We start from the raw sequence: 288358 nt of genomic DNA on the forward strand, positions 1-288358 counted from the left end.
AAACTCTCAGCTTAGGAACTTAACTTCCAAAGTGTTTCGGTATCATATTTTATATTTTATGATCCAAACGTAACTGGAACCGAAACCAGAGGTATTTTCAGGTTTTTTGGTGGTCTGTAGCACATAGGAGGCCTAAAGAGCAATTTTCAAGACCTAAAGGGCTAAAAGCCCAACAACTAAACAACAATTTAAATAAAGCCTAAAATATAAATTTCACATCTAATTTAAACATCAATATTATTTAATTAACTCTATTAATAACCTCTATGATCCTGTCACACATATGAGAAAAAGTAGAATGAAAAAAAGAATGATACAAGTGTATTTTTAAAATAATTAGATGATACATACTTTTGTGTGCTCAAATTAATGGTGTGTCCAAATACTTTTGACCAAACAAGACTTCCTCACATTCGATACAATATTACCATGGCATATATTAGGAATTTAGGACTTCATGCATATTTAAGCACTATTAGAATACACAACTTAATTTGACAAAAAAAAAATGAATAAACAACTTAATTTGCAGCTTACGACATAAACATGTATCATGATACAGGCTTATATATAAATTATTCTCTTTTTTTAACAATATATAAATTATTCTATAACACAAGATAAAATAAAGTTAAATTGCTTTTCGTATAAGCTATAAGTTATTTAGTGATGTCCGCATGAATTTCAATCAATAAAAAATATGTATTCTAGCAAAATTCAAGCTTTCATAATTTTTGTTCTTGCCAATTAGAAAGATGAATGACGTAAATATCTTTGGCCATTGATTTAAATTCGACAATTATTTTGGTGATTGTATGCACGCAATTACTTTGGAGAGTCCATCTCCAAAGTTTTTTCTCTATATATAATAAAGGATGGAGAGAATATTTATCTGAAAGGATAGAAAGGATTAACGAATAAAATCAAAGAACAAAAATGGATATGTATGTAACAAAATCTACAGATGACTCAAAAATTTTAAATACAATAATAATTAATTAATCATCTAAATTATCTAATAAATGATGCCTGAATTTCTTCCAATGTTCTGTCCTTAGTCTCAGGAACCCAAAGTATAACAAAAGCAACGTTAATGGCAGAAAAAATTGCATAAATTGTGAATGTTCCTGCATTGCTCCAACTTAGAAGAAAGTGTGCAGTCAAAGTGACAACTGAGGCAGTGAACCAATTGAGAAATGTTGCTGCACTTCCAGCTAAGCCCTTAATATTTGGTGGAAGTATCTGAAAACCACACCATTAATTAATTAATTCATTAATTATATATCATAGTTCCATATCTTGTAATAATATCTAATGGATGAATGAAGCCTTAATATTTTTAATTTCATTTTTTATTTTTTTAGGTTTGTAATGGTGCATTTATTTGTTCAGAGTTCAATCCTTTAAAAATCAATAAACTAAGCTAAAACTTGCCAAAAAAAAAAAAAAATCCAATGAGAGATAAAAATGATAAAAGAGACACAGATATAAAGTGGCAGCAGAGAATGCACGAAAAGAGATTGCAACAAATGATTCAGATTCATTCATATCTAATATCTATTTACTAATTAGTAAAAGAATAGATTATGGTTTCATTATTTTTTTTAACCTCTTAGAGGAAGAAAACTCCAATAATCCGGAGTTCAGCTGCGAGGTAAGTAAAATCTAATCTGACCAATAAATTATTCCACTAAATAATCAAATTTAGGTTCTCCTGAACGGTTCGTCTATTAGTAAACCTTATTAATCACTTGAGTTCAATGCGTTGATTTGGTTTCATCAACATTTTCTTGAGTGCTACATCATAACATTTGTATGTGCTTTTTATTATGCAAATTTGTATGTGATTCTTATCACATGATAATTTACCGTGAGAAACTTTTACTTAGATACAAACCTAAGAAAAAATTATTTAATTTGGCACACACTCATAAATATAAAAAGGCTTAACTATACATTTGGTCCCTTACGTTTTAAAAGTATCAATTTGGTCCCTTACGTTTATTTTAGGTTTCAAATTAAACCTAAAATAAACGTAAGGGACCAAATTAATATTTTTTAAACGTAAGGGACCAAATTGAAATCTAAAATAAACGTAAGGGACCAAATGTGTAGTTAAACCATATAAAAAAGTTAAAATAACATTAATATTATCACATCATTTAGTTATTTTTTCTTTAAAAAAATTTACTCATGTGTTTATGCCTAAATAATTTCTTTGATCTTTAGGAAAATTGAAGATAGGAGGACCATATTTAAATTTACAAGTGAAAATAGGTCTTTATGCATACCTCAGACATTATAAGCCAAGGAAGTGGTCCAACACCAAGACAAAAACCAATTACCAAAGCCTAAAAAATTAGTTTGTTAATTTAACAACATAATAAAAAATTAATTTTGTCACACAAAAGAAATATATAGCAATTCAATAAATTTCATACCAGAAGTCCCACAAGAGAGATCACCGCCATCATTTGATGAAGGTCAGAGTCCTTTCTTACAACTCCCTGAGTTCAATTAAATAGCATCATTTATTTTTGGATTTAATTTATATACACTGACGCACCATCGATCAATACAACTATGTTTTTCGCCACATCACCCTACTTCACCCCACTTTCTTGATATAACATGGTAAAATGATGGTTGTTTATTGGACGATTGTGTAAAACTATTTTGTACAGTCGGTGCATATCAATTAAACTCTTTATTTTTTAGTATTAAAAAATTGCATTGAATTTTAAGAGATATGATCGATTACCAACCTGTAGATAGAATGCTGTAGCAATAAGGAGCAGGCTAATTGTCATCACAGAGGAAGATACCTACAAGAATTAAATTAAACAAAAATGTTAAATGATTATATAAATTTTTAGCCTTTATGAAACACCGACATTGAACACAACACTAATACATTGATGTCGGTAAATATTATAAAAAATAATATAATGTAATATAATCATATGTATGAATGTTATATCGGTACCGGATATTGACATGTGTCTGATATTAAATATACATTTTTTTTTAGAAGTGTCGGTGCTATATATATAAGATATAAATATGTCTTAATGAAAATTTAAGAGAAACTAATTTGACTTAATACTCACTATGAGAAGCACTCTTCGGCCAGTTCTGTCTACCAACCAAGTAGTGACCCCAGTCACTACAACCTGCATAATTTAAAAAGGTTGTGAATGATTTTTATTTTATTTTTTTATATTTTGATAATCATATATGAAGGTAATATCTATTGTTTATCACCATTGTAGCTCCTAGTCCAAATGTTGCAGCATTGCTGGATTTAATTCCTATTAATTAAACCATGAAAAATTCAAGACATTAATTAAGGTTTAACTCAAATTGAGTTGCTAATAAGAGGCTTTGTCTAACATGCACAAGTTATTCATGTGGTTTATGGTGCACAAGTCTCGAATAATATTGAAAATTATTTGATATGTTATTAAGACTCATCAAAATTAACGGTATATATTTTGATGAGTCTCAATAACATATCAAATGATTTTCAATTTCTCTAAAAAAATGTATGGATGATCTATATGGTATAAACTTTCAATCCAACGATGGATTTTGTAAAATTCGTATTTGTTATAATATTATTCGAGACTTGTGCACCATACACCACATGAATAACCTGCGCATGTTAGACTTGGTCGCTAATAAGAACATAACATGGCAACAAAATAAAGTTGTCTAGTGGTCCAGTGGTGATTTGTGCTATATTTGATAGGGAGAACCACGATTCGATTTCCAGCAACTACTGTTGAGAGGGGGGCATGGACCACATGATATTAGAACTGACCCCAAATTAGATTAGACGGTCCAGTGGGCTGGATACAGACAGTAAAAAAAAAGTTAAGACAGTTAACTAGTAGAGAAAAATTTAATTAATTACCTGCATTTGAAAAGATTTTACTTGAATAGAAAAATACTCCATTGATACCACAAGATTGTTGCAGCACAAGCAATCCCATAGCTACCTGCAGCATGGTGCTTGCACTCAGTTATGATTGATTGACGGTGTAAAAAATATACGTATTAAAAATATACATGAATTAATTGCCCAAAGGGGGGAAAAGTGGGGAAAAAATTGACAAACTGAACAAAAAAATAGAATTCATACCATTAAAGGAAACCAATATCTTCTCCTCTTGAGATCTTCTAAGCGTACAGAATCTGTTTGTGCGGTTGATGCCAATGATCCCTTACATGATCAACATGAACGTTTCTCATTATAAAAAGTTGCAATCAAGTAAAATTAGCCCAATTTTGTCACTATGTGTAGTAAAGATATGAGATTAATTAGTATTGTAAATACATCTCGGTTGATAGTTGCACGGACGTCGATATTCAGTGGTTCAGGTTTAAATCCAAAATTTCATACTTCTCCACATTTAAAATATAAGTCTAATTAAGTCACTAGATTTTTGACTTAGTAATTATTCAGTTTTTCCGTTTTTTCTTCTATTCTAATTGCTAATTTATTCTTCTACTTTGCTAATTTATGATTGTATTTAGAAATTGCTAATTATCTCTTAATTTTTTTTCGGTTCAATTTCAACATTGTTTTTAATGAGGATTATTATTTTTGTTTTTTTATACATTTATTAGAGTCCACTTTTAACATTTAAGTCGGACCTCTAAATAGTCGGGACCCGCCCTGCCTAATGGTGAGAGATTTGATAATATGTATAAGATCTTAGATTCGTTCAATATCATTAAAAACATTGTAAACATTATAGGCTAATAGACATGAAAAAAAAAATTAAGTACCTTTATTTCTTGTGATTCTATGTTAATATCAACATTGGGTCCTCTTAAAGATTGTAGTGAAGATTCAAACCTTTCCATAAATCCCATTTCGGCCTAAACATTTAAAATAAAAAATAAAAGAAAGAAAAATGTGTGACAAAAATAGGTAATAATGTAGGTACCAAAATTAAATCAATATTGTATAATATGATGCATACCAACCATCTAGGTGATTCTGGAATGAAGTGTAGCCCAGGTATTAGTATTGCACAAGGCAAAATTCCTGAAAAAGAAAACAGAGAAATGCTTCATAATATATTGATAAATCCTTTTTTGTTTCTTTCTTTATTAGCTTAAAATAGCTTAAAAAGAGTGCTGAAAATTGCATAGTTTTCAGTTTCTGTAAAGAAAAATGGTAATGGTAATGTACACAGAAATTGATATTTTGGTTTACAATGAATTTATTAATGTGTATGATTTTTACGGTTAAAAAAGCTAGTAACTCGTATCATGAGAGAAGAGAACATACATTCAATAATTCGTGATAAACTTGATAATATGACAACTTAATACAATTTTAATATCGCCATCACTTCTAACATCCATTTGAAATTTCCACATTCATAGCTATAAAAAAAACAACTGAAGTTCTAACTTTGTATAAAAAAAATTAAAATTATTCTTTTTATTTAAAAACACAAAATATTTGTGAAAAAGTAAAGTTTTTGAAGAAGAAAAAAATTGTTGGAAATTTTTTAAAATATTGAGGTCTTACGAGACAAATTTAGCTTTAGATTTTGGATTTTGGGGGCTTTTGATCTTTGGACTTATTTGAGCGTAGGTTTTATAAGAAAAATTCTCTTCCCCCTCTTCACGTTTCTTATCTCCTTTCTAAAATTCTATTTTTGCTTTTGTGTAAAATTTTTAGCATGCATTTTTGAAACATTTTTGCTGTTAAAAATAATATTTGAACTAGGAAAACTTTAGAAAATATGTTCTGAAATTTTTTCACATGGATAAAAATGAAATTTTAGTGAGAGAAAAGAAACGTGGGAAGGAGGGAGAAAATTTATCGCTTTATAGCCTCATAAGGTTTTTGTGGGCTTGCATAATATTATGTTATATAAATTTGAATTTTATTTTTAAAAGTTAGCTTGTTCAATAAAGATGTCCAATTGAGCTAAAAAAAAATCTGAACTTTTGATCTTCTATTTTAAAAGCCAACTTTTTGATCCCATATTTTGAAAAACATGAATTTTTGATCCCCTATTTTAAAAGCCAACTTTTTTATCCCCCTGTTTTGAAAAATCTGAACTTTTGATCCCTATCTTTTAGATTTTTCTGAATTTTAGTCCCCAAACTCAATTCGATCAAATTTTTGCAGATGTGTCAAACTCATTAATGACGTGGCAATTTCCATGTTGACAAAACATTTCAATGTCATTAATCTTTTTTAAAAATCAAATATTTTAAAAGTATTAAAACAATTGGTTCAAAAAAAAAGTATTAAAACAATAAAATAAACTTCTTCACATTATATAACAATGACTAAAATAAACCTCTTTACATTATTATATAACTAAAAATCAGTAAATTATTCAAAGAAGTCAGAAAAGCAAACACTAGTTCCCAAATCATGGAACCCTAGGAAATCAAAAACACAAATCATAATGCTCGTGTTAACATCCTTTCGTCTTTGTTCATTCCCTCTCAATCGTTCATCGACTTTGTTCTCCACCGTTAATTTTTTTTTGTAATTTACTGATTTTTATGTATATATTTTTTGGTAAGGATTTTTAATTATATATATGTATAGAGGTTAATTTTATTATTTGTTTAAATATTATTAATTAATTAATTGATTTATTGTTTAATACTGTTAAAATATTTGATGTAAAAAAAATTAAAGACATGGAAAGGTTTTGTCAACATGGAAAGGTTTTGTCAACATGGACACTGTCACGTCATTAAGGAGCTTGACACATCAACAAAAATTTGATCAAATTGAGTTTGGGGACTAAAATTCAAAAAAATCTAAAAAAGGGATCAAAAGTTCAGGTTTTTCAAAATAGAGGGATCAAAAAATTGGCTTTTAAAATAGGGGATCAAAAGTTCAGGTTTTTCAAAATAGAGGGATCAAAAAGTTGGTTTTTAAAATAGGAGGATCAAAAGTTCAGGTTTTTCAAAATAGGGGGATCAAAAGTGCATTAAAGCAAAAAAATAAAGATGTTCAATTACTATCCAATGAGCTTAGCTTAGTTGACAGAGACAATGCATTATATATGCAAATGGCCGGAGTTTGAATCGCGATCATCCAACTTATCCATCTTAAGAGTGAAATTTCTAGCCACTAGACTACTTAAAAAAAAAAAAACCTAAAACATTTACCTAACATTGCTAGAGTTCTCCATTCAAAAAGCATGCCTAACAAATAAGCCAACATGATCCCAGTCATAACTGATAGCTACAACAAAAAAGCATTATAATTTATAAATACTCGTATCAATTATTATAATAAGAAAAGAATAAAAAATAATTAACGCATATAATCCTCTTAAACCGATGTTGAAAAAAAAAAAAAAAACCTGGTTCACAGATCCCAGACTACCCCTCATAGTTCTTGGTGATATCTCTGCTATATAAATAGGTACCTAAACAAAACAATGAAAATCATAATCGTCGTATTATTAAATATTTAATTTAAAAATCATATTATAATTTGTGATTGATTGACGGTGTAAAATTACAAATCATATGAAAATTAAACTCATCAACTAATAGTGCATAATACTTCCAACAAAAAAAATCAAAATAATATTGTAAAATGACATATCAGATTATTGATATTTGATACCTAATTAAGGCTATATATGTATTATAATGAAGAAATGAAAAGCTGTAGAGAAAGTGAAGATTACCACATAAGAGATTATCCCCACTCCAAAACCTTCCAACAATCTTCCTATATATAAAAGCGATGAGTCCTAAAAATGAGTAAACAAAACATGAGTGAGAAATTTGCTTATTGAAAGTATTAATTAATGTAACAAAATTCACATGTTACCAGTACATACTTTGGCCAATGAAATGGCAAGCCATCCAAATATATTTGGGATTGCTGCCACTATTAGTGACTGCAATTTAACATTCAACAAAAGATACATTACAAAATTTAAAAAAAAATGTCAATATAAATAAAGCCTAAAGTTTTAGGAGGAAGGAAAATATAATTCTATTTGTTGGAAATAAATAAAATCTCAGAATAAATAAGTATGGATGTAATTTTGATAATCATCGATTTTAAATTTTTTTAAAATAGTCCTCCAATTTTTAAAATTTATAAGAAAGTTTTCCTATCACTGAATTTTTTACTTATTTTTGTTGAAATGTTGTTGTCATGTTGAACAATTACCACCCAAGTCACTAGGTGATGTGAAATGCATTTGTTTTGTAAAATATGCTTCTTTTTAAGGGATTATTTTTGTTTTAAACAATACTTCAATGACATAGAAAATAAAATAATAAAATTTAATTCCCATATGTATTGTCACACTACTTTGTGACTAGCCAACTAATTATCGGTTCTGAACTGGACCAAGACCAAGACCACAATGTTGGCAGTCAAATAGCGTTCTAGACCGAACACAGCTCACTCTCGTTAAAATGCTAAGGTGCATCACCCTCTATGTTACATAGTCCATAGCGGACAAATGACTTATGTTAGTTTCATATGGTGCACTATCTAAAGCGGATAATGACTCTTGCATAGAAAGATATACTCTTTCATTCCTCATATTGTGGGACCTCAAGACAGTTATTCCCACTAGTTCCTATATATACATTATTGCATCATCCTTAAGGTACACACATTTTACTCATTTCATACAAACTCATCTTGTGTTGTTACTGACTTGAGCGTTGAAGTGCTAACATTTTTGCAGGTACCCTTTCTCCACCGTGCCTGAGCATCATAATCACCATCAGCTACACTGTGATCTCACCGAAGGAACCATATCGCTCTGCCCGTTAAGAGCATTACCCAACTTGAAAATTGAAGGGCTATATTTTCAAATTTAGAAATAAATCACTACAATCGTGGATTAGTGTAAATAGAGACTAATAGTGCATTTAATCCGCTTTAGATATATATATGAAGTTATATATAACTGGCTAGCATTTTTTTTCAAATGAGTAATTTTTTTCCTCAATTGTAAGTTCTAAACAAATTAACAAAATAGGGAAGATATTAGACAGATTATCATGGTATAATACCCCTTTACGCCCAAAGTATCCTGCTATTTGACCACTGGACATTGCTCCAACCATTGCACCAATGTTGGCCAAAGAACCAAACAACGAAAACTGTTGGAATAAAATATTCAAAGCGTTACTAATAATATGATAGAAGACAAACTTAGAAGAAGAAAAATAAATGAGACAAAACTTAAGTGTATTTCTTAAAATATTTTTGTTGTTTTTCACTTAAAATATATTTTTGTGCTTATATCAAACTTAAAAAAAATAGTTATTCATAATACCTGCGAAATTGTGAGATTAAGATCTCGTGTCATATCTGTTTCTGTTGGCGAAGAATAGCCACACTATATCAATAAACATTATAATTAAAAACATGTGGATGATAATATATTATATAGAACAAAATTACAAGTTAAAGAAAATGAGAATGAAGTGAAATCATAGATGCGGAATAATGTATTAGTATGAGTTTCTGATGGTAATTGTCGTTTTTTCTTCGAAATAAAAAGAGAGAGAAGTGTTAATAATTAAGCACCGTGAAACCGAATTGGAGAGGACCCAAAGCTACAATGATAACACATAGCACAATATAAAAAGAGCCATTTCCAGCATTATTATTGTTGTTGACTAATGGTTTTCTAAGGTTCCTAATATCTTCATAGTCTTCCCCTAAAGGCATTGTTCTCTACGTAAAGATCAAATTGTTGTTGAATGAATTTGAAGCTCGAGTTAATTAAGGTATTGTGTTAGTAGAAAATACTAGTAATTGAAAATTAAGTTGATTAAATTGTTGCTAGATTGTGAAAATGTAACAAACAGGATCTGAGATGATTAGTGGTGGAAATTTATGAGGTCCTTGTGACTTGTCCTCGTCACTTGGACATGCGACAAATGTGGAGAGACAAAAACATAGTATCTCATGTGACCGTGTCCAATGCCACTCCTTAAGATTCATGTTAATTAATGTCTCATTCTTATAAGAGAAAAAAAAGTCTCATTCTTATAATTGATGGGATCAAGATCCTGTCGTGTGGTTGGGATTTTTTTAATATGACATGGCAATGTTATCTTTATTTTTATTTTTATAATGGTCCTGTTAATTAATTTAGCATTTCATTTTTTTACTAATTAATTTAGTATTTCTTAATCATAGTTCAATTGGTAGAAATATCAAAATTGATAGATCGGACAGTTCAAATTCCATTCTTCTATTTTGTGTGTGTGAGTTTTTAATAACTTAATATTTTATCTACCTAAAAAAAATGTGTTTTTGGTAATCGATCTAGAAATTATTATTAATTTATGAGAAGGAAATAAAACGGGAAGGATATTATGTGAATTCATTGAATCTACTTGGGTTGCATCTGAATTGAATATATTTTTGAGTTATAAAAACAAGTTTAAAATTTGACATAGTGGTAAAAATACAAGTTTTAAATTTGAGAGATCCAGTATTTTTGAAGGGAGATAAATTTGTAAGTTATTTTTGAGTGCTAAGATCTTTTCTGCTTTAGACTAAGGTGGGGAGATAAATTTAGTTAGATCTTCGGTCTCATTTTTTAACAAATCAAACAAATCCGATTAAACCTTATATGTCAATCAAATTTCTACTTTTATATCAATGTATGCTCTCTTTCCAAATTTTAGTTGTTAATATTTCTTAGAATCCGTTTGGATCGACTTATTTCATTGTTATAAGTTTTTCAAGATAGTTTATAAGAAAAACATCTTATAAAGATACTATTTTTGTGAATGAAAACGAATGAATTAACATAATTTTTTATTTATTTATATAAGCTATTTTCATAAGTTCAAAAATAAGCCAAATCCAAACGGACCCTTGTTTTCTTATTTATATCATGCAACTTCAGATAATCTTAAACTTGTGTTATCTTTAATTTTTCAATTTATGTTAAAAAAATTCATACAATTATGTTACAAGTACTTGCAAACTACCCTGACCGATGAATTTTGCACCCGTCTCACAACACATTTTTAGTGCAAAGATGATGAAAAATATTTTTATTCATATATTATTATCTTCCATGATGCATACATGGATCAAATAATCATCCTAACTCAAAACAGTTTGTTTTTCATCATTGTATTTCTTAATCTGATATCCAGATTACAGACATAAAATACAACAAGATGACTCCATATACAAAGATTGGTAACCTATTCACTCTATTTCCTTCTTCCCAATAGGCAAGGCAGAATGTAACTTGTAATAATACAAATAAACTACGTGATTTGCTACAAAAACTTGATGAATACACGCGTCTATAAAAATACATGATATCATACACACATCATTTACCAGTATGCTCTCCCAAAACATACTCTATCTTAAAGAAAACTGAATTTCTTCCAATGTTCTTCCCTTGGTCTCAGGCACCCATAGTGCTGTAAATGCAACAGTAAAAGCAGATACTATTGTGTAGATTGTGAATGTCCCTGTAAACAGCCAAAAAAAAGGCCACATTATATTGACAAGTATACCAGAGATGCATGGATCATGAATATACCCCGTAGACATAAAGATGGAAAGGAAAAAAACAAACACAAACCTCCACTGCTCCAAGTCAAAAGCAAGTTTGCAGTCATTGTGATGATCCACGCTACTAGCCAATTAGCCATGGTTGCTATACTGCCGGCAAGGCCCTTTATATTCACGGGAAGTATCTGTAAAGGATGATTAACAAGTGAGCAATTAAGTACTCTTTATTATATTCAATAAACACAAATTAATCCAAGTTCTGCAAACTGTTTCAATGCCCAAAGCAGCATGATGCACTCAACCAAAAAAAAACAGAGGAAAATTGCAAGCTTTGACTAAAAAGTAAACAGTGCTAAGTGCAACAATTAGTTGATCCTTCAGATTATTAGCTTTTGAATAGTAAAGTATTTCATACCTCCGACATTATAAGCCAAGGGATTGGTCCAAGTCCTAGAGAGAACCCAATTACCATAACCTTAAAAAAAGTGATAAACTGATGAGTACTAAGAATCTAAAAACTTTTGCACAAAAATCCAACTGAGCTCGAGAAAAATACCACAAGGCCAACAACAGATATTATTCCCAAAATGCTGAAATATTCTGAATCCTTTGATACAACTTCCTGGTATCAATGTAATAAAGGTGTCAAAACTTAAGGATAGCCAACCTCTGGAAATTAAATTAAGCTATTACAACTACTTGTACCAACCTCCAGATAGAATGCTACAGAAACGACGAGAAGACTAGCTGTCATTAAAGATGATGATATCTGCAAAGTTATCATGGATCTCAAGTATTAAATTCCATTTGCATCTTGTAGTATAATTAAGTAATGAAAGCTATTTCATACTCACTATTAGGAGCACCCTGCGCCCACTTTTGTCCACCAACCAAGTAGCTACTCCAGTAGCTAGGACCTGGAAAAGAATACTGATTATGAGAATTGAATTCACTAATAGTATCTTTATAAATTCACATGAAACTCAATTTGTAGTCCAGGCTCTATTTTGCAACCTGAATAGCTCCAAGGCCAACAGTAGCAGCACTGCTGGATGAAATTCCTGTTACAATACAGAAGTCAAATACAGAAACAGATGCAAGTTAGATCTAGGAATTACTATAGCTGTCATCTAAAACCTCGTTTTAGTGTTGTACAAAAAAAAAAAAACCTCAGTTTAGTTTCTATTACTAATAAGTGCCAAAACCCAAACCACTCAAAGAAAGATATAGTAAGAACAGAATGGAATTAGTCCTTTACATTCCTTTTGGTAAAAGCCTACAACACATCATTAGGATAAAAATACAGCTAGTCATTGAAATTATACAGCCTTAGGTTCGGAAGGATGCAAAGTAGAGAATAGAGATTAGAGACCAAGGGAACATTTGACGCACACAGAGGCAAAACACAACATTTTATCCTGTACACAGTTTGGTGATCAATAAACAACACAAATAAAATGGATATTTTGTCTTGTCGAGTAGTTCTTGGGACAAAAAGTTATCTCGTGGTTTGTGGCTTAATAAAATTTAGAGTTCTGTCTTGTACCTCACCTCTAGATTTTTCTTTTTGGCATGACTATTTTAGAAAGAAATCAAACATGGAACAATTTTTTTTATCCTGAGTTATTCACTATTTAGCAAGACAAATGGACCTAAATACTTAACTTGAAATTTGCTTGAATTGAGATGTGTTGGTGTGTTGCAAAAGACAAAACAGTAATTCCTGTTTATACTTGAACTATATTATTAATCCTAATTAAATAATGAAATATGGAAACCAACCCTCTCTAAGAGATCACCTAAGATGCTACAATATCTAGAATTAAGGCATATTTTAAAATGTCCAAGAAGCATTAAGGCAAGTTTAGGAGTAATATTCTAAATGTACCAAATCCGTATCCCAAACTAATTGGTCAATAACCTCATTTCAAAAAATGAAAAAAAGTTGGGAGATGCTCCTTGGATACATATCTGGGCATATAAGTATCAAATATGGATACAACACATATACAGTAATACTTAATCAACTTTGGAGTATATGGGCTCCATAAGTTACAAATGAGTCCTTTATAAAAGTAACAGCAAAAGGCTTTAATAAACATGGCTGGAATGGCAGCTCAGGGAAGCTTGAGATGTTAAAGAGATGACATTGCAGCAAACTCAACTTAGCAAATGGCACCCCATAAATTTTCACAATTAGTGTTTTAAGTAAATATCAATTTTTCTTTTTAATTTAATTTGGAGTAAAATAAATATTCTGAAAACTTACAACAATTTGCATAATTGAACTTTGAGAACATGTATTAGCAGTGTTATGGAATTAGGTTTTGGCCTTCCCTATGCACAATCGACTCTTGAATCTAACCTCATTTATTTTTGCAGACCATTTCTTCAATAAAAAGGTTTTCCAAGTTTTCATAATTTAATAAACTTTGGATGTGAGTTGTGACTTGTGTTGTGACTACCAAAATAATTATAAAATCAAAATTATTTCTTTTTGCCATTTGTTTCCCTATATGGTTTTGGTTGCAACAAAAGGGAGGCTCATCTAAACCACATCGAATTCATTACTAGTATAATCATTGGTAAGAAAGAAGTCACAAGAATGATTGTTAATGAAAAGATAACATGAAAACACTAGATGGTTTAGGGATTGAGACAAGGACAGTATCTAAGTTAGAGGCTGGAAAGAGGACATGGCAATGGGATTAAATGATCTAAATAGTTTGACATAGGTTATGTCCTTAGTTCGATTGTCAAAGGTATGGAGACTAATTATCTAACCTTTACAGTGGAAGTTTGAATTATGGGACAAGCTTAAGAAAACTCAATAGCAGAATAGTGATGGGACAAGTCATGAGGCTGGTACATCTCAAATACCATGTTGCAACAACAATATGTGGAGATTTATGCCTATTAGACATACATTTTGTAATGTATCTCTAATATCTCAAACCATGTTGTATTATACTAGACACGACTATTATAAGTATTTGAAGGTTTTAAACTACTGTCGGCTATTATAAGTATTTGAAGGTTTTAAACTACTGTCACCTACATTTCCCAGTCCTCTCATCCTTCCCTTCTCACCAATATGAAAAATACTAGTATTTTAAATTTTATTAATTTTAATGGTTACCTGCATTTGCAAAGATGCTAGTTGAATAGAATAAAACTCCATTGATACCACTCAATTGTTGAAGTACAAGTAATCCAATTCCCATCTGCAGGTACTCAGTTAGTCAAAATCTATGTTTGACTTTTCAGGTAAACTACACCAGGACAAGCTTGGGAAGAGGGATTGCATAAAATCAGAACTAAGAAGGGAAAGTATCATACCGATAAAGGGAACCAATATCTTTTCCTCTTGAGATCCGCAAAACTGATTGTAGTTCTTTTTCCATTTGATGCCACAGCTCTCTAGAAAAAGCAAAGTGGTTAGAAGTGCATTTTTTTACATACATATTCTAACATTATACTTTTTTTTAAGAAGCTTATATTCTACCTAGTTAGCAAAAATTAGACATATAACAATAGGAAATTATGCCATGTACCTTAATTTCATGTACTTCAACAGATATATCTGTGTCAAATCCCCTCAACACTTGCAATGAAGTCTCGAAATCATCCATCAGCCCCATCTTGGCCTACGATTCCCAACCAGCCCAAAAAAAATAGAAAAGAAGAGAGAAAATTAGAAAGAGTAAAGTGTCATACCATCCCTCTTCTGGTAGGAACATGTGTATTAACAAAGAAGAAAGGTACAAAAGTGCAATCAGTAGAATGCATAACATTCGATGCATACCAACCATCTAGGAGATTCTGGTATGAAAAATAATCCAGGTATTAATACTGTACAAGGCAAAACTCCTGCAATAAAACAAAAAACATAAATATATTGTACATATTAAACCACTATACAACTTTGAATTTACTTTATGAACAAGGTGTAAAATACACAAATTATCCCCAAGCAAATTTACTTGTCCCCTAATGACTGACCCTGTTTTATTTTATAAACCCAGATCCTCCCCCGAACACACACATACTCCAAGCATTTTTATTGTATATGCTCATATGAAAACTTAATGAAACTTGTTACCACAAGGTTACCAAGAGTTCAATTTGTCCATCCACAAAAACTGAGTCAAGTAAATCATTAGCACTTTACCTAGGATTGCAAGCACTCTCCAGTTCGCAAAAAGGCCCAAAAGATAAGCCAGCATTATTCCAATTGTAACAGAAAGCTGAGCCAGAAAAGTTGCATAAATATTAGATCCCAAATTCAAAACCTCCACACTGGCACACCCTTTAATTAATATAGAAAAATTGAAAGAAAAGATTTGAGACTCAAATCCAACCTGGTTCACCGATCCAAGGCTTCCTCTCATGTTCTCAGGTGATATTTCAGCTATATAAACAGGCACCTAAACACGAAAAAGAAAGAAAAAAACAGTACATAACCAGCTTTAGCAATCAGCAACCTTCAAAAAGGCTCAACAAATAAAAAGATCCATAAAGGTGATCAAATTTACCACATAAGAGATAATCCCAACACCAAAACCTTCTAACAACCTCCCCATGAACAAAAACGAGGAGTCCTATAAAACCAACAAAACATCATATCAGACAAAATCCTTGATCACACAAATATAATTAACCACCATAGCTCATCAAAATTCAAAACCAAACCACTCATGCAACTTGCAAACAGTAGTACTACTTACTTTGGCAAAAGAAATGGCGAGCCACCCTATTATATTGGGAATCGAAGCAATCATCAACGACTGCAACATTCAAACAACACCCCAAAAGCAAATAAAACACTCATCACAATTATCCTGTTATCATAATGAGTTCATAATAATCAAACAATGCCAATGAATAGGTGAAAAATACCCCTTTGCGCCCGACGTATTCTGCTATCTGACCACTGGCTATAGCTCCCACCATAGCACCCACATTGGATAAAGATCCAAACAAAGAAAACTATCACAATATCAACAACAAATATAAATAAATTACTGAGAAGAACACAAACTATATAGAATTAAGTTATAAACCATATAAATCAAAACATAGCATAAAAAAACAAAAACCTCAGAAACCGTGAGGTTTAGATCCTTGATTATAGCTTGTTGCGTCGGAGAAGAATATCCACACTAAAAAAAAATTAAAAATCAGCAATTGGTTATTTTCACAATGAATCAAACAAAATTGGGAATGAATTGAATTGAAGCAGACCGTGAAACCGAATTGAATAGGACCCAAAGCAGCGATAAGAACACAAAAGAGAACAGAAACAGAACCATCGCGCATAATCTGAGTGGTGGATCCCATAACACTAGATTGTCTTGAATTCATTTTATACCAACTTCCGGTATGAAGAAACGGTTTCTGAAGATCCCTTCCATCACCACCACCACCGCCACCACCACCACCAGCCTCTTCTCTGAAACTCATCTTCCCCGTTCAAAGATTTCTACGTTGCGTTGCGTTGCGTTGCGTTGCGTTGCGTTACGCGGTGAAACGGTTTTGTTATTATTTTGACTCAAAGGTGTTTGTGAAAATGTCCCATAGAGGGTTTTGAAAACGTGAAAATGCTGAGCTGTGTTAAAATGTCGTTTAATAATAATAACATGAGAAAAATAATAATAATAATAATAATAATTGTTGTTGAAGGGTTGGTGTATAGATTTGTTGGTTGAGTTCGTGGTTCTTATCATATCTATCTTTGTGGTGTTGTGGCAGTGTATTATTATTTTTCTATATTATTATTGTGTTTATGTTTATCTTATTATTATTATTATTAGTGTTATTTTATTTTGGAATTTTGTGAATGATGTGAATTGTGGTGTTAGCATAATGCACGGAATTGTGTGCTTAATTTGGTCATGTTAGCGAGGGAAGCATGGATACAGTTTTCTTTCTCATTTACTGCAAAAATGTGGGCTGTTTCTAGATGTCTCACGACGGTAAGGTATGACTGGCAGATTCAGTAATACTCTTTTCACCGTTGCCAAAGAGATAAATGAATATTGATACCATAGTTGTATTTTTTGTGACGAATCTATCTTAGGTGGAATCTTTTATTTTTTACTCAAAGAGAACATCGTTCAATATAAATTCAAAATCGTTAAAAATAAAAAGAATAAGTTTGCGAACAAATTCACAGTATCCATTTAATAGCTTAAAAAGGTCAATTGCATAAACCTACAAATTTAAATATGACTATATTGAAGTGTCTGAAATATTCATGTCTTCAGATATGTAGCGTTGATGACACCAAAGTCGACATTGATTGAATCTGCACTAGATCGAATTAATCCTTCAACCTGAAACAAAATAAACATCGCACAAAGATGGGACAACAAAATACATCGCACAAAGACATGACAACAAAAATACACCGTACGAATACGCGAAATCAAAGCAAACAAATATGTGAAAATCACACTTATTTATTATAACGAGAAAGAAAAACGATTTCGATGGGTGATTTCAGGTCAAAATTGACCTTAAATCGCTCATCTTTGATAAACTAAGAAGAAGAAGAAGAAGAAGAAGAAGAAGAAGAAAAGTGGTAACTTACGGCTATGGCTAAAAGTATACATCCTCCGTGATAATATATAAGTAAAAGTCACATTTTTAGGTTCATTACATATTTAATGTATTTAGTCTATATTATAAGACAGATACATTAAATATACAATGAACATTAAAAGTTAATTTTTGCTTATATATTGTCACGGAGGTATGTTGTAGATATAGTAACCGATGTAAATTTAAAAAACTAAAGGGACAAATCTATATTTTTGTAAAAAGGGTTACTTGTGTTTTAAATACATATGTTTATATTTTAAATATTAAAAAAAAAGTTTAAACTTAAGGTTGGTGTGAAGTCAAACAAACAACTTAAGGTTGATGAGAAGTCGGCAAAGGGTGATGGAGAACCAAAGGTTGTGGAATATGAAGGGGAGAAGTTATGATTTGTAGTCATGGTTGCAAAATCTGACAATGTACAGTAATAATAAAAAAGTTTTGGTTGTTATACAACTATAAAATGTAATTGTCGGTAGCGATGGTTAGTCGAGTAATCAATAGGATGACAAAAATAATTCTTATGCCGAAACTTTAACAAGGATCCACGCGCCACTAAGCCATTTGCAATTGAGAATTACTTTTGTCACCCTACTAGTTACTGGCACGCCCTACGCATTTTCCATTTTACCCTTCCGCTACTTAAGTAGCGAACGTTATAAAAATGAAAAATTTTGAGGAAAAACACTCTACCAAGATTTTTACCATTTCTCTACTTAAGTAGCGGATTAGTTCTCTACTTAAGTAGAAGACGTTATAAAAATGTGAAATTTGAGAAGAAAAAAACTTCCCCTAACATGAAAATTTCTCATTTTTATACATCCGCTACTTAAGTAGCAGATTTTTGAGAAAAAATACACCCTCCTACCGTGAAATTTTCAAGATTTTAAACGTAAAATCCGCTACTTAAATAGCGGACGAAAGTATTTTTGTAATTTTGTAGGGCGCGCCCTAGAATTAATACAGTGGCAAAAGTAAAGGTCTATGCAGTTTCATGTCTATATTATCCTCGGACAAATATTTAATAAATACTTTGATTTGATGGGCTGGAGAAAAAAATTGAGCCCCCCCCCCCCCCCCCCCAAATATTGACGCCCTAGCTATGGGTCTGGTTGCCCTGTCCCAGGGTGCACCTCCAAAGAAAGAGAGACCCATGTGTTTTGGATGGGTCAACGGCAACAATTTCATAATGATTTATTTGAAGTCAGTCCAATGTGGGAAAAACACTGTCTGAACAATGCATTAACTTGGTCGTATAGATATAGGTACATTTATCGCATGGAACATTATAACTATCTCAATCGTGCTCATTGTGGTATTATAATTGGAGGTTCTAAACACACCTTAGAAGAAGATTATATACCTTGACAAAGACGACCATGGCAATGCAAAGGTTGAAGAAGTAGATACTGTTATGTCCGAAATAGTTGATCTAGCACAAGATTAGTTTGATCATTATGACTAGTCATTTGATATTTTGATGTAAATTGGTTACAGTCCAAAATATAAATGGAGGATCATATCATTGTGTATAAAATGGTATTTTTTTTTTTTTTTATAATTTACTCGTTTATGTCTTTATCGTATTTTAATTTATCGTTAATTTCATGAAATATGGTTTTTTTTTTACTAGTTTTTTGTCTGGTCTATTATGGCCTTTTTTGGTACAGTTCGCTAGTTAAGTTGCGAACCATTTACAGGGTAAGTGCAGTGGCGGCTCGCACACATGTGCGAGGCGTGCGACGGCATCGGGCCTCAAAATTTTGAGGGCCTCAGCTCAAAATTTCGAGGTCCTATAATATTACTTATATATTATTTATACCTATAAAATATCAGATGTATATTAATAGATAATTTTTTGGCCCTAAACTAATAGTTATATATTATTAATGTTCATATAATGTCATATAAGTATCAATAGATTAGTTAGCTATACTCGTAAATATAGTTTTAGTCTATTTTTATCTTTGCATAATATTTAACCTTAGATTAGGAGATTCTTTTTTGACGTTATATACAAAGATAATTATTTTGTATTTCTTATCTCATTTGATTTAATGCAATTGGTTTAATATTGATAATCTATATGTTTACAAAAATAAAAATGACTTTTTATATTATACGCGATTTAAATCGACAATTTTTTAAAAAAAAAATTAAATTTTTTATATTAAGGGGTCACTTTTATATTTTGCACAGAACCTCCTAAAATCCGAAGACGCCCCTGGGTAAGTGGGTGACCACTATTTAACTAACGGATCAGTCCGTTATAGAACAAGTTTGCCACTTAGCATGGACCCCTTCAACTTTGGTGTCAAAGACAGCCCCATTTGTGTATGGGAAAACCCCATTTGAGTAGTAAACATTTTGGTTAGTTATAACATTTTCAATTTGCTTCAAAAAGTCCCTCGTTAATTATCATATCAAAGAATACCGATAAAATCGTTATGACTAACCAATGAAGGACTATATGACCGTTTACACGCGAAATGACAAAAAGTAACAAAAACTAAATCAAATAAAAATTAAAAAAACTGAAGAAAAGAGAAGAAGAGATGTGAATGAGAGAATAGAAGAAGTGTGGATGGTATTTATAGAATTTTTGGATGTCTTTTATTGGTCCATGTCATAGTCACGCAAGTGGCCAATGAAAATTTCCACTTGGCAATCACAAAATTTGACCACAACCACATAATATGACCATCAACCAATTCGTTTGATAAGTAGCAAACAATAGTTTTTCTGAAAAAATTATTTTTATAACGTCCTCTATTTAAATAGTGAAAATGATAAAATAAAAATAAGTAGGATGCGCGAGAAACACGGTCGACGCGAAAAGAAAATTTTCATAAACTCTAGAAATAACAATCTTAGTGAATAAGGCCCTTCTTTCTAATTTTGTTTATTCATTTGTGTGTATACTAGATTTCCCACCCGTGCGACGCACGGGGAAAAATTTGTTTATATGATATGGTTTTATATTTCGTTTGTTAGTATGACCAATAAATAATTTCACATAATATTTTGATATCATTATAAATTAAACTAAATATAATACGACATTGTCATTAGATTAGAGAGATAATCATTATACAACTCACTCAAATATGTAAGTCATCCATAAGGTTGATTGAAAATTAGACTAATAACAACATAATAAAACATCACATGGTTCTTAAAATATAAGCTACGTTAATCAAATGATCAAGGCAAACATTAGCTCATCCTTTTTCTGACCAATTGAATAAAAAAAATGTGTGTATAAGTAGAGATCTCAAGCTAATGGGTTGGGCCAAATTAATAATAGCACTCACAGGTTCGTTACAAACATTAGTTCATCATTTCCCTGCCCGATTGAAGAAAAAATGTGTGTATAAGTAGATATCTCAAGCTAATGGGTTCAGCCAAATTAATAATAGCACCCTCAGCTTCATTACAAACATTAGCTCATCCTTTTTTCTGCCCTATTGAAGAAAAAAAAGTGTATAAGTAGAGATCTCAAGCTAATGGGTTGGGCCAAATTAATAATAGCACCCTCAGCTTCATTACAAACATTAGCCCATCTTTTTCCTACCCAATTGAAGAAGAAAAAAAGTGCGTATAAGTAGAAATCTCAAGCTAATGAGTTGGGTCAAACTAATAATAGCACCCTCAGCTTCGTTACAAACATTGACTCATCCTTTTCCTGCCCAATTGAAGAAAAAAAAGTGTGTATAATTAGAGATCTCAAGCTAATAAGTTGTGCCAAATTAATAATAGCACCTCCAACTTCGCTACAAATATTAGCTCATCCTTTTCCTACACAATTGGAAAAAAAAAGTGTGTATAATTAAGGATCTCAAGCTAATGGGTTGAGCCAAATTAATAATAGCACTCTCAGCTTCGTTACAAACATTAGCTCATCTTTTTCCTGCCCAATTGAAGAAAAATGTGTGTATAAGTAGAGATCTCTAGCTAATGGGTTGGGCCAAATTAATAATAGCACTCCCAGCTTCGTTACAAACATTAGCTCATCTTTTTCCTGCCTAATTGAAAGAAGAAAAAAAACGTGTATAATTAAAGATCTCAAGCTAATGGGTTCAACACCTAATTTTAGTAAATTCGTACATAGTTTTGAATTTGTGATAAAATTAAATGGATAATTAAGTATTCTAAAAACACATCATGTCAAAATGTTATAGGTAAAAAAATTGATTTTCAATAAACAACTTGATGGACGGGTATGATTTCAATATCCGTGAAAGTTGATTTAATATTACACAATTCAAAAAGATATGCATTTTTCCAATGTTGGGCCAAAATATAATGCATAATCATACTCATACTACACACTAACAAAGAGTGTTCCGTAAAAAAAAAAAAAGTTGTCCAAATCACATTCAACGTAATAGCAAAAAATATATAGCAAAAAATATATGTGAACTTTTGTAAAAATTGAAAAACTAAAATTGAAAACTTCAAATTTAGATGGACCAAAATTTAAAGAAAATTTTAAGAGAGGATAAAAATCTCCATAATAGCTACCAACTAAAATACCCTTCACTTTTCAATGCTAATCTTTACTCGTTTAAAAAAGAATTATAATTAAAATATTTCTAACTTGTGAGATAAACACGAATCAAATAACAAATTGCTTCTTTAATCTCATAGTAAAATCCACAAACTTCAAATGCTTACATCCAAAATTGGATAAACACATATGGTCTAATTTGGCATGGTAGTCACAAAGAAGTGATCACCTAATACATTAATATCCACTACTTAAATATATTGTTTATACTAAATAAAAAGAATCAAAGAGTGTCTTCAGTCACTTAATTATAATTAATTAAAGTACTAAACATGTTTGCTGCTATTGCACTGCAACTCATCTATATATATGTACCTACATCTCAATTGATATTCGTTTGATTGGGAAGCATTGTTCACTTCACATGTAGTATAAAAATAACAAATTACATAGGAAAAAAATAAGTCAAGTTCAACATACAAATCATGTTTTTGGTGCTCAATACATACATATAAATGAAGTTTAAGACACCGCTAAAACAATGAATAAGAAAAAAGAATGAATAAAAAGGGTCTCTTAAACTCCATCTAAAGGACTTGTCATGTAAAACTCTATCTTCACAAATTTAAACTTCATCCTTTGGAAATCTATCATTGCTTGTCATCTTTCCCAAATCTACAATATAGCTCCAATCAGCATTCTTCTTTGCCAAAGATACGATGAAACTACTTTGGAAAATTTTGAGCTGGTTTAACTCTTATTTATTTAGGCACAGTAGGTTGTGCAATGCTAATTAAGACAGATCCACTTGGTTGGCATTCTTGCTAACTCAGGTAGCCTTTACCTTTTATATTCACCTTTGGGATCAAATTTAGTCCATGAATCTGACCCAAATTGTATCAGCTCTGTTAGGATCTTTTTAAACTATGAAATGGACATAATTTACCATAAATGCCATGTAGCCAACAGAGAAACCTAATAAATAAAACATGTGATCTTTGTTATAAGAAGCAAAAAGACTAATATCAATGTCAATTAAAAGGGATATGCATGTTAACAAAGTCTCACTTACAACTATATCTATGATTAGGATTTATGACTAATAATCGACAGAGCTATTGAGAGGAAAAACACTGTAATGAAAACCATGAGTATTCAATAAGACAAATAGTCACATAAAAACAAATTGCACCTAGAAACTTCACAGAAAATACTGATAGATTCATCATCACTACATTAGTGCAAGTGCCAACATTATGCATCCCACAAATAAGCCATAACAAATGCCAACATTATGGTAAGCCAATGTAACTACAAACTTTGCTGCAAGGTCAATGTGAAAATTGCAGAAACCCGTGCCTTTAGATACATGAAAGAAGAAATCCCAATTTGAACATGCATTTAATTAGTCATGAAATCCAAAGCCAATAAATAAATAAATAATAATAATAATAATAATAATAATAATAATAATAATAAATCGTGAAATCCAAGGCAAGAACAAAAATAAAAAAAAAATTAGGGAGAGAGAACAGCTACCTCCAAATTCATCAAACTAAAGATGATACTGTTAAATGACATACCTTTCACTTAAATTCATTAGCAGCAATCTCTGATTTGCACGTGAAGAAGAAAAGAAACAACGTGAGGAATGAAGATTGAAGAACAACATCCCTGTAAATTGAAAGAACAAAAATATAATAGATCTGGAATCCGAAAAAAAAAAATGAATCTGTAAATAAAAACGAAAATGGATCTGAAGTGCATACCTTACTTCATAATTTTCTCGCCGCTGGGTTTGTCAAAAGTGATGGAGAAACGAAGGAATCTCTCAAATTTGTGTGTAGAGAGGAAGCTTGACCCTTTCAGTTCGAAGAAATCAACAAAAGATGGAGAGAGATGAGTAAGAAAGTAGATATTGAAAGAGAAGGAGAAATTGAATTTTGAAATTCCAACGGTAGTATCAGCGCTGCAAATGAAAGTGACATGAGTTTTAACTTGTTCATCCACGTGTGGGCTTGCCATGTTTGAATGAGGTGGGACAGAAGAAGCTTGCATAGATTTGGGATTTTGATTTGTTTTTGAATAAATTGTTTCTTACTTGTTAGCCAAAATAAGGAAACATCTCAGAGAAAGAAAACGACTTATCGGTCCTTTCTTCTACCATCGATTTTTTTCCCCTCCAGTTTTGGGCTTAAACCACATGGGCCTTGCATTTGCGGTCCATTTTAAGGCCCTTTCATCAGTCCTTCACAAAATTTTCCCTCCAACTCCAAATTTGAAAACATTGCCTAATTGAGGTAAAAATTTTGGAATTTAATGAAACCTAAATTCCTATGTGCAATGGCTTAGAGATTGACACTTGTCTTTTTTTGCTATTTAGTGTTGCTGATTTGTGTAGTTTTAAAGATGTGGTACCACGTTTTAATTCCTTTCATTTTATTAGAGTATTCAGAATGAAAATTTCAGTTCCTCTTTTGTCCTCTAAGTTTACGTCTAATTTTAGAGGAGTCTAACTCAAAACCACACTCTTTTGAGGTAATGGCTGAGATTTTAATTTTATTTCATTTGATATGTCATTCCTTTTGGATTTTCTAATTACTTAAAAAAAAAATTGAAGTTTTATTAATTATTTAATATTAAAATAAATTATGCAAAATTCGGCCCTCATCCAAATTATAAAAAAAGTCTGATGCTATCAAATAGATTTCTGAAATTACAAAATTTGTTTGACATATCTTTCCTTTTGGATTTCCTTATTATATAAACTTCCAAAAAATTGGCATAATGAATATTTTTGAGAAAATGAAGGGTACCATCTAACATCAACAAATGAATGAACAACATAATGGGATTGATATGAGCACAATATTTTCACAAAAAAAAAACTATAGTATTATTAAATAACCAAAACATAAATATGACCAAAATCATTGCAACAATATCAACTTATTTACTATAACAGGTGAACCATTGCATAAACTCTCCACATTTCACTGATACCTACACCAATAACATTGTTAAAGATATCAGAGAAACAGGGGTTTTCCTAGCCTATGGCTTTATTGCATCAACAACTATTCATATATATATGTTCCCATATTACTTTGAAACTTGGAAATAATTAATCTCCTACTTAAACTTTTTGGATATTGGGGCGTCAGGAGCTGGCATTAAATCAGGAGACATGGTTTAAGCTTTCTTTTTTGCTTTTTCAGCGGACTTTTCAGGAGATTTTTCAGGGGACGTTTCAGGGGACATGGTTTTCTTTGCTGATTCATATGTGTCATCCAATATGGTTTTAGCTTTTTTCTTGGCCTTTTCAGAAGACTTTTCAGGAGACTTTTCAGGAGACATTTCAGGGGACATAGTTTTAGCTTTTTTCTTGGACTTTTCAGGGGACTTTTCAGGAGACAAATTTTTCTTTGCCGATTCATATGCTTCACCCAATTTGGTTTTAGCTTTTTTCTTTGCCTTTTCAGGAGACATTTCAGGGGACATTTCAGGGGACATAGTTTTCTTTGCTGATTCATATGTCTCATCAATTATGGCTTTACCTTTTTTCTTGGGCTTTTCAAGGGACACTTCAGGAGACATAGCAGGAGAATTTTCAGGCGACATAGTTTTCTTCGCTGATTCATATGTTTCGCCCACTTTAGTTTTAGCTTTATCATATGCACCTGATGCTTTATCTTTAGCAGCATTAGCTGTTTCTCCAACTGATTCTGAAGCCTTGCTTGTTTGCTTCTGGGCTTCACCAAGTGCACTACTTGCTTTTTCTTTTCCAGACTCAGCAACTCCTTTTGCTGTCTCAGCAGCTCCTTTTGCTGTCTCTTTAGTATGATAAGCCGCTTTTGAAGCAAACTCAGAAGATTCTATATACAAATTAATAAACATTATATTCTAATTGAAGATTCATAGAATGTTTTATGTATTCAGACCATATTATGAACTAGATACATCAAATATTATATGAATCTAGAAAGCAAACTTTTACTTATAATGAGGACCGGAGGAATAATGATTTAAGAGGTCTTATCATGATTGTAACAACATTTGTTGCATTTACCCATATTTTAATACAATATAAAGTTTGCAGCGTAATGCAACCGCAATTTAAAACTATTACATCAAAATTTTAATGAAGAATCATATACCTGATGCAGCATTTTTCACTGAATCTGCGGTCGTTGAAGCAGCTTCTTCAACTTGAACCTTTGCATTTTGTGGTATTTCTTTTACATCCTCGCTTGACCCGAATGGTCTATGAAAAATAATTGCATATTAATAATGAATGAAAAGATAACTTTTGAGGATTAGCCTAATTTTATGAACAAAAAAAAATCATATTTATAAAACTATTTGACTTTAATTATAACTATTTCTAAAATTACCATAAATCACTGTAATTTATTTGCAGCGTAAAAAATTTGAAATTCAACTCTTATTTCATCGTAATTGGAAACTAATTTACGTCAAAGGTTCTAAATTGCAATTATAATGTGACCTTTGACATATAAATATATTTTGCACTGGTCTTCAAAACTTTTATATCGTGACTACACCTCCACAAATTAAATGTGTCCTAGTGTTGGACATGGGTTAGTGTTCATCACTAACAGAACACTGACATATATGATTTACACAATAAAATTTTGATAATTTAAAAAAATGAAAGTAAAAAAAAATACACCTCTATTTCAATTATTCATAAAATATGTCTTTATTTTGATATAATTCCCAAAATAATTATTAGTTTTACTGATTATGTCATTTTCTTAAAGTATTATCAATATAAACATGTTAGTGTCCGCATCTATAATCGTGCTTCATAGATTGTTGTTGCATACCACGATAGTTGTTGCGGCATCAACCAAAATGGATACATTATTGTTCAAATTAAAATGCGTACATTTCTTTTGAGTTTAAGGAGATAATTATGCGATTATATATAACAGAAAATTAATTAAAAGAACAATATATACTTACTTAGAAATCTTATCATATGCCCATTGAGCAAAACCCTCGGATTTCTTTTCGGCTTCACCGACCACCTCAGTGGTACCCTCCTTAATATCTCCAGACGGGGCTTTGGCATCATCAATGCCGTATGCCCTACACATCCCTACACATACGGCAAGACAAAACACCAACAAAACAAATTTTGCATTTTGTGTCCTCATTTTTCTATGTTAACAATTAGTTTTTCCTTTTACTTTTTATGTTTTGTATGAATGAAAATGAATTCACGTAAGGCTCTATATATATGTGTTTGTGTGACTGAACTTAGAAATATGCATGGAAGGTGTTGCGTTGCATGCGGTTTACAATCAATTTTGATTATTGTAACGGGTTTTTCTCCACTCCACTATCATATTCTGTGGTGATTTTTTTGTGGTCATTGATTTTGGCATAAAAAAGTTTGAAAATTATTATTTTAAATTGTTATTATAGTTTAATGGATATGTTCTATTTTACACTAAAATTCAAGCATCCTACTATACCATATAATTAAAGTGGGATAATTTGGTGGAATATATGATTGCCATAGAATGATATTGTAATCTTCTTTTTTTTCATAGAATCTGTGCATATTCTAGTTTCTCTTATTATTATATTATTATGGAGAAGTAATTAACATGAGTTGATGAAGTTACTTATGTTGTGTTTGTTTTAAGTGATTTTTGTAGATTCCTAGAAATAAAATTATAGAAAATATTAACTCACTTGGGTTGGTTTGGTGATATTTGACTTGGGACCTGAGAATGTGTTCCTCCTTAAAGTCTCGGGTTCGATTATCTCTGGTGCCAATTTGGATGGGCTAATTTAGCTTCTTCAAAAAAATATTATTCTCATGTTTGTTTGTTAAAGGTTATGAAATTTTATTCTTTGGTATAAAAGATTCTTGTGAAAAGAAAGGAAAAAAAAATCAAAGAAAAAAAGGTGGGAATAAAAATTCCCATGAAATGTAAATAAAATGAAATCCTATGTAGCTACCAATTATAACTTCTCTATTATAAAAGTTCCTAGAAATATTTAAATTTTACCAAACACATGTTTTTAACAAACCTAGGAATAAAATTTTCATCTTTATATTTCAAAAAATTATTCCTAAAAATGAATTTTGTAAAGTTGAAAAAAACACCTCTTTAGTTTTAATTTTTATCTATATTGTTTAGGATTTTTGTTAGTTTTGTATGATTTTTCTCTCTCTCCTATAACTCTTTTTTCCCCTCAAATTTCTATATTTACCTTTGAAAAAAAAACTTCGTAACGTGTTTTCGGAAAGCAAGTTTCCAAATTATTATTCAAGGTAAAAAAATTCAAAAAACGTGTTTCGAAATTTTTATGCAAGAGCAAAAATAAAAATTTGGGGGAAGAGAAACATTCGTTTTGTATTTCTTTCTCTTTGTATTTGGGCTTTGTTGTTTTTTTATCTAATAGGTCTTTTTAATGTTTTTTATAATAAGCCTTTTTTGTTACAAAGCTAAGTAAAAAGAAAAAAAAAACAGAGGCAAAGAGAAAGAAAAAAAAAAAGGGGCTATTCTCTAGTGAAAAAAGTTTCAGCCGTATCACTTCATAGAAGATTAAGAATAACTTTCAGAGAAGAAACGTGAATAGACAAATCAACATCTCTAAATAGAGACACGCGAATGTTGCTCATAGCTAAGATAACTTCATCATTAACTAGTTTCCATATTTTTATTAATATTCTAACATTATTCAAACTTTTATTATGAAAATGAGATAAGCTATTTACCGTTAAAAAAAATGTTATTTCAATTGTTAGTTTATATTTATACACAAAAAATTATCTACTTGTTTTATATTATGGCTAATCCTATATAATAAAGTTATCCTTTATATTAAGCTACACCAAGCAAAGATTATAGGAAACATCAAGATGAGGTTAGTTCTGTTAATGGTCTCGCTCTCAACTATTAAAAAGGTATTTTGTGAGTTTTTTTTTTCACAACCGGTATCCACTGGACCGTCTAATCTGATTTGGAGGTCAGTTTTAACATCAAGTAATTTCAGTCTCATTTCTAAGTCCAGCATCAATCACCGGACCAACTAATAATTGACATTCTATCTGATTTTGAATATAAGTAAAAAATCTTTTTAGCTTCGTTGAATAAAACATGTATATGGGTCATTTAATGGTTCATAATAGTCCAATATACCTGCTTTATTCAATCAACCTAAACTTTTTTTTGCTTATATTCTTTTTGTTTCCCTCATAATAATAATATATGTAAAAGAAAAAACACAGGAGAAATTAAAAAAATAGAGGACATAAAATCTAATCCAATAAAATCACACAAAAATCTCTAGTTAAGTCAAACATTAATTAGAGGTATAATAACCGATGAATGAACACTGACCGTCAACATAAAATAGTCCAAGAACCAACTACTCCATGCAACCGCAGCAGCTGCTAGTAGACCGACTCTTTCGATCCAAATAGTCCAACCTCAAACTAATAAGAGAATGACGAGAGATATCAATCCGGTCCGAAATCAATCACGTGGACTAAATGATATTTAAGCTGCACCAACGCCGAACTTTAAGACTTGATATCCTGCAGATTTCGACAAATCTAAAAATAATCAGAGATCCAAATAGCAGAACACGAATCGGTACCTGTTCACTCTACCGGAAGAGAACAACCCCGACAAATTCACATTCCAACTGTGAAACTCTTGGAACCAAAAATTTGAAGCAAAAGCAATTGGCTTTTTTTGCTTATATTAAAACTGGAGGAGTACATTGTGATTAGATGACATTGTCAAATTTGGTTTTGTTCTTATGGATATGAATAATGATCATTTATTTTGTATGTGCGTTTGTTTGAACTTCTCTTTACCATTGCAATATGATTTCAGTTTCACATTGTTGTGGAGGGAAGAGGAAGTTAAGTATATGTTTGGTTTCAATTTTAAATGGAGCAAAATTGATTAGTGTAGAATTAATTTGGACATGTTTGAATGTGTTCAACTAGAATTAATTTTGTCTCTAGAATTAATTTTGTCTCTAGAATTAATTCAAACTTCACGTTATGGAAACTAGCATATGACAATGACGCCATCGCTAATGAATGAGCCACATTGTTTATTTGTCGCCGAAAATAACTTATGTTAAAGTTTGGAAGGGAAAAAAAAAGAAGAGTGAAGCCATGAAACCATGTTGTCTTCGCTGCTATAAAATAACCATTATCATCTCTTAAACACATACTGATGCAGTAACATCTTTGTTGAATATTGCCTTGAAATAATGTAAAAATCAGAAAATCATGTTTTGGTAGATTCTGCCTGCTCACGCCCAGGCGTGGGAGCTGGCGCCCAGGCGTGAAAAACTGGGCTGAACACTGCCTGCTCACGCCCAGGCGTGGGAGGCTGCGCCCAGGCGTAGTGCCTACGGGCCTATATATATGTTATGCGTTTTCTGACTTTTTTAAGGTGATTTTAGGGTTTCTAAAGCCAACAAAAGACTAGGGTTTATTAGAGAACTTCTCTTGGGAATACTGTAGGGTTGGGGATTGATTCATCACCTTGTAAACACTTATTGATTGAATCTCTTGGTCACGGGGAGAGATTCGGGAAAAGGGTAGAATTTAGGAAAACTCTAAATTCTTGCAACCCTTGTATTGAATCTTTGTAATCAAGCTTTTCATTGATAGTGGAACGGAGAGTTGCTCTCTCCCCCATAGTAGGTCGGTTTTGACTGAACTGGGTAAACAATTTTCATCGTGTTCTTTACGTTTTCGCGGTTTATCTTTTGTTATTGTTATTATTGTCATTCTCGCTTGTTGATTGCTTTAATCCATTTGCTCCACACACATCAAGGTATTGGTGTGATTCAATCCGAACTCACAACAATTGGCGCCCACCGTGGGGCAAAGGATCAAACGAATTAAGTATCATGGGTTCTAAGTGGGAGATTGAGAAGTTCACCGGTAAAAATGACTTCGGTTTGTGGAAGGTGAAGGTACGGGCAATATTAACACAACAAAAGTGTGTTGAAGCATTGTTGGGCATATCGAATATGCCAAATACTCTCTCGAACACAGAAAAGAGCGAGATGAATGATAATGCTTTGAGTGTCATTATCTTGTGCCTCGCGGATAATGTGTTGAGGGAAGTAGCTAAAGAAAAAACTGCGGCGGCTATGTGGACCAAGCTGGATGCGTTGTATATGACGAAGTCTTTGGCACATAAGCAGTGTTTGAAAGAACGGTTGTTTTTCTTTCGAATGGTGGAGAACAAGCCTGTGGTGGAGCAACTTTCGGAGTTCAACAAGATCATTGACGACTTGGCGAACGTTGACGTGAATTTGGAAGACGAGGACAAGGCCTTTCATTTGTTGTGTGCTTTACCCAAGTCACTTGAAAATCTCAAGGATGCGTTGCTTTATGGCAAAGAAGGTACTATCACATTGGATGAAGTTCAATCGACTTTGAGGACCAAGGAGTTGACAAAGTTGAGAGACTTGAGGGTTGATGATAGTGCGGAAGGGTTAAATGTGATGAGGGATAGAAGTGAGAACGACGGTAGAGGAAAGGGGAAGAAATATGGTTCCAAGTCTAGGCCAAAGGGTGATAGTGGTGGCAAGTTCAAATGCTTCCATTGTCAAGAACTGGGTTACTTCAAGAAGGACTGTCCTCAGAGAAGGGGCAGTGGTAGTTCGTTAGTTCATGTTGCCGTTGATGAGGAGGAAGGCTATGAGAGTGCGGGAGCACTCATAGTCACCAGTTGACACCCATAGTTTGCTGATCAGCCTGGAGAGGCGGTGGTAATAATACTCAACATCAGCCTGGAGAGGCGGTGGAATAATACTCGGGATTACGTTTGAAACAACTTTATTATTGTGACACTACTAGAAAACTCGCATTTAGCGACCGATTTAGAGACCGATTTTGATGAAAATCGGTCTCTAAATCCTTTAGCGACCATCTAAAATCAGCATCAACAACCCTAGTCGCTAATCATTAGCGACCAACTCAGAGACCGAATTTTAGCGACCAACACAACGACCGATATCAGCGACCGGTTTAGAGACTGAAGTCAGAGACCGAATTTGCGACTGATGTTTGCGACGACATGTTCGACGCTACAGCGGCTGATTTAGTGACCAACTGTGAATTAATTTCTGGTGATTTGCGACCGATTTGGAAATATTTTGTTAAAATCAGTCTCTATTTCGGTCGCTAAGGAGTTTTTTTTTAAAAAAAAAAAATTATTATTAAATTTACAATCCCTAAAAACAATTTTTTTTTTGTCTAATATAATATCTCTAAAACATTATAAACACCAATGAATTAAACATGTAAACAACAATATGAACGTCATGGTTATGTAGAATTAAATCTCAATAATGATGATTATTCACCAAAAAAAAATAAAAAATCTCAATAATGATGATTAAAAAAGAAAATAAGCCATAACATGTAAACATATCATTTTGGATATCGTCGAACATAGACTCATTGTTATTTTGTCTTGTCCACTGTCAAACAGAACATTACAGAAGCAGATACAATACTAAGCTGAATCTTGCAGACAAGAAATAAGATCATGAAACAGCCAGCACATATTCTATATATATCTCATAAACTTGGCTTATCTGCTGCAGGAACATCTCCCTAATCTCCAAATAAACAATTGATGATTGGGGTGAAAGTAAATATCCATTCTAGAATTATAGTAAAATTGAAGGGGCAATGCAACTGACTATGGCAGAACATGTCAACAAATTAACATTATGGAAGCAATATTCTTGGCCATTAATTTGGAAATTAAAGGCTTTTGAACATCAATCATCAAAACCAGACCACCACTTCCTACCCCAACTTTACTTGATTCTCCAATCTTTGATTAAATAGTCCTGCCCTTTGAAATAATTTGGTCCTTGATCCACATGTAAGTTGGTAGTATTACATAGTAAGTGGCTTCAATTGCACCAAAAATAAGCCTCGAGACAAACACCAATGGATTTACAGGTTTCTGTACATCCTCCTCTACCTTAGGACCAAGCTTCATAAAGACATGCATATAATGAATAGTTTAGTGTTTGATGAATTTTGATATCTAAAGAAGAACTTAAAAAGGGTATATATTACAAGAAAGGGAGAGTCACCTGATAAAGGCTTGACACCAGTGACAGAACAACCCATGATGAGTCTGTGCTGCCTCCGTAAGCCGCGATACCATTTTGGACCTATCCTTTTGAGCTTGACATCTTTGAAACCAGCCTTCTTAAACCATTCAATATACCAGTCCTCCTTAGGGAAGAGCATCCACATGTCTGCAAAGAATTGAAACAGCCAAAAAGTTGGGTGCACAGGACCTATAAGGCATGCTTTGCCTCCTATTTTTAGCACTCTGTATGCTTCCTTAAACCCACTGACCTGTGGATCAGGTCAGTATTCAATGCTGAACAACATAATAATCTTATGTTAAATTGACACATAAGGAAAGTGATAGCACAATTAGTAGGAACAATAGATAAATTAGCTATTTTTGACTAATGATCATGAAGTTAAAGTTAGCATTTTCCACTAAAATATTAAAGTATTAGTTACCATTAAAGATATTCACAATCATGATTCACAAAGGCTAATTTTTCAAATATTTTGGTCCAATGATCATAGGACTAAGATTTGACTTATAAAGCTCAAATGGGCATCCACCGTAAATTATCTTACAAGCATCCCTTATTCTTTGAAATTAGGAAGTTGAAAAGGTTGTTTCTCAATACCTCGTTTCCCCTGCCAAAACAATAGCAGAATTTCTAATGAGATAACTAATAGCTTAATGTATGCCAATATCGACTATATAATGAGGCTAAGAAATATCAATCATGTGGAATAAGTGAATAACTGAGCAAAATAAAACTGAGCATAAGTAAACCATGTGGAAGAACTACAATTAATTAATATAGATAAAACATATTAAGTGAATAACTAAGGATAATTAAACTGAGCATAATTAATCCACAATTAGTTCTTGAGTTGGGGGTTGAATTGTATAAAACCAAACACATTAATCAAATGAGGGTTAGATTGTACAGACATGAAAGAGGGTTTGCAACCAACTAATGCTATATAGCCATAGATGAAGAGTCATTTGAGAATAAATTTTAAGTTTCCTTATCAGCCTTATCATCAAAGCATAACATACAGATAAAAGTAGTAAACCAGGAGAGAAGACTACTCACATGTAGTGTGACATTTTGAACTTGAAAATAATGATATGAGAATGACCAATGTCGATGATGTTACCGGCATAATTATATACATACTCTAAGGTTTCTAATAACAAATTCTGAATTCAACAATCAATATCTCAAAACACCTACTTTTGTGCTTATTAATAATAAATAATTTGTTATTTTCATTGCTTATAATGTTACTTATAGAATCATGACTTTAAAACCATGGATAGAACAGAGTCATGATATCCAACACGATGTGAAAGGTAAGTGGCTTTCCACAATTGTAGTTTTTATAAAAAACTTTACCATTCTCCAATCAAACCCACATAATGCCCCTAAAATCAACATATATGTCAAGTTAAAAAAATGATCCCTTAAGTAGCAGAATAAACTGAGCATGGAATTTTAAAGTATTGTGAAATGGTCCCTTGAAGTTTATTGTTAAACCTTCAGAGTATTAAGGTTTCATATTTTTTTAAAAGATATACCAATGGTAAATAGAGCAGGCAATTTGAACAATGAAAAATTGAAATTGGCAATTGAAATTTTAACGAGAGAATCAATTTGGATTTAGGGTCACATGAATATTAGGGTCTGGATGAAATTGAAAACAAAAAATGCAACTTGGAGATGAAATCAGAAAATTAACAGAACACAATTTCATAGGGTTCAAGGATAAAATAGCGAACCTGAGCAGTGAGCGTGGTGAGAGACCTCAACGGAAGAGAAGCATGTGTGCGGCTGTAAGCTGACGAAGACATCAATGATGGACGATACAGAGATTGTGTGTGGTGTGAACGGCTCTCAAAGTGCAGGAGCGAGCGATGATGGATACTTTAATGCTTGACTGCTTGTGGTGACGTGAAAAACGAACGCCGGAGCAGTTGCGAAGAGAGAAGAGACGAAAGGGGGAAAATAGAGTCCTGACTCCTGATGGCTAATGAGGGAGAAGAAGAGCGATGTTTCTGGCGGCCAAAAACAAGATTGATCACTGGGAGAAAGAGGAGTTGTAGAGAAGAATATTCATCGTGAGGAGAGTGTGAAGCAAGAGACACGCTCTAGGTTTCAATCCAGTTTTTTTCTTTATAATAATAAAATAATAATAATAATAATAATAATAATAATAATAATAATAATAATATTAATAATAATAATAAATTAAAATAAAACATAAAATAAAATAAAACATTATTAGCCATGAAAGTTTTAAATTGTTTTGAACCATTTAACATAGATAAGATAATTTGAGACTTTGTCACTTATTCAAAAAAAATTATTAGAGGGTCGTATATGCAGAAACAAAAAATAGTAATAATATTTGATTTTTGATTTTTTTTTTAATTTGTTTAAAAAAACGTTTGTGTCGGATCTGCTGTCGCTAATAATAATCGGTCTCCAATTCGGTCTCTAAATTGCATAGCGACCGATTTAGTGACCGATTTGTTTTTTGACTTTGACTCTCAAAATTTGGTCTCTAATTCGGTCTCTATAGCGACCAAATTATTTCGGTCGCTAAATCAGTCTCTAAAATCAAATTTTCTAGTAGTGTGAGAATGCGGATGTGCTAGTGTGGTGAAGTTGGGAATCAATGGAGTTGAAGTCATGGACTTTGGATGCTCCGATCACATGTGTTTTGAGGAAGGAGTACTTTGAAGCCCTAGAGCTAGTTGAAGGTGGAGTTTGTTCATCTTGGAGACGAGAAAGCTTATAAGGTTTAAGGTATGGTTGAATTTCTTTCACACAATGCGAGGTATTGTTCTTGAACTTTGTTACTAGTTGTGATTCTCATGGTGTGGATAAGTTGTGAAACTTCGGTTGGTTGTTAGTGACATTGGTTGGTTTTAGTTGTACTAGTGAAATGAAGTTTACTAGGTGGTGGAACTAAACCGGGAAGTGTTGGAGACTACCAATGACTTGATGTGTGTTTCGGAGTAGTTGAAAAGTGTTACGTTACAAGGTGGAGGACATAGTGGATATACCGGTTTGAGGCTTTGGTGGAGGAAACTCGGTTTGAGGTGGAGGTACATCAAAGTGGTATGGCTATGGAGACCTTGTGTGGAAGCAACGGTGATCAAGCTTGGTAACTTGTTAGACTGCGGGAGGTAGTTGGACACAAGGAGAGTTTGAGGTTGCAGCTTGTGAAACCACCTAAAAATTCCACGGTTGGTTGGAGGCAAGCAAATCTTCAAGAGTACGGAAAGCTACAATCTGGGGTTTGTAGAGGGTACGGTGTCGCTTATGGGTTGTCCTAAAAAATCCAAGGGCAATTGGAGGCAAGCATTTTTCGGGACTACGGAGAGGTAGACTCCGGGGGCCGAATAGGAGTGGTGTAAACTTGGAGAGAGCAGCACGGTGGTTGATGAGAAGTCGGCATCACCATTGATTTAAAGGCAAGGTGGAGAATTGTTGAATATTGCCTTGAAATAATGTAAAAATCAGAAAATCATGTTTTGGTAGATTCTGCCTGCTCACGCCCGGGCGTGAAAAACTGGGCTGAACACTGCCTGCTCACGCCTAGGCGTGGGAGGCTGCGCCCAGGCGTAGTGCCTGCGGGCCTATATATATGTTATGCGTTTTCTGACTTTTTTAAGGTGATTTTAGGGTTTCTAAAGCCAACAAAAGACTAGGGTTTATTAGAGAACTTCTCTTGGGAATACTGTAGGGTTGGGGATTGATTCATCACCTTGTAAACACTTATTGATTGAATCTCTTGGTCACGGGGAGAGATTCGGGAAAAGGGTAGAATTTAGGAAAACTCTAAATTCTTGCAACCCTTGTATTGAATCTTTGTAATCAAGCTTTTCATTGATAGTGGAACGGAGAGTTGCTCTCTCCCCCAGAGTAGGTCAGTTTTGACTGAACTGGGTAAACAATTTTCATCGTGTTCTTTACGTTTTCGCGGTTTATCTTTTGTTATTGTTATTATTGTCATTCTCGCTTGTTGATTGCTTTAATCCATTTGCTCCACACACATCAAGGTATTGGTGTGATTCAATCCGAATTCACAACAATCTTGATCCTTAAAAATTATCACATCTACGTTAAACTTGACTTCGCCTAGAACAAAACACTACAAAATATTGAGGCCAATAATCATCAATTTAAACAAACATGACTAAATTTTCACACAAGTACATAACAAGAGCTCGCATTAAGAAGATTTTAAAAAGTTTAGCAACAAAAAGGCAGAGGCTTGACCTTGGATCACGTAAACTGAGCCAATTCTAAAGATATTAGCTCAAATTGTAAGTTTTAATATCAACAGCTACTATGTTCAGGAAATCTAGCTTTTAGCTTTGATATCATCTTAGACTTGAGAATTTAGCCAAATTCAACTCTACAAAATTGACTTGTAAGGTGAAAATTGTCTCTACTTCTAAATGCATGATAAAGTCATCTCACATCCAATACGTGACTCTTAATAATGAGCATTTTGTTAATTTCAATTCAATGACAAATATAAAAGGATCAACACAATATTTATAATTTGTATTTACTTTTTATTCTCATTTCATACCCTAATAACTCCATTTTTGAGTCTTTGACTAATTAATTAGGTATTCCGACTGTATTAAAAGTTTTTTTTTTGTTTAACCTTCGTATTTCTTGAAGAAGATGACTCTGATAATACAAAATTCGTTTGGAGATATGGTACAATTTGGTTTTAATCAAGATTCGAATGCGGTTCTTTTGAATGATTTTTTTAACTAAATTTTATCTACAACTTAAAATTTGGTATAATTTTTCTCCTAATATGTACTATAAAAAAATAATAAAATAATACGCTACAAACAATTATTTAATAATATTAGAATTTAATTAATCCTTCATGACATTACAATAATTAATCAAGTTATACTAATTATACAATATTTAATTTCTTCATTTTGATACAATTTTAATGAAACTAAAGGCAGGGAATACAATATCAAATGACTATAGCTATAGAAAGAAACTAAGGAATTAAATAGGATAGAACACTGCCACACATTCACTTGGCAGCAGGATCATGCAGTTAGAGTGTTTCATAGCTTCTGCCAAAGATACACTATGCATTGTTACATTGTTTATTAAAGATTAATTGATTGATACATCAAATATTGGTTATTCAAGCCTTATTGCATTGTTGATATATCTTCAAGAACCTGCGAAGTTTATAAGAAAAGATAAATCTTATTAGTAAAGCACAAATAATTAATTATACAAATTAAAGGACACTTAAAATATTAAAGCCAAAATTTTCAAATAATTTATAAGAATGAAAATATTCATTGCTTATAAATTAATTAATGAAATGTTATAAAATTAATTGCACATAAGAAGCTATGCAATAAACTCTTTTCACTTTTGAACAAGAACAAATTAGCAAATATATATGATGCACATTAATTTTTTTTTTGTTAACACTCTCTTTCTCAAGGGAATGAGGTCCCGATAATTTAGAATTCAACTGTAATTAAGTAAAGTCTAAACAAGAATTATTCCTATCAGAAATCGGACTCAGACTCTCTCAAACGATTTGACTAATAAGCGTGGGGCCATTAATATGGACAAGATAGGATTGGATTATATTATCATGTTTCATTACTATTTATAAGTGCATGGACAAGTCACAAATCATTGTTAAAGTGCATGGACAAAGTAGTTTTGAGTGAACAAGAGAAAAACATATATGGAGTTATGGACCACAAATATAAAACTAATAACTAAATAAAACTATAGCACTTTTGAGGATCCCAAATTCTTATCTCATTCAATGGACCCCGTATTGCCACAAGTACTTCAAGTACACAGCAATCATACTTCAAATTGAGAGTGTGTTATCAAATTTTGATGTCTAAAAAAATTAAGATATTATATGTCCGCTGCTTAAGTAGAGAACTGAATCCGCTACTTAAGTAGAGAACTGAACTGGATGTTAAATTTCTTATTTTTATAACGTCCGCTACTTAAGTAGCGAAAGAATAAAGTGGAAATTATAAAGACGTGCCAGGAAACACGTAGGGCACCAAAAGAAATTTTCATTTGAAAAACCTTACCCAAAAAACCCTATAAACATGGCTATTAAGCATATATATATACCTTAATTAGTTGTTGTTGGTGTTAGTTTTGTAACGAGGAAAAGGGACACGACCATGCTCAATACTTTGAACATCTTCTTTGAGGATTTCATAGTGACTTTTAACATCTTCAACTGATTTTCCAACCACTTTAGCAACATTGTGCCATCTGTCAGGTGTTTCTCTATCATATAAAGCCAATGCTTGTTCAAACAATTTGTTCTGCCTTGCAGTCCAAGATGTTGCCATTTGTTGATGAAATGAAATGAATGAATAATATGAAGAATGAAGTTAAAAAAGATTGTTAGAAAAGGAATATATATATTTATATTTTTAGTCAAGAGAAGTTATGGGAAAGAGGTGACTAATTGAGTTCCTTATATGTAGGAGAAAAAGTGCATGTCATGTTGGTAAAAGAATATATATTATTATATCTTCCAAAATGCAATGAAGATAATTAAGGTGACTCGTTCCCTTAAGAACCACATGTGACAGCTAGCTAGTTGAAGAAGAGGAGATTCTAGATCAAAAGACATGAATTAATGCCTTTAGACATATTCTTCTAAATCATGTTTCATATATCTTTGTCAAGTGGAGTGTACATTTCTTTCGTGGTTCATTTTGGTGCTCTTGTTAGAGGTTATGTACTTTTGTGTAGCTAGCTAGCTTAGCACAACTTGTGCATGTGTCATGTGTGCCTTAGCTAATTCATTGATAACATTTTGCTTCTTTTTTTATAAATAAAAAAGAAGTAGTGTCCTTTGCAATATTATTGAAAATGAATGTGAACTTTACATAAATTTTGTTTAAGCCATTACTATAACTTATCCTAAAATTAGACTTAGAAACATTGTAATTGCAAGGACAACTTCTTATGATCCTATTATACACTCTTGTTATATGATGATATGATTATTATTATAGGTGATGTTGGATGAGATTAATAAGTGGAAATTACAATTAATTAGCTAAAAGATTTTAGACGAATTCTTCGCTATTTTTGGGGATTGAAGTTTTCTATTGATCTCCTAAGGGTTATCTTTATTCCGATCAAAGTACATTCCTAACACTCTTTAGCAAGCTCGAATGATATTTGAGCAGTAGATAGTTCTTTAGAGTTAAATGTGAAATATATTTCCTTTGGTGTTCGACTACTATATCCTATTTTGTACCGTACTTTAATTAGTTGGTAGTTTGGTGTATTTTACTTTTACGAGACTAGATATTGCTTATGCAGTGTGTGTTGTTAGACGGTTTGTTGTTTCTCTCGCTATAGTACAATGGGCATCCGTGCTTCGTATTCGTTGTAATCTTTAGGGAACTCGGTTATATCATCTTCTTCCTTAATTAGAGTCATGTGCTTACATTGATATTGATTGGGCCAGTGATCCTATAGATCGTAAGTCTACCATAATGTTTTGTATATTTCTTGGAGATTCTTTCATGGAAGACCATAAAACAAGACATTTCTTTCACTCTACAAAAGTTGAGTACCGTGTTATGACATGTTAGAAATAATATAAAACCATTAATGTGGCTCTATCTTAACAACTTAAGTTTTTGGGATAATTGGTTATTTGACATGATATCAGAGTCTTTATGACTAAGTGGTCTAGAATTCGATCTCATCCCCTCACTTTCTAATTAAAAAGTAGAAAATTTAAGCATATGGTAGGTGGGCCTATGCATTATCCATACTTCAAACTATTGATGTGGCTCTATCCTAACAGTTTAAACTCTTGGGATAATCGGTTATTTGACAGAGACTACTACTAAAATAGTTTGGTTGTATTACTAGTTACTTTCTGATATGGATGGCCTCTTTATGAACTAAGTCTTATATGTATTGTGATAATTAGAGTGTCATTCAAACTATACACAACTTTGTATTTCATGAATGTACCAAATACATTGAGATTGATCGTCACTTCACACACTTTCCCATTTTCGTCATTGCCCCATTAATTATTTTGTTGCTTATTTCTTCCTCTCGCATATCGTTGATTTCTGCATGAAGACCCATTTTATTAAATATTTTGGTTTCTTGATTGTTACTTCACACTTCACCATCTTTCTTTTAAATATCAGTTTCACGCTATAACATAAAACAGTGTGAAACTATTTTTTTGAATGTAGAAAATTCAAATCCTGTATTTTTCACAACTGCAACTGATCCAAGCCCTTAAAAAAAAAAGTTGAGGTAAATTCTTAGATACCCAACTTATACTGTTAAGTTCTGGTACCCTCTAAACAAAATTCGTTTAAAAAATATGAATTTTTATTGGTACCTAACAATATAAGTCGGATTGGATAGGTTCATCTTAAAAAGAAACTATATGGATATTTGTTATCAATTAGCATGAACATTTGTAGTTAGATTCATAAGACTCTCATGGATTATTTTCCTTTATTAAATTATATATGTTGTGTCTCCTTAAGAAAAAGTTTATCTAAACACGCGGGATTAAGCTTAAATAAACTATTTTTATTTTACAAATAAACTCTTCTAACTAAAGCTTAATAAACTCTCAAAATTTTAATATGCAACGAACGGTGGTCTGATATATGCCGCCAACATTTTCTCATGTGTTATTACCATTTAAGTTGCTACATACGTGACTCATCACACATGTAAGAACATATTCTTACTAATTGCTTGAAAGTCGAAAGAGACTACTTAATTAAAATAGAGGGTGAATGAAAATGAAAATGAAAATGAAAATGAAAATTCAAAGTAGGATGAGCTGGCTCACATTTTAAAGATTAAGTCCATCATTTTTGGCAAATCTATTGTAATACCAGCATGCATGTGTTTATAATATTATTCATGTTTATGTTTACTTAAAAGTTAAAACGGTTATTTTCAAAAAAAAAAAAAAAAGTTAAAACGGTTTATCTGTACTTAACTATGTTTTTTTATTTTGTTAAGTAGTCTATTAGTTATAATGAATTTTATTTTAAAGTTGAATAAATAGAGTGTTTGAAGTTCGAATTCGACTCCAACGAATATATAATATGATGTTACTATCAACTGAGTTAAACTCGCGGAATTCGAACCACAACTGCATATTATATAATTAATATACCACCTTAACTATGCTTTTTTTTTATTTTGGAACTTTTTGTTTTTTTGGAAAATATGCTAATTTTCGAAACCAATAAAAAAAATAGCAAAGGAATCTTTTAGTAGATGTGTACCACTGGGCCATGGGTCACTTTATATCTTTGAACACTATGGGACCAAGAATAAATTGCCTAATATCAACAAAAACAAAACTATACATCAAGACATTATATACGAGTATATAGTAAAAAAAGAAGTATATACTTTCCCTTTAATTTGATTATTACACTAACTTATTTTATCTTTTATACAAAGCAAGAGAAAAATAAAAGCAACACAAAGAGAAATCAAAGGAAAGAAAAAAAAAGAAGAAAAAAAAAACTAAGCTCTATGGAACCAGGTTCCCATAGAGTCTCCTAAGAGGAGGTTCAAGACTAGTCCAATCGGAGAGAATAAGAAAACATGATCATCATTTATTTTTTGTTTAAAAAGAATCATGACAAACCACAAATTGTGATATCGGAAATGGATCATCTCATGTGACATAACGGTCCATTGAAATATCCATAGTCCATTGCAAAAAACGAGATAAATATAATTTAAGATAATTTTAGTTTTAAAGATGGAGATCATTAAACATGAGAAAATATGACAGAAAAACATTGATAGAATAATCCGTCGATATCACTCAATTATTCAATTTGGCCCCAAACTTAAAAGTTTGATAATCTCATTAATGATTCAAGTTTATGAAATTTTGGCTCACTTTTGTGAAATAATTTATTTTATATTTTTGAAAGTCTAAAACAAATATTTAGATGGTTTTACTCTTTGATGACTCTGATCATCTCAGTATACTTAACTAGTATCTCGGGGACACGGTTTATATATATTTTTTATCAGCATACTTTAACACAATCTTATATTACTTTTAATCAAATATAAGATAATCTTGTGAATCGTAATATGCGAGGTATATACCTAATTTTTAATTATGATATAATCTAATTCCATAAAAAAGAATTAAAAAAATGGTGTTTCGATACACCAAAATAGTCTCACATCACTTGGTAATCGAGATTAAGGGTAGTTTATATACAACACTCGCACCTTTCAAACCACTTAGGTGCCTTTTCTACAAAGGACAAAACCGTGATGGGATAACCAAAGCGGACAATCTCTCGGAGATGTGGACTTAAGGTCAGATCGGAACATTGGCACTGTTTGTAGGTGACGAACTCGCGCATGCTCGTGGGTCGACACCCTTTAGCCCCTTAGCCTCGACTGAGGGGCTACTGTTCCGGATACACCAAAATAGTCCCACATCGTTTAGTAATCGGGGCTAAAAGTAATTTATATACAACACACATTTCAAATCGCCGAGGCGCCTTTTTTATAAAGGATAAAATCGTGACAGGATAACCCCAAAGTGGATAATCTCTCGGAGATATGGATTTGAGGTCTATCGAAACAGTTGGTTTACAAAAAATAAATAAATTTAATATAACTATGTGTGAGTTTTAATATTGTTTGCCACTTGTCTATATATAAAGGAAAAAAATGAAAAGCATCCTTTATCATCCATGTAAAAATTATAAAGTATAAAAATTAAAAACTATAGTGACATTTTGAATTGAATCGCTTACACTTGGTATCGCAAGAAAGATGCCTAGAACAAACAAGGTGTATCTAGCTTAGATTTGAATTCTCTTACCTTTAATATATATACGCATGATCGGTGTAATTTTACACCGACAATTTGATGGTTTTTTTCAAAAAAAAAAAAAAAACTATTTGATGGTTATTTTTTAAATATACAATTTTAAAAAGGATTTAGACTCTGTTTAGATTTTTGTTTTTACGCAAGACTCTGTTTAGATAAAAAAAATGTATTTGAAGTTTATAGTACAAAGGATTATTATAATAAGCGCTTAAGAATAATAAGTTTACATAAACTAATTTCTTCACAAAATAAAAAATACATAAACTAGTTTTATAACATCAGATAAAATTAAATTAAATTGTTTCTATATATGGTATAAGTTATTTTCATAAGCTATTTTGGAGAATTTATAAATAAAATAAAATAAGCTGAAAAAAGTTCATAAAAAATGTCATAAATTGTTTCCTTAAATTTTGTCAAACAGTTTCACAAAATTTATGTTACTAGATAAAGTCAAATATATTCATTCAAACATATCCTTATACGATAAATTATCATTGAATTTACACCAATTGTGCACTTCTATTAAACTCCTTTTTTTTTTAAACAAAGTTTTAAACACCACCGAAAAACAAACATGAGAAATTTCGAATCACCATAGAAAATATCCGACCTAATAATTTTGAAATTGCCAACTAATTTAGACAAGTGCTAATATGGACTACCTAAATATGTGGTCTATCATGGACCAGTGTCAAAAAATTATCACAAATTTTAATAATTGTTGACGATACTTTTAAGATATAAAAACTTGCGATCTTCATATTCTTTACGGCTTAACTAGTGACACAGTTGATAATAGTTTAATATGAAATGCATACTTATTTTTTCGTTGTTTTAATCAAACTAATATCAATTAAGTACTTTTTTCAATTATAAAATTTATGAAAAACATTATCTTTTGGGATAGTAGAGGGCTAACGCCCAAAAGAAAGAAAACTACAAAGTTAAACAAATATTTCTTGGCATGCAAGTCCTAGATATGTCATCAAAAAGAATTCTCTAAAGCTCCCTGAGAGAGACACCATAAAATGAACGTTAAAAGAACTTAGAGAGTAACTAAAATTAGCAAGTCAATTGGCGCTTCTGTTTCCTTCACGCCAAGCGTGTGATAATTGAACTTGTCAATTTAACTCCAAGAGTTGTCTAATACGACCCACCAAAGTGGGTATGTTTCCTTTAAAATTGATTTTCTTTTGTCACCATATCAATCAAGACTTTAGAGTCACTTTCAACATGAAGATGTATGATCCCCTCTCTGTGAGCAAGGTCTAATCTCAGGTACATGCCCCACATTTCCGCGTGAAGAGCATCACAATTTTCTACCTTTTGCGAGTAACCCTTTAGCCAAGTGACATCTGAGTTCCTCAACAAACCACCGCAACCAGCAAGTCCCAACCTATCATTCTGAGATCCATCACAATTAAGATAGTTTCATATTGATTGTCACTCGACATATTGTGGAGACGGTTGTGAATCTCTTTAGCCATCTTGAGAATAACATAAGTAAGGTTAGTTGGACGTTAAAAACCTTCTTCATAAATTTCTTCGTTTCTCCAGGTCCACAGGTTCCAGCATGCTACCATGAAAGTCGAAGTCCAATTTAGGTCATGAGTTCCATGGAAATTGTTGGTTATGTTCTTGAATATTCAATCCGTACAAGATAAAGAAGAAATAAATTATAAATCTGATTAGAAGGCACTAATCTAAGTCATACTTGTGTTGCACTAATGCAATCATAGCACGTGGATAATTGTTTCGTCTACTGCTCCACAATTATTGTATAAAGGAGAAATACCAATATTTCATCCGCTCCTGGAGTAATTAGTAAGGATATTTTCATGCACCGTCATCCACATGAAAGTTTGGATTCTATGTGGTCCTTTCCAAGCCCAAATGCCCTACCACTCCCGCGCTATAGAATGAGTATCACCACGCTGCATGTTGTAAGCACTTTGGATAGTGAAGCGTCTCGTGTTCGTTCCTCCTCACCTTATCATATCTCGACCATCCAACTGATTAGGGGGTGGAATGACTAAAATCTAATTAGTCATGCTAGCTGTCAATTCCCAGTCAAGTATGTAGCTTTAGTTCCAGCTCCCTACCAAATTCAGAATATCAAACACACTTAAAGTATCAATATGATAGTTTGGCTGCTAAAATTAATAAGCGAGGTACCATCTAACATCCACTTGTCCAACCAAACATTAAATGTATCGCCTAACTGTCAAATCATATTTTCTTAGAATTTATCATCGTTATTTTCTTGAAAAACATTATCTTCTAGGGTAAATAGTGTTATACCCCCCTGCAAAATAGACGAGTTTTGCGTTACCCCCCCTGCAAAATATTTTTTTGAGATTACCCCCCTGCAATGTCAAGATTCTTTGCGTTACCCCCCTGGCTTAACAAGTGGGCATATGACATGGAAGAATCTTGACGTGGCATGACACGTGGAAATTAATTTATTTTTTATTTATTTTTAATTTCCAACTCATTAATTAATGTGGGTTTTTAATTAAAAAAATGAAGGAAAAAAAACTTAAAAGTTGTTATATTTTTATGAACTTACTTAAAAGAAAGTTTTGTTTTTTTTTTTTTACTAAAAGTTGTTATTATATATAAAAAAAATTCTTATATATATATATATATATATATATATATATATATATATATATAATAATAATAATAACTAATAATAGAGTAACAAAAAAAAAAATGAAGATGAAAAAAAAACTAATAATAATAATAGTAACCAAAAAACTAATAATAATAATAATAACTAATATTATTATTAGTTAAAATATGTGATTGCAGTTTTTTTTTTGTTACTCTATAATTATTAGTTATTATTATTATTATTAGTTTTTTGGTTACTATTATTATTATTAGTTTTTTTTTCATCTTCGTTTTTTTTTTTGTTACTCTATTATTAGTTATTATATATATATAAGATTTTTTATATATATATAATAACAACTTTTAGTCAAAAAAAAAAAAAAAACTTTCTTTTAAGTAAGTTCATAAAAATATAACAACTTTTAAGTTTTTTTTTTCATTTTTTTAATTAAAAACCCACATTAATTAATGAGTTGGCAATTAAAAATAAATAAAAAATAAATTAATTTCCACGTGTCATGCCACGTCAAGATTCTTCCATGTCATATGCCCACTTGTTAAGCCAGGGGGGTAACGCAAAGAATCTTGACATTGCAGGGGGGTAATCTCAAAAAATTATTTTACAGGGGGTAACGCAAAACTCGCCTATTTTGCAGGGGGGTATAACACTATTTACCCTATCTTCTATGTCCAAAAACAATATTTATCATCGTTATTGTTTTAAAAATATTTATTGACATAATTGGACCATGTTGATATTAGAGTTTACCGTAAATTTAATCATTTGTTCACTTTGAGAGAATCAGAACAAACTTTAATTTAATTTACTACCCCATTGACTCGTGTCGTGTATCGTATCTATGTGGCATATTTGTTTAGATAAGGTGCTCCCTCGCACAATTTAGTACTACCACTTTTTTGGTTCCAAAATTCCACTCTTCAATTCATTTGGTTTTCATTGTGCCATATCATATGGTTTTGTCCTCAGAATTTCGAACAATTCAGTTAAGCCATTCATTTCCCGCACCACTTGTTTTTTTACTCCTTTTCCTCATCAAGAAAAATTTAAAATTGACCAATTAAAGAAAGAACATCATTCCTGCTCCATAGTACTACTAATGATCTTTAGTCAAAAAATAAAAAAAGTACTACTAATGATCTTAGCACTTTTTACATATATATTAAAAAAAATTGATAAATACATGTAATTAACATGTAAACTTTTTGTATAGATATTACCAAATTGTCTTTTGTGTATAATTGTGATCAATTATGACTTGTTATTTCCAATCATTTGCAAAGATAAAAAAATAATAGTAATATTAGTAAGAAGTACGTATATATTTGAAAAATACTAAATATATATTTAGTAATTTAAAATATGGTTAAATATATTTTTTTGTCCTATGAAATGGCAATATTCTAAGTTTAGTACTTACTTAATTTTTAATCCCTATAAAAAAAATTCTTGCATATAGTTTTAGTCCCTACTAAAACTAAATTTGCTAAATTATCATTAAACTCTTAAATTTTTCATAGACATATCTAAAATATCATATAAAGTTTATTTACTAAAATTTAGAATTTTTTAACATGATATAAGTTAAATATGAATTTTTTAAAAGGCAAAAATTAAAGATAAAAATAACAAAAATTTTGACCTAGGAATTAAATTTTGAGTCGTTTTCTCTAGACGAACTTTTTATGATGTTCTAAGCAATCTACGAAATAATTGAAGGAAAATCGTGTTTAAACAGAGTGTAAAACGCAGCGGAATTTTAAATTTTTTTCCTTCAATGGATCCTTGCGAATGGTCATGATCAGGGTTAAACGTTATACCTTTTGGTGAACTGAAACAGCAAACTATTTGCTTCTATTCGTTGATCACAAGCACCACACGACGGCAGCACCTCTAGCTAGTCCACACGAACAGGTCTTCAACTTTCAGTGCTAGCTGCTACAAGATGAAGGCTTAGGAAGTGTGGTTAGGATTTCAGAGCTTTAAGGTTTCTCTAAAAAACGAATTGTGAAAAAGCAAGCACACACTGAACTACACAAGCTTCTTATTTATAGAGTTTCTTGTGTGGTCAGTTGGGCCAAACGGTGTTTGGTCTTCTTAAGCCCAAAACCGTTTTTCACTAATCGCACCCTCAAAATAAGTCTTACTTATTTCTTCCATATCGACTGTCCTTATGTGTGTGACCCTGTAGGTTCTTATAACGTTGGCAATAATATTATTCTTAATATTATAAACAGTGAGCGGTATCTAGCAACACATCACTGCTACCCAAGTCACAAGAATGTCACGTGATCTGACAAACCTTTCCGTGATAAAACTCATGTGTATAATTACCCTTTTACCCTTATGTCTATATTGAACACAAGGCATAGTACGTCATCCTTGTTAAGTTCAATATTGGGCCCATAGACATATCTCCTATTATGTAGGAGGGGTAAATTCCATCTAGGTCACTCATGTCCCTTAGCATGATTCGTGGAATACCCATCAACCAACTTTATAGTCATCCTGTTACGGATAACTTTGACTGGCGACAAAGTACTACACTCCTACATCTAGGGAACATAGTGGTTTCAGGTCGAATGGTGGAATACACCACTTATCACTATGAGAATATCCTATGACATTTCATAACATACTATGTAGTATTCTCATGGTGGGTCAATCCGATATAAATATTACTCTTAATATTTATATCTATGTGAAGACTTGATAACTCTTTATCTATGATCCGTGAGATGTGATCATCAGTCTACCAACATAATAGTCTCTATGTTTTGATGTTATCCCAATTCACATTAAAGCTCGACTACGGATGTTTTAAGAATAGTGTTCTTATGTGTAATGGACTCTCACGATTAAGTCACACTTAACGTTCCATTCAATGAACTTACTATTCTAGGGACTCTATTATTATTTAACACATAAACATAATAAAGAAAAACCTTTATTTAATAAGTAAATTATCCAATACAAGTATCATGCAATTATAAATAATTGGCCTCTAGGGCTTACACCAACAATAATCATTAAAAAAAATATAATGGTTATTAATATTTTCTCATATGAAATTTTGAATGGTCGTGGTATATTGTATATTTTCTCTAGTTATAAATATAAAAAAAAAAATGAATTAATAAAAATTGATGTATTTGTTCTAAATTTTGAACCAAATACATTAATTTTTATCGATCTAATTTTTTATATATTTAAAATTGGAAGTAGTATAAATCTGAGATTTAAAAATTGAGTTCAAGCAAGTTGCATTTTTGCATTAACGTAAACTTATAAAGGTTTGCTGCCATAGTAGTATAGTGTATATATATAGTGAGACTGTATTGTTCAAGAAATTAGTAATAATCATGTCGTTATAGTTGTACCAAAAATAATACTACTAGTACTAATGCCGTAACTTTAATGGAAGTAGCTTTTATAATCATGGATGCCTTGATTACATCATAAGAATAGGAGTATTAGATGCTATCCTTTTTATAAGTTCTTTTTTCTTTACATTTTTACTTATATTTTAAGAAAAAAAATTATAATTAATATGTACATTTTATGTATAACTATTATATAAATTACTTTTTGTTAATCAGAGTTATGTTTTAAAAAGATAAAATATCTAACAATATGAAAAATATTGATCGCTTATATTCAGGAACAATATTTTTTCGTGTTTATAATTAGAGACAGAAGAAGGAGGGAATGGTAAAATACTAAATAGACAAATAGACAAATAAATATATATATCTTCATTAATTATAGATAAGTTAATACTGGTTTACACACAAGATTAATTATAAGTACATTGGTTCAACAAAAAAAAATTTGTAAATACATGGATATAATTAGTTGCTTGCATTGCAGTTGGACTATTTTTCTGTTCAATGCTGTTGATACTTGATACTACTTTCATTTATTTTACTCATTAATTACTATGGATATGATTTAATTAATCATAGTTTTTTTTTTTTACTAAAATTTAATTAATCATAGTTAATCTTCAATTTTGTTGGATTCTGGATTGAGAACCTGCTAGTGAAAGAGGGAATTAAAAGTCAGTGAACTATATAGTGGCTCATATATCAACAATAACAAATACTAAGAAACTAGTAAAAATCTCGTGCAAGATTGCGCAAATGTGAAGAAAAATAGTACGAAATAAATATGTAAAATTCAGACGCGTGCTATTAAAAATATTTCGTAAAATTAATGAAAGTAGTACAAGACTGTGCAGATGTTTATAAAAAAATTGCGAGAAAATGTGTGTCATGTATACCTTTGTTATTCGACACAAAAGCCTCAATTATTAGCATTGTTTGCTCTGTAAGGGTATGCAACTTGACCATGTTCGATGCGCCTAACATCTTCTTTGAGTATCTCATAATGTCTTTTAACATCTTCAACTGATTTTCCCACCATGTTAGCAACATTCTGCCACCTATCTGGAGTTTCTCTATCATATATAGCCAAAGCTCTCTCAAATTGTTTGTTTTGCCTTGGAGTCCAAGCTGATCCCATTTCGGCAACAAGAGGAACTTAATTTAGAAAAATGGGTGTATAGGAAAGTTCCTTAAGAAAATGGAACTAAGTTGGTTGAATTATAAAAAATTAGTTACTTGTGTCAAGGAATGGTGTGAGAAAAAATAACCAAGGTAGTAGGCCTTATAAGTGGGAGGAAAAGTGTAATGGTTTAGCCTCTTGGTGAGGAATATATCTTGTAAAAGGACAGAAGATAAAGATACTTGTTCTTAAGGAATTCCATATATGAATCAGGAAAGTCGACAACAAGTGGAAGATGAGAATCAAGATCAAATTAGGGACATGTCTTTTATTGTTCTAAAAAAATCAAAGATACTTTCTTCATTTTTACCATTGGCAACTTGGACTTCTCTTTTTAGATACTATGTCAGTGGATTACAGTGTCAAAATATTCAACTTAAAATGCCAGACTTGAAGATAGTTTGGATATTATCTTTGATTTTCAATGAGTGGTCTTATTGATTGACCGGTGTCTACGTGTATTGGTCGTATCTTTGTCTGATATTTGTGTCGGTGTTTTATAGCTTGTTTTGTTTGCGTTGTTTAAATGCTACAATTAACAAAATAGGTAGTAAACTTTGCAGCACTATGGCGAGTTCTTTGACGAAAACTTAGAATATTAGGTGAAGGATTTTACAGCTACGAAAACATTTTTCGTATCAAGAATTAACACTTCATAAAAGATTTAAAACTTGGTTTAAACCAATTGATGTAGTCATGACATTGCAGTTGGTGGCTACCAAAAATGCAGAACACCCTGCAATCATAGCTTAAAATATTGCAAGATATCGACAGCCATCTCAAAGCTAAACATCAGTATCGACAACTCAAAATACAAAAAATTTTGAAATAAAATTCTACATATCAAGAGTTACCAAACTACAAAATTTGTCCAAGTCAGATCACTTTAAAATTAGTGTACAACACATCCTAGTGATCACTATGTTGGAAGTTCTATGTCAAGACTCGTCTTCAGCTTCAGCAGAAGCTATTTCTGAATCCAATTTATTTATTAACTGCTCGCTTACATGTTTAGCGGCAGATACCATTTGAAGAATTACAGTAGGATCAATCCCCACACCTCCTCGTTTGGTTACACCACACACATGCCCTTGCCTATTAATAGAGATAGAAACTGCAGAGCTCATTTGTGATTCCTCTTCAGGTGTGGCATCCACAATATAGTGCTTCCCAATCTAGGAAGTAGAGATTGTATGAAAATCACAAAATATGCTTAATGAGAACAAAACAAGATAGCATAAGTATGTTACATTGTTACCTTAGTCAGTGTAATTATAACAGGGACTCCAGATGTGTCAAACTGCATAAACTCCTCGTCACTTACATCAACTTCTGGTTGCTCGTCACTTGATGCACCAGCAGCAATTTGAACTTTTGGAATACCGGTATTGCTTAAAGCAGCCTAAAAGAATAACAGGCATTAGCTGCATTAGGGTCTGTCCAGTTAATTCGGAAAATAGATATATCATCATGTCAAGATCATGATTAAACCATTAAAAACAAAATCCATGTGAAAAATCCCTCCATTAAACTGGTTGCGAGATCATTTGGGTTAATTACAAAGAAAACAGCTAGAAACAACAAGGATATTTTCAATTGGGGCCTAAAGAAACAATTAGAAAGACCAAAAGTTTTGGATAACTTCAAATCATTTCCCAAAAGTGATATTTTAAAAAAGAGGGGGAAATCTTTGTCTCTTATATGTCTGAATTGATAATCATTTTATCGCCAGAAATCCATTGTTGTTATCTTTTCAAACATATAATTTTATATTTCATTTTAAGTTGTACCTTGATGGCAGCGCCTAAAGCGTCTAACAAATTCCCATCAGAACTAATAACAAGTCCGTCAATATAAAGATCCCAACAAATTTTCCCTTCGATAACAACAAGTGAGGAGCGATCAATTCCAGCACCTGGAGGGCAATAAAATAACAGGGATCAACAGCAATACATATACAACTAATAAAAAGCAACAACATGAGAAAAAAGTATATGATTAAGCATAATCTTCACGTCAGTTGGAAGATAGACTACCTGCTCCACTTTTAGCACCCAAGAGACAGCGCTGAAGAGCATTTGACAGATCTGCTGACAACCAATCGGCCCCTCGACCATATATGCATACCAAAGATATTCTAAAAAGAATTGAGTCGGCTATAGTTTATAATTGATTATATCAAGAAAAATAAACAAATTGACAGTTTAGAAATTTCAACAAACAGAAAACCACTACAGCATGTCTTTCTCATAAATACAAATCACATTTTTTCAGAAAGAAGATAAATTTGAGAAAAACATTACTGAAACACTTCCAAAATTTCATAGATTTACTTAGAGCCTTCACTATCTTTTCGAATTGAAGATTCACAATGCTGACAACTTGTATGTCATGTATTTTATTTTGAGAGTGCTTACACGTTATCTTACTTTGCACCTTTTAGTCATGTTTTCCTATTTCAGTTGTTATCGGTATTGGGGTGTGGTATCCCTAAAATTGCTTTAGGGTGTGGAATCTTTAAAGGTTGTTTTCTTGAGTGCCAAGTGAAGAATTGAGTTTGGTAAGGGTGAAGTATGCCTGTTCTTGAGTGTTTGACAATTTGAATGCAATTTCTTGATTAAGTATAGTGGGAAATCCTGAGTTTGGCTCGGGGACATGATATATATGACCAGGATGTGATTTAACCAGTCTATATCGACTGTATATGTCTCTAATCAATCTTATGTACATTTCAGTCAAGTTCACTTTTGCTAAATTTTCTAAAAAAATTATAAATCAATTCATTGTTTGTGTCACTTGACCAGCAAACTTCACCCAATAATGGAGAGCGTTAGAGAGCCTATTGCTTGTGCTCCTCCCCTAAGTTGTAGAGTGGACAGTGCCGGTCTTGCGTAGTGACTTGGGAGATGAGGATGGAGGCCGTGCCTAGAGAACTTTTGGATGGACTTGGAATTTTACAGCATCTCAATTTTCAAGTATTAATTGTTTAAGTGACAAAAACAAAGGAGAAATATGCTAACAAACATTAAAGAATGGATTGTTGTGAAGCTATGGACCCCAAAGGCAGCAATCAGTTGCAAAGAGAATCAATCAAGTTGGCTCCTTGGTATTATGGTCCTGACAAGGAAACCAACATAGGAAAGGGAGCGATGATAAGAGTTTGACAATACATCCATGCTAAGGAGGATTAAGGATGAATTGGTAGACCAAATTAGCTGTAACTAAAGAGAAAAATGGACATGTGGTGGAAGTGAATGGGGAGCAAGAGATATTTTCTTGCATTTTTCTTCATTTTGATGTATTTCCTTATAGTTTCTAGGAATTTCTCTATTTTAATAAGTGGAAGTTCTATCCATTTCCTCTATATGTGTAACTTTATAACTAGTTACTAGAAAGAAAGAAAAATAATATAGGAGGAAAACAGGCAACAGAATAAGCAACCTCAAAAGCTGGCTCTGCAGTTGAACTACAATCAATATATATCGAGACATTCCCTTTGTCAGGTTGCATTAAGCTTGGTTTTCCAAGTTCAGCCTGCACTTGTGTAGCCAATATATCATGATTGGTAAAGGAAAAAGTAATGTGATTTGAAAAAACATCTTATACTATTAAATAAAGGAATGTATGAGTCATGAAAGAAGAGATCAATTTCAATATTTTAACAAACCTTCACACTGACAATGACTTCAGTAGCACCAATTCTGACTCTTGCCGAACCATTTGCCTATCATGAAGTTCATCAACAAATTAGAACTATTTGCAAGAAAAAATTCGCTGGATGGGGTCAAAATTCAAATCATTGGGACACCTTTACAAGTGCCACGCTATGAAGCACCGACACACGAAATGGACACTGGCGACACTTGCACGTAGACATCAGACGGGGGTCAAGCCAATGGGACACACTTGCAAGTGTCAAGCTACGAAGTAGTGACACATGACCTAGATACTCGACACTCACGAGTAGACACCCGGTTGGGGTCAAGTCATTGGAACACCCTTGCAGGTGCCAAGCTATGAAGCATTGACACATAACACAAACATGAACACCAAACAGTCACACGTAGACACCAGTCTGGGGTCAAATCAGAGGGCCACCCTTACGCTGTGAAACATGGCTACAAACATAGAACACCAAACAATCACGCATTGAACCAGTCAAAGGTCAAATCATTAGGCACCATTGCAAGTACCAAGCTATGAAACACTGACACAGACACCAAACACTGACACATGGACACCAGGTTGAGGTCAAATCATTGGGACAGACACCCTTGCAAGTGTCAAACTATGAAACGCTGACACAGACACTCACAAGTAGACACCATGTTGATGTCAAATCATTGAGACACCCTTGCAAATGTCAATCTATGAAGCACTTACACAGACGACACACAACACTCACATGTAAACACTAGTAATAATGAGAAAATTAAAGTCATTAAATGTAACTTCATATTAATAAGTGTCGGATACCGACACATGTCAGACATTAAAACACATCTTCAACTTAAAGTGTCGGTGCTATAAATAAGTCCCTAGTAATGAAAACATTATTACCTGAGGAATGACTCCAGTTTCAACATGGATAGGTCTATAAGTCAATCTTCTTCTACCATCACAACGAAGATCTTGAGCAATGCCACCTTCTATAAAACATTGTTCTCCTAGAGATAAACCTACCATACCTAAAACTGCACAGTTGTGAAGAAACTTTTATGACTGAAATTACAAACTGGAAATTACTTTGTATTGAGCATAATTGTCAAACCTAGATATACTCACAGAATACTGGTGGTTCGCAGAAGCAGTAGGCGGTGCTCCGTTTCGAAAATAATGATCGCGGCCGGAAACGGTGGTGGCAGGGGTAAGAGGTGGCGGCGGTTGAAGGAGGAAAAGGAATGGTGTCACGGGAAAGAAAGATGAAGAGGGAAAAGATGAAATTGTATGATCTGGTGAGGTATGGTCTATGATGGGGTTAATGCTAATGAATGGTCGTCATATCGTTTTGAATGTAGATTTCATCTTGGCCTTTAAAAAATGTTGATAAAACATAAAGTTTTTTTTTTTTTTTGGTACATAGATAAATCATAAAGTTAATGTTGATAAAAATAACTTTTTATACTTTTAATGGATTGAATGTACGAATTTTAAGACAAAATTTTCTTATTTATGTGTTTAACCAATAACCAATGCACCGGGTGCACTATTTAACATTTTCCTAAAAAAAAATAGATAGAATTTTCAAAGACATTTCAATTTCAATTAAACTAAGGGCTCGTTTGACTCAGCTTTTTTAGAGGTTATACAAGCAGCTTACACAATTTTTATATATTATTATAAGTTTGTCAAAGTAGTTTATGATAAAATAGCTTATAAAATTACAATTTTCACTAGTATGAACTTATAAAATAACATAAAACTTAATTTATATTGTATAAGTTGTTTGCATAAACTCTAAAAAAAGTTGGGCCAAACGGACCCTAAAAGTCGCATCCGAACTAATCCAAAAATAAAACCGCAAACCAAAATCGAAAACCGAACCAATCCAAACCGAAATCGCAAAAAACCGCATTTAATTTTAACCGCACGAATCATTTTTCTTCTAAACCGCACGGTTTGGTTTGGTTTGCGATTTTCATTTTAGAAAGTCGAACCAAACCGAACTAAACCGCATTTAATACTTAACTTAGTTCTATCAACTATTAGCGATCAATCCAAATCGAGTTCATAAAACAATAGGCTGTCAAAACATATCATTTCACGCGATCCAGAACTATACTGTTGGTATTAAAAATAAGTTATTATGTAGTATATGCAATTTTTGTATATGCATATTGTATCATGTAAACAATAAAATAAATTAAAATTTCTTATGTTTATTTTGTAACAAGTTGAAAATATTGTCATATTTTTTATATCGTGATAAACCGCACAAACCGAACCAACCCTAACCGCATTGGTTTGGTTTGGTTTGGATGTGTTTTTAAAAATCAACCAAACCAAATCGAACCGCATGCATTTTTATCTCGCGATTAGGATGACTTTTATGCTAAAAACCGAACCAAACCGCACCGCAAGCACCCCTACTTTAGATACTACGTTAGAGGTCCTAGTAGTCCAGTGACTAAAAAATGTGTAGTGGTTCAAACATAGTTCTACGCATATATTGTGATATCCCTATCAAGTGAGCTAAGATCATGGAGCCACTTATTATTTTTAGTTACTCTTATTATTTTTAAATTTTTAAATATATACAGTGAAAGAGAAAAAAAAAAAAAAGACATAATAGAAGAACAAAAGAAACCACGCGTATTTCTCTTCCTCTTCCTCTTCACCGCCGCTCATCTTCGTCCTCCACAATCGCCGCCGCCGCCGTCCACCTTCCCCGACCCCATAGCCACCATCGTCTTCCTCCATAACAACAGTCAACAAAAGGTACGTTTTGCTAATTTGCTTCCAATTTCCAAACCCTAAAATTAAAAACCTTCATTTCACCATTATTTTTTCTGGATTCATATTTTATATGTTATGAACTTATGATTCAACTTAGTATGATCCTTGGTCTGTGTTGTGCGCTTCAGTTTTTGTCTCTGATGCTGTTGTTTTTGTTTTATGTTTCTGTTGTATGGCCTGGTTCTTGTGTTTTTTGCTAGTTTTTGATGTACATATAATCCTGTAACCATACTCCCTCAAAACATGCCTTGTGTTTATACTTATCATTTTGCCGCTCCAATTTATTATTCTATCCTTATGAATTTAGTAAAGAGTCTGCCATGTAACAAAATGAGTGATCAATGGTTAAATGACCGTCTTGTAACTCTTATAGAAAGAGATGTTCTTGCAACAATTGACAATGATGTCATTTTAGCTCATTTTCAACAAATGGATGGTAGACGATTTTCGTTGTAAATGTATTGTGTTTCGGCATGGTTTGCTTGATTAGCATGGTCGTTGGAGCTTGCTGGTTCTATGTTGATTGTGCTGTAAATGGAATGAGATGATGTTATATTACCCATTGTACTTCAATATTATGATATAGGGGTCCAGTTCTGTATTTTGGTTTCCTTTGGAATTTGTGTTTTAATTTGCTGTTTTGCTTGTTTTAGTGGCCTCTATAGTTTAAAGGTGTCTTTCTCTCTGCTATTAGTTTGAACTGGTGTATAAGAACCTTATGCCTTAATTAATACATTATCTTTTTTATGCTCATTGTTTCTTTATTTTTATTTTTATTTTTGTTACATTTTCTTTAAGATTTTAGCCACCATATTTTCGTCTGGATCCGTCCCTGAGTTTTAGTTATATTTTATTGTTTGTTATTGAAACCTGTGATTTTCACTATAATGCATACATTGATTTCACCCACATTACCACTTGATTAGGTTTAATAATCAAATTATAATACTAATTGTTTAGTAAATGATGCCTTGTTTTTAATTTTGAGTAAATTAGTTTGTTCATTGCTAAGGATTTCAATTAAACTACCGAGAGGAAAATTATATTGGTGTTCTAGCCTTCTAGGGTTTAGGGCTGATGAATCTCAGCCATTGGTTCAGATCAATGAATTTAATATATATATTCCATAGTGTTAAATATGTACTGTTTGATTTTTCAAACCAAGGGTGGTTATAAATTTATAATGCATTGACTGCATGACTGTAGGGAATCCTGATCCGGTGTTGTAGTTGTGCACGAGAGAAATGAGTTTAGGAGGAGCTCTTCGGAATATTTTACGCCCTCTCTCACTCTCATCATCAAGGATTACTGTAACTTCACAAATCTCCTACACATTGCCGTTTCATGCTTGTTTGCCATCTTCCTGCAAACCACCTCAGTTCCTTCTTCCCTTTTTGAACCACTTTCACAGCTTGACAGACACTCGTTTTCCCAAGAGACGACCCTCTGATAAACCTCGTCGAAAGCGGGCTAGCTTGAGACCCTCTGGTGCGTTGTTTGTTTGCTTGCTTCTTTACTTTTCATTTTTGTTTTAAATTTCATCTCAAACTAATTAATTTATTTGATCTTGTTCAGGTCCTTATGCTTGGGTTCAACACACAACTGGTGAGACCATACTTCCCAATAAGCCTAATGAAGGGAGCATCAAGAGAAGAAATGAGAAGAAACGCATGAGGCAGCGCCGTGCCTTTATACTGGTGCGCTCTCCCTTTACCTATTATTAGCTAATGAATGAATTTTGGACTGTTTATGAGTATCTATTGGATGTCTTTTCTGTTTATGTTTAAAAATAACTTATCTTTTCTTAAATGTAATACAACCTCTGGTCTTATCTTTTTCTTTAAATTTAATACTACCTCTGGTCCTAAATATAAGAAAAATTTGGGTCAACAAAAGTTGATGTATCTGGTCCGGAGGGATTAATAATGTTGATTGGATGAGAAATGTCTGATAGTTTCAAAATGAATAGTTACTCTGACTTGATTTCATGTTACGAGAGTCATCTTATTTAGTTTTCAAGAAGCCCCTTTGATCGGAAAAAATATTAGATGTGTGAGTCTTAATAGTTATAAGAGAATGTATTAGAACTTTGTGAACAATAAGGTGCATGAGTTTGGAGCAGAGGTGTCATCTGGAGTAGTTTTTTAGCTAGCAGCGAGAGTTCCTATATTGTAATATCATCCACTTGCTTAGCATTTTCACTTTGGTTTTTAGATTATCATTAATGGTATTTTAAAGGTAAGCTAATCTTGGCCATCTTGCTGCTCTCTCATAACATATTTACATGAATTTTGCCTCATGTTTTCTTTGCTGTTATTGTCACTATACTTGTAGCAAAAATGAAAGCATATAATTATGAATGATTGATAGATAAGGTCATGTAGTCTTTCACAATGAAAGCATCTTTAGAGGACTACTTGTTGTCAATTGTCATGTACTTTTGTAACCTTCATAAACACTACTGAAAAACAAAACTAACTCCATTACACAATACAGATGGTCCAAGCTTTAAATGCAACTCTCTTAGTTTGTTGCAAGTTAATTTGTGGCAAGTTTATTTTCTATTGAATGTCAAAAGTATTCCATATTCATGCTCATAGCCATAATAACCACAACATAGAAATTCGAATGTGACAACTGAGGGAATTGACCTATATCTATATGTATGTTAAGGTCTCATCCTATCATACCCGATTACCCGAATGTGGCTCATACTCCATATACTGGGGTCATGTGTCAAATAATTGACTGTCAAGTGTCAACTAATGCAAGAGGGTTTGTTTTGTACAACATTGCATGCGCTGAGGTTAAATTGATTAGGTTATGACCATTTATCTGTCAGCTGCTGCTTGTTGTTTTAGCTAGAGGTTAGAGTAATTTTCTTTCAAAACCTAACAAAATATCTGTGCTATTTATTAAAAAACTAAACTTTTCTCTATGGTATTGGTCCAAAAATTCCTTATAGAAGAATTTGAACTTCAATTTGGCATTTGGATAAAAATAATAGTGATAATGGTTTTTCACCTAAGATAATTGTATGTTCATTGCAAACTCTTTTGCCTGTAGGCGGAAAAGAAGAAAAGGAAAGCTCAAATGCAAGAAGCTAACCGGAGGAAAAGCATTAAGAAGGTAGAGCGTAAAATGGCTGCAGTTGCAAGGGAAAGAGCGTGGGCAGAGAGACTGGTTGAATTGCAGCGCCTTGAGGAAGAGAAGAAAAAGTCTATGGCTTAGATTTGTTTAGGACCCCATCTGCAATTGGTAATACTGGTCAAGTTTTTGGGCCTATTAATAATTTGAATCCTCTACACATGCTATATCTTCAATTTGGTTTATGTTGTCTGATGATGATTGTGTGACTCTGCTTATTTTAATTTTTAAGGAATTTTTTTCTTCCCGACACTAGGAAGTGTGAAACTCCTCCTTGCTCATTTTTTTTGGGTTCTACATTACTCTGCACGGGTGTTAAGACTGTCTATAGTAACATCATATGTGGGTTTAGATTTGTCCATACGCACGGTGAGCTTGTATCTTCCTTCTACACGCCCCATATAAAATTTAAATTTCTGAAGTTATAGTATCCATTCCTATTTGGTCCATTACATGTTACTGGTTTGTTTAAGACAAGGTTTACTTTGGGTTTGGAGGTGAGGGATGGTGAAGATGGGTTTGAGGGTCTAGACTGAGGGATATTGTCTTTCGGGTGAAAGAGTTAGTGGAGGAACATGGGTTAAGATGAGGTTAAACACTTAAACGTGGAGGTGCAAAGAGGGGGAAGAAGCTGCTTCACATTGTGAATGGAGGAAGAAACGATTTGTTAGAGCGAGAAGTGAAGTAGGGAAGAAGAGTGTAAAACAGAAGAGGTAGAATCTGGGTATGGTGGATCTCAGATAAGGAAATTATAGTATAATTTAAAGATTAAAATTATACAATATTAGTTATGTTGTTGAATGTATTATAATTTTCAATAAATGTTTGATTTATTAGTAAAAAAAGAATATAAAGATCAAGAATTCTGCTTTCAAAGGAGCAGTCTTCAAGTGCAAGAAGAAACCACTTTTTTATTTGTTGGCTTAAATGCAGTTTTGGCCCCCCAAGTTTCACAATTGCTTGATTTTGGCCCCCCACATTTTAATTGCTTGATTTTAACCCCCTAAGTTTCACAATTGCTTGATTTTAGCCCTTTAAGTTTCAATTGCTCGATTTTGGCTCCCCAAGTTTACCCCCTTTTGCATTTGCTAGCCCCCCGTTGAATATTTTGATTAAAAATTGGTTATGTGGCATTTTAAAATTAAATAAGTATTTAAAAATAAATAAATAAATTACAAATTGTTTTTTAAAAACTAAATTATAATTTTTTTTTATTATATGTAGTTTGCAAAATAATTTTGTTATATAAAAAAGTAAAAAAAAAAACATTTTATGGATTATTTTTTAAAAACTTTGTAAACTTTTTTTTAAATAAAAAATAATTATTAAACTTTTTATTAAAAAAACAATTTTTAATACATTTTTATAAAAGCAAATATTATTATTTTTTAATTAAAACATATTTTTAATTTTTTTAAAATGTCACATAAGCAATTTATAGTCAAAAAAGTCAACGGGGGGCTAGCAAATGCAAAAATGGGTAAACTTGGGGGGCCAAAATCGAGCAATTAAAACTTGAAGGGCTAAAATCAAGCAATTGTGAAACTTAGAGGGTTAAAATCAAGCAATTGAAATGTGGGGGGCCAAAATCAAGCAATTATGAAACTTGAGGGGTCAAAACTGCATTTAAGCCTTATTTGTTTCAAATTGTCTTAGAAAAATATTGGGAATATTGGTAAAGTGGATGGTATACAGAAAAAATACTTGAGTTTTTCAAGGTTCTTCATCTCAATTCTCAAACTTTACAAACAATTTCTCTTTTAAGTCGTTGTCTCTTAATCAGATTATCTTCTATAATAATGGCATGGTATACATAAACAAGAAGTAATTTATATAATTTTTTATGTGTAGTAAACCATCATTTTGAATTTTCAAGTGGTAATTTGTGACAATATTGAACTCTAAATATACATAAATATAAAATTGTTTTTCTCAAATTGTAATTGCAAGACAATTAAGCTTTTTTTTTTTTTTTTTTTTTTTTTGTGAATTTGGAGGGAGACCAAGAAATGGCCGTCCTAGGTTAATACATAATTTCGCAAACACCAACCCCAGCCTGTAGTACTAGAACTTTGTGATATACTTGCATCGACATTGCATTTCAACCATCCGTCGTGAGGTCTCTGGCACTGAAGTCTCTGGCACTGAACCTGCTCTGTACCATGCTGAACCGCTCGGGAAAAGGATTCTGCAGTAGCAGATCTGTGCCTCTGTGCAGAAGAAGTAATTGCAACGCTGTTCTGTTGTTGCACTCTATTGACTGCACGCCATTCTCCAATCGTATGAACAGCTCTCAACGCAACGTCCTTTGCGGTGTTTTTAACGCCGTTCCACGCCCAGCTGTTTCTGTTTTGCCAAAGACACCATCATGCTATCATTGCAATAGTTCCTGCAGCGGTTACCGATTCAGTTCTGCAAATATCAAAAAGCACAGATTTTACATTGTTATAATTACGTACTCTAGGCTCAATAACCTCTTCCATTCGGGATTCGTTCCACACTTGTCGACTTTCACTACAACCAAATAAAATATGGCAATCGTCCTCCTCATTATTTAAACATAATGGACATTCACTTAGGCACAGCACTTACCCTTCATTGACCTTGTCAACTCTAGTCTAATAAAGTGACCTTTCATATTTATTAGACTAGATATAGGTGTGATTTCATACTTTTCCCCACCTCTCATTGCAGCCTAAAGATCTTAGTTTAGGGTCGGTACGGGCTTGCTGGAAACAACAATGTTACTCAGCTCACTTCCGCATCGTCATCTTTTTCTACTGGAAACAGATTGGTCCTGCAATTACTACTTGTTCTACCAATTGCTGAACCAGTAATGGCTAATTTCTCTGTTAATCTAATCAACATTCTTTAGATGACCATGATAAAATCACCATGCTTCTTGTGCATCTTTTTTGTGTGTGTGCTGTCACACCCTAAATTTCGCCCACTCTTTTTCATCTGACTTTTTTATCATTTAAATTAACATCTATGTTTATACAGTGTATTTAATCAAAGTTAATTTAATTAATAAAAAAGTCAAATATCTTTTCTTGTATTATTATTATTATTATTATTAAAACAAAACAAAAAAAAAATATAATAAAAAGAGAAGCAACGTTGCTGCATTCCTCTTCTCCCTTTTCAATTTTTTCTTTTTTTCTTTTCATTATTAGTATTATTTATTATAGTTATGGTTATTATAAAAAAATGAAAAAAAAGAAACTGAGCAACACAGCAGCAATAGTGCGGCGCCTCCCATTCACATTGCTATTTTCTCACAAAAGAGCCTTAGCTACACTTAATCATGAAGGTGAATCTCTCTTTCCAATCCCAATTTTTCCACAAAGAAACAAACAAAACAGTATTGTGCATATATTGTGGGATTTAGTCTAGCCAGAAGATCTTCAGCACACAATTTGCAGGTTGATTTTTCTTTGATGCATTAAAAGCATAGCCATTTTTTCTTCTGATTTGCAAGGCTATGGTGTAGCCTTTCGGTGCAGAAAATTGGAGTTTGACAAGAGGCAGCTTGGGTGCAGGTTTCATACACTGTTGTGCTTGACTTTTGATGAATTTGAATTGCATTTTGTTCAAACTCCTCTGATTGATTTCTTCTATAAATAGAGGGTAATGGCTGAATTTGAAGAGGAGGCATTGAGTTAGAGGAGGCATTGAGTTAGGGGAGGCATTGAGTTTAGGAGAGGCATTGAGTTTGTGAGAGAGGAAACAGAAATAACATAATTGCAACCAAAGTTCTAACATAACCAACACTTCCATTTTCTATCAACACACCACCACTTCCATCATCACGACCACTATATTCCAACCACCATAACCAACACTTCCATTTTCTAGCAATCATCACCACAAAAAGCAGATAACAGGAACTGAAGAGAAAACAGAACATATCTAAGGTTTTTACTGACTTCAAGTTTTTTTATCTGTTTTATTTTATTTTATACTTTTGGTATTGGATTTGTGTTTAGAAGTGGTAAAAAGTAATAAGAAAGTAATTTGGGGTTCCGGCGCGGTGGCACCGCTACCGCGCAGCTGCCGGAATTTGGGTTGGTATGAACACCAAATGAAGAACACAACCGTGTTCTTGAGTGAGAGGAGAGATTTTTGTGAAGAGTAGGTTTATATACCCATAGAGATCCTGTGTGCACGTGTCCACTACGGCAACACCGTAACCCTTTGACCATAGCCGCTGATCTTCATCAGATGGCACAGATCCCCCTTTTCCTTTTTAGTTTACTTAGTCATTTAATTCATTTTTATTTGTTTATTTTTGTTTATATAGTTATGTGTTCAAACTCAAAAATATGAAAAAAATGTCAAAAAAAAAATGAAAACACAAAAGTATTTATTTTCTTTCAAATCAATGCACATCAAATAGTTTTCAAAATAAACTCAAATGAAAAAGGTTTGGTCTGGTGTATATCTTTCCATTTCCTCGATTATTTGAACTCTTGGCGTATGACTCGTAGTTCAAATAGTCGTCATTCTCTAAAAATATCTTTTTCAAAAATTAAAAAAATATAAATGAATTCAACACATCAAATCAATTTTTGCCTTCGCGCAATCAAAAATAATAAAAAAAAACAATTATCTTTTCAAAAATGAAGGATGTTTTATCCGTTCTGACGTGATACAAACAACGCTTAAGTCTCCCACGCGCGAGCATACAAGCATACGTTTAACCACTAAAGAATGTGACTTAAACATTGTTCGCTAAAAACAACCAACACCCAAGCATTTTTCTAACCGAGAACTACGAGAGCTTTGAATTTCCCATCGCACCCGGGAATACGTAGGAGCAAGATTCAACTCTTGTCAAGCCAAATAATAAATAATATTTTTTCCCTTTTTTTTGTATATAGATGAATAAAGAGGCAATACGTAAATAAACGCAAAACATTAATAAAAAAGCATGTAAACAAATTAAAAAAACACTTTTTGACCCTAAGCTAATAAGAAGGTTCCCGTTGAGTACAACGGATGTGAGGGGTGCTAATACCTTCCCCTTGCATAATCGACTCCCGAACCCGACATTGGTTACGATGACCATGTCTTAGCCCTTTTTTAGGTTTTATCGATATTTTCCTTTTCCTTTGGGAATAAATAAAGTTCGGTGGCGACTCTGTGTTTCATTTCGCGCGTAATCACGCTCGGGCGTTTTTCGCGGCGCGACAGCTGGCGACTCCGCTGGGGACATTCTAGAGAGTCAATCCTACCCTTGCCAGCTTTAGGGTTCATTTTGTTTTTCGCTTGTTTACTTGTTTTCCTGTTTTATGTCCTTTTGTACTTTATGTATTTATTTCTTTATTGTTGTTTTATTTTTGTACATATACATGTATCTTGAAACTATGGGTTTGAGTTACTATTTGAGTGAAGCTCTACACCCGAGCTTTGAGAAAAACTTAAGATAAGTTGGTGGTTGAGCGTTGACCTTCTTGGTGTATACCTCGCAGGGTTGGCGTGAAAACTCCGCCTAGAGTAGACCCTCTCGAAGGTGTTGTTGTCTTGCAAGTATTTGCAATGGCGGCAATATTTTCCTGTTAGGATCCGTGACTCTAGGGACCTTTGTTTCCAATATAGAACCTTGAAACGTATTATTAAGGACCCCTGTTAGAACCCGAGTCGAGAATGCGTAGCGTTAACCTTCTTGGTGTATATCTCGTAGGGTTGACACGTAAATCTCACCTAGAGGAGATCTTTTTAAAGATATTGTTGTATTGCAAGTATTTGCAATAACGACAATATTTTCAAAAAAAACCGATCAATGATTCTAGGAACTTTGTTAAACTTAGAATCCACATGTGAGAAAGGGGGATACTTTTAGTACCTTATATCTTTTATGCCTAAAGTTATCCAAATCATATTTCCGCATACCATGGCATTTGCATCCATAAAATTAATTTTTTGCATACCCATTTTGTTTTAAAGGGAATTAAAAAAGGACAAACAGTTATAAAGCAAAAAGAAATATGACTTCCGAGAAAAGACACACGCTTTCTCTCAAAATCAAGGTCCCCAAAGTGGAAAGTCTCATAGCTCTAAGCAATCAAATGACCACCCTCAGCAAAGGAAGCTTCCAAGTTAACTATGGATTGTTACTCAATCTCCTCCACGTGAAGATAGATACGGTTGCACTAACTACTTTGGCTCAATTCTATGACCCACCTCTCCGTTATTTCACTTTTCAAGACTTTCAATTGGCCCCCACACTAGAAGAGTTCGCCAAGATCCTAGGCTACGATTTAAAAGATCAAAAGCCTTATTTGGGTTTAGAGGAAGAGCCTACTTTGGAGGCATTTGCTAAAGCCCTACATCTCAGCATTGGTGAAGTGGAGCCTTGTTTAGAAGTAAAGAAAAATACAAAAAGGATATCAAGAAAACTCTTGGAGGCTAAAGCCCAAGATTTGCTGGCCAGGAGAGAGTGGGGAGCATTCAACGCAATACTAGCCTTGTTGATCTATGGGGTAGTGCTATTCCCTAACATTGACGATTACATAGACCTCGCTGCTATAGGGGTGTTCATAGTTGGAAATCCTGTTGCTACATTATTGGCTGATTTTCATCTCTCCCTTTACGGGAAGAAAAAAGGAACGATCTCTTGTTGTACTTCCTTAATGCAAGTTTGGTTGACGTTACACTTGCCAAAGACAAGGACCTTTTTAGAGAATCCAGCTGGCTTAAAGTGGTCGCAAAGGATGACGGCCCTCACTGAAAAAGATATATCTTGGTATCATCGAGAGTTAGATGGCACAGAGGTCATTCTCAGCTGCGGCGATTTCCCCAACGTACCTCTTATAGGAACAAAAGGGTGCATCAATTACAATCCTGTTCTCTCTCTCCGACAACTAGGGTACCCAATGGAAGATAAGCCGAATGATCGTCTGTTAGAAGGGTTTGTTTTGAAGAAAGGAATAGAAGACCCCGCATTACTAAGAAAGATCCAAAGGGCTTGGGGCCAAATACATAGAAAGAAGCCGGAAAAGAAGAACTGCTTGGCCAAACCTCCATACACTCAATGGGTAAAAGAAAGAGTTAAGGTTATCAAGTTGCCTTTTGCTATGATAGCTCATGATAGACCTCCATCACCCGAGCTAGTCACTACCGTCCCTATCGAGGAGGCCAAAGAAATGAAAGCCAATATTATGGAGTTGCAAAGAAAGAATGAGGAATGGGAGTCCAAGTATTTGCAAGCTAGTGGAGAAGTTGCAAGATTGAAAAGGGATCGAAAACACCAAAATGAGATTCTTCAAGTGAGTAGGAAAAGGTTTAGGGAGTCCGAAGAGAAAAGAAGGAAGATTGGAGGTGGCCTACATAGCGCAAATAGCGACCTCATAGCCAAGGATGAAGAAATAGAACGACTCAAGTTTTCCTATGGAGAGGTTAAGAAATTTGGAGAAAAGGCTTTCGAAGCTCAAAGAAAGTGGAGGGTGAAGAATCAAGAGCAAGAGGGAAAGACCCAGGAAGTCAAGGGGCAATTGCACTTAGAAATCCTCCGAAGCCAAGAACTTGAGAATCTTTACCTCCAAGAAAAAGCAAAGCACAAACATCTTCAAAGTAGCATCCAAGAACAATTACGCTTAGAAATCCTCCAAAGCAAAGAACTTGAGAGTCTTTTTCTCCAAGAAAAAGCAAAGTGCGAACATCTTCAAAGTAGCATCCAAGATCATCTTGACCAACATGTAAGGGCATATGTGGACCAAATTGCACGGCTAAATAGAGAGCTTGAAGACATGAGTGTTGAGCTAACCCGGCGTGGGGTAATACTTGGTTTTGTATGGGATGACGCCATTAAGTTGAAGGAAAATTTCTCTAAATTAGCCGCTTTCTCAAATATGGTCATTGCCGAAATACCCGAGAAGCTAGCACATGCCGAAATAGCCTTGTCATACTACGACGTCCCCGAGGATATCAAGGAGTTCATGAAGTATTGCAAGACTATTTTAGAGGTCTATAAGAAAGCGGTAGACATCGCTAAGAAGAGATTGGCCGAATAATCTGTTGTATTTCTGTTTCTGTACCTTGTAACCTAAAAACTAATGAAATGAGTGTTGAGTTTTTGAAGAAAGTGTTTAAATTTTCGCCGTTATTATTTCTATTTGCTTATAATAACTGTGCATCTTATTTTAAATCCCGAAAAAACAAAAATCATCAATCAAATATATTTTCATACATTGCATCCATCCTCATACATTTAAAAAAAAAAGAAAGCAAAAACACTCATATCCTTCCCCCTCTAAAACTTCAGGGGAAGATTTCATCATAGCAAGGAATCCAAGAAGGCGGTTGGTTCAAGGGCCCGCATCCCTGCATTCTCACGGAACGCGCGCCAATTATCAAAGAGCTATGGATCAAATGGAACAAAATCATGCTGCACTTAGGGTAGATGTCGACGACATGAAAGAAAAGATGGACAAGATGTTTGAGCTCATGCAGAATATGGCCAACAAGCCCCAGCCTGTGGTAAACCAACCTTGGCCTACTTACGGTCTTCCTCCCGGCTACGTACCTCCAGAAGATGATAGCAATGGTCCCCCTCCACCTCCATTGGTACCTGTCGCCATACCAGTTATAAATGGTGGCAACAACTCTCAAGGAGTTTCAACTGGTCCGAACGGGGACGCATCACATGCCACTGAGGATGTCCAATTAGGTTGCCCAACGCCAAACCAAGCAACTGTTGTTATTGCTCATTCTGAGGATGAATCTACACAAAAGTACAAGGTCTTGGAGGAAAGACTAAGAGCCATTGAGGGCTTTAGCGCTTTTGGAATTGATGCTTTAGATATGTGTTTGGTGCCAGACGTGGTTGTACCACCAAAATTCAAGACACCGGATTTTGAAAAGTACAAGGGCCTCCAATGCCCAAAGATTCACCTAAAAAGGTTCTGTACCAAGATGTCTGCACATGTGACCAATGAGAAGTTAATGATGCACGTGTTCCAAGATAGTTTAAGTGGAGCATCTCTAGATTGGTATATGCAATTAGAGAGAGCCCAAATCCAAACTTGGAAAGATTTGATGGAAGCTTTTCTGACACAGTACAAATACAACATAGGTGTGGCTCCCACTCGTATGCAATTGCAAGGGATGTCACAAAAGAGTGGAGAATCATTCAAGGAATACGCACAAAGGTGGAGAGAGGTAGCTGCTAGAGTACAACCACCCTTGTTGGAAAAAGAACTGGTTGATACCTTTATGAGTATGCTGCAAGGGGCGTACTATGAAAAGATGATAGGAAGCATTTCCTCAAATTTTGCTGATCTAGTCACCATAGGGGAGCGCGTGGAAGAGGGCATTAAGAATGGAAAGATTCAAGGCGTTGCTAATTCTCAAGTTGGGGTCAAGAAGTTCTTTGGTGGTCCTCCAAAAAAGAAAGAAGGCGAAACTAATGCTGTTTCAGAAAATGCATCAAAAAGGCCTCCGGCTCAGTTGCCTTACCTGCAATATCCTTACGTAGCAGATGTAGCTCAAGGGCAGTATCAACAACCAACTTATCATATGCATCCACCACAACAGCCATTTGTGATGCCTCCACAAAATCAACAGCCGCAACAAAATCAATATCAGCTAAGGAACCAGCTCGTGCCACGTAACAACTACGAAAAGAAGGCCCCATGTTTTGATCATGTACCAGTGCCGTACGGACAAATCCTACCTTACCTTCTTCAAAAGGGTATGGTAGAGCCAAAACCTCTAGCCCCTATGATACCACCTTACCCACCTTATTATGATGCAAGCGCAAAGTGTGATTACCACGCCGGATCACCCGGGCACAATATTGAAAATTGCAAGGCTTTCAAATACAAGGTACAAGAGCTTCTTGATCGCAAGCTGATATCTTTCAAAGAAGAGAGTCCAAATGTAAAGACCAATCCTTTGCCGGGCCATGCGAGTTCATCAGTTAATGCTATTGAGGAAGTAGAAGAGCTGGAATTGGTAAAGGAGGTGTCTAAGATAAAAACCCCTTTGTCGATGGTGAAAGAAAAGTTGATTGGTTTTGATCTATTTGAAAAGCTACACTCTAGTTGTAAAGATTGTTTGGTGAACCTTAATAATTGCCAAGGAATGAAAGAAAGCCTACAAAAACTAATGGATCAAGGTTTGGTCCAAATTGGTTACTCAAGGAAGAATGCCGATATTTCTGTTGTAGAATCCCAAGGCCTAGAACCTTTTGAAATCCCTTATCAAAGAACAAAGGTTCAAATTTCGATAAAGAAGATAGACCCAGTGGTATTTCATGTTCCTGCACCATTCTCCTTCAAAAGTACCAAGGAGGTACCGTGGAATTACTTGCCCACTGTATCTGTCGGAGGGGAACCTATCGTTAATGTGGAGCCTGTCATTGACAACATTGTTGGAATAGGAGGAATGACAAGAAGCGGAAGAGTTTTCTCGCCAAATCAACCAAATAGAAGCATTGTGAGTGCACCTGCCGAACCCATTAAGGGAAAAGACGTGGAAGGGCTTGGAATGGAAGTTGGACAATCCAAGAAAATGGTGCCTCAAGGAGAAGCTGAAGAGTTCTTGAGAATCATCCGAAAGAGTGATTACAAGATCATTGATCAGCTCGGGCAAACCCCCTCGAAAATCTCCATGTTATCTTTGCTATTGAGTTCTGAGGCTCATAGGGATACCTTGTTGAAGATCCTTAATGAAGCCCATGTAGCGAAAGACATCACGGTGGATCAGTTCGACGGAGTAGTTGCTAATATTACCACAAGCCGGTATCTAGGATTCAATGAAGATGAGTTGCCATCTGATAGTCGTGATCATAATAAAGCCCTGCATATATCGGTCAAGTGTCTAAACAACATTTTGTCTAAAGTATTGGTAGACACTGGTTCATCCTTGAACGTCATGCCCAAGACAACCCTTAACAAATTAGCAAGTGAAGAAGCATCAATAAGGCCAAGCTCTCTAATAGTGAAGGCCTTTGATGGGTCCAAAAGAGCAGTCATGGGAGAAGTTGATTTACCAATCCATATTGGTCCACAACTTTTCATTATCACCTTCCAAATCATGGACATCAATCCCGCTTATAGTTGCTTACTTGGAAGACCTTGGATTCATGCTGCTGGGGCAGTCACCTCCACTCTGCATCAAAAGCTAAAATTCATAGCCGACGATAAGGTAATTGTAGTATCGGGACAAGAGGATATGATGGTGAGCCATCTCTCATCCTTTCGATACATAGAAGCAGATGAAGAAATTGCTGAGGTCCCTTTTCAAGCGCTTGAAATTGCTAGTGCTACTACCTTGCAGGAAAAGCGCAAGTCTAGCAAGAAGAGTGGGTTGACCATGACTTCATGGAAAGCTATGAAAGAAGCTTTGGAAGAAGGAATTCCATCAGGCTGGGGCAAAGTGCCAGAAGTTTGCGAGAAGAAGGATCGCTTTGGGCTGGGATACCAACCAACAACAAGAGGAATATTGGGAGCTGCTCAAAGGAAAATGGGCACCCTTCAAGAGACGTTCCGTAGTGCGGGATTCAACTACGAGGGCCATGTGGCGATGTTGAATGATGAAGAAGAAGACACACCCGACTTGGTGCATCAGTGTGCTCCAGATGAAGTCCTCCGCAATTGGAAAGCCTGGGAGATTCCGGAAGTTATTTCTAAGTAATTTACTTGTTTTTCTTGAAAAAAAAATTCCTTTGCTCTGCCCAAGGCAATTGGATTTCTTTTGTAGGGCACCCCTCATGTTTTAAAGCTTTTCATCAATAAAAATGCATTTTATATACACCAAAGTTTATTTCTCTTTCATGTCTTTTATTTTTCTTTCTTAAAAAAATGGCAACGTTTTCAAAACATATTTTTTTTGCAGTTTCTTTAAATCATTCTAAAAAAAAGTCATCCTCATGCAGATCCACCAATAGACCCATTGAAACTAACACCGCTATGATCCCTGTCGACTTCGAATTTCCAATCAACCAAGCCGAAGAAGGTGATGAAGACGATTCTGAGCTTCCCGAAGGGCTAGCCCGTCTCTTGGAACAAGAAGAGAAAGAGATTCAACCGCACCAAGAACCTATAGAAGTAATCAACTTGGGGACTGATGAGGATAAGAAAGAGATCAAGATAGGAGCCTCTTTACAAGAAGGTGTAAAAAGAAGACTGGTCAATCTGCTACAAGAGTACGTGGACGTGTTCGCTTGGTCATATCAAGATATGCCGGGTTTGGACACCGACATAGTCGTACATAAGCTACCGCTTAAACCCGAGTGTCCGCCAGTAAAGCAAAAGTTGAGAAGAACAAGGCCCGATATGGCTCTTAAGATTAGAGAAGAGGTTAGAAAGCAATTTGACGCAGGGTTTCTAGCAGTATCCAAGTATCCACAATGGGTAGCTAACATTGTGCCAGTCCCAAAGAAAGATGGAAAAGTCCGAATGTGTGTAGATTATCGAGACTTGAACCGTGCAAGCCCAAAAGATGACTTCCCTCTACCTCACATTGATGTTTTAGTGGACAACACAGCTCAATATTCAGTTTTCTCCTTTATGGATGGCTTTTCGGGATACAACCAAATCAAGATGGCTCCGGAAGACATGGAGAAAACCACATTCATGACCCCATGGGGAACCTTTTGTTATAAGGTTATGCCTTTCGGCTTGAAAAACGTCGGGGCAACGTATCAAAGAGCAATGGTGACTCTCTTCCATGACATGATCCATAAGGAAATAGAGGTGTATGTTGATGACATGATCGCTAAATCCCAAGAGGAAGAAGACCACTTGATCCATTTACAAAAACTTTTTGCTCGCTTAAGAAAATTCAAGTTACGACTAAACCCCAACAAGTGCACTTTTGGGGTCAGGTCAGGGAAGTTATTGGGATTTATTGTCAGTCAAAGGGGAATTGAAGTAGATCCCGACAAAGTCAAAGCTATACAAAATATGCCTGCACCAAAGACTGAGAAAGAGGTGCGTGGATTTTTGGGGAGATTGAACTACATTGCCCGGTTCATTTCACATCTTACTGCCACGTGTGAACCAATCTTCAAGCTATTAAGAAAGGATCAAGCCATTGAGTGGAATGAAGACTGCCAAAGGGCATTTGACAAGATTAAGGAATACTTGCAGGAACCACCAATCTTGACACCTCCAGTTCCTGGGAGGCCCCTCCTTATGTATCTGACAGTACTAGAAGGGTCAATGGGTTGTGTGCTAGGGCAGCAAGACGAAACTGGAAGGAAAGAACATGCAATCTACTTCCTAAGCAAGAAATTCACAGAATGTGAGTCGAGGTACACCGCACTCGAAAAAACCTGCTGCGCATTAGCATGGGCTGCCCGACGCCTAAGGCAATACATGTTAACCCACACCACTATGCTGATATCAAAGATGGACCCGATAAAGTACATCTTTGAGAAGCCAGCACTCACAGGAAAGATTGCACGCTGGCAAATGTTATTATCAGAGTACGACATCCAATATGTCACTCAGAAGGCAATTAAAGGGAGTGTGTTGGCTGAACATCTTGCCCATCAACCATTGGAGGAGTACCAACCTATACAGTTTGACTTCCCGGACGAAGACATCATGGTCGTGAGTGACAAAGAAGCCATAGGGGATGACGAAGGACCTGAACCGGGCGCTCGGTGGAAACTTGCTTTTGACGGAGCTTCAAATGCTATGGGGCACGGAGTTGGAGCTGTCTTAATATCACCAAGAAATGGATATACCCCTTTCACAGCAAGGTTGTGCTTTGACTGCACGAATAATGTGGCGGAATACGAAGCATGCATCATGGGTCTCGAAGCAGCCATTAATCTGAGGATCAAAATTCTAGAAGTGTATGGGGACTCAGCTTTGGTCATTTGCCAAGTGAAAGGAGAATGGGAAACACGACATCCCAAATTGATCCCATACCGAGCCCACGTAGTGAAACTGATGGAATACTTTGATGAAATCACATTTCATCATATTCCTAGAGAGGAAAATCAAGTAGCAGATGCTCTAGCCACATTATCATCAATGTACCAAGTGAGGTCCCACAATGAAGCACCTATCATAAAAGTGGAGCGTAGAGATGAACCGGTCGTATGCACAATAGTTGAAGAGGGACTTGATGGGAAACCTTGGTTTCACGACATTAAACGATACCTCGAGAAGCAAGAATACCCGGAAAACGCCTCATCCAATGACAAGAAAACCTTGAGAAGATTGGCATCACAGTTCTTCTTAAATGGAGATGTACTCTACAAGAGAAATCATGACATGATCCTACTCAGATGTGTGGATAAGCGTGAAGCAGAGCTTCTGATTACGGAAATTCATGAGGGTTCTTTTGGAACACATGCCAATGGGCACGCAATGGCAAAGAAAATCCTAAGGGCAGGTTATTATTGGCTAACCATGGAAGCCGACTGTTTTCGTTACGTCAAGACATGCCACAAATGCCAAATCTATGCCGATAAAGTGCACGTGCCACCAACTCCTTTGAACGTCTTAACAGCGCCATGGCCTTTCTCTATGTGGGGAATAGACATGATTGGAATGATCGAGCCAAAGGCCTCTAACGGACACCGATTCATCCTAGTTGCAATCGATTATTTCACCAAATGGGTTGAAGCAGCCTCTTATGCAAATGTGACAAAACAAGTGGTAGTCCGGTTCATAAAAAAGGAGATAATTTGCCGCTATGGAATTCCCAACAAGATTATCACAGATAATGGGTCGAATCTTAATAACAAGACAATGAAAGAATTGTGCGGGGACTTCAAAATTGAACACCATAATTCGTCACCTTACCGACCAAAGATGAACGGCGCCGTAGAAGCAGCCAACAAAAACATCAAGAAAATCATTCAAAAGATGGTGAAAAACTACAAGGACTGGCACGAAATGCTCCCTTACGCCTTGCATGGCTATAGAACGACGGTCCGCACTTCCACTGGGGCAACTCCTTTTTCCCTGGTATATGGCATGGAGGCAGTACTTCCTATTGAAGTGGAAATCCCTTCATTAAGGGTCTTAATGGAAACCAAATTGGAAGAAGCTGAGTGGGTTCAAACGAGGTTTGATCAACTAAACCTCATCGAAGAAAAGCGCCTGACGGCATTGTGCCATGGCCAATTGTATCAAAAGAGGCTCAAAAAGGCATTTGACAAGAAGGTTCGTCCTCGAGAGTTCCACGAAGGAGATCTAGTGTTGAAGAAGATACTACCCATTCATAAGGATCCACGTGGAAAATGGACACCTAACTACGAAGGGCCATATGTTGTGAAGAAAGCTTTCTCAGGCGGAGCTTTAATCATCACCACCATGGATGGAGAAGAGCTCCCGCTTTCGGTGAACGCCGACGCAGTCAAGAAATACTATGCCTAAAAAAAAAAAAAAAAGAAAAAAAGAACCCGATAGGTTGAAAACCCGAAAGGGCGGCCTAATCAAGAAAGGGTACACTCCCGGTGGACTGAAAACTCGAAAGAGCGGTCCAGGCAAAAATTAGGGATTTAGCAAAAGTAAGGCAAATGCGGACCTCATAACAAAGCTCAAGTGGGGAGAATCAGTTTAATCATTGACTCTGGAGGCAAGGTTTTGTAATTTTGAAATCACAGGGAAAATAGCATGTGCATTAGTTTCAATTACTTCTTGTTGCCATTTTATCTCCATCCAGTAATCCCCTCTTATAGCAATTACATACTTGTGTACCATTACCCATTCGTGGGTCAATAGTCAATCAATAAAATCTCTTTTGATTTCCCTTTCACTTTTGTGTCCATTTATGAAATGCTGATTTATTTTTGATAATGCGTTAAAACATGAAAATTTTCAGACAAAAAGTTTTTCAAGAAGCAATTCTTGCTTTTAAATAATTGAAAGAATTATCATTAGATCCCGATGTGGCATCCATGAATCAAACTCAAAGTCTCATCATCAATTGCCCAATAAAAGGATCGCATTCCCCAACAAGGACCAAAATGCAGTGCAGAGCACAATTGGAGTATCACGAGTATCTCCCAACAACCTCGCAATCGGAAGATCATCAAAGATCGTAAATATCAAGGAAGTAAGAGGGTTCCATCCACAAGAGGCTAACCCCAGTTTGGTCACTCCAAGAAGGGACAAAAGAAATCAGTCTCTGCCAACATGTCATTCCATGCATTAATCATGCATCTCATACAACATACATCTCAAATCATAGCATGCATCCACCAAAAAAAAATATATCATGCATAAAACAAATGCATATGCATAAAACATTCATAAAAGGTATGCGGAAAGTTATCCATTGTTCAAAGGATCCCTTATCTTAACAAGAATGTCTACTGATTCACTAGTAGGTAATCTCTCTGCGAAGTGTCGATTGACATTTGCTCCCCAGCAAACTTACTTCCAAGTAAACTTCTTCTATATCATCCTCAGCTGATAATCATTTTATAAGATCAATGTTAACACATGGGTATGTGTTAACGTCTCATATCCCCAAGAAAATCATCTTGTCTCTTAGATCTAAGCACCCGCCGAGGCGACGATCCATTTGTCTTTTAGTCTAAGCACCCTTCGAGGCGACGACTTGTCTTTTAGATCTAAGCACCCGCCGAGGCGACGATCCATTTGTCTTTTAGTCTAAGCACCCTTCGAGGCGATGACTTGTCTTTTAGATCTAAGCACCCGCCGAGGCGACGATCCATTTGTCTTTTAGTCTAAGCACCCTTCGAGGCGACGACTTGTCTTTTAGATCTAAGCACCTGCCGAGGCGACGATCCATTAGTTTTTAGTCTAAGCACCCTTCGAGGCGACGACTTGTCTTTTAGATCTAAGCACCCGCCGAGGCGACGATCCATTTGTCTTTTAGTCTAAGCACCCTTCGAGGCGACGATTTGTCTTTTAGATCTAAGCACCTGCCGAGGCGACGATCCATTAGTTTTTAGTCTAAGCACCCTTCGAGGCGACGACTTGTCTTTTAGATCTAAGCACCCGCCGAGGCGACGATCCATTTGTCTTTTAGTCTAAGCACCCTTCGAGGCGACGACTTGTCTTTTAGATCTAAGCACCCGCCGAGGCGACGATCCATTTGTATTTTAGTCTAAGCACCATTCGAGGCGACGACTTGTCTTTTAGATCTAAGCACCCGCCGAGGCGATGATCCATTTGTCTTTAGTCTAAGCACCCGCTGAGGCGACGACTTGTCTTTTAGATCTAAGCACCCGCAGAGGCGACGATCCATTTGTTTTTAGTCTAAGCACCCTTCGAGGCGACGACTTGTCTTTTAGATCTAAGCACCCGCCGAGGCGACGATCCATTTTTCTTTTAGATCTAAGCACCCGCCGAGGCGACGATCCGTTTATCTTTTCAATCTAAGCACGATGCTCGAATCTGCTTATCTTTTCAATCTAAGCACGATACTCGAATCTGCCTATCTTTTTCAAATCTAAGCAGATGCTTGAGTCTGCTTATTTTTATATTTTTAATCTTAGTTATAATGTTTGAGTCTACTATGAGCTGCTATATTCAAACCCCTCACCTTTCTGGTCAAAATTTGGGTCCATTCGTATTTAATTATCTTCCATCATGAGTACATAAAGACTATCGTCAGCATGCCCTCAGATGAAAGACAATTAAATAGGGGCAGCTGTCACACCCTAAATTTCGCCCACTCTTTTTCATCTGACTTTTTTATCATTTAAATTAACATCTATGTTTATACAGTGTATTTAATCAAAGTTAATTTAATTAATAAAAAAGTCAAATATCTTTTCTTGTATTATTATTATTATTATTATTAAAACAAAACAAAAAAAAAATATAATAAAAAGAGAAGCAACGTTGCTGCATTCCTCTTCTCCCTTTTCAATTTTTTCTTTTTTTCTTTTCATTATTAGTATTATTTATTATAGTTATGGTTATTATAAAAAAATGAAAAAAAAGAAACTGAGCAACACAGCAGCAATAGTGCGGCGCCTCCCATTCACATTGCTATTTTCTCACAAAAGAGCCTTAGCTACACTTAATCATGAAGGTGAATCTCTCTTTCCAATCCCAATTTTTCCACAAAGAAACAAACAAAACAGTATTGTGCATATATTGTGGGATTTAGTCTAGCCAGAAGATCTTCAGCACACAATTTGCAGGTTGATTTTTCTTTGATGCATTAAAAGCATAGCCATTTTTTCTTCTGATTTGCAAGGCTATGGTGTAGCCTTTCGGTGCAGAAAATTGGAGTTTGACAAGAGGCAGCTTGGGTGCAGGTTTCATACACTGTTGTGCTTGACTTTTGATGAATTTGAATTGCATTTTGTTCAAACTCCTCTGATTGATTTCTTCTATAAATAGAGGGTAATGGCTGAATTTGAAGAGGAGGCATTGAGTTAGAGGAGGCATTGAGTTAGGGGAGGCATTGAGTTTAGGAGAGGCATTGAGTTTGTGAGAGAGGAAACAGAAATAACATAATTGCAACCAAAGTTCTAACATAACCAACACTTCCATTTTCTATCAACACACCACCACTTCCATCATCACGACCACTATATTCCAACCACCATAACCAACACTTCCATTTTCTAGCAATCATCACCACAAAAAGCAGATAACAGGAACTGAAGAGAAAACAGAACATATCTAAGGTTTTTACTGACTTCAAGTTTTTTTATCTGTTTTATTTTATTTTATACTTTTGGTATTGGATTTGTGTTTAGAAGTGGTAAAAAGTAATAAGAAAGTAATTTGGGGTTCCGGCGCGGTGGCACCGCTACCGCGCAGCTGCCGGAATTTGGGTTGGTATGAACACCAAATGAAGAACACAACCGTGTTCTTGAGTGAGAGGAGAGATTTTTGTGAAGAGTAGGTTTATATACCCATAGAGATCCTGTGTGCACGTGTCCACTACGGCAACACCGTAACCCTTTGACCATAGCCGCTGATCTTCATCAGATGGCACAGATCCCCCTTTTCCTTTTTAGTTTACTTAGTCATTTAATTCATTTTTATTTGTTTATTTTTGTTTATATAGTTATGTGTTCAAACTCAAAAATATGAAAAAAATGTCAAAAAAAAAATGAAAACACAAAAGTATTTATTTTCTTTCAAATCAATGCACATCAAATAGTTTTCAAAATAAACTCAAATGAAAAAGGTTTGGTCTGGTGTATATCTTTCCATTTCCTCGATTATTTGAACTCTTGGCGTATGACTCGTAGTTCAAATAGTCGTCATTCTCTAAAAATATCTTTTTCAAAAATTAAAAAAATATAAATGAATTCAACACATCAAATCAATTTTTGCCTTCGCGCAATCAAAAATAATAAAAAAAAACAATTATCTTTTCAAAAATGAAGGATGTTTTATCCGTTCTGACGTGATACAAACAACGCTTAAGTCTCCCACGCGCGAGCATACAAGCATACGTTTAACCACTAAAGAATGTGACTTAAACATTGTTCGCTAAAAACAACCAACACCCAAGCATTTTTCTAACCGAGAACTACGAGAGCTTTGAATTTCCCATCGCACCCGGGAATACGTAGGAGCAAGATTCAACTCTTGTCAAGCCAAATAATAAATAATATTTTTTCCCTTTTTTTTGTATATAGATGAATAAAGAGGCAATACGTAAATAAACGCAAAACATTAATAAAAAAGCATGTAAACAAATTAAAAAAACACTTTTTGACCCTAAGCTAATAAGAAGGTTCCCGTTGAGTACAACGGATGTGAGGGGTGCTAATACCTTCCCCTTGCATAATCGACTCCCGAACCCGACATTGGTTACGATGACCATGTCTTAGCCCTTTTTTAGGTTTTATCGATATTTTCCTTTTCCTTTGGGAATAAATAAAGTTCGGTGGCGACTCTGTGTTTCATTTCGCGCGTAATCACGCTCGGGCGTTTTTCGCGGCGCGACATGTGCGCGCGCTTATTTTATATAACAAACCTGATGCGGCGTAGCTAATATTTTTGTTCGCATGCTTATTGGTTGGGTCAATGTGCGTTACAACTTACAAGAGGATAATTTTAGGTATAATAGTTACGTCTTCAATAAAATCAATTATATACTATACTCAACGTCGACATCTAGTAGGTTATATTGTTCTTACTTGATCATAACCCAGTGTCGTTTTATTCTCCAACATTAAGCTAGCACTAAAGACTGGTCGCTGATTCTGTCGCCGGTAGCTAGTGATTAGTGGATTTTCTACTGACAAAAAGTAGTCTTCAATTCGGTCGCTAATTAATCTTGTTGGCCTACATACATGGATCAGTCTAAGGTCCCATTAATTCATTTATTAAGTTGCTACAAATTAGAGCATGGTTTTTTTATAAGTAAAGAATGGATATTGTTGAAGTAATAGTCTTAAAACTTAATCTTAAAGTACATGACTCTATCAATATATATATGTGTGTGTGTAGCAGTAAGAATAAACTGATTTACCATCTGCACATGAAGTGACACCAAGTAAAGAAAACACCTTTTTTTAGTATTACTTGTAGTTAAGAAATCTTTCCTTAAAACAAAGTAGTTTCTCTGACTTACCATGTGCACAAGAAGTGACACCAAGTAAAGAAAACATCTTTTTCTCACTGACAAATTTAGAGGTTATTTTCTGATAATATGAACATTTTAGTTCAGATGTCCTATTCAGTAGTATATAATATGAACAGGAGGATAAACTACCTTGCTAGTTATACATGATTTGCACAATCACATCACATGGAAACTTAGCTAATTATGATATTAAAACTGTAAAACTTGTTGCTACTTGGTTAATCAACACAAAAAAATATGGCTACAAAAACACTACAATGTAACATAACACATTCAATTCATGCATTCCACATACCCTATGATCAATTGATCATTCCAATACCATGACCAAAACTAACACTACCAATTTCAACATCATATCTTCATTCTACAATTCAAACATGGCTGCAGCCACAGAAAACTTGTTTTGTCACATGCTCTTATTCTTAAAAAATATTCAAATCATAGAAATCATTATTGCATCCATAGTTTTCATAATCATTCATTCCTTGCGATCCAAGCAACATCATAGCTTACCCAATTGGCCTATCATCGGAATGCTTGGAGGACTCAAAACCAACACATATGAAGGGATAACCGATATACTTAAAAATCAAAATGGAACATTTAGATTCAAAGGGCCATGGTTCACTAGTTTCAATTTCATCATAACCTCAAAACCTCGCAATTTAGAACATCTTCTCAAAACAAAGTTCACTAATTTCCCTAAAGGAATCTACTTCAGAGACACAGTTTCTGATTTACTTGGAGATGGTATTTTTGCTGCAGATGGTGAAACATGGAAGAAACAAAGGAAAGCAGCGAGTATCGAGCTTCATTCAACAAAGTTTAGGAAATCAACAAATGATTCATTGGTTGAGCTTGTGAACAATAGGCTCATACCTGTCTTAGATTCATCTTTGAAGAAATCAGTTTCAATCGATCTTCAAGATATTTTGTTGAGACTAACATTTGATAATGTTTGTATGATAGCTTTTGATGTTGATCCTGGTTGTTTGCAACTTCATTTACCTGAAATTCCCTTTGCAGTAGCTTTTGAAGATGCATCAGAAGCAACTTTTCTTCGATTTATCACGCCGGCTTGCATATGGAAGGCTATGAGGTTTGTTAACTTAGGTATGGAGAGAAAGTTGAAGGAATCAATACAAAAAGTTGATGAATTTTCTGAGAATGTTATAAGGGCAAGAAGGAAGGATATTTCTTTGGAATATGATATAGATGATGATGATGATGATGATGATGATGATGATGATGATGATAAGCGAAAATCGGATTTGTTAACTGTGTTTATGAGGCTTAAAGATGAGAATGGAAAGACTTATTCAGATAAGTTCTTGAGGGATATATGTGTAAGTTTTATATTAGCTGGGAGAGACACTTCTGCAGTTGCTTTGAGTTGGTTTTTTTGGTTGATTGATCAGAATCATGAAGTGGAGGAAAAAATAGTAGAAGAGATTTGCAGGGTTGTGAGTCAGAGGGAGGATATTAATAAGGAAGTGTTCAATGATTCTTTGAGATTTAGGCCTGAGGAGATAAAAAGATGGATTATTTGCATGCTGCCCTTTCAGAAACTCTTAGATTGTATCCATCTGTGCCTATGGATCATAAGGAGGTAATAACGGTTTAGTTTTAGCTCTTTGGTCTCTTTTATTCATTGAATTGGTATTCCTCGTAGTCGTATCTTTCATATTGATATTCATTTTAGTTTAAGTGATTAGGTGTAGCCGTGCAAGTGATTAATGCAGAGTAAACAATCATTTTGGTTCTTAAACGTGTGAGACACTGTTACAATAGTATCAAAATTACAAAAACGTATATAAATGCAACTATTGTTAATCAAATTGATTGTCGATTGTATCTTTTGTTAGTTAGTTTAGTTCTTGAATGTCTTCTGTTAGTCGGTTTTGGTGGATACAGTTGAAGATGTTCATATTGACTTTAAAACCATTCTTTAGGTGGTGGAAGATGACACATTCCCAGATGGAACAAAACTAAAAAAAGGAACAAAAGTGATATATGCAATTTATTCAATGGGAAGAATGGAAAACATATGGGGAAAAGATTGCTTGGAGTTCAAGCCAGAAAGATGGCTAACTAAAGATGGTCATTTCATGAGTCAATCTGCCTACAAATTCACTCCATTCAATGGAGGACCTAGATTGTGTTTAGGCAAAGATTTTGCATATTATCAAATGAAATATGTTGCAGCCAGCATCATCTTTCGATACCATGTTAAGGTTGTTGAGAATCACCCTGTTGTTCCGAAGCTTTCTTTGATGCTTTACATGAAGCATGGATTGAAAGTTAATCTTCATAGGCGTTGCGATGAAGAAATTGATAAATATTTCTAGTAATTGAGAATAAATGTTACTATGTTTAAGAATGGTGATATATAATTTGTTCTAAAATGAATTATTATTTGAGATACGTTTGAATATGAAGAATGGTAAAGGATTGTATTTAGTCCTTTGAGATGTTAGAAGTGAGAAATAATGGAGTGTATGTTCATTGTGTTGTATATATTTGATATTTCATAATGACATTCCCAATAGCTTATTTTAGGTAAAAGTGTATCTCCCCCTCCTCCGCATTCTATTTTATAAGATTTGCATTCTAGAATGAATGACTATAGTTTCGTGGCATCTTGAACTATAGTTCGGTGTTTCGGGAGTCAAAGAAAAGTAGTAAGAGGTTCGGGTATTTATCTCTTTCATCTTTGAACTATAGTTTGGTGTTTTGGGAGTCAAGAAAATTGCAATAACTAAGTGGCTAAGTGGCACACGAAACACATGGGAGAAGGGCCAAAGAAGGGGTCGGTAGTGGTGATGAAATTGCATATAAATTACAAGATTCTCACTTCTTTTTTTTCCCAGCTTTTCCCTTTGAAATTTCACATCATTCAATGTCTATTAAATTCTCTAATGAAAGATCTTCGTATAGCATTAGAAATTTCAAAAAGTCAAATATTAATATATTATTCCATTAAGATTTAAGAGGATAAACATTGATGATAGCTTATGAGAAACTCACGTACTATTTTTTGTCCCAAAATAAGTGTCATAGTTAACCACCGTAGCGTCATGGTTTAAACAATGGAACAAAAACATTTAAATAAGATAAGATAACACATATCTTTTCTAACTTGAAACAAGATTTTGAAGTCAGATCACTGTTTTTATTACAGATCCAACAAAATTGAAACTCTTTAAAAAAAATTATTGTCCATGTCAGTTCTGACATCAAGTGGTTACAACTCCCTCGCGATCACAGTTGCGGGATTGACCCGTGATCCTCCCAATCAAGTTCAACGTCATCCACCACTGAAGCAACTAACGATTGGTCTATTATTATCGATTTAAGTTCTACAAAATTGAAAGATTATTTTGTATGGCTTAGGAGTTGTCAACTATAGTACCCTCAGAATGGTGATAGTTTTACTTATTTGATGTGTTGTGGGGTACATCCCTTCCCTCACAAGCCCGTCAGTCGTCACCTTATCAAGACACTTTGTTGTTGAGTGCCCTTGTCTTTGTCTCCATCCACTGGTCAAATTTCATTTCACACTTTCCTTCCACTTTCATCGACTTGGTCCTTTATCCCCACTTTTCTTCTTTTCTTATTATAATTTCCTTCCTTTCTTTTTTTTTTTTTATACATTCTTACTCTATTATTACCAGTTACCACTCTCTTTCTTCCTCTCAATTTCCTTGAAACTCACCTTGTTTGTTGACATGGGTATGCTTTGATTTTGATAAAGTTTCAACTTTTGCTTTTTACTTTTTGTGGGTTTATCGTAAATTCAATGTTCTGAAGTGGGGTTTTGGAGATAATAATAATAATAATGAACTCGTGCTCTTACTACTTTATTACACCTATTAAGATTCCTTGGAACACTTTCGTTTTCTTCATCATCATGTTTATCTATGCTACAGCTTCATCAAACATGCGTTGAAATGTCTTCAAGTTTAGCTTCGTACAACAAGATTTCCTTGTTTTGATAAGTCTTCATTCATTTTTTGGCGACTTTTGGAGTATATAGTATTAGTAGCAAGTTTTGTTCTTTGAAAATTCAAAGTTCTTTCACTGTTTCTTCTTGTCATCATCATCGTTGTACTAGGTAACTCATTTATTTCTGTCTGTCTTTTTGTTTTCTATGCTGTAATTGAAGTTAATTTTTAGCTTTTATTTTAGTTTTTGGTTCCAAATGTTTCCGATTTATAATAGTTAATGTTACCGATTTCCATGTGCAAGTTGGGCTCGATGAACCCAACTTGGAGTCCCACATCGGAAGTCATGTAAGATTGGACAATCCTCCCTTTTGAATCATTGTTTTGAGGTGGAGTTAGGTTAAATCCGTATCAATTGGTATCGGAGTCTGGTTTAAACGGGAAGAGTGAACCCTATAAATGAAAAGGGAAGAATGAACCATCTAGATGGTTTTGAGGTGGAGTTAGGTTCAATCCGTATCAGTGAATTATTTCAATCTTTTAGAACTGATTATTTTGCTTTCTCTCTTTTTAGTTTTCTTCTTTGGTTTGTCTTTTTGTGTATGTTGATTAGCGAGCAATTAGAATAAGAATATATGGTATAATTTAAGTGTAAATTTAAAATGGTAGTACTATTTGAAATGATACTACATGAAATTTAGATTTAAGCAGTGATGATGATGTTGTAGTTCTAATCTATTAGCTGGAGTATCCCATCGAATCTTTCCTTTTTTATATAGGCATGGTAGTGGTTAATTTGTTTGTTACTTGTTAGGGGAAGGCAGAATTTGTTAGCAGCAGGGATCGAACCGTAGATTGGACCTCCTTCTTAATACTCGTTTATTTTTTAATTAGTGGGTTTTACTTTTCACATCGTGTTACTGATCTTATTCATGTGTTACCATTGATCATCTTGTGCATGTCACTTGATCTATGTGAAAAAATTTAGCAGCCCAAAGTTCAGTCTGCATTTCAGAACCATAAATTAGGCTTGATTTTATGCAAGAAGTGCATTAAGGACTTTATATTATTTCCCTTTCTCACTTGCAGCACGCAACACTTCCTTGAATGGGAACTGATAGTTGTGAAGTGGTAGAGACATTACCAGATCCCCGCTCTTTTAAGGTACATAAAGTAATTGAATTCAACTATATTGTAGTGGATATTATTTTTTGACATTGTACTTTCAAAACCTATTGTATTTCTTGGACTGTTTCATTCTATGAAGCACGAACACTCCTCGGATTAGGCGTGTTCCGGTGTTGGACACGCGTCAGTGTCTGACACCAACACGCACCGACACTTATGATTAAATTGAATGATGTCATTTTCTCAAATTATTATCGGTGTCAACGTGTCAGTGTCAGTGTCCATGTCGTGTCCGTGCTTCATAGTTCATTTATGCCCACTTTTCGGAAATTTGTTTGATTTAGAAGAAAAATCAGCTGACTTTGTCACTTGAATTATTCTTTTAGGATATGTTTCTGTTATTTGTGACTTGCACTTGGATAATGGAACTAATCATTTTATTGATTGCAATTCATGTTAAAAGGTACACCGGAGAATGTGCACAGAACTCAAGAAATTAGTTGATAGAGTGTTAAAGATATCTCCGCAAATAGAGGAAGCACGCCCTCGGTCCTCATCAGGAATACCGGCTCTCGTTTTGCTTACCAGTACACTTGATAAAGCCAAACAACTTCTGCATTATTGTTCTGATTCTAGTAAACTCTACCTGGTGTGTAGCTCTTTTTATTATTTCAGCTGGAAAATTCCATTTGTTTTCCATGAAAGTTCCTGAATATATAATGTTAATCTATGATAAGATAGCTATGAAAAATCTAGAGCAACTAAAGTCATATATGATCTTATCATTCATTCTTTGGTAGCGTGTTGCATCAGCAGCGGACCTAGGGGTGGGCTGAGGTGGGCCGCGGCCCACCCCCACCCCCAAAAAATAATTTTTTTTTATATGTAGGGTATTAATTTAAATGTATTATTAATGATTTTAAGTCACCCGGTATATATATGTACAAATATTAATATAAATATTAATTTAGAGTATATTATTGATGATTATAAGTAATTCGGTACACATATTAGTTTAAGTATTAGTGTAAATGTTAGTTCATAATTAATTGAATTTATAATAATAGATAAAATTAGCAGTTGAACTAGCGTATATAAATATGAAATGACATAAAAAATATGTTTAATTAATATTAAATTTTTCAAGTCCCATATTTTCACATTTGTTGCAATTTTAGTCCTATCTCAATATTTTTTTATTACTTTTTTGTTGTAAAATTAGCGAATTTTAATGGGAAAAAATTGTGAATTTTGGTCTCAAATTTGATATTTCATCTTTAGATTCAATGTTGGAGACAATAAATCACCTTTATAGCCAAAAATCACAATTTTTAGAGTAAAAATATAGTTTGTTGGTACCAAAATAGTAACATGTGAAAATAGAAGAGCAAAAAATTCAATTTGAAAATAGATTGACTATTTTTCGGCCCACCCACGATATTTTTTCTAGTTCCGCCACTGTGTTGCATGCTAATTTATTTGATTATAATATTACTTACAGGCTATGACAGGGGAGTCGATACTCTCAAAATGCCAAAAGGCAAGAAAGTCGTTAGAGAAAAGCTTGGTCCAGATTCAGGATATAGTTCCTGTTATGTTGGCTGCAGAGGTTAGTCAAGTTTATTGTATATGGTATGATTTTGTTATTTTTTTTCATTTGTAATTGATCTATTCGTTGAATATATTTCCATTTGGAGTTTCATTTAGTTGGCATTGTAATGTCTCGTGCAGATTTCTTTTATAATTGATGATCTTAGATGCGTGAGCTTTGTCCTGGATTCTGCTGAAGAAGAGGCTGGAAGGGTTATGAGAGAATTGCTCCAGCAAGGTCCTTCAACCTTGGATAACGATTCAAAAGAAAACACAGATGTCAAATCTCTTCAGTTTGCAGCGGCAAGACTTAATATTACATCCGCAACATCCGTCATGATAGAAAGAAGATCTATTAAGAAGTTATTACAAAAAGTTGGACCACAAGAGGAAAACAAAAAGGCGATCTTGACAAATCTGTTGTATCTTGTGATAAAGTATGGAAACTTATTAAACACAGGAGAACAAGTGGAGGTCTATTCTCATCATGAAGAACCAGCGGCAACTGAGAACTCTGGTCATGATTCTTTACGCACCGATCATGTGAATTTGAGGCCATATTTGAACCATGATCAGTATGGAACACGTGTCAGCGAGTTGAGTAGAGTTCCACCCCCGAAGGAATACACTTGTCCGATATCTTTTCGGTTGATGTATGATCCTGTTGTCATTGCTTCAGGAGAAACATATGAAAGGATGTGGATACAGAAATGGTTTGACGAGGGTCATGTTATATGCCCGAAAACTAAAAAGAAACTGCCGCATATGGCAATGACTCCTAATGTCGCTTTAAAGAAAGTAATATCAAACTGGTGCGAAACTAATGGAGTCTCGATTCCTAACCCAAGTAGGCAAGCAGAAGACATTCACTCGTGGGAAGATTCCATCGCTTCCATTAGGAGTTTTGGAAGTTCCATGAATGGTTTGAACTTGCCAATGGATCTTAGTAACATTTCACTTGGATCGTTAGATAACAGTTATAACTCAGACTCCTCACTTGTGAAGGCTAGTCATGGCTTAAATTCGATGTTGATCAACACCAGAAATGGACGTTCTCGCGGGCATCAATCTCATTCACAGATACATGACACATATCTGGTACCCTTGTCTAAACTTCATGAGCATCAATGGGATTCACAATGCCAACTCGTCGAAGATATGAAAAGAGGTTTCAAATGCAATAACCAAGCTTTTAGCTCCGTGTCGTCAGAGAATTTCATTGACCCACTTGTGAGGTTTCTGAGCACTGCGTATGATAAGCACGACACAAAAGCTCTGAGAGGTGGAAGTCAGTTGCTGTTGGAGTTTACAAAGAACTGCAGGTACACTTTCTTTCGCCTTTGCAGTTTGGTATTTGGGTATTTGAACTACATCCCTTGAGGTTACACGACCCAACTTTTACCATTGAGCTGACACCTGATGGACATTCTGATCCATCCTAGATATGTTAAAATTATAATTTCTTCCAATTCCAATGCAAAAAAACAAATAAAATCCTTTCCCAGTTTCAAAATGATGGCATGCTTTATTTTAGCACCTGCTTTTGATATCGGAATGACTTCTCTATGTTTTTCATGCAGAAATTGTTTGACAAACTTAAGTGAAGATACATGCAGTATTTTGGCAAGTCTCCTAGAGTCAGACGTGATTGGAGAAGCTCTTGCCATACTGGAAACATTGTCGAACCAGTGGTCCAATAAAGCTAACGTTGCAGCTTCCAGTGCACTAACCTCTATTTCGGAGATCCTTGATTCTGGTAACAAAGAGTACCAACGCAAAGCTATTAGAATAATGTGCAATTTTTCATCCAATACCGAACTTTGTTCTTTCATGGTGTCTCTCGATTGCATCCCAAAAATACTACCATTTTTCGAAGACAAATCCCTTTGGAGAGACTGTATATGTATATTGAAAAACCTCTGTGATAATAAAGATGGTAGGATATCTATTGTTGAAACTAAGGGATGCATGTCTTGTGTTGTTGAGGTACTTGGCTCTGACACCGACGAAGAAAAGGAACCGGCACTAGCTATTGTACTCTCTTTGTGCTCTCAAAGCTTGGAATATTGTGAGCTGGTTATGTACGAGGGTATTATACCATATCTTGTCAATATCTCCAATAAGGGAAACGATAACACAAAGGTGAAAGCGGTTGAACTTCTCCGACTTTTGAGAGAAGTTGAACCAAATCTCAACAACTCTCAAGATTCTAACGAGGATCACTTTGAAGAAAAGAAACCGTCAAAGAAGTCCAACTCAATTTTTAAGAAGCTATCGCAGTTCGGAAAATCAAGTTCAGATTCATCAAATAACAAGAGATGAAACCGAGTTCTCCTTATAGGATATGTCTTTCTTGCACTTTAGGCTAATCTTGCGCCATTTATTATAGGATCAAATATTCTTTCATAATTTGTCTGCTGCATATTTTTGCACCGTAACTGCTGGCTGTATGATGCATAGTTCTGTTATATGATGATATAATGTATAGTTTTTTTTTGACATGCTAAGTAAGGGTTAGAAAAGGTAGTTGGGAAGTTCACCATTTTCTGATCTTCTCTCAAGATGCTAGAGGGATGGTTGGTGATTTGTGATTTGGTGATCATAGATTATATAGTTGTAGAAATAGCTTCTTATCTTAGGCACTGGGCTAATATTCTCATTGTTGTTGTATATATGACTATATGTTGAATAATATATATCGAGTTCAATCGATCGATATGTACCATCAATGTAAAAATGTTATACATCTGCATCCATTCACATCTCATCATACTGATATACGTGGATATATTTTTCGAGTTATCCGTCCAATCCCAAAAGTTTTAGAGGACAAGAGGTGTTATTTTTTCTCATTAATTTTTCTATTTTCACTCATAGACTTACACTCATTATCTTTCAAAGAAAAAATAAATGAAAAAGTCTCACTATAGATCAGAGCATCAGATTATTTTTTCACTCTTAAGTCTCTCACACTCATTGTCTTGTTTTTGGTTTCAAATTGACTATTGTAGTTGCTGTCTTGAGAAGTTACAAATGACTTGAATTTTTCGTTGCTCTAGATGTCATGATAGTAGTGCATAAACTTGTGTTGAATTAGTCTATTTGAAATCTTTGATAGTCTTTTTTAGTTTGTTTGTACTTCATTTTATTTGTATCATATTTTATGTTAAAGAGTCTCACATTGAGAAATGATATGAATATATGTTTATCGGTGGAGATAATTCTCATCTTATGAGTCAGTTTTATAAAGTTGAGTTAGATTCAACATAAAAATGTTAAAATGGTATTAGAGCTTCTTATACTAAACATGAGAGTGTTAAAGTTGACTATCACAAAAATTCTTCGAGTCTAATGAAATTAAATATTTAAAGGTGAATTGTCGCGGGATGAATTTGATGTTGTCTTTGTGTCATTTTTCTTTATTGAATCTGTACGTCATTGAATTTACTCAGGTTAAGGATCGAGTTCCATGTATAAAATATTGATTCGAGCTAATGTTAATAGAGACCAAGTGAAGCAGACACATGGTTCAGCTTAACTCATCATTTACACGTGTTAGTTTGCTATATTTATCTACCCTCCCTTTATTGTCAATTTAAAAAATGAGAAATCAATTTTTAAAATAAAAGATCATCAATCAAATGTAATGAATTTAAATTGCAAAATACTCCCTCCAATCTCAATGAATTTAAATGGCATTTCTTCTTCTTCTTATATATGAGACCAAAGGGTGTATTTTGCATTCTAAATTAGAGATATACTGATACTTGTGCAGCATAATCGGAGCCGTTAAACTACATATCTACATATCTACGACAGAGATCTGTAGGATTTTTGGTACATGATCTATAGTATTTTTTTTAACTGCAGAAAAGAAAGAAACAATTAAAAATATAGATTTGATTGATATATACCCAAGAACACTTAGATAAGATGACGCAGATCTCTTCTAGCTTAACTAATATCCTGAGTTCGATCCCTGACTTGGGCATGCAACAAGGCATGCAACAGTGCTAAAACTCTTAGGGAGAGTTTGCCACCCATTTGGATCCACAAGGCTTAAGGGATTAGTCTCTGTAGTTGCACGCTGATGCAAACTGTACCGAAAATATTAGACTGGACGTCGTGACCCGGGTTGTAACTTAGTATCTTACAATATGTGAGTTTAATTTACCACTTAATCTAGGCTAAGGCTACGGTGGACCACCTTCACAAGTGGTCCACCGTGGACAAGTGATCTCGAATATGAATTTTACGAAATTTACTGTTGGATTGAAAGTTCATATCGTATAGATCATCCATAAATTTTTTAAAATTTTTTGAAAATCATTTGATATGTTATTGAAACCCATCAAGGTTTACGTTATTTAATAAACCGTTAATCTTGATGTGCCTCAATAACATATCAAATGATTTTCAATTTTTCTAAATTTTTCTATGGATGATCTATATGATATAAACTTTCAATCCAACGGTGGATTTTATAAAATTCGTATTCGTTATAATGTTATTCATGATTGGTCCACCATGGACCACTTAATGAAGTGGTCCATATTAGAATTTACCTTGATGGATATATACCCAAGAACACTTAGATGAGATGGCGCGAGTCTCTTCTAGCTTAACCAAAGTCTCGGGTTCGATCATTGGTTTGGGCATGCAACAGTGTTAAAACTCTTAGAAGAGTTTGCCACCCATTTGAATATCACAAGGCTCAAAAGATTAGTCTCTGCAGTTGCACGCAGAGGATATCCGATTTACGCCAAAAAAAAATTAATTGATACAAAAAGTACCGAAATTATTAGACCGGATGTCGTCACCCGGTTCAAACTTAGTATCTTACTATATGTCTATATGTGAGTTTAATTTACCACTTAATCTAATAAAAAAAATGATTGATATATTGTAATTTTTATCATAAATTTGAAACTCAAACTCCAACGAACGAACCCTCGGCTACCTTCACCTGAAGCAGCAAAAGCATCATCGGCTCGGCGGAGTAGAATCTCGATGAGTTTGGAAATGGCGGCGGAATCATCGGAAGGCGAAGAAGAAGGTAAGTTAAGCGGAGGTAACCAAATATTGATCGTCGATGAAGACCTCCGTGAATTAGGCAAAAAAGCCGCCTGGAGTGTTAGCTCCTGCAAAACCGGCAACGGCGTTTCTTCTCTTCGAGATGACAATCTCGAAACCTATTGGCAGTTACTTTCTTTCTCTCACTCATCTTCGCATAATGCTTTCATTTTCACAATTCCTATCTATAATAACACCATAACTTCTACTAACTCAATTTATTCAATTTCTTTCTTTGTTTTCAGATCTGATGGTGCTCAACCTCATTTTGTTAACATTCAATTCCAAAAGAAAGTTCGATTACAAGTAACTAACTAACTATATTCTACCTATTTGAATTTTTTTAGATTTTAATAATGTTTATTTTTAATTAGGAATTTGGTTTTTGGCTTGTTGTAGTTAGTTGTGCTGTATGTGGATTTCAAGCTGGATGAGAGTTATACGCCGAGCAAGATTTCCATTCGCGCCGGAGATGGCTTTCATAACCTCAAGGTCTTTTTTTCTAAAATCATTTATTATATTGACACGACCCTGACACGTGGACACTAGTATTGTAATAGTTTGATGAATTGGACTTAATTTTTGAAGAACATGTGGCCACAATTTTCAATTTCTCACCATTTCGAACAACTAGTGAATTCTTACCATGATGCTCAGTCAAGTCTTGAAATTTGTCACTTTGATGCGTCACATGATTGCTTGCACCGCTATCAAAGTACCAGTCATAGTCTTGGACAGAGTTTCTAGAAGCTACAAAGGCATTGTGAGATCTTTGCTTGTCATAGTTAGATCTTGAGTAGGTTTTGTCAAACCTGTGAAAGTAGTCAATTGAGAGTTAGGTTGGAGAGGCTATTTAGTTGCTCAATTCTACTTTCAAAGGTTAGCAATTGAGCTTGCAGATCAATCCAGCTGAGTGTAGTTTGATCAGATAGTTTGACAAGTACAGGATTATATTCAGAATCCAAGCCATTCAAAGTTTGAATGATTAGATCAGAAGTTGAAACTGGATTCCCTGCAAGTTTGAGTTTATCAGTCAAGTCAGATAATCTTCCATTTTCAGTTCTCCTTTTCTGGTGCTATGGAACTCAGATTTGAGATAAGTGATTTGTGACCTTGTGTGAGCACCAGCTAGACTTTGAGCTTCTTCCCAACAGTCATTGAATTTCTCAACCATCCGAGGAGTTGTTGATCATATGCTTGCCAGTCTTCAAACTCAGGATTGGATATTTTTTTGCTTGAGTCTGTAGCAGTGGTGAATTCTTCAGGGCACTCCTTCTTGCCTAACATATAGCCATCAAGCTTAGCGCCTTTAATTATAGGCAACACCATTGATTTCCATAGTGGATAGTTGTCTCTGTCCAACTTGACAGAAACAGTGGATGGGAGATCATTTCTATGGTTTGAATTTGCTCTTGACAGAAACATGATTGGTATTGGATCTGGATCTAGAGCCTTCAAGACTTAAGTGCTCTGATACCAAGAAAGAAATTGTATGAATTGTATAACTGATTGTATTGCATTATCATATGGGAATGTACACATATATATAATGATAGCTTGGTCATCACGATCCAAGTATCATGCTAATAATTATGGCTATATCCTAACATAGAAACTAGTATGCTGGACTAATAATGACTTGCTAATTACAATCAATTATATTAAAACAACAATGATATGATCCAACTGTCAAGGGATTATGGCTGATTTAGCAATGATATGATCAAACTACACTCAGCTGGTGAGTATACAGGGCCTTGGCTGATTTAGCTGCTAAAGTAGCATGGACACAATCACTACTTGCTGAGCTCAGGTTTCCATTACCAAGAAAACCTATCCTATGGTGCGATAACTTAAGTACCAAGTCATTAGCCACTAATCCGGTCATGCATGCACTTTCAAAGCACATTGAAATTGATGTCCATTACATTAGAGACCAAGTGTTGCAAAATAAAATTGTTGTAGCATATGTTCCCACAACATATCAAATTGCTGACTGCCTCACCAAACCATTGAGCCATACACGATTCAATCAACTTAAAGACAAACTTGGGGTGATTCCCTCACCGCCAGTTTGAAGGGGGGAATTAGACATAATCCCTTGACAATTGGATCATATCATTGCTTGTTTTAATATAATTGATTGTAATTAGCAAGTCATTATTAGTCCAACATACTAGTTTCTATGTTAGGATATAGCCATAATTATTAGCATGATACTTGAATCGTGATGACCAAGCTATCATTATATATATGTGTACATTCCCATATGATAATGCAATACAATCAGTTATACAATTCATACAATTTCTTTCTATTGGAAGTGTTTGAATGTAACAACATGCATTGGTATTTCGTGTGTTGGACATAAGACATGCTTTTAATCTGAAGTGTCGGTGTTGATTTTATTGATATTGATTTGATTGATGATCAATTTGGTGGTTATTCTGAATTTGTGAACTATTTTGTTTTTAGGAGATAAAGGCTGTGGAACTTGTGAAGCCAACTGGTTGGCTTTATCTCTCGTTATCTGGAGTTGATCCTCGGTAAGTGTTTTTCTCTCCTGGTTTTAGTTTTTATTCAATCTCACATGTTGTGTGTTAGCTTCATACTCTTGTCAAAAGCTAGATATTTTCCAGGCATTGAACTAACCTCTGCAAATCATTCTGTGATTTCAATATTGACTTCGGATGTGACCAATGTGATCTTCTAAAGCAGTAATTGGTGTCATGTTTTTCGATGCAGAAAGTTTGATAGTTTTTCTTTTAATTCTTGATCCATGTGTTGTGTCCTTGGATGTACTAATTTGAAGATATGTTTGGTAATAATATACATGAAATGAGTGTAATAATCTCCTCTAAATAGAGATTGTAAAATGAGTAATATCAACTGTCGATGAATAAATCAATCGATTATATTGTATATGTGTATACCAATAAATCATGAGTATGTTTAAATATCAATTGTTGATTTTTTCAATTCAGAGGAGCCAAATCCAATAAATAAACAGTTCTATTTTCATTTACTATGTCAGTGGATTGTGCTCTTGATTCTTATACTTGAACACAATATGTTGAAGAAGCCTAACTGAAATAAAATTACCATGTAATATAACTAGAGGATTTCTTTCTCTTTTGATAAGCATCTTATGATTGCCTTTCATCACCAATTGCAGTGAAACTTTTGTCAACGCATTTATGTTGCAAATTGCTGTGTTGTCAAACCATCTCAATGGAAGGGATACTCATGTGCGGCAGATCAAAGTTTATGGGCCTAGACCGTATGTCTCGGATACTTTTTTAATCAATTTCTTAGATATATACAGTTACATCATTTCAGCTTTTTTATGTAAACCTCTATTGCAGGAACCCCATTCCACAGCAGCCATTTCAATTTACTTCAAGAGAGTTCATCACTTACTCTACTATAAGATGAGATTTTATGGATGGAATTAATCAAGCCACCCTATCGTTAAATCAAAGAAGGCTGCTCACTGATTGATTATGCCGTGAGTAGGGTCTGATGAAACCAAACCACTATGCCACTCAAGTGGCAAAAATGTATCTCACTGATATGAATATTCATCAAAACATAGTACCATCAGAAAATGTGGCTATCAGTAACCTTTGTTTCTTGCTTGCTTGTACTTATAGTTTGTTTAGATCTGCAAGTGGGTTTATAATTGGATTAGATATGAACCTTTGTTTCTTGCTAGCATTTGTGGTTTGTTTAGATCTGCAAGTGGTTTATAAAAGGAGTAGATATGGGATCTGCGTAAATCATACAAGAGTCGCCTCACCCATCTCCCTCTGCTATTTAAGTCTTGCTATCAATTTTAATCATTGCTCAACTCTAGGATTTTAACCGGTATAAGTAAAATTTGTCGTTTTTCATTGTGATCAATCACTATTGAGTATAGAATCATTTAAGTTCGAGTCAATACTCTACGGAGATTTTATTTGGAAACACTTGTAAAATAAGGCTGAATAGCTCCCTTTGGGGCCAAGTTCTAATCTATATACATTCACGTTGCATTCGTTCCAAAGCCACAAGTCATAACTTTTATGAGGAAAGCCAAGAGGGATTCCCTGAAGGCAAACACTCTAAACTTATTGGAACAAAGAGCACGATAATGTGTAAATTGAAAATAAAATTCTCTAGTCCCTCGTAGGGTATTAGAGCATACTAGTGTGTATTTTGGAAAAATAAATAAAACTTAAGTCCCTTATCGTATAGTTGAGAATTATGGTCTGTGTAACATAATACTAGTGTATATATTTTTGGAAATGAAAAAAAATGATATGTTCAGCTGGTGTGCCGTTAATCCCCATGATGTGGAAAGACAATTTCAATTTCAACCTCATTTCCTATTAATCCGATAGCAGCAAGACACTCTCCACTAAACTGTCCCTATTATTTAGGAGAGGTCCTGACTGCTAACTAAACAAGAGAATAGTGAAAACCCTACTTAATAACAACATGCTTTATTTCTTCCAAAAATTGAATTCAAAAGAAGAAAATGGATACTGCTAGCAAACATGCATCGATATCATTCTTGCCATCATCATCCTCCCACCTCTTGGTGTCTTCCTCAAGTCAAGCCTTTGTGGATCGTGGGGCATCATTCATGACTTTAAATTCAGGTATTGAATGTCATCTTGTACCCATTTATATAACTATGTGAAGCTATTTGAACTAGGTAGTCCATTATGGATCATTGATATAAAAATTGCCATTTTTCTTTTAACAATGATCGATATTGTTAATGTTTTCTTAATGAGGCTTGTAATATGTATATTAAAGGCTTAAGTTACCATAAATGAATCATGTGACAATGGATGAATGATTTAGGATTAATTGGTTTCTTTAAGAGTGGTAAGAGATTATTCACTGTTACCTCAAATTAAGAATAGCCATATCACTTCAATCCCTTTGGTTTAAGAATGGTACTAGTTACTACATAAGAATAATCTAAGTATCATGTTAGAGTGATCATAACACTATATTAAAATGAACTTAAAATCATAGCGCATTGATTTTAGTACCATATTTGACCATGTTTGAGGGTGAGGTGTAAATCCAGAAGGGATTCTACCGTGTAGTAGAATTCCGATGAAACGTCTTAAAGAAAGAAACTGCAAAACGTCCTAAAGAAAGTAACCTAGTCCATAACTCATTCCAATAATGTCTTCGGTGTTTGAAAAATTATTTTCAAACGGTTTTTAAAATCCGATAACAACAATCAGATTGATTGTTTTGCATTTTTGTGTGATTAATAACTTTATTTGACAATTGTAAAAAAAAGAAAAAAAAATTATTTGACATAAATTGATTAACGTTTTAGTCATTAAACAATTTGTGTGATTAATAACCTTATTCGACATAAATTGATTAACGTTTTAGTCTTTAAACAACCAGTTTAAGAGATTATACCAATAGATTAGACCAAAATTACTTGTTGATTTTATTCAATTTTCTTGAATGCGCTTTTGAACACAGTTTTGATTGAGGTACTAGATTATAAAGTTGAGTAGATTATAGTACCATTTTAATGGAAACAACCAAAATTAAATGGATAAAATGATTGGGAGAAGATGAAGCGAAAAATCTGGTGTTGGATGAGGACGCCATGGTTGGGAGAAGATGAAGCGAAAAACCCGTTGTGTCTTTGATAATATTTTTTTTTTTTTTATGAAATGGGTTAGAAGAAACATTTATAACATATATATCATTATCTCTTCCATCACCGCAAAGAATAATGATATATTTTTACTAAACTCTTCATCATACAAATCAAAAGAGGTGTTTATTATGAAAATGTTGAGGTTGCTAAGAAGAATATTGTGATGATTGGACAAGGGATGGATCGCACATTCATCTCATTTGAGTAATGCAACAAGTAACTTGTCAACGTACAATACAGCAACTTTTGGTAAGAATTAAATAATACACAAACCCTCTAAATTTTAGGGTACCAATTTTTATTTTTACTTTAGTGCGGATGTATGTGCGTGCACTCGCGTGTGCGTGCGTGCGTGCTTCCATGTGTGTTAAAATAAATAAATTATATAATTATTTTAATTAAATTTTAAAATAAACTTACACTCTTGTGATCTTAATAGTGAAATTTATTTGAAGAATTAAAAGTTATCAGATAGTAGATTCTAACAATTGAATCTATTTGATGTAAACTTTTCGATATTAATTAATATATATTATATGTAACTTTTTCTTTCATATTATATATTTATAATTTATGACTTATAAAAAAAATGGGGCACCAAAATTATAGCTTGCACAAGACACTCAAATTCTCACTACCATTAGAATAATAGCTAGTATAATTGTTATTTTATTCAAGTATATGTGATCCTAGAGTCCCGGAGTGAATGGTACACCCGTTGAAGGCAGCCATACAAACCCTGATATAAATTGGAACACTGTAAAGTTAATAGCTTATCTCGGACATGATATAAATTGGATCCTGTAAAGTTAAACATAGAATAGTGTATCAAAATTTTGTGATCCATTCCATGTCGGCCATCCTTTTGGGCTCGACAAATTCCCAATACAAGACTCCATGAAAATTATACGATTTGATGTTTTCTCTCCCGACCACCCGTGATTCTTTTATACCCCAATATTTTAATTTTGCCCTTGCAGAATAATTCGATTAGCAGAAACCTAATTTTTTTTCTAGTGCAAATTTAGAGTAAATTTCGGTTTTTAGAAACCGAAATTTGTTTTCAAGGCAAAAAAAACTTCAGTTTCTCCAAACCGAAGTTTTTTGTAAGGACAAAATTGGAAATTCAGGGACATAAAATAAATACGAGGGGTCGGAAGAGAAAACATCATACAATTTTCATGGTCTTCTGAGGAATGTTGAGATAGGTCCAGCAGTGTTCCTAAAGGAAATGTCTCGTGCTATGAATCCAGGGCCTCTAATACCTTAACAAAATGGGTAAAAAATTATTTAAAATTGGGTCAAAGGTTTCACATATAAAAAACTTATTATGTTAAATAATGTAAATAATAAATCTAAAAACAAATATTCCATTAAAAAACTATAGGTAATTAAAAAACATGCACTAAAACTATAATGAAAAAATGAAAAGCACAACAAGTATTGTAGTTTCATTATAAAAATAAAATTTTGGGTTATATGTTTTTTTTATCTAATTATAACTATTTTAGTTTAATTAGAATTAGGTTGATACATATTTTTGTTCAACTATAATGTTTTTTAAATATTTAACAAACAGAAATATTTGTATCCACTTTTTCATCCTAGGCTCCAAAAGACATGAAACTAAATTTAGAAATAAAAAGTGGAAAAATAAATAGAATAATCGTCATGGTGGCTCAGTTCATCATAACAATAATCGTCATGTTGGCTTTGCGGTGATGTCGCTTCGTCAAGACGGTAAACACGAAAAACAATACCAACAAAAAATTTGTCTGGGAAAATGTTGTCATGACGGTCTAATTTAATTATTACGAAATAGCCCTTTGTTTTAATTTTATGATGATTTTATTACAACTGTTTCATCAGAATCATGACTCAGATTTTAATGTAGTTTTGGATTTTTTAAAAGTAATTTTTTTAACATTACAGTTCATTCACCTGCCTCGGAAAGGATAATGGTATAAATGTTTCTTCTAACCCAGTTCATAATTTAAAAAAAAATATTATTGTTAAGAATCATGGAATCATAGGGATGAAGATCATACTCACAAGTAAGATAGAAAGCATAAGAGTATTCTTGAGGAAGATACTCATAGAAATTCATATTGAATGAATATAGATTGATAAAAGAATGAGTAAAATGTACAATGAAGTAGCTTATTTATAGAACCTATTTGGAGTAATTAACTTTCTAACCTCTTAACCACCTTGGTAACATATCAACTAACTCTAATTGAGTATTAACTATCTATATTCTTAATAATTATCAAAGACACGTCAGGTTTTTCGCTTCATCTTCTCCCAATCATGGTCTCCTCATCCAACACCAGGTTTTTCACTTCATCTTCTCCCAGTCATTTTATCCATTTTAATTTTCGTTTGTTTCCTTTAAAATAGTACTATAATCTACTCAACTTTATAATCTAGTACCTCAATTAAAAGTGTGATCAAAAGCGCATTTAAGAAAATTGAATAAAATCAACAAGTAATCTATTGGTCTTTGTCAAAAAAAAAAAATTATTGGTCTAATCTCACAAAAAGTATTTAGTCCGGTTTACACATTCATAGAAACTACGTCTCAGATGAGACAATTACTTCAATCGGTCTACACGTTTAACTCTAAATCATCCCTCTCTTTATATTGGATGAAGAAGAGAAAACTAGAGTTCAAAAAAGTAACTTGTTTCACTTTTTCCCATTTCATTATTACTTCCTCCGCCTTTATTATAAGCCCCTATTGACATTTCGTATTCCAATACAAAGTAGGATTATGTTTGAAAAAATAATAATAGTGTCTAGGAACTTGAAAATTGCTTATATTTAGGGACAAATTTTATTTTTAAAAAGATATATATAATTAGGGACGAACCAGATACCAACCTATTCATTCACTTTTGCCGATAGTTTGCTTTCATCCGAAATAGTGGTTTCAACGGAGGGAGTATTTGAAAAGTTTTTTCGAATTAACATATTTTTAGGGCCTATAAATATACCGCCTTTTATTCAACAAGTTGATACAATTGTACACAAAACAAATGGGAAAACAGACACATAACCTGAGACATATGTTTTTAGCATTCTTGTGCCCTGGACTAGATCTTTGGTACTCATACAGATGTATGTAGCAAATGACTTTTTCTCAACTGGACCCAAACCCCAAAATTTTAAAAATTAAAAAAAAAACAGTGATTGGTGTCACAAAAATTATTAAAACATATCCTACTCACAACGCACTAATTATTTACAATATTTATTTGGATATATGGTATAAGACGGCAGAAATTGACCCAAACCTAACTTGGTGGGTACCCCCATTATAGTCCAAATGAGATTGTTAAGTTTCAGTCATTCAGAGGTTATATCAACCAAACAATTATTAGTCACCAGTTTACTAGACCATTGAAATAATCAACATATTCACCATGTGCAAATAAATTACATGTATGCTATGAACCATGGACACGACACAAACACCGATACGTCGACACCGATAATAAGTGTAATCATAAGTGTCGGTGTCGGTATCATGTCGGTGTTCAACACTGAGACGTGTCTGACACAGAAATGGCTAATCCGAGGAGTGTCCGTGCTTCATTCAGGCCTGAATGAGAATTGAGCAAGTAGTAATTATATAAAGCTCTTTCTAAAAAAATTGTATAACATTAACATCATCAACAATAAACATTAATAACTTACAACAATTTCAGTATTTAAGCTTGATCGAAAGCTTCATCAGCTACAAAGCAAATATGTACTATATATTACTCCTTCTAGTCCTTAATATAAGAGAGAGTTTGCTTTCTAGATTCATAGAATTTTGAATGTATTTGGTCTATTTTTTCGTCCAAATACATCAATCATTCCATGTATCTAAAAAGTTAATTTTTTCTTATATTAAGGACCGGATGGAGTATTATGAAAGTGACTAAACATAATTAAATTTTAGTAGAAGGACTATGACACAACATACAGAATATATTCCAGAATCAGTACAAATTATACAGAGGGAGAATACTGATGATTGCATAGCTGAGATTTTCACCTGCATGCTACGGTGGTTGATGAACAGTGCGGCTGCACCTAGCATTTTTGTATGTTACAGATCAGCAGATGATGATCACCAATGTAGTAACATGGTTTTCATTCACAGGCGGGTTTAGTATCAAAGCTTGTTAAGCAGATGGCAAAGGCTTGGAAGGCAGAGAGTGGGTATGAGTAGTCCATTGTGAATATATCTTTCCCAATCTTTCCAAACTGCAAGATTACCCTTTCTTGCTCCACAGGTGAAACATTATGAGACGAATCAACAGAAGCTACAAGTTGAAAGTTCTTTACAGATGCAACTGTAACACGACCCATGAAGTTTAGGCACCAACACTGGAGCTGTTCATGCCATCTCGGAGACTTGTTTTTGAGTATCAAGGGATCAGTCGATCCTTGGCTTAGTTCTGGTAGCTCTGATAGGCTGCCAGAGTACGAATCGGGCATTGGACTCTTTTCTTTCAGTGCCGGTGAGAGAGGAAAAGGTTCACTGAATATTTGAGGTAAGGATGTTGGAGTTGGGGCGTTTCCCCCTTCCTGAATAGCTGAGATAGGTATAGAGTTCATGATGCAGTGCACTCTTCTTGGCCCTCTAGTCCAGAGAGCATTCAGCTCATAGGAAATTGTGCTAACAAGATGTCTACATGTTGGAACTCTTGGTGAGACCTGCTTAGAATGCGATCTCCTACTTGGTTGACGATTTGGTTGAACTGCAGCATCATGTGGAGGTTGACAATCGTATATAGCAAACTTGGTTCCCCAAAAATTAGACCTGCCAAATGTATCAAAATCGATTAGAGATTATAAAGGGCGGGATGAAAAACTGATAAAAGGGAAATCAATGTTTCTATCAACCAAAACTTGCCTTAGTTTACCAACATATTTGTTACTGGCTCGAGAAAAATCATCTGTAGCCAAGGATATGACAAAGTCGGTGCCTGTGGCCCTTCTTATCTTCCTGGCGGCTAATAATACCTTATTGCTCTCATGCTCCGCTATACAATTACAACCAAACAAAACAATGCTTCTTTAATGTGTATACCATAAGATTAAATAAATAAAAAATGATGGTGCTGACAATGAACCACAATCTGAATGAAAATAAGTAAATTTAAACCCATAAATTTGAAATTGAACATTCGTAGTCATGATTCACGAACATTGAACACAAGGTTGAAGAGTAATGTAAAGATGAGAAATTTGAAAATTGATATTCCTTGTCTTAGAAAAGGGGATGAAATGTTTCAGCAATGAGATACTTACATGGCACCAAACCTAAGTACAGCACGAATGTAGAAGTTTCTCGGTTCCTCCTAATAAAACACTGTATCGGATAATCACGGGGACCAGGCTATTCATACACATAAAGAAAAGAGAACATAAGAAACCAGAGGGATAAGACTAATTTGGATTAGACCAGAAAGTGGATGAAGAATTGATTACCTGCTTCAATGAAATAGGAAATGTGATCCTTCCACATTGCTGAGGCGTCTTGATGATATCTTTTGTGACAGACCTCCATGATTTACATACCGAAGCACAAAAAACAACAACAGCACGAGCAGGCCAAGATGTCTCACTCTCTTCAACCCTCCTGATTATATCCAAAAGTAATTCAGGTGGTAGATTTGCCCACTGTCCCTGTTGAATAGGTTCGACTGGAGTTACATCCGGAGCAACATGTGACTTTGAACGACAGAGCCAATGCTTGCTTTCAAAACCCCGCTTTGATATGCTACCTATACCATTTTTTATCCCCTTGAGCTCACGCACTATGCTTTTGAATGACATGTTTCCACACCTTACAAACTGCACCGGTCCAAAATGCACGGTTCTAATTTCTAAATTTCTGATACTAACAAAAACACAAAGACAAAGACTCATAATAAGTAGATAACCAAACAAATATAACTACTCCCTCCGGTCCTAATTATAAGAGAAAGTTTACTTTTTAGGTTTATTGGAAAACTAATGTATTTGGACTCCGGATACATTAGTTTTCCAATGAACCTTAGGACCGAAGGGAGTACCATTTAGTTCCTTATAACAAATGCATTGCATGTAAACATTATTCTAGATTGAATGCACTGAAAACATCACAAACAAATATTATCTAGCATCAAGTCAACAACTAGAAACAAGTCGGCCCGAAATTGGATCTGACTTCTCTAAATTGAGCAATTCACTTCAGTGATTAGTGTGCAAAGTGAGTAATTATCCATTAATGGTTAATATTACATATACATGCATAAATAATCATAATCATATTGAAATACCAACCTTTGATTTGCTTTTAATTAAGTCAAATCCCTCAATTTAACTACCATTTGGTCAAATTCTCATGATAATAACTTAATCGAAGTTTATTATTATGCTCACTAGTAACAAGGTAATAGATTATAGCTACAAAACTAAAATGCTTCACAAAAATTTCACATTTTTCAATCTAAGACTAGCATAAAAAATAAAAATAAAACAAAACAAAGCGAGAGAAAATAGATCTAAGAAGAAGAAAAAAAATGAAAGCCTCCGAAAAAGAGAAAGCGTGAAATTTTGATAAAAATCTGAAATTGAAGAAAAGGAGCAAACCTGAATATAGGTTGAAATATGGATCTAGAAAAAGCAAAATCGGAGAAACACGAGGAAGAAGAAGGTGAGAGAGAGAGAGAGAGTTATTTGAATTTGTGGCGAAAGTAAGAAGAAGGAGTAGTGGCCATCGTTGTTTACTTCATCACCGCCACCGCGATTCTACGGAATCGCGTTTCTTGAATGGGATCAAGCTTCTTTATCATGTCGCATTTTTATATATACTCCATTCTCCTCATAAACAATGTTTATTTCATTAGTATAACTTCCTTCAATTGGTAACAACATTGCATTGCATATAACATGTGGTTGGTAAGAATATTGTATATAATATATGGTTGGTAAGAATATTACATTTAAGATCACGTGAGCTTATTTCAATTGACAGAGACATCGCATTATATGTGCAGGAACTTAAGTTTGAATTTGTGACACTTCATTTATTCACCTTTGAGATGGATTTTCTAGTCACCGGACTATTTCTTGACAAAAAAAAGTTTTGAATTTAGGACACTTCACTTATTCACCTTTGAGATAGATTTTCTAGTCACCGGACTATTTCTTGACAAAAAAAAATATTACATTTAATATGTATACTGAATTTTAACTTTCCTCTCATTTATTTATTTTAAGAAGTAAAATTTTAACCTGTAAAATAGTTCACGAAAAAAAAAAAAAAGATATATCTCATTTTTTTTTATTAACCATGGAAGAAGACCGGTAATTCAGTCACGAAGTAAGTAAAGTCTAACCTTGATTATTTTTAAGACTACAAGAGTGAACATTTTAAAGAAAATGACAATTTGTTTAATTAAAACAACTTTAATAATTGTATTTAAATGGATACATTTTTTTTTGTCGAATAGAGACTAGAATTTTACGTGAATAAGTGAAGTATCTGAAGTTCGAATTTCGACTCATGCGTGCCTTAAGGTGAATACGAGAAATATCTTAGTTTAAACTTCGGCTCATACATATAAAATACGATGTTTTTACCAACTAAATTAAGTTTAAATAGACTATTTAATGAAATATTTAAGTGGAGTGTGATAGTTGATAGGCGATTGTTTTTACTAACTGGATTAAGATAAAGTAGACTATTTAATGAAATTTTTAAGTGGAGTGTGATAGTTGATAAACAATGGTACTCTATCGTGCATAGATCCTCGGTCATATAAATTTAAATTTATTCTATATATATATCCTTATTTAATTAGTCTTAATTCAATTAACTTATAACTTAATTATTTTTAATATTCTCTCGTAATAAATAAGGGCATAAATGAAATTAAATATTTAAAACATTTGAAAATTGATCAAAGTTTCTTATAAAAAGGACAAAAAAAATTCACTTTTATTTCTTATAAAAAAGACCAGAGGAAGTATAAAATTTTTAATATTAAAAAGTGGAGAGACGATATATTTAAGGGTGGAACTCAACACAGGAGAGAACTTGATCGGAGGGAATCCTTTCATGTACTCTGTCCATCCCAAATTATAAGAAAAAATAAAAATTACATTTAATAACAAAAACTAATATATGATAATTTAAAGTGTTTTTTTAAATAAATTCTATAGAAATATGTAAAAATAATATTTATTTAGAAAAGTGCTCACAAAAAAAAAATTATTGAGAAAAGTGGAGACAGAAAAAAAAAATCAATACAATTTGCATGTAATTTTATAAAAATGTATAAAACTTTTTTTTTTTTAAGTTTTCACCACCAATTTAGTGCCCGTTTGACCTAACTTTTTTTAGATGTAGAAGCTATTTTAATCATAAAGCTAGAAATAATAGTTTTTTAACTAAAGTTTGGGTCCATTTGGCCTAGCTTTTTTTGAGCTTATGCAAATAGCTTATGCAATATAAATTAAGTTTTATGTTATTTTATAAGTTCACACTAGTGAAAATTGTAATTTTATAAGATATTTTATCATAAACTACATTAACAAACTTATAATAATATATAAAAATTGCATAAGTTGTTTGTATAAGCTCTAAATAAGAGGGAAAAAAGTCAGGTCAAACGATAAAATTGTTTGGTAAATCTTAATTTTTTTTATAAAAAAAAGTTAAAAGTTGTTGTTTTTTATTATAATAGGGTTAAAAGATATTTTTTTTTTTTTTTTTGAATACTGAAAATATTATTGAAAAGCAAATTATGATACACACCCCAAGTCTTTTTGTACCTGGTTCATAATAGACACAGGAAAGTTATATATTTGATAATATATTACTCCCTCCGTTTCAAATTATTTGTCATCTTAGAAAAAAAATTGTTTCAAATTACTTGTCGTTTTGATAAATTAAGGCTATATTTTGTCTATTATACCCTATGTAAATTCCAAATATTTAGGAGTGGTTGTTGAAACCGTAAAAGATTTATAATATATTTGGGAAACTAAAGTTTTATTTAAAAATATTTTTTTGGTACATAACATATTTATTTTTTTGGTACATTACATATTTAATTTATTGGAAAGAGAAAGTGTGTGAAAAAAAATTAAATTTATTGGTGAATTAAAATAAGGGTATAATAGCAAAATAAAGTGCAAAAATACACTTTCTTAATTTTTTATTTTTTTTTCCTAAAATGATAAATAATTTGAAACGGAGGGAGTATTATTATTTCTAAAATATAGAATTTTTTTTTTACTATAACTTTTAAAAATTGTTGTTTGACTTAACTTCTTACTTTTAACTAAAAAGAAGAGGGGAAAAAACAATCTAAACGGCCACTTAATTTGATTGGAGTGTCACTTTGGTTTCAGCTGCTATCGATTATTAAGTTACGATTATTTTTTATTTTTTTTTGACGCAAGTTACGATTATTTTGAAAAAGCAGTCAAGTGCAAATGAGGCATTTTTATGAGATGGATGGAGCAATGAATAATTTATTTTATTTTTGTTGATGAAAATGAAATATGATCTGCTCTTAATCTCAACGTGGCCGTCGTGTCAATGTTTTGATTTTCTTATTTAACCGTTAATTTATTTTTCTCTTTAATGCTTTTAATATATTCCCATCATTTGTCAAAAATAGATAAATATATATTTCCTATCATATCATCAATACAAATAACAATTTCCTTAATCATGAACCAAATAAAAAAGAACTTTTTTTAATTGAGTTACGGACCAGAATTGTCATCGTACGATGTTAATTCGTTTTTTTTACATTGTACAATGTAAATTCGTTACTGATTAGGGATGAGAATAGGTTGGACCGACGTATATGGACCTATGGTCTAGTTTAGTTTATACATAGGCTGGTTAGGTTAGACTTTTTTTAAAAAAAATATAGTAGAGCAGATCAAAAAAAATTCAACAGCCTATTTAGTCAATAAAGTTTGTATTACAGGCTATAAAAATAGCTTTTTAATATGCTTGGTCGGCCTATTTAACTAAATATGAATAATATTTCTTTTTTTATTTGTCAAGAATATGAATCATATTTTTTCTATTATTATTATTATTATTATTATTATATAATTAAATTTATACTTTGATTAATTTATAACTTTTTCAGTAGTTTAAATTTATTAATCTACATTAATTTTTCACATATATAAATGTATGATTTCAAACAATAATTAATTTAGAATGAGAAATATCTTTGTATCAAAAGTCAAAATCATTATTTTGGTCGAATAAAGACCCGGAGGTCTTTGTTCAATCTTAAAGTTAAGAGAACCATCTACACAATTTTAAAATTATTTATGATAAAAGTTAAATATCCTTCAAAAAATAATAACTTATCGATTATAATTAACTGTATATAATTTAAAGGAAAATGTTAAAAAAGGTTCTTATGAAATTGTTTGAGAAATTAAAAGTAGTAATTTTTATATATAAAATTCTGTAATTATTACTTTCACAAATCGTTTACTTTGATACTTGTTATCATTACTGGAACTTAAATTCATAAATGAAAATGATATTTTCAATTGTAGATCCAATTTTCACGCTAAATAGTGGCTGAAAATTTTATATTTAAGGTGGATAACCGGGATTCGAATTTCGCCTTCATGCATATATTATATAATGTCTTGTCAACTTATTTAAGCTCACGGGATACTAAATAACATTTTTAAAACTAACGTGAAGTTGGAAGTGATGACAAATAACATTTTAGTTAGGCCTCGCGGTTCACATTAGATTGAGTCTTAAATTCATCGTGGTTAACATCAGAATTAACGGTCACGTTAGCGTTTCTATAAACGTAGGATAACTAGAAGGGTAACAATGCAACAAGTTATAAATTTAAGGACCCGTTTTATGCACATGATATGATAAGGGTAGAATATGATAAGAAGCTGGATAAGTATAAAATATGATAGTAAGAGGATAAACACATATTATGTCATGTGTTTGGTGCACATAAGATATGTTATAATAAAAAAATAATTGGGAAGCAAATACATTTTTTATAAAACAAATAATTTTATATTTTTAATTAACATTAAGAAAAATAAAATAAGTATACACATTTTTTATAAAATAAAATAATTTAATATTTTAATTGGTATAAAAAATGGGCTGAATAAGTTTTTTTTTTACTTAAACATCAAATATTCAATAATAGTAATAAATGTGCTATTATAAAATAATAAAAAATATCAAATATAATAAAAAAATCAGATGAAGATTAGTATGGGGTGAGTGAGCAATCTAGCATTAGCAAGTAGTTAATAGATTGCGACCTTTCCTCAATCAGATAGTTGGTCCTTTTCAAAGTAGCTTCCTGCCTGGCAAAGGGACAACCGATAATGCAATCATTCTCCAAGAAGCAATCCATTCTATGAGGAAATCCAAAAGGAAGAAGGGTGATATGGTTTTCAAAATCGACCTTGAGAAAGCCTACGATAATGTTAGCTGGGATTTCCTTCAATTCTGCTTACAAAGAAGTGGTTTCCCTCCCATAACGACCAAGCTGATTATGTTTTGTGTCTCTAGTTCCTCTTTGGCTATTCTATGGAATGGTCGTCGGCTCCCGAGTTTTACTCCTACCAGAGGATTAAGGCAAGGTGACCCGCTATCACCTTACCTCTTTGTAGTGTGCATGGAATGTTTATCACAGGCTATAATAAAAGCAGTTGGTGATGGCTATTGGAAACCAGTGAGACTTTCCAAGAATGGTCCCCCTCTATCTCACCTATTCTTTGCTGATGATGTCCTCCTTTTCTCCAAGGTCACAAACTCTCAAGCTCTAAAGATTGCTACTATTCTGACTCGTTTTGCTAACTGCTAAGGATTAAAAGTCAATGTAACTAAGTCGAAGGTATTTTTCTCTCCCTCCACCCCGCAGGGAAAAATAAACACCATTGTGACCAACACAAGCATAAATCATACTCATTCGCTGGAAAAATATCTTGGTTTCCCCATGATGCATGGCCGCTTACAGAGAAGGGACTTTGAGTTTTTAGAAGAAAAAATTAGCCAAAGACTTGCTAGCTGGCAACACAACTTGCTGAATAAGGCAGGTCGCATGACTTTGGTTAAATCAGTGTTGAACTTTATTCCAAACTACTACATGCAGGTGGCTTGGCTGCCTCAGTCTACCTGTGACTCTATTGATAGAATGGCACGTAACTTCTTATGGAAAGGAACATCCAACAAGGGCATCCATTTGGTTGGCTGGGACAAGATAACTAAACCTAAGAAGTTAGGTGGGCTCGGAATTAGGAAAGCTAGAGAGGCTAATACTTCTCTCCTGGGCAAGTTGGTTTGGAGTATGCACCAGAATTGTGACACGCTTTGGGTCCAGGTTTTGAGACACAAGTATTTGAATGATGACATGTTTCTTACTATTACTAAAAAATCTGGCTCTATTACTTGGAATGCTATCATGAAGGCTCTCTTGGCCCTCAAGGATGGTTTTCAATATCGTTTGGGCGATGGCAACTCTTCCTTTTGGTATACGAATTGGTCGGGCATTGGTAATCTAGCGAACCAAGTTATGTATGTAGACATCCACGACTTGCAAATGAGAGTTCGAGATGTTTATATTGATGGTAAATGGAACTTTAACTTGCTCTACACGACAATTCCAGTGGACGTCATGGACCACCTGAAATTGCTTCCTGTTTGCTTGAATTCTCAAGTTGTTGATCGTTATACTTGGAAAGGGAACCTAAATGGGCTTTATACTGCTAAGGACGGTTATTCCTGGCTTAACCGTTCTGCTTTTACTTACAATGCCACAAATGATATCACCTGGAATTGGGTTTGGCACATCCCAGCACCGGAGAAGATAAAGTTCTTTATTTGGACAGCTCTCCATAATGCCCTTCCAACTAAAAATATGCTTTCCCATCGAGGTTTGCTTCAGGTTAACTTGTGTCCTAGATGCAACATTGAGGAAGAGACAACCTTACACTGTTTAAGAAATTGTGAGTTCATAAAGTGTTTCTGGAAAGCTATCGGTTTTGTGGACCAGACATTCTTCCAGGGTGATAATTTGTATGGATGGCTGCGCAATGGCATAGATGGTCCCTCTAGTTTTCTGTTTCTAGCTGCAGTGTGGTGGATTTGGCGCGCGAGGAATCTCCTGTGTATGGAAAATGAAGTAACCTCTTACTTTACTCTCAGGACGAACACCGAGAACCTGACTCAACTGCTAAGAACGTGTTTTCTTAAACCCAACATAAGTCCAACCACTACAATGGTTCGCTGGAATGCACATGGTGGTATCGGGATGATTCTGAATGTTGATGGGAGTAGCATCGGCAATCCAGGTATCTCTGGCTTCGGAGGTTTGATTCGGAACTCTGACGGGGCGTGGGTGCACGGTTTTGCTGGAAATATAGGCTTTTCGAATATCCTTCACGCGGAATTATTGGCAGTGTACCATGGTTTAGTTTTGGCGTGGGAGCTGGACATTAAGGATTTGTGGTGCTATTCTGACTCCAAAATCGTGATTAAGCTGTTATCTAATCATATAAATGAGTGGCACCACTATGCAGCGATTATCTATAACATTAAGGATCTTCTCACTAGAAACTGGAGGGTTAGGTTGTTGCATACTCTTCGGGAGGGGAACACTTGTGCAGATTTCTTGGCCAAGTTTGGAGCTCGCAACCCTGAAGCTTATTCTCCTATGGCTGTTCCGCCGGATGGAATGAGTCTTCTCCTACTAGCTGATGCTAGTGGGACTATTTTTTCTAGATAATTTTCTTTTTGTCTTTTCCTTTTTTCTTCATCTTGTACCAAAAAAAAAGTAGCAACACGTATGGCTCTGGTGAATAAAAACAATAAAAAATTCATCAAATGCATTCAATAAGATTCGAAGGAGCGACTGGCGTGATTTATATGGATTTGCTTATCCTCTCTCGGACAGGATATTTCTAACCCAACTAAATTCTAGGATAAAAATTACAAAGGAGTAACAGGATAAGATTAAAAAGGGAATAATTTATCTTGTCATATTGGTGCATCAAACAATTTTCTTTGAACAAATCAAAATGAGATATATATTAACAAAAAAAAACTACTCAGCACAAAATGTGCATAGATAGACTACCAAAGTTTATAAATAGTGACAAAAAGAAATACAAACAATCATACAAGGCTCAAACATAGCAAAGGACTAGATCTCCAACTATGGTAGTTTGAGACTAAAGTAACACTCGTTATCTTCAACCACCTATAGAAAAAAACTTGATCTTGTCCGACAACTGATTAGAAGTTGTTCTGGTGAACACTCAAAGGGGTTTATATTATTATTAAAATAAGGATCAAATTACATAAGTTTGGATCAATAATTGACCATTAGTTTTACAAGTGAGAGGTGCTATTTATAGGCTTTTGGTTCCTTCCTCTCCAAGCTTAACCGCCGCATTTATCGGCCACCTTCTTCTCCGACAAATCCACGTTCAAGCAGTGGCAGTTATTCTTCCCTTCATCTCCAAGCTACGACAAATCGTGGGAGTGGTGATGATCTTCTTCCCCAAGAAACGATTAGTGGGGAGTCATGGAGGTGGAGATATTTTCACATAAGTTATCTTCTTTTCTGGTTCAGGGCGCTACATTTCATCTTTCCCGCCCTTGTGTTATTCAAAACTTTTCCATATCACTATTGGGCTTTTCTCTCTTGGACTTGAATCTATTGGGCCTAGCCAAATTTCTCATGGTCCATTGCCCAGTCCAGAAGTACTGGTTGAGCCTCTGAACAATTGATTAAAATAGGATAGAAAATATTTATCACATTCTTACTCTCTATCCCGGCCATCAAACGGGCTCTAAAACACTTATTTATTACTTGAAAAACTTAAAATATGTAATTGTTACAAATACGAAACTTAAAGGACCCACAAATATATTTTGGCATAATATTTAAAATCAGCGTGATTAATAGAGTGGTTTATATGGTTCGTAGCCCAACCATGACTATTGCCCTCTCTATTGTGTCATTTATGTGTCTAACACTCTCATCTTTATTTTTTCATGGATTATGTTAAACAGTGCTTCAAAGGCATTTGTTAAGCATACTAAAAAAGAAAATAAAAGATAAAATTAATGTTGGTGAGATGACATTTTATACTTTTAAGGTATTGAACAAACAGATTTCAAAACATAATTTTCAACTACTATGTTTAACCAATATCTCGGAGATACTATTTAGCATTTTTCTTAATTTCTATTCTTCACTCACAAAATCATTAGGCGACACTTTTGCTAGATAGGAGGTGATCTAATTCCTTGAATAAACATGAGAGTAACTCTCTCGTGTATAAATGAAACAACTCTTATACACAAGTTAATTTCTACTATTGAAATAATAAATTTCATGGTTGGATCGACTCGTTGACATATTCCAATTGGTAGAGATATTATATATAATATATAGGAACTTGAAAAGAAATATCCCAATTCCTGATTTGAATTCGAATACTCCGGATTATTCACTCTAAAAGGTGAAATTTCTATTAGGATATTTGAAAATTAAAAATAAAAATCCTAGTTGGATCAAATTAAATATCATAAAACAGAAAGAAAGAAAGAAAAAGAAAAAATGACATTGATACCTAAAAATCTGATCTGAGAGGAAGGGAGTCAATGGTTTGGAGTAAGCCACAACACTGAATCATCACACACCGCACAAATTCACAAAACTTCCTTAACAACCTTAAACCATAAACAAGCTTCTTTCGTCTGAACATCCTCAAAAGTCTGCATTTTTCTTCTTGCCCACGTTTGCCCATTTCAATGGCTTCTTGTATATCTACTCCTTCGCCTTCTTTTAGATTACAACTCACAAGAAAAAGCTTCATTGCTGCACCTTCACTCCCTCTCTATCACCGTTAGTCACTTTTCTCTCTACTCACTATTTCTAATGCATAATAGCTTCTATGTTTCTCTTTGTTGCTGAGTTTTTCTGTTTTGTTTGAAGGAAGTAAGTGTGAATTGAACAGGAGGAGTTTAACATTTAAAGGAATTATGGCAACTGGAGTTTCAGTCATGGCTTCCACTCTTACTTCACAAGCTCAACCATCTCAAGGTTAGTTACTCAATTGCTAGCTACTGCCTCATTTTCACTTCTGTCATTTTTTTTAGATTTAAATTGTGGTCGCGTTAGGATTCTTGATATTGCAAAGAACCGAGGGAGGAACTTTTCCCACTCCCGAGTCATTTCGGATGTACACATCTGAAAAGAAAAACACAGTTTTTGTGTCGCCTAAATGTGTGTGAAAGAGTCTCACATTGGATATAAGATGACCTGAATATGAGTTGATAAGTGAGTGCAAACCTTACCTTACGAGCCGGTTTTGAAAGTCGAGTTTGGCCGACCTAAAATCAAAGATGGTATTTGACATTAGAGTCACCTCCAAGATCTGTTGGGTCACCTCCTATTAGGTTTCCGCTATCAGGTCACCTATCATTTATATCTACACAAGATGGTTTTGTAAGGTTGAGTTAGGCTCAACCCAAACTTCTAAAAATGTGTATTTTAAGACTAATTAAGAATTTTCATGTTGTCTTGATTTATACTTCCGAAATCATGTGTGGTTTTTTGGAAATCTCGGGTGAGGAAAGTTGCTCTCAAAACTGATGTCGCAAACCTAGATTGTGGTCGCATACTTTTTATTTGAAACTTTGGTGTCAAATAACCGATTATCCCAAAAGTTTAAGCTGTTAGGATAAAGCCACATCAATGGTTTTATATTATTTCTAACACGCCCCCTCACGCAAGAGCCCACTTGAGCTTGAAGCGTGGATAATGCATAGGCCCACCTACCATATGCTTAAATTCCACTTTTTAATTAGAAAGTGAGGGGAGCGGGGATCAAACTCTAACCACTTAGTCATAGAGGCTCTGATACCATATCAAATAGCCGATTATCCCAAAAGCTTAAGCTGTTAGGATAAAGCCACATCAATGATTTTATATTATTTCTAACATTTGGTTATTTGTATTATGTGCTTATATTCATGGCCTTTTCCTTTTTAAGAGAAGGAACTTGAAAGATTAGCATACAAACCGGAAGGATACAATTATTGGAAGTGGAGGGATCATAAAATTCACTATGTTGTGCAAGGAGAAGGCCCTCCTATTGTCCTTATTCATGGTTTTGGTGCATCTGCTTTCCACTGGAGGTTTCTTTTCTTTTCCTTACCATCTTTCTTTTGGTTTTATGCATTGAAATTTTATCCCTTTTTTAGTTTTATTGCTTAGATTATGCTTAAACTGTATGAAAAATGTTTAAGAAAATCCTTGAAGATAAGCAGAAAAAGGATTTTGAGCGTGCCCCTTCATAATCATATGTGCTGTTTTTTGTCCAGCCTCTAATGTTGTGCATATTAGATTAGAGGCTACAAGTATAAGCTTTTACAGGATTATTAAGATTTCCTTTTTTAATATCCAAACAGTGTATTGAAAAGTAAAAGTATTTTAAATCCCTTAAACAATGCATTCCATGTTCAAAATGCTTCACTGAAGCATAATCTAAAGGGTATTTTCCTGAGATATAGCATGTAATATACTGCAAGTAAATGTGACAGTTGCTGTTGCTATAGTCCTTTCTTGTAAGACAATAAGCTTGAGTCTTCTGTCTTTGTTATGGTGAAACAACTTTACGGTGATTCAATGTTAATTTTTTGTTATGTTGAGAGTCATATATCTTTATTTACATATCTTCAGATACAACATTCCAGAATTGGCTAAGAAACACAAGGTTTATGCCATAGACTTGCTTGGATTTGGGTGGAGTGACAAAGCACTCGTTGATTATGATGCCATGGTGTGGAGGGATCAAGTCGTGGACTTCTTGAAAGAAATTGTAAAAGAACCTGCAGTTTTGGTTGGAAATAGGTAATTACTATCGTACCTATATATTTACATTGGATTATTAGGTTGAAATAGCATATCATTACTCTTTCCCTATTTCTTCGAAAAGAACTACGATGTTTATCTCAATAATGATGATTTTTCAGCCTTGGAGGATTTACTGCTTTGATCGCAGCAACTGGGTTGCCTGAGTTTGTCAGTGGGGTTGCTCTGCTGAATTCTGCAGGACAATTTGGTGATGGAAAGGAACGTAAAACTTCCGAGGAAACATCTCTACAAAAGTTTTTCCTAAAACCTTTGAAGGAAGTTTTCCAGCGTGTAGTTCTTGGATTTATATTTTGGCAATCGAAGCAACCCGCTCGGGTTGAATCAGTCTTAAAAAGTGTAGGTTACATGCTATCTTCAACTTGTGTTTCTTTGAAAGCTTCGTGATATGAAGTTCAAACTTTTAATTTCATATTTTTTTATTTATGTTAGAACATGAGAAAATATCTTATATATGCGATGTTATAATATAGTATCTTAGCTTATCTCCTTGGATAATTAGTTTCTAATCTTAGATTATCTCTTAGAATTAGTTTCCATGAATTTAGTTAAATGGAACTGTATATGTGTTTGATCACATAGCTTGTCAATGCAGGTGTATGTAAACTCTTCCAATGTGGACGACTATCTTGTTGAATCTATAACAAGGCCAGCTCAAGACCCCAATGCCGGAGAAGTTTATTACAGGTGCATGACCTTGTCCATCCTAGTCAGTCTTAGCTTGTGTTTGGTTCTACAGTGACGACAAATTGGTTTTGATTAAATTGATTTTCTAAAATTGATTTTAGTTAAAAGTGAGTTTAAGGTACACTTATTTATGTTTGCATACATTCACGTGAAAGTGAGTTGAACAATAAATTTGTGTAAAAATCACGTTTGGAGGTAAAATTCAAAAATTCTAGCTTCAAGGTAGAATCAATTTTAGAGGCAAAATCAATTATGATTAGGAACATTCAAAATTCAATTTTAAGTCTTCAAAATCACTTTTTGTCACAAAAAGAAAAAAAGAAAAAAAGAAAAAAGAATCCAAACATGGTTTTAATATTTGTTATCAGATTGCCTCCATAGTGGCATGACAGATTCAGTGGCCACAACATCGTCATTTGAATACTATTTCACCCATTATTTTCTGCAGGTTAATGACACGTTTCATGATGAATCAAAGCACGTACACTCTAGATTCCGTGTTAAGTGATCTCTCTTGCCCGTTGCTTCTGCTATGGGGTGACCTTGATCCATGGGTTGGTCCAGCCAAAGCTAACAGGATCAAAGAGTTTTATCCAAAATCAACACTTGTTAACTTGCAAGCCGGGCATTGCCCACACGATGAGGTACCCGAGCTTGTGAACAAGGCTTTATTGGATTGGCTTGCCACCCTTACTCCACAAGTGACTCTCCAAGCAGTTTGACCATTGAATAATCTTCTGTATATATATAGCTAATCAAAACATATTGATTCATGTTTTGAGATTCGCGTTGTTGGATGAAGTCATCACCATACAATGTATAGGAAAGTCGGTTTAAAATACTCGCAACAGTGGAAAATGACGACGCACATAGACCATGGTCGTGTTTCTGCATGACTGCACTTTTTGAAGACGGTGTATGCATTCATTTCTTACATTACATAGAACTTGCTCTTTCATTAATCAAGTTTTATTGTTGAGTTTTCTCCTTCAAACATTAGCAACTAAGTGTATTTACTGTTTATATATTTTCCAATCATCTCATCTCATCTCATTGTATACGTATATGTTATTAAGCTGAACTTGGCTGAATGTCGGAGGCTGCAATCTATACGGTTGTTGCTTCTGTGGCGATTTTAACTGTGCCGCAGGTTCAACCGGTTCCTTGTAGTTGTAGGTTGCAAGTGCTCCCTTTGAAATAAGTGTTTCTCTGACTTTCGAACCCTGTCCTTAAAGTTGTGAACCAACATTGGTTTCTCTTGTTCGACAAAGTTAACTATAGAGTGAAGTTCGTCCTATCATTAGGTAGTGGGATCAAAGGAGGAAGAGGGATTAGTAGTTATGAACCTTTGTGATCCTCTGTACACATTGTTTAGATGGCGACATTCTACATCTGTTAGGGAAGGAGTTTCCCTATTGCAGGAATCTTACTCGTGTGAGTTATAGAGATAGTTTTAGGCTAAACCTTCTAAGTTTGGTGATGAATTGCTCGTTGCACAGTGGTTCACAATGGTCACGGCAACGGTATTTACAAAGACATTCCGATCAAGTTAGCTAGTAATAAAAGTAGTTGCATTGTAGAAATTTTGTGGAACAATGTGCGCACCTTTTTTTTTTGGTTTACAATATTGTCAACTAGGATTGAACCTAAAACCTCATGCATATTACCCAAATCCCTCATCACTAGATCAAATCTGGCAGCTTAATGTGCGCACCTTGTGAATGATGTCTTCTTGCTGTAGTTGTTATAATGGAGAAATTATATGAATCTTGTGTTGTTGATAAGACAATACCTCTATGGGGTTGAGATTTGATGTAGTTGTGTATTGTAGATAACCAACATGAGTTGACTTGCTAGCTAGTGGGCAAAGGGAACACATACCCTTTTCTCATGCTTGTCTTTAGGAGAGATCTCTTATAGGAACTCGTTCTAAACAGTGTATTGAATCAATATAAATTTTTAGAATTATATTATTTTTGGTTATTTTTATAAGAGACAAACGAATCAATAAAAATTGATGTATTTAATTCATAATATGAGTCAAGTATATTTTAAATATGAGCAACGGTCAAAATGTATTTGACTACTTCCTCCGGTCCTTAATATAAGAGGAAAATTACTTTTTAGATTCATTGTGAATCTAATGTATCTAGTCAAATCTAATGTATTTAGTCTATATAATGGACCAGATACATTAGATTCTCAATGAATCTAAAAAGTAGTTTTTCTCTTATATTAAGTACCGGAGGGAGTAATATTTAGATCAAATATATTTTAAATTTTGCCTATATTTAAAATTGGAAGAATGTTTCTTTTTAATTTCTTTTGTCAAACAACCATTTTAGTGTCTAAATATGTGAGACCTTACCGCTATAAGTTCTAAATATATTGAAATTGTAACAACTAACTATACTATGTAAGTGGATAAGTGGAATGTTGGATAGCTTATATAATTTCTCTTAGTGTACAATATCAAATAGTAGTAGTATACTACTAGAAATTTTGCTTCCAAAAAATAGTGCAGGCATGTGCCCCATTGCGACCGACGTGGCTCCGTCCCTGACTATGAATAGGAAGAAGTTAGATTTATAAAAGAAATTATCCATAAACTTAATATCAGATTTTGGGTAGAGGTGTGACGTATTTCTCTCTTATCATCTTAGAAGCATTGGTATGCTATTTTTTCGACGCTTCTTGGAACTCCACAAGAGAACAACTAATACTTTTGTAAATCCCTTTAATTAATATATAATATACTGTTGACATAGTAAATATAAGGAAAAGTGCAAAATTGCATGCATGAAGAATAAATAAATAAATAGTTACTAAATGTACTAGTAGTGGTAATTAGTTGGAGTGAAGGTGGAGCACATAATAAAAGTGAGTAGTGTAAGATAAGGTCGGTAGTGACTTGAGTCTTGTAATCTAACATCTATCTAACAGTAGTAGTAAATTGGAGGGCCGAGAATACGACAGGTGGATCTGATGAGTAAGTAAGTAACTAACTACAGTTGAACTGAAATTGGAAGGTTCCGTTAGAATAAAGAATCTTACATTCTGAACCGTGAGATTGAAATCCTATTCTCAAGATAACTGAGATCACTCACATGAATAAATAAATATCTGAAAAGAAAGAAAGAAAATCAAAAGGGTCCCACAAACAAACACACGCACACTCCTCTCCTCCTACCATTCTTCACTAATATCAGTAAAGTTCCTTTCATTCATTCATTCACATTTCACAACCTCTGCTCTCTCAACTCAACTTCTTCTTCTTCGGTTTGTTCTTCTTTTTTCTCTTTAATTAATCAAGATTTACTCATTCATCATTCTAATTTCTCTTTAATCAAGATTCACTGATTCATCTTCTTCTTCTTTTTGTTGTTTTATTAGTTGAAATTGAAACAGAAATCAATAAAGTGAGTGAAAATGGCTAGCAATAGCAACAATGAATCATCAAAAGGAAAGAAGAGTACTATAGAGTTGCCTTCAGCTGTTGCCCTCAATGAAAGAATACTTTCTTCCATGGCTGATAAAAAAGATGCTGCTGCTCATCCATGGCATGACTTAGAAATTGGTTTGTTTGTTACTTCCAACCTCTTCTCTTTTTTCTTTATTAATATTGATGGTGCTCAATAGATATTTTTCTCATTCTTGTTTTTGCTTCAACAATCTCTTTTGCGTTTTCATTACGAAATCCGCATATACCATTATTGAGGCCACTCAATGCTTTTCATTTTCTTAAATGCAGGACCAGGAGCTCCATCAGTTTTCAATTGTGTAAGTTTCTTTTATTATTATTATTATTATTATTATTATTATTATTATTATTATTATTATTATTATTATTATTATTATTATTATTATTATTATTGTTGATGTTGTGATTATTATTTTTGGTTTTATATTTTTTTTTTTTTTTTGATAAGCTTTGGTTTTATATTATTAATTTACTATTATTTTTTATTCATGCTTAATATAGCTTAGGGAAGAAAATTGAACATTTTGATAAGGTCTCTAATTTGTCCTGGAAATTAGTCATCATCATCATCATCATGCATCAAGCATCCAATGTTTGTTCTTGTATCTTGGACCGAATGCAAAACTAAAAGAACCCTTAACAAGGACATGATGCTAAATTGCAATTAAAAACTCTATCTATGGCAATCTTATTTATAGGTGGTTGAAATTGGCAAAGGAAGCAAGGTTAAGTATGAACTGGACAAGAAAAGTGGACTTATAAAGGTAGTTTGCCATTCCCATTCTTCAATCTGTTACCTTTTCATTCGCTTAAATTCATCTGCTATATGTTTGATTCAATGCTAAAGTATAAAGGCCGTTACTTTTAATGCAATGTGGTTTCAAGATATTTTTATTATTGAACTATGTATGTAGCACCACACTTCAAATCGAAGGTGTGTTCAGTGTCCAGTGCATCAATGTCCAACAACGACACGTGTAGTTACTTCATTGTGTCTGTGTCGAGGCTTCATATATAATTATTGGTTCTGCTTCATTTAGATAGTGATTTGGTTTCTGGCTGTGAAATTTGTGTTTGTTTGTTCTGAAGCATAACTAACAAAGTGGTGGAATAACTTAGGTTGATCGCATCCTTTACTCATCAGTTGTCTACCCACATAACTACGGGTTCATTCCAAGAACCCTTTGTGAAGATGAAGATCCCTTGGATGTCCTGGTTCTGATGCAGGTAACAATGCTTAATGAACTTATTCGAGGTCTTTTACAGAAATTGTTGTTTACTGTGAAAATTACGACTGTATTTTAATCGAAACTTGTATCTTGAATAGGAGCCTGTGATACCTGGTTGTTTCCTGCGTGCCCGTGCTATTGGATTAATGCCTATGATTGACCAGGTAAAAGTTGTTTTCTACTGCATGCTTGCACACACACTTTAACATTTTAATCGCTTGTGCGAGTTTAGCTGGGGAGTAATATGATTAGAGTAGGAGTATATTTCAATAGACCAATGTAGGGGAGTCAAAATGGATGGATTTGGATTGAATTACTAATGGATGGATCAAAGTAATCCATTAATGTAGGGGACTAATTTTTTTACTTATGGATGGATCCATTAGTGAATGGATTGGATGGATAATGGATAAATGGATTTTTTTGACACCCCTAGACCAATGAAAAAAAGGAAAATTGTTAAATGCATTTGGCAATACTATTAGAGGGATTGGCTTGAAAGTATGTCATTAACCAACTCATAAGGGTAAGCAATTAGACAAAGACATGCAATTGTTTTAGATTATTTTTAACTTTCCCCGAGCTTGAGCTCTTGGTAGGCTTGAAATATGAACAATGTAGTAAATAAATCAATTATTCTAGAAGCTTACTATGCTGTGAGATGAAAATAAATGGTCTTGTTTTATACAGGGAGAGAAGGATGACAAGATCATAGCAGTTTGTGCCGATGACCCTGAGTACCCCGCCATTACAAGGACATCAAGGAGCTTCCTCCACACAGGCTTGCTGAAATTAGAAGATTTTTCGAGGACTGTATCCTGTTATTTGCATCTTAATACATAGAACTGATTCACTATTAACGATATGTTCATAGATGATTCGTTTCACCGTAACCCTTTAAATGCTTACGCCATTGAAATATATATCTTGTGTATGTATCCTTAACTTTCCATACCAGACAAGAAGAATGAAAACAAAATAGTGAATGTTGAAGACTTTCTACCAGCTGAATCTGCTGTTGAGGCTATTAAACACTCCATGTGAGCTACTATCCTTTGGTGACTGTTTCTACTTTTTTCCATTGGTGATCAAATGATTCATTTAGATTTCACACGAGTTTTTTTTTCCTTTCCTGCAGGGATCTATATGCGGCTTATGTAGTCGGAAACTTAAGGAAGTGACTTCTTTGGAAACTGATTAGCAGCAAATTGCAGTGACATATTCAAGTATATTTGTAAATGTCAATGAAGATCATAACTTTGATTTGTTTGTCATGCTATCGTGTTACTACGCTACAATGATTGGCTTCAACTGATTGATGCCTAACTCTTTTGTATTAACAGTTCTTGTGCTGTACCTCCAAGTTACTTTAGATATATGGCAGTGTATGGTACATTCATATAATAAGCACTTTCCCTTCTTTAAAATTTCCCTCGCCACATGAAGATAGAATTTGATTGAAATACAATTTTTTCTTTTCATTAAATTCTTGAAGAAAACACAATCTAGACCATTTAGAGTCGAAACTCTAAAAGGTTTAAGTGGTTAGCTCAAGTGCTCAACATTAAAATGAATTTGGAGTCATTTTCTCTTGCCACAATTTTAGTCTATCCTTCCATTTTTTGCAACAGATTGTTATACCTCAATTTATTTAAGTCCATTCATTCAATTATAATTGTTGTCTTTGTAAAATTGCATTTTCTCTTATTTTCCTTCCTTGATTGATAATAGATACATGTGTGCTTATTATAGGTAATGAAGTTTGATGTTGAAAAATAAAACATAATAGTAAATAGTAATGCTTAGAAAAAGTTGTACTTTTTGGTTCTGTTTTAGAAATTATCATTCATGTAAAGTAAAATATTTTAATCTTTTATAAAAGGGGATGCATGTTAGATTACAAGAATATAAAATATATAGATAGATGTAATGTAATGTATTATGTATGGTATAAAGGTTATATGAGAATATTTGATGTGTTAAGAGTGTGAATTCGATTTACAAATATTTCTCTTCTTCACCACTGCAAGTAATTGTTAGTTTTTTTTTTTACATAGCACAATCATCATCATCTTAAAACTAAAAGAGTTTTCCCAGCATATTTTTGCCTATAAAATACAATAACACCACCTTTATTTTTCTTTTAGAGGTCTTTATTTTTAATTGCCTTTTCAAAAAAAATAGTCTTCATTTTTTTTCTTGACAATAATATGGATGAAAACCGAAAATAACAATCATATAATTTCAAGCTATAAAATGCTCTCTTTATTCTTTTTTTGAAGGTTTATTTGTTTTAATATATTTACAAAATTCTCTCAAAAAATTGGCCCAAGAACGTATCAATTCCATGAAAAAGCCCGTGGATAAATCACCAAAACCTTGAAATTCACAAAAAGAAATTCCATTGCCGGGAATCGAACCCGGGTCTCCTGGGTGAAAGCCAGATATCCTAACCGCTGGACGACAATGGAAGATTTGATAATTGTTAATGCCATTTCCTATATAACATATGATTTTATAGTCTCAACAATTCCTACTTGAAATTATAAGTGCAGTGTAATTTAATCCTCTCAAAATATATGAAATAAAAGTATAGTCCTTAAAGTTGTAAACTATCAGTTTTTTAGTCTTTTATGAATTGAACACTGTAAATTTAGAGATTCTGCTTTTTATAATTATATGATGTCTTTCAATGATTTTGATGATACATTTAAAAATATATTATGGTGGAATTACTAAATTTGCTCATGTTGCCTAACGAATTAAATTGTCATATGTATAAAAGAAAAAAGACTAACTTGTAGCTGATAAACCACTTGAATTGTAGCATAGTCATACTTATGAGTTCTTATCAATTCTAATTAAAGTTTCTCCTTGTTATTATATAAGAAAATGCTGATGAGTGTGTCGGAGACACTTAAGTATATTAATAAGAAACTTCAAAACAATGTTTAGTCATTTGCAAAAATAAAGCATAACTCTTTAATCTTTAACTGAAGTAGGTTGGATTTAAATATTTTGTCCAAGACTAAAGTAGATCTTCAATCATATAAATAATTGTGTAAATGTGTCTCTTATAAAAGTACGAGAAAGAGTAAGAAAATTTTCCTTTGGATATATTTGAACACATATTAGAGACTAATAAAAGTTTATTCACCAAAAAAAAAAATGAGACTAATAAAAGTTTTTCCAAAAATCTAGGCTCTGTGTGTGTTCAAAGTCAAACGCACTTTCTATTTAGGGTTAGCTCATCGTTGTAATTCAAGATTCAAGTAACACCAACTTTTCGGATCGTATTCTACCCTACTTATTTAGCTAAGTCTTATAATTGTTAGGAATTGTTATCCACACCCAGTAATATCTAGTGACACCCCTACGTTAAATAAAAAAAAAGTTTCCTCTATTATGTTTGATAACGGTAAACAACTTGTATACCATCTTCCCACTCAAGTGAATCTTATTAGGAGGCAAGTGTGTGTTGAAGATGAACCGGCATGTCCCTTGTGTACAGAGGGTGAAGAACTGGCATGTCTTCCTCTCCCTTTTTGGAAAATGTGGGTTTGCAAATGCTATTTGGTATAAAGTTTTTAGTTGGTTAGGGGTCTTTATGCCACTACCCGAATTTTATTTATTTATTTAGTGTTTCTTGTACTTTTTTTCCTTTTTCAATATATATTTTTTGCGATTAAAAAAAATGTTGAACAAATTATTAAAGCTGATTAAAAAATATTGACAATTTATATTCTAAAATCTTAAAATTAATAATAAAATTATCATAGTTAATGATCATTGACAATATTGGAAGTTATAAAAAATGAAAATTGATTTCTTAAACCGTGACTTAAAAGTTTTTGCGAACAAAGAATATTGTCTTAAATTAATTGTTATCAGAAAATAGATTAAAATGTAATACATTTTTACCAACATGATGTTAAAAAAGTTGACAACAACTTAGAAAAAGAACTCTCGTTCGAATCTTGGAGTTGTCCATTTTGAAAGCAATGGCGGTCATGAACATCTATAGAGTTTACAATCACACAAGATCCCAAAACTTTAAGGGCTCCAAACTTTGAGGGTTCAATTTTTTTGTTAAACTCTAGGCTCCAAATTTGAAGTTTATAAATTGTTGTGCTATTATACTTGAATAATAGATAGACATTTGGTTCCATATTTGGAGATTCGACTCATAGCAAATTTGAAAGGTTTAAGCCGTGTGAATATTTTGGACCGTTTATCATAGGTCAAAGATCTTAATTATTTTTTGTTGGGAGGGGAGTTTTTTTTAACAACAAAGAAATTCCAATTCACTCACTCATCTAGTGGTTCTGGAACACGACGATCTTTTTTGCAACTCATTTGGCTTGCTAGCGTATGAGTTGTGTGGACGGAAAAAAAACCACATGTTGTTTAGGGGCTCAGTTAGTACTATTCATCAGTTATTGGACAGGATCAAGCTTTTTTCATATTGGTGGTTGAAGACGACGGATGTTACTTTAGTCTCCAACTACCATAGTTTGTGGTCTAGTCCTCTATTATGTTTGGACCTTGTATGATTATTTGTATTTTTTTCTGTGACTTTTTGTAAACTCTTGTAGTCTTTCTTGGCATATCTTATGCCGAGGATGCTTTTTTGTTAATATATTTCATTTTGGTTTATTAAAAAAAAACATTTCCCTCTAAAAAAACCATATATTAACAATGTATACAAATCTTTTTTTATTTATAATGTGGGCAATGGGGATCGAACATATAACCTCATGCGTACTACCTAAACTCATCACCACTAAACCAATATACAGATATAAGCGTGATAACACATCATATTATCTAATCTATCTATATAAGAAAGTTGATTGTTCTGAAAAACTTTCAATTGCTCTTATTTAAGATGCTTCCATGTGTTCAAAGTAAGGGCAATTGGTGTCCAAAAATTTGGTAACCAAACTAAAAGTACAAAACTAATCAAGCCATCTAAGCCATATGACATTTTTGTGAGTGAAAAAGAAAGGTATAATTGAGATTGGACCAAACCATCTAAGTCAACCACATGAAAATGACACTTCAAGTTATAAATGAATCATATGACATCTGACATCACTTGTTTTTGACTATTTTTAACTTCTTCCAATTTCGGTTTCCAATATCTGACACAAAATTTCAAATTCAATTTTTTTTCCCTCTCCTCACTTATTCAAAATTATATTCAATTGAATGTCTCTAAACAAATATTTTAACTGTCGTATATGGGACAAAATATCATTGATAAAAAATTCAAAATAATTATCATATGTGAGACAAGTTATAAATAATAAAAAAAATTTAAAAAAATTATTTTACACGGGATAAATTCTGATGTATAAATTTTAACTATCATATATCAAATAAATTATCACTGATCAAAATTTTAAAATAATTATCCATAGAAGGGTTTTTTTTGAATAAGTTGTGGTTGCTACCATAAAATCTCAATAGAAGTGATGCATCTTAAATGGTTTCTTATGATAATACATTGTTCACATACGGAAACTATGTTTCACAGTCAAGACATGACTTATGGTGAACTCAAAGGTTTTCTTTTTTTTTTTTATAAAAAAAGCGTATTCATTTTGAAGTTTTTATCTGAGCCATTAAAATAATTATGGATGATGAGAATATGTAACCATTAAAATTTTAAAAAAAATATCATATGCGAGATAAATTCTAACTAATAAAATTTTCAAAAAGATTATTTTACACGGGATAAGTTATAACTAACTGACATAAATTTTAACTATCATAATCAACAAAAAAAAATTAACTATCATATACGAGATAAACTATCACTGATAAAAATTTCAAAAAATTATCATATGTAAGACAAGTTCTAACTAATAAAACTTTAAAAAAAAAACTACTTTTTACGGTGTAAGTTATAATTGACATAAATTTGAATTATCGTATACGAGATAAATTATCACTGATCAAAAATTCAAAATAATTATCATATGTGACACAAGTTATAACTAATAAAAATTTCATAAAAAAAACTATTTTATACGGGATAAGTTCTAACTAATATAAATTTCAAACTAACTATGATATATGGGGCAATTCTAACCGACATAAATTTTAACTATCATATACGTGAATAATTATCATGTATGAGACAAATTCTTGCTATTAAAAAGTTCAACATTTTTGGTATCCAAAATTACTATCATACATGAGACAAATTATACTACTAACTCATAATACTGATTAAATAAATTCATTTTTTTCAATTTTAATTAGCAAAGTGTAACTGCAAAAAATATGGTGTAACGTTATCGTTATGACTCTCGCACGGGTCTATTACTAGTTTATTAAAATAATTGCACAAATATTTACCTTCATAATAAAATATGATAGAAAGTGTGTAACTATTTCTATGCATGCATATGTAGTACTAATATAATTCTTTCATCAATTATTAGTAGTTGTAATTACGCAAAGGTCATTTGTTTTAGACCTGGGTTGTTAAGGTTTACTGGTTTAGTATACTTTACACGATCATCATTATTATAACTTCTTTTCTTTTGAAAGCATCATTATAATCTTATTAAGAGACTTTTTCAACACGTTTTTGTTTATAGAATACTACATCAATTTCATATTTGTTTTGCATTATTGACAACTACTAAAACTACAATCGTATTTTTATATTTTTGGGAACCTTGTGCACTTACTTTTTACACCACTAAATAAAAATCAGATTTTGAAAGGGGAAAAAAACAGCAGTAGCAATAAAAACTTTGAAATTCACAATAAAAAGAAGAAATTCCATTGCCGGGAATCGAACCCGGGTCTCCTGGGTGAAAGCCAGATATCCTAACCGCTGGACGACAATGGAATTCATGTTTTTGGTAGTGATTTTCATATATGTAACGTTAACTAATGTTGTTTAGGCATTGTCTTCCAACCGTTTTGTTTGGACCGTTGAAGACTCAAAGAAAGTGGGAAGTGGTATCCCACTATTGGAACACCATGGTTGACAAAGATATTTCGGGTCTATTTGGTAAAAATAAGCTATAAGCTAGCTGATAGCTGATAGCTGAAAAGCTAGCTTATTGAAATTAAAGTATTTGGTAAAATTAGCTTTTAAAGTGGTTATTAAATATAAAATTACATAATTGATAGTGGGTAGTTTTTTTTTAGAGTGGGTAGTTATTAAATTAAAGGGTAAAAATGGAATAAAGTGTAAAAAGCTATAAGCTATAAGCTCAAACGCTACTTGAAATAGCATCTGAAAAAAAGCTATAAGCTAGTATAAAAAGCTTGTTACCAAACACCTCTAATTTTTTGAAACAAGCTTATAAACTCATATAATAAGCTATAAGCTAGCTTATTTGTGTTACCAAACACACCCTTCATGATTCATAATAATTTTTTTTTGGGTTTCAACCCTCTATTTCTAAGAAAAGGGTCCGGTGATTCAGAGTTCGGTTACGAGATAATTAAAGTTTAACTAAGAATTGTTCTCACCATGAATCAAACTTGGAATTTTTCGAATAATTCGTTTTAGGGAAGCTCATTAATCATTTGAGCCTAATGTCTTAATAATTTTCGATCATTTTATAACTACGAGTTGGTATGATATTGAGAGAAAAAAAATTAATGGGCATACACCAACCGTGTTACATTGTCTTCCAATAAAAATCATCAATCAATCTATCATGATATATAACTAATTTTAAAGTATCTTTATAATTCGGTGGAATACAAGATAGTTGTTATATGTCGGTATAAAACTATTTCACAACATCTTCTATTTTATTTTTAACAAAATAAGGCTATAAGTGTCTACCTCCTAATTCAACTAACAATATCGACATTATTAGGTTGGATAACTTTATTCATATTCGAACTTGAAACTTTGCAATTAGATGTAAATTATAATAGTATTAGCTAGTCACTTAAACCGGGGAAAAAGGAAGAGAGAAAAAAAAAACAGGGTCACAAGTAAAATCAGTATAATCCATCTCCTTTAATAATGTCTTCCTTAAAATGATCTCAAAAGAGAATCCCTACTCCTCCCCCTGAAAAAGAAAAATTGCTTGATTAGTGGTACTTTACTACTCCTCAAAACTAATTGTTTTTTGTAGTAGCACTATTTTGTTAGAAAGTGAAACAGAATTACTTACTTCAGAAGCATCAAAGGACGATGCAAGATCCAATATAATATTTTATACACTTCCAAACGATTCTATATAAAAAATAATAATGCATTACATTGTTGAATACATCCTTCAAAAAAAAAACTTATTATAGTATAAAAATAGTTTAGTAACTAGCTATAAATCAATCATTCGAGAACTAACCTTTCACTAATTTTTATAATAAATTGTAAGATAATTTGCATTGGCATTGTTGGATTAATTATGCAAGACTTGCACCGTTGCACGCAACAAAACAATGAATATTTGTTTTTTTTTTTTTTCATGAAATGAAGGACAACTAGGCAGCTATAAAAATAACAAGATTATACTACTATAGTTTTTTGCATTATTAATTTAAGAAATTGAGTAGAAATATTGTATTCTTAAGTGGTATAATGATGAGTCTACGAATACAAGTTTTGGTAGCGTGATTGAATATAAAGTAGAAAACATATGGACCCAATTAGCTACTCTTTTCTATGGATTTGGTAATTGCCATCACCTTTCTGCTGGACTGGACCCTATTCATCATTATTTCTATATTTCAAATTCAAATATCTTGTATTAACACCACCACCATTTAATTCTAATAAATTATTTCAAATTTCAAATATTTGTTTCTCTCTATTAGTAGTAGTATTTTCTTAATTCCTTTTTCCATTTTTTGAAGTTAAACAATACTTCCCTTTTTGTCAACATTTTTTTGGGGTAAACAAAAGTGCCTTATTGACACCTAGATGGGCTATATATATGGAGGCAAACATGTACCAAAGTATCAAAAAGAAATATACCCCATTTGTTCTTTAGCCAATAAACTATTATGGAAAAAAGGAAAGGCAGAGAATGTTGGATAACTAAAAAATATTAATTTTGGGGAATGACTTTTGTTGTTTTTCATTTTTTTTCAATCCATGAACACTAATTAGCACGACCCATAAAAGTTTTATAACTAGAGCACTATGATAACATACTTAAAATGTGACTTAGGTACAATAAGGTCAAATTGAGATTGTTTGGAAATTCCATTAAAAAAAAACATAAAGAGATAGAATTATGGAAAGTATATTCAATGACTACTTTCTATAATTCTAAGATAAAAAAGACTATGCTTAAAACAAAGAAGACTACTCACTCATTTTTATAATTATAGTGAGTAGCACATAAAATAAAATAAAATAAAGCAAGTAAATAAAAGACAAGAAATATAAAAATTAACTTGAATTTGAATGAGAACAAGTAGAAGGTTCCTATCTTATTGCCTTATGATTTCTTGTTGATATGACCAAGTTAATTACAAGCACTACAGAACTATAAATTCGTGTTATTCAACCAGATGCCTTAATTGTTTATTATTACATGAATCAATTGAAGTACACAATGTGTAACCGGCGAAAATTGAACATTAACTTGCTACGGCCATAGCCTCACGCTACTGGTGGTTGTGGACGTAACAGCTTCAGAGTATTACACAAACAAAAACTCCGCCCTCTATCTCGGCACTACGGTCATAGCCCCATACTATAGGTAGTCATAATGCTTTTACTTTTTCGCACTTTGACATTTTAGCTTTCTCATTTATAATTGAGTAGGCTATCACTCAAAGGCGTATATTGTTTTTAGACTCGGAGTCTCTTACACGTCAACTATATAAAGTCTAAATGTCTCCAAAAATCTCATGAACGGTCATCGTCTTCAAACGTATATGAACAACTTAGGTCATCTCAAGGTCCATTATGGTCCATAACTTATGGATCAAGTTGTGTAACTTATGTTGTGTTCAATTATACTAAACCACCGGCTTTTCTAGTTCTAGTTTCAACCATCTCATACATTGCATTTGAATTGCTATGTCCTTTCACGTTAATATATTGTGGTGAAAGCAAGCATTTCACCAAAGTGGACCCCTTTTATTCTCACCCACTTAGATATGGCTCCACCTTTATGATGATATCTATTCAAGAGTTATTAGGATTCATTCAATTTAATACTAGAATCATGTGTCTCTATCTCAATATTATTCTCAAGGTGATTGAGTTGATGCACATGCCCATTCAATTACAATTACAATCTTATTATTGATCTTGTTGTATCGCAAACATTGCCCAACCACAAACTCTACGTTTCAATTAGCATAACATTTAATGTTCCCTGTCTTATCTTATCCTACTGAAAATAGTAAAAGGTTCCTTATAAAATTGGTTTTTTTCCTTCTCACGGGCCTAGTGTTTCTGTTAGCAACAAAATTAATTAGCATTACTTTTCCTGATGTTCAAAAGCCATTTATCAATAAGTCACATGGAAAAAATTTAGTTAAAAGAAGAAAATCTACCGTAACAAATTCTTCGATCGAGATTAGTCGGCCGCGATAGAATAACACCGTAACAAAAAAAAATGGGCTAAATTGCACTTTTGGCCCCCTAAGTTTCAGAAACTTGCAATTTTGGCCCCTTATGTTTCAAAATAGCACTTTTAGCCCCCTAAGTTTCAAAAAGTTGTGATTTTGGCCCCCTATGTTTCAAAAAGTTGTGATTTTGGCCCCCATGTTTCAAAATAGCAATTTTGGCCCCCTAAGTTTCAGTAGTTGCGATTTTGGCCACCTATGTTTCAAAATAGCACTTTTGACCCCTATCTTTACCCCTTTTACAAAAGGTCAATTTTGATCGAGTCAAAGTTGATGTGGCAAGTCACTTAAGTGACTCAGCTGCCACGTCAACATTTTTTTGTCATCTTATAATTAAAAAAACTAAAAGAATAAAAAAATAAAAGGAAGAAGTCACATGCTTTAAATTTATTCTTTCACTAACACACATATATAATCTCAAATCCTAAAGAATTAACCAAATACTTCGTGACGTTTATTCAAAAGGATTTTTCACTATACGTAAAAAAAAAAAACCTAATTCCAAATCCAAAAATAGGAAACAATGGAAATTGAAAACTCTTCGTGCTTTTTGTTATGTCTTTTTAATTATGTAATGACTTCATATATGTAATGACTTGATTTGTTATGTCATTTTGATTTAGAAAAGTGTCTTGAACTTCCATTTAGAAAAGTGTCTTGAACTTCCATTTTGCAAAAGGGGTAAACATAGGGGGGCCAAAATTGCTATTTTGAAATATAGGAGGTCAAAATCGCAACTTTTTGAAATTTAGGGGGCCAAAAGTGCTATTTTGAAACATAGGGGGTCAAAATTGCAACTTCCTGAAACTTAGGGGGCCAAAAGTGCTATTTTGAAATATAGGGGATCAAAATCGCAACTTTCTGAAACTTAAGGGGCCAAAAATACAATTTAGCCAAAAAAATGTTACTATCAATTAGGTATCTTTTAAAGATTTATATATTTATTAAGAGCATGTTTAAGAATTTTAGATTTTTTTGTTGAGTTCATAAAATATATATGTACTGAGAATTTATTTTTACATTATTCATAAGTTTAATATAAACTAATACATTAAACTTAAGTGGTTAATGAACATTTTTGTTTGGACGGATTGTTTGGAAGAATTCAAATTTAATTTTTTATAGGAACAATTATTGACCAGACTTTATTTATCTCGTGACTAACTCTAAATTACCAAAACTCTTTCTCTTAAGAACTAGATGGTTGATAAAAAAATTAAGAGTAATTTCTAAAGTTGTGAAATCATAACATAACACAGAATAATATTTTTCAATATTTTTTAAAATAAATCTAGAATTGCAGAGAAGTTTTTTAGCAAAAGTGAACGGACAATAATTGCAATCGATAGGTGAAGATTTTAAAATCGGATGACTTCAAAAGAAAAGAAAGTAAGAAACTTGTACACATTATTATTATTTTTCTCTTTACTCAAAAGAGTGGTTGATTATTTTCGTGGAGGAAGGAAGGACACTACTAAATTTGGTGAACTATTAGCCAAATCCAAGTGTCTTATTTTTTTTTTTGAAAAGGACAAACAAATGAGATGATTGATGCTCTTGCTAAAATAACCATATTTATAAATATGCATTTTTTTTTTTACAAATAAATACGCATGTTATTTAGCTTAAATATGTAAAGAACATTTGAATCAATTTTAATGGGGTTTTTTGACCGACAATGAGTAAATAAGAGGCTAATAGTTCACCAAATTGATTGTTCCCGGGTTAGGTTTATCATATTGATTGTTCCCCGTCTTTTATACTAAATAAATACACTGAAACATGAACACATAATAAATATGAGTAAATAAGAGGCATCAACCATAACAACAAAAGAAATAGATGAAATAGACAAAACGATGTTACTAAGAACAGCGAGCATGAAAACGACGAGAACGAAAGGGATGAAAACGACTAAGAGTGTGGCAAAAACGAAAGTGACGTTACCGAGTGCGGCGAGAACGAAATCAACGATGATGAAGAATACCCAATGCTTTAGGTGTTGTTAGTTACTTCCATGGTGAGAAGCAAGTGATATGTGAACGATAAATATCCCTTGGAGTGAATAGACGTATGAATTTAGAAGGAGAAGAGGGAACCGAATAGGCGCCTAAGAATTTGCATTTGACTGACTTAACGACATTAAGTGGCAAGGGATGTTTGTGTCATGTGAGAAAATAGAGAGAGTGTTAGTTACATATGGATAAAGTGAGGGGATGTTAGTGTATTTTTCCCTATTTTTTTTTGTTTACTATTTTTCTCTATTTTTATTGATGTACCAATATATATTAATATCAATCACAATTCTGAAGGCATTAATTTGAAGATTTTTTTATAGAATGGTATGGTAAGGGATTAAAAGTAGAACTACACTTTTTTTTCCCTTCGCACTTGATACATATTCAAATATAGATATGTCTGTGATTTATGAAATTATGTAGTAAAATATTGGAATTGAGTCAAAAAAGAAAAAGTTAAACATTGTAAGCATTTTTTTTTATGACATGAAGCATATGACTTATGTGTTTCAAATTAGTACTAGTAATTGACTGATTGATTATTATTATTATTATTATGCGTTACTAAAAAAGTAGCAAGGATATCTCCGTCTCGTTGATGCTGCTCTCAACAACTCTTTATCTTTCCCGCGTAGTCACCGGCGCCTACACCTTTCATTTCATTTCATTATTTATACATTTGTTTTCATTTTTAATTAATGATAATTATTATAATGATTAGGTTAAATTCCATTGCATTAATTAATCATGTTGTTACGTATTTTAGGCTTAAATACATAAGACAACCTTTGGGATAATTCCCTTAAAAAAAAACCTTTGGGATAATTTTCACGTACGATACAATAATTACTTTTTTCTCAACTGATATACTACTCCTATATTTTGAAGAATTAAAGTTAGTCATTTAATTATTATAAGTTTAGATTTAGATGATAGTTAAAGAGACATTTGAGTTTCACAAAAAAAAAAAGGACATTTGAGTATTTTTTTTTTTGAAGCAGAGACATTTGAGTACTATGTAGCAACAGAAATTTGGACATAAAATTTTCTATTGTTATGACACATTAATGTGTGTTAATTTCACAAATAATCTTTTAAAAATATTAATTGATGATAAATAAGCATTTAGATGTCTTAGACCATCTCCAATGGTAGTACCAATTAGGTACTTATATAAGTACTTATTAGGTACTATCATTGGAGCAAAACTCATTGAGTATCTAATATGTACTGCTTCTCAAATAGGTATTATTTCTCCTCATTATAATATATTTTTGTGGGACCTACTTATAAATATGTAGTATTATTGATGATATATAAAGTTATTAGTGAGATCGATTTATAACTTTTTAAGAGGTGTTGAGTTGGAGAGATTGAATACTTATTAGGTACTATTATTAAAAAGGAAAATGTTAACATGTGCACCAAAGACACATGTTAACAATATAAATGTATTAATATTCTCTTGTAACTTGTGCATTATATTTTTTAAATATTAAATTTTTTTATGTTATTAAATGCATATTTCTATTTTTAGATACCTTAACATGTGCCCTTGATGCACATGTTAACATGACCCTATTAAAAATTATAAATGAATGATGTGTACAGTGTGACCTAGTTAAGTACTCAAATTTGGGGAGCTCCAATGTGGATGCTCTTAAACATCTCATTTATCACATTTATATATTATCACTATATATATTTTGTACTAAATGTTCAAAAGATAAAATAGATGGAACAAATGTAACAAAAAAAAAAAAGATGGAACAAAATTCCATTAAATTAAATTAAAAAAAACTTAAAGAGTTGATTTTTTTTTAAACAAACAAACTTAATTCATATCATTAATTAATAAATGTTCGATACATAAAAGTAATAATCTCAAATTTATGGAGACGCCAAAACTTTGGCCGCCCTAGCAAGAGTATGAACAACCAAATTCGTTTGTCTTATAACAAACTTAATATCAAAGTTTACATTAGAAGATGACATAAGAAAAATAATGTCATTAATAATCAAATTAAACTCTGAATTACCAAGTCTTCTCGAATGGATAACGTCAACCAACAACTTTGAATCACTTTCAAATTGAATTTGCTCAAATCCACGATGAATTGCCTCTTTCGTAGCATATAATAGAGCCAATGTTTCGCCTTCCACTACGGAGTAAACAAGCTGCTGCCATTAAGTCAAACTAGCCAGAAATTATTTAGTAGTAAAAAATATGTTCAGTTAGTCTCTTTTTAAAAGATGTACGAGAAAAAAGAATAAGTATTAGCCATTAGGCTACTAAATAAAATAAATAAATAAATAAACATCAACGTAAAATAATTTTACATTGTTAATCATATATTTTAATAATTTAATTTTTTAATATATTATCGAATATATGTGCAAAATAACTTTACATCAACAATATATATAAATTAAATTCTTCTTAATATAATATGAAATATTAGATAAATTTTATCAAATGTCCCTGTAAAATTACTTTGCACTAATGTCAGTCTTTAAATTAAAATATAAATAAATGTAAATACAGTAGTTCTGTACATTTCTTTTTCTTATTTTAAAATATTTTTTATGTTCAACTAAATTTATTTTTTTGTTTGCATAAAAAAAATTATTTTTGATGAGACCAAAGTCACTCTGACTCAGCGGCTAAAAGGAAGAGGTTAAAGGACAGTACCAAGTTACCAACAGTGTAAAACTGTTAATGCACGTAGTATTTTCTTTTCTCTAAAAAAAATCATTTATTGCGTCAAAAAAAAATCATTTACTGAATTTAATATTTTATTTATATTTGACTCACACGACTTACGAAATAAGAAAAAACAAGAAGAAAAAAAAAATATCGCTGTCGTGACAACATCGCATCACACGTTTTATTTTTAAACTATAAATAAAATTCGTTGTAGAAAAAACAAAAAAGAAACACAAGCCCAAATTTGTCTTTTCACAATCTTCACCACCACCTTTTTTTTCAATTTCTTCACTCATTTTTTCTTCTTTCGTCCTCCTTCTCTGACGCTTCACAGTAGTAATCTCTGCACTGCACTCACCCCGAAAGAAAGAAAGAAAGAAAGAGCCATAACAACCAAGAGAGAGAAACACAAAGAGGAGAGAGAAACTCCAAACCCTAACTACCAACATTTTCTCCATGGAAACTGTAACACATTCTCGCCACCAACAAAACAAACTCTCTATTCCGCTTCCCAAGAAAATCACCAACGCTACTTTCTCATCTTCCAAAACTCTCTACGACGACGTTTACGGTGGTCCGCCGAAGTTCACCGCTTCCTCCATTTCGCCGCGGTTTGAAGACTACGGTGAGATTTTCTCCAGCTTCCATGCCGGACGGTCATCTTCCATTCCGGTTTTGGATCTTCCGGCTGTTGACTCCGGCGAGGTTTTCTTCGACTTCCGTCGCTCTGCTTTTGACTATGCTGAGGTCTTCGGAGGCTCCGGTGGACTGGATTTTTGGTCCTCTCACGAGGACTTGTTTCGTGAAGGTGAAAATGAAGATGAAGAAGAAGACTGGTATGTATCAATGCGATCGAGTTCTTAATGTTACCGTTTTATTCTGAAATTTTTGATGAAATGTATGATCCGTTTGCGTAACGGATTTGTTTTAAGCGAATTGGAAACTTTTTAGCGTTGTTTTGACTCTAGCTGTAGATAATTAGTTATTATAGTTTGTGATTTTTTTTTTGTTGAGGTTGAGTTTTTTAGGTTAATGTGACAAATGAAAGCGTTAATTAGAAGTAAAACACTATGTTTCTCTGCTTATTTCATGATCGGAGGCTTTGGTTTAGGTTCAATTCAATGGCTTATTACTTATTTCCATGATTAAATTTGTTAATTTTGATTTATATTCTATATGAAAATGAAAATGAAAATGACCTCATGGTATGTGTCGAAAGCTTTAATTCTGCTCTATGGTACTTCTGTAATAGTAAAAGTTCTTTGTTACATTATTTGTTTAATCTTTTTATTTGGCTTTGTTTTCATATAATATAATTATATTCTTACATCATTTGTAGGACTCCAGTAGAAACCGATTCATTCTCTGGTGACTTGAACCATTTTGGAAATAATGTAGGCGTATCAAGTGGAGGTCTCTTACAGTCGGTTGATGGAAATACGGAGTTCAACATTTCGTATCATAAGGTCAATGGTACACACAATGAAGATACGTCAAAGGGGAAAGCTAGCGTAACTCAGCTGCACGCTGTTCCTGGTGTCACTCGTGTAGTTGATGAAACCATGCTCTTTCATAGGACTGATCCATCCTTGCAGGTTGTGGATGATATTGACCTTGATATGGAATTTACTGCAGGCAAGGAAAAGAGAAACCGTCATAAGAAAATGACGTTGCGTCCATGTAATGTTACTTCTGGTGAACAGATTCCCCGTTGTGATCTTGATCTGCATGATGGATACAACCGAAATGATTCTCATTCCAGTGAGACGTTCATAACTGTGACTGATGTCAGCCTCAGAACTATACCGTCTCAATTGCCACCCCCTTGTCGGCCACCACCTTTATTAGATCCAAGCAAGGGGTACAATAGTGAATCTCATTCAAACAACGACTGGATTGATTCTGAAGATACTCTAGGTGATGGTTCGCCACCTTTCTTTGATGTGGAGGTTGATATTATTTCATCTGCTTCTGTTGTAAAAGAAGCCAGAGACAGACCAGAAGCAAAAGGTAGGAGTACAAAAGATTTGAAGGGGAGAAAGAAGAGGGGTTCTGAAAGCAACTTAAAATCGAGTTATGATGTAAAAACAAATGAAGCAATGATGAGTGGGAATATAGCTACATTTAATAGGTTGAATGATGAGGCAGTGCTGGCAACCTGTGATCGGAGATCTGGCAAAATGAAAATTTCTGCCACAGATGAAAGGCAGAAAGCTAGGAAGGCTGCTCCAGTAATTCTAGAACCATTAGAAGGGGAAAGGCATTTAAACAAGTTTGAGGAAAAACACATGAAGGAATCCAGGTCATCTCAAGAATCAGAGCAAAGTATTGGAGTTGGGACATGGAAAGAAGCAACTGAATTTTTTGAATTGGTGGGAGCGGAAGACTCTCAAAAAGTAATTCATCCCATAAATCATACCAAGAGTTTGGTGCAAGATGCCAGAACATTTGAGCATTGGAGGAAAGAAGGAGAAGCATCCAACATCCAAGAAGAATACACAAAAGTAAAAGCAGTTTTAGAAAGTTGTCAGCCTGACGAATACAAGAAGAAATCTAAAGCAGCAAGAGGGGCTTATGAACAGGGCAAAAACATTAGGAGATCTAAATCATCTAATGTGGAATTCGGGCAGAGAGAGCCTTTGAGGAATGAAGAATTTACTGATTTTTTTGAGCTTGGAAAGAGTGAGAAGATAAAAACGGCCCACCAACAAAGAAAAACTGAAAAGAAAGCAACTAAAGCCAATCCAGTGGAAAGTGAGATATCAAAAGAGGCTGATGAACAAGAACTAAGTGAAGTTCAATTTAGCTTGAAGCTTAAAGAAAATGAGAAGAAACTAAAACAGAATGGAGAGCAGAAGCTGGGTGTGAAAAATCACAAGCAGTCTCAAATGATGAAAGAAAATGAAAAAAATCATAGAGAAGCTTTTACTTCTGAAGCAGCAAAGAGTGAGGAAACAGTCAAAGATTCTGAGGAGCTTGAGAAAATTAATGGAAGATCAAATGAAGCTATTAAGCTGGAGAAGCCAGAAGAAAATGTAACTTGCAAAAGAGAAAATGAAATCATCTCCAAACAACAGATACAGAACAGAAGTGGGCTCAAAGAGTCACGTGAAAGTGAAGAAAATGAGATCAACCAAAATGATTCTTTTATAAACAAAGTAAGTGGTGAAGACCAAAAACACGCTCATGGGCAGGTAGAGAACGAAAAGAGGCTTAGAGAAGACTTTGAACAAGGTTTGATCAAGACAAAAATTGAAGAGGCATTTGAGCGGGGGACAAATGAGGCATGTGTAGAAGATAAAAGTAAAGAAAAATTTAGAGTGGTTTCTGATGAGTACGGAAAAGGAAATAAGCTTGAAGAAACAAGTGAGAGCAAAGGGACTTTGAAAGTTTGGAAACAAGCTGTAGATCTAGAAAGACGTAGTGGAAGTGTGGCTCAGATGAAACAAGAAACTGAGAGTTTTTCAAACCAAACATCTGACAGGGAAGGAGCTTTAGGTATACCAAATGAGAATAGTCACTCCAAGCAATCTGAGAATATACTCAAAGATGCTAGTAGGAGTGAAACAGATGAGGGGTTTGATATTATTTTGGAGCCACTGGAGGTGAATAGTGAAGGTATCAACATGAAGTTTGCTAAAGAAACTAATGAGACACAGAAAGCACAGTGCGGTCATAATCTTCTGTCTCATTCATCCACCATTCATAAAGTAAATAATGAAAAACCAGGGGTATCTCTAGAACCTGTTGCTGATCATGATATTGCAGAAGCTAGAACTGACTGCGAAATTGGTGGAAGGAAATTGGAAGAGGGTTGTAGGACACAATCGGGAAAGGTGGATTGTAGCGTGAGAGACACCGATGAACTTTGTCTTAGTAAGAAACAGGCATGCAGTGAGAAAGCTAAGACAGTCCCTCAAATGGAATTTGATTCTAGAAGTCAAGAGAGGAAAATTGCAAATGAATGGGGTGAGAATAGAACGATTAAACATCATGCAAATCTTGCAGTAAACCAGGAAGGTAGCAGGAACCTGAATTCATCAAGCCAAGTAAACACATGTGATGATCACAGAAGGAACACATCAGTAGATGAAACTGCTATAGTTCAAGATGCAGTAAATGTACACAACACTTCTCAAAGGTCTCGTGTAGCCCATTCCACCAAAAGCAAAGAAAAGTGTCTTAACGAAACTGCCGCCTTAGTAGAGAAAGATGCCGAAAAGCTGAGAATAGAACAAGAGTTGGAAAAAGAACGTCTCACAAAGATAGAAGAAGAGTTAGAGAGAGAAAGGGAGAGACAGAAAGATAGAATGGCTGTTGACAGAGCAATGCTGGAGGCTGAGAGGGAAAGGGAAAGAGAAAAAGATAGGATGGCTGTTGATAGAGCAACTTTTGAGGCTCGTGATAGAGCATATGCTGAAGCTCGCGAAAGAGCAGAAAGGGCTGCGTTTGATAGAGCAACAGCTGAAGCTAGACAAAGAGCACTGGCTGAGGCCAGGGAAAGACTTGAAAAGGCCTGTGCTGAGGCTAGAGACAAATCGTACTCTGATAAGGCAACTGCAGAAGCCAGATTGAAGGCAGAACGTGCTGCTGTAGAGAGAGCAACTGCTGAGGCTCGAGAGCGCGCAATGGAAAAAGCGAAGGTTGAGAGAGCTGCATTTGGGTCCAGAGAACAATTAGAGAGATCTGTATCTGATAAATTTGGCGTTTCTTCCAGAAATAGTGGAAGACAGGGCCCATCCTCAGTAAGTATCCTCTTAAATCTGTAAGTGATTAAATTGCATAATTGCCTACTGAATTTTTAACGAATGGAATTGCAGGATATGCTGGATTCACAGTTTCACAACTTCAGCTCTGGCACTGGTTCCAGATATCCATATTCAGTTAATGGTGGTATGTGATGCGTAACACCTCTGCAGTGATTTATTATAAACTGTTGATGAATATTTTACTGCATCCACTTGATACAATAATAACCAAATATTGTTTGCTTTAAGCTTCTTCTTTTTCTGAGAGATCAGAAGAAGGTGAATCAGCTCAGCGATGTAGAGCTAGGACGGAGAGGTGTCGTCGAACAGCCGACCGTGCAGTAAGATTTTCAATATTGTCATATTTGTAGCATGTAAATTTTACCTGTAATAAAATGATCATGACAAGAGTTTTAATGCAATATTAGGCAAAAGCTTTGGAAGAAAAGAACATGCGTGACCTTGTAGCTCAGAAGGAGCAAGCTGAGAGAAGTGTAACCATCTGAACATTTGTTCTTTAAAGGTTATGAATTGTTGTACATGTTTCATTGATTGTTGAGTCTGATGCTCTTTGCAGAGATTAGCGGAGACTCTGGATACTGAAGTCAGGAGGTGGTCAAGTGGAAAAGAAGGAAACTTGCGTGCATTGCTTTCAACCTTGCAATATGTAGGTCTTCCTATGCTGAAATTCTGAATTAACATGTGCTTTTCTTCCCTTACCCCCAACTTCTTATGGTCATAGTATTTAAAGGTCCAGTGAGTAGTGTGAGTCTTCTACAGATGAATTTAATCAATTGGTTGCTTGATTCTGATACCTGATATTCATGACGCCACCTGTCTCCTCTTTTTTTATTTTTTCCTGTTTGAGACCTCTGTCGGTGCTTATACTGAATAACAGTTAAGGGAAGACTATACATGGCTTCTTTTCTGATTTTTCTATTTTGTCAGATCCTTGGGCCTGATAGTGGGTGGCAGCCAATCCCACTCACGGATGTAATTACTTCTGCTGCTGCAAAGAAAGCATACAGGAAGGCTACCCTTTGCGTTCATCCTGACAAATTACAGCAACGTGGAGCAAGTATTCAACACAAATACATATGTGAAAAAGTTTTTGATCTCTTAAAGGTTGGTTTGGCATGTCATCATTCACCTATTTGTTTTGTTGTGCATACACAATTTGGCTGTGGAATTATTTTATAATTTATATTAGATATCTGTATAAGTTTTGCCATTGCAAAGCAAAACCATAATGCTTTTGCAGAACATGAAACTTATCAGGTTCACATGTATATTATCACGTACATATTAATATTATATCAGCATATGAAACTATGCAGACACAAAAGCATGTAGACACATGCTAATCTACCTCCTACCCAAGCTTGAACTATAAATGTTCATTCATCTAGGATTTGTTTCTTGCTTATTATAATTGGCAAGTTGGTCTATTTAATATCATTTAAATTAACCATGAAATATCAACAAAACAAGAAACATTGACTAAATATAACATTCAACTCAAATAAAATATTAAGGGAACTTTTAAATACTAATTATAGAAAGTAAAAAATATAATAATATATTTTGTGGTTATCAGGCAGAATAAGTATTATAATACTACCTTCGTCAGTAGTCATTCCTTGCATCCAGTTAATAGATAAAAACATCCACATATTCCTTGCACCTAGACTCGGATGGTAAAACAGTGTTGTCGAACATTTGATATTTATTAACCATTAACACCTGCCTCTTATTTCAGCATTATTTTGTGTCATTTTTTCAGGGTGCTTGAAGGAAATTCAATTCGGAAGTGAGATAGTACATCTTGTTCTGTTTTTGAACCCGTCTCCTATGCAAACTAGTAGTTCTCCTTGTAGATGCAACAATCTGCAGTCGAATACCTCAGAAATTATTTTATCACAATCTATTTTATTACAGAAAATAGACGTGATAAAATAATTACTGAGGTATTCGACTACAAATTGCTACATCCACAAGGAGAACTACTAATTTGTATAGGGGGTGAGTTCAGAAACATAGGAGTCTTCCGAGTTGAATTTACTCCAAGCATCCTGAAAAATACACAAAATAATGTTGTAATAAGAGTGCAAGAAATGAGTTAGTGTTTTTATATATCAACTGGATGCAAGGAATGACTACTGACCAAAGTAGTATTACTATTCTGCCCGATAACCACAAAATATATTATTATATTTTACTTTATATAATTAGGATTTAAAAGTTCTCTTAATATTTTATTTGAGTTGAATGTTATATTTTTAGTCAATGTTACTTGTTTTGTTGATATTTCATGGTTAATTTAAATGATATTAAATAGACCAACTTGCCCATTATAACATTCAACTCAAATAAAATATCAAGAGAACTTTTAAATCCTAATATTATAGAAAGTAAAATATAATAATATATTTTGTGGTTATCGGGGCAGAATAAGTATTATAATACTACCTTGGTCCCCAGTCATTTAGGGATGACAATGGGTAGGGTACTTTAGTACCCATACCCGCAGTTTGAAAAAATACCCGTACCCATCTTTATACTCGCGTGGGCAACAATCTTTGTACCCGTGCCCATACCCTATGGGTACTTAAGTACCCGTACCCGTTACCCACTTTTTTTGCTAAAAATAAATTGATCAATTGTAAAATATCATATCATTTTAATATAATCAATTTTTTAATGTTGACTCATGAAAATTATAAACAAAATTATTAGTAATATCATGCTAAAGTTCATTTCTTTGTTGACATATTCACATTATATTTGCATTATGTTATAAATAAACATTTTTATTAAAAATGTGTAATAGTATAATAGTGTTGTATTTTTTTAAATTGATTTACAAATATTATTGTACAATAATATTATTATATAATAATATAATTAAAATAAATAAATTTATACTGTGTGTATGGGGTGGGGTGGGTACTAAGGTACCCGCACCCATACCCGCACCCATACCCGCTCGATTTTGCGGGTAATTGCCCGTGCCCATACCCAAGATGTGGGTTTTACCCTACCCGTTGTGGGTATTTTTTGTGGGTACCCACTGAGCATGGGTTAAATTGCCATCCATATAGTCATTCCTTGCATAAAAACACTCGCTCATTCCTTGCACTCGGATGATAAAATAGCGTTGTCGAACATTTGATATTTATTAACCATCAACACCCGCCTCTTATTTCAGCATTACTTTGTGTCATTTTTTCAGGATGCTTGGAGTAAATTCAACTCGGAAGAAAGATAGTACACCCTGTTTCTGAACCCGCCCCCTATGCGTACTTTCTGTAATAGTTTCTTAAATATTTAGTGTAAGAAAATATTAATCCCACGTGAGGCAAGAGATTAAGAAATTCAAGTAAATAGATAGAGAAAGCTTTATATATGACTTGGCTTGCATTTGAAACTGCGAAATATTGTAATGTTTGTGGAGACGGATTAGTTTAGTAACACAAAATTGTCGACAATTCCTTTGACCCTTTTTTATCCTTGCTGAACTGAGACTTTAACTGATTGCTGAGGGAATGGTGCCACATACATCTGCCAGTGTTCTTGTTTGATAACTCAGTCATAATTGAACAATATGATGTCATCTATTTGGCAAAATTAAGTTTGAGCTTGTTTATAAGTTAGTAGTAGAGATAGTTTGTAGCTTAAGATTGTCTCTAGCTTAACAGTGCATGAAAAACACAACTTCTAATGTTACTATCCTAGTTGCTCAAGAACATTGCTGACCTTGAGAAAATAAACCTCAACTCCAGACCAGGTTACTCATTTCAAGATGGAATTTTTTATGTTAGATGGGTCATTCCGAGTACATCAAGTTGGGTTCCCCATCTTTCGGCAGAGCTTGATGGTGCAACTTCGAGTGGAGTGTGGACACTCTGGTTATAAGTTATAACGTCGAGGAGGTTAGTTAAAAACCTTTATTGGATTGGCATGACATGAAGAATTAAGTGCATATAAGTACGTCAACTTGTGTTAAGCAGAGACAAAAGTACTTGGATATGTCCCCTGCTGGTATGTTACACTTTGCAACTTTAAATGTTTCAGATTTGGTCCGGCAAGATACTTTAATACATATGAAGCAATCTTGTCCGTGTAGAAAAAAAGTGTTTAATAAAGATTTGCAAGGACAATAATTTTATTTTGCTGTTTGAAACACCTTGTAGAATAAGACACCAGCAGTAGTGGTGGTTAGCAAAACAAATTGGATCATTTCCTTCCCTCTACTAACTCTTTATATCTATCTTAACCTTAATTACTCTCTCTTTTCATTAAAAAAATAAAAATAAACTCATGAAAGGGTGAGATTAAGAGAGTTAGAGAGTTAGGAGAGGGAAGGAGAGAAAAGAGATTTAGACTATCCATGTCCGATAGCAGAGAGGTCGTATGGCTGCATGCATGGCATCCCAAAATACACTGCGTGAGTTTTGAAAGGAATTATATGTCCATAGTATTTATTGCTTACTTATTAGTAGTTGCTAAAATTTGTCAAATAATTTTGAGAATTTTGATAAATAAGTAATTTATATTGTTAATAATTTAAAAGGGGTGATTTTAAACAAACAAAAAAAATCTTAAAAGGATCTAATATTTGGAGACAGGGTATAAAGTAATTACCAACTCATAGCAATATGTTTTGCCGGATACAGTCAAGGTTGCTATCAGCTTGATTATTCAATAGACCACTGGGAAGATACTGAAGGGTGAAGGGTTTATTTACTTGTCAAGCTTAGAATGGGAATAGCTAAGTCAACAAGGAAACTAGGTAGATAGTTAAATCATCAACATGGGAAATGTGTGCATAATAATGCAAATGAATAATATAGCCTGCTGATTTGGAGGTCAAATTTGTTTACATGAAAAATCCACATTTTGTTTCTTTGCTACGTAACCTTTTTTGTTTAATTGTTTTTGTTTTAATATGATTGTACATTTTGTATCTACCATCTACCAAAGTGGTCAAATATGTACAACACATAAAACCCTACAACATAGAGTCATTCATAAAAGGGTCCACATAAGTGGTAGGGATACATTTCTCTGCAGTCACACATTCAAACTGTTGCAAAATCCATGGAAAATTAGAATGAATTGATTACGTGAATATGAGATCATCCTTTGGAAAGAAAGAATGTTTGATTTGTATGATGCATGCGAAAAATAGCTACAATTAACAAAAATGTTGAGGTCAAGTGGTTATTGAGATCTCTCTAGAATAAATTGTTTGTGAGTAGAATCCAAGTTCGATTTCTGGTGGAAATAATTATTAGCCATATTTTATTTACTTTGCGGCCGAACTCTACATTATCAGAATTGGAGAGTTGATACAAAAAAAAAAGAAGTTATGGTTGGTAGTTTTTTGTCATAACCCTATGATCAGTTGAATGGTTAACATGTTTGATTTCCTTCACAAATGAGTCCACCTTTCTTTATTAAACTCAGGTGGATTAAATTTTGACAATTTCAATCTATGACCTTCATCATGAACAAGTCTTAGCTGTTTAAAATATTCACAAAGTTATAGTTAGAAGTAATCAAGACCAAGTCATTAAGATATTAGTATATATTTTAAATAAAAAATTGTATCATCATTCTAGCTGATGTTGTTCACTCTCAGAAATTTATTCCAATGTTTCAATGTGTCGTGTGCAAGCAATACAAAGTTATAAGGCAAATGTTGGTGAGTCTTAGGAGCAATTTGACTGAGAAAATCAAGATTGGTTACCACAAAAAAACAGAAATATCACTTTCATATTTATAATAGAAAGAAAGATTGGTATACCATATGTTAATATATAACTCACAATTGCATAAAAAATCAAAACATATTAACATAATATAGCTGAAAAAGTCAACATAACTTACAACTAATAAACAATCAAAACATATTATATTTATTGAATTTAAAAAGCACTATGGTCCAAAGTACTAGCAAACCAAACTTGACCTTGTAAAAACCAAAAACACTTGACCTTGTAGTTGTAGATGTATATATAAATCCATTCATTATGTTGTTCTTCTCAAGTTAACTTCTCAACAATTCTCACCAACCCTTTTCTCTTCATCTTTTCACATACTTAATACTTCATTAAAAACCTCTTCTTTTACGCAAAACGTTCAGGGTTTAGAGTTCAGGGTTTTCACGGTTCAAACATGTTTAGATCCATGAGTAGAGGCTTTGGAACAGGGAGGTATGAGAGATTAGGGAAAGAATCTGCAACAACAACACTTTTGCATGAGGAGTTCAAGAGAAGCACAACATTGCCTTCTAGAGCATCAAATTCTTCAAGTAAAATTGCTCCAGGTTCAACTTTTGGTGACATAAAACTACAAAGAAACCCAACAAAGAAGGCTAATAGTAAAAGTAACAAGAAGAGTACTCATCCACTTCTCAGCTTTTTGGATTTTCGTAGGAAAAAGAAAACAACAGCTAGGCCTGAATTTGCAAGGTATATTGAGTATCTCAAAGAAGGAGGCATGTGGGATTTGAATTCCAATAAACCAGTTATCTATTACAAGTGATTTAGTTTGCTTAATTGTTTTGGAATAATTTAAACTTTGATTTACTGAATATTGTTGGTAATTTGTGTAAGAAATTGGTTTTTGACCGATTCTTATATGTAAGTTCATGAAAATTAGGTAGAAGATTGATAAACTTTTAATTTTGTTATTAATAATATCATTCGTCAATTTGTTCAATATTGCAAGAGTAAAACATACTCTAAGTTCATCGATATGGTTTCATTAGTTTTCTAAAAATTTATGTTTATGTTCTATTCTACGAGATGGAATTAAGAATCATATTATTTTAGTCTCGTGAGCATAAAACTAGTTGTCAGGGACATTACATTACATCTAATATGTAAGCACCGAGGTTCAAATTATGGTAGTCTCACTTGTTTACTTTAAAATGCGAAATTCTAGCTACTAATCTACTTAACAAAAAAAAATGAATCATATATTTTTTTTGGTACATGAAGAGGACAAATGCCCAAAAGACAAAGAAATTAATAAACTAAATACACATTCCTATGCATGTAAGCCCCAAAATTATCATCAAAGAGGATATCCTAGAGCTCTCTAGGAGGATTCTTCAAAGATATTACATCAAAAGAACTTTGGACTAAATTATGATTAGCTAGTCAATCAGCGCTTCTATTGTCTTCCCGCCATGTATGCTTAAACTGGATATGCAAATCGAAGTTTATGAGCCTCGGATTCGACATATCAATGTGGGGGTGGCCCCACTAAGATTGCACCTCCCTGTAACCATGTCAATTAGTAATTTGGAGCCACTTTTGTTAGATTTCAATTGATTCATAAACCCTAGAGTCGATCATGTTAATCATTAAGAAATAAAACATAATCATAAGCGGAATCGTACCTGAGTTTGCCATAGCTAATGGATTGAAGTTCACCGGGTATGTGATCTTCCAACTGTAGAATTCCTTATGGGCTCCTTGAATCTCCTCTGATGGGGATGAAGAGTAAATCTGACGAGACACCGTTTTCACGTTATATCTACAGTTGAGGACCATAACCCTTATAAATAACCTTAGGGTTATTTCTTAGTTTTCAATATTCTAATTTGGCCCCTCATCAAATTAGATATTGACTTATGGTATCTACACAATAAATTATCTTTCATGATATTTATGCTTTTAGCCATAGACTTATTATTAATTATTAATTAGACCACTGATGCTTTGGCTAATTACATAATGGCCCTAACACATGTAATATTACTATTGTGACCCAAAAATCCTAACAATCTCCCACTGGTCACATATGTAATTATACACATGTGTTAGACTTTATGAGCTCAAAATTCGCCATTATATTCCTTAAGCATATCCAAATTATCTCGTCCATTAGTCATGCCAATATATAGAACCAAGGTGATTTTCGTTACATTAATCATAACTAAACCCATCAATGATCACCAATAGTGACACAACCAAATGACATAGATCCATCATGAAATGTGTAGCATGAAAATCACATGAAGTTGGTCTGTATATGTCGATTTTCAACTGGTCCTCCTTATCCTTAGTGAGATCAAACCTTAACCAAAGTTAGAGTGTAAACATACCAAAACTTTATTTCTGCAGAAAATATTCTTAAGTCTTACTTAAACTGAAGTGTGTCTATATTATAAAAGCATTAAAAATAACAAACTCCCACTAGAACTGAATATCACAAAATGACTTGACACCCATATGAGCACTATGCTCATGAAGCCTTTTGGGTGGAAAACTTTAGTAAGCGGATCCGCAACATGGAGTTTGTACTGATATGCTCTATAGACAACTGTTCACTCTGAACTTAATCTTTAACAACAAGACTTCGTCGAGTTCCTGTTGTTATTGAAAATAAAACTACTGATTTATTGTCACAAATAACTTTAGTGGTCTTTAACTCCTTATCCACTATGTGCAGCCCCGTGACAAAGTTCTATAATCAGATGCGTCATGATATGTTATCTTTGCATCTAATATAATCGGAGTCAATATACCAAATGATCTCAAACTGATCTGACTTCCAATATATGAGCATGTGTTCCTTAGTTCTCTTTAAGTACTGTATGACGCATTTGGCTGCTTTCAAATGGTCTAATATTAAATTACTTAAATACTTTTCGAACATCCCAAAAATATACGCAATGACAAAACGCATACAATCTGAACTTTAATTAGACTCCACACCAATGATGCATGTGGAATCTTCTGTATTTACTTTTCTTTAATGTTATTCATAGGGCAGTGATTGAGACTAAACTTTGCCCCCCTTATTCACATGTGTATCACATGGTTTACTTGCTCCCACAGAACTCATGGTATATCCAATCATCAACCAAATTCACCTCAAAACCAAACGAGATGATCACTTGATGAATTATGAAATACCATAGTTGAAATACTTGCTTGAGTTCATAGATGGATTTCTTAAATTTGCAAACCGTATATTTGAATCTTTTGAAACAAATTTTTGCGGCTGCACCATATACATTGTTTCATCAATGTACCATTTAGAAACGTTGTCTTTACATCCATCATATGTAACTCAAGTTCTAAATGTGTCACCAATGTCATTATGATCCTAAAAGAGTCTTTTGAAAAAACTGAAAAGAAAGACTCTTTATAATCAATGCCTTCTTTATGTGTAAATCCTTTTGTGACAAGACGAGCTTTTTACCTCTCCACATCGCCTATCGAATCCCTCTTGGTCTTAAATTTTTATTTAAGACCAATGAGTTTCGTACCTTATGGCAATGAGAAAATCCCAAATGTCATTGTCATTTATGGAATTTATCACTTTATTTAGGGCATCGATCCACCTTTGAGAGTTAGAACTTTCCATTGCTTGATGAAATTTGATTAGATCATCATCCATCATTCCAATGTTAACCTTATGTCCCTGGATAAATACAATAAAATCATCTGATATTGTATTTCTATTTTCTCTCGTGGGTCTCCTGAATGACATATGTTCTTGAGGTGTAAGAGTTTGTTCATCTGGAACAATTTCTTGTATGGAGAGTTAAACACCTGTGGGAATATCAATATATTCCTCCATAACCATATCTCCCCCTGCAAACTCGACATCCTCAAAGAACTGACATTTCCTGATAGAAAAACGAAATTTAATTGCGGGAGCATAAAACATGTACCTTCTTCTCATTTGTATTATAACTTTATAAGGTCTTGCTTTAACCGAACATTAAGGGCATATGCTGCAGTTTTAATTGAAAAATAAAAATAAAAATTATTGGAAGTTGTTCACCTGAATTGTTAAATTTACCATAGTATTCACTACCACGGTTAAACATAACTCTTTTGATTCTTTAGTCGAGTTGATTCCCAACATTAGTCTGGATAAAAATTGAACATGTCCAATGACTTTCTTGTTTCATGAATGAGATAAATGAAGCCATATAGAAAATCGTCTTTGAACATTATGAATATTGTTTACCATTCCAAACAGCCGGAAAGAATGACACACAAATATCAATATTTATAAGTTCAAAGACATCCAAAGTCTCATTGGCCTCATATCTCCTTTATTGGTTTATTTTCCCTTTTATGTAAAACCTGAGTCTGAGATTTCATTTGACATAAGTCTCTTTATTCTCCATTTGGAGATGTCACCCAATATCTTGTGTCAAATGTACCTGAATTCTCATTGGTTAATTAAATGAAACAATTGTGTTAAATTGAATAGAGATTATTGTAACCTGACAAAGAACCAAAACCAACTAATTTTAAATTTTGAAATAATTTAAGTTTTCATTCCCAAATAAACAAGAAAAACCAAATAAGTTCAAAATAAAAATAGAACTTAATTTTTGTTTGAAAGACACTGCAAAAATAGTTTCATCAAAATCCAAATAAAATTTAGTTTTTATCAATAATCTAAATTTTCCAATTGCCACAACTTGAACTGTTTTGTCATCAACCACATATAGATGTATCTTTCACCATCACTTAGTTGCCGACAACTCATAAAACATTACATAAACACACTGTTGTTAGTTGTGGCACCAGAATCTATCCAACATATGTGTGTCTACATACCAAAGTTAAATCAACCTGAAAACAAACCAAATGCATTCCCTTAACACGTCATGTTTGACGGTTAAAGTAATCCTTCTTTACCCTTTAGCTCTACAAAAGAAACAGCTATTGTTACCTGATTTAAATTATTTATGTTGTTGTTCCTTTTGAGGCATTGTATCCGCAGCTTATCCTTATACTTTATTGAATTAAGGTTTCCCAAAAGCATAGTATATCAAACTTTTCGTTATTGAAAAACCTCTTTTCAAATTTCCTTAATGAAAACTGTTACCGTATTTATCTTTTCAGATAGTCTGCCCTAGAATGTTCCCATAGTGGCATTTCTTATGATCATCGAACATATGCAATTTGACCTCTCCCACCTTCCAATTTCCCTCTTTTGTTTAGAGGTACTCTCATCCGTACGAGGCGGGGGAGAATCAGTCCTTAACGCAACGTCGAGATCCATACTTCAAGAACTATCAAAAGATTTACTTTCTAGAACTTGAAGTTTGAGCCATTTAACTAAATTGACGTTGAAAGTAAACTTCAACATGTCATTCATAACTGAAGAGAGAACAAAAATCAAGCAAAACATGCTCAAGTAAACCTCAAAATAAAAGTAACTTTAAATTCAAATAAAGGTAAACCCCATTACAAGATATCGGGAATCCATTAACATTATATCTTTGGACAAAATATTAATTTTTCAGTGATACCTTGACGCAGTAATCAAACACTGATAATAAGAACATGTCAAATATCAAATTTTCCTTTGGGTCAATTTATTATTCACACGTAAAACCGAATAATTATCACACGTTTATCACCACAGGTGCACTTATAATTCTGTAAAATAGTTACCTTCCTTTGGGCCGGTTAAATATTCACATAAGTTACAAGCACACAATCTTTTTATATTTCAAAATAAGTTAATCTACACAAAAGAGGTTACTTTGGTAACATAATGTTTCAATCAACTTATTTCAAAATATAAACTTAAACTGTGAAATATTTGAATTTAAATTACTTAACCAGAAAATTATAACCAAAGTTGCAAGCATAAAATAACTTGCAATTTCCCACAATAGTGCTTTCAAATCTGAATTTACATGAACCACTGTTGCACTGATTCAAAATATACACTTAATTCACATATCAAATGCTTATTCTTATTTCGATCAATTTGTTTCTAAAACAAATATTAAACTGAAAATTGTATTGAAATAAGACTACTTAAAGCAAATAATATAAAGATGAAACTTATGAAAAATGAGAAACTGAAACTCATAAAAATTGATACCGAATAACATCTATACAGACCAAACGGGAACCAAAATAGTGAAAGCTGAATTTTGCCAAAAATAATTAGCTTTTGATCTTATAATCTTAATCCAAAATTCATAAGTTGAATCTGAATTGTTCCAAGCACTTTACAGCTTAAAATAACATTTAAGAAAATTCGTATAGGAACAGGTATTTCCTCACGGCACATAACAAAAAAGAATAAAGCTTATATTCATTCAGATTGAATCAAGACCAGATGCCATGTGTGTGAAACAAAAGGAACCGAAGCATAAAACTCAACCATAGCAATATATCTTATTATGAAAAGCTGTTTGCAAAATTGAAACCAATATCATATATATCAAATATTGAGACCGAAAGTTAACCAAACTCAAATTAACCTTTGATTGAATAAAAAACGGCATGGATATGAACCAAAGAAGAAACTGAAGCATAATAATCCATTGAATTATTATTATTTTTTTAAAAAAAAAATAAAAAGAAACCAAAACGATTAGTGCAAACCATATAGCAACAGAGTAATTGCACTGCCATACATAAATTAAACCAAATTGGCATCACGTATATCAACTGAATTATTATAAAATAAAATTAAAAAAAGTTCTCATGAAAATTAATCAAAACTCAAGTCCTCTGAAAGAATTCATGAATCGCAAAATATGAATATACATGATGCACAAACCAAAATCGTATAATTCAATTATACTTTAATTCATAACCCGAAACCAAATCATTCTTTTACGAATACAAAAAAAAACTGAAGTGAGAAACAGAAGTCAAAATAATAGACTGGTATGTGCTATAAAACCAAATAAGCCATGAGAATTGCCATAGGATAATAATTCAAATAAGACTATATCAGATTCTGACAAAACAATAATCATAAGGCAATTATCAATGCACGAAGAGGAAAAAAAACTTTAACAATTACACACGGCTTACGATGCGGTACACACATATATAAATCACATACCAAAATCTATTATTATAGGATAATAAACTGAAACCTTAATCGATTTGCCAGGAAACAAATATCTAAACAAAACAAAAACTTAAGCGATTTGCCCGAAACAAATTCCTGTAAAAATCGATTATGGCAAAGAACTTATTTCTCAACGATTAAACATGATAGCTCTGATACCACTTGTTAGATTTCAATTGATTCATAAACCCTAGAGTCGATCATGTTAATCATTAAGAAATAAAACATAATCATAAGCGGAATCGTACCTGAGTTTGCCATAGCTAATGGATTGAAGTTCACCGGGTATGTGATCTTCCAACTGTAGAATTGCTTATGGGCTCCTTGAATCTCCTCTGATGGGGATGAAGAGTAAATCTGACGAGACACCGTTTTCACAGTTGGGGACCATAACCCTTATAAATAACCATAGGGTTATTTCTTAGTTTTCAATATTCTAATTTGGCCCCTCATCAAATTAGATATTGACTTATGGTATCTACACAATAAATTACCTTTCATGATATTTATGCTTTTAGCCATAGACTTATTATTAATTATTAATTAGACCACTGATGCTTTGGCTAATTACATAATGGTCCTAACACATGTAATATTACTATTGTGACCCAAAAATCCTAACAACTTTCTACAATGAGGTGAGTAACTTCCTGTCTTCGAGCCAAATTTATTCCTGCGCACATACCCCACATTTCAGCATGTAGGGCATCACAAGCACAAATCTTTTGAGTGTATCCCAGAATCCACCGACCATTTGAGGATCATAGCAAACCACCGCATCCAACAAGATCCATTGACTCTTTATAAGCCCCATCACAATTAAGCTTTATGGGTGCTTCCAACCAATGAAAATGACATCCTTCTTCCGCTGCCCTCTAATAAGATGATTATGCTTGTAACTGACAGTATCCCTAGCCATCTTGAGGATCACATGAATATGATTTGATTGGCCCCGAAAGTCTTCATCGAAAATAGATTTGTTTCGCCACTTCCACATATGTACTAGCTTGCCACCATGAAAATGGATTTTCCTCCTTCTTTATGCACTCTATACTCATTGTTGCAAAGATTCTTGAAGAATCAGTCCCTGTAATTAAAAGAAAAGAAATTAGAAATAAGAATAGACGCTACTAACCTCATCAATATTTGAGTTGCATGTATGCAATTCCTTAGAGTATGGATGACCGTTTCATCTCTGTTTCCACATATGTGACAAATGGGCTAAATCCCCACTCTCCATCTGCTCCTACGATAATTGGTTAGACGGCGATCATAGCTGTCAACCACCTTAAAGTATGAATTCTGTGTGGTCTTTTCCAATTCCAAACCATGGTTCGGTCCCGTCTATACGGTGAACATTCTCCCATTGCAAATCATAAGTGCTCTGACCAGTAAGATGTTGAGTGTTTGTGCCTTTTCATCCTATAGTCCTCTATAGTACTCTGTTTTATTTTTCACCCATTTGGTTCATGAAATTATGAGAGTGAGTCATTTTAGTGTCTAATATTTATAAGTAGGCAAAATATTCTTAAAAATTAAGATTGGTATACCAAAAACAACAGAAATGTAATTTTCATAAATAATGTGTTCAGACATCTTTTTTATGGCACCTTCGTGGTAATTGATAGTACAAGTAATCATGTTTTTTATAGCTCACAATTACATATAATTATCGAGGCATGCAATTTGTGAAGACGGCTGATAAAGTCAACATAACTCTCACAAGTCACAACTAATCATGTTTTCAAATCACAAACCTATATACTACACAGTCAAACTTGCAATACTATTGAATTAAGAAAACACTACGGTCCAAAGTACTAGCAAACCAAACTTGACCTTGTATATCAACCAAAAATATTTGACCTTGGAGATACATATATAAAGCCATTCATTATGTTGTTCTTCTCCAAGTTAACTCTTCAACAATTCTCACCAACCCTTTTCTCTTCACATTTTCACACACTTACTTCAATCAAAATCTCATTTTTTTTACACAAAAGGGACCAGTATCCAGCGTTTAGGATTCAGGGTTTAGGGTTCAATCATGTTTCGATCCATGAGTACTACGAGAGGCTTTGGAACTGGGAGGTATGAGAGATTAGGGAAAGAAACTGCAACAACAACACTTTTGCATGAGGAGTTCAAGAGAAGCACAACATTGCCTTCTAGAGCATCAAATTCTTCAAGAAAAATTTATCGAGGTTCAACTTTTGGGGACATAAACCTACAAAGAAACCCCACAATGAAGGCTAATAATAAACGTAACAAGAGTAGTCATCCACTTCTCAACTTCTTTGATTTTCGTAGGAAAAAGAAAACAACAGCTAGGCCTGAATTTGCAAGGTATATTGAGTATCTCAAAGAAGGAGGCATGTGGGATTTGAATTCCAATAAACCAGTTATCTATTACAAGTGATTTAGTTTGCTTAATTGCTTTGGATTAATTTAAACTTTTTTTTTTTGTTTTCACCACCAGTTTAATCTGGTTCGGGGGTCAGTTCTGACATCAAGTTGTACCTTAAACTTTAAATACTGAATATTGTACCTTAAATTTAGGTAGAAGATTGATATACATTTGTTATTAAAAATATCATTCATCAATTTGAATCTTTCTGATTTATATGTTCTCTGTGATGGATGGACTTAATAATCATACTAATTCAATTGATAGAAATTCATATTGAAGCAAAGAAATTTTGCAAGTTCATTTTATTTCTCCAAGAACCTGATCTGAATCATTTTTCTTCTTTCATTCTAGCATTTTTCTTATTGTGGTCTTAAATTGGATGGACACCAACAGTGTGAGGTTCTGAGTATTAAACACTTGGACCATAATTTTTGTGCTTAACTTGGTGAGCTTGTAGTGTTGCACAAAACTCTCTATTCTAAGCCTAAAGACTTTCAACTAACACTCTCACCCCATACACTAGTATGTGGATATCTAGCACTCTTATGTTTTGATATCCAAATCTGTAATGGATAAGGAGGGAGTGGTTTTGTGATTGTCTTCAAGGTGTGATTGAGATTAAAATGAAAGCTAGTGAAAGTGTGAAACCATGTGATTTTTTGCCTCACAATTGAAAATTGATGTCAATATTTAAGATATATTGATTGTTTTTGAACAAGAAGATATATTGATTGTTAAAATAGATAATTGTTGTAAGGTTTAGAACTAAGACATTTATTTGACAAAAAAAGAAAAGAAAAAGAACTAGACATTTATAGATCACTAAGTATTGATTAACACTTTGATTTATCTCATTAATTCGGCCGAGATTTTAAAAATGGAGTTAGACCTAACTCAATTCTACAGAACCAACTTGTAAAGTGAGAAATGTTTCTTCTTATAAATCCACATGTTCAGTTAACACCCCCTCTCACGCCCAATCTGATAACGAAAACATGATAGCATGTGAGCCCTTAGAGTAGGCTATGATACCATGTTACAATTTGGGTTGAGCCTAACTCAACCAAAATTGATGATTGCCTCTATTTATAAACTCATGTTCAAATCATCTCACATCCGACGTGAGGCTATTGATAAAACTTTATATCATTGTAAAAGTTAAGCACTCCATATTGTAAACACTTCCAAAAATCAAAAGTTATTTTAGTTTATTTCTTGTGTTCTCATAGTTCTTATTTTCTTTTGAGTTGCAACCACTCATTGTCAAGTGTGAGTAGTTCACCTCTATCTTGGGGCCATAGAGAGTAGTTCATAACATGTTTCTTTGATCATGGCTTTTGTTGATTGAGATTTCTAACAAGGTGTATCATAGTTCTACAAGATTGAAGCTCACATCCTAGCTAGGGTACGAAGGCGGAAGACAAAACAACGAAGTTGATGTATGTCCTGGTCGTAGACTATGGAGGGTGTTTCGTGGAATTCCAATGTGCTTAGGCGAAGCGTTCTGTTAATCGCCTCTAACCAGGAGTATTTGTATCATGGTGTTCCTATATCTTACATATTGTTTATAAATTGTTTTCTCATAACATTTGCTTAATGTCATAAGATTAAATTTTAAATCATGCTTGCGATAAAATTTATTATCCTAGCATGATTTTTATTAAAAACATAATCTTTAGTATAATTTTACTACTTTTTCCACTATTTCTATTTCTAATCTTTATAGATATATAGTTTTACTTTGTTTCTCATTGGCCCTGTGGATCGATACTCTTTATTACAACGATAACCTTGTGCACTTACGAGACTATCAAATACCACTATCCACGAGGCCACATGTTTCTTCCCATTTCAAGTGGTGTTCGGAAAACCACTACCCTCGATTCAACAATACATTGAAGGTACCGGTTCAATCGAGGCAGTGCAAACTGAATTGTTAACTTGGGAGGCAATTCTCCAACCACTCAAGAAGAAGTTACTTAAGGCGCAACAAGCAACATACTTAGTATTGGTTAAGTTGTGCCCACATCACCAAACTTCAGTAGCTGGTCATCCTCTCAACAAGCTAGCTAAGTGTTTCTATGGACCCTTCAAACTAATTTGCGCCATTGGAGAAGTTGCTTTCGAATTGGACTTAGCTCCTTTGAGCAAAATTAACCCTAATGTATTAACCCTAATGTATCTTAGCTGAAACCATGTACCTTCGTTGTAGCCTTTATAAACCCCCTTTTTTAAGAGGCCTGCTATTTTGACACGATTGTGACCAACACATATTTGACAAAGTATTATATCCAAGATAAAATGGGAGTGTGCACACAAACCGAGGAGAAAGTATATTATTTAAAAAGTGAAAATGATATACCGACCGTATATTTGTTTGGTCTTTTCAAATTTGTCTCTAGGAAAAATTTCTCCTTTTTGAATCATAAATGCAAGCAAAAAAATATCAAGTTAGATGTTAGGATAACTCCAGTTTTTATTTACTCTGCAAAACTTTCTTTTAGTCTGCTACACACATCTGTTTTTCTCATATAAAAGTAAAAATATTTACATTTACCATTTATTTGGTTCAATCCGATTTTAAAATATATATTATGTTGCACATGAATGGTGATGATATTAAAATTGATTAAAAAAATGAAAGTCAATAATAATATCCTTCTCCCACCCCACCTCCTTCCCACAATTGATGATTGTCAAAGAAACAAGTTCAAAATGACGCACTCCATGAAGCCATGGGCTGGGCCCATACACAAGAAAAGCGTGCCACGAGCACGCCTACGGTCCACATAAGAAGAATATTCAAAAATGAATAAATAAAATAAAAAATATTTGCTTGGTGAGCAATAAAAGTAAATAAAATAAAATTAGAATTTTTTTTTTTTTTTGTCTCTAACCTCAAACCTAAGGGTCTGTTTGGTTCGGGGGTTTTGGAGGGGAGGTGAGGGGAGGGGAGGTAATATTTTAATTTTTTGTGTTTGGTTCAATTTTTAGGAGGGGATATGAGGGGAGGGGAGGTGAGCAAAATCCCTCCTAAACTCAATTTTTGCTTCCCCCCAAATTGGGGGGATTTGGAGGGGAGGGGAGGGGAGGGGAGGGAAGCTTTTTTAAACTTTATTAAACTGACAAAATTATCCTCAATATATTTTAGAATTCCAATATTATCTTTATTACCATTTTTATTATTAGGTTTTTGTTGTCTGTGTTCTGTATTGCCTATACTCCTTGTCTACCTCTTTTTGTTTGTGCGGTGTCGTCGCTGCTCGTTAATCAAGTATGTATCAATTTAATTTTTATGATTACTTGCGTTTATATATATGTATCATGTTTTGCTGCACATACATATATATTATGTGCTATTGCTTTTCATGTTTTCCTGCACATACATATATATGTATCATGTTTTCCTCGTTAATCAAAGTATGTATCATGTTTTTCTGTGAATTTGCGTTTCGTGTGCATACATATATATATTATGTTTTCCTATACATATGTTAATATCTACGGCATACTTGGGGGAATATACACATATCCTTAATTTGTGCTTTGGAGTCTTTGCCTTGTTTACTATTCTTTTTCTTGAACTCAAAATTCTTTGTACACTACTTGGGGGAATTATTTGTTTTGATGTAATAATAAAGAGATATTAGTTTTAAAAATATGAGTGTTATAAGATTTTAAGGGTAAAAAAGTAAATTGCTTTTAAAATACCTCCCCTCCCCTTGTGAACCAAACATATATTTAATTAAAATACCTCACCTCCCCTCCTCTCCCCTCTTTTGAACCAAACACATATGTAATTAAAAAATTTCCCTCCCCTCCCCTCCCCTTCCCTCCCCTCTATAAAAATACCTCACCTCCCGTCCCCCTATTTTGAACCAAACAGACCTTAAAAGAAACGCGGAGAAGCTGCCACCAAATATTCACCTCACCCCATCCAAACAAAAATAAAAAATTTAGGGTGGGGCAAGAAAAGTTAGAGAGAGAGTAGTTGCGTTTGCATTGAAGATTGAAAAATTGAAATTTCATTCATTCTATTCCACAGGTGTGGGAACTATTCTCGCTAACCAACAAATACATATATTCTGATGTATCATCATCTTCTCTAGTCATCTTCTTCTTCCTCACGCTAACAACAACAACAACAAGGTTTCTTTTATTTATTTTTTTATTTATTTTTTTGCGCTGATTTTTCGTTTGTTCCTGATTTCTGAATATATAAAAGAAAAACGATATTGCGAATTGGCGTATTCCTTCCCTTTCTGTTTTCTCTTTCATTGCTGCGATACTTCACCTAAGGTTCACAAACTACCGCAATTTCGATTTCTATTTTCTTTTAGGTTTCGTCAATTATTTCATATCATACATTTTCGATTGCATCTCGTTTTGCTTTTCATTTTCTGGAATCAATCAGTAAATTCTGATTTCGTGATGTTAGTTTAAAATTGTGCAAATCAGAGAAAATTACGGCATAATCAGTTATGCGTTTTTTTTTTTTTTTTGAATTTTATTTTTGTCACCTGAATTTGCATTTGTTTAGATATATGATACTGTTTTTGGTAAGCAAGTAATTAATAACCTTACTATTGCCTTGGCTCTAATGATTTTATAATCAGATTCAATTAGTTAATGTTAATGATTTGTATAATTGAATTTTTTTTGCATTCAATTAGCTTTGGCATTTGATTCTTATTTATTCAATTTTTTTTTTAATTTTTTTTTTTACATTTATGTGATATTTTGATTTTTGTTTTTTATGCAGCTATGCCGACTTTTACTGCTATAGCGTTTGATAGGTTAATAGAGCCCGGAGGTTCTAGGGCTGGTCATCAGAAATCTGCTTCAATTTCGGTTCCAGCTCCGAAGAAGCTTGAGAGGAGGACCAGTGAACCACCAAGTTCCAGAAAGAGAGTACCTCCTCGTCCTCAATTAAAGCCGTCACTCTATGCAACTCCTGAGGTGAAGCCGCTTCCGGATTCTCCGCTACAAGATTCTCCTTCTTCGTTCTTGGCTTCTCCTTACATCATCAATCATAAACGTCGTGGGCCGCGTCTTCTCAAGAGTTTCTCTGAGGCCAATGTACAGGCTAAGCAGGAGATTGATGATGACGTAAATGTTAATGGTAAGAGCTCTAATAGTGTGGTTTCTAGTTCCGCTGGTGACCTACAAGTCAGTTTCGTGAACTCTGAACCTGTTAAGGAAGAGCAAGACGGTGGTGTAGAAGATAACAAACTTAGTAGCAGCAATGGTGGCGATGTTGAGCACAGAGAAAATGGAAGTAGTATTGATCATAATGGAGTGCATTTGGAAAAGGTAGTGGTGTTGAATTCTGAAACAGATACTGAAGACTTTTTCGATCCAAATGATTCTATGAGCTTTAGTAGTTACACAGATGGGGAGGATAATACAAGCAAAGATCGTACTGCAAAATATAGTAGTTCCGCAGAGTTTTTTGACGCTTGGGAAGGTAAATTTAACTATGTTTTAGTTATTTGCAATTGAGCATGTGCATGTGGACAACCATAGGGATGTGTTAGGGCCATTTAGCTTTTAATTTTATTTATTCAATTTTGTGTTATGCTTTTCTCATATTTTCTGGATGTCATTACTTATGCTTGTTGTTGAAGTGATAATCAGAATATCTTAAATTTTTTTTTTTTTTTCAGTTTCAATGTATAATATAATCTGTATAATTGTCATAAGGGAAGGGAAAAAATGATTTGTAGATGTTTTGGGAATATTTCGTCTCACAGATTAGCTTACTTGTATCTTTTTTTTTCCCCTTCATGTAGAACTCTCTTCTGATAGTGGGACGCAAGGCTCTCTACGCTCTCTACGTGATGTTGATGCTGAATTGCGTGAAATAAGGTTGAGTCTATTGATGGAGATAGAAAAGCGAAAGCACATTGAAGAATCCCTTAAAAGCATGCAAAGCCAGTGGGAGAGAATTAGAGAAGGGTTATCTTCTGTTGGAATTGTTTTACCTGCAGATCTAGCTGCTATTGCGCAAGGTGGGCAGCTGAATTCTGATCCTGTGGATGATATATGTCAGCAGGTATACATTGCTAGGTTTGTATCAAACTCCATTGGAAGAGGAACTGCCAGGGCTGAGGCGGAGGCAGAAATGGAAGCCCAGCTAGACTCAAAGAACTTTGAGATTTCTCGACTGTTGGAACGTCTTCATTATTATGAGACCATGAATAGGGAGATGTCTCAGAGGAACCAGGCGGCAGTAGGTGAGATTTATGTCGATCAAATTTAATCTTCATTAACTTTAACCAGATATATCTATGTTGTTTTCAATGCCCCATAAATACATCTATTCAGCTCTTAACTACTATGGATTTATTTATCATTCTACCTTTCCTCATAATAAATATTCTCATTATTATCCATTTAAAATGACACAAGCATTCTTGTTCAAGAGTAATAAACAAGTAGCACCGAGTATCAGCATTATAGTAATTGACTATGACTGTGGTATGGTGATTTCATTTTTAGAGTATTAGAATTAGAATTGTCTGTCCGTGGGTAGGGCCACCTGTTTGATTATTTAAATTTAAATAATATGTAAGACACTATGCTGATTGGCCTTAAAATCCACTATGTACTATACCCCTAACTCCACAAAAGAGGTATTTATTGAAAGAAAAGAAGTTTAAGACCCTTATTTACTATGAAATACGAGCTCATAGGTTGATACTTATATGCAGTGTTATTGCAATCATAGACCAAATGACAAACCATATATCTTCAACCATTTGTCTTTATTGTCTAGTTTTACTGGATTTTTACTTGGTAATAATACTAGTGAAGTATAACACGTATTACATTTGCAAGGTATGCATTTGAAAGGACTTTGACTCTCTACAAGTGCTTTAATTCTGAACTTTCTTTGAAGCGTTAACATGTATTTTATATTCCTAAATATTTTGGCTTCCATTTCTATACCTTATATTCTTTGTTTTAGGTTCATGTAACTACACATTTGTAGGAGCAGTGTTTATTTGCTTACTAGAGTTGGGCTTTTTACCATTTACCTGTCTATGTCATGTTATGTTAGATCATGATTTTAACATATTTTTAGTGCGTCAATCATCCCATCGATTTTAAATTCTTTAGGGTATGTAATTAGCTGATTCCTATGACATTTTTACGCAAGTGATATTCTGTTTTCTGTTGGTACCTTGTTTGCTTCCCTAATGTATGTCCTAGTTTTGTAGCTTGCTTTGCTCCACTTTTTCTCATTTATCTCATTTTCTGTCATGTTTAGAGACGGCAAGGCGTGAGAGACAAAGAAGGTCTAGGAGGCAGAGATGGATTTGGGGCTCTATATCTACTGCCATTGTACTTGGTACTACAGCAATAGCATGGTCATATCTTCCATCAAGTAAAGGATCAACATCTGCAGACCATGATGACGTTTCCGAACACAATGACGGGGCCAATTAATATTCCGTCAACACTAATTTTGCCTAGTTATGGTAGGAGAGGTGAATAAAAGTTTTACACACCACTATGTGGCGAACACGTCTCACACTTAATCGATTACAATTTTGAAGCAGTTTGAGTATGTGAATAATTTTATTGGGTCGTCCAGTACAATTACTTTGCCTTCCACTGCAAGTCTTAGATGGTTGATTAGTAAAATGGTACAGTCCATGTTGATAAGATAATACCTTATAGTTTTTTCTTACCCATTCTTACAAGCAGAATAAGTATTTGGCATCTGATACATTTCACATAGCACATATAGATTCTTTATGCTTGCTTCTCCAAGCATTCTAATACGGCAGAAGAAATTCGATCTTGGTGTTGTTAATAAATGAAATCTGGTCAAGCTATGATGCTACCATGCACAACCTGGTAGAATTCTGGTTTCTAATCTGGTGTGCTTGTGCTACATTTCAGTTGGCTGTGTTCCCTGATGAAAAAGTAATTTGTCAAGTCTGGAAGTATGATCATGTTTGTCAAGCATGGATGCGGCTCCTTTTGTTTGTGCTTGAAATAAAAATGTTGCTGATTGTAATATTTTTATTACATCAATTTTGATGCCGTAACAAATTATCTTTTATAGAAGGTTTTGCAAATCTAGAAACTAAGAAAGCTCTATATTCTTTCTACACCTTTTGTTTATGGATGGAAACTAATGATTTTTTCATGGTTAAAATTTTGTTCTTTATTTTGAGGCACATCATGTTTTATCCCTTCGGGGAAAAGACTTCATTTTTAGATTTTTAGGCATAGAAATATGGTCATCCTGATTCATTTGCAAAACAGATTTATACTACTACTGAAGTACTATATCTTATTTCGGTACTTATAATTTTATAGCCATCAAAGCAGAGATACCTTTTAAATTTATTTATTTATTTTTTATGCAAAAAAAAATTATTATTTTTTTTACAAAAAGTGGACTTATTAATTAAAATTACATATTGACAATTAAATTACCTCTCGCGTTAAGTGTTGAAGGGGGCACAAAATCTGTAAAGACAAAGTTTGTTAGCTAAAGTGCGAGCTCAAGTGGTGTAAAATTTAGGAAAATAATTTTAATTAGTAAATTTTATAAAATTTAATATTTTTGTCTCCACCTCCATAAAAATGTAGTCAACTATCTTTTTTAAGATTTTCTGCCCCCTAAACACTCACTTGTTATTGTGGGATGAAGTATTTTTAGAAATCTAAGAGACACGCGAGAAAGACATGCTAACACGAAAGAAACACTCTTAAGTTAAATTAGTTTTCACATGTTTGAGTATTAAAAGATACATAATCATTCTATAAATATTAAAATCAAACTTTTTTTAGAGTAAAACAAAACTACTGTATTTTTTATAATAAAAATTAGAGGGAGCACAAAAATAATTTAACTTTATTTTAATTTTTTATTTATTTATGCATGATGAGATAAGCTGTTACATGGAAAATAAAATAATTTGAAAAACAAGCTGTAAAAAAGATTCCATTAAACATTATCTTACAATAACGAACGACTCGGATAAGAAGCAGTTGCACAATGAAGAACCTCACTTTACTTGCAGCTTCAACTTCAACGCAACAATTCCTCTTTCAAATTCATAACTCTTTCTTTGCCGTTGGATTCACCACCCGAACCACCTTCCTTCCTAACCGAACCACCGAATTAACGCCGCATATTTGTTGCCGAACCAAACAATGTCGCTCCAAAGCATTTTCAACCAAACAAGAGCTTCTTGCAGCACTTCAGAAACAAGAAGAAGAAGAAGAAGAAGAAGAAGAAGAAGAAGAAGCTTATTCGGACGATGACACATCCTTCTTATCCCTCAGCATGAAGCCGGACCGGAGTTTGGGCTTGCTTGATGATTATGAGACAGAGGAACTCGATTTTGATCCTAACCACCGAAGTGGTTTGTTTTTTTTTTTATTTAGTGATTTTTCTGTTTCTTTCAAATTCATTCATACTTTATCATAGTTTAACTTAGTTTATGGAGGAGAATAACTGAATATCTTTATGATTCACTTGTTCGGGTTATTTGAATTGACTTATTTTTAACTTATGTAAACCAACTTATGCAAATAAATAAGTTTTTAAAGTAGGGAAATGCTAACCGGTGCCCCGGGGCACTGGTTAAGGTAACTAAAGATAGTAATATTATCTTAAAACTTGTGAAGTCAACATCTTAAAAGTTTAAATTTTTAGTTTCTCAAGTTAGTTTATGAAAAAAACGGCTTATGAAGATGCAGTTTTTGTTAGTGAGAACTTATGAATTAACATAAAAGTGTGTTTATTTGCATAAACTATTTTTCATAAGAAAAAAAACAAGTCACTCCAAACTGACCCTGAGTAATTCAGGAGGTGCTGAATATGAAAATTATGATGAACATTTTGGTATTTTAATAAAGGTCAGTATGCAGTATGTTACGGTTGAGGTGTTAGCTTAGTGATAAGAGTTTAACCTTGTAATGATACTTTGGGCCTGTTTGGATAAACAACTTATTTGCAACTTATAGTACAAGCGCTTATCATGATAAGTGCTTATGTATAATCTTACATAGGCTATTTTTATAGCAAAAGATAAATTGTTTTTATATATGCTACAAGCTGTTTTCATAAGCTATATTGGAGAATTTATGAAAATAAGTTGAAAAAAACTTATGAAAATTGTCATAAGCTGCTTTTCTAAGTTCTCCCAAACAATCTCACAGTACTTATGACAGTAGATCCAAACAGACCTTTAAGCAGGGTTGTAAAATGGTCATTAGTGTCACTTTAGTTAATAAAATTCCACCCTTCCCCGATTTTTATGTACAGAAAATAAATGCAATATGTTTCTTTAATGAATCTAATTGGCAAACATTATACCTAGATGTTGTGTTTCTTTGTAAGTTTTTTTTTTTTTTTTTTACAAAGGTAGTAGGATTTCGGATTCATTGGTTGTGTTTTTCTGTGTGCTTGGGGAACTCTCAGGTTCAAGCCTTGTGTTGCATTGATCACATTTTGTGTGTCAAAATGTTATGCAGGATATGTGGCTTTACTTGGCATGCCAAATGTTGGGAAAAGTACACTGGCAAACCAAATGGTTGGCCAGAGGTTGTCAATAGTTACAGATAAACCTCAAACGACAAGGCATCGAGTTCTTTGTATATGTTCTGGCTCCGATTATCAGGTTTAGTTATTATTAAGTGGTACCTCGTTCTCCCATTATATTTGATCCGCTAGTGCAGTTTATTCCTTGCCTTGCCATACCTTGTCATGCATGGCCCTTCAAACTTAAAATGCAGCTCCCTTACATTCACTTCCCTTAGTAATCTCAGAGTCCAAATTTCTAATGCATGATAATTCGCTTACTCTTTAGAATATTCTGAATTGGAGACTGATCTTTTCTAAAATAGATGTGATGTTAATGACATTTGTGCTCAATGTTTTCCACATTTCAAATAGTTTTATTAGCATCTTGACATGAGAACTTATAAACTATGAAAAGGACATTCAATATGTGATGCAGGTTTCAACTTAGAGATTAATCATCTCATCAATATTTCAACTGAAAATGCTGTGCAGTAATATAATGGAATGTGGAAATTCAAATCAATGTAATAAGAAAAACTCTTAACATTTTGGAATTCATTAGTTCAACCATTGAGATCTATGTAACCGAATCTATCTTTTTTTTAGGTGAATCTATTTAATTGTTATAATTCATTAGTTCTTTTTTCATGAGGAATTAATAATAAACTCATCATTCCTTTCCTATGCATGTACAGCAGGGTTTATATTTTATTATCATTTCTGTGACCTATGAATCTCTTGCAGATGATACTTTATGATACTCCCGGTGTTCTACAAGAGCAAAGGCACAAGTTGGACTCGATGATGATGCAAAATGTTCGCAGTGCTGCAGTTAACGCTGACTGTGTATTGATTCTCGTAGATGCATGTAAAGCGCCTGAAAAAGTATGGTTTTTGGTTTACAAAACTGTTATTTCTTTCTCCTTTTTTCTGAATCACTTTCTTTCTCTAGATTGATGAAGTGTTAGAAGGCATGGGAGACCACAAAGATAAAGTCCCCACCCTATTGATTATGAACAAGAAGGATCTTATCAAACCTGGTGAAGTTGCAAAGAAACTCGAGGTTGGAATCATTTATTAGAAGTATTTATATTAGCATGTATAACTTAATCAACTGGTACAGACATGATTTTTCCTGTGTTTGCAGTGGTATACAAAATTTACTGATGTTGACGAGGTTATACCAGTTAGTGCCAAGTATGGTCATGGGGTTGAAGATGTCAAGAACTGGATACTATCGAAGCTTCCTAATGGACCAGCTTATTTTCCAAAGGCATGTTTAAAGTTAAAATTTTCTTTCCCTTAAAATGTTTATTGTTGCATCATCACCGTCTCATTTCACTTTTAGCGATAAAAGAAGGAACCCATTAGACACTGAAAGAACCTTTTTTTTTGTATTGCACTCTTGATCATGAGAGTAAATGCATTTGATTTTACAATTTAAATTTAGAGTGAACTTTAGTCAAACATGGTTAATTAGCCTGGGCTTATATGGTGAAGCTCAATAAAGCGAACCAGACCGGATATATGATTGTGAACAATAGTAACAAATACACTGACTGATTACTTGATTTTTAGAGTACTTGTTAATTTTCTCGTTGTATAAAGATGTAATATGAAAATAAAGATATTCAACCTTCATCGGTCAAATTTGTATATTGAACTCACTTCTTTGCAGGCCTTATTGTAGTGTTTGAATTTGACTATCAAGGATAAACTAATTGCTTCATAGTTTTTTATTGACATTTGAGCATGTAAATGTGCCATTATTGTCAACCACCTAATGTCAGACACTCCACCAACACTGACAAGCCAATATCGCACTTACACCAGCTATCACTATAGCATGCTATCGTAGTCATTTTTTTGCTTACTAGTTTCATTCATGTGCTATGCATACCTTAATGCTGTTCTTGGATTCACAGGACATTATCAGTGAGCATCCAGAAAGATTTTTTGTAGGTGAAATTATTAGAGAAAAGATTTTTTTGCAGTATCGAAAGGAAATCCCCTATGTGTGTCAGGTAGTCATCGAGTTCTTTTTATATTTATGATTTAGCCACTTCCCTCCTCCCACCCAGCAAAAGGAAAAAGACGAGAGAAAAAAAAAGGGAGGAATTTTTTTTAGAAAAGTATGAAAGAAATTGAAAGAATAACTTTATGTTCATAGATGCATTTACAAATATTTTCTTATTTTCAATTCTTCCAGGTGAATGTTTTAAGCTATAAGGCTCGACCAAATGCAAAAGATTTTATACAGGTGCAGATTTTGGTTGAGAAAAACTCGCAGAAAATCGTCGTTATTGGAAAAGTACGTAACTTATATCAAATTTCAGTTGTTGACCTGTGAACTTGTGATATTGATTTTTTTAGGAGATAACGCGGCAGGCTAGCGGAAAAACTGCCAACATATTATTATGATTCTGGCTTTGTAGCATTAGTTTAAAGCTTAATGAAACGCTGAGTTTCATATCATTAGCAGAAAAGTATTTTTGTTGTTTGTCTGGGTGGCTGTTGACATGGTTTGCAACCAAATACTAACCTACATTTATGTTGTGATCAATTACTTCAGAACGGAAATGCTTTGAAAATGCTTGCAACAGCTGCACGCCTTGATATTGAAGATTTTCTACAGAAGAAAGTTTTTCTCGAGGTGCCCATTTACATAATTTGAATGCTACATTCGAACCTGGACTTCCATAGTTTGCTGTTTTTTATATTAATCTTGAGCTTCAGGTGGTAATGTGGTACAAATCATCATACATATTATCTTTACTCAACACTGGTTTTGGACTTTGAACAGATTCAAGTAAAGGTTAAAGAAAATTGGCGACAAGACGAAGGGTTTCTTAAGCACAGTGGTTATGGAGGTCAAATAGGTGTTTATTGACGTGCACATGTAAGAAAAATTCGCCAGACATGTATCATATTATGTAAGCTAAGATCCTATAATATTATTATCATCAAAACTGATTGAAAATGATTTTGGCTGACACTAACCCCCTTACTCTCCTTGTAGGTTTGCCCAATGATCAATTTTGCAAAGCAAGTCTTGTTAATGGTCTACAACGAGAGTGAAGGTCGAATTCAAACGCTTATATCTGTCTCGAGTATAGTGAGTTCGATATCACATTTTGATTCAAAATGTTCAAATGAGTTTATAAATCTTTTCACGTATAATAGTGGTTATGGATTCTTTTGATAGCTAGACATTTGTAAAAATTCTAATTTGAATTAATCAAATAAAAATGTTTTAGCCCTTCCAGCATGGTAGCATACAATGCTAATGTTATATGATATCACATTTCATCAAGTTTCATTTCTCTTGTCTTTAAGCCACTGGCAAATCACATGTATAAGAAAACATAACCAAATTCCTGCAGACCCCAAAACCACAATGATTCTGACCCACAAAGAGGATACAAAAGCATCTAGCATTAAGGCATTCCATAGGCAATACCATAAGATAGAGCAAATAGATCCAATAACAGCTCCAACAATCACTTGACTCACTGTATGAAGTTTTTGTGACACCCTTAGATATGACTGAAAAAATAGATTAAGCATGACAATAAGGCACTTCACATTGAATAAGCTGCATACTCTAGGTGATAAATAAATGCTATAAACAGCATCTACTGCCAAAATAATCTGAAACAAATGCACTCTAAATTGAAATTTTATATGCTTACAAAGTAAGAGCCAAATGCCAAAGCCAAACTACTGCTAGTAATGGTGAGTTCATTTATTGTTAGCAATTTAATACCTGCATCATCATCAATGAAACATAAAAATTAAGTCATGCAATTCCACTATGCTTATTTATTTAGATTTTATAAAAAAAATATACACATTTGCAGGTAGATTTTGGCTCCTATAAAATAAGTAGTTATTAATATAGAAAAATTTAAAATTGATATTTCAACCGCATATGATTTGTTATGTATGTGCATACAATATTAACAGTTGATTAATATTATTCACTTTACCCTTTGCACATGTAAGAAGTGCATGTGAGGAAAACACAATTCTAATGAGAAAAATGCAGACATAACAAACTAAGAACCATTGGTTTGTGTAATTTGATAGTTTGAATGGAAATAAAAGGTGGGAGAAATTACTTGACAATATAATAAAAATGACAGTAAAGAAGATGGATTGAGCATGTGAAGATGGCATTCCAGGATCAGATTTGAGACTTGAAGGTCTTTTCTGATTCAATATATGTTTGAGTGACATAGAAAACATTGCATTTAAAATGGACCCTCCTGCAAACCATAATGCTTCTGCATCATGCCTCCAAATAATGAAAACACCAAAGAGGACAGTTACTATCCACTTGCTCTGTGTAAATAACATCATCATTAGTCCTTAAAACTTTTAAAATATTGTGGGAGGTATGAGAGATTAGGGAAAGAAACTGCAACAACAACACTTTTGCATGAGGAGTTCAAGAGAAGCACAACATTGCCTTCTAGAGCATCAAATTCTTCAAGAAAAATTTATCGAGGTTCAACTTTTGGGGACATAAACCTACAAAGAAACCCCACAATGAAGGCTAATAATAAACGTAACAAGAGTAGTCATCCACTTCTCAACTTCTTTGATTTTCGTAGGAAAAAGAAAACAACAGCTAGGCCTGAATTTGCAAGGTATATTGAGTATCTCAAAGAAGGAGGCATGTGGGATTTGAATTCCAATAAACCAGTTATCTATTACAAGTGATTTAGTTTGCTTAATTGCTTTGGATTAATTTAAACTTTTTTTTTTGTTTTCACCACCAGTTTAATCTGGTTCGGGGGTCAGTTCTGACATCAAGTTGTACCTTAAACTTTAAATACTGAATATTGTACCTTAAATTTAGGTAGAAGATTGATATACATTTGTTATTAAAAATATCATTCATCAATTTGAATCTTTCTGATTTATATGTTCTCTGTGATGGATGGACTTAATAATCATACTAATTCAATTGATAGAAATTCATATTGAAGCAAAGAAATTTTGCAAGTTCATTTTATTTCTCCAAGAACCTGATCTGAATCATTTTTCTTCTTTCATTCTAGCATTTTTCTTATTGTGGTCTTAAATTGGATGGACACCAACAGTGTGAGGTTCTGAGTATTAAACACTTGGACCATAATTTTTGTGCTTAACTTGGTGAGCTTGTAGTGTTGCACAAAACTCTCTATTCTAAGCCTAAAGACTTTCAACTAACACTCTCACCCCATACACTAGTATGTGGATATCTAGCACTCTTATGTTTTGATATCCAAATCTGTAATGGATAAGGAGGGAGTGGTTTTGTGATTGTCTTCAAGGTGTGATTGAGATTAAAATGAAAGCTAGTGAAAGTGTGAAACCATGTGATTTTTTGCCTCACAATTGAAAATTGATGTCAATATTTAAGATATATTGATTGTTTTTGAACAAGAAGATATATTGATTGTTAAAATAGATAATTGTTGTAAGGTTTAGAACTAAGACATTTATTTGACAAAAAAAGAAAAGAAAAAGAACTAGACATTTATAGATCACTAAGTATTGATTAACACTTTGATTTATCTCATTAATTCGGCCGAGATTTTAAAAATGGAGTTAGACCTAACTCAATTCTACAGAACCAACTTGTAAAGTGAGAAATGTTTCTTCTTATAAATCCACATGTTCAGTTAACACCCCCTCTCACGCCCAATCTGATAACGAAAACATGATAGCATGTGAGCCCTTAGAGTAGGCTATGATACCATGTTACAATTTGGGTTGAGCCTAACTCAACCAAAATTGATGATTGCCTCTATTTATAAACTCATGTTCAAATCATCTCACATCCGACGTGAGGCTATTGATAAAACTTTATATCATTGTAAAAGTTAAGCACTCCATATTGTAAACACTTCCAAAAATCAAAAGTTATTTTAGTTTATTTCTTGTGTTCTCATAGTTCTTATTTTCTTTTGAGTTGCAACCACTCATTGTCAAGTGTGAGTAGTTCACCTCTATCTTGGGGCCATAGAGAGTAGTTCATAACATGTTTCTTTGATCATGGCTTTTGTTGATTGAGATTTCTAACAAGGTGTATCATAGTTCTACAAGATTGAAGCTCACATCCTAGCTAGGGTACGAAGGCGGAAGACAAAACAACGAAGTTGATGTATGTCCTGGTCGTAGACTATGGAGGGTGTTTCGTGGAATTCCAATGTGCTTAGGCGAAGCGTTCTGTTAATCGCCTCTAACCAGGAGTATTTGTATCATGGTGTTCCTATATCTTACATATTGTTTATAAATTGTTTTCTCATAACATTTGCTTAATGTCATAAGATTAAATTTTAAATCATGCTTGCGATAAAATTTATTATCCTAGCATGATTTTTATTAAAAACATAATCTTTAGTATAATTTTACTACTTTTTCCACTATTTCTATTTCTAATCTTTATAGATATATAGTTTTACTTTGTTTCTCATTGGCCCTGTGGATCGATACTCTTTATTACAACGATAACCTTGTGCACTTACGAGACTATCAAATACCACTATCCACGAGGCCACATGTTTCTTCCCATTTCAAGTGGTGTTCGGAAAACCACTACCCTCGATTCAACAATACATTGAAGGTACCGGTTCAATCGAGGCAGTGCAAACTGAATTGTTAACTTGGGAGGCAATTCTCCAACCACTCAAGAAGAAGTTACTTAAGGCGCAACAAGCAACATACTTAGTATTGGTTAAGTTGTGCCCACATCACCAAACTTCAGTAGCTGGTCATCCTCTCAACAAGCTAGCTAAGTGTTTCTATGGACCCTTCAAACTAATTTGCGCCATTGGAGAAGTTGCTTTCGAATTGGACTTAGCTCCTTTGAGCAAAATTAACCCTAATGTATTAACCCTAATGTATCTTAGCTGAAACCATGTACCTTCGTTGTAGCCTTTATAAACCCCCTTTTTTAAGAGGCCTGCTATTTTGACACGATTGTGACCAACACATATTTGACAAAGTATTATATCCAAGATAAAATGGGAGTGTGCACACAAACCGAGGAGAAAGTATATTATTTAAAAAGTGAAAATGATATACCGACCGTATATTTGTTTGGTCTTTTCAAATTTGTCTCTAGGAAAAATTTCTCCTTTTTGAATCATAAATGCAAGCAAAAAAATATCAAGTTAGATGTTAGGATAACTCCAGTTTTTATTTACTCTGCAAAACTTTCTTTTAGTCTGCTACACACATCTGTTTTTCTCATATAAAAGTAAAAATATTTACATTTACCATTTATTTGGTTCAATCCGATTTTAAAATATATATTATGTTGCACATGAATGGTGATGATATTAAAATTGATTAAAAAAATGAAAGTCAATAATAATATCCTTCTCCCACCCCACCTCCTTCCCACAATTGATGATTGTCAAAGAAACAAGTTCAAAATGACGCACTCCATGAAGCCATGGGCTGGGCCCATACACAAGAAAAGCGTGCCACGAGCACGCCTACGGTCCACATAAGAAGAATATTCAAAAATGAATAAATAAAATAAAAAATATTTGCTTGGTGAGCAATAAAAGTAAATAAAATAAAATTAGAATTTTTTTTTTTTTTTGTCTCTAACCTCAAACCTAAAAGAAACGCGGAGAAGCTGCCACCAAATATTCACCTCACCCCATCCAAACAAAAATAAAAAATTTAGGGTGGGGCAAGAAAAGTTAGAGAGAGAGTAGTTGCGTTTGCATTGAAGATTGAAAAATTGAAATTTCATTCATTCTATTCCACAGGTGTGGGAACTATTCTCGCTAACCAACAAATACATATATTCTGATGTATCATCATCTTCTCTAGTCATCTTCTTCTTCCTCACGCTAACAACAACAACAACAAGGTTTCTTTTATTTATTTTTTTATTTATTTTTTTGCGCTGATTTTTCGTTTGTTCCTGATTTCTGAATATATAAAAGAAAAACGATATTGCGAATTGGCGTATTCCTTCCCTTTCTGTTTTCTCTTTCATTGCTGCGATACTTCACCTAAGGTTCACAAACTACCGCAATTTCGATTTCTATTTTCTTTTAGGTTTCGTCAATTATTTCATATCATACATTTTCGATTGCATCTCGTTTTGCTTTTCATTTTCTGGAATCAATCAGTAAATTCTGATTTCGTGATGTTAGTTTAAAATTGTGCAAATCAGAGAAAATTACGGCATAATCAGTTATGCGTTTTTTTTTTTTTTTTGAATTTTATTTTTGTCACCTGAATTTGCATTTGTTTAGATATATGATACTGTTTTTGGTAAGCAAGTAATTAATAACCTTACTATTGCCTTGGCTCTAATGATTTTATAATCAGATTCAATTAGTTAATGTTAATGATTTGTATAATTGAATTTTTTTTGCATTCAATTAGCTTTGGCATTTGATTCTTATTTATTCAATTTTTTTTTTAATTTTTTTTTTTACATTTATGTGATATTTTGATTTTTGTTTTTTATGCAGCTATGCCGACTTTTACTGCTATAGCGTTTGATAGGTTAATAGAGCCCGGAGGTTCTAGGGCTGGTCATCAGAAATCTGCTTCAATTTCGGTTCCAGCTCCGAAGAAGCTTGAGAGGAGGACCAGTGAACCACCAAGTTCCAGAAAGAGAGTACCTCCTCGTCCTCAATTAAAGCCGTCACTCTATGCAACTCCTGAGGTGAAGCCGCTTCCGGATTCTCCGCTACAAGATTCTCCTTCTTCGTTCTTGGCTTCTCCTTACATCATCAATCATAAACGTCGTGGGCCGCGTCTTCTCAAGAGTTTCTCTGAGGCCAATGTACAGGCTAAGCAGGAGATTGATGATGACGTAAATGTTAATGGTAAGAGCTCTAATAGTGTGGTTTCTAGTTCCGCTGGTGACCTACAAGTCAGTTTCGTGAACTCTGAACCTGTTAAGGAAGAGCAAGACGGTGGTGTAGAAGATAACAAACTTAGTAGCAGCAATGGTGGCGATGTTGAGCACAGAGAAAATGGAAGTAGTATTGATCATAATGGAGTGCATTTGGAAAAGGTAGTGGTGTTGAATTCTGAAACAGATACTGAAGACTTTTTCGATCCAAATGATTCTATGAGCTTTAGTAGTTACACAGATGGGGAGGATAATACAAGCAAAGATCGTACTGCAAAATATAGTAGTTCCGCAGAGTTTTTTGACGCTTGGGAAGGTAAATTTAACTATGTTTTAGTTATTTGCAATTGAGCATGTGCATGTGGACAACCATAGGGATGTGTTAGGGCCATTTAGCTTTTAATTTTATTTATTCAATTTTGTGTTATGCTTTTCTCATATTTTCTGGATGTCATTACTTATGCTTGTTGTTGAAGTGATAATCAGAATATCTTAAATTTTTTTTTTTTTTTCAGTTTCAATGTATAATATAATCTGTATAATTGTCATAAGGGAAGGGAAAAAATGATTTGTAGATGTTTTGGGAATATTTCGTCTCACAGATTAGCTTACTTGTATCTTTTTTTTTCCCCTTCATGTAGAACTCTCTTCTGATAGTGGGACGCAAGGCTCTCTACGCTCTCTACGTGATGTTGATGCTGAATTGCGTGAAATAAGGTTGAGTCTATTGATGGAGATAGAAAAGCGAAAGCACATTGAAGAATCCCTTAAAAGCATGCAAAGCCAGTGGGAGAGAATTAGAGAAGGGTTATCTTCTGTTGGAATTGTTTTACCTGCAGATCTAGCTGCTATTGCGCAAGGTGGGCAGCTGAATTCTGATCCTGTGGATGATATATGTCAGCAGGTATACATTGCTAGGTTTGTATCAAACTCCATTGGAAGAGGAACTGCCAGGGCTGAGGCGGAGGCAGAAATGGAAGCCCAGCTAGACTCAAAGAACTTTGAGATTTCTCGACTGTTGGAACGTCTTCATTATTATGAGACCATGAATAGGGAGATGTCTCAGAGGAACCAGGCGGCAGTAGGTGAGATTTATGTCGATCAAATTTAATCTTCATTAACTTTAACCAGATATATCTATGTTGTTTTCAATGCCCCATAAATACATCTATTCAGCTCTTAACTACTATGGATTTATTTATCATTCTACCTTTCCTCATAATAAATATTCTCATTATTATCCATTTAAAATGACACAAGCATTCTTGTTCAAGAGTAATAAACAAGTAGCACCGAGTATCAGCATTATAGTAATTGACTATGACTGTGGTATGGTGATTTCATTTTTAGAGTATTAGAATTAGAATTGTCTGTCCGTGGGTAGGGCCACCTGTTTGATTATTTAAATTTAAATAATATGTAAGACACTATGCTGATTGGCCTTAAAATCCACTATGTACTATACCCCTAACTCCACAAAAGAGGTATTTATTGAAAGAAAAGAAGTTTAAGACCCTTATTTACTATGAAATACGAGCTCATAGGTTGATACTTATATGCAGTGTTATTGCAATCATAGACCAAATGACAAACCATATATCTTCAACCATTTGTCTTTATTGTCTAGTTTTACTGGATTTTTACTTGGTAATAATACTAGTGAAGTATAACACGTATTACATTTGCAAGGTATGCATTTGAAAGGACTTTGACTCTCTACAAGTGCTTTAATTCTGAACTTTCTTTGAAGCGTTAACATGTATTTTATATTCCTAAATATTTTGGCTTCCATTTCTATACCTTATATTCTTTGTTTTAGGTTCATGTAACTACACATTTGTAGGAGCAGTGTTTATTTGCTTACTAGAGTTGGGCTTTTTACCATTTACCTGTCTATGTCATGTTATGTTAGATCATGATTTTAACATATTTTTAGTGCGTCAATCATCCCATCGATTTTAAATTCTTTAGGGTATGTAATTAGCTGATTCCTATGACATTTTTACGCAAGTGATATTCTGTTTTCTGTTGGTACCTTGTTTGCTTCCCTAATGTATGTCCTAGTTTTGTAGCTTGCTTTGCTCCACTTTTTCTCATTTATCTCATTTTCTGTCATGTTTAGAGACGGCAAGGCGTGAGAGACAAAGAAGGTCTAGGAGGCAGAGATGGATTTGGGGCTCTATATCTACTGCCATTGTACTTGGTACTACAGCAATAGCATGGTCATATCTTCCATCAAGTAAAGGATCAACATCTGCAGACCATGATGACGTTTCCGAACACAATGACGGGGCCAATTAATATTCCGTCAACACTAATTTTGCCTAGTTATGGTAGGAGAGGTGAATAAAAGTTTTACACACCACTATGTGGCGAACACGTCTCACACGTCTCACACTTAATCGATTACAATTTTGAAGCAGTTTGAGTATGTGAATAATTTTATTGGGTCGTCCAGTACAATTACTTTGCCTTCCACTGCAAGTCTTAGATGGTTGATTAGTAAAATGGTACAGTCCATGTTGATAAGATAATACCTTATAGTTTTTTCTTACCCATTCTTACAAGCAGAATAAGTATTTGGCATCTGATACATTTCACATAGCACATATAGATTCTTTATGCTTGCTTCTCCAAGCATTCTAATACGGCAGAAGAAATTCGATCTTGGTGTTGTTAATAAATGAAATCTGGTCAAGCTATGATGCTACCATGCACAACCTGGTAGAATTCTGGTTTCTAATCTGGTGTGCTTGTGCTACATTTCAGTTGGCTGTGTTCCCTGATGAAAAAGTAATTTGTCAAGTCTGGAAGTATGATCATGTTTGTCAAGCATGGATGCGGCTCCTTTTGTTTGTGCTTGAAATAAAAATGTTGCTGATTGTAATATTTTTATTACATCAATTTTGATGCCGTAACAAATTATCTTTTATAGAAGGTTTTGCAAATCTAGAAACTAAGAAAGCTCTATATTCTTTCTACACCTTTTGTTTATGGATGGAAACTAATGATTTTTTCATGGTTAAAATTTTGTTCTTTATTTTGAGGCACATCATGTTTTATCCCTTCGGGGAAAAGACTTCATTTTTAGATTTTTAGGCATAGAAATATGGTCATCCTGATTCATTTGCAAAACAGATTTATACTACTACTGAAGTACTATATCTTATTTCGGTACTTATAATTTTATAGCCATCAAAGCAGAGATACCTTTTAAATTTATTTATTTATTTTTTATGCAAAAAAAAATTATTATTTTTTTTACAAAAAGTGGACTTATTAATTAAAATTACATATTGACAATTAAATTACCTCTCGCGTTAAGTGTTGAAGGGGGCACAAAATCTGTAAAGACAAAGTTTGTTAGCTAAAGTGCGAGCTCAAGTGGTGTAAAATTTAGGAAAATAATTTTAATTAGTAAATTTTATAAAATTTAATATTTTTGTCTCCACCTCCATAAAAATGTAGTCAACTACTCCCTCCGTCCCAAAAAGAATGACCCATTTTGAATATATGCACTATTCATATATATTGTTTTGACCATATTTTTCTACTAATAAATAAAAATAAATATTAACATATAAGATGTTGTTAGATTCGTCTCGATGAGTATTTTCAAAATATCAATTTTTTATAATTTTTACTATTATACAATTAAAGATATTAGTCGCCAAAGTTATGCATTGGCATGCGTGTTTCGGTCAACTGGGTCATTCTTTTTGGGACGGAGGGAGTATCTTTTTTAAGATTTTCTGCCCCCTAAACACTCACTTGTTATTGTGGGATGAAGTATTTTTAGAAATCTAAGAGACACGCGAGAAAGACATGCTAACACGAAAGAAACACTCTTAAGTTAAATTAGTTTTCACATGTTTGAGTATTAAAAGATACATAATCATTCTATAAATATTAAAATCAAACTTTTTTTAGAGTAAAACAAAACTACTGTATTTTTTATAATAAAAATTAGAGGGAGCACAAAAATAATTTAACTTTATTTTAATTTTTTATTTATTTATGCATGATGAGATAAGCTGTTACATGGAAAATAAAATAATTTGAAAAACAAGCTGTAAAAAAGATTCCATTAAACATTATCTTACAATAACGAACGACTCGGATAAGAAGCAGTTGCACAATGAAGAACCTCACTTTACTTGCAGCTTCAACTTCAACGCAACAATTCCTCTTTCAAATTCATAACTCTTTCTTTGCCGTTGGATTCACCACCCGAACCACCTTCCTTCCTAACCGAACCACCGAATTAACGCCGCATATTTGTTGCCGAACCAAACAATGTCGCTCCAAAGCATTTTCAACCAAACAAGAGCTTCTTGCAGCACTTCAGAAACAAGAAGAAGAAGAAGAAGAAGAAGAAGAAGAAGAAGAACAAGAAGCTTATTCGGACGATGACACATCCTTCTTATCCCTCAGCATGAAGCCGGACCGGAGTTTGGGCTTGCTTGATGATTATGAGACAGAGGAACTCGATTTTGATCCTAACCACCGAAGTGGTTTGTTTTTTTTTTTATTTAGTGATTTTTCTGTTTCTTTCAAATTCATTCATACTTTATCATAGTTTAACTTAGTTTATGGAGGAGAATAACTGAATATCTTTATGATTCACTTGTTCGGGTTATTTGAATTGACTTATTTTTAACTTATGTAAACCAACTTATGCAAATAAATAAGTTTTTAAAGTAGGGAAATGCTAACCGGTGCCCCGGGGCACTGGTTAAGGTAACTAAAGATAGTAATATTATCTTAAAACTTGTGAAGTCAACATCTTAAAAGTTTAAATTTTTAGTTTCTCAAGTTAGTTTATGAAAAAAACGGCTTATGAAGATGCAGTTTTTGTTAGTGAGAACTTATGAATTAACATAAAAGTGTGTTTATTTGCATAAACTATTTTTCATAAGAAAAAAAACAAGTCACTCCAAACTGACCCTGAGTAATTCAGGAGGTGCTGAATATGAAAATTATGATGAACATTTTGGTATTTTAATAAAGGTCAGTATGCAGTATGTTACGGTTGAGGTGTTAGCTTAGTGATAAGAGTTTAACCTTGTAATGATACTTTGGGCCTGTTTGGATAAACAACTTATTTGCAACTTATAGTACAAGCGCTTATCATGATAAGTGCTTATGTATAATCTTACATAGGCTATTTTTATAGCAAAAGATAAATTGTTTTTATATATGCTACAAGCTGTTTTCATAAGCTATATTGGAGAATTTATGAAAATAAGTTGAAAAAAACTTATGAAAATTGTCATAAGCTGCTTTTCTAAGTTCTCCCAAACAATCTCACAGTACTTATGACAGTAGATCCAAACAGACCTTTAAGCAGGGTTGTAAAATGGTCATTAGTGTCACTTTAGTTAATAAAATTCCACCCTTCCCCGATTTTTATGTACAGAAAATAAATGCAATATGTTTCTTTAATGAATCTAATTGGCAAACATTATACCTAGATGTTGTGTTTCTTTGTAAGTTTTTTTTTTTTTTTTTTACAAAGGTAGTAGGATTTCGGATTCATTGGTTGTGTTTTTCTGTGTGCTTGGGGAACTCTCAGGTTCAAGCCTTGTGTTGCATTGATCACATTTTGTGTGTCAAAATGTTATGCAGGATATGTGGCTTTACTTGGCATGCCAAATGTTGGGAAAAGTACACTGGCAAACCAAATGGTTGGCCAGAGGTTGTCAATAGTTACAGATAAACCTCAAACGACAAGGCATCGAGTTCTTTGTATATGTTCTGGCTCCGATTATCAGGTTTAGTTATTATTAAGTGGTACCTCGTTCTCCCATTATATTTGATCCGCTAGTGCAGTTTATTCCTTGCCTTGCCATACCTTGTCATGCATGGCCCTTCAAACTTAAAATGCAGCTCCCTTACATTCACTTCCCTTAGTAATCTCAGAGTCCAAATTTCTAATGCATGATAATTCGCTTACTCTTTAGAATATTCTGAATTGGAGACTGATCTTTTCTAAAATAGATGTGATGTTAATGACATTTGTGCTCAATGTTTTCCACATTTCAAATAGTTTTATTAGCATCTTGACATGAGAACTTATAAACTATGAAAAGGACATTCAATATGTGATGCAGGTTTCAACTTAGAGATTAATCATCTCATCAATATTTCAACTGAAAATGCTGTGCAGTAATATAATGGAATGTGGAAATTCAAATCAATGTAATAAGAAAAACTCTTAACATTTTGGAATTCATTAGTTCAACCATTGAGATCTATGTAACCGAATCTATCTTTTTTTTAGGTGAATCTATTTAATTGTTATAATTCATTAGTTCTTTTTTCATGAGGAATTAATAATAAACTCATCATTCCTTTCCTATGCATGTACAGCAGGGTTTATATTTTATTATCATTTCTGTGACCTATGAATCTCTTGCAGATGATACTTTATGATACTCCCGGTGTTCTACAAGAGCAAAGGCACAAGTTGGACTCGATGATGATGCAAAATGTTCGCAGTGCTGCAGTTAACGCTGACTGTGTATTGATTCTCGTAGATGCATGTAAAGCGCCTGAAAAAGTATGGTTTTTGGTTTACAAAACTGTTATTTCTTTCTCCTTTTTTCTGAATCACTTTCTTTCTCTAGATTGATGAAGTGTTAGAAGGCATGGGAGACCACAAAGATAAAGTCCCCACCCTATTGATTATGAACAAGAAGGATCTTATCAAACCTGGTGAAGTTGCAAAGAAACTCGAGGTTGGAATCATTTATTAGAAGTATTTATATTAGCATGTATAACTTAATCAACTGGTACAGACATGATTTTTCCTGTGTTTGCAGTGGTATACAAAATTTACTGATGTTGACGAGGTTATACCAGTTAGTGCCAAGTATGGTCATGGGGTTGAAGATGTCAAGAACTGGATACTATCGAAGCTTCCTAATGGACCAGCTTATTTTCCAAAGGCATGTTTAAAGTTAAAATTTTCTTTCCCTTAAAATGTTTATTGTTGCATCATCACCGTCTCATTTCACTTTTAGCGATAAAAGAAGGAACCCATTAGACACTGAAAGAACCTTTTTTTTTGTATTGCACTCTTGATCATGAGAGTAAATGCATTTGATTTTACAATTTAAATTTAGAGTGAACTTTAGTCAAACATGGTTAATTAGCCTGGGCTTATATGGTGAAGCTCAATAAAGCGAACCAGACCGGATATATGATTGTGAACAATAGTAACAAATACACTGACTGATTACTTGATTTTTAGAGTACTTGTTAATTTTCTCGTTGTATAAAGATGTAATATGAAAATAAAGATATTCAACCTTCATCGGTCAAATTTGTATATTGAACTCACTTCTTTGCAGGCCTTATTGTAGTGTTTGAATTTGACTATCAAGGATAAACTAATTGCTTCATAGTTTTTTATTGACATTTGAGCATGTAAATGTGCCATTATTGTCAACCACCTAATGTCAGACACTCCACCAACACTGACAAGCCAATATCGCACTTACACCAGCTATCACTATAGCATGCTATCGTAGTCATTTTTTTGCTTACTAGTTTCATTCATGTGCTATGCATACCTTAATGCTGTTCTTGGATTCACAGGACATTATCAGTGAGCATCCAGAAAGATTTTTTGTAGGTGAAATTATTAGAGAAAAGATTTTTTTGCAGTATCGAAAGGAAATCCCCTATGTGTGTCAGGTAGTCATCGAGTTCTTTTTATATTTATGATTTAGCCACTTCCCTCCTCCCACCCAGCAAAAGGAAAAAGACGAGAGAAAAAAAAAGGGAGGAATTTTTTTTAGAAAAGTATGAAAGAAATTGAAAGAATAACTTTATGTTCATAGATGCATTTACAAATATTTTCTTATTTTCAATTCTTCCAGGTGAATGTTTTAAGCTATAAGGCTCGACCAAATGCAAAAGATTTTATACAGGTGCAGATTTTGGTTGAGAAAAACTCGCAGAAAATCGTCGTTATTGGAAAAGTACGTAACTTATATCAAATTTCAGTTGTTGACCTGTGAACTTGTGATATTGATTTTTTTAGGAGATAACGCGGCAGGCTAGCGGAAAAACTGCCAACATATTATTATGATTCTGGCTTTGTAGCATTAGTTTAAAGCTTAATGAAACGCTGAGTTTCATATCATTAGCAGAAAAGTATTTTTGTTGTTTGTCTGGGTGGCTGTTGACATGGTTTGCAACCAAATACTAACCTACATTTATGTTGTGATCAATTACTTCAGAACGGAAATGCTTTGAAAATGCTTGCAACAGCTGCACGCCTTGATATTGAAGATTTTCTACAGAAGAAAGTTTTTCTCGAGGTGCCCATTTACATAATTTGAATGCTACATTCGAACCTGGACTTCCATAGTTTGCTGTTTTTTATATTAATCTTGAGCTTCAGGTGGTAATGTGGTACAAATCATCATACATATTATCTTTACTCAACACTGGTTTTGGACTTTGAACAGATTCAAGTAAAGGTTAAAGAAAATTGGCGACAAGACGAAGGGTTTCTTAAGCACAGTGGTTATGGAGGTCAAATAGGTGTTTATTGACGTGCACATGTAAGAAAAATTCGCCAGACATGTATCATATTATGTAAGCTAAGATCCTATAATATTATTATCATCAAAACTGATTGAAAATGATTTTGGCTGACACTAACCCCCTTACTCTCCTTGTAGGTTTGCCCAATGATCAATTTTGCAAAGCAAGTCTTGTTAATGGTCTACAACGAGAGTGAAGGTCGAATTCAAACGCTTATATCTGTCTCGAGTATAGTGAGTTCGATATCACATTTTGATTCAAAATGTTCAAATGAGTTTATAAATCTTTTCACGTATAATAGTGGTTATGGATTCTTTTGATAGCTAGACATTTGTAAAAATTCTAATTTGAATTAATCAAATAAAAATGTTTTAGCCCTTCCAGCATGGTAGCATACAATGCTAATGTTATATGATATCACATTTCATCAAGTTTCATTTCTCTTGTCTTTAAGCCACTGGCAAATCACATGTATAAGAAAACATAACCAAATTCCTGCAGACCCCAAAACCACAATGATTCTGACCCACAAAGAGGATACAAAAGCATCTAGCATTAAGGCATTCCATAGGCAATACCATAAGATAGAGCAAATAGATCCAATAACAGCTCCAACAATCACTTGACTCACTGTATGAAGTTTTTGTGACACCCTTAGATATGACTGAAAAAATAGATTAAGCATGACAATAAGGCACTTCACATTGAATAAGCTGCATACTCTAGGTGATAAATAAATGCTATAAACAGCATCTACTGCCAAAATAATCTGAAACAAATGCACTCTAAATTGAAATTTTATATGCTTACAAAGTAAGAGCCAAATGCCAAAGCCAAACTACTGCTAGTAATGGTGAGTTCATTTATTGTTAGCAATTTAATACCTGCATCATCATCAATGAAACATAAAAATTAAGTCATGCAATTCCACTATGCTTATTTATTTAGATTTTATAAAAAAAATATACACATTTGCAGGTAGATTTTGGCTCCTATAAAATAAGTAGTTATTAATATAGAAAAATTTAAAATTGATATTTCAACCGCATATGATTTGTTATGTATGTGCATACAATATTAACAGTTGATTAATATTATTCACTTTACCCTTTGCACATGTAAGAAGTGCATGTGAGGAAAACACAATTCTAATGAGAAAAATGCAGACATAACAAACTAAGAACCATTGGTTTGTGTAATTTGATAGTTTGAATGGAAATAAAAGGTGGGAGAAATTACTTGACAATATAATAAAAATGACAGTAAAGAAGATGGATTGAGCATGTGAAGATGGCATTCCAGGATCAGATTTGAGACTTGAAGGTCTTTTCTGATTCAATATATGTTTGAGTGACATAGAAAACATTGCATTTAAAATGGACCCTCCTGCAAACCATAATGCTTCTGCATCATGCCTCCAAATAATGAAAACACCAAAGAGGACAGTTACTATCCACTTGCTCTGTGTAAATAACATCATCATTAGTCCTTAAAACTTTTAAGATAAAAAGGACATTACACCTTATTGTCGACTTAATGCAGAAAAAACAATGAGCCTGTTTTGATGGATTTATTTGAGCATATCTACTTGCGTAAACACTTGCCATACTGTTTGAGAGAGCTGATAGAAACAGTTTATGAAATGTCCATAAGTTGTTTGGAGCTTATTTTCTTTAGCTATCCAATATAGCTTATGAAAAACAACTTATAGCTTCTATGACGACAGTTTGACTTTATTTTATTTATAAAAATAGCTCAAACATAAAAAAATCTATATAAACTTATTATTATATAAGTTATGTTTGAGCTATTTCTTATGCTATAAACGCTTAAGTTGTTTATTCAAATGCACATAAGCAATGATAAGGACAAGGATTACGAACCAAGTGATTAAGAGTTGATTCCACCTCCTGAAACAAAAACTTTGGCTGAAACCCTGATGATTTATCAACAAAAGCTTCTTGTTCAAGCACTTTAACATGTTCATCACTCTTTCGATCCTTGTAATGAGTTCTTATCAATTCATCCATTGCACTTGCCACCCAGAGTTTGATAGGAACAAACCTACAATTGAATGATCTTGAAGCAGAAAAGAGAGGAACAAATGAAGTATTTTTCATGTATCTTTGTTTAGCATGATTTGTGCTAAAAGATTTGTTAGATGGATTGTAGCGAAGAGTGGATGTTGTTCTCATGTGGAAGGATAATTTCAGCATATATTTGAAGAATTTGAAAGAATCTGATGTATGGAAAAAGACACTAGTTAGTGATAGGCTAAAAAGAATAAAAAAGACTGATATATATTTTCATTGATCCTGCAGATTTTGATATACCAAATTCACAAAACAAAAGTTTAAAAACTTACAATTTTTATATTTTTAAGAATTCAATTTTTAGTTAAAAATGGTAACTGTGATGTGTTGTAGATGTGGCCATGGTGTCTTTTATTCTGGCTTTGTTTTGCTGTCCAATACTTTATCTGTTATTTTTTTCTACACAAGACAACCATTGTTGACTGTGGCATATTCATACAAAGCTACTAAGGTATCTCACAAGATAAAGACAAGATAGTGCTACTTTGATAATTTTTGTCAGGTCTAATGAATTACACCAAAATGATATATGTATAAATTATTCTTTATTATCAAAGATAAATTATTCTTTATTACCAAGTTATTTTTGCATGAATTGTAAGATGTTTTAGTAAGCAAGTGATTTAAATCAAGTGGATAATAGTCCCTTTCAAAATGAATGTCACTTTTAAACAAAGACATTAAGCTCAAGTCGTTAATGAGTTTCCCCTAATACGAATCGTTCGGGAGAACTTGAGTTCGATTCATGGTGGAAATAATTATTAGTCACACTTTATTTACCTTGCAGACGGACTCTGGATTATCGGGAGTCCCTTCCCCCCCTATGAACTAGAGAGTTGAAACAAAACAAAAAATGAACATAACTGTAACAAAACACCCTCACCCGCTCTGAATGAACTTCAACCACCACATCCGAGACATTCCAACGGATGTAAAACCCGTTGCCCAAGACAGAAATTGAAGACTTTCATCTTTGATTTTAACCACCTCCATGACAAAACTTTTAACTTCTACTCATTCCTCTGTTAACACTGAATCGCTCAACCCACCCTACTGCTGCTATACAGACCTGCAAAATTATGAATATTTATTGCTGCAAAACTGTGCAATGAAGTAGGTAATTTCAGCCACAATAGGATCTTCTGCCACACCACTTATTCAACATTCAAAAAACAAATGTGATACATATTCTTCCGCTTCACAACCAGATGGACATCTTATTTGAGTCTCGCTCAATGCGCCTCTCTTCATTAAATCATCCTTTCACGAAAACTAGTTTTGAAACAATCTCCACACCAACATAGCTACCATCAAAGGAACCACTCCATTCCAAGCAACAACAAATTTCCTAACGTTTTCATTCGCTACTCCCTCCATTATTGATGCGTAAGCTTCTTTAACTGAATATACACTGTTTGACCAAACCTATCTAACATTCTAACTATAGGGAGAATTAAGCCTAATTTATTCAAACTTGGAAGCAAAAACAACATTGCTGAAAAGAGGAAGTGGGCATAGCTGCAGTTAAGGCCTCATTTGATAGCTACACATTTGTAAAAAAAATTGATGAAAAGAGATTTTGTAAAAATTCTACTTTACAATGAATCATAATACAATGCCTTAGTCCTTGCAGTTACAGCTTGATACAAATATACAATGTTGATGGTATAACACATTTTAATCAAGTTTCATTCGTCTTTAAGCCAATGGCGAATCACATGTAAAAGAAAACCTATGCAAAATGCTACAGACCCCAAAACAACAACGATTCTGACCCACAAAGAGGATACAAAAGCATCAAGCACAAAAGCATTCCATAGCCAATACCACAGGATAGAGAAAATGGACCCAACAACAGCTCCAACAACCACTTGGCTCACTGTATGAAGTTTTTGCGACACCCGAAGGTATGACTGAAAACATAGATTAAGCATGAGAAGTTGACATTGGACATCATGATTAGTAAACTTCAAATTGAAAACTTCATTCACAAGGAATAAGATGCAGGTTCTACTCTCTAGATAATAAATTGTTATTTGGCTTATTATTTAAATTTTTTATAAAATATTACATAATTTTATATTAACAAACTACACGTTAATCTTGACGTAATGCAATAACATATCAAATGATTTCATTACATAATATTTTGCAGAAATGATTCATATGATAGACTTTCAATCTGGTGGTAAATTTTGTAATATAGATATCTGATAAAAAGTGACAGTTATTAAATAGTGTAATAATACCCATGTATTACACCATTGTAATTTAATCCTTTCACATATATTTACAACATTTACAACATTTTTGTTGTAACGGAGTTCTTGTGAAGAGGGACCTTTATATTTCCCTCTCTATGAGTATGAGATCAAAGTTATGTTAACATGATGCACCTTATGATACTAGCCATGATGAAAAGTTAAGGTAACCAATGTCAATATGTCATGAATCACACAGAAAAGCAGAAAGCAAGGTACCATGTCAATGAAACGAGAATAAAAGATATACCATTCAACTAAATTGAACATGTTATGCTTACCAAATAAGAACCAAATGCCAAAGCCAGGCCACTGCTAGTAATGGTGAATGCATTGACTTTTAACAATTCAACACCTGCATCATAATCAAAGAACCACATAAAAATTAAGTCATGCAATTCTATTATGTTTATGTAGAAAATAAGAATGAAATCCAACACATTTTTGCACTTCCATTAAGTAGGGAGAAAACATAACTAAAGAAAAAATTTATCTTGAATTGATTCTTCCAAATGAATATTTGGTTATTCTTAACAGTTGAAACGAAACAGATATAATTCATGGAAATTGTACAAAAATACAAAAGTTGATAATCAAGTATCCCTTTGTGCAAAAATACCCCTTGCTTTCACTCAATCTCCTGTTGTCAAGGATTTGTGCAAGAAACCATGACAACAACTTCTAATTTCTGAAAACACAAAGGGACTAATTTGCAATTAAACAAGAAAAAAGAAACAGAAATTGTTTTCTCAAACGAAACACAACCTAAGTTTGCCCAACCGAGTTCAAACTATCCACCACATATATTAAGAAGTGCTAGAGAATCACTTCACAGAATTTACAATTACAAATAACAAACCAATATCAATTCCGTTCACCATATGACGCAGTACAGAAGCGTGAAGGAAAAACAAACGCTAATCCTATAAGAAAACACAGGCTCGCAAGCGACAAACCTGTTAGATAAGGTTCTGGAATCCACCAGATTTCCCGAATCCACCAGAAAAGTAATTAATTTGGAATCCACCAAACTTGAGAAAATTCTCTATATTTTATTGAATCAAAAGGTTTTGCCTTCAAGGCTACAACAGTTTTGCTTAAATGGTAGTGAAAAATAATAGAAAATCTCCTAAAAGATTGTAAAAGAAAATAACAAACCTAGCTAAATTAAAAATAACAAATCTACCTAAAATATAAAAATAACTAATCTAGGCGAAATATAAAAATAAAAAATCTACCAAAAATATAATAAAACTAAATCTAGCTAAAATAATAAATTACTAAAGAAACCCTCCTACATCACCAGATCTACAATCTCATAAACTTTTAAGCTTCCAGCTGAATGAGAAAAATATATACTACAAATGGAAAGCACAGAATGTCATAGTTTTGTTTTATTAGTGTTTCATATAAAAATTACTTTATCAGTTTTCTCAGGGATACAGAACAGGATGCATTTGGAAAGAAATGCACTTATCACAGAGCTAGGACAAATTGTGTCGTAATCGATCAATTGAATGGAGATAATAGGTGGGAGAAATTACTTGACAAGATAATAAACATGACAGCAAAGAAGATGGATTGAGAATGTGAAGAAGGCATCCCAGGATCAGATTTCACGGTTGAAGGTCGTTTCTGATTCAGTATTTGTTTGAGTAAAACAGAAAGCACTGCGTTTACAACAGATCCCCCTGCAAACCACAGGGCTTCTGCATCATGCCTCCAAATAACGAAAACACCAAAGAGAGCAGATACTATCCACTTTGTCTGTAAACACAGCATAATTAGTTAATAAAAAGATGATAGCACCTTAACGTTCACTTAGTATAAAGCAATGGCGGCTCCTTAAGATGGGAATTCAAATATTTCATATTTTTATTGCAATTTCAGTTTTAATGTGGGCAAGCTAAGGTGTGTCCTTTTTAATTGATGTTTCCTTTACAATGACAAAATATTAAACTTATCTTCACATTCTTATTATCATTTCCTTTTTAAAAATCATGGTGATAGTTTTGTAATTATTATATTTTGAAACATATTTAACTGAAGATGAAAAAAAAATGTAACTCAAATGGCACCTAATTTTTTTGACGCATCTCAAATGGCACCTATTTTTGCATCTCAAACTCAAACGACACCTTTAGAATCTTAAACTCGATTTTTTTAGTTCCAAATGGTATTTCTTATGACCAAATAGAGTACATTGTAGAAGATTTTATTTTGTATATTTCTTCACTAAATGACAGCACTTGGAAGCAAACAAAATGATCATGGAGTCAATGATCTCATTCTCAGAAACATTGTTTGTTGTTTGAAATTACCACATGTCACCCTGAGCATTATCTAAAGGACATCCTAAAAAAATTGAGAACAATATGAATGATGATGTGCATGATTCAAATATATTAGCAACCGGGAACTCAATAGGAGCTCTCAAAGCTTGAACTGATGTTCAGCATGTAAGTCAATGATTAAAGCAAAGTACGCTGATTTTCTATAGCTTTACATTCAGCTAAATACGAACAATAACAAAAAGGCTATTTCCAAAATCCATAGCACTAGCGTTAGTTTTAGATTTGTTTGATAGGAGAATTGGGAAATAGCAACCTTGTTAGTTTGTTATCCTAGTCATTCACTCTGGTTGTTCAATCAGTTTGGATACTTTATGATAGTAATAATCCCTATGAGTGTCCAGAGTAAGCTATTAAGCATTTATAAATCCTTGTTTCCTTTCTATTGCAATAAGTATATCATCAATGGATATTGATGAATCTCTGGATTCTGAATTGAAAAAAAGTTTCCAGTCTATTTCTTAAATAAAATCATATATCAAAGTCCTATCCTACAGATTCACACTATACCAAACAAAAAATTAGCAGAAAAAACAATCTACGACAGAAGTCAAAAACTAACATGAAATGGCAATTTTGGAAGGACGTGGATTACCTACCAGTCGATTAAGAGTTGATTCCACCTCCTGGAAGAAATACTTTTGCTGCAATTCAGATGGCCTACCAACAAAAGCTTCTTGTTCAAGCACTTCAATATGTTCATCAGTCGTTCCATCTCTGTGAGCAGCCGTTCTTACAATTCCATCCATCGCAGTTTTGATGCAGAGTTTGAAAGGAAGAAACCCAGAAGTGAATGATCTTGAAGTAGACAAATTAGGAGAAAATGAATTGTTTCTTAAGTATCTTTGTTTAGGCTGATTTGTCCTCGAAAAATTGTAACATGGGTTATAGCAAAGGGTGGCTGCTGCGGTCATGTGGAACGATTGCAGCATATGATTTGAATTTGAAAGAATCTAATGTACAAAAAAAGACTGGTTAGTTTTCGGCTGAAAAGAGTAAAAATAGTTTCTCAGCGCAAACCAATTCACTTGTGTACCATCAATTGCACCAAAGCAAATGCACCACCCAAATAAGTAAATCAAAAGGAGATAACATGAATAAGTAAACAAGAACCAAATTGCTTTGAAATATTTTCCTGTTAGGCTACATAGCTGATCCACTATCACCTGGATTACTTAGAAGGTCGGATCCTAACTGTTTGTATGACTATGGCGTATGCAGAAGTGATGTCCCATGTTTATGTTTCCTGTCGGTTTATCTACGTTACATTGGTATGGGATAGATCTTGGTTTACTCTTTGTACGTAGTAAAATAGTAATAGGCTTAATAGCCAAATTTCTATTTAAATTGTCTACGTGGGTAACATATTTGCATACATGGACAACTTAGGAAGGTGTCACGTGGAAGTTTTAGATGAAATTAACTCAAAATTTAATAGAAAGTTAAGGATGAACTTATGTTGACATCAGTAACATAAGGGACCAACTTGAAACTTTTTAAACATAAGAGACTAAATTGAAACCTAAAATAAACCTAAGGGACCAAATATGCAATTAAGCGGGTAGTAGTACTACTAATCATACCAAAACTAAAAATGAATGATGATTCCTACAATAATCCAATTTGCCATTTCATTCTCAAATATGGCAAAAATGAAAATCTCCAACGAAAACAACTACTAATTGCCAGCAAAACACAGCACAAGAAACTCAATTAGGATCCATCCATCCCAAATTCAAGTCAATTATTAGTAAATCTATCTATCTAGCACGAAATTCAACATCCACAAAAATCAAGAAACTAAAACTCCATTTGGAAATTGAAAAGGGGGCAATTACAATCACAGTATTAAAAAATCCACCAATTTTCCAGAATAAGGTAATGAAAGAAATTACAGAAAGCAACAAGAACAATGAAAATGAAAATAAGGTATGTTACCTGTTGAGGCGAGAGAGTAGGAGAAATGGCGAACACGAGCTAGGGTTTGAAAATAAGTAGTTGGAAATTGAGGAAGAATGAAAAATGTGGTGGTTGTGTGGTTAACGGTTTTTGGTGTTGTTATCCAATGTGATGATGGTGCAGAGCAAGACAACAACTGTGGGATTGATGACGGTGGCATATTCGTTCATACACAACAAAGCTGTTAAGTAACGTACATATATATATATATATACACACACACATAGGGGAGGGATCAAATTACACCGGTGTAATATTTGAGTAATGTTACACCGCTTAATAACGCTTCAACGAATACAAATTTTACAAAATCCACCGTTGGATTGAAAGTTTATATCATATAGATCATTCATGTTCAATTCTATAAAAATCTAAAATTATTTGATGTTATTGAGATTGATCAAGCTTAACGGTATTCAATAAAAACACATAAAGCGTTAATCTTGATCGGTCTCAATAACATATCAAACGATTTTAGATTTTTGTAAAATTGAACATGGATGATCTAAATGATATAAACTTTCAATCCAACGGTGGATTTAATTTGTAAAATTTGTATTCGTTGAAGTGTTATTGAGCGGTGTAACACTACTCAAATGTTACACCGATGTAATTTGATCCCTCCCCATATATATATATATATATATATAAGAAAACATGAATTTTGGTGTAGATTTTTCATAATATCAATAATATCTTTGATTTTTTTAGTAGCAAAATTATTTTTTTTAGTGGTAAAAATCTTTTATTAACAAACTGACCATAACATGAGGCATATCTTCTTTTTTTTTGGACAAAGTTATACACCAACAGACGCGGAACGCGACTACCTGGCCCACTAGTAACAAGATAAAAACAAAAGATGTTGAATGTTGATACTTTGAGAGAGTATTTTTGTCTTGTCTCTCGTTTATCCGAATCACGGAAACGCACCGCCAGTGTAAATTAATTTTAACTGACAATCAATAAGAATATTTTAACCTTCCATATCATATCATGTAAAGAACGTGGGGTTAACAAATTTAATTAAGAATTTAAAGATAGTAGTAATTGTTTATCAATAAAATAAATTATAGATAAAAGTATTCATTTTATGGTTAAAAAAAATATGGTTATTATTTTTTTTAATAGACGAAATGACTAGTCATTAGAAATTCACATACATCGAAAGAAGAGGTTGGGGATAGGGATGGCAAAAAAACCCAAATCCGAGAGACCCACCCGAACCCAAACTCAAGTCAACGGGCGAAATCTGATTTGACTGGGTTTGGGTTCGGGTGACACCCGATAATATGGGTGTGGGTTTGGTATCAGTCAAACCCACACCCGAAACCCATACACCCACCCGAAATATTTTATAATTACCTAATTACCCCCATAATTTCCCTCAATTTCCTTGGAAGACCTTAAATTTTAGTTGTAATTTAATTTCTTGAAAGTCTATGTTGTAATTTCTTGAAAGTCTATGTTTGAATTTCCTTGGAAGACCTTAATTTTAGTTGTAATTTAATTCAAAGTCTATGTTGGAATTTAATTTATTAAATTTGCAAATTATTTTCAAATGTGCTGCGGGTTTGGGTTTGGGTGCAAAAAACCCGAACCCAATGGGTGTGGGCGTGGGTGTTGTTTTGCCACCCGAACAGCCTTTGGGTTTGGGTTTGGGTTTCGGGTGTGGATTTGGTAAGTGTCAAACCCGCACCCATGGCCGCCCGTTGCCATCCCTAGTTGGGGATTCGAACTCCAATAATAACATCCGACTTAACAATTTTAATATTTTTGTTACTTGAGTTGGAATTTGTTGGCGGATAAATTAATTTTATATAAGTTGTAAAAAAAAAAGCTTTTTATATAAGTTGTAAAAAGAAAAAGCTTTTTCTTTAGAGGTACATAAATTGTAAAATGATTTTAGAAGTTATGGTATATAGCAATGTAAGAACCAAAATAACAGTGTGATGAATCTTCAGTTTACTTTTTTGCTTTTTTTTAAGGAGGTTTAATTATTTGTAGGTTCGGTCTCGTATATTAAAAACGAATCTTTAAATAAAATAAGGGGATAATTAGCAATTTTTAAAGAAAATTACAAATTTCAAATTAATATAGAAGAAGAAAAAAAATTAGCAATTAAAAAAATAATATGCGTAATTAGCAAACAAACCTTGAATTTAGTTTTTAATTTTATTAGTTCAGTTTATCCCTTTTTGTTCACAATTTAGAACCTTGGATTGGGCTTTGTGTGGAAAAAGAAAAAAGAGATTTACTTTTGTGTGAAAAAAAAAATTTACTTTTGTTATCCTACTTATTCTGGAGCGTGCCCTATGAAATTATCAATATATCATTGTCCGCTATTTAAGTAACGGAAATTGTCCATCACTTATTTAGCGGATCTGTTAAAATTTGTTAGCTTTTGCATCAGCTGAGGATACACACCCTACCAGAGGCCCTGTGACGTTTTGTCGTCCGCTAAGTAGCGGACGGCTATTTGATAGAAAAATAACATAAAACCAGACCATAAATTATAACTCTAATTAAGAACATTATATAAGCAATAAAATTTGACATAATATAAACATGAGAAAGAGTTTACATTGAATTTAGGTGCCGACCTTTTACCGCCAAGTGATTCATATCGATTAGTCGTAGCGGTAAGTCTTCCTATGGTGTAACCAAAAAGGTTCTTCACCCAAGTTTTTGACACCCCAAGAACACTTACAACTATGACTAATCGAGCACAGAGTATAAACATTTTAATGCCTAAACTAAAAAAAATTGAGAGAAGATATGAGAATGAGAATGAAGAAATGAGGATGATGGAAAAAATGAAAGGAAATGTCTCAATTTATAGGAAGCCGAGAGATAATGTTATTGCAGAACCATTGTCCGCTTCAAATGACAGTGATTTTTCGACTAATCATACCGTACCCAATTCGGGCACAAATGATCCGTTGTTGATAAGTATAACGATACCAAACGTCCCCTTTAAAGGAAATTGAAGTATCGTTATGCCTAACCAACAGCGGACTTCACTCCCATTTACACACAAAATAACAAAAACTAAACATACTAACATTACCAAAGCAAGAAAATAAACATAAGAAGGGAAAGAGAGAGGTGTGCCTTCACTAACTAGAGACTAGACCAACAACAAGAAGCTAGAAAACACAAAAGAGCAATATTACTTTGAATGTTTATCACTTGATCTCTTGCCCCACGCTCTTTTTCTTCATTATTCATCATTTTCTTTCATAGTCTTGACATTTTTCTTAAATTACGTTAGTATTCTTCAAATATATTAGCATAAACGGAATCTTAGGCAAGTCAATATGTCAAATTGATTTGAACCAAAATAATAATGTGATGAATCCTCATATTTAAAGTTTCACATATGGAAAAACTTTAAATATGTGAAACTTTTTTTTGGAAAAAGCTAAAATGAAATATATTACCACATCAGCCTTCCCAGCACAAGACGTGCCAAGATAGACTACAAAAATTTACAAAGAGTCATAGAAACAAAATCATAAACAAATCATACAAAGCCCAAACAAATCATAGGACTAGACCACCAGCTATGGTAGTTATAAGATAACGTAACACTCGTCATCTTCAACCACCTAAAAGAGAAAAGCTTGATCTTGTCCAACAAAATATGGGGTGTATCTGCTGATCCTGTGAACAATCGATGGTTTCGCTCCGTCCATACAACCCAAACGCAAGCAAGCCAAATGAGCTGTAAAAATGAACGACGCGCGCGAGAACCACCTGCTGAAGATACAAACTGAACAAAATGGTCACGCAGAGTAGTGAAACCCACCAAAGGAATACCAATCCACGAACGCACTAAATCCCAAAGAGAACCAACAGTACTGCAAGAGATGAATAAGTGATGGGCTGACTCGGCCTCTCCACATCCAAAAATGCATGAGTGAGCTGTAGAAGATAAAACACCTCGAGTAACCAGGTTTACTTTCGTGGGCAACCTGTCACGCACTAAACGCCAAGCGAAGATGGAAACCTTCGAAGGAACCTGAGGGTGCCAAATGAGGTTATCCACATCGTCCATAGTAACCGAAAGATGAGAGGTGAGAAGCTGATATGCACCTCTAACAGAGTAACCCGTAGCCGGATCAGGGCGCCACTGCCACCTATCAATAGAATGAGCCTGCAATAAAATGTTAAGAAATAAAGACTGACACTCCCTCAGCATCTCCTCCTCCCATGCCCTCAACTGTCACCGCCACACCCACGCCTCACCTCCCTCACCCCACCCTAAAGCAAACATCTCTGCCACCGTACGCGATTTGGTCTCAGCCAACTCAAACAGGCGCCCAAACCGCTGACACAAAGGAATCTCATCCACCCAGGGATCGGTCCAGAAAAAAGTATCTGACCCGTCCCCCACCCTCTTCACAACCTCCTCCTGAAACCACCTGCCCCCTATGTCACTCCCACCATCCCTAATACGCGATATCTCCCTCCCCCACGACGACCCTCTCCTGCCTCCATCTCGAAGTCTACCACCCTCAATCCCATAACGAGCTGCCAACACTCTAAACCACAACCCCTCTCTGTCCACTAACATCCTCCAACACCACTTACCTAAAAGCGCTTGGTTAAACTCCCTCAACCGCCTAACCCCCAGCCCTCCACTCTCCTTACTTAGGCAAATAGATTTCCAACTAACCCAAGAAATTTTCCTAGAAACTTTAGCACAATATATGTGAAACTTTAGCACAATGATCTTGAAAAGGGATTTTGTCTACGAGGCAGAAGTTTCTTTTATGAAATTTTTGCATGAAAAATGCTTATAAGGAAAAGGGGAATATTTGTAAATGTTGTTAAATGATACTTTGCGGTTTTAAAAAAATTCTTATTTATCTGAAGAACTCTCTCTAGTCACTACAATGGAATTATCGTGTGGTCTAAATGAGCTTTACAAAAGTATAAGTTTGACTATTGTCTCTCAAATCAATGATCGTATTTTAAAGGATTATTATTCTATTTGCTGCTTTTGTTCTGAAAATTATCGTGTTGTTCCAATGGAGGCATGGTAAGGGTCATGGGCGTGATATTCTCTCATGTGTAATATCACCATTTGAAAAACAAATAAAACAAGTTTCTTGGCTTACCTCTAAGATATTTGGTCATTAGTTTTCAGAAAATTCACTCTCTCTAATCCTAATCTCAATTAATCGAATAATTAATCAACTTAGTTAAAAACAATTCTGTTTAGGAGCATAATAGTTTAAATTCTAATCAGAGCAAATACAATCATTTGTTAGATTTTTCTGATCTCGGCAGAATTTCAAATTATCATAATCTCATTTTAAAATTTGGAGGTTAGGAAACTAAATTAATATTTCTAAACATGCAATCTTCGAAAATATCATTAAAAAGTAGACTATAGAGATTATTAGGGATTTTTCATAACATAAATATTTAAAGAGTAAATTGAAATGCTAAACTTGCAAGTCAATCTTCACCCTTATTTCCCTCCGACCATGTATGGTTGATTAATTTGTCATGACAAGTCAAGGAGAAAATCCCTTGATTGCACTAGTGTGGGGATTGTCCCACTTAAGCTTGCAGTTGCTAGTAACCAGTAACTATGTCCATAAAAATCATAGAATCACTTTCAACCAAGAGATGTGAAACTCTCTCACTCAAGACCAAGTCTAGACACACTACAAGAAATAAAGTTTTTGGCAATGACATATGTTGTTGAGAAAAATACAAAGTTGCTGCGAAAAATATTTTTTCCATAAAAAAAATTATCGTTGCATAAGTTTCAACGCGCCGTTGATGAGTTCATTGCGAAGCAAATGAGGTTTCTGCGAAAAGATTCTTCCGCCATTGTTGTTCACAATACTAGTACTACTGAAGAGTTCGAAAATGCAAATGGTTTTTGAAATGGCGGCGAAGTGTGTTTGAATCGCGTTAGTTGCTTTGTGTGGTTTCTGGACTCTGCATCGTTATTTTCCTTCTTTCCTAGACTCTGACGCGCCTCCCTCTCACTGTTTCCATTTCCGCTGACTACCTCCGCAAAGTCGTCGCAAATCCACTCTTCATCTTCGCTGTTTCCAACACAATCATCACTACTCTTATCGCACAGTCCGACCGTTTCACCAGCCAGAACTCCGACGATCTTTGAGTATGTTGGTAGTGGAAGTGTGGATCATCATTTTCATGGTAACGAAGCAAAATATATGTTAGAATCACTTGGAATAATAACAAGAATATTGTCGTGGAGATAGGCAGGAGGGGCAACAATTTTTTTTACTTAATGTGTGTATCTGCGTGCGCTCCTGTGTGCGTGCGTGCATCTCTGTGTGTTAAAATAAATAAATTATATTATTATTATTATTATAATAGACTTAGACACTAGCTAATGATCTTGATAGTGAAATCTATTTGAAAATTTAAAAGTTATCAGAGAGTTTCTAACAATTGAATCTGTGTGAACTTTTCGATATTGATATAATTTTCAATTTTTCTTTCATATTATATGACTTATAAAAAAAATGGGGGACCAAAATTATAATCTGCATAGGATACCCAAAATCTCAGGAACGGCCTGAAGATTTAATATGTCGGGTGAAGGAAATTCATAAGTTTGGCAAATTATAGGTCATTTTTCAAACTTATAAACTTAAATGGAAAACACTAATTTTACTTTTTTAAAATATAAATAATGCTTGTAAAACTATATAAAAATATTTAAAGTAGAGGATATTTGTGACACAAATTTCAACCTTAGAGACAAATTGTCTGAGACAATAAAAGGCACCATTGTATAACAAATTAATTATAAACCTAACGATATGATTCAAGAATCGAGTATTTTTAATGGGCCAGGGCCAGAATCTCGATTGATCCTTCAAACAATTAATTTATACTAGCATTTGTTTACCAAAAAATAGTGTAAACACACATACATCATCAATAATCCACAAGATAACAATTATATCATTTTATAAGCATACAACGTCCATTAGAAACGAAACAACAAAATCTTGTCCTGACAAGCTCGCTTCCAGCAAGGTCACGGCGAGACGAGTCAGAAAGTTCTAGTGTCAAAGTGAGCACTGGCGAGAATTGGAGAAACAAAGCGAGAATCCCTCATTAGGCGAGCCATTCCTCGGTAAGCGAGCATTCAAAGCTTGCCTGATGAACACGAAGAACAAAGGCATCGCCAAGCGATCCTTCATCCCTCGCTAAGCGAGGAAGTTCGAGAACGGACTCTGTTCTCGGGTTCTCACTTAAAGAACCCCAAATTTACGAATTCTAACACATTTAAGCATAAAAATCATAACTTTAAGCATATAAAGCCTTATCAAACATAAAAGTACAATTATAAACATGGATTAACATCAAATCATGTAAGATTTATGAGATTCATCCATTTTTACACAAAACTCATAATAAAAAGAAAACCTTAACAAACATCTCCAAGTTCCCAACTTTAATCCCCAAAATTCGTACTTTTGAAAAAGTATAAGTTTAAGAAAGATCATTTTTTTTGAAGAAGCTAAATTAGCTCACCTAAATTGGCACCAAAGAGAATCGAACCTCAGACTTCAAGAAGAGCACACTCACAGGTCTCAAGCCAATACCAATGCATCAACCCAAGTGGGTTGTTTAAGAAACATCATTAAATCACAAAGTTACAGTTTTTATCAAATTCCCTCAAAAACCCAAAAGAAAAGAGTTTGTAAAGTTTGCAAATGGAGAAATAGTGATTTCTCCCGTTTCCATGAATCACCCTTGATTAACATTTTTTTTTTTGACTGGAAAATATCTCATTCATTGCACACAATAAGCTCAGAAAGTACAATAGATGAGACAGGATCAAGGACATTCCCAAACCATAAATGAGAACCTAAGTTCATAGCTACACCTACTAGGCTATGCGCAGCCATGTTCTTACATCTTTTAACAGCCAAAACACTAACATTTAACAAGCTAAATAAAATATCTAAGCAATCAGCCACAACAAGATCAATTTCAACAATGTTAATTTTTCCTAAAAAACAGTTAACAACATTCTCGGCATCCATTTCCACCACAACATTTTGAAAATTATGGTCTTTGATCCATTGAAGACACCACCTCAAGCCACGAGCTTCTGCCAACATTGGGGAGCAAGACATTCTTTCTCTTTTGGTTGCTGCAACCTTCACAACACCTTGATGATTCCTACCTATTAAACCCCAACAAGTGTAGTTGTTTTTAAAACATCCAGCATCAATGTTTATATTAACAAAACCCACCGGAGGCGGTTCCCATTTGTTATCCACATCCGAACTGATAATCGGCTCACTGACAACATTAGTTATCAGATTACATGCTAAGTTAAATTCTTCAGCCATAACAGAATATTTTGGACAACATTCATACAATTAGGGGACTTTTTGTTAAAGACACTATCATTCCTCATCTTCCAAATAGTCCACAGAGATAGACTAAACAATTGAGTTGCCATGAAGTTCGAATTAGACAACCAGTGCTCCATCCATTGGAAAAAATTCACATCTGTTGGAACATGCAATCCTAGAGGTGACAAAAACCAAAACCTTTGAATTACCTGACAGTGCATAAAAAGGTGTTCTTGTGTTTCTTCTCCATCATGACACAAAGGACAAATAGGATCCAAAGCAACTCCTTTTTGTTCCAGCCTGCATCTAGTTGGAAGGATACGTTTAACAACTCTCCACAAGAAGTTCTTGACTCTTTGAGGCGCTTGAACTTTCCAAATTGACTTCCAAATTCCGGTGTTTCCCGCTGTTGAAGGCTCCGGAATATCTCTTAGAGTCTCCTCTTTAAGAAGATGGTAAGCTGATCGAACTGAGTAGTTACCATTTCTTTCCCAACTCCAGACCTTCTTATCATCAGGTAACCGCCAAGAGAGAGGAATATTGAGGATTTGGTTTGCCACAAACTCATTGAAACTGTTCATAACGAGCTCTCTTTTCCATTTCTTTAAATCAACATCAATTAATTCTGCAACAACAGCATCTTCTTCTAGATTGCACACAAGGCTCCAAACTTTGAAACTTGATAACTCAGGAAGCCACGGATCTTTCCATATTTTCACTTGTTGCCCATTTCCAATTGTCCATCTCAGGCCCAGGTCAATCACAGACTTCGCATTAAATAAACTTCGCCAAGCATAGCTGGGTTGGTAGCCACAATTGGATTTCAAAAAACATGATCTAGGGAAGTACTTACTCTTGAATACTCGAGATAGAAGAGAATCTTCATTTGACATCAGCCTCCAACATTGTTTACCCAAGAGAGCTTTGTTAAAATTGTTGAATCCTCTAAATCCGAGTCCACCTTTGTTTTTAGCTCTCCCTAAACGATCCCAGCTCATCCAGTGAATTTTATTTTTCTGATCTGAGGAGCCCCACCAGAACTTAGAGAGCATGGATTCAATATTTGCACAGCTTCCCTCGGGAATCTTATAGCAGCTCATGATGTAACTAGGAATGGCTTGGGCAACAGCCTTGATTAGAGTTTCTTTCCCTGCCTTGGATAAACATTTTTCTTTCCAACCCTTGACTTTCTTCCAAATCCTGTCTTAAACAAAAGCAAACACTTCTTTTTTGGATCTTCCAAAAATCACCGGAAGCCCCAAGTATCCAGAATGAGATGTCACAGCCTTTACTTCAATCTTGTTACAGATAATGTTTTTCTCTATATCAGGCACATTTCGGCTAAAAGACACTTCAGACTTTTCATAGCTAACCATCTGACCTGAGGCTAACTGATACTTGTTAAGAACTTGGATAATAGTATTGGCTTCATTTTGGTTGGCTCTTGCAAATAGGAGACTATCATCCGCAAACAGGAGATGTGTGATTTTGGGAGCATTCCTAGCCACTTGGATACCGTGAATGGCTTGGCTTTGAGCCTCTTTATGCAGCAAACCAGACAAGACATTAGCACACAAAATAAAAATATATGGAGAAAGTGGGTCACCTTGGCGGATCCCCCGATTAGGAGAAAAACTCGAGCTAGGTTGGCCATTGATGAGAATTTGGTAAGACACGGTAGAGATACAAGACATGATAAGTTGCAAAAACCTTTCAGGGAATCCCATGCTATGGAGAACACCCTTGATTAACATTAAAACCCCAATATCTTAATAATTTCTGGATTCTCCAGTCCTTCTACTCCTTAGCTTTCAATCTCTACTTTGATTCTTCTCTTCTTTGTTCTTTCTCTTCTAAAACCCTTTTCTCTTCTGAATCTCACATTGCTTAGATTCCTGAACTGTTTAGTGTATAAATATGTGAGGGCAAGTCCTACCATGCACAAGTGCATCATATGGTGCATGGTGCACAAGTCACCGTGAGATTGAAAGTTTATATCATATAGATCATCTATAATTTTTTTTGAAAAAATCGAAAATCGTTTGATATGTTATTGAGACCCGTCAAAATTAACGGTTTATGAATTTTTATTAAATACCGTTAAATCTTTATGAGTCTCGATAACATATCAAATGATTTTTAATTTTTTCAAAAAAAATTATGGATGATTCATATGATATAAATTTTCAAACCAACAATGAATTTTTGTAAAATTTGTATTCGTTATAATAGAATCGGTGACTTGTGCACCATGCACCTTATGGTGCAGTTGTGCATGTTAGCCAAAGCCTTTAACACATAACATATAATAAGGTCTGGTTATGGTACATAAGTCAAACTTATGCACCGTGCATAAGCTTGATTCCTACACCCCAACCCGTTTGCTTCCTACACCCAAATTCCCAACATAATTGTTTCGTACACCCCAGTTCATTTCGTCATACAGCCCCCCCCAACATAATTGCTTCGTACACCCAGCCCATTTCGTATTACACCCTCCAGCCCATCTCCAAACTAATTGCAACTAACGATTATCATTTCTAATTTACTTTTATGTCCAAAACCAAGCCAACGCCAACAACAACACGAAATCACCATCACAGAAATCATCATAATCCCCGTCACCAAAATATCATTCATCGCCATCATAGAGCTCATCACTATCGCCGGCCACATCACAACATCACGGGAATCATCATTCATCGCCAAGTTCGAGATTAGTGATTGAAAATGGTTTCTTAATAGTATATCAATTCTTGATAATAATTTCATTGTTCTTTTATTTTATTAGAAACCATTACACAATTATTTTGGTTTCACATACAAGACTATCAAAACCATTAAACCACAATTATTTTGGATTCAAAGTGATTTTGAAAAAGCTAGACAAAGGCAGAAATTTGTTTTACATCGGAAGAAACAAAAGAGAGATGATGAGACTTTACAAAAAAAGTGGGCACTGATTGATTGATTCACATTTGTTATTTGTTTTTATATTATAAGTGTGTACTATAGTTTGTGAATAATGGTTTAAATGTTTATCACATTTGGTCTTTTGTTTTATTACAAAATCATTAAACAATTATATTGGTTTCACATAGGAGACTATCAAAACAATTAAACCATACTTATAGTTTCAGTAATAATCATTATTTAAAATCATTTAACAATAATAATGATTTCAGTGTATAACATCTTGAAACCATTTAACAATATTAAGGATTTCAAAAATCTATTTTACCCTCATAGTCAATATTAATGGTTTAACAATACTAATGATTATATAAAACCATTTAACAATACTAATGGTTTCAATGTATAACATCTTGAAACCATTTAATCTATATTAATGTCTTGGTTGGGTCGTGAAATGTTGTCACGGAGAGCCTTGGTCAATCAGATTAGTAACTGCTCTATGCACACAACTTTTGTACTTTCCATTTGTTATAATCTAGTGCCAAAGTAAACAAACCTTGTTAACAACTTCAATTTCATGAATGAATCATTTATCAGACAAACATAAAGAAATTACAAACCATCATAACACAATGTCAATGCTTAAACTGCCACATCCTTTATAACTAAATCACATACTGACAAGAAAAATGACAGTAACCAATACTTCTAATTTAGGATCAAACATCATAATTCATAATAGATAACAACATATGGTGTGGATGATGTCAAGTTAGCTGCATGTTGAAACTTGCAACACAATCAATAACAAGGAGACTGATGTATTTACTAGTTACAAATAATCATTAACTGAAAAAACACAAACATATTTTTGATCCTTACCATTTTACCTTGGCCTTGACAATAATACATGAGACATTTACAATTGAGTGTCAGTACCGTTGTCAAACAAAAAAACTAGTTCATTATAGCATAGGATGGAGGTATGTATGTGCCTCATTAAATTATTGGAACTGATTGGTAGGTGTTTTTGTATGTTTAATTTTTTATTACATTGTGCCTGATTAATTTTTTTTTTGTATGATTACTTGTTTTTAGGCTTAACTACACATTTGGTCCCTTACGTTTATTTTAGGTTTCAATTTGGTCCCTTACGTTTAAAAAGTATCAATTTGGTCCCTTACGTTTATTTTAGGTTTCAAGTTAGTCCTTTCCGTCAATTTTGTCACATGTGGCAGTCAATTTGCACATGTGGACTGACACGTGGCACTTGGACACACTGACACGTGTACTGTTCAAACGGTGTTAGTGACAAAATTGACGGAAAGGACCAAATTGAAACCTAAAATAAACGTAAGGGACCAAATTGATACTTTTTAAACGTAAGGGACCAAATTGAAACCTAAAATAAACGTAAGGGACCAAATGTATAGTTAAGCCTTGTTTTTATTACCTTGTGTCTGATTAATTTTTTCATTTTGTAGCCAAATGCGCAACAGGAAGCAAAAGAAGACACCAGATGTAACCGCAACATGTAGTGTGTTTATAAACTGTCATTTTGTAGTGTTTCTGGACTATAAAACATTGTTTTTGTAGCATGGTTGTTGGTTATTGTTGTGTTGTGTTATTGTATATGCATGAGGGTTAAGAAGCAAAAGTCGAAGAATTTCAAATATATTATGGGGAAGCAATTCTGATTTTTAGTCTTGTTGTTGTTGTTTTAATTTTTCAAATTTTTGTTACTGTTTTTCAGAAGGAAGTTACTTATTATGTCTCTAGCACAAACTTTAGGATTCTGCTATTCATTCTCCCATGTTTGGCTGTCGGAGCTTTTGTCGTTGCCGAGGTATTTTGTTATGCTGATGACTTTCTGAAGAAAGACACCATTCACATGAGAATGTTGTTGATTATTGTACTTTGCAGTTTTTCCATGCCGATAATCTCTGTTGCAAAGAAAGACACCCCTCACACTAGTGATCTAGAATTTGTCATTTTCATGGCCATAGACTATGTTGTGTGTGTTTTGATGGTTTGGATCATCTCTAACATCACTTCAATCATCACTTCAATCCGTATTGTTGTTAAGTTTAGACTTTAGAGAAATTAGGACTGCTGTTGTGGATACTGTATTGTGTGTTTTTGTTATCTCCACTTTTGTTGCATCAATAGGGTAAGTGCTATGAGTGTTATTACATCATAACTTGTTCTTCTTTAATGAGATTGCAAAACTTATTGAGTTAACATTTCCAATTACTATTAGAGAATCTGAATCTCTCTATGTGCAAAAAATCAGTAAAATAGTATAGTTGTGAAATGAATTCATTGATGCAGAAAAGATTTATGAATCCAGTGTGGATAGTTAGTTCTATTACATGTCTATTATTAATGTCAAATACTGTAAAAGCTAGTATTAGGATGAATGGAATTGGGACCACTCAATTAATGGTGCATAAGCCAAATTTATGCACCGTGCATAAGCTTGCTTCCTACACCCCAGCTAATTTGCTTCCTACACCCAAGTCCCCAACATAATGGATTCGTCCACCCCAGCCCATTTCGTCATACACCCCCCAGCCCATCTCCAAACTAATTGCAACTAATGGTTATCATTTCTAATTTACTTTTATGTCCAAAACAAACCAACGCCAACAACAACACGAAATCACCATTCATCACCATCACAGAAATCATCATCATCGCTGTCACCGAAATCATCATCATCATCACCGTCACCGAAATCATCATTCATCGCCATCATAGAGCTCATCACTATCGCCGGTCACACCACAACATCACGGGAATCATCATTCTTCGCCAAGTTTGAGATTAGTGATTGAAAATGGTTTCTTAATAGTATATCAATTCTTAATAATAATTTCATTGTTCTTTTATTTTATTAGAAATCATTACACAATTATTTTGGTTTCAAAGTGATTTTGAAAAAGTTAGACAAAGGCAGAAATTCGTTTTACAACGGAAGAAACAAAAGAGAGATGACGAGGCTTTACAAAAAAAGTGGTCACTGATTGATTGATTCACATTTATTATTTGTTTTTATGTTATAAGTGTGTACTATAGTTTGTGAATAATGGTTTAAATGTTTATCACATTTGGTCTTTTGTTTTATTACAAAACCATTAGACAATTATTTTAGTTTCACATAGAAGACTATCAAAACCATTAAACCATACTTATGGTTTCAGTAATAATCATTATTTAAAACCATTTAATAATAATAATGATTTCAGTGTATAACATCTTGAAACCATTTAACCAATATTAAGGATTTCAAAAATCTATTTTACCCTCATAGTCAATATTAATGGTTTAACAATACTAATGATTATATAAAACCATTTAACAATACTAATGGTTTTAGTGTATAATATCTTAAAACCAACAATTCTAATGGTTTTAGTGTATAACATCTTGAAACCATTTAATCTATATTAATGTCTTGGCTGGGTCGTGAAATGTTGCCACGGAGAGCCTAGGTCTATCAGGATTAGTAACTGCTCTATGCACACAGCTTCTGTACTTTCATTTTTTATAATCTGGTGCCAAAGTAAACAAACCTTGTTAACAACTTCAATTTCATGAATGAATCATTTATCAGAAAAACATAAAGAAATTACAAACTATCAAAACACAATGTCAATGTTTAGACTGCCACATCCCTGATTATTAAATCTCATACTGACAAGAAAAATGACAGTAACCACTACTTCTAATTCAGGATCAAACATCATAATTTATAACAGATAACAACATAGATGCATGTTGCAACTTACAACACAATCAATAACAAGGAGACTGTTGTATTTACTAGTTACAAATAATCATTAACTGAAAAAACACAAACATATTTTTGCTCCTTACCATTTTACCTTGGCCTTGGCAATAATACATGATACATTTACAATTGAGTGTCAGTATCGTTGTCAAAATCAAGTTCAATGACCACAAAAGTAATATTTTCCCTTCGTCAAAACATATACTTCACTTACAAGTTACAACCCCTTGAATCATGTCCTTCTTAAGACTTGGAAACACTTTAGAAGTTTAACTATTATCCATTCAATTAAAACTATTCACAAATAGGTTATATATGCACTGGACATATACTCAGAGCAGGTATCTTAAAAACACGAGAAGAACACAATGGCTAACCAATAGATTCAAACTACTTGAAGGATCGTTAATAGTATTTACTGAATTCTGAACTCAAGTAAATTATACTATCGATAGGATTAGGCGCCAATGTGCATATTTGCTGATTTGAACCTACAAATCCATTTGATCGTGATTAAAAAATTGTTTTTTATAAGGAAAATGCCTTTTTCAAAAGCTCCTGAACATGCTCTGCTGAAGATAAAAAAACTATTGGTTTTCTACTCCCATCTCAACATCTGAATGAATGGCAATACAACAGTAATTCTCAAAACTCAAAGATGTTTGCTTCATCTAACTTCCAAAACTAAGCATATAAAAACCAAATATATCACACATTCAACTAATTTCTCATATCCAGAATTTGAATTATAACTTATAAGTGATGAATTATGTTTATTTACCTCAGTTTGATCAGCCAAAAGAACAAGAATAACATCTGACTCTGGCTGCATAGTGACCCACCTTTCACCACCATCATCATTCTTGAGATCCTGAAGACCACCCACATTATCTTAAATCAAAAGTGTAATAGCACCCATATCAGAATGTGATTGCAAACCAAGCGTTAAGTCCGGTGGATAATATCTAATAGTAATATTCTGATAAAATTCCCCAACAGCATCTTCAATGCAAGAGGATTCCAACCCAAGACTCTCTGATATCAAAGCTAGTAACTTTTGCGCTAGAAATTTCATCTCAGCACTGTACTTTGCCACTGATTCCCTATAATCGGAAGTAAAATTGGGCCAATTATTAGGGTTCCGACGAGAAAGTGGAAAAATGTGGTGATCGAAGTAGTCTCTCCTATCAAGGATCTGTGAGACGACGTCGTTTTTTTCCTCATCGGAGCTTACCAGCATCCACTTTCGTATCCCTCCGATGTGGTGCCGAAAGTTGTGTGCAAGAGTATTTGAGTTTCTTTGACATGGGACAATCATTGAATAAAGTGAGGCCGGAGTTGCGAACAGAGTGGAGGAGGGTTGTGGGGATTCCGATTGATCGACGGATTGAATTGCGGTGGTTCGTGTTGAAGTTGAAGAGGTCGATGATGGGAATTACACGTGTAAAATGATCTAATGGTTGTGAAGTGTTTATGCACCTTGCATAAGGAAAAGACTTACTCCCTCTATGACAATATATAAACAAAAATCACATTTCTAGATTCATTTTATATTGAATGTATCTGATCTATATTATAGGACAAATATATTAAATATACAATGAACCTAAAAAATGTTGTAAAAATTTGGACCTATTCACAATAATAAATCACATATAAATTTAAATAACTCAACAAAAATTATAGAGAATAAATTAAAATAGAGTTCATATAAACTTATCTTGTTATTGCGGTGATTGATGTCGGCAACTGTAAAGTAATTTCATCGCGATTGCACAATCATGAACGACCTGCAAAATACTCAACCGTGATACAATACCTGAGGCGTGCTGATCGCACTGTCCTTAAGGATTTATCCGCCTCATAAGCGCAAATCCCCCAGGATTCAACAGGTTATTCCCGGATATGAATCATATCCGAGGTGACAGAACTAGCAAGACATTTATTAGACACCGGTGATGTAATCCAGAAAGATAACTCAATTATATGTGAAAAGGAAGAAGTTTTCTTAAGAGTATTCTCTAATCACTTATATTGTACTAACATCTCATTCTCATGATTTTTCCTCTCACTTACCACCATCTTCTATTCTTTTACATAATATACTCATGTTCCAATTAATAGTACCAAGCAAAACCTCCAATCCTAGTAATTAGGATTAAAAACCAAGTAAATAGGCATTAAAACAAAAACGTGTACTATGTTATGACTTGATAAAAAAATTAATTAATTTAATCACTATACAATAATTAACATTAAAATAAATTATTCTATAAAATATCTAACAATCCCCCACAATTTATTTTAAAGTATATAAAAGAATACTCAAAAACATTTCCTGGATTAACATCATTGATGTAATGCATCAAACTGGTGTAGCAAGCTATATGAACCAGTCCTAGACTGATAGTACTTAACACACAGTAACATTGGTGTAGCAAGCTATATGAACCAATAAAACTTGGTGTATGTTAGTGGTCTACCAATTGCATTACACCCCACATTCTTGCTGTTGACGCTGTGGTGCGCGAATAGGCCGTGCGCATGCCTGAATTCTTTCATGAGTGCTCTAGAGAGTTTGCCAAGATCTCATACAAGCGGCCCCACTTGACACTCACATAGGTGATTTCATCAAGTGTATGCTGCAAATCATACACCACCCATAAGAGATATGAAATTCATTAAAAGCTTTATATAGTAAGCTTAACCTCTCAATAATGCAGTGTCTAGCACTTTCTCACTCACACCATATGAAAAGGAGTAAACAAAAGTTAATTAATTAATTTTTGGTGCTAGCAGATCTAACAAGTAACTTGTTCTTACCCATATGAACCTTATTCATGGGATCTCCAATCACAAAGGTTGGGTTCCTATCACTTGTTGATTTCAAATGGCTAAAGTCCAATTCCCTCCGATGTGTCACAAAATTATTTGTTCCCAGGGGCTTTGTTTAGTAGCTACTTTATACACAAATGATGAAGATAATTTTCTTTCATCAAGTAATATTGACTAAGACGTCTCGAAGTCAATTAATCTAATATAATATTTATTCAAGTCTATAACAATAAACTTGTTCCTCACAATAAATTCACTTATTGATTTTATTTTCATCGGCTCTTATATCTGATTAACATCATTGTATTATTTTAATACAATGGCTCATCCACTATAAATAATATAACACATATTGTCGAATCGACATTTATAATATAATTCATCAGGTCTGCTTAGATAAATTCTAAGCGACAACATCTCCACAAAAGGGGAAAATTAAATCTATGATTAGATTTATAAATCAGGTCTACTTGAAAGCTAGTTTTCAAGCAACAACACCCCCACATTTGATAACATTGGTGAATTTTATTCAAGTCTATTTGAATTATTTCAAGTGACAGTGCCCCCTCAATAAGGACAATTTATAATTGTGCACATTATATTGTGATATATTTTCTCATAAATTAATTTCACTAAACATCATTGTATTATATACAATGGATAATCCACAATTTCTCTAAACATCATTGTATTATTTTAATACGATGGATAATCCACAATATACTATATTATAGTTTATGGTATCTCAAAAATATTTCATGAATCACATTTATGTTCAAGTCTACTTAGAATGTTTCTAAGCGACAACTTTTTTTTTTTTTTATCACACTTAGTATATAGGTATCTATATGAATACCTCAAAGTCATGAAATTTCTCGATAAAACATCTCAATTTACTTTCAACTCTCCAAATTTACATGCTTCAGTGATAACAAATATTACTACATCACTTCCCTTGAATAACAATAGTGAACAATATAATATTGAACTGTTTAATTAACACAATAAAATGTTAACCACCGAATTTAGAAATCAAAGTTCAAACCGTCACAAAAAAACTTATGCATAAACTCCTCAATTATAGTCAAAATAAATTTTGACAGTATGAGATAAGCCCCTGTATCAATAAAACTGTGAAAGGAAATATTCTAACAAAACATTCATAGATGCAAAATGGTTGCATATAATTTCCAAAATATAATTGGTATATGTTAGGAAGCATCCTAGAAATCGTGTGTCTCAAAATTCTTTATGTTCAAATTATAAAAAAAATGCCAATATCTCAAACCTTGTGAAAAGTATATGTTAGAATCATTTAGACAAACATTTGCACACGAAACTAAGAATTGCATGATATCATAACACTATATATATTTATATGTCTAAGTAATAGAAATATGTAACCTGGAGTATTCCTTGACTCAAATTAGGACGGTCAAATTATTCCTCAAGTGAATTACGACTTTTGCAATTGTGACAAAACTTCCTAGGCACAGCCGACGGTCCCCTCTCACGGTACTTTAACCAAAGCCATTCTCCGAGACGAATTCAAAATTAGGGCACAAACAAAATTCATTAATAAATCCTTAAGATTGTTGTAAAAATTTGGACCTATTCACAATAATAAATCACATATAAATTTAAATAATTCAATAAAAATTATAGAGAATAAATTAAAATGGCTTAATTAGTTAATTGGTCTCTTAAAGACATTTTAAGTTTCACAATGGTCCCTTAAAGAAAAAAAAGGTTCGGATTGGTCCCTTAAAGACATCTCTGTTTGTCAAATTGGTCCTTTCCGTTAATTTATCAACCACAAATGTATTAGGTGAACCAACATTGAAGGTGGTCCACCATATACCACAATATATTTTTTAAATTATTTTTCTATTTCTTCATCTCTTCCACCCATTCATCTTCAAATTGTTCATAAATTCATCAATCACTTTCAGATTTTGTATCAACTTCAAACAAACACAGAATTTTTTAAAAATTTTCTAAACTTTCTAAAATTTTAACTTCTCACAAATCCTAAATCTTGAAACAAAAATCCTAAATTTTCAAAATCTCATATCTCCACATCAACCCTCCTACAAAATCCCAAATCCTTAAGCACACCTTCACACAAAATCCTCCAACGAATTAGAGACAACAACAACATCAACACCACCCTCTGCTGAGCTTGAAATACGATGCCAAAACTTGAGTTACCACGTTGCCATCACCGCTCTATCTGTAACCCATTAGTGGATTGATGGATTAATGGGTTGGAGGTTGAAGAATTAATTTTCTACCTGACAACGAGGTGGAATATTTGATGACTTTGTTTGAATAGATAGAGTAACATCAAAATTTTTCCCTTAACAATAAGGTGGGATGTTTGATGAGCCACACATAATGGGTTGGAGGTTGAACGATTTGTATGTGTTTAAGAATTTCTTGAATTTTGTTGGAGGTTGAAAGTTGATGTAGAGTTGTGGGATTTTAAAAATTTAGGATTTTTGTTTGAAGATTTGAGATTTTGAGTAAACTTGAAATTTTGGGGAAAAAAATCTGGGTTAGTTTGATGAATTTATGAAGAACATGAAGATGAATAGGTGGAAGAAGATGAAGAAATAGAAAAATAACTTAGTTGGTGATGGTGCACCATTAGATCCCATGGACATGCAAAAATCAAATGGCCTCTTTTTTAAAAATAAGATCAAATGGTTAAAATTAAAAGATTTATTGAGGTATATGGTGGACCGCCTACAATGTTAGTCCACCTTATAAATTCTGTTAAAAGTTAACGGAAAAGAACTTTTTCACTAACAGATATATCATTAAGGGACTCAGATGGAACATTTATTCATTAAGGGACCAAAGTGAAACCATAAATTTCTTTAAGGGACCAAAATAGTAATTAAGTCAATTAAAATAGAGTTCATATAAACTTATCTTGTTATTGCGGTGATTGATGTCGGCAACTGTAAAGTAATTTCATCGCGATTGCACAATCATGAACGACTTGCAAAATACTCAACCGTGATACAATACCTGAGGCGTGCTGATCGCACTGTCCTTAAGGATTTATCCGCCTCATAAGCGCAAATCCCCCAGGATTCAACAGGTTCTTCCCGGATATGAATCATATCTGAGGTGACAGAACTAGCAAGACATTTATTAGACACCGGTGATGTAATCCAGAAAGATAACTCAATTGTATGTGAAAAGGAAGAAGTTTTCTTAAGAGTATTCTCTAATCACTTATATTTTACTAACATCTCATTCTCATGATTTTTCCTCTCACTTACCACCATCTTCTATTCTTTTACATAATACTAGTATACTCATGTTCCAATTAATAGTACCAAGCAAAACCTCCAATCCTAGTAATTAGGATTAAAAACCAAGTAAATAGGCATTAAAACAAAAACGTGTACTATGTTATGACTTGATAAAAAAATTAATTAATTTAATCACTATACAATAATTAACATTAAAATAAATTATTCTATAAAATATCTAACAAAAAATTAATTTTTAGGTATATATTATCACGGTTGGAGTATGCACCATAACTTTTATCTATATCTATACTATACATAAAAAGGATACCCCAATTTGGTGTGGATTTTTCCTTTTTCCTATTTTACCCTTAAGTGGATTGGTGGTTAATCCAATACAAAATTGATTTTTCTAACTTCTCTATATTAGTAACTCAATAACTGCATAAAAAACTTATTAATAAAAAACTTCTCTACATTAGCAAAAAAAATTTATTAACAAACTCATCATAACATAAGGCATGTCTTTTTTTTTTCTATACCTATATATAAAGAGATATAAAAGTTTTGATGTCGACTTTTCATAATACCAACAATACCATTGCTTTTTTTAGTAGCAACAAAAATCTTTTATTAACAAACTCACCATAACATAAGACACATTTTTTTTTAGCCGCAAAAGTCTTTTATGAACAAACTCACCGTAAGATAAGACATGTTTTTTATTTTTTGGTCATAAGTTAGACACATAGTATTATGAAGAACCTACAATTAAACAATTAATACCGGTACAATTGCCATTAAAAAAAAAAAAACACAGTATGACTCTGTATTATGGGTGATGATGTGGTGCCGTGGTCAAAGTTTTATAGCTTCAGCCTCATAATAATTGATTTCAGTGATCCATTAATTATTACTACTACTCCAGTATGTGTATGTTATGTATTCAAACCTTTGAATTTTGAAACATCATGTCAATCTGATCGAAGCGACTTGATACTTGACACACGCGAGGACTTGAAAAAGAGCAACACTTTACTACATAATTATGGGGTGTACTTTGTAATTTCTCAGGTGACATATTTTGGTTAATTTGTCAAACAATACTACATGAATTTAGAGTAAACAGTCATTTTAGTCCTCGAAAGTGTCACTCGCTGTCAAACAAGTCCTTGAATGAACGAAAAGTAAAAAAAACTCCCCGATTGTTCATTCCGTTAGTCAATTTAGTCCAAACACTTAAACTTCTGTTAAGTGTGATGATGTGGCATTATGACTAGGATATTTTATTAATTTGCTGATTTTATTAATGTCCATTTGGCTTTTATTTTAATTAACATTAATTTAAAAAAACAAAAACATAATAAAACACAGTAAATTAAAAAAAATTCATACACTTCACCAAAAAAAGAAAATTCATACACAACAATAATCAACCCAAAATTTATCACCGAAATTCATCACAAAAGGGATCCAAACCTAGAAATCAAAACAAAAGGAAAAATAAAATAGAGATCTTACTTCCTAATTTCATTTACAAACCATATCAATTTTGACTATCTCACTTACAAAACCTTTATTAGTCTTCAATGAATAACATTTACCTTCCATAGCTTCAATTTCAATTTCTGGGTTTGAAGATTGGAAGAGCTTTCAAATAAATTGATTTTTGGGCTCTTCTCTTTCCCAACAACATCTGTGTATTCTGATTACTCCATCTCGCTATGGAATCTCGAGATTTGACCTCGACTTCTCCTTCCCCAACCACACCATCTACATCGTTACTTCCAGCACCGAAGTCCACAACGACATTTTCGCTCTCATCGTTACTTTCAGACTCTTCTTGTTTCTGGATTTGAATTAGGTTGGGTTAGAAGGTTATGAGAAGAGCAGAACCATGTTTCTATGTTGGGTTTGAAGGTGAGATGGGTTGGGGATGGTTTTTTTCTCCAGATGAGCTGTGTTAGATTTTGTAAATTTTTGTTAGGTTTGGATGATTTTTGCTTCTTGTTTGCCATGCTCGTAGAGATGATAATTCTTGCAGGATTGGAAGTTGTAAAGAAGCCAAAAAATTTCTTCAAAAGCGGATGATGTTCTTGTTCTTTGTTTCCCTGTTGTTGCTGCTTTTGTTAAGATGTTTTAGGGATTTTGTGTGTTAGATTTGATTTCTAAGTTAGTAGAATTTGTTTTAGTATGAATTTGTTTTAATTTTTTTGTATTTTATTGTATTTTCTTTTTAAAATTAATGTTAATTAAAATAAAAGCCAAGTGTACTAAAAGAAATTCAACAAATTATTAAAATATCCTGGTCAGAGTGCCATATCAGCATATTATGGGACACATCATCACAAATTAACAGATCTTTAACGTTTTAGACTAAATTGACTAACGAAATTAACAATCGGGGAGTTCTTTTTATTTTTCGTTCTTTCAAGGACTATTTGACGGCGAATGACACTTTCAGGGACTAATGTGACTGTTTACTCCATGAATTTGTAGGTCGGTGGACCACCTTCACAAGTAATCCATCGTGGACAAGTAATTTATCGAATATGAATTTTTGTGAAATTTACTTTGAATTGAAAGTTTATATCGTATAGATCATTCATAGATTTTTTAAATTTTTTTGAAAATCATTTGATATGTTATTGAGACCTATCAAGATTTACGTTATTTAATAAACCGTTAATCTTGATGTGTCTCAATAACATATCAAATGATTTTCAATTTTTTTCTATGAATGATCTATATGATATAAACTTTCAATCCAACGATAAATTTTGTAAAATTCGTATTCGTTATAATGTTATTCATGACTGGTCCACCATGGACCACTTGATGAAGTGGTTCATATTAGAATTTACCATGATTTTAAACCTTAATTGTACACTTAAATTTACTATTTAACTCATCTTTATTTTGTAGTGATTTTTTTTGACTAAAAAAATTAATTTTAATTAGACGTGATTTATCCTTACAAAGGACCGCAGTTCGATCCCCCACAACTGCGATCGGAAGGGTGCTGAAACCACTTGATGTCATAACTGACTCCCGAACCAGATTCAACTACTGGTGATGAAAAAATAAATAAATAAATAAAGATGAGTTCACTTAGATGCTTAGTAGACCTTGATTATTTTTTAAATTTTTTTTTCTATATTCATTATTTAAAATTGTTTTAATAATACTTGTTAGAAATGAAATAGTACTAAACTTTTGAAATGAACAATTGTGTATATTTTCAAGAAACAATGAAAATACCAATACTATTTTCATTATATTCACAAATGCATATCTCTAATCAATCTCTCTTCTTCATTTTTCCGCCACAATTATTTATTTTGAATCTCATATCTTATTATTATCAAGTTAACATAAATACGACATAAAAAATATTTTCACAAAGGAAGTTATCTTTAATTTCTTTCCAATGTTAAACTAGTACTATGCAATTTTGTGCACCAAAAAGAACTTGTTTCTATCACAAAAATATTAGGGGGGAAAGATCAAGCTACAAGCGTTGTGGTTGTGGTGGTGCTGCAGTGGAGTGACGAGGGAAAAAACAGTGACAAAGATCACGAGAAAAAACAAAAGGACTAAGAAAATATTGGAACTCAAAATGATCAAAGAAACCAACAATTTTAGAGATTGTGACAGACAGTGTCAGACGCTGACATTTTGCAGTACAAACAGTAATAATAATAATAATTAAAAAAAAAAAGGTAATATTAAAATTAAAATTAAAATTACCAACTTAAAAATAAGCATCGACCCCTCTGTAGGTACCCTTGAATGACACGTCATGATATAGATGTATATTGTACGGATTTCTGCTTTGAACTTTCAAATTTTTGGACCTAATTCCAAATTGAATGCACATATATTAGCTGAATTCTAGTGTGTGTAATGAAGGTCACGCATTTACATAATCAGTACATCAATGATTATTAAGATTGATCTCATAAAAAAAAATGATTATTAAGATTGATATGGCTGATTTAGAATTCAAGTTCAATAAACATATGATATGAGATGTCTTGTTCAAAAAAAATATATGAGATGTCATTTTTTATGTTTTAAGCGCGCAAGAGTATTTGTAAAGAAGAAAGCGTTTGTGAATTTCTTGATTGATTTATCGAAGGGAAAATCTAAGATCTATTAAAGGGAAAATCTAAGATCAACCAATGTTCTGGTGTACGGATGGATATAGTAGGGAAACATGTATGTATAGACTTAATTGAAGTTTTTTCACTTGTGGAATTGACATATCGGGATTTTACTATAGGACAAACGATCTTCGAAACTGCTTCAAGTAAAGTGGTCAAACATGAAAGAACATGTTCTGAGAGTCAACATGCGTTTATACTTTTTGCATTTGACACTTTTAGTTTCCTAGCACCAGAGACTGTGAATATTTTAAAAAGAGTTCAAAAAGTCATTAATAGCGAAATTTACATTAAAATTTACACGAAAGGCATTTTAGTATAGTTAATTTTGTGTTTGATTAAAGTTTATTCTTGACATCCGCATAAAATAAATGCTTTGTATTATATTGCAAACTGTGAATGAAATCTGATTTGAGGCATAGATTCCCCTAATTAGAGACATGCATCGAAGTGGGAAAGGAAATTGTTTAGTGGTTAGAGGTGGAACTTGATATAGAAAGCTCAAAACCATTGGAAGTATGGAATGTTTCCTAGTCGGGAATTGCATGTTACAGTACCACATGACAAGAGGAGTGGCGTTCAGTTGAATTTCATGGACATGGATATGGATACACTCAATTGACTGAAGAGATAATGTTTTAAAATAAATTATCTAGTAGTAGTATTTTATATTTTTTTAGTAAAAAAGTGAGTGAAAAACACTTATAGATGAGTAATACATAAAAATCTTAAACTTTATCATAAAAAAAATCAACAATTGTTTTGAACAAGTTGGATTCATGAGTTCACATATTTGAAATCATAATTTTTTTTAACAGCAAAATATATATATATATATAAGTGGTACTATACTCACAAATCGGGATTAAGTATAAGGGGTACTTGACTCAAAAACGAACAAAAAGAGAGAGGAAAATTAACAATAAAAACCACTCAACAATGAAGGCGCAAACAAGGCGCCATCCGCTATCTAAGAATGCAATCCATCGGGTACATTTTCCATTCATAAAGAGAGCAACAACAACCACTTTTCTTTTTCTCCACCAACCACTTCCATGAGGGAAATAATACCTTGTAGAACATCATCCATAACCGGCACTTTTGAATTAAAAACCACATCATTTCTAATTCGCCAAATAGCCCACACAACCGCATGCCACACCGCGAGAAGGCCCTTTAGGCGCTTGCCATTACTCCTCCCCACGCTAAACATTTGAAAAATGTCTCGGGGGTCTTAGGAGCCACACCACCCCAACCAAACCAATTAGTGAACACTTTGCTCCATAATGTCGAAGCGAAAGCACACCAACCAAAGAGGTGCCCTTCGCACTCCACGTTCATCGGACATAACACACAAAAAGAATTTGAGCCATTATCAACTATCCCCCTTTTGGTGAGATTCACCCTTGTTGGTAAACGATGGAGCAAAAGTTGTCCAGAAAAAACAATAACTTTTGATGGCGCCAAATAGCCCAAATCACAAACCAACCCCGGATCAAAAGAAAAAGGAGGACTAATAATTCCGCATAGGTGGCGATAAAGAGAGCTAACCGAAAACAAACCTCCATTAAAGTAGTGACACCTCCACTCGTCAATAGAATTTGAGAGTTGAATTGGAGTCAAAAGGTTCACCAACAAATCCCGGATCTCCTCCTCCCAAACAAAAAGTTTTCGCCTCCACCTAAGGTCTCACTCCCAACGCCCCAAAATCCAACTACCCACCTCTAAGACACAACTCTCTTTTTGTAAGGAAATAAGAAAGAGCCTTGGGAAAACCCCTTTCAACGGTTGCAGCCCCACCCAAGCATCATGCCAAAAGCTAGTATCACACCCATTACCAATCTTCTTGAAAAAAATACCTTGTAGACGATCCGAGCCCTCTACAACGCCCACTTTCATTAAATCATTCCACCATGGTGAAGCATTGTGTGCCGGAAAGGCTTTCAACATCCAACTAACCCCCGTACCTATCACGAAGGACATTTTTCCAAATAGAGGGGGTCCTCCGACGATAATAACCTCCATTTCCACTTGGCCAAAAGTGAAATATTCATGATACGCAAATCTTTGACCCCTAACCCACCCTCCTTTTTCGGCCTACAAACATCACACCGATTAACCCAACTAATCTTAGACTCCCCGGCCGCCCCTCCCCAAAGAAATCAACTTTGCAACCTCACTATAACTACTTCCAAACCCCCACCGACATTTTAAATAAAGAGAGATAGAAAATAGGAATCGCCGCCAATACCGAATTAAGAAGCACAACCCGGGCCCCAATCCTTAAACCATAAGATATACTATTAAAATCATAAATTTTAGTACTCCCTCCTATTCTTAATATAAAATAAATTTTACTTTTTAGATACATTAGATTTTTAATGAATTCAAAAAGTAAAGTGTCTCTTATATTAAGGATCAGAGGGAGTATTTGTTATTTGAACTAAACTGTTTTAGGTTAAAACGGATTTTATGTTCATCTAGACTTTTTAAAGCACCCTACAAAAAATATTTGGGAAACTATTATCCAACTAAGAATAGTTTAACTCAATAATATTCTATCAGCCTTTATCATTCAGATTGATTCCCACATTATGTAGTAGGATTTCCAGCAAGTACTATGTCACACAGTAATTGATATGGGCCGTCCGATCTAAAATTGGTGGTTGAGATTGTTTTAATGGATAAAACCGTATGAAACATCAGAACAGTCCGATTTCAAATAGAAGTCTGCAATCTAATACTGTGTGAAACTGCGTGAAATTCGTGTATCATGGAATCCAAATCCCGATATTACCCCTTTCCTCAAACCGTGGTTCCTCTTATTTTCTTTCAAGTCATCGGGAGAGGAATGTGAGATTAACAATATTCCATAATCCATACCAAATTAATCAAAATGACAACAATCCTTAAACCATAAGATATACTATTATATATCTTGGCCATAATTAAGTACTAGTACAAGTTTGTTCTTCATCCATCTCTTTTATTTATTATTGATCGGGATTAAAAAATTGTTGAGTTTGATTAATTAAATCATCATTATATGCGAATAATGTTTTTTTATTAATTAGCAATCAAATTATTTATCATATAAAATATTTATGAATATTAAGTTAAGTCTTAGTTGCTGCCTGGACCCCAAGACAGTAGAAAAGTGAGAAATGTCACATTGTTAAATCATAGGGTAGTAATAACTAGTGCTTGTTGGCCTTTATGTTCCTTCAATTATAATGTGCCATATAATGTCTATAGTTTGGTTCACGTTTGCATCACTAAGCATCTAAATTATTTGGTGAAGCAGGTTTGGCATGATATGATGTACAAGGTGTTCTTTTCCTTTGGCGCTTATCAAGATCAATGTGTGTGAACTTTTGTAGTCATGAAATCATCTTGTGCAAAAAAGCTCATAATAAGCTACTATGTTTGAAGTATATTTTGCTTTCCTAAATGAGAGCTTTGTTAAGCTAAGCATTGACACTATTTTCTTAGTCTAACCGTTGAGCAAGTGGTAATTGTGTGCTCTCTGCAATTGGTTGGACTTTTCAGGCCCGTTTCATGCCAAGATTAAAACACATGGAAAAAGAATACTAGTTAGATGAGATATATTGACAATAAGTTTTTGGAAAATTTCACAGGTACATACGATGATTTCTAATATATCGATACATTAAGTCATTAAATTTATTTCAGACTTGCAAATTTATGCAAGTTCGAGCAAGTCTATAATAAAAATTATTCTATCTACAAATCAATTCATCGTAAAGTTTAACGCATATACTCGTAAACTCTTACAAGTCTACGAGCTGACTCGCAAGTCCGACAAGTATCTCCACGTTATTTTCTCCAAATTTTTAAATTGAAATAAAATTTCAACAAGGTAGTATTTTTAATTTCCAATTATTAATTAGAAAAAAAAAACCATAATAATTTTATAAAATGAAAAGATAAATGAAAAAGCAAGGTGTACATGTGTTGTGTTATTACTAGTAGTGTTAGGAAAAAAGGTGGTATGAGAGTCTATAAAAGGCCAAAGATAGTTCCCATATGCGAAACTAGTGACTCTCCCTCCCACACCAACATCACATCACATCATCACAACAATAACAACTACACTCTCTCTTCTTTTCTTTTTTATGCTTAAAACTGCATCTTCTTACTTCTTCACTTTCATCTTTTAAACACTCTCAATGGAACCACACAAAGCAACTAACGCCATTCGAACACACTTCGCCGCCATTTCCAAAACCATTCGCATTTTCGAACTCTGCATCTTACTTCTCCTTCTTTCCTGGACTCTCACGCGCCTCCCTCTCGCCGTTTCCATTTCCGCCGACTACCTCCGCAAACTCGCCGCAAGTCCACTTTTCATCTTCGCTGTTTCCAACGCAATAATCGCTACTCTTATCGCACAGTCCGGCCGTTTTTCCACTCAAAACTCCGACGATCTTTCCGGTGCCGGTAAACTCTACTCCGAGTTCATCAATAACCGCATCGCCGTTTCAGATCGCGAATCAGTCACTGTCGATTCTCCGCCGGTTGAGGAAGTTGCAGCGGAGGTGAAATGCCAGGACAAGGAGGTTATATCTGAGATCGTTTCGATTCCGACGGTTTTAGATCGGGAAGCTGCAGATGGTTCCAATTTTGCGAGTTTTCGTCGGAGTCAGTCGGAGAAGTGGAAGCGAGAGGCTGTGAAGATGAAACAACGGAAACAGCTTCGGAGATCGGAAACAGAGAAGCTTCGAGAAACTGAGAAAGAAAATTTGTATCCGCAGGATAAGCTGAGTAATGAGGAGTTTCAACGCACCATTGATGAGTTCATTGCGAAGCAAATGAGGTTTCTGCGAGAAGATTCTTCCGCCATTGTTGTTCACAATACTAGTACTACTTCATAGCTTGTAGTAGATTTTGAAATTGAAAAAAAAAAACGATGAAAATTCCAAAATCCATTTGAAAAAAAAAAGAAAAGAAAAAAATTAATCTAGAAGAGTTTATGGTACTGTCTGTTTTTCTTCTGTTTCGTCTGCAGTGCACACTGTACAGTGTTAATATTTGTCCTAAATCATATAAAATGTCCCATTTTCTTTATAGTTTCTCACTCCTAGTGAAATTGCTATTATTCGAGCTTAATGGTGTTTTTGGTTTTGCGAAAAATAAAAAGTAAAAAAAAAAAATTATGGAAATTGATGGATGAACTTGACTGGAAATCGATGGATGAATTTGAATTAGAGTTAGTCCAAGTTCATTTATCGGTTTCCGTAATTTTTTTTTTCCTTCTACTTTCTTTCTACAAAACAAAGCATAAATGAAATGATAAACATTATCTCGAACATAGACATGTAATTTTGAGTCTCGAGTTTGAATCTCCAAAAAATTCAAATAACAATATCAATATTGACAATTGAATTAAGTCTTACAAATAATGAAATTATATTATTATTGATAATTGTTAGTATTATTATTGGAAATATGTGCGTGGTGAGTGCTGATATGGTAATAATACTCCCTCCGGACTATGGTCTTTATTACTAAGAAATAAATAATTTTTTAAGTTAACATAAGCGATCTCTCTAGTTTATAATATATATTAGATATATCAATTATTTAATAAATTTAAATAATAATTTATTTTTATAAATAAGTACGGAAGGGAATAGAACCAAACATGAAACTTGCGAATATATTCTAAGGTTACATGTAGTTGGTTTAATTTGAACAAACAAGAAGGGATTAATTAATGTGAATTATGGGATTAATGTGAATTATCCTTGAAAAAAGAATTGGAATAGATGATGATGTTATTCTATAGCTATTAGTAAAGAGGAAAAACAAGACTTATGTGGAACTTGTTTGCTTGTTCGATTGATGTAAAAGTAAGGGAATGGAATTGTATTCTGAAAAATAAAATAGAATGTGAATGGTTGATGCTTAATTTGTTCAATTAGAATCCTGAAAGCGTATCAAATACGTGGTTGGATAGGATCATCTTTTCATTTTGCATATTCTCTTCAAATTAATTGTTTAAGTTTACTGTAGTATATAAATTTATTCAATTCTGCTTACCAGTGTATTTACTATGGGCATGGTCAATTAACCATTATTTTAATCTACACTATAAATTGTGAAAGTTTCATTGTTGTAATTATTAACCATTTAACTTTATTTTCACATCCCTTTCTAAATTATTATAAAATTGTTATTGGTATCACTTTTTTTTTTGGGTGAATATTGGTATCACTTTAATAATTAATTACCTCTTTCTCGGTTATAATTTTTTTAACGATAAGTTCGAGAGTATATTTTATGTCAATGTAAAAATTCTTTACATTGCATCCAATGATGTCTTGTCACATCATTTAATGAACATAACACATCACGTGTTTTTAAATACTATATATGATGTGTTGATATATTATTGGTCGCATGTGTAAAATAATTTTACACTGACGGTGCATATAAATTAAATTCTTACAAGAATACATCTTTCTTTTATAAAAAAAAAAAAAATCTTTCGAATAAACGATCATTTCTAATGCAACAATAATAGCTTTATAAGGCTTGATAAAACTTTCATTTAAAAATGCTAACAAGGTTAAAGTTTTACACACCGACTAGTATAAGAGGTACCACAACTCAATTACATGCTTTATCAATGAACGACATAAAAAATCAAACGCTAAATATTAAAATTATCGTAAACACGTCAAAGAAAAAAGTGATATGAAATTAATTCCTATAAGAATACAGTTTGAGGTTTTCATAGTTGACTCATATAGGAGATAATACTCTAATTTCCAAAGCATGACCATACTCCACAAAAAAAAAGTACATAAGACACCATATTGTAGAAGATGCATTTGGTCCTCAACTCCCATAAAATCCACACCACAAAATGCCTAATAAGTGAAAGAGCGCCTTATACACAGGGACGAATCCAGAAACTAATCGAACAGGGGGCTGACTATTTTTTTATAAGAAATATTATATAAAATTTAATTGTAATTTATATGAATAGGGATCAAATTATACCGATATAAAATTATTTTACACTGATTTATTTATCTGAATTAATTTACACTATAAGTATACATACAAATTAATAATAATTATATATAAAAAACAATTTTAAAGATATAATATATACACCATTGGGGGTGGGAGGGAGGGGCCGAAGCCCGTCCTTGCCACCCCTTAAATTCATCCCTGCTTATACATGTTTTCCTATATCACAATATGAAGAGAAAATAGAGAAGAGACGATTTATTTATCTAGATATAACAATTTACATTCGCAATAACTATCCACACATTTTATGTGAGACTAGGAGTGGTAAGTCATAAGCAACATAAAAATTGTGCTTCTGATTCATGAGGATCTTAAAATAAGTTTGAACGAGTTAAATTCCTTTACGGTAATAGTTTTTAGAAAAATACAATAACTTTGAAAGGAAGATAATAAGTCTTCCAAATCAATATCATTCAATATATAGTATACACTTATATTTCACATTTTGTTCATATAAACCAATAAATACTTTAATGATGACTATATAAATCATTCACTAATTCAAACACCTAACTATGTATAGTATTATTTCATTCTTCAAAAGGAAAAAAAAGAAGAAAAAACTCTCCATCAAACAATAATTTCATTCTTCAACTATCATTTCAAACAGGATTGCTAGGCATTGTATTACCAAATCATAGCTAAGTACATAATTGTGATCTAGCTTGTTCCTAATAAGTGGTCACCACATGCATTTTTTAACGCTATAGTATTCACATTGTGTCTTGTCAATCACTTTTTTTTTTCTTTCAATTTGTTATTTGATTTTAATTTCTTGAACAAAAATCTCTCTGATGGATAATTAAACTCAATCATTATGAAATTATATGTTGATGATCATTATAAAAGTGTAGTGTCTTATTGTCCTTTGTTATGATATTTATCTTAGAAAAGACACTTTTATATACTTTTTGTCGACATTATAATCTTGATTATAAATAAATTTGTTTATATATTATTATATAGCCAGCCAAATTACTTTCCGTCCTTCCAAAATGCTCTTTTTCATATTTCTTCTACTTCCCTTTTTCCCTTTTATTGGGATAGTCATCATTACTTCCACACAAACAAACACTATTGGAGTAGTTCAATGTTGGTTTGATTTTCTCACGGGATATGCAAAATTCTTAATTGCTTTCATTAAATTCATTCATATAGAAATAGTAGCATATCCAAAATGAAAAAGGTAAAAACAGTTCATGAGATGGAGCATGCCTCAAACACAATCAAATCTTAGTTTGCGTGTGTTTGGTTTTGTGGTGATAAAATTTAACTATGCAAAATTAACTTTGGTTAAAATTGGTTGAACAAAAATATACTTCCATACAATTTGTTCTAAAGGTGGTTCTGACATTATTTGAGTTTAATGTCTTGGTTATAAAACTCTAAATACTAATATAACATACTAAATACTAATAATTAATATTTGTGTATTAAAATTTTTTTCAATGAAAGTAAATTTAAGTAGGATTTCTGGCGCGAATAATATTTTATCATATTTTACTTATAATGGTTGGACTCTAAATTACACGTGACCCCTTCCTTTGGGAACCAGAAAAAAGAATTGAATGTAAAATAATTTATATCTAAATATATTCACTTAAAATTGGATGAACAATAAATTTAAGACTAAAAATCAATTCTTTTTTGACAGTTTTAAAAATCAATTCTAGAGATAAAAACTTTAAAATCCCTTAGGGCACATGTTAAGATATACCAAAATAGAAATTTAACATTTAATGATACAAGAAATTTAATGCTTCAAAAATCAAAATGCACAAATTAACATTTAATAATTTCTATTTTTGCTTCCTTAACATGTGCCTTAAGGGCACAAGTTAACATTATCCCTATTTTAATGGTGGGTAGCAACAGACTATTCCTTTATTGAAGGCAGACAAAGGCATTATTAAACATTAAACAAATCTAGCAGCTCCCTCTTATCCATTGGTTAGAATTATTTTGCAAGAGATCAATCTCAATTATTCACTAATAAAGTTGAAAACCTTCTATAGTCCTTAGATAAAGCAATATTTGAAGGTATTAATTTATGAGAGAAATAATTGAGGGAAATTGTTGGTGTGTTACAACCTTTTTCTTCGCACATTCTTCTACTACCAAAGTAGCTCTAAAATGTCTATATTAAGGACCCACTTGTTTGGAAAGCTCTATATTCACAAACCCACTTATTTTTATTAAACCACATAAAAACAGAACCAAGACATGATTATGTTTTAAGGTTCAGACAAAAGGGTGTTCATATTTTATATCCTTGTCATTATCTAAAAAAATGTATGTGTCAACACTATAAAAATCCCCATCTTTAATTTATTTTCCTACCTATAATTTGCAAATACTCCAATATCACCATTTGTACCGTATTGAACATTTTAAAATTTAGATAATAGAGAAATTATTAATTAAAATAATATTATTAGCCATTTAAAATTAGTCATAGATAAGATTTAAACCCTGCTTTAGAGAAATGATTCCTTCAAAGTTGTGGATTTCACTTGGGAGCTGGACTTTTTTCGCTCCTCTCACAATTATTCGTTCGAGATGTGTCGCACATCTACATTCGAAAGTGCGCGCACTTTCCTCCTAGGTGTGAAACACTAAGTAATCCAATCTCACCCACATTACTGACTAAGCGTAGATAATCATATTTCTTAGAGTACTAAAAAATACAACTCCATGAACGAGCAAGTAGTGAAAATCCAGCTGCCGGGGTTTAAATCATTAATATTTGAGAGGAAGTAGTGAAAATTCACACCCTTAAGCTAAATTTTTTAAAATTTTGACTTTTCAACATGTGACTTAGATTTATTTTTGTTTTTATTTTAACCTTTTAGTTTTTAAAGAAAGTGGTCCGATAATTCATAGTTTGACTGTAAGGTGAGTAAGATATGATCAAGAATTATTTTTTTCAGAAATCAAATTCGAATTATCTCAAATAATTCGTTATATAAGAACTCATTAACCACTTGAACCTAATATTTTAGTTTCATACGTCTTAGATTTTGATGGAGAGATTTCAACCAGATTTTATTGGTGAGAATCCTCTCTCCTATTTTCATATGAAATTTGAATTTCTTCCCTTAAAATTATAATTTTTTATTTATTTAATACCCAAATCTGCAAGCATATTATATTTTGAAGTTGGTACTATTACCCCCCACAGTGACCAATCATAGGAAGAGAGATCATTAACTCAGACTGCCAGATAAATACATCTCTTCCCTCTCCTGAATCATCAAGAACAAAGAAAGACTATAAGACAAATGAAAACACTGTCTTATCTTCCAGCAGTGACACAGATCATCCACTTATGGAAAGCTTTGATAACATGATTATTAAAGCACATTCTGAGTCCCAATGTGTTTTTTTTTCATGTTTAAGGGAAATGGAAACATATAATTACTGTATCTTCTGGTAAAAACAGTAATGAAAATGGAAAAGAAAAAAACAATTACTAATATGTTATGTATAAATGCATAAGAATACAAAACAAAATAGGACAATACATCAATTTAAGTTAACATAAAAGGAAAGGGTGTCATGTTCACAGCACCACGAGTCTTGCAGGAAAAATATGATGGAATTAGTAATAAAGGTACTCATTTCATCATAGTATATTGAGAACAGGAAGAAAAAGAAGTAACAAAAGGTTCATATAATTGATACATGTGTAGACTAATTAATTTTTTCAAATATAGGGTTTCTTTTTTTTTGACAAGATATTTCATGATGTAGGTTTTTTCAAATATAGGTTTGTTGCTCACTTAGTTGGCATATGATCTTTCATGATGTATATGTCATAATTTTTTACCATAGGGTATGTATGAGGTTTTGAAATAAATTCTTATATGTAAAGTCTATTTTGAAGATGTGAAAACACAAGAAGAGGGTTAAATCATGTTTTAAAACAAACTAAAACTTTTTCGAGTTTAAGCTTAATATATAGCAGCGGACAACACAAAACAAACACAAAGATAACGAGATCAGAGGAGAGAAGATAGACACAAGCAATTTATACCGGTTCCTCTCACAAAACAAGAGTAGTCCAGTCTCCTTGCACTTCCAAGGGATTTCCACTATAATCACACAAGATTACACTTGCTCAAGCACACAGCAAGAGACTTCTACACAATGTTCAAGCACTAAGCAAGAGACTTCTCAGTCTAAAGTATAAATAAAGATTGTTGTGATAATACAAAGCACTAATGAAACCTTAGAGCTAAAATACAATGAGTAGATACACACTTCAAAGTATTTTTGATGAGAATGAAATTCAAAGATTCAGAGCTTGAGTGCTTGTAATATCGAAATGAGTGTGCAAATGATAGATAACGTATTCGTCATTGATCTTCACAATGGAGTGTTGTTTTTATAGTCGAATAGAACACTCCATGTATAGATGACCGTTGTGCAAAGACGTTGTAGCCAGTTGAATTGGATTGAGCGATGAAAGTGACTTGTCATACCAAAGTGGTAACGAGTTTACCATACTTTATGTCTTCGAAAGATGTTTATACCAAACAGAGAAACTTTCACATTTTGACTTCCACGCTCCTCCAAACTTGGAATAAGGTTGATAAGCTTGATTGTCCTTTTAAGATTCCTTATGCCAAAACAGAGAAATGTCCTTTTGGCTTACTCCCAACATTCTCTAAATTTTTTGGCATGATTGATACTTATCAACTCAATGTGCGCTGATCAGCTTCTAATAGCTTCTTTCCTCTGATGGTCAGATGTTTCTGACTTATGCTTGCCTCTGATAGCTTCTTGCTTCAGAGTCTTCTGGGTGGGCAAGAGCTTATTGTTCATCTTTGCTTCTGAATCCCTTTCAGAACTTGTTCCTTTTCTCAAGAGCTTGGGAATATTAGAATTTGCTTATAAGATCTTGCACACTTAAATTAAATGTCAAGATATAAGAGAAATATGAGATTGAACCGAGAAATATGATTGGTTCAACTACGGTTCAATCGATTTATTATAGTTCAATCTCAAACTATATACAATAGGATTAAACCAACCATCAAACCGACAAATTCTCGGTTCAATGTTTAAACATCGATAAAAATATACAATTTTTCACTTTTTTTTTTTTTTAAAAAAAAAAACTCCTCCAATCCCTCTGCTGTAGGATATAAGAGAAATATGATATCTTTTGTGACCAAGTATCTACTTTTAGGAATTTTGCAAAAAGAAACCAATATCCATGTGGGTCAGAAACTTTCTAAAGAGTACTCTAATAAGTAATTATACAAGTGTGTTAGCATATAGTACTATGTAATAATTTTTCTTTTTGCCAAAGTACTAAGTAATAATTTAGCCTTTTGGAGGCTGGTGGTAGTATTATGTATATATCCTCTCTGACTTTGCTTTTAAATATCCTTTATAAGAAATGTGATGTTGTACAAAAATATCAATTACTCCTATGTGTGTGTGTAAGTGTTTGGTTGATTCATCATTTTGCTCTGAAAATGAAGCAATAATTCACCAAACATTATTAGGACATTATCATATGCAAGTTATTGTAGAGAGGCTGCTAAACAAAGTAAAGTGGCTACTCTTATAGCTTTGTGATGAAAATAAGCTTGGTTTCTCAATTTAATGCCTCTGTTATTTTTGTCTCTAAATTTTAGGCTCATACATTGAGGTGGGGCGCCCCCTTAAACAAAGCAAGCATATAGGACTTTCGTAAATTTGTATTAAAAATCTGACAACAAATTAAGGCTGTGAGTGAAGATATATTATGCTATACTGAAGGGATGTTGGTCCTGCGGGTGGCATTACTAGTAGTACTGTAGTATGGTATAAATAATTTGTGAATATGTACAATTTCCTATCCATTTCACTTGTAGGTTAAAATTTAAATATAATTTGGCCAAAACTGTCAGTCATTTTCAGATATTAGATTCGTTAAGAGCTCGTTTGGTGCGCAGGATATCATATAGACAGGATATGATAAGAAACTGGATAAGGATAGTGATAGGATAAGTATTTATCATATCATGTGTTTGGTGCACATTTGATATTGACATGATAAAATATATATTATATTTTTTTAACAAAAAAAATATATTATATTTAAATGACCAAATTATCCTAACGAAATAAATAAATACACCTAAGTAATAAATAAAAAATTAACTTTTCATAGAAAACAGAAATAATAAATAAGATTTGTTAAAAAAATAACAATAAATAAGAATTATTCATTATAAAATTAAATATAAAAAAGAGAATTATTAGGAACAAACACAGTTTTTTTTTTTCAATATGCCAAAGAAATAGGAACACTAATACAATTTATTCATGATTTGAAAAACGTGAATTTTTTCAATCAACAGAGAAGAAGAAAATTAGGAACTGAAAAACAAAATTAACAAAATTATGGCAAAATTGGGGATTAGAAACACATGAATTCTTTACATAAGCAAATCGATTATTATTAGAAACAAATAAATCTTGGATTGTTACATGAAAAGAAGGTGGAGACAGAGAAAAGAAAGAAGGGTCAGGAAAGAAAGAGGGTGATGCAGAGAAGAGAGTGAAATTAAAAAAAAAATAGGAGGATGCAGTTTGCAACCGGTGGGAGTCGAAGAAGGTATTTTGTGGAATAGAAAATTAAGCCGCGTGAATTTGTGCTATCAGGTTGGTAACCCACCTAATACTAAGGATTAGAATAACAAAGGTTTGACATGATAGGATTAGTAATAGGTTTAATTTATCCTTTCCTTTTGTGCACCAAACAACAAATTTAAATAGGATAGGATAGTGTTATCATATCCTGTCTCCCTATCATGTGCACCAAACGAGCCCTAATTATACTTTTCCTTGTGTCATGTTTAGAAATTATTATTTTTATCAAGATTTTAGTGTGTTTAATGACTAATTCCTTAAAAAAAATTCAATATAAAAAAAATCGTAAAAATAATTGAGTAAAAAAAATTAACATATATGGTGAAAATAGAATTCATCGAAAAAAAAAAAAATCATGTATTTTTATTGGCTGGAGCTATGAGACAATCACACATGTGACCAATCATATTTGGCCACGTAACATTTACTTTTGACTGCATGATGCCCTTTTTTCACTGCCAACCAGTTCGCTATGTGGCATGCGAACGGTGTTTTACAATTTTTTGCCGTTTTATACACTTGCACCCTAGATAGTAAGGGGTAAAAATGAAAGCTCAGGGGGTGAGTGAGAAACACGGTGAGCGTGAAAAGAAAAACTCTATTCTAGTAACCTAACAAAAAAACCTTTACCCTATTCCTCTATTCCGAAAACACTAGATGAAAAAGGCCCAACCCAAGTAATTATTAATATGTTCCAAAAAAGAGAATTTCTTCTTACACTCCCCTTTACAGTTGTGCACTCCCTGACATTCCCAATTTACCCCTCGCTACTTAGCGTGCGAGTGTGAAAATAGGAAAATTTGGGGAAAAAATGGTTCGAATTCTAGGATGCAACCTGCGAACTAAGTTCACATTCTAGGATGCGAACCTTATGCAAATCAAATTTTTTTGTCATCTTCACCCTTCTCTCATCTCTCATGAAACAGTTTTGAATGAAACACGGTTCACAAGTTAAAGTAACAATTGTAGCCTTATCAGCTCTTGTAGCCTTGATATATACATGCATGTTGTAAGTATAAATGTAAACTTGGTCATATAAAATAGAGTAACAATTTAGTACAACTATCTTTACGGTGTGTGTGATTGCTCGATAATATAACAGCCGCTCCAGTGGCAAATTAAAATATGATATTAGATAGTCCACATTTTTATAAGGTTCATTAGTTAAAGTGCAAACTGAGTTCGTACTCTAAATAGCGAACTGTTCATTCATGGGGGCACAAATATTGAGTTTGAGTCAAATAAATTGTAACTTGCAAAATAGGCTGCTGATGACAACCAATTATATGATGTTTTTAGTAGTAGATTAGAGTAGTTTTTATAGTAATTAAAGACCAAAAGCAAGCACACACACACCTTTTATTTTCCACAATTTACTTTCCTGCAATTTATTTCCTGTCATTTACTGAAGTACCCGCAAATATACCTTCTTAAACTAACAAAACGAAGACAAACTATCATATTCTTAAGCGAAACTAGTAACATTGACACAATCCCTGTGGAGAACGATAAACTTACTACTATATTACTTGGCACCGATTCTGTGCACTTGCAGAACCACCGTCAGCTGCGTACAGGGCTCACATTCTAGAATGCGAGAAGGTTATTTTAGTAAATTAACCTTTGTGTTTTTGAAGAAAAATTAACCTTTGTGTTAAACGTATTTCATATTGAGTTTTCATATTTGAAAGCAAATTAATTGGCAATAATAATAAGCGATATATTTAAAAAATGTATAATAAGCAATATGATGATTTGAATAAAAAGCATGAACTCTTTTCCTAATATAATTTAAATATAAGTTTATTCTTTTTAAATTTTTACATTTTTTTATTAGAGTTCCATTTTCAATATTTAGATCGAACCTTCAAATAGTCAAAACTAGATCTGTTTTCAATCAAACACAATATATATTGTATTTTGTAAATTTCACGTTATTTTAATGTGAAGAGTTTAACTTAGTGACATTCAGTGTCATGACAATTTTATAAATCCTTTTTTTTTTTTTTGGTTTTGTGCCCTTTTTTACTTTTACTTTTCTTGTAAATTTATTTTCTTTAATTAACATATGTTTGGTAGGTAGTAGTTGGTTTCAAGCTTTCCTTGCCGTAAAACATATTAAATAAATTAGTAAAAAAATCACAACTAATGAGAAAAATAAAATTAACAATTTATACGTTCCTTCGTCAAGAATTAATAATTTATTTTATTAATACAAGATAAGATAAATGCGATGGTTAGAAAATATGTAAAAAAAGGTGATGGTATTGGTATTGTGTAAAAAAAAATGTGATGATTAGGATAAAAAGTAGAATAGACCTAAAGATAAGTCAATTAAGAGGCATTTTTATATAGACAAATGATTTAGAAACAAATTTAGACACATAATTATAAAATTAAAAGAAAAATAAAATAGTTATATTACTCAACATTACTTTAATTATTAGTTAAAAAAAAACATTACTTTAATTGTTTTTTCTTTAATTTTTATCTTTGTTGTGAGTGTACCTAAGGTAAAATTATTTGGGTTTATGCCGATATTAGAATTTCTCATGTTTCTCTTCTATTAATTTGACATTATCATGTTCGTAGTTCAACTGATAGAAATGCCGAAATTGCTAGTGTTGGACGTAATGACTGAGGTTCGAACCCCGATCACTCCACTTTATGTGTGTAAGTTTTTAATGACTTTATCATTTCTTCTATAAAAAAAATTTAATATATATATTTTTATTTTGTTATTAGATTTAATATATATTCTTATTATAAAAAAAAAATTTAATATATACTACTCTCGGATCTCTTTTGTAAGCAAATATATCAATTTGCCCATTTTTTTTTTTTAAAAAAACATCTATAATATGTAATAAGCCAGACATATTTCCCTTTCTCTCTCCTCTCCTCATTCAACCCCATTCCTCACATTTAATGTTTCTTTTGCAAAATTTATTTAGTCTTTACGTTTATGGCAATTGATTCAACATTTAATAGTGGATTTGTCCAATTACTCATTCCCCTATTATTAAGGATCGCATCAATTTACCATTTAATAGTAGATTTATCCATATCATGTTATCGTTTACTATTATTAAGGAAATTTTACACCTAATATTAATGACTAATAATTTTACACCTAATAAACGGAATCACTTAATGACTAATAATTTGTCCATATCATGTCCATCCCAATCACTTTCATAGAAATTTTACACCTAATATTAATGACTAATAATTTTTACCATTCCCCATCAAATCACGTCAAATTCATTCTTCCAATAGAAATTCATTTTAGCCATTATTTTAATATTTTAATGCTAGCCATTATTTTAATATTTTAATGCTCATTGATTAACAATACGTTTCACCCCTAATTCTTGCATCCATATCAAATACATCTAATCAGAAAATATTGGTATTATTTGCATTAATACATATTAATTATGACAGCAAATAAATCAGGTTATGAGCATATTAGTCTGAGTATGAATGAGAATGACTCAAATATATATAGATATGTATGCACTCTCATATTCTTCACTTTTGAAAATTCATGGTTATGGCTATCGTTATATTCATTTTTTTTAATTGGGATTTCACGACTCAAGTAAAACTTATATGCTGATTTTGTACCCAAAAAAATTCATAGGCTGACATGAATACATAAGGAATCCAGTGACAATGGATGTTGCCAAGTGGCCATAGTCTCAAATTCACGGGTACAATTCTTAAACTTTTTGTACCATTCTCTTTTCCGCTTATTATTCATTTTAATCTATATTCATCATTTTTTTAATTTTTGCAGAAATGGATCTTAGATGAAGAATATGATATCTGAACTCTATAGATATTGGATTTGGCACTATTGATTAAAATTGATTAGTTTTAAGTGAAGATTATTTTGCCACATAATTATGAATGTTGTAAATTGGTTTTAAAGATGTAATGTGTATTATTATTTTTACATAAAAGTGTAACGTGTATTGTAAATTTTAAGTGACAGTCAAGTTGTGTTGTTTTGGTTGAATGATTACATTATACATTCATGTGATATTGTTATGTTTTTTCATTATGAATTTTCATCCTTAAGTTTTTTTATTATGAACTTTCATCCAATTATGATTTTTAGTATCCGGATTTTTAGTATCCGGAAGTATATTAATATTATATATGCCAACAAAACATTGTGGCTTTAGGAAAAGTCAATGTGACGAAAATTATAATGACGAGGAATACAATCACCCGAAGAATTTTTAGAGTCAATGATTTTTTGGTGGTTGTTGACATGAGAGTAATTTTCTTAAAAAAAAAAATTAGCAGTTGAATTCAATATTTTTTAAGAATTCAAATTAGGCCCAATTATAAGTTTATCCATAGGCCACCAAAATCATAAAAACGGGTCTGGGCATAATACATGATATATTGCTTACCTTAAGCTTTTAAAAGAAATGATACTCAAATTATTATATTTTTGACTTAACACTCCAATTCCAAAGCATTTGCAAATGTTTTTGTTCCAAGCAAATGAATTTATATAGAGAACGATTTGTTGTTTTAATGAATTTAATTTTGTTAAACCAAAATGATACAATTTTTTTAAAAAGCCCCTATAATAAATGAATTTTTAAAGTGTGCTCTAAAAATGGGTAAAGTAGAAAAAAGAATGTATTTGAAAACCTCATTCTAAGATAATGAATGTCTTAGTACTGAAAGAACACTTACAAATAAATGAATGGAGTTTGAATTTGAGATGTCTTTTAACTACTATAAAAACTTTTGGAGATAAAATACATGTATTATTATAAAATAAAAAATTAGTTAAATAGATTTGAATAGAATAAAATATCATAATATAATTTAATGTTTTTATTGGAGTATTTCTTTCTTCTCTCAAATAATAGTTTTATATTTAATTTTTATTATAACTTTTAATTTTTTATTAAACATGTTCGCTTTTTATGTTATAATTATAACTTTTAATTTTTTATTTTTTATTTATGAAAATTTTAATATTTAAATATTATTTATATAGTCACATTTTTACCCGTGCTTGGCACGGGTTTGGGTACTAGGAGATATTAAATAATTCTCTTTTCATAGTAGTATTGAAATTTTCCTCCGTTTTATATTATAAATAAATAAAAAAATACATATTTATTAAGAAAAGTAAAATAGAATAATTTAAAATTAGAATTTGTGTTTTACTTGAAATAAGTTTCATGGAAAAAAGAATTTACAAACACGTTTTTACCCGTGATTTGAGTCCATTTTTTCAAAGAATTTTATACACATGCCATGTCCAAAAGATTTCTCTTCTTATATGGCTTTGACAATTAATTCACATAATTCACATCAGAAACCAAAAATTCAAATTCTACATAGACAATTGATGATTTATAGTTGTACCATTAATACTAATAATATGAAATTTGGACGTTATTAAAAACATTCTATAATGAAATAGGCGATGCAACATTCTATTAATAGTTGTACAGAAAATTCATATCATTAAGGAATATTCTTTTTATTGCAAACATTAATTTTATTATATTTATTGTACCGTAAAAATATCCAAAGCAATGTTTTATATTGGATTTAATCATTTATTATATTTTATTTGCAGATGTATAGAAAGACTATGAAAGGAATGAATTAATACCAAGTTGGTTGCGATATAACTTGACGGGATCAATGATATTCTTTTCTTAGAGTGGATTAAATTTATTTGATTAGGTTAAGATTATTTTCTGTATTAATTTTTTATTTATTTAGAGAAGACCAATAATTTCTACCAACAAAAAAAGGAGAAGACCAATAATAAAGAGGAGGAAGAGAATTGTTCAAAAAAAAATGGAGGAAAATAGTACAATTATTTTAAGACATTTATACGGGATTTTAAGACATTCTCCTATTTTTTATTAATTTTCCTATTTTTTTTATCTATTTTATTTGTTATATTTTTTATCGTGGTTTTATAATTTTATTTTAAGACATTTATACGGGATTTTATACTTTTACTCATATATTAATACATAGACTTATTTTTTTGTATTTTTATGTGGCCTGTGTTCTTTTTAATTTGTTATTTATATATGATCTTTTTTTTATTTATGTGAGAATTTTGCACATGTATTATTTGGGGATATATATATACACACGGCGGTCGAACTATTAATTATCAGAGAATTCTTCCCATAAGAACAAGATGGTAAATACCAAAAAGTATATATTTTTGGTAAACGAATACCAAAAAAAAATATTATTATAGGAACCGTATGTTTGTTCATATGTTAATACAGAGACATATTTTTTATTTATAATATATACTAGGTTCTATATTTATGTTATTCGGAGGATATTGATGTGAAAATTAACTAATATAAGATATATTATATTATTTGGACTTTTTTTTAGGGTTTAATGTACACATGACACACTCATATCAGTAAAGAAAAAGTATTTAAAAAAGAGATTTAGTAAAAAAATACTATATATAATCAGTAAAAAAAAGTAGTGGATAAACGGGAAGTTAAATTTGAGGAAAAGAATTCATAGTAGTATTGAAATTTTCCTCCGTCTTATATTATAAATAAATAAAAAAAATTCATATTTATTAAGAAAAGTAAAATAGAATAATTTAAAATATGAATTTTTGTGTTTTACTTGCTTGAAATAAGTTTCATGGGAAAAAGAATTTACAAACACGTTTTTACCCGTGATTTGAGTCCTTTTTTTCAAAGAATTTTGTACACATGCCATGTCCAAAAGGCTTCTCTTCTCATATGGCTTTGACAACTAATTCACATAATTCACATGAGAAACCAAAAATTCAAATTCTACATAGAAAGTTGATGATTTATAGCTGTACCATTAATACTAATAATATGCAAATTGGATGTTATTAAAAACATTCTACAATGAAATAGGCGATGCAACATTCTATTAATAGTTGTACAGAAAATTCACATCGTTAAGGAATATTCTTTTTATTGCAAACATTAATTTTATTATATTTATTGTACCGTAAAAATATCCAAAGCAATGTTTTATATTGGATTTAATCATTTATTATATTTTATTTGCAGATGCATAGAAAGACTATGAAAGGAATGAATTAATACCAAGTTGGTTGCGATAGAACTTGACGGGATCAATGATATTCTTTTCTTATAGTGGATTAAATTTATTTGATTAGGTTAAGATTATTTTATGTATTAGTTTTTTATTTATTTAGAGAAGACCAATAATTTGTACCAAAAAAAAAGAAGAGAAGACCAATAATAAAGAGGAGGAAGAGAATGGTTCAAAAAAAAGAAGGAGGAAAATAGTACAATTATTTGAAGACATTTATACGGGATTTTAAGACATTCTCCTATTTTTTTTATTAATTTTCCTATTTTTGTTTATCTATTTTATTTGTTATATTTTTTATCGTGGTTATATACTTTTATTTTAAGACATTTATACGGGATTAGATATTTTTACTCATATATTAATACATAGACCTATTTTTTGTATTATTATGTGGCCTATGTTCTTTTTATTTTGTTATTTATATATGATCTATTTTCTTATTTTTGTGAGAATTTTGCACATGTATTATTTGGGGATATATATGCACATGGCGGTCGAACTATTAGTTATCAGAGAACTCTTCCCCTAAGAACAAGATGGTAAATACCAAAAAGTATATATTTTTGATAAACGAATACCAAAAAAATATATTATTATAGGAACCGTATGTTTGTTCATATATTAATACAGAGACATATTTTTTATTTATAATATATACTAGGTTCTATATTTATTTTATTCGGAGGATATTGATGAGAAAATTAACTAATATAAGATATATTATGATAATTTCTTTAGGGTATTTTTGTTTCATATTTATTTTACTATCGAATTTAACGTTTTTTGTTTGTTTTTTTTTTTAAAGTTTACACACGAGTCTATATTTTTACATTGAGATTTACACGGGATTTATATTTATATATTAATACGATATTCTATGTTTTATTTTTTTACTAATACGGGATTTTTTTTTTATATTTATAAATTTCCATTCTTTTTATTTGAGAAATTTGAAAATTTTAATATTAAAATATTATTTTTGTAGTCTCATTTTACCCGTGCTTGGCACGGGTCCGGATACTAGTTACCGTTAATTGTCAAAAAAATCTACTTGAACAAAACGCACCGTTAGAGAGACTGACAATTCAAAACCCTAAACCAAATCTATTTGGGTCTCATCTCATTCTCATTCTCATTCTCTCTCGTTTCAAATTTCAAATCTATTTGAACAAAACGCACCGTTAGAAAGACAATTGAAAAAGCTAATCCATCAAATTCAAATTTAACTTTTCATTCACTTAACTTCCATCAAACTTCTGTTTCTCTCTATTCCCTTTTACTCGCTCGCCGCTTTCCACCGATTTATCATCTCAATCACGATCTTCATCTCTTCGTTTCAATTTCTCACTCCGTCGCAGTTTCCGAGTTCGGAAATCTACTTTATTTTCCTTTTTTTTTCATTCAGTTCCATCACCTTCCAATTCATGACAGAGAAACTCAATCTTAGGGTTTTCTTCACTTCCTTCGCTCTGCACTGCGAAACCCTAAAACGGCGGGGTAACACAAAACTGATGGATTAATTGTTAAATTGTGTTCCTTGAGATTTATTTGATACAGTCTCGCAGGATTTTATGAACACTAATGGTAGTGAATTTAAGCATTCAATTGTTCGTTGTTACTCATCTGTTCTTAAGGCCAAATTGAAAAATTCAACATGCTATGGTTTGTCCAAAACGCTACAGCAAGGTCTCTCTCTCTTTCTCTCTCTCTCTCTCTCTGTTACATTTATTTGGGGTTCGATTTTCATGTAAAATTGGATTTTGGTAGAAGTAGGAAATGTATCGAGTAAAATTTTGTGGTGTGGGTTTTGAAATTTTGTTACTGAATATGATACCTGTGTTGAATAGGTGCTTCAATGTTTGATTTATGTATATGTTCTTGATTGAACCTTTTATTGAGAAATATTGGAATCTGCAGAGTAGCTTTGCTATTTGCAGATTATTATTTCATTTGTTTTCCCCCATTGTGATTATATAAAGGAGTTGTTATATTAGACATAAATTAATAAATACACAACTTGTTCTAGTGCCTGGAACATAGAAGATGATAATTGGAAGGGTAATATTGTGCCACGTTGACCCATAGTTGCTAAATATGATATTTGAGATTAGATGCCCACATTTTGATACTTTTGATCAATGGTCTTAAATCGTGAGACATTGAATGCGAAATATGATGATGTTGATCGTCAATGACTCTTGACTGTAAAATGATATTGAGTCTAATGTTTTTGTGCCCCAATGACCTTTGAATTCGAAATGTGATCAATGATGATATTTATTCCTAGACCCTTGGCTTTGTGGCTCGATGACCCTGCAATTCGAAATATGATATGTGATGATTTTTGTGTCTTAATGACCTTTGAATGCCAAATACTATGATTTATAGTAGCTTCGTGGCTCGATGACACTTGAACGTAGAATGTAATATACGATGGTTTTTGTACCCAGAGACCCTTGAATGCGAAATATGATATATGATGGCTTTATCCTTGGATGTGAAATATAATATATGATGACTTCGATGACCCTTGAATGAGAATTATGATAGACTTCGTGCCTCAATGACCCTTGAATACGAAAATATGATCTATTGAATGCGAAATATGATATACGATAGCTTTATAACTCGATCATCCTTGAATGTGAAATATGATGACTTTGTGCCTTAATGACCCTTGGATGCAAAATATGATATATGGTGGCTTTGTGTCTTGATGATCCTTGAATGCGAAATGTGATATATAATCATTTTTGTGCCGTGATGACCTTTGAATTCGAAATGTGATCAATGATGATTTTTATACCTAGACCCTTGAATGTGAAATATGAAATATATGATGGCTTTGTGGCTCGATGACCCTACAATTCGAAATATGATATGTGATGATTTTTGTGTCTTAATGACCTTTGAATGCCAAATAATATGATATATGGTAGCTTTGTGGCTCGATGACACTTGAATGTGGGATGTAATATACGATGGTTTTTGTACCCCGAGACCCTTGAATGCGAAATATGATGGCTTTATCCTTGGATGTGAAATATAATATCTGATGACTTTGAGTTTCGATGACCCTTGAATGCGAAATATGATATATAATGGCTTTATCCTTGGATGTGAAATATAATATATGATGTCTTTGTGTTTCGATGACCCTTGAATGAGAATTATGATAGACTTTGTGCCTCAATGACCCTTGAATACGAAAATATGATCTATTGAATGCGAAATATGATATACGATAGCTTTATAACTCGATCATCCTTGAATGTGAAATATGATGACTTTGTGCCTTAATGACCCTTGGATGCACAATATGATATATGGTGGCTTTGTGTCTTGATGATCCTTGAATGCGAAATGTGATATATAATCATTTTTGTGCCTTGATGACCTTTGAATTCGAAATGTGATCAATGATGATTTTTATACCTAGACCCTTGAATGTGAAATATGAAATATGATGGCTTTGTGGCTCGATGACCCTACAATTCGAAATATGATATGTGATGATTTTTGTGTCTTAATGACCTTTGAATGCCAAATAATATGATATATGGTAGCTTTGTGGCTCGATGACACTTGAATGTAGGATGTAATATACGATGGTTTTTGTACCCCGAGACCGTTGAATGCGAAATATGATATATGATGGCTTTATCCTTGGATGTGAAATATAATATATGATGTCTTTGTGTTTCGATGACCCTTGAATGCGAATTATGATATATGATGACTTTGTGCCTCAATGACCCTTGAATACGAAATATGATCTACTGAATGCGAAATATGATATATGATAGCTTTATAGCTCGATCATCCTTGATAGTGATATTGGAAGGAGTATAGGGTTCTAAAATTTGTCATGTATTTCAATCACATGAACTGCTTTGATGTGGTGGAACTCAGGGATTTTCTGAAATCATAGAACCATTGCACCTCTTTTATTGTGTAGAATCATAGACCATGCATTTCTTCAGGTTTCAACTCATTGGGATATTTATGTGAATTCCACTAGGTGTATATTGTAGGGAGATGATGGTGCTTTTCTTGTGCAGTTTTTTTCTTCTTCTATGAAACTCCCTTGTAATTTTGTTTTTTTAAATTGTGTTATTGTTGCCTTATACATTTTGGTGATTTCTTATCCTCTAATTCTGGATCATTTCCTTTATCTTGATGAATTCATTTTTATCTTGGAAAAAATGGAAATTGAAAAAACCAGAAACAGAGATCAATTTTCTGATTGCTGCTAAGAATTTTCTTCCTCTTTGAAATCCGCTTTAAAAACTAATATCTTTGCTAATTGACACTTTTGTAGGGTATAATGTCTTCCCAGTTGTCCTCTTTGCTGTTCCTTGTTGTGGGAATTTCAATGGCGCTTACGCCATGGTTGGGTGAAGGAGGCCAGCTGATTGCTTAGTTTTGAGCAACATGATGTTCGAAGCATAACCCGTAGAAAGTGAGGTGAGATTACTTTCATTATTGGCTGACGGGGACTTTTATTAATTGCAAATGGTTGTGAAATTTACAGCTTTTGCACCACCCGTTGTTTCCTTTCTTGTTGGTGGACTAAACCCTGTCTTTTTTTATCTTACAACTTAATAGATTGTAAACTTTGACACACAGTTGGTTAACTGCCATCACACTGCTACACTTATTGCCATGTGTTTAGTTTTGTGATGATACTGGTGTTTTGGATAGAATATCTTAGTCAGAGAAACATAAAATATATTATTTGGAACAGCTCAACAATCTATGTCTCGCACGATTAACTTTTTCCAATTAGTTAACTGTATTTATTATATTATATTGTATTTAGTTTAATTTACTTTAGGAATTTCTATATTAGTGATACATTTTTGCAGACAATGGATACAGTGAGAGCAATTGATTTAGCATGTTATTTTTTATTTAGATTTGACATAAAAAATTAGTGGTTGACATTGTTTTGGTTTAAATCTTTTTCAGACAGATGATCTGCATGATCATATCATTATTTGTGGATTTGGGCGAGTTGGCCAGGTGAGCTGCTTCTTTTCTGGTATATTTTTTTTTTTGGTAGAACTTTTCTGGTATATTTTATTATTAGTTTTAATAATCAATTTGAGCATAAAAGTTTAGCTTTTGTTATTCTCAGATCATTGCACAACTTCTTTCTGAGCGACTTATTCCTTTTATTGCACTAGATGTGTGAAGGTAACTTGATCTAAGTGAAACTATTTGCTTTACTTATAGAATTGTTTCTTTTGGATCTTATTTATGCTGTAAAAGAAACAAATTTACTGCATGGAATTAGCATCTAGATGATCCTAGCTATTCTGTTTGATTGTGCATTAGTTTATGATAATAGCTAGATGATAGCTATTCTGTTTGATTGTAGGACATAAATGAAGAATGTATTTAAGACAAAATCCGCTTTTGTTATGACTTATGATGGTTTGAAGAGGCAGAGGTTAAATGACCCTATGATTCATGGTCCTCATCTCTAGGTTTTAATTCAAGTTCTCACGGTTAGTTTCTTTATTTTTCACCATAGTTTTTTACTTTGATTTGATTGATATATAATTCTATAGGGACCTTTTTCCATACAATCTGAAGAGAATAGAGTTGTAGCTAGACATTGCTCAATTGATATCTGCTGAACATATCACTCTTCTTGATAACCAGGTTCTCATCATAATAACCAACTTCATTGCTCAGATAATTTTTAATTTTTCCATTCTTATCTAGTGCATTTGTTTTTTGTGAGATAATTAGAAACGATGGATCTTTAATAATTTCTGTGTTGAGTAGATAATTCTTGTCAGTTGGCTCATGAATTTTATAGGTATTTAGATAAATAATGACTTAAGCATAAATGTTTTTTTTCTTTTCAATAAATGGCTTTGGCTCCTCTAAAGTGACTCTCTCTCATTTTAGATGGTAATTTATATTATGGACTGTTTTTTTATAACCAAATGATTGACTTTGTTGGTGACTTCTTTTGAATAATGTGAACTGATTTTGAAAAGAGTTATTATATTAAAATTGTTTGGGACAAGGAGTTATTATATAAGTTAGAAGTAGTGAGTATCATTAGACATAACAATATATATTGCAAGGGTCAGATCTAGGGGTGCTCGCAGTTCGGTTTGGATCGGTTTTGTGGCAAAATTCATCCGATCCAAAGTTAAAATTACTCGCGGTTCGGTTCGGTTTTGGATGGCTAACTAAAAAAATCTGATCCAATCCGATCCAATTTTGTGCGGTTTAATTTGGATTGGTTTTTGGACATCCAAATTACAAATTAAATTTTATTTAATTAAATATTAATATTATAAATACATAATAATATATTTGATGTAAAATATAATACATAATATGTTAAAAATTAATATTTTGCAATGACAATTATCAAATATATTTGAAATCTATGAAATAGTAAAAATAAATAGATGAATTGAACTAATAAGTATTATTGAGAAAATTAAAAACCAACAATTAATATGTTAATACAATATATCATACTAATAAAAAGTTAAATAACTATTAAAAATTATGTATGCGGTTTGGTTCGGTTTGAATCGGTTTTGAAAAATCAATCCAAAATCCGATCTGATCCAGCAATTTTCACAAAAGGACATCCAAACACATCCAAAAATATTCGTTTTTTTGCGATTTTCGGTTTTTTTGGATCAGTTTGCGGTTATTTTTTGGATTGGTTTGGATTTGAGCACCCCTAGTCAGATCCAGAAAATTTGTATGGAGCGAGCAAAAAATGGTATATCTATACTATTTCTTTTTCATAAAAGTAAAGATTCAAACTCTGATACCAACAATAAATTAGTTTAAATAGTAAGAGTTTTTGATCCTTAAGTAAGTGGCGAAGTTCAATTTATGTGCCTCACTTGTTGCCCGATGGAAATTAGTCATCACTTATTACGATGAAAATTTCGTACATATAATGGTATATTTGAGATCAAATACGAACCCATAAATGTTCTTTAAAATTTGAGAATTACTAGTTTTCTCTTCAAAATTTTCAAATGTCAGTTAGTTATTTCTTGATTGATATTAAAATATCACTAAAAAAGTTAATTCTAGTAACATGTGATTTTTTTTTTTAAAAAAAAGAGTATGGGGCAACACCTATTAATAGGGGGAATTAAAATTAAAATATTATACCAACAACAACAATAAATTAATTCAAATAATAAGTGGCTTGAACTCTTTAAACAAGTGGTCATAAGTTCGATATTTGACTCTTACATATAAATAAAATTCAGTTGGAAGGGGAGAACTCATCTATTTGATTCACAGTTCTTTGATAGTTTTAATCACCATTAAACGGCGACAAAAATATCGTACTTATAACATTATATCTCAAAAATAAGCATTGAACATAAAAAATTAAAATTGTAAATTTCCCCTATTTTTCATCGATTTTCTCCACTGCACCTCTCAGCCAATATTCAAATATTAATTCATCATGTTGTGAGAGTCTAGACCTTTTTTATTTGATATTAACCCTCTGATTCTCAATAGAAAGAAGCTCCTCAGTGATTTACAGTTCAGTTGCAAGATAAGTAAAGTCTAGCAAAAAATTGTTTCCATCAGGAATCGAACTCGGGTTCACTAGATACGACCTAAGGATGCAATTGCCACATTTCATTTAACGTAGATTGGTCTTTGTTTGGTGCATGTGAACAGCTCCATGCCTCACGCTTCCGTCACACGGTACCGTAATGCATGGATTATATTATCATATTATAGATTTTAAAATCAATAACAAGTCGAATTTTAAACCCATCAATACTCTACAAATTTTCTTAAATTTTTATGCCATTTTAACGTGTGGTCGGTTATTGCCACTAGGACGGTGTGCATTTCTATATAAGCCGCAATATGCAACAAGGTTCTAGCCAGTGCTATACCTAGAAAACAAGCTTAGTATTATACAAAGAGCAAGAGTTGTTTTTCCCCGATGGGAAAACTTATGTATGTGGCTTTTCCACTATTAATAGCTTTTGCAGTGTTGAGCTTTGATCATGGAGTGGCAGCAGCGCCAACTCCACAGCCAAAGTTGAAGTGACATTACTATAACAATACATGCCACGACGCAGAGGTGTATGTCCGGCACCAAGTGAAGCTGTTATGGGATCATGACAAAAGCATTACTGCTAAGTTACTACGCATGGTTTACTCTGACTGTTTTGTCACTGTATGTACTCGCCTTTTTTTACCTTTTATAGTTTGGCACACTAGTTAGTCCTTTCTTTTCGCCTTTTTTTGACTTTTTAAGCCAAGAAACAGACATTCTGTGAGGTCAATGGCAGATAGGACCTTTCAGGCAATAGTAAAAACTAAAGGATCAGTTACAAAAACAGCAGACCCTTGAAGCTAAAGAATATATATGCAAGTTGCACTAAGAAATATATAGTCAAAACTCTAACTCTTGCTGTTCAATCTAGATTCAGTTGTTTCATTCTTAGTATTTAGAGTTCATGAGGTTTAAAGAATTTACCTTTTAAAACACTACAAATTGCCCCCGGAGAGTATCACCGTGGCAGCAGGTTGACTACAAATGCATAACTTGTGTCTTTTTATTTCTTTTTCCTGAATAGCGTTGTGATGCATCGATACTGCTTGACGAAGGACCAAATCCCAAAAAAAAAAGCACCACAAAGCCAGGGGCTGGGAGGATTTGCACTAATTGACAATATCAAAACTGCCTGGAATCACGATGTCCTGAATTTTGTTTTGCTGCGCTGATATACTCCATTTCGCTACCAGAAATGCTGCTAATATGATATTCTTTCAACTAGCTACTTACAAAGTTACAATTCCCTTCAGTAACCCCTCTGCAAGAAAATTGTTTATGAATGGGAGTAACTATAGAATATAGATTGTAGACTATATTCCTATAAAATGCAAACGTGGATGTGTTTTTGCAGAGTTTTAGATCCTCAGGCCAATTTTTCACATGATAGGGTTGTGGTGAAACTTGAGAAAGTAAAGACGATATGCACAGATTCTCACATCCCCTGTACATGGCCTGAAAATTTTTACACTACAAATGTTTTTGCTCATGTTTTGTGGCGAATCCCCTTTTTATGCTCATGTTTTTACACTACAAATGTTCTTGCTCATGATTTTCAACTCCATATAAGTATTTAATTTTAAAATCCCACTTCATTGAATCCTCATGTTTTGTGGCGAATCCACTTTTTATGAGCGACTAGTTAGGAGTCCCAGTGAAGATTAATCTTTTAGGCTTTGTTTGTGAATTGGGTTTCGGAGGGCTAAGTTTATATTTTGATATATATATTTTATATTTATAAAAAATTGAAAGAACATGATAAATGATCATATAATATGTCAATTACACTTAATTTTCATTTATAAAAACATTTTAGTGTCCTTACTTTCTCTGGTCCTTACTTTCTCTGGGTTACAGTTATTATGCTTAGTTTGGCAGATAGTTTAAGTCTTTGGAAAAAATTTGGTTATTATTATTATTGAAGCTTTTTGTTTAGGTGTTTTACTCTTTGTGGAAGGAAATGCTGGTTTCTATTCGTAGTTTGCTATTGAAGCCTATTCAACTTTCTCATTGCAGGACATAAATGAAGAATCAATTTCAGACAAAACCCGCTTTTGTTATGACTTTATGATGGTTTGAAGAGGCAGAGGTTAAATGACCCTATGATCCATGGTCCTCATCCCAGTTGTCAAGTCTACTATTATGAACGAACTGTATGGTTTTAATTCAAGTTCTCATTGTTAGTTTCTTTTATTTTTCACCATATTTTTTAACTTCGGTTCGATTGATATATGATTCTATAGGGACTTTTTTCCATACAATCTGATTATCTGAAGAGAATAGAGTTGTGGCTAGACATTGCTCTTTTGGAGGTGAACCAAGGATATCTGCTGAACATATTTCTCTTCTTGATAACCAGGTTCTCATCATAATAACCAACTTCTTTGCTCACATAATTTTCGATGTTTCCTTCTTATCTAATGCATTTGTTTTTGGTGAGATAATTAGAACCGATGTATCTTTAACAATTCTGTGTTGAGTGGATAATTCTTGTCAGTTGACTCATGAATTTTATGGAATTGGATTCAGAGCAGTCAGCCATGGTGCAGTCAGGCTGCAGTCGGCTGCTCTGAACCGTTTGATGAAAATCGGACGGCTCAGTTCTTAGTGCAGTTTTAGTTTTATAAAATATAAATATTTTAACTTTAAACTCTGAATCGTCCGATTGTAATCGGACGGCTGTGATCTACCGACTGCATGCAGTCACAGTCATTGACTGCACCCAATCCATATCCGAATTTTATAGATATTTAGGTAAATAGTGACTTTTTTTTTTTTACTAAAGGTAAATAGTGACTTAAGCATAAATGTTTTTCCAATAAATGGATTAGGCTCCTCTAAAGTGAGACTCTCTTACTTTAGAGGTTAAAGTGACAACATATATACCCTTAATTATTTTAAAAGTTAGGATTAAATCATGTTTTAATTTTAAATTAATAATTTAAAAAGTTAGAAATATCACAGATTAGGATTAAAAAGTTAAATTAAATTAATTATTTTAACAGTTAGGATTAAATCATGCTTTTATTATTAAGATTTATTGATTTATTAATTTTATGATCAGATGCTAATTTATTGATATTTTGGGCTATTATTTTTAACCAAATGATTGACTTTGTTGGTGACTTCTTTTGAATGATGAGATCTGATTTTGAAAAGAGTTATATATTATGTTAAAATTGTTTAGGACAAGGAGTTATTATATAAGTCAGAAGAAGAGTTGTTATGTTAAAATTGTTTAGGGACAAGGAGTTATTATATAAGTTAGAAGTAGTGAGTATCATTACCTTTCAAAAAAAGTAGTGAGCATCATTACACATAAATTAATAAATACACCACCTCTTCTGGCGCCTAAAATATAGAAGACGATAATTGGAAAGATACTATTGTGCCTTGTTGACCCTTGTTACAGTCAAGGAATCATTCTCATTAATTACAAATGTGTGCCACACTCACTTAATATAGGCATAGTGCCTTATACAAGCAATGGGCTTATATACAATCAATTGACATTGGGCTTGCATAAATCTAGGCCCAATAATCAATATCCAACATATCCTCCCCTAATTGTATAACCCTACAATTACAAAAGAACAACTAAGTACAGTCAAAAACTAAAAACAGCTGCTAGGCCAAGCTAAGGCAAACACACCAGCAAGCCAAAAACAAAGAAAACGCGCATGCCGTGGCCAACAAGCAAGCCAAGCAAGCCAGTCAGGCCAGCCAGTCAAGCAGGCAAGACAGACAATCAGACCAAACAAAAACAAGCTGAGCCCCCTTCATCACACTAACATTTCAAAGCATTCTTCATCCCTAAACCAGCTTTCAATTTGCAGAATGCATCAATCTTCAGAGGTTTTGTCATTATATCAGCAAGCTGCTCCTGAGATGGACAGTGCCTGAGCTCAATTGTGCCTTCCTTTGCCAGATTCCTCAAGAAGTGAAATCTAACATCAATATGCTTGCATCTACCATGCATAATTGGATTCTTGGACAGTTTAATGGATGAGCTGTTATCACAATAGACAATTGTTGCCTTACTTTGTTCAATCTTCAAATGACTCATAACATTTCTTAACCACAGACCTTGGCAAGCACATATTGAAGCTGCAACATACTCAGCTTCAGTGGTGGACAAAGTTACAATTGGCTGTTTCTTTGATGACCAAGAGATTGCACCAGTTTCAAGCATAAACACATATCCAGAAGTACTCTTCCTATCATCTAAATCTCCAGCATAATCAGAATCAGACCATCCAAGCAAATTGGCCTCATCTGTGTTATGACTGTACATTATTCCATCAGTAAGAGTATCTTTCAAATACCTCATGATTCTTTTGACTGCTGTGACATGTAACTCAGTGGGTCTATCCATGAATCTAGCAACCAAGCGCACAGAATAAGCTAGGTCAGGCCCAGTAGCTAGCAGATACATCAAGCTACCCACCATCTGCTTGTACTCTCTAGCATCTGCAGCACTTCCATTTTCATCTTTGATAAGCTTGGATCCAGGCACTATAGGACTGCAAACTTCATTACAGTTTTCCATACCAAATCTTTTCAATATTTCAACTGCATATTTGTGCTGGTTTATGAATATCCCTTCCTTAGATTGAATGACTTCTACTCCAAGAAAGAATTTCATCTTTCCTAAGTCAGTCATTGCAAATTTCTTTTTCATAGATTCTTTGAATGCATGTATCATATGCAAGTCATTTCCAGTGCATATCAAGTCATCAACATATAAGCTAACAATCAGAATCTTACCATTCCTGTTATGTTTCACAAACAAAATGTGTTCATGAGGACACTTTTCAAACTTTTCTTCATTAAAGTACCCTTCAATTTTACTATACCATGCTCTTGGAGCTTGTTTCAAACCATAGAGGGTCTTCTTCAATTTGTACACATTATTCTTATTTCCTTTCTGATATCCAAGAGGCTGCTCAACATAAATGTCTTCAGCTAAATCACCATGTAAAATGGCACTTTTAACATCTAATTGAAACACATTCCAGCTCTCTTTTGCAGCAAGAGCTAAAATTGTTCTGATAGTATCCCATCTTGCTCCTGGAGCAAAAACCTCATTGTAATCTATTCCATGTTTATGAGTATATCCCTTAGCTACCAATCTAGCTTTATGTTTTTCAATTTCACCCCTTTCATTGTACTTAGTTTTGAAGATCCATTTGACTCCAATTGCATTGGATCCTTCAGGTAGAGTTGTTAACTCCCACGTGTTATTGTTTATTATAGACTCCATCTCCTGATCCATTGCAGTCCTCCACACATCAAGTTTTTCAGCTTCTGCATAGGTTTTTGGATCTTCAGCTGGAGTATTGGATCCTTCAGGTAGAGTTGTTAACTCCCACGTGTTACTGTTTATTATAGACTCCATCTCCTGATCCATTGCAGTCCTCCACACATCAAGTTTTTCAGCTTCTGCATAGGTTTTTGGATCTTCAGCTGGAGTATAAGTAGCCAGATTGTGCAGATCATCATTATCTAATTCACTACCAAATACATAATCATCATGTCTAACTGGTGGTCTTCTATTTCTTGGACCTAATGAGGTTAAAGCTTGCATATCAACTTCATTTTCAGAGTCACTTGGAGTTTGAATAGGGTTTGAAGGGTAGCTTGCATCAGAATCACTTCCACCATCTTCTACATTATCATCTGGTTCATTGAGTGGTTCATTAATCTCTTCTTAAAACTCATCAATAAACTCACCATTTCTCTTGATCTCTGATTTGTTCCAATCCCATCCTTTCTTTTCCTCAAAAATTACATCTCTGCTGACTATAATTTTCTTTCTCTCTGGATCATACAGCTTGTAGGCTTTGGATTCATCACTTACTCCAAGATGTATGCATTTAATACTCTTATTATCCAGCTTGATTCTCTGACTGTCTGGTACATGAACAAATGCCAGACAACCAAAGACTCTAAAGTCCTGCACATTTGGCTTCTTCCCACTCCAAGCTTCCTGAGGAGTCGTATTTTTGACAGACAGGGTAGGGCTTCTATTCATGACATAAGTAGCCCATTTCACAGCTTCAGGCCAAAAAACTTTAGGTACTTTCTTACCAGCTAGCATACTTCTAACCATATTCATCAATGTTCTATTCTTTCTTTCAGAAACTCCATTTTGCTGTGGAGTGTAGGCAGTAGTCAACTGTCTTTTGATCCCTTGATTGCTACAAAATTGATTAAAAGCAGTGGAGACATATTCACCACCTCTATCAGTTCCCAGACATTGGATAGCACAACCTGATTCTTTTTCAACTAGAACTTTTAATGTTTTGAAAGTATCTAATGCACTAGATTTTTCTTTCAAAAAATAGATCCAAGTCTTCCTTGAGAAATCATCTGTAAATGTAATGAAATACCTGTTGCCTCCATTGCTTGTAGGGTTTATGGGACCACATATGTCATAGTGTACAAGCTCCAATCTCTCATTGGCTCTCCACATAGCTTGCTTGAGAATGACTTCTCTGTGTTGCTTGCCAGTCAAGCAATCTTCACACTTGTGCTCAATTTCTTTCAACACTGGTAATCCTTCTACCATATTCTTCTTAGCTAACACATTCAAGCCTTTAACACTCAAATGTGTATATCTATCATGCCATAGCTGTGACCAATCCTCTTTTGAAACTGCTAAGCATTTGGGTGAGATAACTGTAGAACTCAAAGTATACATCCTGTTACCTGACATTTGAGTAGTAAACAGCAGACCCTTGTCATCATGAAAGATCTTACAAGTGTCATTCTTGAAGATGATTGTGACATTCTTCTGTTGAATTTGGCCAATGCTTAGAAGATTGGTCTTTAGGCCTGGGATATAGTACACTTCAGTTATAACATGTACCCTGCCATTGATTCTTAACTTGATATTTCCTTTTCCCACAACATTCATCTTTGAATCATCTCCAAGTTTCACAGTATCTCTGTAATTTTCATCAAATTCATAGAGCCAATTCTTGTTACCAACCATATGGTTGCTGCAACCTGAATCAAGATACCATCTTTCAGCTTCAAATTCTTCACAATTTTTGCCTGTCATCAGAAGAAACTCTTCCTCATAGTCAGCTTCAGCATACTTTGCTTCTTCCCAAGTGGGACATTCATTCTTGTAGTGACCTAACTGGTGACACTTGAAACATTCAACAATTTCCTTGCTTATCCTTCCCCTACCACGCCCTCTTGATGAACTATTCCTGCCTCTCCCTCTCCCTGCACCAGAGACTGTGAGAGCTTGTTCATCATGATTCACTTTCTTGCTTTTCATCTTCTGTTCATGCACTATCAAACTTGATTGAAGTGCATCTAGAGACATTGTAGTCACATCATTGGACTCCTATATCGAACAAGTGACATAGTTGAATTTCTCTGGCATAGACCTCAAGATTTTATCAACAATGGTTGCTTGCTCCATTCTTTCACCTTGAGAAGTCATCTTGTTCGCAATTGCCATGATTCTTGCAAAGTATATAGTCACAGTTTCACTTTCTCCCATCTCAATCACCTCAAATTCTCTGCGAGAAACTTGAAGTTGAGCTCGTTTCACCTTTGTGGAACCGTTATACTTCAATCTCATAGACTCCCAAATATCTTTTGCAGTATCTTTTGCAAGAATTGTTTCTAAAATCGCACGATCAATAGACTGAAACAGATAATTCTTTACCTTCATATCCATGATCTTGCTTGCATTTGCAGCTTGAACTTGATCTGGTGTTGCATTTGCTGGCGCAATTGTAACCCCATTTTCTATCAATGACCAATACTCCTTTGATCTCCGCAAGTTCTCCATTAACATCGCCCAATGATCATAAAATCCATCAAACTTTGGAATGGAAGGTTTCAGAAAATCTGAGCTCTCTGTCATTGCTTGATGCGCAAGAAAGAAGAAAGAACAGATGAAATTGCAGAAAAATTCAGATTGATGTTGCAAGATTGATGAAGAACTCAAGAAAAAACGAAGTTGTTGAAGATGAAACAGATGAAGAAACGGTTGTAACTAACTTTTGAAGGTGGTTTTGCAAAACCACTACTAGGTTCTTGGATCTTGTGGTGATGATACCACTTGTTAGAGTCAAGGAATCATTCTCATTAATTACAAATGTGTGCCACACTCACTTAATATAGGCATAGTGCCTTATACAAGCAATGGGCTTATATACAATCAATTGACATTGGGCTTGCATAAATCTAGGCCCAATAATCAATATCCAACAACCCTTAGATACTAAATATGATATTTTAGATTAGATGCCACAACCTTGATAAGTTTAATTGATTGTCTCGCATTTTGAGACATCGGATGAGATATCATGATTTTGTGATACTCGATAGCCCTTGAATATAAAAAATGATATTGAGTTTGTATAATTTATGATGGTTTTATCAGACGACCCTTGAATGAGAGATATAACATATGATGGATTTGTGCTTCGATGACCCTTGAATTTAAATATGATGTTTAGTGGATTTGTGCCTTGATGACCGTTGAATGTGAAGTATAATATATGATGATTTTGTGCCTCGATGACCCATGGATACAAAATATGATATATGATGGTTTTATGCCTTGACGACCCTTGAATGAGAAATATGATGACTTCGTGCCTCGATAACTCTAGAATGCGAAATATGATATACAAAGGTTTTGTGCCTCGATGACCCTTAAGTGAGAAATATGATATATTATGGTTTTGTGCCTCGATGATTGTTGATTGCAAACTAATATATGATAATTTTGTGATTTTATGACAGTTGATTGTGAAATATGTTATTGAGTCTATATGACTCTAAATTCAATAAATTAGATGGATGAAATTGCTCCTCGTTAACCATTCAATGCTAAATTTGATATTTGAGATTAGATGATCCTAAATTTGAAAAATTTGATTAATGGTCTTAAATCTTGAAACATTAGATTCGAAATATGATGGTTTTGTACCTCGATGTCCCTTGATGCGAAATATGATAGATGATGCCATTTTGCCTCGATGATCCTTAAATGCAAAATATGATATATGATGGTTTTATGGTTCGATGACCCTTAAATGTGAAATATGAATGTGATAGTTTTGTGCCTTGATAAATGATAACCATTGAATGCAAAATATGATATAGAGTGGCTTTGTGTCTTGTTGACCCTTGAATGCAAATTATGCCTCGATGACCCTTGATTGCGGAATATAATATACGATGGTTTGTGCTTTGATGACCCTTGAATGCGAAATATCATATATGCCGGCTTTGTGCCTCTATCACCATTGAATGCAAAGTATGATATATGATGGTTTTTTGCCTCGATCACCCTTGATTGCGATATATGATGTTGTGTCTATATGACTCTAAATTCACTAAATTGGAAGGTTGATATTGTGCTTTGTTAACCCTTGAATGCTAAATTTGATATTTGAGATTAGATTACCCTTAATTCAAAAATCTTGAGACATTAGATGCAAAGTATGATAGTTGTGTACCTCAATAACTCCTGAATGCAAAATAATGTAGATGATGGATTTTCTCTAAAGGGTTAGGTTTGCCATGTTTGCCGCAAAGCGTGCCTGGATCAATTTGGGGAGCATGCAGTTCATTGTAAGGAGTTTTCAGACTTCAAATATAGGCATGACTTTGTCAAGGATGTTCTTTGTGACATTTTTAAGCGCGCAGGTGTATCTGTGAAGAAAGAGGCGCCCGTGAACTTTTTGACCGACCCACAAGAAGGGAGGTCGATGCTTAGACCTACTGATGTTCTCGTTTACAGTTGGATAAGAGGGAAGCATGCTTGTGTGGACTTGACTGAAGTTTCCCCACTTGTAGGATTGAGAACAGGGGATTTTATTGTGGGTCAAACAGCCCTCAAAGCTGCTTCAAGCGAAGTGGTCAAACATGAAAAAGTGTGTTATGACAATCAACATTGTTTTATACCTTTTGCATTTGATACTTTTGGCTTCTTAGCACCAGATGTTGTTGATCTTTTGAAAAGAGTTCAAAGGGTCATGCATAACAATGTTGTCCCTCCTAGGTCTATGAATGTGGTTTTCAAAAGGATTGACTTTACGATTCAGAAAGGACTAGCGGTGCAACTTGTTGCCTGTTGACCTTTCATTAATGTCTAATTATTCTGAATATATATAAATATAATTGACATGCAAAAATATCTTAATATTTATATGAATAAAGTGTTCAATAAGAAAATGTTATAATCATTAGATAAAAATTATTTGAAAATGAGATTTAAACAAAATACATAAATGAAAATATAAAAAGAAACTAAATGCTATGATTTATAGATATAAATTATAATATGTGATTTTTGGTTAGTTTGCTGCAAAAGGTTTATTCAAAAAGTTTAATTGTTGTGCACTGTCGGTGTAAAGATTCTTTACACATACATTCAATGATGCGTTGCCACATCATGTGTTTTTAAATATCATACATGATGTGTCAGTATATTATTAGATGCATGTGTAAAATAACTTTACACTGACGGTGCATATAAATCTATATATATAATTCCTAAATAGTTCTCCTAACCCTAATCCACTTAGACCAAACAAATTGTTTCATTTAGCCACATTATCTATTTAAATCCAATTAAATCACTCTATAATGCCACATCATTTCTACTTATATTATATTATTATTATTATTATTATTATTTTATTATTATCATCTCTATACTTTTCATATTCTACATTTATATACTTATGGCTTTTTAATATACACTCACTCAAACCTTTACTTAGCCTTTACTTTTTTTGGCGAATATAATAACATTTACTTACTATATTATAATAAGGAGAATACAAAAATACACAATAATTAACTTTGTAACTCCCGGTAATATATTTTTCATCTCTTAAGTCATCATTCAATTTTCATCCCTTGGACTCTTCTACCAATATTTTAATATATAGGTTACAATTGTTTTAATTTGTATCTTATTCATATTTTCCTAACTAACCATTACGAATGTTATAAACAAATATTTTCATCCTCTGATGTTCAATCATGTGCTTAACAAGATTACCATTTATTTTTTCGGTTGAATGTGAGAATAGATTTTCTCATATCTTATATGTGCAATTTCTCTTTCCATTATCTTGCCTCTTCATCTTTTGTGCATCGGGTATAAATACTTATGTTATTTTCTAAAACCATGATTTGTCGTAGTTATTTTATTTTTTGCAAAAATTAACTTTTTGCATAACAAATAAAATCAAGAGAATTTGACATTTTTTGTTTGTTACAGATCATATATTCAACTTTTGTGTTGCACATCATTTATAGGTTTAGTTAAGTGCTACTGTATATGTGTATTCATATTCTATTATGATACAAATTAAATAATATATACTTTATTTTTAATTGAATTATGTAATAGTTGTTTTACTTTACTTTCCTTTCCTTTACTTTTTTATTTGTTCATTTTTGTAATTGAAATACTTATTTTTATAATATTTGATTTTAGGCTTTGGGTCATCATCTCTTACTTAAAAGAACTCAACTGTGAGGTTGATACTCTTCACATATGTCCCTTTGGAATATTTTTAAAAAGTATGTACCCTTTAATTTTATTTGTTTTATTTGAGTTTTTCTAATTCTGTCACTATTTATACACCAATTGTGTGACTTAGATTTTGCCACATCTCTTTTCATCAAATCATTTGTGTGTTTTGAAATAGATTTATATGTTGTGCGGAGATATATCATATTACTCCTATATATATAAATTTTAAATAGTTATTATGTTACTCATGTAAAGTAAACCATAATCCTTAAACCAATAATATTTCTTCATTTAACCACATCAGTCACTTACAATGCCACAAAATAAATCTTTTGAATCTCGAATTCTCTATTTTATTATTATTATTTTGATAATATTTAATGTTTCAGTTTTATGCAATTGTAAAATAAAAACAATCGCATCACACCCGTGCATCGCACGGGTATAACTTTACACTGACGGTGCATATAAATTAAATTCTTATTTATTTAAATTGTTTAAAAAATATTTGGATATTTTGAAAAAATATTGATTGACGTCTGCGAAATTAAAAGATGTTTTGAACAATTTCAAAAAATTGAGGACGAAATTAATTGATGAGTACAATTTGAGAGAGAGAGAGAGCTAATGGACAAAATAATATTTGGTAAGTTCAATATATACTTTTAAATGTTTTCTCTTCCGCTTTTTTTTTACCTCTGAATATTTAATTTTGTCCTTGCAAAAAATTTTCAGTTTCTAGAAATCGAAATTTACTCTGAATTTGCACTAAAAAAATTTGATTTCTACGAACCGAATTTTTCTGCAAGAACAAAATTGAAATATTAGGAATATAAAAGAATCACGACGTCGAAAGAGAAAGTGGCCCAACATGTTTCACGCTAGATACTTATCATATCATGACTTATAAGCTTATGACTTGATGAAATCATCAATAGTGATTTTTAACTTATCACTCATAACTAATAAACTTATATTGAAGTTAAAAAACACCTATTTGGCAAAAAAAATTCATGACCTTATAATTTATTTATACTATCTTATAGTTTATTTTGATATAACTCATCGATTTTATTTCAATTTTACCCATATTATCTTGAAAAAATTAAATATTAATTAAACATATAGTGCAATGTCTTAATCAATTGAGCTAAGTTCACGGGGACATTAAACATATAACTTAAAATAATACTTTTCATATAGCGAAGGACTTGAAATTATCAATAATAGACTATGAACCAATTTGTGCACTAATATTTGAACTACTATATGTACCGAGAAACTTACATCATTAATAATAAACTCTAAACTAATAAATATATATATGTGCATTGAAATCATTTATAAAATGTTATGATTTTTAATTTTTTTTTAGAATAGACTGATCCGATTGTGTGTTGCATAAATAACCTTAACGCCGTGTAACACGAACCTAAATCGATTATCGAAAATAATTGAACCGTTTATATTGTTCCTTTGTTATTATTGTCTTTCCTTTCCTTTGAAAGAGAAATGCGGTGTATTCAGCCAATGGACAAAATTGTGTTTGGTATGAGTCTATGATATGTTTCATGTTTTCATAAGATAAGGCCAACATGTTATTCATGTTCATTTGCTGTCCAAAAAATGTCATTAAAATTATTCGGAAAAATGAATGTATTTGGAATTTTTCTCTTTATCCTTCACGTTTCTCTCATGATCTCCAATTTTATTTTGTCTCTTTAAAAAAAATTCGTTAATTTTTATTTATGTTCATCTAAATCTTATGTTTTTATGTCATTCTTTATTGCAAATTACTTATATAAAATTGTTTTAATATATATTATAAGTTATTTTTCGTAAAATTATGTGTTTTCATATATGTTATAAGTTACTTTCATAAAATTTTAAAGACTTGCATAAGTGGTTAAATCATAAGATTTTCAATATTCAATAATAAGTAAAGAAGCATTTTCTGTTGTGAAAATGTTTTTATCAATGTTGCTCAGATGGAGAATGTAAAGAGTATCCAAAACTACCTACTGCAATGGTTACTGCATACTCAGAATGAGAATCTAAATCACGATATTCTCTATTTTTTTACTTTCTCAATTCTCCATTTGCTAATTATTAAAGTTTTGGAAATATAAATATATAATGATAAAATATTTAATGGGTTTAATTATTTAATATAGAGTAAAATGTGATTTTGATCCCGATAAAGTAAGCAAATTTGGATTTTAGTCCATGTAAAAAAATCCTCTCATTTTGTCCTTGTAATTTCAAATTACTTTGGTTTTAGTCCTTAATGTGGTTATGTCACACAAAAACATTGACATGACCAGAATATGTTGAATGGACGACTGTCACGTGTCGAGGCTACTGACTTGACAAATTCCATGGACTAAAACTAAAATTCACACAAGTTATAGGGATGAAAATGAAATTCATAAATCTGAAAACTCATGCTTCAATTCTTCAAACTACAAACCCGATAAATTCTCCATTATCTCATAAAATATTTAATTTTAAGATCCTTATTTCAATTCTGAAACATATTCATGTTGAGGACAAAATTCTTATTTGATGTTTTAAAGATAACTAACATGTTAATTAATTTTAATTATGATTATCTTGTTATCTACTAATGTGTTTTGTGAGAAATGTTTCAACGATAATGATATCATCTGTCAACGGTAACGTTATGGATGAGCAACTAATGGACAAGCAAAACATTACACGCATGAGTAGAAACAAAGGTCTTGACTTAAATGATGAAGTGCTTCACAAAGATATTATTCCTTTGCCACATCAAAAGTGGTAGTATTTTAAGGAAACACTTATGTAAGGAATATGCCAAACATGGCATAAATTGAATCATGGGCCATAAAGCCTTTTTGGACTAAAGTGATTAAAAACCCCTTTGGACAAACAAAGGAAGCTTCCATCAATGATTGAAGAAGATTTGAAATTCAAATGAAAGCCACATCACACAATGATGGCTTGGACGAAAATTGGCCAACAAGGTGAAGTCACACCATAAGCCAAGTTGTAGCAAGCCACTTTCTCTTCAAAGGAACATAGAGGGGACAAGAAAACAACAAAGGACAATGAGTCACCAAAACAAGTACAATAATTACATGATATTTTTTCCCACTTGCATACAAGTTGTCCAACCCTAAATTAGGAAAGATTTCTTCTTATGGACATATATGGGCCACGTAAATGCAGTGGTTGTCATTGGATTAAAAGTGCAGTGCAGATTGCCATAACGGTAATGTTACTGAAGCAACGATAACGCACTATTCACAGCAAATTGACAGCACAACATTGTGACATGTCAAGTTGGATTTGAAATTCAAATCCCTCTCTCATACGCTCCTCCAAGGTTATATTTGCCTATAAATACAATGGAGCTACATGAAGAGAAGATTAAGAGTTTGCAAAAAGAATCAAATCATATACTTAGTTGAAGCAAAAATCAACAAGTCATAAACTCTTCAAAAGCAAAGCAAATCATCAAAGATATATCATAAATTTGTGAAAAACAAATAGACAAAGCTTGCTATTATCAATCTCTCACTTGAGTTGATTTAACCCATATTCCCCACAAATATTGTAACCCTCTCAAGTCTTTCTTTCATGTTAGATTGAGTGTTTGTGAGAAAGTCTTTTCGAGTGAAGAAAAGCATTTTGAGTGAAAGTCTTTTCGAGTGAAGAAAAGCATTTGTGTAAAAGTCTTTTCGAGTGAAGAAAAGCAGATTGTATTGATCCAGTTGTGATCAAGTTTTTGATGCGAAGCAGAAGGTTCTGATCTTAGCATTTTTAGTGGATAATCTCACAAGGACTGTGAGGACTGGACTAGCCCAAGTTGGGTGAACCAGGATAACTTCTGTGTGTTTTTCTCTTGGACTCTAAAATCCTTAAAACATACTAAACTAACTAACTGAGTAATACCAGAGTGCTCTGGGCCTTAAACATTTATTTATTCAGCAACTAACTTAATATTTATATTGTTCAGTTATTGTAACACCCCGTTTTTCAAAGCATAAAAAGGGGTATTATTATTATTTTTTTTTAAAATCAACACGCTTAAATAAAATGGCGCGCGTGAACGCCCGCAGCTATCTCGGCAATTCGTCATTCAATAGAAAATAAATATAACATCAACACATTATATTACAGGGCTTCCTCGAAGCAAAGTGTGTACCTGAATAATTTACATACAGCGGATACATTAAGTTCATCAACCAAAAGACACGAGTTATGAACCGAATATATCACAAGGCCAAAAGGCACTAAACATGTCTGAGTATAAATGTATAAGACATACAGTCATCCAAAATACAAACTAGGCCCTAAGCCTAACCAAAATGTAGCCTAACAAGTGCTAACATCCACTCTCCGGCATAATCTACGAAGTCCTCGCCATCCACACGACCCACAGTCTCGCTTGGCTCTCCGTCATCTAAGGTGGGGGATAACCCGTTCATTTATCACATACAAAGCAAGGGTCACCATCTGGAAACAGGAAATACAAATACCAAATACCAAATAGAAAGCGGCTAAACACTTATCATTTTCCTCAACACACGCATAATAAATAAAATGTGCACATAGCCTAATGCAAACCTCTAATGAATGAGTGTGGCACCCCGTCACAGGATCGCCACGGTAACACCCCGTCACAGGATCGTTACATGCATGAATTCCGGAAAAAGGTGGATTACACCCGGCACAATCACTCAGATCAAATGCCAACTCAATTGGTGGATACTCCGGAGTACAATCACCCAGATCAAATACCGGCTCCGTTAACAGCGGTACAATCACCCAGATCAAATACCGTCTCCGTTAAAGGCGGAAGTATCACCCGGTACAATCACTCAGATCAAATACCGACAATGTTTGCATGAGCATACGTCCCTACATATACTAATGCAACAAACATACACCTATTCATAACCACATGTCAACACATATATTTCCCACATATACGTAAGACAAATAACATCGAAAACAACCAAGCACACAAACATGGAACCAAAACAAGCATAACCACAAACATACCCTAATGCTATTGACGGAAATAAAAAAAGGTGCCCTTACCTCGGCAATGCTTCCAACCAAAAACCACAACGTTTCACACTATCTACCGTTTCGCGTTTCCTAAAAATAACGAGCGGACAATGCATAAGTTTCTCCCAAAATATCTTAACGAAACTAAACCTATCAACAAAGGTCTAGAGGTGTCTAAGGCACTTCCTAACACTCTCGGATATTATATTCGAGTCCTCCCCATGGTGATTAAAAATTCCCGAAGTTAAATACACTATTTTTCACAAAACAAACACATTTTCGTTTTCAAAGCATACCATTGCTCTCTATGGTTTTAAACTTCAAAGGACACTTTCACACACTACCAAAACACTTGAAAACAACCTAAAAATTTTACGAAAATATCTCGACAAAATAATCGAGTTTTTCTTGCGTCGCAAGTTTCAAGTTTTTCTTTCCAAATACCATCCTATAATCATACTTTGACCCACCTATGATCATTTTCATACACCAAAACCTTTTCAATCAACACAAAAACTCTTCAAAGTTTTTCACAAAACAAAGCCCAAAACTCTTTGCTAAATAACTTGTTTTCTTAAATCACAAGTTACTAGTTTTCTTTTCAAACAAGCACCATTGAAGAATCTTCTTTTAAAACCATGATCAAGCCTTCTCATTTAGGACTCAAAAAAAATTGAAAACACATGGCCATACACTAAGGTATGCCACGGCCAACAACAACAAACAAGGCTAGCTCCTTGACTTTTTCATTTCAAAAACATGGCCTTGATCATTTTGTTCCCCAAAATTATTTCATTGATCAATCAAAACATTTTCCAAAACCCACCCAAAATCTCATAAAATTTTCTAAGTCTTTTGAGCATGAAAATAATTTTTCAAACATAAATCTTTGCCAAGATTTTTAACTTCTAAAAAGTCTTAAAACAACCTCAAATACACAATTAACAAAACCATTTTTCATATTATTGATCAATTAGAAATTCTCCAAAAACCCTAACCAAGAACAAATCCATGAAAAACTCACTAATCTCATGGAATCAAACAAGCTAAGCTTAAACTAGGAACAATTTCCATGGATCAAAAATCTTTTATGAACTTTTCTAAAAATTTCTCATGAACCAAAACCTAACCAAACTTGGTGTTCTTGACCAACTAAAGAGAAAGGAAAGGAACTAGTTACCTTAGAGAAGAACTCTTGCAAACCTATGGATTCCAAAGAGCTTGAAATGGAATGATTTGGTGAAGGATTGAAAATTTGGTTATGAGCTATGGCATGGAAGGGACTCACGGCCAAGCAAGAGAAAGGAGAGGTCTTTGTGATATTTTCTAAGTACAAAACAATGACCAAAGTCATCCTATGTAAAGGCATCATGATCATTCCTAGCCATAGGATCAAATAGTGCCACTAAAACAAGATTAAACCCTAACCATTGGATCGATCCAAGTCTATCCTCTTAAGATATTTTCTTTCTCTCATGAGAACTCACGCCTCACAGACGAGTTGCATTACGCTTACGGACCAAACTCGCGAAACTAGAAAATTTAGAAACTAAACGTTCGCCTTAAACGATTTCCAAAAATTATCGCGAAACATTTTTCCTCGACTGTATTTTTCATTCCTAACTCTTAAAAATATTCTAAAGTCATATCCCAACTCAAGCAAATATATAAAGTTCCCATCTAAAATATAAACAAATTCGGAGTTAACGAAAATTCGGAACAGCGGGTAAACTATTGCCCGTTTTCTCAAAAACTAGAATAACGCGAAAAATAAAATTCCAAGGACACAAGAACATCCTCCTTCCTATAAGAAGACCAGGAAAACAAACCCCGTTCCGTTCCGACACTCGAGCACAAAACAGGCACGATCTCAGCAAACTATGTCGTTATAACGACGATACTCGAACTAATAACCTTCGAACCCTAATTAACCTATCCACAATCCATGGTCTTTCAATCGAAGAACCTAAAAATCATTCCTTAGCTCAACAAACAAACTTCGGAATCGAAATCTACGCGAAAAACTAAGCAAAATAGGTTCCGGGTGCAAAAATCCCTAAAAAGTCAACAAAAGTCAACCCTCACAAACCAAGCCTGCGCGCGTTGCGCCAGGACCAGAACCTACAGGATTATGGGTCTTACATTACTACCCACCAAAAAGAAGTTTCGTCCTCGAAACTAAAGGTAAGAGCTTGCTAACTATATTTCTTTTTATATTGTTAATTGTGAACTAACTAATTAAAAGAAATATTGTCTTGAGTTATTTTAAACTAACTTAAAAGATTTTTAAAAAGGGTCACAATTCAAACCCCCCTTTCTTGTGACATTTATTGATACTTCAATTGGCATCAGAGCCTGTCTCTACAGGTTTATACACTTAACAAGTGTTAGAGGAAAAAGATTCAGGAAGAAAAATGTCAAAAGAAAGATACATTCCAGAAGGAGGATCTGCTTCAAGACCACCTTTGTTCACTGGAAAAAATTACTATTTTTGGAAAAATAAAATGCAATTGTTTTTAAAATCTCAAGAAGTAGGAATGTGGCGCATAGTCACAGAAGGAGATTATGTTCCTACTGTAACTTCTGCTGAGGGAGTCATTTCAGACAAACCTGAAGATGCATGGACAACTGCCGAACAACAAAAGGTACTCCTAAACTCTAAAGCTCATTTATTTCTATCTTGTGCTCTAAGCATGGAAGAAAGTGAAAGAGTAGATGAATGTGATACTGCTAAAAAGGTTTGGGACACTTTACAAGTTCACCATGAAGGAACTAGTCATGTAAAAGAAACAAGAATAGACATAGGAACTAATAAATTTGAAACTTTTGAAATGATTGAAAACGAAACTATTGATGAAATGTTTTCAAGATTTACTACTATCATAAATGAATTAAGATCTCTTGGAAAAACTTTTTCAACTAATGATAGAATTAGAAAACTTTTGAGATGTCTTCCAATCACTTGGAGACCAATGGTTACTGCCATTACTCAAACTAAAGATTTGAAAACACTTCCCATAGAAGATCTTATTGGTACTTTAAAAGCTCATGAAGTTATTCTTCAAGGAGATAAACCTTTAAAAAAGGAAAAAACCATTGCTTTAAAAGCTTCTCAAAAAGATATAAGTTTTTTAGAAGATGACTCTAAGGAATTAGAATCTACCCAAGAAGAGGCAGAAGGAGAACTAGCTCTCATTTCTGGCAAAATCAAACGTATGTTAAGAAGAAGAGATCAAATTAGAAGAAACTTTTCTTCAGGAAAAGATATGCAGAAAAATGACTTTGACAAAAGTCAAGTGACCTGCTTTGGTTGCAACAAACTTGGATATTACAAATCAGAATGTCCCTTAAACAAATCACCCATAAATTTTCCCTTCAAGAAAAAATCCATGTTAGCTACCTGGGATGATGATGATGAATTTGAAACAAATAAAGAAGAAGAAGAAGCCAACATCTGTCTAATGGCAGATTCAGAAAATGATGAGGTATTTCTCTTTGATAAAACTCATCCTTATGAAGAATTAGAAACTAATTTTGATAGTTTATTACATGATTCTGAATTCTTATCCAAACAATGTTTTTTATTACAAAAAGAAGTTTCTGAACTAAAAGAAGAAAAGAAAAAACTTCAAATTGATATTCTTAATTTTGAAAAAATTAACAAAGACTTAATTGAGTCAAAAGAAAAACATGTTTGCTCTAGTGTTTTATCTAAGAAAATAGATGAAAATGTTGTGTTGAAAAATGAAATAAAAGAACTGAGAAATGATCTCACTGGGTTTATAAAATCAACTGAAACTTTTCAAAACATTATGGGATCACATTCTCAAGCTCTTAACAAAAATGGCTTAGGTTTTAATGAAGTTAAAAACAAAATTTTTGAAAATGTTCTTTTGCCAGCAAAAAGAGATTTTAAGTTGAGATGTTCATTTTGTAACAAAAATGGTCATCATGAATCAATTTGCTATCAAAAAGAAAGTTATGAAAGTTTTTACTATGAACCAAAACGTTATCGTCACTTGGAGAGAAAAAATAAACATTGTTCATTTTGCAAAAACTTTGGGCATCTTGAAAAAGAATGCTATTTTAAGAATAAACAAACTGTGAAAACTAACCCTCAAGGACCCAAGTCATTATGGGCACCTAAACGAAAATCTCAAAATGCAGGGATACTCTCAAGGTGCAAAGAAAAAGCCATGGTTTTTGGACAGTGGCTGTTCAAAACACATGACAGGAGATAAAAGGTGTTTTCTCTCCTTCATCAAAAAAGAAGGAGGGTCAGTTACGTTTGGTAATAATAATACTGCACAAATAAAAGGAAAAGGTATTATAGGTAATAATGATTCTGCAAAAATTGAAGATGTTCAATATGTAGAAGGTCTAAAACATAATTTACTTAGTATTAGTCAATTATGTGATAGTGGTTTTGAAGTTATTTTTAAACCAAATATTTGTGAAGTCAAACAAACTTCATCAGGAAAAGTTTTCTTTTCCGGATCAAGAAAGAAAAATTTGTATGTTTTATACTTAGATGACATTCCAGCTGAATCATGTTTTATGTCTATCGAAAAAGATAAATGGATTTGGCACAAAAGAGCTGGTCATATAAGCATGAAAACAATTTCAGAATTATCTCAACTTGATCTAGTAAGAGGTCTTCCAAAAATTAAGTTTGACAAAGATAAAATCTGTGAAGCTTGTGTAAGAGGAAAGCAAGTCAAAAGTAGTTTTTATCCAAAAGATTTTATTTCAACTAAAAAACCTCTAGAACTACTTCACATTGATTTATTTGGTCCTGTCAACACCACTAGTCTTGGTGGAAAACAATATGGTTTTGTTATAGTTGATGATTTCTCCAGATACACATGGGTTTTGTTTTTGAAAAATAAAGATGAATCTTGTGATGCTTTTCAAAACTTTTGTAAACTTGTTCAAAATGAACAAAGCTCAAATATCATCTCTGTCAGAAGTGATCATGGAGGAGAATTTGAAAATTCATCTTTTAAATCATTCTTTGATGAAAATGGTATTTCTCATAATTTTTCTTGTGCAAGAACTCCTCAGCAAAATGGAGTTGTTGAAAGGAAAAATAGAACTTTACAAGAAATGGCAAGAACAATGTTAAATGAATCAAATGTTGAAAAATATTTTTGGGCTGAAGCCATAAGTACTTCTTGCTATATTTTAAATAGAGTTTCAATAAGAAAAATTCTAGACAAAACTCCATATGAACTTTGGAAAAATAGAAAACCAAACATATCATATTGTCATATTTTTGGATGTTTTTGTTATATCTTAAACACAAAAGATAATCTTGGTAAATTTGATTCAAAATCAGATAAAGCTATTTTCTTAGGTTATGCTACTAATTCTAAATGATATAGAATTTATAACTTGAAAACTCAAACCATGGAAATAAGCATGAATATTATCTTTGATGAATTTGATGATCTTATAATGCCATCAATTGATGATGAGCAAGAAAGACTAACTTCTTAGGATGTTCCAAATCAAAAGAAAGAAGATGATCCTCTTCTTCCTCCAAAAACCTTAAGAATTGTTGGGAATCATCCTAAAGATCAAATCATTGGAAGTTCCACTGATGGAATAAGAACAAGACTATCATTCAAAGACAATGATAACAACATGGCAATGATATCTCAGATAGAGCCAAAATCCATTGGCGAAGCCATTATTGATAATGTTGGATATTTGAATTGGCTTAATTTTGCTAAAACAAATATACTAACAAGATGTTGGAAAACATGTTACAACATCATATTTATTCAAGGAAATCTCGCGCATTTATGAGAGCATCTGCTATATATGGAAATCCACTTAAAGAGCACGCTCAATGGAGATTTGATCTGATCAGGTATTTTAAGGATAAGATAAGACTTAATGGTACAACGGTATGATCACAATTATCCTATAAAGTCCTTAAACACTTTTGGAAAGTTTCTATACATTCTTGATGAAGATCAAAAGAGAATCAGATCATCCTTTATGATTCTCAAGGAGCGTCTGAGCATTTGTGAAGAAAGAGGAGCGTGCCTAATCATTATATATATGAAGACCAAGCTCAAGACTAAGTATCTCATTGAAAAATATTAGTTCACATATTGAGTCTTTGTTGAGTCTTTTATTATTTGATTGTAATTCTTGCTTGTGGATTCTATAACACGAGTTAAGAAGTAAGTTTATTAGTTTAAGGTTGCTCCTAAGCTTTGAAGTACGGAGTTTACCGTGTGTGATTCACTTGAAGCTTTTAAGCAAAAGTGAAGTGTTGTCTTGACAAGTTGTCGCCACATCTTTCCAAACATTGTATAATCAACACAGGTTGTGTTGTATGAGTGGAAGTGAGATGGGATCTCATGTCTAGGAGTTCCTAGGCAGAAGTTGCATGAGTAGTGTCGAGGTTATAAGGCGTAAACCAGGGGTTTGCTGGAGGTCTTAGTTTAAGGCGTAAATCCTAGGGTTTGCTGGAGGTCTTAGTAACTAGAGCTATTAGTGGATTTCCTTCCTGGATTGGTATCCCCCAGAGTAGGCAGTTGGCTGAACTGGGTTAACAATTACTTGTGCACTTTATTTATTTTCTGTCAGTATTTTATATGTTATGTAAGATGTGCCAACAATAGAAACAACATTATTCATAAAGTAGTTGTTGGGACATCTTCAGTAACATCATTCTAGTGATACCAGAATTTCAATTGGTATCAGAGCAGGCACCCTGTTCTGTTATTTTGGGTGAGCTACAGGGAGAGTACTTTCTGGTACAATGGATAAAGAAGGAGGGTCAGTGTCTAAACCCCCCCTACTGACAGGTCCTGAGAACTATGATTATTGGAAATCTAAAATGGAGGCTTTCATAAAATCAATTGACAGCAGGACATGGAAGGCTGTGTTACGTGGATGGGAACCACCAATGGTTCTTGACAAAGATGGCAATAAAACTGATGTCAAGAAGCCAAATGATGAATGGACTAAAGATGAGGATGATCTGGCACTTGGCAACTCCAAAGCCTTGTATGCTATTTTTAATGGTGTGGATGCAAACATGTTCAGGCTTGTTAAGAGATGTATTACTGCTAAGCATGCCTGGGAAGTTCTGAGAAAAGCTCATGAAGGAACATCAAAAGTTAAGCTATCTAAACTTCAGATGCTCAAAACTAATTTTGAGAATCTCAGAATGAAGGAGGAAGAAACCATTCATGACTTTCAGATGAATGTGCTTGATTTTGCAAATTCGTTTGATGCACTTGGAAAACCTATCTCAGATGAGGAGCTAGTTGGAAAAATACTCAGATCTTTGCCTAAAAGATTTGATATGAAGGTGACAGCCATTGAGGAGGCTCATGATCTCTCAAGTCTAAATTTAGATGAACTCATAGGATCACTTCAGACCTATGAAATTGGCCTAAACAGGAGAAATGAAAAGAAAGATAAGAATCTAGCCTTTGCTTCAAAAAGTGCTGCTGATGACTTACAAATTGAATCTGAAGGTGAAGAAAGCTTAGCTGAATCCATGGCTATGCTTGGAAGACAGTTCAACAAGTTGATGAAGAAAGTGGATCAAAGGAACAAGCCAAATGGTCGACTCAACAACAACAAACAGTCCAGCTTTCAGAAAAAGACAAATGAAGATGAAAGAGGAGTGAAATGCCATGAATGTGAAGGTTTTGGACATATCAGACCTGAATGTCCAACCTTTCTAAAAAGGCAAAAGAAAAGTCTTGTGGTTTCATGGTCTGATACAGATTCAGAGGAGGAAGAATCTGCCAAATTTGTTAATGCTTTAACAGGAGTTTGTGAATCTGACTCAGAATCATGTGATGAGGAGGTAACTTATGAGGAACTAGCTGCTACTTATAAAGATCTTCATACTAGAAGTATAGAAGTTTGCAAAGCATTAGAGAAACAAAAGAAGATCAATGGTAAACTACAATCTGAGAAAAATGACTTACTCATAAACATTGATAATCTCAATGCTAAAGTTGAAGATCAGAGTAGTCAAATTCAACAGCTGGAAATGGAGAAGTCTAACCTCCTGTGTAAAGTTGCTGAACAGAATGAAGAAGTAACCAAATTAAATGCTGATTTAGATCAAGTCACTAAAGTGGCTAAAATGATGACCAAAGGTACTGATGCCTTTGAGGAAATGTTACAGAGACAAAACTATGGGAAACCTAAGCCCATTGGTTTTGAACATGAAAGAGTAAAGCAACAGATGAAGTTCAACAATGCTACTATACATACTCCAATCAGCAGCACGTTTGTGTCAGGAGGATTGTCGCAACATCTGATGGGACATTCTATGCCCAGGTTTTATAACTGGACATGTCATCATTGTGGCAGGAAAGGACACATTAGGCCTTTCTGCTATAGGCTGCACGGATATCCAAGGAGAGTTCATCAAGAATTCTATACTCCTGTCTTTCCTAATGTTACGACAAGACAGGAATGGAGAGAAAAGAAGAAGATCACAGGTCTAATAGCTCATACATCCTTGAGAGCTTCTTCAAGGGAAACATGGTACTTTGATAGTGGCTGTTCTAGACACATGACAGGTGTTGAACACTACCTTGAAGATTTGAAGTCATATGCTACCAGTTTTGTAACCTTTGGAGATGGAGCTAAAGGGGAGATCAAGGGAGTTGGTAAACTTGCAAACCATGGCTTACCAAAGCTAGATAATGTGCTGCTTGTAAAAGAGCTTAAAGCAAATCTAATCAGCATAAGCCAACTTTGTGATCAAGGCATGAAAGTTAACTTCACGAAAGCTGAATGTCTAGTTACAAATGAGCAAGGAGAGTTGTTAATGAAAGGAGTAAGGTCAAGAGACAACTGCTATCTCTGGATCCCTAAAGAAGAAGATGTATCAACATGTCTTATTAGCAAAGAAGATGAGGTAAAGTTGTGGCACCAAAAACTTGGCCACCTGCACCTTAAAGGCATGAAGAAGGCAATAGCTAAAGAGGCTATCAGAGGACTCCCAAAGCTCAAAATAGAAGAAGGAAGTATATGTGGAGAATGTCAAATAGGGAAGCAGACAAAGATGTCGCATCCAAAGTTGCAACATCTGACCACAACAAGGGTTCTAGAATTACTGCACATAGACTTGATGGGGCCAATGCAAGTAGAGAGCCTTGGAGGAAAAAGGTATGCATTTGTCATGGTAGATGACTTTTCAAGGTTCACATGGATTGAATTTCTAAAAGACAAATCTGAAAGTTTTGATGCATTCAAAGAACTTTGTCTTCAACTCCAAAGAGAAAAGAACTCTGCTATTGTTAGGATACGAAGTGATCATGGTAAAGAGTTTGAGAATGCAAGCTTTCTTGAATTCTGCATCTCTGAAGGAATCAAGCATGAATTCTCAGCTCCAATCACACCTCAACAAAATGGTGTTGTTGAGAGGAAGAACAGGACAATACAAGAGTCAGCCAGAGTGATGTTGCATGCAAAACATCTTCCATATCAATTCTGGGCTGAGGCTATGCATACTGCTTGTTATATTCACAATCGTGTCACACTCAGAACTGGAACTTCTACTACACTATATGAACTGTGGAAAGGCAGAAAACCAACTGTCAAACACTTTCATGTGTTTGGAAGTAAGTGCTATATCCTATCTGATAGAGAGCACAGAAGAAAAATGGATCCTAAAAGTGAAGAAGGATTGTTTCTTGGGTACTCAACAAACAGCAGGGCTTACAGAGTTTACAACCAGAGAACTAAGGTAATAGTAGAATCTATCAATGTTGTGATAGATGATTTGACATCTGCTAAAACATCTGATACTGAAGATGATGTTGCAACAACTTTGCCAACATCTGAAGAAGCTGTAGCAGAAAAAGAATCAGATTCAGATGATGAATCAACCATTTCTACACCTCGTCCAGTAAGTAAAGTTCCTTCAATAAGAATCCAGAAGAACCATCCCAAGGATCTCATCATAGGAAATCCTAACCAAGGAATTGCTACAAGAAGGACTAATGAAGTGGTTACTAATTCATGTTTTGTTTCAAAAATTGAGCCTAAAAATGTAAAAGAGGCCCTCACTGATGAGTTCTGGATAGAAGCCATGCAAGATGAATTAACTCAGTTTAGAAGAAGTGATGTGTGGGATCTTGTTCCTAGACCCAATGGTGTTAATGTCATAGGCACAAAATGGGTGTACAAGAACAAGTCAGATGAAAATGGTGTTGTAACAAGAAACAAGGCAAGGTTAGTAGCTCAAGGGTACACTCAGGTTGAAGGACTTGATTTTGATGAAACATTTGCGCCAGTTGCAAGACTGGAATCTATTAGGCTACTTCTTGGTATAGCATGCATCTTCAAATTTAAGCTGTACCAAATGGATGTCAAGAGTGCCTTTCTAAATGGGTACTTACATGAAGAAGTCTATGTGGAGCAGCCAAAAGGTTTTGTAGATCCTACCAATCCTGATCATGTGTACAAGTTAAAGAAAGCTCTTTATGGACTGAAACAGGCTCCAAGGGCTTGGTATGAAAGGCTGACAAATTTTCTTGTTAGTCAAGGATACAGAAAAGAAGGCCATGACAAAACCTTGTTTGTTAAAGAACAAGAAGAGAAGCTGATGATTGCCCAGATTTATGTTGATGACATAGTATTTGGTGGAATGTCTGAAAAGATGGTGCAACATTTTGTACAACAAATGCAATCAGAGTTTGAAATGAGTTTGGTAGGTGAGCTGACATATTTCCTTGGTCTGCAAGTAAAACAAATGGAAGACACCATATTTGTCTCTCAAAGCAAGTATGCGAAGAACATGATCAAAAAGTTTGGAATGGACACTGCAGCACACAAGAGAACACCAGCTGCTACTCATCTGAAGCTAACCAAAGATGAGAATGGCATTGATGTTGACCAAAGCCTATACAGGAGCATGATTGGCAGTCTCTTGTATCTTACAGCTAGTAGACCAGACATCACCTTTGCTGTTGGTGTTTGTGCAAGATATCAAGCCAAGCCAAAGATGAGTCATCTTGTGCAAGTCAAGAGGATTCTGAAGTATATAAAGGGCACCAGTGATTATGGAATTCTGTATTCCCAGACCAAGAACTCAACTTTGATAGGGTATTGTGATGCAGATTGGGCTGGAAGTGCTGATGATAGAAAGAGCACTTCAGGAGGATGCTTCTTTTTGGGTGACAACTTGATCTCATGGTTCAGCAAGAAGCAGAATTGTGTGTCTCTGTCTACTGCAGAGGCTGAATACATAGCTGCAGGAAGCAGTTGTTCCCAGCTGATGTGGATGAAACAGATGCTGAAAGAATATAATGTCGACCAAGATGTCATGACATTATATTGTGACAACTTGAGTGCAATCAATATATCAAAGAATCCAGTTCAACACTCAAGAACCAAACACATAGACATCAGGCATCATTTCATCAGAGACCTTGTTGAAGAAAATTGTGTGGAACTCAAGCACATTGGTACAAGTGAACAGCTAGCTGACATTTTTACAAAGGCGCTTGATGCTAATCAATTTGAATTTTTAAGGGGCAAATTAGGAATTTGCCTGCATGAAGAAGCATAGCAGTTACTGCAGTTGTGGCGTGAAAAAGGAAACCGTTTTCTCTCCCATCAATCAATGCACGCTAATTTAGGGAAATCATTACAAACTTCCCTTAAATACATCATCACACGCATTCAATTGCTTTTCTTCCAAATTCTAACCTTTGTCTGCAAACCCTATTCTCTCACTTTGCTCATCAAACTCCATCTATCCATCTTCTCAACCTTCAAAAATTATCAAAACATGTCTGAATCTTCACAAACTGCTAAAACCGGACGGTCTACTCGATCAAAGGCAAAAATCGATCCCTCAAAGATTATCAAGGACGCGGTCCCCGTTACAGTTGTTCATGCATCCAAACCCAAAGCTCAATCCAATGACGCTGAGAAGCGAGGAAAAGAAAAAACTGTTGAGAAGAAGGAAACTTCTGAGGTAGGCGATGATATCTCCCTCTCTACTGCTAAAATTGCTAAATCTGGTAAAGGAAGTTCTAAAAGAAAGAGAAGAGACTACAAGTCTAGGATTCCTCTGAGTATGTCTGATCTGGTGTTTGAATCAAGTGTTAACACATCTGAGAAAGCAACGGAAGGAGAATCTCAGAACCCTAAATCTGTCTCTGAAGTTGTTGAAACACTTATTTCAATTGCTGGAAACCCTAATCAAGATAATTTGGGATCTGATGCTGAGAAGAGAGATCTGAATAATGTGCCTGTTGATACTGAGATGGAAGACACTCCAACAGAGGTTGATCCTAATATTTCTGACAAATCACCAACAATTGCTGAGATGGTGGCTGAAAAATCAACCCATGTTGTTACTGAAGAAGTTGTTATGAAGGATGTTGAAACATCCTTGAATGAGAATGAAGAAGTTGATACTGCAACTGCTGAGGAAGAACCTGTGAAGGAAACTGTTGCTGAAAAGGATGTTGAGACAACTGCCACAACATCTGAGTCCACAGATGAAGAAACTAGAACTACTGATGAGGGTACTTCTGATAATGAAGGGGACACTCAATCTGAGGAAAGTAACCAGTCAATACCCACAGAAGAACAAGAGATTGAAGCTGACAAGCCTGAAGAAGCTGAGAAGGAAACAGAGAGAGATGTAGTAGATGTTGATGACTATGTCACCACCAAGACTGCTGAAAAAACTACTGGTGGTATAACAAAAAGGTTGAGAAGCTGTACTGGAAAGGCTGTGGCCACTGCAAGCAAGACTCCTACACCAAGGGTGAAAACAAAAGGTGTTGGACCAGTCAAAGGTTGGAGTAAGGTTTTCTCCCCTCCCAGCAAGAAGAAGGAAACACTGAAGAGAAAGAAGGAGTCATCTAGTGACTCAGACTATGATGTTGCTGAAGATATAGTTAACATCTCATCTGCCAACCTTAAGAAGACTACTGTGAAGAAGGCTCCTCAAGGTGCTGAAGAAGCCCCCTGTGACAACATTTCCTTCCACCGTGCTGCTTTTGCACTGAGATGGGACTATATTTACCAAAGGAGATTGGCTGTTGAAAGAGAACTGACCAAAGATGCTCTCAAATGTCAAGACATCTTTGACTACATCAAGGGAGCTAGTCTGATGAAGACAGTCTGTGACTTCAGTCCCTGTTATGAGCTGCTGGTGAAAGAGTTTCTTGTGAACATCCCTGAAGAATGTGATAATCCACTGAGCAAGGACTACCACAAAGTTTTTGTCAGAGGTAAATGTATCAATTTTTCTCCTGTTGTGATTAATAATTACTTAGGAAGATCTATAGAACCTAAGGCTGAATTAGAGGTTGCTAATGATGTTGTGAGTGCTGAGATAACTGGTGGTAAGGTTAAGGTCTGGCCTACAAAGAAGCTGATTCCCACGAGTAAATTGAATGTTAAATATGCCATCCTCAATAGGATAGGGTCAACCAATTGGGTACCAACCAAGCATGCAACCAATGTTGCAACCAACCTGGGTAGATTTATATATGCTGTAGGAACCAAGTTTGACTATGACTATGGGACCTTTATTTTCGATCAAACCATTAAGCATATTAGATCAACAGCTGTGAAGATGCCAATAGCATTTCCATCTTTGCTATGTGGAATTATCTTGGCCCAATATCCAGACATTAAGGTTGTGACTGACACTCCCAAGAAAAGGGAACCTGGTTTTACTTTTCATCATAAGCTTTTTGGTAATCACAATGTTACTGATCATGTTGGGACATCTGCTGCTGGAGCTGGTGTTATGACCAAAAGGGAGATTATTGCTGGTTTAAAGATTCAATGTCAGGAAATAGATAAACAGAAGGCTGAGCTTGAGGAAAGGAAGAATGTGTTCTTGAAAATGATTGAAGGATTGGAAGCTGATGAGGTACCTGTGAAAGCTAGTGCAAATGTGGCTGCTACAGGTGAACAAAACGATGCAGATGAGGATGAAGGTTATGCTACTGCTACAGATGAGGATGAAGCCTCTGACAGTAGTGATGATGAATGATTTTGTAATCTGTTTTAATGTTTTTACTGCACTTTGTTATTTGGTTTGTGGGTTGTTTTGTGCCCTGGATTTTAGCACCTTCTGAGTGCATGGTCTGTACTTTTAATTCTGCACTTTGGATACTTAACTTTCCTGTTTTGGCACATTTTGTGGCTAAAAAGGGGGAGTAGTACTTTGATTGTTTGTTTCTGCTACATGTTTGTTGTGTCTTTTGTTATGACATGTTTTTAAGTAGCAGTAAGCAAGTATTCAGGGGGAGTAAAATTTTTTTACCCTGAGATGATGCACAAGCTGATGAAGTCAGGGGGAGTTGCTGCTGAATGAATGCTACCCTGGTTGGACGAACATGTGCTAGAAGATGTGCTCTCATATGTCACAACACCTTTGATGACATATGACATATGATATATGTTTTGCTCTGATACCACGTTGTTTGCTCGAGGCTATTTAATGATAACTCCGCTGCTGCTGCCTCTGATGCATATACTCTCACCTATGTGAAATTTTGTTTAAATGATGCTCTAACATTCCTTCTTTTGTGTGACCATGGTGATTTGAAGGATTGCGCTCTTTATATCTCTCAAGGTAATGGGCTGAAATTGTTTTAGCCAAAAATTGCCAAAGGGGGAGATTGTTGGATATTTGAATTGGCTTAATTTTGCTAAAACAAATATACTAACAAGATGTTGGAAAACATGTTACAACATCATATTTATTCAAGGAAATCTCGCGCATTTATGAGAGCATCTGCTATATATGGAAATCCACTTAAAGAGCACGCTCAATGGAGATTTGATCTGATCAGGTATTTTAAGGATAAGATAAGACTTAATGGTACAACGGTATGATCACAATTATCCTATAAAGTCCTTAAACACTTTTGGAAAGTTTCTATACATTCTTGATGAAGATCAAAAGAGAATCAGATCATCCTTTATGATTCTCAAGGAGCGTCTGAGCATTTGTGAAGAAAGAGGAGCGTGCCTAATCATTATATATATGAAGACCAAGCTCAAGACTAAGTATCTCATTGAAAAATATTAGTTCACATATTGAGTCTTTGTTGAGTCTTTTATTATTTGATTGTAATTCTTGCTTGTGGATTCTATAACACGAGTTAAGAAGTAAGTTTATTAGTTTAAGGTTGCTCCTAAGCTTTGAAGTACGGAGTTTACCGTGTGTGATTCACTTGAAGCTTTTAAGCAAAAGTGAAGTGTTGTCTTGACAAGTTGTCGCCACATCTTTCCAAACATTGTATAATCAACACAGGTTGTGTTGTATGAGTGGAAGTGAGATGGGATCTCATGTCTAGGAGTTCCTAGGCAGAAGTTGCATGAGTAGTGTCGAGGTTATAAGGCGTAAACCAGGGGTTTGCTGGAGGTCTTAGTTTAAGGCGTAAATCCTAGGGTTTGCTGGAGGTCTTAGTAACTAGAGCTATTAGTGGATTTCCTTCCTGGATTGGTATCCCCCAGAGTAGGCAGTTGGCTGAACTGGGTTAACAATTACTTGTGCACTTTATTTATTTTCTGTCAGTATTTTATATGTTATGTAAGATGTGCCAACAATAGAAACAACATTATTCATAAAGTAGTTGTTGGGACATCTTCAGTAACATCATTCTAGTGATACCAGAATTTCAGATAATTCATGGGTAGAAGCAATGAGAGAAGAACTTCTCCAGTTTGAGAAAAATCAAGTATGGTTACTTGTTCCATCTCCTACAGATCATTCAATCATAGGAACAAGATGGGTTTTTCGAAACAAGCTGGATGAAGAAGGTAAGGTTATTAGAAACAAGGCAAGACTTGTTGCTCAAGGATATAACCAGCAAGAAGGTATTGATTACGATGAAACTTTTGCTCCAGTTGCCAGGTTAGAAGCAATAAGAATTCTTTTAGCATATGCATCACATAAAAATATTAAATTATTTCAAATGGATGTTAAAAGTGCTTTTTTGAATGGTTTTCTAAATGAAGAGGTGTATGTTCATCAACCTCCTGGTTTTGAAAATGAAAAGAAAAAATATCATGTGTTCAAACTTTCAAAAGCTTTGTATGGTCTAAAACAAGCTCCAAGAGCTTGGTATGACAGATTAAGTGCATTCTTAATCAAGAACAATTTTTCTAGAGAAAAAATTGACACAACTCTTTTTACAAAAATTGATAAATTGGATTTATTAATTGTTCAAGTCTATGTTGATGATATTATTTTGATATCAACAAATGAAAAATTATGTGAAGATTTTTCCCATCTCATGCAAAATGAATTTGAGATGAGTATGATGGGAGAACTGAGATATTTTCTTGGTTTACAAATTAAACAAGAAATAAATGGAATTTTTATTTGTCGAGAAAAATATATTAAAGATCTTCTCAAAAAATATAAAATGAATGAAGCCAAAATTATGGCAACTCCCATGCATCCATCTACAATTTTGGATAAAGATGAGGAAGGAAAAATTGTTCCTGAAAAGGAATATAGAGGTATGATTGGATCTCTATTGTACTTAACTGCAAGTAGACCAGACATAGTTTTTGCAGTAGGTTTATGTGCACGTTTTCAAACTTCTCCTAGAGAATCGCACCTAACTGCTGTTAAAAGAATTTTCAGATATCTTGTCGGTACTACTAATCTTGGTCTTTGGTATAGCAAAGATTCTATTTTTGATTTAATAGCTTATTGTGACGCTGACTACGCTGGAGACAAAATTGAAAGAAAAAGTACCAGTGGTGCATGCCAATTTCTTGGAAAAGCACTCATAAGCTGGTCATGCAGAAAACAAAACACGATAGCATTATCTACCACTGAAGCTGAATATGTGTCAGCTGCAAGCTGTTGCTCTCAAGTTCTATGGATTAAAAATCAGCTTGAGGATTTCTCAATAAGGTACGAAAATGTACCTATTTATTGTGATAATACTAGTGCAATTAATTTGTCAAAAAATCCCATTCAACATTCAAGATCCAAGCATATTGAGATAAAACATCATTTTATTAGGGATCATGTTAATAAAAAGGAAATTGAATTAATTTTCGTTGACACTAATAATCAACTAGCTGATATCTTTACTAAACCCTTAGTAGAAGATCGTTTTAATGAGTTAAAAGTTAAATTAAAAATAATTCAAAATCCCATTAAAAGCTAGTAATCCAGAAATATCTAAGGTGAATTAAAAAATTATCCTTTAATAAGATGACAACCCATTAATAATTTCCTTTCTTATTTAAAACTTTTCATCTAACCTACTTTACTAATTGTGATCATTACTATCTGAAAAGGGGTATCTTTTCAAAGATAGCACATCAAATCACTCTTCTTTGCTTCCCTCGGTTACTTAAACCAACCTCCCTCATTAATCCTCATTCATCCATCTTCATCAACTCTTCCTCTTCTCACTTCAACCGAGTTCATCATCATTATCACCCTAAACCTTCTTCTTCCTTCATCTTCTTCACATCACAATCATGAGAACCAAACAAACAGCAGACGAGCACCACCATTCAACCAAAACCGTTCACCACCACGATTCCGCAACCCTTCACCACCACCATCTTCATCGTTACCCTTAAACTTAAAACCCTTAAGAACCTTGTTTCCTCCTTACTATGATCAACCACCACCAAATCCAGTTCAAACACCACTAAATCAAAATCAAACTCCACCACATCTCAAGCCAAAATCAAAGAAAAAACCTTCTTTTTCTGCTCCTCCTCGCCGTTCCCAAAGGTTGAGAGAAAACTTTGCAAACCAAAAAACTCAAAGCAATGCTGAGAAAGTTTACATTAACTGTGATTCCACAGAAGAGGATGAAACTGATGAGGAAGAAATTGACATTTGCCCATCTTCAAAATCGTATTCAAACCCTTCTTCTGACTCCTCAAGTGAGGAAACCAAGTTTGACTCTTCCATTCCTATTCAACCACAATCTGAGAAAGGAAAAGAGAAAGTCCATGGAACTACTTCAAACAAGTCAAAGAACAGAACACAAAAAGAAAAATCTGTTAATGCCTTGTCCAAAGATGAAACTCCATTGTTTTCATCAGAAACTGAAGAATCAATCTTTCAAGAAAAATGGAGAACAAAACCTATTGCACCAGGAAGATTCTTCAATTTTGAAGCACTCAAGTCACATCCTCTCGAGATTAAAGCCTACACTGACTTCCAAGGTTGGTCTTCTTTTCTATCTCTTAAAGAAACCTATTACCCTAGGTTAATCCAAGCCTTCTACTTTAAGGCTAAGTGTGATCGTGAAAATAGCACCATTAGAACCAAGGTTAAGGGAGTAGAGTTTGAACTAAACCCTGACATTATTGCTGACATTTTCAAAATTCCAAACAATGGTTTTAATGCTTACGGTAAAAATTGGTATAGCTTAGCTAGAACCACTTTTGAAGAGGTTAGAATTCCTCTGTTCAATCTAGATGCTTCAAAAAATTCTCGAAAAACCTCTGACCTAAACTTTTTGCCTAAAGTCTTTCACATCATAACTCAAGGAAGTGTTTTGCCAAGACAAGGCAAGTATGCTGAACTAGATGATAATGAAATCATGGTTATTCATCATCTTTTTGAAAGGAAAAAGCTAAACCTTCCCTCCATTATGATCAATTTCATGATGGATGTAGCTAGTAAGAATAACAAAAAGTTTTGTGTCTCTTATGGTATGGCTTTAACCAAAATTTTTGAACATTTCAAAATACCTTTTGAGGGGGAAATTGCTGAAACTGAACACAAGAAAGTTTCCTTAAAAAACCTCAAACACTTCAAAAATGAACCTATCTCCCAAGCTCCTGTAAAGGTTTACACTAGAGCCAAGAGAAAAAGGAATGAGCAGTATGATGACACTGCACAATCTCAACAAATACCTGAACCTTTTGTTGAAGATGAACTTGTTTCAAATCCACCATTTGCGCCACACTCTGTTGAAACAGAAATCCCTCAAAATGAGGCTTTTATTTCTCCATCCTCATCTCAAATGCTAGGCCCTAGAGCTGAGATAAACTTGAACATCCCTCTAGCCTATCCACAAAATGAATCACCAATTGAACCTGCACCTCAACTTGAGCCACAAATTGCTCCAAATTTAGCAGTCAATCAATTTGTGAACCAACCTGACCCTGACTCTGTGTTAAACCATCTCATCTCCTCATCCACTAGTAGTGCTCCACTATTTTCTTCTCCACCAAGCTTCAACCTTTCACCTATTTTCAATGAAAGCTTTAACAGTCAGTTCTTTAACTTTTCACCACCTCAGAATCCTATTTTCACTCAAAACATCTCCATTCTTTCACCCACTTTGAATCTCCCAAACATCTCAAACTTCAATGCTGGACCATCAAATACTACACCTAGACCTTCACCACAATTACCAAGATCCAAAGTTGAGAGAACCACCTCCAAAACTAGGAGTGATGTGAAAAAATTGTTCCAAGCTGTGCAACTTCTTGATTCTCATCTAACTTATATCACTCTTGAGAACTCCATCATGAGGGATTGGATTTCAAACATTTTCTGTGAAAGGTTTAACCTTCCAAAACCTCCAGTCAATCCATATCCCATTCCTGTTCATGTTATGCCTCAACCCTCAACATCATCATCATCAGATGGCTCATCACCATCAAGGCATGCTCCTTAGATCACTTTTTGATGTGACAAAGGGGGAGAAAAGAAAAGAACACAGCTGAAGCTGCAGATGCTGGCACAACACAAAGCGCGCACGTTTTGTTCTGTTCTGTTTTTAACTTATTTTGCTTTAAGCTATGTAATGTTAAAAGACTATGTTTTGTGATGCATTTTCATATGTATGTTGAACTAATGTGCCAGTATGTTATGCTATGATAGCATGCATCTGTAAGTTTTATTTTGAAATGATATTTTGAAAAACTTTTGCTGCAATGAAATGAATGCTTATGTTATTATGTCAGCAGGTTTATGAATCATTATTTTGATCACAGGAAAAAACAAAGCTATGCTTTGAGAAATTATGCAGTTGAGAGATATCTCAAAATTTTATCATGATCTCTTTTTTTTTCTGTCAAAAGACAGTTTCAGGATTCATGTTGAAATATGTGATAAATTTCATATTGTTTGATTCTCTGAAACATGCTAAGTTTTTAATCCATGATATGTTTCTGCATTGAAGGCAGGTAAAAGATATTCAACCAAAAGGATAAGTAATGCTCTAAATCAAAACATACAAATGTTTTTGAAAATATCCTTAAAAACTCTGATATGAAACTCATTCAAATTTTGAGCAAAACCATCATAACCATAAACATTCACTTTGGTAAAAGAATGACTTGTTAAAATTTGTCATATTATTTTTAATCAAAGTTTAAACTCAATTTGCTATTGAAAATAGAATGCTTAAATTGAGGGGGAGTTATTGACAAATCAAATGCAAAAGATTATCAAAATCTTTTATCAAAAACTCAAAATCAAAATTAAGTTAAATGTTTGTCATCATCAAAAAGGGGGAGATTGTTGAGGACAAAATCCTTATTTGATGTTTTAAAAATAACAAACATGTTAATTAATTTTAATTATGATTATCTTGTTATCTACTAATGTGTTTTGTGAGAAATGTTTCAACGATAATGATATCATCTGTCAACGGTAACGTTATGGATGAGCAACTAATGGACAAGCAAAACATTACACACATGAGTAGAAACAAAGGTCTTGACTTAAATGATGAAGTGCTTCACAAAGATATTATTCCTTTACCTCATCAAAAGTGGTAGTATTTTAAGGAAACACTTATGTAAGGAATATGCCAAACATGGCATAAATTGAATCATGTGCCATAAAGCCTTTTTGGACTAAAGTGATTAAAAGCCCCTTTGGACAAACAAAGGAAGCTTCCATCAATGATTGAAGAAGATTTGAAATTCAAATGAAAGCCACATCACACAATGATGGCTTGGACGAAAATTGGCCAACAAGGTGAAGTCACACCATAAGCCAAGTTTTAGCAAGCCTCTTTCTCTTCAAAGGAACATAGAGGGGACAAGAAAACAACAAAGGACAATGAGTCACCAAAACAAGTACAATAATTACATGATATTTTTTCCCACTTGCATACAAGTTGTCTAACCCTAAATTAGGAAAGATTCCTTCTTATGGACATATATGGGCCACGTAAATGCAGTGGTTGTCATTGGATTAAAAGTGTAGTGCAGATTGCCATAACGGTAATGTTACTGAAGCAACGATAACGCATTATTCACAGCAAATTGACAGCACAACATTGTGACATGTCAAGTTGGATTTGAAATTCAAATCCCTCTCTCATACGCTCCTCCAAGGTTATATTTGCCTATAAATACAATGGAGCTACATGAAGAGAAGATTAAGAGTTTGCAAAAAGAATCAAATCATATACTTAGTTGAAGCAAAAATCAACAAGTCATAAACTCTTCAAAAGCAAAGCAAATCATCAAAGATATATCATAAATTTGTGAAAAACAAATAGACAAAGCTTGCTATTATCAATCTCTCACTTGAGTTGATTTAACCCATATTCCCCACAAATATTGTAACCCTCTCAAGTCTTTCTTTCATGTTAGATTGAGTGTTTGTGAGAAAGTCTTTTCGAGTGAAGAAAAGCATTTTGAGTGAAAGTCTTTTCGAGTGAAGAAAAGCATTTGTGTAAAAGTCTTTTCGAGTGAAGAAAAGCATATTGTATTGATCCAGTTGTGATCAAGTTTTTGATGCGAAGCAGAAGGTTCTGATCTTAGCATTTTTAGTGGATAATCTCACAAGGACTGTGAGGACTGGACTAGCCCAAGTTGGGTGAACTAGGATAACTTCTGTGTGTTTTTCTCTTGGACTCTAAAATCCTTAAAACATACTAAACTAACTGAGTAATACCGGAGTGCTCTGGGCCTTAAACATTTATTTATTCAGCAACTAACTTAATATTTATATTGTTCAGTTATATTTTATTGTTGCTAACTATATTTCTTTTTATATTGTTAATTGTGAACTAACCAATTAAACGAAATATTGTCTTGAGTTATTTTAAACTAACTGAAAAGATTTTTAAAAAGGGTCACAATTCAAACCCCCCTTTCTTATGACATTTATTGCTACTTCAATTCAATCTTATTTTTTTAATTTTGTCTAGTTTCCTTTACAAATTTAGTGTTAAAAATACAAAATTCTCTCATTCTGTCACTTCTCACTACCCGTTATCAACACAAAAACTTCGATTTTTATGATAAAAAAGGGGAAAGAGAAATCAAATTAATCATTAAGCAAAAAATTGTTGAAGAGATTATATGTTTTTTCAAAAATCATTCTATAAGTTTTTTTTTCTTTCAAAAATTGTCTTTTAAAGAGAAACTTTTTGCGTTGAAGAATTTATGGAGTTTTACGGATACTAAAACTCAAACTCGCTAACTTTATAGGACCAAAAACACATTTTAACCTTTAATATAAGATTGTAAAATTCTTTAAAACTATAGTAATGAAGATAGAAAATGAAGAGTAAAAATAGAGAATATTGTAATTTCTAAAATAAACAAATGGGATTCTAATATTTTTTTTTTGATAAATTAAAAGTATCTAAATATCAAAGTAGACGTAGATATTCCAACTACCTCTCAGCTTCCATCTATGTTGGTCTATCCCAAATATGGGATTCTAATATAGAGCTATAATAAGTACACAAAACAATACATCATGTTGATCAACTAGAGCCACACATATCAAATCCACAACTCACTGAATGTACCACAGAAATTCAAAAATTTCTTTGCTAGCTACTTGAGTTCAAGGAAAGTACCAAATAAAATTCGGATTCTAAAATCGAAAATTTCAATTATTTCGAAATGCAGATCATAAACACAAAAATACATACTCCCTTGGTCCTATTTTATAAGGAAAAAAAATATCATATTTTGTTCCAAATTATAAACAAAAATTACTAAATTTTATTATTTTTAAGATTTACTTTTATTTATTCTCATGAAATTTAATACAAATTTTTTTTGAACACGGAAATTTAATACAAATTACATTTAATTTATTCTCTCTCTTCTTTTTCCATAATCAATAACCAATAAATTATTTTTTTACATCTTTCCATGAAACTTATTTCAAAGAAAACACAAAAAATCAAAACTTTAAATTATTATATTTTATTTTTCTTAATAATTGTGTATTTTATTTTGTTGCTTATAATATGAGACGGAGGGAGTACTTT

General features: G+C 33.3%; 23 protein-coding genes, 2 long non-coding RNA genes, 2 other non-coding genes and 3 pseudogenes across 48 annotated transcripts; 18 read left to right on the forward strand and 12 right to left on the reverse strand.

The window, feature by feature from the left end:
* Positions 1–811: 811 nt before the first annotated feature.
* On the reverse strand, positions 812–9849 carry LOC123923469 (sugar transporter ERD6-like 6). The gene is made up of 17 exons (XM_045976157.1): positions 9566–9849; positions 9312–9374; positions 9046–9135; positions 7848–7907; positions 7692–7757; positions 7359–7424; positions 7162–7237; positions 4992–5056; positions 4795–4887; positions 4145–4225; positions 3917–4001; positions 3265–3311; positions 3111–3173; positions 2766–2825; positions 2442–2507; positions 2292–2351; positions 812–1242 (listed from the first exon to the last, which is right to left on the reverse strand). The coding sequence occupies exons 1-17, from the start codon at positions 9707–9709 to the stop codon at positions 1012–1014; spliced, it is 1416 nt and encodes a 471-aa protein (XP_045832113.1). The 5' UTR covers positions 9710–9849; the 3' UTR covers positions 812–1011.
* A 1188-nt stretch (positions 9850–11037) lies between these two features.
* Positions 11038–17321, reverse strand: LOC123920938 (sugar transporter ERD6-like 6). 2 transcript variants are annotated; one of them, XM_045973288.1, is made up of 18 exons: positions 16775–17321; positions 16630–16692; positions 16430–16519; positions 16258–16317; positions 16066–16131; positions 15892–15957; positions 15702–15777; positions 15336–15400; positions 15085–15177; positions 14870–14950; positions 14670–14754; positions 12545–12591; positions 12385–12447; positions 12240–12299; positions 12087–12152; positions 11946–12005; positions 11601–11715; positions 11038–11487 (listed from the first exon to the last, which is right to left on the reverse strand). In XM_045973288.1, the coding sequence occupies exons 1-18, from the start codon at positions 16991–16993 to the stop codon at positions 11375–11377; spliced, it is 1488 nt and encodes a 495-aa protein (XP_045829244.1). In that variant the 5' UTR covers positions 16994–17321; the 3' UTR covers positions 11038–11374. The 2 variants fall into 2 exon arrangements, with proteins under 2 accessions (XP_045829244.1, XP_045829243.1); XM_045973287.1 differs by having other exon boundaries at positions 15702–15957; positions 16775–17219.
* A 5675-nt stretch (positions 17322–22996) lies between these two features.
* On the reverse strand, positions 22997–24787 carry LOC123923461. 3 transcript variants are annotated; one of them, XR_006814406.1, is made up of 3 exons: positions 24410–24787; positions 24224–24314; positions 22997–23524 (listed from the first exon to the last, which is right to left on the reverse strand). It is a non-coding gene; the product is annotated as an uncharacterized LOC123923461 (long non-coding RNA). The 3 variants fall into 3 exon arrangements; XR_006814404.1 differs by having other exon boundaries at positions 22997–23615; XR_006814405.1 differs by lacking the exon at positions 22997–23524 and adding an exon at positions 23740–23999.
* An 8287-nt stretch (positions 24788–33074) lies between these two features.
* LOC123882327 (2-methyl-6-phytyl-1,4-hydroquinone methyltransferase 2, chloroplastic-like) lies at positions 33075–35826 on the reverse strand. 7 transcript variants are annotated; one of them, XR_006799769.1, is made up of 4 exons: positions 35543–35826; positions 34398–34407; positions 33777–34047; positions 33075–33673 (listed from the first exon to the last, which is right to left on the reverse strand). XR_006799769.1 is itself a non-coding variant. In XM_045931176.1 (4 exons), the coding sequence occupies exons 1-4, from the start codon at positions 35612–35614 to the stop codon at positions 33663–33665; spliced, it is 261 nt and encodes an 86-aa protein (XP_045787132.1). In that variant the 5' UTR covers positions 35615–35823; the 3' UTR covers positions 33075–33662. The 7 variants fall into 7 exon arrangements, 1 of the variants encoding a protein (XP_045787132.1); XR_006799768.1 differs by having other exon boundaries at positions 34345–34407; XR_006799766.1 differs by having other exon boundaries at positions 34222–34407.
* Positions 35827–52540: 16714 nt separating this feature from the next.
* On the reverse strand, positions 52541–56890 carry LOC123924768 (exosome complex component RRP42-like). 3 transcript variants are annotated; one of them, XM_045977738.1, is made up of 8 exons: positions 56676–56890; positions 56465–56592; positions 55572–55628; positions 55346–55438; positions 53941–54019; positions 53695–53819; positions 53163–53306; positions 52541–53079 (listed from the first exon to the last, which is right to left on the reverse strand). In XM_045977738.1, the coding sequence occupies exons 2-8, from the start codon at positions 56588–56590 to the stop codon at positions 52843–52845; spliced, it is 861 nt and encodes a 286-aa protein (XP_045833694.1). In that variant the 5' UTR covers positions 56591–56592; positions 56676–56890; the 3' UTR covers positions 52541–52842. The 3 variants fall into 3 exon arrangements, with proteins under 3 accessions (XP_045833694.1, XP_045833693.1, XP_045833692.1); XM_045977737.1 differs by having other exon boundaries at positions 56465–56598; XM_045977736.1 differs by having other exon boundaries at positions 56465–56598; positions 56690–56889.
* Positions 56891–58064: 1174 nt separating this feature from the next.
* On the forward strand, positions 58065–61774 carry LOC123924571. The gene is made up of 4 exons (XM_045977518.1): positions 58065–58342; positions 59567–59848; positions 59936–60057; positions 61427–61774. Exons 2-4 carry the CDS (start codon positions 59605–59607, stop codon positions 61589–61591), a joined length of 531 nt encoding a protein of 176 aa, XP_045833474.1. The 5' UTR covers positions 58065–58342; positions 59567–59604; the 3' UTR covers positions 61592–61774.
* Positions 61775–64795: 3021 nt separating this feature from the next.
* Positions 64796–69593, forward strand: LOC123923460. Its single transcript, XM_045976147.1, has 2 exons — positions 64796–65424; positions 67457–69593. Exon 2 carries the CDS (start codon positions 67498–67500, stop codon positions 69520–69522), a length of 2025 nt encoding a protein of 674 aa, XP_045832103.1. The 5' UTR covers positions 64796–65424; positions 67457–67497; the 3' UTR covers positions 69523–69593.
* A 278-nt stretch (positions 69594–69871) lies between these two features.
* On the forward strand, positions 69872–76868 carry LOC123922811. Its single transcript, XM_045975498.1, has 2 exons — positions 69872–73132; positions 73375–76868. The coding sequence occupies exons 1-2, from the start codon at positions 69872–69874 to the stop codon at positions 76849–76851; spliced, it is 6738 nt and encodes a 2245-aa protein (XP_045831454.1). The 3' UTR covers positions 76852–76868.
* Positions 76869–82115: 5247 nt separating this feature from the next.
* Positions 82116–84489, forward strand: LOC123923288 (annotated as a pseudogene).
* Positions 84490–85169: 680 nt separating this feature from the next.
* On the forward strand, positions 85170–91420 carry LOC123923970 (U-box domain-containing protein 5-like). Of its 3 annotated transcripts, none has more exons than XM_045976722.1 (6): positions 85170–86126; positions 87046–87120; positions 87548–87733; positions 88586–88693; positions 88816–89996; positions 90255–91420. In XM_045976722.1, exons 2-6 carry the CDS (start codon positions 87064–87066, stop codon positions 90994–90996), a joined length of 2274 nt encoding a protein of 757 aa, XP_045832678.1. In that variant the 5' UTR covers positions 85170–86126; positions 87046–87063; the 3' UTR covers positions 90997–91420. The 3 variants fall into 3 exon arrangements, with proteins under 3 accessions (XP_045832678.1, XP_045832677.1, XP_045832679.1); XM_045976721.1 differs by having other exon boundaries at positions 85594–85744; XM_045976723.1 differs by lacking the exons at positions 85170–86126; positions 87046–87120; positions 87548–87733 and having other exon boundaries at positions 88595–88716.
* Positions 91421–93588: 2168 nt separating this feature from the next.
* Positions 93589–97529, forward strand: LOC123923971 (anaphase-promoting complex subunit 10). The gene is made up of 6 exons (XM_045976724.1): positions 93589–93875; positions 93993–94053; positions 94147–94239; positions 96223–96293; positions 96923–97027; positions 97113–97529. The coding sequence occupies exons 1-6, from the start codon at positions 93685–93687 to the stop codon at positions 97180–97182; spliced, it is 591 nt and encodes a 196-aa protein (XP_045832680.1). The 5' UTR covers positions 93589–93684; the 3' UTR covers positions 97183–97529.
* Positions 97530–103045: 5516 nt separating this feature from the next.
* On the reverse strand, positions 103046–106363 carry LOC123923972 (tubby-like F-box protein 2). 2 transcript variants are annotated; one of them, XM_045976726.1, is made up of 5 exons: positions 106064–106363; positions 104918–105283; positions 104738–104825; positions 104340–104469; positions 103046–104246 (listed from the first exon to the last, which is right to left on the reverse strand). In XM_045976726.1, exons 2-5 carry the CDS (start codon positions 105263–105265, stop codon positions 103574–103576), a joined length of 1239 nt encoding a protein of 412 aa, XP_045832682.1. In that variant the 5' UTR covers positions 105266–105283; positions 106064–106363; the 3' UTR covers positions 103046–103573. The 2 variants fall into 2 exon arrangements, with proteins under 2 accessions (XP_045832682.1, XP_045832681.1); XM_045976725.1 differs by having other exon boundaries at positions 104918–105329; positions 106064–106358.
* Positions 106364–115067: 8704 nt separating this feature from the next.
* LOC123923710 (pheophytinase, chloroplastic) lies at positions 115068–119074 on the forward strand. Its single transcript, XM_045976427.1, has 7 exons — positions 115068–115362; positions 115453–115560; positions 116513–116657; positions 117202–117372; positions 117495–117732; positions 117989–118080; positions 118529–119074. Exons 1-7 carry the CDS (start codon positions 115269–115271, stop codon positions 118800–118802), a joined length of 1122 nt encoding a protein of 373 aa, XP_045832383.1. The 5' UTR covers positions 115068–115268; the 3' UTR covers positions 118803–119074.
* Positions 119075–121509: 2435 nt separating this feature from the next.
* LOC123924175 lies at positions 121510–124217 on the forward strand (annotated as a pseudogene).
* A 972-nt stretch (positions 124218–125189) lies between these two features.
* Positions 125190–125261, reverse strand: TRNAE-UUC. The gene has a single exon. It is a non-coding gene; the product is annotated as a tRNA-Glu (tRNA).
* A 4325-nt stretch (positions 125262–129586) lies between these two features.
* Positions 129587–129658, reverse strand: TRNAE-UUC. Its single transcript has one exon. It is a non-coding gene; the product is annotated as a tRNA-Glu (tRNA).
* Positions 129659–138322: 8664 nt separating this feature from the next.
* LOC123921141 (auxilin-like protein 1) lies at positions 138323–146326 on the forward strand. Its single transcript, XM_045973555.1, has 8 exons — positions 138323–138926; positions 139430–142835; positions 142911–142983; positions 143088–143179; positions 143267–143332; positions 143416–143505; positions 143787–143963; positions 146071–146326. The coding sequence occupies exons 1-8, from the start codon at positions 138547–138549 to the stop codon at positions 146104–146106; spliced, it is 4320 nt and encodes a 1439-aa protein (XP_045829511.1). The 5' UTR covers positions 138323–138546; the 3' UTR covers positions 146107–146326.
* A 2550-nt stretch (positions 146327–148876) lies between these two features.
* LOC123920213 lies at positions 148877–149564 on the forward strand. Its single transcript, XM_045972415.1, has one exon. It carries the CDS (start codon positions 149019–149021, stop codon positions 149385–149387), a length of 369 nt encoding a protein of 122 aa, XP_045828371.1. The 5' UTR covers positions 148877–149018; the 3' UTR covers positions 149388–149564.
* An 8042-nt stretch (positions 149565–157606) lies between these two features.
* Positions 157607–158331, forward strand: LOC123920212. Its single transcript, XM_045972414.1, has one exon. The coding sequence runs from the start codon at positions 157756–157758 to the stop codon at positions 158125–158127; it is 372 nt and encodes a 123-aa protein (XP_045828370.1). The 5' UTR covers positions 157607–157755; the 3' UTR covers positions 158128–158331.
* Positions 158332–161619: 3288 nt separating this feature from the next.
* Positions 161620–165853, forward strand: LOC123920209. Of its 4 annotated transcripts, none has more exons than XM_045972408.1 (4): positions 161620–162267; positions 162881–163585; positions 163911–164354; positions 165392–165853. In XM_045972408.1, exons 2-4 carry the CDS (start codon positions 162883–162885, stop codon positions 165568–165570), a joined length of 1326 nt encoding a protein of 441 aa, XP_045828364.1. In that variant the 5' UTR covers positions 161620–162267; positions 162881–162882; the 3' UTR covers positions 165571–165853. The 4 variants fall into 4 exon arrangements, with proteins under 4 accessions (XP_045828364.1, XP_045828366.1, XP_045828367.1 ...); XM_045972410.1 differs by having other exon boundaries at positions 162043–162262; positions 162879–163585; XM_045972411.1 differs by having other exon boundaries at positions 162256–162417.
* Positions 165854–167047: 1194 nt separating this feature from the next.
* Positions 167048–171932, forward strand: LOC123920210 (GTPase ERA-like, chloroplastic). Of its 2 annotated transcripts, none has more exons than XM_045972413.1 (10): positions 167048–167507; positions 168622–168767; positions 169415–169555; positions 169623–169733; positions 169818–169943; positions 170596–170694; positions 170880–170981; positions 171243–171323; positions 171474–171569; positions 171690–171932. In XM_045972413.1, the coding sequence occupies exons 1-9, from the start codon at positions 167138–167140 to the stop codon at positions 171558–171560; spliced, it is 1263 nt and encodes a 420-aa protein (XP_045828369.1). In that variant the 5' UTR covers positions 167048–167137; the 3' UTR covers positions 171561–171569; positions 171690–171932. The 2 variants fall into 2 exon arrangements, with proteins under 2 accessions (XP_045828369.1, XP_045828368.1); XM_045972412.1 differs by having other exon boundaries at positions 167072–167507; positions 171474–171603.
* A 10-nt stretch (positions 171933–171942) lies between these two features.
* LOC123922812 (lipid phosphate phosphatase epsilon 1, chloroplastic-like) lies at positions 171943–173035 on the reverse strand. Its single transcript, XM_045975500.1, has 3 exons — positions 172792–173035; positions 172363–172436; positions 171943–172216 (listed from the first exon to the last, which is right to left on the reverse strand). Exons 1-3 carry the CDS (start codon positions 173033–173035, stop codon positions 171980–171982), a joined length of 555 nt encoding a protein of 184 aa, XP_045831456.1. The 3' UTR covers positions 171943–171979.
* A 3238-nt stretch (positions 173036–176273) lies between these two features.
* Positions 176274–180144, forward strand: LOC123923114. 3 transcript variants are annotated; one of them, XM_045975764.1, is made up of 4 exons: positions 176274–176549; positions 177163–177867; positions 178193–178636; positions 179674–180144. In XM_045975764.1, exons 2-4 carry the CDS (start codon positions 177165–177167, stop codon positions 179850–179852), a joined length of 1326 nt encoding a protein of 441 aa, XP_045831720.1. In that variant the 5' UTR covers positions 176274–176549; positions 177163–177164; the 3' UTR covers positions 179853–180144. The 3 variants fall into 3 exon arrangements, with proteins under 3 accessions (XP_045831720.1, XP_045831719.1, XP_045831721.1); XM_045975763.1 differs by having other exon boundaries at positions 176325–176699; XM_045975765.1 differs by having other exon boundaries at positions 176325–176544; positions 177161–177867.
* A 1448-nt stretch (positions 180145–181592) lies between these two features.
* On the forward strand, positions 181593–186490 carry LOC123921242 (GTPase ERA-like, chloroplastic). 2 transcript variants are annotated; one of them, XM_045973699.1, is made up of 10 exons: positions 181593–182065; positions 183180–183325; positions 183973–184113; positions 184181–184291; positions 184376–184501; positions 185154–185252; positions 185438–185539; positions 185801–185881; positions 186032–186161; positions 186248–186490. In XM_045973699.1, the coding sequence occupies exons 1-9, from the start codon at positions 181690–181692 to the stop codon at positions 186116–186118; spliced, it is 1269 nt and encodes a 422-aa protein (XP_045829655.1). In that variant the 5' UTR covers positions 181593–181689; the 3' UTR covers positions 186119–186161; positions 186248–186490. The 2 variants fall into 2 exon arrangements, with proteins under 2 accessions (XP_045829655.1, XP_045829654.1); XM_045973698.1 differs by having other exon boundaries at positions 181617–182065; positions 186032–186127.
* A 10-nt stretch (positions 186491–186500) lies between these two features.
* On the reverse strand, positions 186501–187637 carry LOC123921243 (lipid phosphate phosphatase epsilon 1, chloroplastic-like). The gene is made up of 3 exons (XM_045973700.1): positions 187350–187637; positions 186921–186994; positions 186501–186774 (listed from the first exon to the last, which is right to left on the reverse strand). Exons 1-3 carry the CDS (start codon positions 187591–187593, stop codon positions 186538–186540), a joined length of 555 nt encoding a protein of 184 aa, XP_045829656.1. The 5' UTR covers positions 187594–187637; the 3' UTR covers positions 186501–186537.
* A 2116-nt stretch (positions 187638–189753) lies between these two features.
* On the reverse strand, positions 189754–194773 carry LOC123921244 (lipid phosphate phosphatase epsilon 2, chloroplastic-like). Its single transcript, XM_045973701.1, has 5 exons — positions 194754–194773; positions 193415–193768; positions 192009–192231; positions 190746–190819; positions 189754–190116 (listed from the first exon to the last, which is right to left on the reverse strand). Exons 2-5 carry the CDS (start codon positions 193745–193747, stop codon positions 189892–189894), a joined length of 855 nt encoding a protein of 284 aa, XP_045829657.1. The 5' UTR covers positions 193748–193768; positions 194754–194773; the 3' UTR covers positions 189754–189891.
* A 14733-nt stretch (positions 194774–209506) lies between these two features.
* On the reverse strand, positions 209507–211937 carry LOC123922813 (annotated as a pseudogene).
* A 12248-nt stretch (positions 211938–224185) lies between these two features.
* LOC123923274 lies at positions 224186–225255 on the forward strand. Its single transcript, XM_045975963.1, has one exon. The coding sequence runs from the start codon at positions 224313–224315 to the stop codon at positions 225015–225017; it is 705 nt and encodes a 234-aa protein (XP_045831919.1). The 5' UTR covers positions 224186–224312; the 3' UTR covers positions 225018–225255.
* Positions 225256–242101: 16846 nt separating this feature from the next.
* LOC123923643 lies at positions 242102–251219 on the forward strand. The gene is made up of 7 exons (XR_006814456.1): positions 242102–242652; positions 245288–245433; positions 245938–245991; positions 246107–246165; positions 246350–246479; positions 250565–250701; positions 250792–251219. It is a non-coding gene; the product is annotated as an uncharacterized LOC123923643 (long non-coding RNA).
* Positions 251220–267495: 16276 nt separating this feature from the next.
* On the forward strand, positions 267496–269594 carry LOC123924667 (the record flags this gene model as incomplete). Its single annotated transcript, XM_045977620.1, has 2 exons — positions 267496–269032; positions 269301–269594. Coding segments are annotated over exons 1-2 (1779 nt in total), but the record flags the coding sequence as incomplete, so codon positions are not given.
* Positions 269595–288358: the final 18764 nt, after the last annotated feature.

Source organism: Trifolium pratense, linkage group LG4 (genome assembly GCF_020283565.1).
Source record: "Trifolium pratense cultivar HEN17-A07 linkage group LG4, ARS_RC_1.1, whole genome shotgun sequence".
NCBI lineage: Eukaryota > Viridiplantae > Streptophyta > Magnoliopsida > Fabales > Fabaceae > Trifolium > Trifolium pratense.

Excerpts from the sequence above, each read along its gene's own strand:
- LOC123923469 (XM_045976157.1), bottom strand. The coding sequence starts at position 9,709 with ATGCCTTTAGGGGAAGACTATGAAGATATTAGGAACCTTAGAAAACCA. Across the intron at positions 4,002-4,144 it reads GATATTGGTTTCCTTTAATG|GTAGCTATGGGATTGCTTGT; the intron begins GTATGAATTCTA and ends ACCATGCTGCAG. Across the intron at positions 2,826-3,110 it reads GCCGAAGAGTGCTTCTCATA|GTATCTTCCTCTGTGATGAC; the intron begins GTGAGTATTAAG and ends TAATTCTTGTAG.
- LOC123920938 (XM_045973287.1), bottom strand. The coding sequence starts at position 16,993 with ATGAGTTTCAGAGAAGAGGCTGGTGGTGGTGGTGGCGGTGGTGGTGGT. Across the intron at positions 16,132-16,257 it reads TCGCCATTTCTTTTGCCAAA|GACTCCTCGTTTTTGTTCAT; the intron begins GTAAGTAGTACT and ends TTGGTTTTATAG. Across the intron at positions 12,006-12,086 it reads TATCTGTTGTTGGCCTTGTG|GTTATGGTAATTGGGTTCTC; the intron begins GTATTTTTCTCG and ends ACTTTTTTTAAG.
- LOC123882327 (XM_045931176.1), bottom strand. The coding sequence starts at position 35,614 with ATGTCTTCGTCAGCTTACAGCCGCACACATGCTTCTCTTCCGTTGAGG.
- LOC123924768 (XM_045977738.1), bottom strand. The coding sequence starts at position 56,590 with ATGGTAGGTTTATCTCTAGGAGAACAATGTTTTATAGAAGGTGGCATT. Across the intron at positions 54,020-55,345 it reads CTGCAGAGCCAGCTTTTGAG|GGTCGAGGGGCCGATTGGTT; the intron begins GTTGCTTATTCT and ends GTATGCATATAT. Across the intron at positions 53,307-53,694 it reads CTTTAGGCGCTGCCATCAAG|GCTGCTTTAAGCAATACCGG; the intron begins GTACAACTTAAA and ends TTATTCTTTTAG.
- LOC123924571 (XM_045977518.1), top strand. The coding sequence starts at position 59,605 with ATGAGTTTAGGAGGAGCTCTTCGGAATATTTTACGCCCTCTCTCACTC. Across the intron at positions 59,849-59,935 it reads GGCTAGCTTGAGACCCTCTG|GTCCTTATGCTTGGGTTCAA; the intron begins GTGCGTTGTTTG and ends GATCTTGTTCAG. Across the intron at positions 60,058-61,426 it reads AGCGCCGTGCCTTTATACTG|GCGGAAAAGAAGAAAAGGAA; the intron begins GTGCGCTCTCCC and ends TTTTGCCTGTAG.
- LOC123923460 (XM_045976147.1), top strand. The coding sequence starts at position 67,498 with ATGACTTCCGAGAAAAGACACACGCTTTCTCTCAAAATCAAGGTCCCC.
- LOC123922811 (XM_045975498.1), top strand. The coding sequence starts at position 69,872 with ATGGATCAAATGGAACAAAATCATGCTGCACTTAGGGTAGATGTCGAC. Across the intron at positions 73,133-73,374 it reads AAGCCTGGGAGATTCCGGAA|TCATCCTCATGCAGATCCAC; the intron begins GTTATTTCTAAG and ends TCTAAAAAAAAG.
- LOC123923970 (XM_045976722.1), top strand. The coding sequence starts at position 87,064 with ATGGGAACTGATAGTTGTGAAGTGGTAGAGACATTACCAGATCCCCGC. Across the intron at positions 88,694-88,815 it reads CTGTTATGTTGGCTGCAGAG|ATTTCTTTTATAATTGATGA; the intron begins GTTAGTCAAGTT and ends TGTCTCGTGCAG. Across the intron at positions 89,997-90,254 it reads GAGTTTACAAAGAACTGCAG|AAATTGTTTGACAAACTTAA; the intron begins GTACACTTTCTT and ends TTTTTCATGCAG.
- LOC123923971 (XM_045976724.1), top strand. The coding sequence starts at position 93,685 with ATGAGTTTGGAAATGGCGGCGGAATCATCGGAAGGCGAAGAAGAAGGT. Across the intron at positions 93,876-93,992 it reads AATCTCGAAACCTATTGGCA|ATCTGATGGTGCTCAACCTC; the intron begins GTTACTTTCTTT and ends CTTTGTTTTCAG. Across the intron at positions 94,240-96,222 it reads ATGGCTTTCATAACCTCAAG|GAGATAAAGGCTGTGGAACT; the intron begins GTCTTTTTTTCT and ends TTTTGTTTTTAG.
- LOC123923972 (XM_045976726.1), bottom strand. The coding sequence starts at position 105,265 with ATGTCATTCAAAAGCATAGTGCGTGAGCTCAAGGGGATAAAAAATGGT. Across the intron at positions 104,826-104,917 it reads TTCCTATTTCATTGAAGCAG|CCTGGTCCCCGTGATTATCC; the intron begins GTAATCAATTCT and ends GTGTATGAATAG. Across the intron at positions 104,247-104,339 it reads AAATATGTTGGTAAACTAAG|GTCTAATTTTTGGGGAACCA; the intron begins GCAAGTTTTGGT and ends TACATTTGGCAG.
- LOC123923710 (XM_045976427.1), top strand. The coding sequence starts at position 115,269 with ATGGCTTCTTGTATATCTACTCCTTCGCCTTCTTTTAGATTACAACTC. Across the intron at positions 117,733-117,988 it reads TTGAATCAGTCTTAAAAAGT|GTGTATGTAAACTCTTCCAA; the intron begins GTAGGTTACATG and ends TTGTCAATGCAG. Across the intron at positions 118,081-118,528 it reads GCCGGAGAAGTTTATTACAG|GTTAATGACACGTTTCATGA; the intron begins GTGCATGACCTT and ends TATTTTCTGCAG.
- LOC123921141 (XM_045973555.1), top strand. The coding sequence starts at position 138,547 with ATGGAAACTGTAACACATTCTCGCCACCAACAAAACAAACTCTCTATT. Across the intron at positions 142,836-142,910 it reads GAAGACAGGGCCCATCCTCA|GATATGCTGGATTCACAGTT; the intron begins GTAAGTATCCTC and ends ATGGAATTGCAG. Across the intron at positions 143,333-143,415 it reads AGGAGCAAGCTGAGAGAAGT|AGATTAGCGGAGACTCTGGA; the intron begins GTAACCATCTGA and ends TGCTCTTTGCAG.
- LOC123920213 (XM_045972415.1), top strand. The coding sequence starts at position 149,019 with ATGTTTAGATCCATGAGTAGAGGCTTTGGAACAGGGAGGTATGAGAGA.
- LOC123920212 (XM_045972414.1), top strand. The coding sequence starts at position 157,756 with ATGTTTCGATCCATGAGTACTACGAGAGGCTTTGGAACTGGGAGGTAT.
- LOC123920209 (XM_045972408.1), top strand. The coding sequence starts at position 162,883 with ATGCCGACTTTTACTGCTATAGCGTTTGATAGGTTAATAGAGCCCGGA. Across the intron at positions 163,586-163,910 it reads GTTTTTTGACGCTTGGGAAG|AACTCTCTTCTGATAGTGGG; the intron begins GTAAATTTAACT and ends CCCTTCATGTAG. Across the intron at positions 164,355-165,391 it reads GAGGAACCAGGCGGCAGTAG|AGACGGCAAGGCGTGAGAGA; the intron begins GTGAGATTTATG and ends TGTCATGTTTAG.
- LOC123920210 (XM_045972413.1), top strand. The coding sequence starts at position 167,138 with ATGAAGAACCTCACTTTACTTGCAGCTTCAACTTCAACGCAACAATTC. Across the intron at positions 167,508-168,621 it reads TGATCCTAACCACCGAAGTG|GATATGTGGCTTTACTTGGC; the intron begins GTTTGTTTTTTT and ends AATGTTATGCAG. Across the intron at positions 171,324-171,473 it reads AGAAGAAAGTTTTTCTCGAG|ATTCAAGTAAAGGTTAAAGA; the intron begins GTGCCCATTTAC and ends GACTTTGAACAG.
- LOC123922812 (XM_045975500.1), bottom strand. The coding sequence starts at position 173,035 with ATGATGATGTTATTTACACAGAGCAAGTGGATAGTAACTGTCCTCTTT. Across the intron at positions 172,437-172,791 it reads CATTTTTATTATATTGTCAA|GTATTAAATTGCTAACAATA; the intron begins GTAATTTCTCCC and ends ATGATGATGCAG. Across the intron at positions 172,217-172,362 it reads TGGCATTTGGCTCTTACTTT|TCATATCTAAGGGTGTCACA; the intron begins GTAAGCATATAA and ends CTATTTTTTCAG.
- LOC123923114 (XM_045975764.1), top strand. The coding sequence starts at position 177,165 with ATGCCGACTTTTACTGCTATAGCGTTTGATAGGTTAATAGAGCCCGGA. Across the intron at positions 177,868-178,192 it reads GTTTTTTGACGCTTGGGAAG|AACTCTCTTCTGATAGTGGG; the intron begins GTAAATTTAACT and ends CCCTTCATGTAG. Across the intron at positions 178,637-179,673 it reads GAGGAACCAGGCGGCAGTAG|AGACGGCAAGGCGTGAGAGA; the intron begins GTGAGATTTATG and ends TGTCATGTTTAG.
- LOC123921242 (XM_045973699.1), top strand. The coding sequence starts at position 181,690 with ATGAAGAACCTCACTTTACTTGCAGCTTCAACTTCAACGCAACAATTC. Across the intron at positions 184,114-184,180 it reads CATGTAAAGCGCCTGAAAAA|ATTGATGAAGTGTTAGAAGG; the intron begins GTATGGTTTTTG and ends TTCTTTCTCTAG. Across the intron at positions 185,253-185,437 it reads AAATCCCCTATGTGTGTCAG|GTGAATGTTTTAAGCTATAA; the intron begins GTAGTCATCGAG and ends CAATTCTTCCAG.
- LOC123921243 (XM_045973700.1), bottom strand. The coding sequence starts at position 187,593 with ATGATGATGTTATTTACACAGAGCAAGTGGATAGTAACTGTCCTCTTT. Across the intron at positions 186,995-187,349 it reads CATTTTTATTATATTGTCAA|GTATTAAATTGCTAACAATA; the intron begins GTAATTTCTCCC and ends ATGATGATGCAG. Across the intron at positions 186,775-186,920 it reads TGGCATTTGGCTCTTACTTT|TCATATCTAAGGGTGTCACA; the intron begins GTAAGCATATAA and ends CTATTTTTTCAG.
- LOC123921244 (XM_045973701.1), bottom strand. The coding sequence starts at position 193,747 with ATGCTGCAATCGTTCCACATGACCGCAGCAGCCACCCTTTGCTATAAC. Across the intron at positions 192,232-193,414 it reads AATCAACTCTTAATCGACTG|ACAAAGTGGATAGTATCTGC; the intron begins GTAGGTAATCCA and ends CTGTGTTTACAG. Across the intron at positions 190,117-190,745 it reads TGGCATTTGGTTCTTATTTG|TCATACCTTCGGGTGTCGCA; the intron begins GTAAGCATAACA and ends CTATGTTTTCAG.
- LOC123923274 (XM_045975963.1), top strand. The coding sequence starts at position 224,313 with ATGGAACCACACAAAGCAACTAACGCCATTCGAACACACTTCGCCGCC.